Genomic DNA, 241905 nt, shown 5'->3' with positions numbered 1-241905 from the left:
GCGCGGCTGCTGGAATTCGCGGGGAAAAGAAAATGAGCCTGTTTCCTAAACAAGAGCGTGAATAGTGGTGGCTTTTGTTACGTCTTATTTTCAGTTTAAACTAGTATTTCTTAACCTTGACAACTTTTAAGAATGTATGAACTTCCAGCTTCCAGAGTTTCCCAGCTAAATGCTTACTGAAGCTTTTGGGGAGTTTGTGGAATCCTGGGAATTAAGGTCCACAAAATTTTAAAATGATCAAGATAACAGAGTTTTTACAGTACTTTGGAAAGGTTCGCATTTGAAAATATTCCTTTTTCAGTATGAAGGCTGTGCTGGAAAACCAAACTCTAGATGCTATGCTGCTCCAGAATAAAAAGGGAATTTTCTTTTTACGAAATTTTATTAGAATGAAGCCAATTACACATTAGTAAGAAACCTTCCTGTGCATTAAGCTTCTGTGATGTTAAGACTGACTAGTTGGTGTAACCATAGCATATTCTGCAATCTAGGGCTTTTAGTAGTTGTGTGCAGTTAAGGACTAGGTCATTGATTCTAAAAAAAGTCCTTGAGGGAAGAAGCAGAATAGCATTACTTTGTTTGCAGATTTGGATGAGAAAAAGGCAACAGAAACACAGGGAGCCCATTGCAGGTAAGGACTATTTACAACCACAATTGGGACCAGAATTTCTATTGCTTAGCAAGATGGTTGTAAAGTGAGTTGCACCATATTTAACAACTTCTTTAGCTACAGTTATTAAGTCATCAGAGTGGTATTCTATTCTATCCAGATATAGAATAGAATAGAGCTGTAAGGGACCTTGGAGGTCTTCTAGTCCAGCCCCCTGATCATGCAGGAGGACCTACACCATCTCAGACAAGTAACGGTCTATCTTCTTCTTAAAAATCTCCAGGGATGAAGCACCCACGATTTCTGGAGGCAAAATGAATCATTGTTGTCATGAACTGAATCATATGGTTTTTAAGGGAATCTGGTTTCCTCCCTTGACTTTGCTTGTCGGAAACTGGCTGTGAAGGTTGCAGATGACAAACATGCAAATGACTCTGGGGCACTGCTGGTTGCCTAGTGTCAGAATTCTGATCATGTGAAGACGGAGATGCTACAATGGATGTGAGGATAATAACAGTAATAACTCACTTTTCCCGGTGCCATTGTAACTTTGAACAGTCACTAAATGATGGTTGTAAGTTAAGGATTACATCTGCTGTGCTCCCCAACAATTCTGTTTTATTTACTGATAAGTCAGCTCAGAGATGCCTACATTATGAGATGTTCTTTTTGGAGAGCTGGAATGCATCTCCTGAGCTTGCAATCCCAGGTGAAAGAGGATTAGGTGCAGCCGTAAAGTGCTCTTAAGGTTCGTTCCCTGAACACACACACGCATTTTGTGCCCTTGTAACAGCACATTGCAGTGAAAACACACACGTTCTCTCTTGGCCGGCCTTTAAGCAAACAGCATTCTGAGCAAAATGTCAGAAGGGGGGGTGAGTGGAGAAAGAAACATTTGTTCAAAATCAATGCACTGTAAATTGTTCTCCGTTTCCTGTGAAGTAAGGCTGCTTCAAAATGTCACTTGGATTGTACTATAGTGACGATGTCAAGAAAACAGAGATTGGTGACTCTAGTGTGTTGACTTTATGGCCGACGCAAAGAAAATCTGAAAAAGGGTAGACTGCTTATAACTTCTCAGACTGCCTCCCAGAAACAGTTCCTTTTAAATGCTTCAGTTTCTTTTGCCTGGAAAGTGGCTAAATGTCCAGAGACTGGAACAATGTGGACAAAATAATAGAGTATGAGTTATCTATGTACAGAGGTGCAGAGACCAACCAATGTCATTCGTGGATCCACTGTCAGGTACAAGAAACGAGGAACCAGGGTAGAGTTCAAAAGCTCTGCGAGTTTATTCCATACAACTATACACAAGAATCTAATCTACTAACAATCCAAGCAAATTGGAGCCAGATAAGAGTTAACAAACTTCAAGAGTGGCTGGACATAGGTCTCTTTCAGGGGCGTAGAAGCTCCAGAATGATAAATTTGACCCTGCCCTGGGATTCAGCTAGTCATCTCCTACTCCCACCTCAAGGTATAGCAATATCTAATCTAATTAAGTAAACAAATTTATATGGCTGTCCAGCTCACACATAAATAACTCCAAATAGCTCAAAACATTCAAAATTACAATATAAAAGCCTATTAAAAATTGCAGCCATGAAATTAAATCAACAAGACATCTCTAGACATGGTCTCTCATACCGCTGGCCAAACTACATTTTAGGGCCTTTTGGAAAAGCAGAATTTAGTATTATATATTTATGGTATTTTTATTTGTATAGCTTTATCTTTTCAATATGGTAAGTTGCCCAGTTACCCTGTGGTAAAGTAAACAAGCAAAAACACAGTGGGACCCGTCCATTTTTGCAGTCCCATCAGACATACATCCCTAATTGATGGGATCCAGAACATACCCTGCCTTCCTGTCCTAGTGGGCCAAGTGAATGTAATAGCCATTGGTACTTTCTTCTGGTAAAAAATAAAGGGCCATTTGCAAGTTTCTGTGAGCAATGAAAGGCTTTCTCCAATAGCAGAGATCCTAGTTTTTGTTGCTGTGACACATGAGCTGGAGGTTGGGAATACATTCCAATCAATGCATACAGAAAGAGGCAAGCTGCATGAAGAGGTTGCTGCACATCTTTGAGGGCAGTGGAGAAAGAATAATTGTGGGCAAGGAGTAGTAGTGCCTACAAGATACTGTAAAAAAAATCAAGATGTCAGTCACAATAGTGCAATCGAAGCTCTGCACACGTGGATTAGAAAAATGCATGTAAAAATGGGAGGAGCTTTGATTGCACCATTATGGCCACCATCTTGACCATAACCTATAGAGATCCTGGAATGGAATTAGGAGTTCACCGCCCTGGAGAAATACAAGATCTGTAGAGCTGTAGAAATTCCAGCTGATTAGATCAAAGCTCCAGGGACAGATCAAATCAACACTGAAAAACAGGGTCAAAATTTGCAAGATCACTGTAAAAAGGGCCAGTTCCTGGATGTCAACAAAGCATCAACTTGTAGATTTTGATCTTCCTGTAGAAACAGTTGAAGCAATGCAATTTGCAATGTGCTGTGCTGGGTAACATACTTGTCTACCTTTAGATCAGTGTTTCTCAACTGTAGCAATGTTAAGATATGTGGACTTCAATTCCCAGAAACTCCCAACCAGTCTGCTGCGGCTGGGGAACTCTGGGAATTTATTCACGTATCTTCAAGCTGTCAAGCTGAGAAACATTGCACCCAAAAAAAGATAACAGAAGTGAGAACTTGGCTACACGTACGCCTGTTCCTTTACACCCAGTCTCTGTAAGCAGCCTACTTTTCTGTTTTCTTCCTCCACGTGTAGGCACATACTTTTCTCTCGCCCATAGCCAGAGGTTAGTTTCCGAACCGCTTTATTGCCATCTAGTGGTGGTTCCGCGTGCACCCAGCGTCGAGACTTCTGGTCTCCAGATGCTGAGGATGGAGAGGGGACTGACTCCTCTTGATCCGGCATGCAGAAGGACGCAGCTGCTTTTCTTCCCTCGGCGGCCATCGCATTGGGTTTTTCTGCTCGGCGAGTTGCATACTCTGCTCAGCAAGTTCCAACATTATTTTAAATAGATAAAAAAATCAGGCGCATGCGCAGTTAGCTGCTGAAGCCGGAGCAGGTGCGATGCAGAGTAAGCAGAACGCAGCTGGCAGGTAAGACATTCAGCAAACCGGGAACTTTAATCCGGCTGCGACCCCTTCATAAACCGACCCTGCTTCTCATGTTTCTTTTAATAATGGTACTTTTACAGCCTTTCTCCTTCCTGCATGCGGGTGTGTATTTATCTTGATTGTACACACCAGGGGGAGAACAAATGTAGGCTCTGTTGACAAAAAACATATTTTCAGTCTTGATTCAATGAATGAACCATTCATGCGCTGAAAATACAGTCATGTTTAAATTGCTTGCTGGGATTAGTTTCTGCTTAATTGTAAATTCAAATTTCTCAATATTGGCGACTTTTAAGATATGTGGACTTCAACTACCAGAATTCCCTAGCCAGCTTCCCAAAGAACTCTGGGAACTGAAGCCCACACATATGAAAATTATCAAGGTTGAGAAATACTGCAGCATAGTATATAGAATGTTAGATTTTTAGTACTTGCCAGATTATTTATATAAAGCTTGAAAGAACCCAGCCATGTAATAGAGGATAAATTTGAAAGACTTCAGCCTAAAAATTTTAGGCATTCTATTTGTACTGAAACCAAGGTACTGTGTCTTTTAAAGGAGAGATTGAAGAGATCTGCATTGAAGGATCTGCCTAGAATGGGCATGAAAATGGCAAAAACAGTTAACAGTAAGGAAAAAAACAGTTACGCACATATTTGCTGAGTTACTGCTGAAGGACCAAGAAAGTGATGCTGGAGAAAAAAGCAATGGCAAATGATTGGTGTCATGAGGAAAGGAGCAGAAACAAGCTAGTTGACAAGTTGAATGCTGTGCTCGCTTCAGGTCATCATACCCTGAGAAAGGCATGTTGGAGTTGGGCAAGTGCAAATGAGCTCCTATGAAAAAGATTACATTGTGGAATAAAATGTTCTCACCAGCAAATTGTGTACATCTGCACAACTCAGTTTGAATTCTGCTTTTATTTAGAGAGCATGGTCAAACAGGGCAGATTGGGTGCTTTATCCAGATTGTCTTCCTCCATCAATATACATATTTAGTCTGTATAATTTTAAAAGTTAATCTAAAAGCTGAGCAACTCTTCTGAAATCTGCCTGCCTTTCAAGAGGTTGTGAACAATATGCAGTTAGGCAATGTCAAATTGCCTTCATTCAATATTATAGAAAAAGCCAATAGTGCTGATAATATTTTTTTTAAAAATTATGAACTAATCCTGCAGATAAATTGTGCTTCCATGTGTTTTGGACTTCAATTTTTCTATTTTTTTAAAAACTGGGAATATTAAAGTAGCTAAGAAACTGTTACAGATTTGATAGAACTGTTCAAAATGAGCATCATGTGACCACAGCTGAAGAAGCCACAACTTCTAATCTCATTTCCTCAGGAGTCATGGACCCCAGATTTTCGACTTTCTATAAGTTAGACTATTGGAGGTACCTTGGTTCAAAAATTGTTGTCCTATGATGCATCATTTTACCCAGTTAAAGCTTATAGGAAAGAGTTTTAATAGTAGACAGATTTCTAGCTCTTATACTCTTACCTTCTGGCAACTTAAATTCAACATATACTTTATTCATTTAGGTTACCACTATATGATTTCTCTTTTGTGAACAAACATGTTGCATGGCAATACATTTAATAAACTATTTCTCAACCTTTTGTGTAATGCATCTGTAAAGATGGCTTCTATCACCTGTTTCAGTAATGAGAAATTTGCTGCTTATATATGAATCAATGCTTTATTAATGAATATGGTGAAGTTTAACTGTCCACCAAAGATGTGTAAAAATTGCAGAAATAAAAATAAATAAAGCTGCTTTTAATCAGTTGTTTTACCATCTCTGTTCAAAATGTAACATTTAGAAACACACAGTTGTAATTAAAGTTTAAAGTAATCTACTGGTATTTAAATTACAGCTTTTAGAACAAATCTAACAATAACTGAAATTGATTTGGTTTTAGGCTTAGCGACTTGAATGTTCAAATACAGTGTCTTGTTTCGCACGTCTTTTACTATGGGCAACAGTGATGACATATTGTTGGCTTTTTGACATAAGGCACTCTGATATAAATATGCCATACACTTGCCTTATGTCGGAGATCTGTTGCTGACCAGTGACTTGCATCAGATTAAAACATAACATTAAATGCTATTCTTTTCCAGTGCATTTGAGATGGACCTCAGGTGAAATCTTTTGGCAAACATGTTGAAACGCAAGCCTGCATTGAATACAGAAGCTTTTTTTGTCATGCTGCTTGTTTTGCGACAGTCACTGGGAAATAATAGACTATCCATCACTTAGCCTAATACACACACATTCTCATCATCACTTGACTCTTCTCTACTGCCATCAATGTTCTTGAGGCAAAGATGACCCAGCCACTTTATTCGAATTCTTCTTTCCAAGGTAGTTCTGTTCAAAGCAGTCATTCAGTTCCACTCTCCTTTTGCCGGGCGCCTGTTAATAAATAGCAAATAGATGCATCTCTGGCTCTTCTGCACAGCAAGTGTGTATTTTCCCACTTACAGCTTGCTTTTTCATGGTTTCCATTCAAATATGTTTCTCCTGTGGTGTATTATCTGTGTTAGGATTATTTCCTCTCTTTTCTATTCCTATTGTACTTCATGAAATTACCTAGTGACTCATACTAGTCTGTGTAAGAAACACAGACTGAGCTATTGAAATCTGAGCTCATATTAAGATAATGCCATGCTTACATCACGGGGATCTCCGCACAGATGGATTGGGCCCGGCACTGTCTAGTTCCCAGTGCTACTCACACTTTACTCCTTCTATACAAAGGCTTATATACAGTGCATTCAGAAACTATTCAAACCCCCTTCACTGTTGTCAATTTTGTTATGCTGTAGCCTGAATCTACAGTTGTTGAAATTCATTAATCTACGTTCAGTATCCCATAAGAACAAAGTGAAAACAGAATTTTAGAAATGTCTGTAAATTTATTTTAAAAAAATACCACATTGGCATAAGTATTCAGACCCATTGCAATAACACTTAAAATTTAGCTCAGGTGCCTCCCATTTCCCTTGATCGCTTGACATGTTTGTACACCTTGACTGGAATCCACCTCTGGTAAATTAAATTGATTGGACATGATTTGGAAAGGCACACATACCTCTCTATAGAAGGCCTTACAGCTGACAATGCATACTGTAGCACAGCGGTGTCAAACTGCCAGCCCACGGGCCAGGTGCATCATTCAGAGACCGCGCCCACCCCAGCTCTGGCAATGCGGAAAAAGTCATGACATGTCGTTTGACATCCGTGCTGTAGCAGAGCAAAAGCCATGAGGTCAAAGGAACTGCCTGCAGAGCTCTGAGACAGGATTATTTCAAGGCACAGATCTGGAGAAGGTTACAATAAAAATTTTCTGCACTGAAAGTTCCTACAAACACAGTGGCTTCCGTAATTCTCAAATGGAAGGACTCTTCCAAGAGCTGGTCGCCTGATCAAACTGAGCAATTGGGTGAGAAGGGCCTTGGTAAGAGAGGTGACCAAGAACCCAATTTATAGACATTTCTAAAATTCTGTTTTCACTTTATCATTATGGGGTATTGAGTATAGATTAATGAGAAAAATAAATAAATTTCAACATGTAGAATCAGGCTGCAGCACAACAAAGCTGACAAAAATGAAGGGGGTCTAAATACTTTCTGAATGCACTGAATATGCCAGGCCTTTGCATATGCCCATAATGGATTACATCCATTTCCAACTTCAAAATTTACTTCAAATCCCTTATGTATTCTGCCAAAAAAATCTTTTTATGCATGTTTAGATCAACTGGAATATTTCTAGTTTACAATATACTTTTAAACTTCAAGTATAACTAACTTCTAGTGCAGCTAATATATTAATGTCTTTCATTTATTTTAAACTTTTCTGTTGAGACTGAATCAGTACTCTATAAATGTCAAATGTACTGAACAATAATAATTTGCTCGTTCACTCGTAATGTTTAAGAAAGTTCAGCGTATAAACTGAATGTAAAAACATACTCACCCATGATATTATTTTTAAAGATTTTTTTAAACCTACTTTATTATTTTTATAAATAACTCAAGGCAGCAAACATCAAGTTCACTCAACTGCGTAGTGGGTGGCATATAAACTTAATAAATAAATAAAAATAAACTTACCTAATACTTATTCCTCCTCCTATTTTCCCCACAGCAGCCCTGTGAGGTGAGCTGGACTGAGAGAGTGATTGGTCCAAAGTCATCCAGTTGATTATCATGCCTAAGGCGGGACTAGAACTCACCTGTTATCTAGCCTGGTGTCTTAGCCACTGGAGGATCACTGGATTCTAAACCTAGAACAATCTGCTTAGCCAATTAGAAATTGGAAATGAGATTCCTATTTTTATAACTGCATGTGGACCAAGTTCTATGGAGATTGTCAGTCATCCATAGATCATGGTTGTCCCAAAGGTGCTTTTTCAAGAGGCAACTGAACTTACTTGTTTTCTTTGAAGACATTTAAGCTTCTTCAAGAAGCTGTGACCGGATGGTGGGGAATGGAAGGATTTATATACTTTGCAGACAGCCGGTCACTTGCAGAAAATGTTGAGAAGTTGGAGCTGTGTTTTCTGTAGGATGTTTTCTGCCCCATGCAGATGACCAGCTGTCTGCAAGGAATATAAATCCTTCCATTCCCTGCCATCCAGTCAGAACTGAAGAAGCTTCTTCGATGAGAAGTGAAATGTCTGTAAAGAAAAACAAGTCCTGTTGCCTCTTGAAAAAGCACCTTTGGAGCAACCAAATTTTAATGATTTTTTTTTAAAGTTAGAGGATTATATCTAAAGAATATGCTAGTTTAAAATGAATTATTACTACATTTGAGAGGTGCATGCATAAAAATATCCTTATTCATTGTCAAGTTCAACGGGGAGTCCTTTCATAGTCTGCCTATGTTTTACAACTTGTTACAAAGATAAAAATCAATATAAAATATTTGTTGTGTTGCTAGAGAAAACGCTTACTAGTTAAATGTGGAACTCGTACCTGTTGGCGTAAGCACTAATGCTTGGAGGATGTCAGAGAGGGAAATGATACCGACAATAGTATCAGTTTCATTCACAACCACCAACCGATGAACCTGCAAACACAATGCACATAACAATAATGGCTGTCCAATTGTCCTCATAAGCACAAATAAAAATAAGAATATTCAGGTGAAGAGACAACTGGATTACCTTATTTAGAGGGATGCTTAGTTTCCAAATCAAATTAACGTTAACATTTTAAGCACTTTCAAAAAAGTGGATTTGTTCTCCTTTAGAGAGCCATTCTTACTGAAGTGATTTATGTAGTCTACAAAGAGCAAGCATTAGCAATGACATCTGTTTCCCCAAATTCCCATCTGATGTCTGGATCAAGTTACATTTAGCTTTATTGACAATATGCCATTGCAACACATTCCAAGTCCTGTTCTTAACTATCAGTTCTGTGCATTAGAACATAGGTCCTTTCTGCGGACTTGGGTAAAACTAGAGGCTTACATATTCTACACTAGAACAGGTTAATTTCATGCAGGTAATCAGGAGTGTTGAAAAACTAACAAAATATTAGCAATGATCCCCATTCAGCAAAAAATTTGACTGGTTATAAATATATTTAAGTAGAAGATTCTTGATAAAAATAGAGATTATAACTAAATAATGAAATGTAATCTAACAAGGAACAGGCTAAAGCCAACAAGTCTATTTTTATGACAAAAGTGAAGTGTAATGTCATCACTTTCAAACATAAACTATATTTAAAATTAGAACAACCTAATAAAAGCTTCATTCTAATTGCATGTTATTTTAATTTATGCTCCAGACAGTATAGTATGCTAGCATTTGCCCAGCAAACATTTTGAGTAGCTAACCTATTTATGTATTATTTTTGAAGATCATGAGAAAGTTTACTGTATATGGCAGCAAAAGCTAGTTTATGTATAACCTTACCAAATTATGAGGGTGTGTGTGTGTGTGTGTGTGTGTGTGTGTGTGTGTGTGTGTACATTCCTGTGTTTTACCTTTAGCTAACTGAATACAGGTATAGCCAACAGGAGGACAGGAGAGACAAAGGAAGGCAAAGTGCGTAAACCCAAGCAGACCAACAAGTCTTCATCTTCTATGCAGTGTCTGAAGGCTCCACGGTCTACATCGGAAAACAGCCATTCATATAGTGCAGCACTGGGATAAGAAGTTAGTTGCTTGGGGGACCCAAACATCTAGTCCTACTAAATAGGCTTCTTTAAATCCAGTCTGTAATATTAGGTTGAGGTTTGGATATTACACAAGTTAAAAGATGAATAAGCCTTCCACATCTACATGCATTTTTTCCCCCTTTATGTGAAAGGGGAAATAATTCAGGCGGCCATATTAATCACAGCTTGCCACTGGCCAAGTGGACATTTTGTGGTAAGCCATTATTAAAGTTTATTAAGCTTAATTTGTTAATTTATTAAGCCTAAATTGTGAACACTGCCATAACAGTTTGAGCAACTATGAGCAAAATGGCCATTTTTGGCATTTTCAACCAACCATAATTGGAAACCCTAGTCATATAGAGTTGTTAGAATCTTTGAATACTGGCATTATGTCTGAATCGGGGAACTCCAATTTGTAAAGATATGTGGAGTTCTTGGTGCTCTCAGAACTTGGATCCAAGAACTTTACAGTTTAACCTTGAGCTATTGATATTCTCTTCTGTTAGTCAAGATATGAAAAGGAAAGCTTTACCTTTAGCTAACTGATCATAAGCAGAGTTGCGGTTTCCCTTATCAAGTGCTTCATTTAAATAACCAAGTTGCCAGTTCCAAGTTGCAACTCCCAAAACTAGGACTCCCTCTATTTAACATCTATATGAAACCAATAGGCAGCTGATCCTTTTTCACTCCACTTATCATTTAATCCAAGTGAGGGTCTTATAGACCTCATCTAGATCAAGATGATATACCCTTTCTATTGATCTAGTAACTTACAGTTTAAGTTAATACAAATGAGTTCTACAGGAGAGTGAAAAATGGTCTCAAATTTTTTGATTCTCAACATTTGATAGCAACAGTATTAACTGGAGCGGGTCAGAGGATCAAGGGAAAGATGTTCATTTGATTAAAAAGGCAAACAGATTATCGCTTCCCCAGGGCATTTCAAGAAGTATTATCCGCTGGAAAAATAAAAGGCTTTGACACTGCTAAATGATACTACCTAACGTTCCTATCTTAAACGGAATCTTAAGGGCCCATTCCTACAATAGAGGTGATAATTTTACAGCAGGAATGAGGATTCTAGATGTACTGAACTTCAACTCCCAGCACTGACTTGCTAGCTAGGCCATGTTGTTCCAACAACAACTGGAAGGGCCCAGATTCCCAACCCCTGTAAACTACTCTTCTTGCTACTATTTTCTCGTTTGGTGTCCATTTTAGGAAATATTGTAAATTGAAAAGAACTGATGAAAGAAAGGGTGGGCACTCTGTCAAATGGTAAGCACACAGAATCAACTCAAGGTTTTTCAACAATGGAGGACAGAGGTGAACCACCTACCGGCCAGGCAATTTAGAGCTCCTCTTCTCTTGTATTTGAACAGTCATACCCACCTGATACAAATGGGGAACACAGGAAAGAAACAGAAAAGGGGGGAAATTCTATTTTTATAGATGTTTATCTTATATTGGTGATATTTTACGTAGGATTATGATGAAAGGGTTCAATGTGTCTAGGACTACTGCACAGATTTAATCAATTGATCTTTCTTTTCAAGTTTGGTAACTTTCTTACACAAATGGGCTCCTGAATAACACACATTTAATTTGCTTGTTAAATTCATCTTTCTTTACTGTAGAGGCTCAAAAAAGCATATATAGTGCTCCCTACTCCTTTTTGTTTGCCTCTTGACTTCTTCGTAGTTTGTTCCTGTCTTCGCTCGGCCACAGAGCAAAACATTTCAAAGCCATTGCTGATTTTAGTGGTATAGAAAATAATTCAGAACCTTTTGGGATTTTTTTTTCTAATTATATTTTTAAAAGATGGTGCCTGGAGGAAAAGAACTGGAAAAAGAAACTATGAGCTTAGATAAGTGATGAATGGCTACGTGTGAAGATTATCCACACATTCTCAAAATCCAGTCAAATGTTACTTGGAGAAAGCAGAAAGTAATAAAATTTTAGGATACATGAAACATTTTAGGATTTCATGAAACATTTAAGTTTTATGAAAAATTTTGTTGAAAACGAAATGGGGATAAATTTCTAGTCTGGCCTGTTGTCTGCAAGTGAATCAAACTTGCAATCAAAGCAAAGCAAAAAACAGCTTTACCCTGCAGAAGATATGCAAGTGTTTTGAGGGTACATCTCAATTATTCCTTATTTAGAATAGATTGCTGATTGCTAAAAAAAGTGAGAGGTTGAACTGTTTCTTATTATTATTCACTTTTTAAGCTACTTTAATTATCACATAAAGGTGTGTTAACAGAATGTATCTATCATGCTGTTCTCACACATCTTCAACACATTTGTTCCTAGCAATTTTTAAAATGTTTTGATGGTTTAATCCATTCACATCAACAAATGTTTTCTAAACTATCTATATTTACATAGCAAGACCACTTGGAAATCTCAATAAAAGCGGTATATTTAATTAGAAAATTTAATAAACCTTATAAACAAGTGTAAAAAGTAAAAGGATCATATAATAAATTTGTCGATTAAGTTTTAATGCTTTTGTATTATATCATGATATTCTTATGCTGTTACTATCTATTTACTCTCATCTAGAAATCTCACAAGCAGTGCTATTCAGAAAACTACTGTGCCTTCCTCCCAGATTCTCACCTCAGCTTTAACTATCCGATCCACAATTGTTTCCAGCGTTTCCAGCTTATTACATTTCACAACACCTTCAAAATACTGTGAGCGATGTTGGAGAGCTTGTGTCACTGTGATATCTAAGTTATTATAAGTTTTTTCAGCAGCAAGATTCTAGGAAAAAAAGAGGATGAGTCAATTCCCAATTTTATGTGCAGCCAATAAATTTCATTATTTTACTCCAGAATATGATCCACATGTTGTGATTTAACTAATGGGAAAAAAGTAGAGTAGACAAGCCTGAATGTGTCCCAGTGATGTTACCATACATATTTTGGGTTAATTGGATGCAAGAAAAGAGTGTTTTAGTTAAAACAATGCATACTGCACAATAGAGATACTTAATTTTTAACTCTCTAAAATTAAAAATCTTGGGGTGGGAGATATGAAGAAGAGTAGGGTTGTCCATCTCTTCTCAACTAAGTATTTCCCTTTCTTTTCATTTTATCCCAGCATTCTCATTAATGACAATTATCAAGCCCTTTGTAACCACGGTAGCAGACTATGGATATGAGCTCCCCACAGTTTTGAACTCAAAGGGGGCAATGATCACGAAAAGAGAAAAAAGCAGGAAAAAGCAACAGAATCCCTCTCATTTTTACCATCTTTGATTTTAAGACAGGATAGCACTGTTTCATCTGAAGCATCGGATACTGTAAACTATTGCTCAGTAGTTTTTCCTCAACCAAGAATTTTATTCCCATTTTTATAAAGTATCCATGGAATACTTTAGATTAGTTACTTTAGATTGCTTTAGATTGGATTAAAGCAAAAAGTATTCATAAAATAAAACCTCAAATTTATTTTTTCCTCATTTTTACTTAACAGTTTTGGTGCTGTCACTTGCCAAACTCACTATGCTGAAGAAAATTTCTGACTGTATCATACTTAGCCTTTGGAAATAACATATGCTACATGAACTTGGAGCATGATCTACATTATGACTACTGCACTAGTAGTCTGGGGGAAGAGGGGGGAGAACTAGTATAATAGTTATAAAGATTATTTAACATATTAATGAAATAACTTCACACAGGATAACCCTAACCCTATGAAGCAGGGCATATTACAGAGTGGTCTCAGTGAAAAATGTATTATAAAAAATAAATAATAATACTTACTATAACATCAAATTTGGAATAAATATCTACAACTTTTCCTAAAAGGGGGAAGATAAATAAGCCTTATAATGTGATCGCAAATAACTAACAAACCAAATTAATTAATATTGATTCCACATTTTGGAAAGAGCTTTATGGGCTAAGGAAAACAATTAAGAAAAAAAAACATGAACTCTGTTAAACAATTGAATTGCAAATTCAATGTGAGAATAGAATGTTTTCCTGAACACTCAAGCACATATCCTTATTTACAGATTTAGATGCTGTTTTGGAACATTAACAATCTTGGTGAATGACCTACCCTTGGAACAAATCTCATTTGTTTTGCTGGACTTTGGGGTAGCATGACACCACATTGAGGATGACATGGGGTAATTAGCCAGATTTTTCAGCTGACTAACTCCCAGATGATGCTGTAGAAGTATGTTAGTTTCCAGAAATATTATTTCTAGGGCTTCTTGGAAAATATTTCTTTTCTTTAAACCATCCAAATGAAGCTATAGGAAAAGTTATCCAGAATGTTAGCTGGGGAATTATGGGAATTGAAAACCATGCATCTCAAATTTGCCAACATTAATTTAATTTAATTTAATTTAATTTTAATTCCATTTATATCCCGCCCTTCTCCGAAGACTCAGGGCGGCTTACAAGCTTAGCAGTAGCCTTCATTCTATGTATATGCCTGCTTATTAGGGCTTTCACACATCCCCCAAGCGGCATTATTACAAAGTCAGCTTAATTGCCCCCAACAATCTGGGTCCTCATTGATCTAAATAAATGATGAAATCTTCAAATATTTTTCTAATAAGGTATGCACAATATTTTGATGTAACGTGGGCAAACGTTTTTCAGATTTCATTCCTGCATATCTACATTTTGTGGTTGTCTTAAAATTTAAAAATATTTCCAGTCTTTAGTACTCACAACAAGCAGTAACAAACTTCATATCCTTACTACTCACCTGACTCATCCACAACAGGTAGTGCTGATATCCTTCTATCTACAAATATATTCAAGGCTTTAATGATAGGAGTGTTTGGATGTATAAAGGCAATATTATGGTAAGTTCCTATTCCAAGTTCATCCAGATTTTTCTTCATGAAGGCAGGCTTTGGCATTTCTGACACCTTTGAAAATTAGAAGTCAAATTTTAAAAAACAATCATTTGAAAAGCATTTTTCAGATACATAAGCCAGTATCTTATTTTTTTTTTAAAAAAACACTGCACAAGGAATTTATTTCTTCAGTTCTTCCACTTCAATAAATCTTCACCAATTCTGAAATTTAGTAAGCCCGAAATTAGTGTGCAAGCTCAAATCTAAATGTCACATTTGTTTAAATATGAATATTCAGCTTTTAGTTCTTTTGTTTCATCTCCACAATGCTTTTATCAATGGAATACTGCACTTTTACCATTGTCTTATTTGGAATGTCAGAAATCATCTTAGATAAAACTTTCACAGCTTTGAAACTTTCAGTGTTAATTGTTCCTATGTGTGCCATGGAAACTGTATGTCTCTTTCCAATATGTATTCCTCATTGAATGAACCCCACCACCTGCCCCCTACCACGAGACATAAATGAATCAGGAAGGGCAGAGATCTAAAGCACAGGTAGACAAATTGACAGCTCTGAGAAGCTGTCTACTTCAGCAGGGCCAACCGTAGACAGCACACTAAAAAGCAGAGACATCACCCTGCCAACAACAGTGCGTATAGTCAAGGCTATGGTCTTCCCAGTTGCAATGTATGGCTGTGAAAGTTGGACCATAAGAAAGGCTGAGCGCCAAAGAATTGAGGCCTTTAAACTATGGTGCTGGAGAAGACTCCTGCGAGTCCCTTGGACTGCAAGGCGATCAAACCGGTCAGTCCTAGAGGAGATCAACCCTGACTGCTCTTTAGAAGGCCAAATCCTGAAGTTGAAACTTAAATACTTTGGCCACCTAATGAGAAGGAAGGACTCACTGGAGAAGAGCCTAATGCTAGGAAAGACTGAGGGCAAGAGAAGAAGGGGACGACAGAGAAGGAGGTGGTTGGATGGAGTCACTGAAGCAGTAGGCGTGAGCCTAAATGGACTCCAGAAGGACAGGAAGGCCTGGAGGAACATTGTCCATGGGGTCGCGATGGGTCGGACACGACTTCGCAGCTAACAACATTTCATTTCACCTGTCAGATCATGTTTTTATCATTTATTTTTCTTACATTGCATATCCCAACCTTCCATATGCCATGGTTGTCAAAGGATGGCATAGATACTGATCTCAATCACCCATCATCACTTGGAATGCTTGAGGCTTTCATATACCATTTTTAATTTAATAGAAGAGATGCAAACTAAATTATCTGCCTGACCCATACCTATGCCATATGCAGCTATCCGTACTAATGCAACCAAACTAGACTTTACTAAATTATGCTTGTGCTTTTCTACACAAGGTAGAATTTGTAATTTAGAGACAAACTGGCTAGTCAGTTGCATTTTGCCAACTAGAAGGTACATGTAATGAGTATGCTGACACAGATCCGGGATAATTTTAACATTCACACAATTGATTTACTAGATATTTAGAACAGAATAAAATTATAGTTCTACTTACAAAAAGCTGGAGGAACTTGAGTATTCTTTTATGGGTAAGTATATAAAGTGCATTTCCACTCACAGGATCAATAACTGGTAATCTGTGGATTTTGTTTTTGATCAGTGAATATACAGCATCAAAAAGGCTAAAGAAAAAGTTATTACAATTATTAATACATTCTATTGACTTATTTCAAAAAGACATTTTCCCACTACAAAAGAATTACTCAAAATCCAAAGTATAAATGATTCTTAATAAACAATATTCAAGGAAATTGTGAAAATTGAAAAATTTACAATTTTAATTCTCAACTAGATATGTTACATATATTAAATACCAACATGCCAATAAGTATATCAAAACAGAAAAAGAATGTTCTAAGTGAAGAATCATTATAATGAGAGTTGTGGGAAGATATACAGCAGAGAAGGAAAAAGTTATTGATAGCGACAGGTAAGCTGATAATTCAGAGTTGATAACTGATTTATAAAGGTAAAGATTTCCCCTATCCAGTTGCGTCTGACTCTAGAAGTCATGTCCATCTCTGTTGCTTTAGCTGAACCAATAGTCCGAAAACAATTTCCGTAGCCAGCATGACTATACAAGGTGCACAGAATACTATTTCCTTCCCACTAAAATGATACCTATTTATCTATTCGCATTTGCAGCTTTCGAACTGCTAGGTGGGTAAGTAATGGGAGCTTACTCTGTTGTGTAGCACCCAGGTCTCAAACCTGGGCTGTCAACTATTCAGCTTGACAAGCTGAGCATCTTTAACTGCTGAGCCATCACGCCCCCAAACTCATCTATACAAGTCATCAACAGAAGTCATCAACACAAAGAGCATTAAAGTGAGCATCAGATAAGTGACTGCCATCAAAACCATAACTGCTGACAGATATTGAATTAGTCTTAAGAACTACTTTGAAATAGTGTGATAAAAATACATTAACCGAGTTTATAATAAAACTTTTAACAGAATTTACAAATAAAAAAAGTAAGGAAATATACCTTGCATCTGGTGAAATATTCACTAAAGGTTTAAAGGTTTCTTGCAAATAAAGCTCTGTATAATTAAAAAAGAATATTTTCATAAATCTATAATATTCAATAAAAATTTCATAATAATAAACATATCTGTTATACAGAAACAAGCACCTATTGACTTTTTAATTGAAAACTAATCATGATAAACAGAGAAAACTGGACAAAATAAAACCAAATAACCACTAGAGGTCACTATAGTCTGAATATCACAATTATAACAAAAGTTGTGGAAAGTATTTTAGAGAAAGTTTGGAATTACCCAAGTGTTTACATTTCAGAAGGCTAATTTTTTTTTTTAACTCAGTAGATCAAATAGGCTATCAGTATTTTTCTATGACACATAGCGGGGTCTAGAAGACCCATCTTCAATAAAATAAAACTAAGACTCAGTCACTATCTACAATGGAACCGTGTTTTTCCACTAGGGAAAAATCACTGCAACAATTATATGAGAAAGATAATGTGAATGAAAAAATATAGAAGTCCAAGGAAAAGTAACAGTGATTTACTGGGACAAGCATTGAGACACATCAAGTTAGCACTGCATTCTAGGATATGAGCCATTTACGGGTATTTTACCATTCTTAGATTTGGGGACGATAAAAGATCTAGTAAACAAGAGAGCTGCACAGCTAGTTTGGAGGATCACATTCATTTTAGAACATATACTTACCTCTCCATGTTTCAATTTTGTGCTCCTCTAGTTCATAGATTTGTACCTGTAAAAAGCAAAGACAAAAAAGGCTTTGTTAGTTGCGAAGTCGTGTCTGACCCATCGTGACCCTATGTACAATGTTCCTCCAGGCCTTCCTGTCCTCTACCATCTTCTGGAGTCCATTTAAGCTCACGCCTACTGCTTCAGTGACTCCATCCAGCCACCTCATTCTCTGTCGTCCCCTTCTTCTCTTGCCCTCAACCTTTCCCAGCATTAGGCTCTTCTCCAGTGAGTCCTTCCTTCTCATTAGGTGGCCAAAGTATTTTGAGTTTTATTTTCAGGATCTGGCCTTCTAAAGAGCAGTCAGGATTGATCTCCTCTAGGACTGACCGGTTTGATAGCCTTGCAGTCCAAGGGACTCGCAGGAGTCTTCTCCAGCACCATAGTTCAAAGGCTTCAATTCTTTGGCGCTCAGCCTTTCTTATGGTCCAGCTTTCACTGCCATACATTGCAACTGGGAAGACCATAGCCTTGACTATACGCACTTTTGTTGACAGGGTGATGTCTCTGCTTTTTAGTGTGCTGTCTAGATTTGCCATAGCTTTCCTCCCAAGGAGCAAGCGTCTTTTAATTTCTTGGCTACAGTCCTCATCTGCAGTGATCTTGGAGCCCAGGAAAATAAAATCTGTCACTACCTCCATTTCTTCCCCATCTATTTGCCAGGAATTGAGAGGGCCAGATGCCATGATCTTGGTTTTCTTAATGTTTAGTTTCAACCCAAGTTTTGCACTCTCCTTCTTCACTCGCAACAAGAGGCTCTTTAGTTCCTCTTCACTTTCTGCCATTAGAGTGGTATCATCTGCATATCTTAGGTTGTTGATGTTTCTTCCGGCAATCTTAATTCCAACTTTTGATTCATCTAGCCCTGCCTTTCTCATGATGTGCTCTGCATGACAGTATACAGCCTTGCCGGACTCCTTTCCCAATTTTGAACCAATCAGTGGTTCCATGTCCAGTTCTCACAGTTGCTTCTTGGCCTGCATATAGGTTTCTCAAGAGCCAAATAAGATGGTCTGGTATGCCCATCTCTTTGAGGACTTGCCAGAGTTTGTTATGATCCACACAATCAAAGGCTTTAGCATAGTCAATGAAGCAGAAGTAGATGTTTTTCTGGAACTCTCTAGCTTTCTCCATGATCCAGCGTATGTTAGCAATTTGATCTCTAGTTCCTCTGCCTCTTCGAAATCCTGCCTGTACTTCTGGTAGTTCTCGATCCACATACTGCTGGAGTCTAGCTTGTAGAATTTTAAGCATAACTTTACTAGCATGAGAAATGAGTGCAATGGTGCGATAGTTTGAACATTCTTTGGCACTGCCTTTCTTTGGAATTGGAATGTAAACTGATCTTTTCCAATCCTTTTTTTTTATTTAAAAAGTTTTACAATACATTTTGACTTTAATCCCCCCTCCCCCACCCCTATCCAACCCTCCCTATCCCTCTCCCCCACTCCCTCCTCCCCCCCCCCGACTTCCCAGAGCTAAATACAGGGCATAAAATCGAAAAACAAACATAAACACCCCAATGTTATCAACAATAAACTATAAATTCTATCTCTCCCTAGCTCATATAAAATGAGTACAAACAATATTAATATTACAAATAAAGTAAAAAATAAAAAGAGGAAAACAGAAAGAGCTTTACTCAAAATAAATTTTCTTAATCCCAGTCCTTATTCCTATTAATTTCAAAAAAAAAAGAAAAAAAACTTTCACCTACTATTTAGATTCTCCAACCTTTCTCTAATTTCCAAATTCTCAGTTACGCGCCAAAAGCGCCTATCTCTGTTAATCTTAATAATCTCCGACCAAACTAAACTATGATCAAAAATAGTTCTTGCATGTATCACGCCAAATGTCTCGCAGTTCCAAATCATCCTTAAGTTCAAATAAAAGTTCAAATAAAAAGAGTATATAAATAAAAGATTTAGGCAATCTCTAAGACAACTTGTTGTTAATTAGGAGCTTACATACCCATTCTTAGTTCAACACATACTTTAAGTCCATAACCCTAATATACTTTTCTAGCAAGCAAATAACATCAATCTTAAATTGTGTAAAATATTAAAAAAAAACTTTCTTTCTCCTCTATAATAATTTTACTCCATTGACATTCTAATCTAAAAATTTAATCAGCAATCTTAACGCCCCAAAACTTTTGGAGCACCTCTGTCATGACCTCCAAAACTTCTTTAGACCGCTCTCCTCCCACATCTTCACTATAAGCACACTTTGAAGATTCCATAACTTTCTGCTGGCCTTGCTCTTGCTCTCGTCTCGCTCTTCTTAGGGAGGCACACGTCATCTTCTGGCCTCCTGCATCAACCGATGAGACTGTGACTTGATCCCCTCCAAAACCATTGTCCTCTGTCTGTCTATCTGCAACATCTTGAAGCTTTCCCACACTGTATTCTTTTGCAGCTTCCAAAAATGATAGGGGGGTTGCTTTTAACACATTACTATAAAAATCACGTGCCTGAGCCACAGTAACCAAACGATGTCTTTTACCTTCGTGCATCGCCACCAATCCAACTGGAATCTCCCATCTAAACTTAATATCACGTTTCTTAAGTTCCTGTACTAGAAATGCAAAATCTTTCCTTCTCCTTAGGATCTTCAGAGGGATCTCTTTTAAAACCAAAACTTCTTGCTCAGCCACTACCAAATTAGTATCATAAGCAGCTTGAATGACTTCATCTCTAATTACTCTCTTTGTAAAATAGACCACCACATCTCTGGGTAACTTCCTCTGTCTTGCAATCCATGAATTTACACGAAAAACTTTGTCCATATTTCCCTCAATTTCAGATGCTGACTGGCCCAGTACCCCTTCCAGAGCCTCAGAAATCAGCTGCTTTAAATCTTCTTTACCATTCTCCTTTAAACCCCTAATTCTAATAGCATACTGCATCTGATTATACTGAACAAGGCTCAATTCTTCGTCCATTTTATCCCTTATATTTTCATTTTCTAATACCTTTGCTTCTAATATAGAGTTCTTTTGACTGAGATCCTCCACTTTTATATCCAGCTGTAGCACACATTCAGCTACGGATTCAACCATAGACAAGATGTCCACCCTCATTGCTCTCAGCTTCTCTTCCATCGTCTTCTCCAATTTCTCCATTTTCTCCTCCATTTTCTCCTCCAGCTTTTTCAACTTTTCATCCATCATATCAGACATCAATTGTGCCTGCTTTCCAAGAGCGTCTTGTAAATCCTTAAGCGTCAATACCGGGGGAGATGCAGGAGGAAGCAAAGCTTGCAATGAGGTCTCTTGCACCAGGGAAGACCCCGCATTCCGAAGAGCTTTAGAAGTTTTAGCCGCCATCTTCCCCCACTTTCACTTATTACGCACTTTCACTTTAAAGCTATAAAGTCCATTGAGCTAGAGAGTAAAAATAAAGAGTCCACTTCACCTTGACCTCCTGTACCGCTCTGCCTGCATCTTGATAATCAAAAGTATTTCCTTTTGGCAGGGGTGGTTGCTAACGCCTGGCTCTGCTCCATAAATCACGGAGCAGAGACGCTGCGCAGCTCGGAGCAACCCAGGCTTCGGGGGGGCTCATCCTTCAGCCGCCCAAGCTCTCAGCTCAGGCGGCCCCGGAGAGCTCAACCCCTACCTGGGGCCTCACCCCCTCCTCTTCTCCCGAGGAGGGGGCTTCAATTCCATCTAAACAGCTGATCGGCGCTGTTTATGATGGAAAAACACAGCTGCGGAGCGGGCAGCCCGAAAACGGCTGTCTTTCAGCATCGCGTCGCCACCGGAAGTCCAGCAAGGCTGATCTTTTCCAATCCTGTGGCCACTGTTGAGTTTTCCAAATTTGCTGGCAAATTGAGTGTAGCACTTTTACTGCATCGTCTTTTAAGATTTTGAATAGCTCAGCTGGAATACTGTCACCTCCACTAGCTTTGTTGTTGCTCAGCTTTTCTAAGGCCCACTTCACTTCACATTCTAGGATGACTGGCTCGAGGTCAGTGACCACCTCATTGTGATTATCAGGGACATTAAGCTCATTCTTGTATAGTTCTTCTGTGTAATTTTGCCACCTCTTCTTTATCTCTTTTGCCTCTGTTAGGTCCCTGCCATTTTGGTCCTTTATCATGCCCATTTTTGCATGAAACGTTCCTTTCATCTCTACAATTTTCTTGAAAAGATCTCTGGTCCTCCCTATTCTATTGTTTTCTTCTGTTTCTTTGCATTGTTCATTTAAGAAGGCATTCTTATCTCTTCTAGCTATTCTTTGGAATTCTGCATTTAATTGGGCATATCTTTCTTTTTCTCCCTTGCCTTTCGCTTCCCTCCTTTCCTTAGCTATTTGCAAAGCTTCCTCAGACAGCCATTTTGCTTTCTTGCATTTCTTTTTCTTTGGGATGGTTTTGGTTGCTACCTGTTGTACAATGTTGCGAACCTCTGTCTTCTTATGTTCTTCAGGCACTCTGTCTATCAGATCTAATTCCTTAAATCTATTTGTCACCTCTACTGTATAATGAACAGGGATATGATTTAATTCATACCTGACTGGCCTAGCGCTTTTCCCTACTTTCTTTAATTTAAGCCTAAACTTTGCAACAAGAAGCTCATGGTCTGAGCCACAGTCAGCTCCTGGTCTTGTTTTTACTGACTGTATAGAGCAGACATGTCAAACACGATGTAGAGCTGACCACGCCCACCCAGTAGGCCACGCCCACCCTGGCCATACCCACCCAGCCCCCTGAGGGCAACCGCAATGCTGATGCGGCCCTCAATGAAATTGAGCTTGACACCCCTGGTATAGAGCTTCTCCATCTTTGGCTGCAGAGCATATAGTCAATCTGATTTCTGTGTTGACCGTCTGGTGATGTCCATGTGTAAAGCCGTCTCTTGGGTTGTTGGAAAAGAGTGTTTGCTATGACCATCGTATTCTCTTGACAAAATTCTATCAGCCTGTGCCCTGCTTCATTTTGTACTCCAAGGCCAAAAAAGGCTAGACACTTATATTTTGAAAAGTCATTATTTTCCTTTGAATAAAAATATTGAGCACAGAAGAAAAGGGAACTTTAAGGTTGTTCTTTTCCAAGGGATGAGCTTTTGGGTAGTATGTATATGAGTATTCACCCTCAAGTAATTCCTGACTCCTGGCAACTGTCTAGACAAGTCCCTGAAGTTTTTCTTGACTTAATTCTTAGAAAGTGCCCCAAAGTCATCCAGCTGGCTTCATGCCTAAGAATAGAATAGGATAGGATAGGATAAGAGCTGGAGGGGACCTTGGAGCTCTTCTAGTCCATCCCCCTGCTCAAGCAGGAGAACCTATACCGTCTCAGACAGGTGACTGTCTAGTCTTTCAGTTCCTAACCTTGTACCTTTAACCACTACACCAAATTATCTCCATATAAGCAAGGGCTAGACCAGACATGTCAAACCCACGACGTCACGTGACGTCGTGCAACGTATCGGAACTTTCTCCCATTGCCGGCAATGGGATGGGCGCGGTTTCTCCATGACGCTCCGGCCCGCGGGCCGGCAGTTTGACACCCCTGGGCTAGACAGTAAACAAATTTAAAACTCAGCCAGAGCTTGCCAAAATTAGGAAAAAGATCAAATGCTCAGCATTATATACAGCTCTTCTATCTACATAGTAGAGTTCAGGATTCCAATTGTTAGAATTAAGAACTATATTCAGTTCACTATTATTTCCATCAACATTGCAAGTATGTTGCATTAAAGAGAAACAAAAATTGGTTGGAATACAAATTTCTCTAAAATTTTATTCTATAGTGCTTTGAAAAATAAATTTTATTTTCTGATATCAATGACATCCAACAGAATACTTGTCTGAACAGTGATAATCACCAAGTAACATTTCCTCCTACTTTACTTCCCCCCCCCCATTTTTAATCCTTTCCCCTCTTGGTTCTAACAAGTGAATGCTAAGTGAGAGTTCATGACTCCTGGGAGCTAGAATTATAAAATTGCCAAATCTAAGACATTGAAAACTATTATTATTCTTTCAAAAATGAAGACTACAGAACCAACTTGTATTTTAGTATAATGTTGCACGGTACATATCATATCTTACCACATTGTGCACACCAATGTGAATCACATCATTGTTACACTGAACAGAAGCTTACACTGATTAATTCATCACAGTTTACCCAATCCAAGTGGAAGGAAGTCAGGAAATTTTACAGAAAGTATATGTATAGTCAACAGTATACAAGGAGAATAGATCCTGCAAACAAAACTGTTCTTCCTCACTGTATTAAAATCTTGGTATTTGTGCAAATAAAAAATCATGCTTGCCCTGCTATTATTCATTTAAAATCAAACAGCTAACAGTACTTTACAAAATAACACCTTGGCGAAGAACGCAATTCAAATAAAATTTGCTCTCAGTAGAACTTCTCCTTTTAAAATAGTAGTAAAATTGAATGGCAAAACTGCTGGATTTTGCTAATGAAGTGAATGTTATATTTATCTTTTTTAAACCAAGCTAATAAAGCTTGTTAAACAACGTATTAATAAAAACTCAGTATGATTAAAAATAATGATCACACTACAATCAAGGCAATTCATATAGCAGCAGGCGTACTAGTCTCTAATGGCCTGGCAGCCTTCCAAAAGGCCCCCTGGATTGAAGCCATCCAGATCTCAGGAAGAAAACTGTTCCCCTAAAAAAGGTACTGCTGCAGTTAACTTTTATCAGTTTTCTTAATTAACCCAAGGAAAAAAATTAAACAGAAACATAAAAGCACAACAAACCCCTCTTATCACGTGTCAGGTGCCCCAGTGGAATAACAATGGAGAGACCCCAAGATGCCCAAAATCCCAACCCAGGACCTATGGAACAATTATTGAGACGCCTCAAGGTATACCAGTCACACAACAGCTACCTTCAAAGGTCTATGCTGAAGTTCCCAATGCCAATGCCCGGATCTTTTCATCACTATCTTGCACCAGACCATGTGCCGAGACCTTAATGGTTTACGCTTGGTACCAGGTTCTCATGACTTTGTCTACTTGATCCCCTGACCTTTCATCATGCAAACTTATAGCACATGGGATATCTGGTAACTGTACAGAGAAACAGGTGCCAATTTAAGTAATCTTGGGGTTTCTCTGCTATCATTCTGCTGGGGCTCCTAAGAGTTGAAGAAGGGTTTGCTGTTTATCATCTTGTTTGGTATGTTTGCTTTTAGGCTTCTGTTATCTCTCTGCTAAAGTTAATAATAAAGCTTAAAACCTCCTTACTTATTATTTTATTGTGCATGGGTCTTTAAAGAAAACAATTGTCTGGCACTTGCCACTGCCTGACACTTGACAAAACAATACTCACCTGTGTGGCAGCCTAAAGCACAGATTTTTCCAACTTTCGAGACAATAATACCTGTTGAATTTCCACCAATTCCATCTTCTCCTCGGTGGAAGGAACTTTGCTAGAGTTGGCAACCTTGATGTTGAACAACAGGGCCAGCTCTGGGCCATCTGCACATTCAGCCACAGACAAGCAAGACATCTGTTTTGTTGACTACATCCCTACCCCCCAGGTTTTTCTATTCATATTTATGAGTATTATGCACTCAAATATGTTCAGCAGTGAAAGGAATGTCCCTGCATTTGATTTTAAAAAATTGCTTTGTTCAATGTCATGAGAAAGTCACCTCATTCCAAATTATAGCAATTGTCAAGTTTCCGACGTATGGGCTTTTCAAGTAACTCTGAGGCATTGTTTACCTTAAAAGTCCTTTATTAGCCTAACAGACCGGCAAATGCTTGCTCGAAGGAAGCTGGAATCTGAAATCTCCACCCCTTGCACAATATATTAAAACACAATTCTCCACCTTTCTAGTTTTGTCATTAATCATATTCTCCAATTTAAAGAATCAGTTTCCCTTCCGTTAGAAAACCCACCAAGGTCTTATCTTCTTTAGTTAGAGATGGCCTTGAAGGTACAATCCTCCTCTTCCCCTCTCCCAACTTTAAACTGAATCTCTTAAAGCAATACACAAGTTTAACATATGAAATGGCTAATTCTTCAACTCTTGTCAAGCAATAACATTCGATGTTATCAGTGTTGACATCAACACTATATGAAAAAATGGTGCATGAAATCTATAATAAGATGGTGCACTGCATTGACTGGTTAAATTAGTTTAATTATTATTTACGCAATGGATCTAGGACAAGGCCACCAACTAGACCACCTGGCTTGATCAAGTATGAGATGAGCAGTGCTAAAATATACCATTCAATGCTGCAAACATAATAGCTGTTAAATGTCAGGATCATGCCAGATTTGTGTGTTTCAACAGGAAACTCCACTGGAGTCAGTCTTTGGGGAATACACAGGAAGGAAAATTCTTCATTCCATTTAACACATTAGTAGTTTGGCAATCCTGGTTGATAAGTAATCTACAGCTTGATTCACTTTTCTTTACTTGATATATATATATTGAATATTTCCTACTTATGACAGTGAGTAATTGTAGTTGAATGTACTGCTGCACGAAAGACAAAATAAGTGCAGATGCCACTTTAGGAAGTAAAGAAGATAAGCAAATGCAGTAATTGTACATTTGGGATTTGAAGACAGGATGAACAGAATTACTGTGGGAGGACAATCTGTTTCTTAACTAACCAGACTGTAACATTTAGATTTCCAAATACCAGTAAGTTTTTAAATTGGTTTTCCTTTCCTCTACATCTTTCAGATCATAAATGCCAATAGCAAGGGGTATCTGTGTTACAAATTGGCAAGGATAATTAATTTGCATATAAGAAACAGGATTACGTCTTTTAGAAAGATTAAATATCATATTTGCTTCAGCTGGCTCTGTGTATCACTTTAGCTACCGTATTTTCCGGCGTATAAGACAACTTTTTAACCCCTGAAAATCTTCTCAAAAGTTGGGGGGTCATCTTATACGCCGGGTCGTCTTATACGCCGGGAAAAAAACAAATCAGTCGAGCGTCCCCGTTCTTGCAAAGCCGGGCCGCCCCGCGCAACTGAGTTAACTCCGGCGCGGCTCCGGGACACGGCTAGGCGGGAGCGTCGGGCGGCTCTCCCCATGCGAAGGCGGTGCTGCCCATTGGCTCTTGGCCCGAGGGGAGGGCCTTGCGCCCGCCGGACTCACCTGTCACCAGCACCGCTCTCCCCCCCCCCGCAGGGATGTGCTTCCGCCGGGCGGTGCTGTCGGAGACGAGCCAGCCTGGTGGCCGGGATCGGAGCTGCGCCGGACTAAGAGGCCGTTTCGTGAGGCGAGAGGGGGGAAGGAGGAGGAGGAGTCCCCAGACGTGGCAGCTCTTCCCGCCGCCCGTGGAGCGAGGTCGGTGTCCTCATCAGCCGCCTTTGCCTTGGCCAGAAGGATGCAGGGTGGGCACTTTAAGAGGCAGGCAGGCGCGGCGTCCCAGGCGGGGCGTGGCAGTCGCTCTCCCGGTTTGGCAAGTTTCCCGGCGGGTGACCGAAGAGCAGCCTCTGCCGGCGCTTACTCCAATGCGCTGCAACTAGGAGTGCGAGCCGCCGAGGACGGGAGAAGCAGCCGCTCGGGCGCATCAGCGCAACCGAGACGAGCCAGCAGGCAGCCGGGATCGGAGCTGCACGCCGGACTAAGAGGCCGTTTTGTGAGGCGAGAGGGCGGCGGGAGGGGGGAAGGAGGAGGAGGAGTCCCCAGACGTGGCAGCTCTTCCCGCCGCCCATGGAGCGAGGTCGGTGTCCTCATCAGCCGCCTTTGCCTTGGCCAGAGGGATGCAGGGTGGGCACTTTAAGAGGCAGGCAGGCGCGGCATCCCAGGCGGGGCGTGGCAGTCGCGCTCCCGGTTTGGCAAGTTTCCCGGCGGGTGACCGAAGAGCAGCCTCTGCTGGCGCTTACTCCAATGCGCTGCAACTAGGAGTGCGAGCCGCCGAGGACGGGAGAAGCAGCCGCTCGGGCGCATCAGCGCAACCGAGACGAGCCAGCAGGCAGCCGGGATCGGAGCTGCGCGCCGGACTAAGAGGCCATTTCGTGAGGCGAGAGGGCGGCGGGAGGGGGGAAGGAGGAGTCCCCAGACGTGGCAGCTCTTTCCGCCGCCCGTGGAGCGAGGTCGGTGTCCTCATCAGCTGCCTTTGCCTTGGCCAGAGGGATGCAGGGTGGGCACTTTAAGAGGCAGGCAGGCGCGGCATCCCAGGAGGGGCATGGGCGCGGCAGTCGCTCTCCCGGTTTGGCAAGTTTCCCGGCGGGTGACCAAAGAGCAGCCTCTGCCGGCGCTTACTCCAATGCGCTGCAACTCCAATGCACGCCCAGTCCAGCTCCATGAGGGGCAGGGCGGGAAGCCGGCCGGGAAGAGGGACTGGGAGCCCGGGCCGAGCGCGCCTCGGCCGACGGTGAGAGGGAAGCGCACGAGTTCTAAAAAAGAGGCTGCGGGCGGAGCTGCCCCGCCCTGCGCCCAATGGGAGAAGTTCAAGGCCTGGGGGGGGAAGCAGGAGGGGCGCCGGCCGTGGCGGGGTGGCGGCTGCCCTCCGGCGCTGCCTGCCACCTGGGAAACGCTGCGCCTCGGGGGCCTGCAGAAGCGCGGGAGCAGCGGGAGGGCCGGCGGGGCCAGTCGGGCCTTCGCCTCCTCTGTGACGGGCAGGGCATGTAAGTATTTTCCGGCGTATAAGACAAAACCTTGAAAATCTTCTTAAAAGTAGGGGGTCGTCTTATACGCCGGGTCGTCTTATACGCCGGAAAATACGGTATGTCCATTTCTAAAACTGTTGTGTAAAGTTCCAGGTGGAAAAAGTATCTTGACTATTTTCATTGTCTCAAATTCAGTAAAACAAAAAAATATCAGGACAAGGAAAAAATATTTAGTGGTTTTCCCACAACACATCCTCTAACTTACTGAAAGGTAAATACAGGAAATTATTATGGTTCATCACACAATCAGCCAGATTCAGACCAGATTTGGCATTTTATCCACCTATCAAGCCTTTCTAAGGACCTGGGATACACAAATGTTTTTATCTGATATTAGAAGTATTGTTGCATGATGTAAGCTGTTCCAAGTAAAACTTCCTTTTGCAATTGACTGATGGTGAATTTGTCAACGCTGATGGTATTCAAGGGGCACTCCAGTTATTTTGGGATTGCATCCGAGGTGCCTATTATTATTGGTACTACCTTTGCTTTCTTTTGCCACAGTCAATTCTATTTCCACTTACATCACTTCATATTCTGTTATCTACTCTAGCTCTTTCTCTTTTCAACTGTCTCCAGAAACTGCCATATCAAAAAATAACTTATGTAAATGAATGCATATTCTACGAATATGCCAGATACATGACTGAACAGAGAAACAGATCAACAAGTATCAAATATGTGCATTTGAACAATGTAAGGTAGAAATATTTCATTTTTCAGTTATTGGCAGGTTCAAATACAGCTGTTATATTCAAATATCAGGAATAACTAATTTCAGGCTGGATACAAAACCTACATTGAAACATAAGATGTCTTCCTAATAACTGTGATGTGTCAAATTGAAATGTGCATCACATCACAACATTAGCTCTGCCCTTTTGTACTTGTACTGCAGCATGGCATGCAAGTATATAAAAGGTGGAGTTTGTATAGTGATACTTGTTTACTTACTAGCCATGCCCCATCTCCAGAAACTCTGTCTGAAAACTTCAGAGTATTTAGATTCTGATACAATGTTGCTCTACTGTTAATTATTGTAAGTTGGCTCCTGAGTACACTAGGCTGAGAGTTACTGATTTATTCAAAGTCCACTAATTATATATATAGCTATTTAAGCTGCACATTGAATTTAAGTTTCTGCAGTCAAATACTAACCAATCACACTAGATCTATTCCACTGTTTGTACATTTCCCAAAACACATCAATGTATTTTTACATTCTTCTGGGCCAAATTAAGCATTACTGCCATCTAGGGAACATATTTTTTTCTTTTCATTTGGCAATAATCAGCCACAATATTAATGAAAAAATAAGGCACACAAATCCCTGTTCAGTTTTACACACAAAGTACAGAGAAGTTGGAAAACTCCATATTTACGTACAAGCCAGAATGGCATTCTTTCTCTTAACCATTACTTTTAACCATTTTTATATTAATACTTTTATTTCAGGCACCCTGTTTTATCTGTAAAAGCTGTAATTATGAGGTGGAACCTACCATTGGAGACTTGTAGTATCTATGCAGTATATTAATGAAATCTGTAATAGTTAACATTCCTGTAACAAGGCAAAGAAAAAGCACATTTAATCCAATTTTCCAATCTGTTTTTAACGTTGTTAAACTTTACCGAATTACTGGTAAGTGACAGAAAGCCCAGTGAAGTCTTGGAAATATGCACGAACACAGTAATGTTTATTCTTCACAAATCACATTAAGAGTTGTGATATCATAATTATCCCACAAAATTTAATGTTTTAATATCTCTTCCACCAAAGAGCTAGAATTGTTTTTCAGTTAAAGTAAAATTTGACTGATACATAGGAGTTCCCCACTATTCTGTGCTTATTAAGAATTCTATCTTAGTTTATTAAAAGCATAAAGTGCATACAAATTCTAAACTTGTCTTCTGAAGTGCCAGAATTTAATATAATGCTTCATGTAAATAGCCTCCAATACTGAAGTTTAGTGGAAGACATCTAAAAATAAATTATGACTATATCCTTATTTCGGAATAGTCTTATTTAGAATAGCAAGTTGGAGTCTTCAATCAGAATGAAAAAAAATAAAAGCAGATACCTGATTAATATAAATTGGATACAGCTAAAACATTTGAAATACAACTGGACTTACGTGCAAGAAAAACTGCCCATATTTCTTAAGCACAGCCAAATATAATCTTTGAACACTCTTCTATTGTACTCAAAAATGACAAACTTTGTTCAGAACTGAGTTCTAAATCTTAATGCTGTCTTATACGTTTTCCAGACCTGATCCAAAATCAGTGTCACTTTCTTTAAAATGGTCAGTATCAAAATGCAAAGCTTCATGAGAAATCTTTCATACACTTGCATTCTTTTCTTCATTTTGTGGCTGAAATTATCAGATATGATAGCAAGTCCTATTTTCTATTTGTATGAGCTGTAACAAGCCTTGTGCTTAATATTTATTTACTCCATTGTCCTTTCCTCTGTCATGAGTGCAAGGAGATTGGGAAGTTTTTACCTCTGAGTTAAATACAGTTTCCTTTATAGTGTGAACTTAATGAGGTGTTGTTTGTTTAAAATCTAGTTAATGGCCAAATAGACTATGTACCACATATTATATAGGGACGCGGTGGCTCAGTGAGTTAGGATGCTGAGCTTGTCGAACTGAAGGTCGGCAGTTTGGTGGGTCGAATCCCAAGTGCCCCATAACAGAGTGAGCGCCTGTTACTTGTCCCAGCTTCTGCCAACATAGCAGTTCGAAAGCACGTAAAAATGCAAGTAGAAAAATAGGGACCACTATGGTGGGAAGGTAACAGCGTTCCCTGCGCCTTTGGCGTCTAGTCATGCCGGCCACATGACCACAGAGACGTCCTCGGACAAGGGCTGGCTCTTCGGCTTTGAAATGGAGATGAGCACTGGCCCCTAGAGTTTGAAATGACTAGCACGCATGTGTGGGGGAACCTTTACCTTTACCTTACAACATATTATACCACAGTACAAATGCAAGAATATAAAGAAATCATACACAAATTCAGATATCACTTTCAAATGTTTATAAATTGGAAGTTTCCAATGCTTTTCTCACATGGGCTTGTCACTTAGCAGAAAACCATGTTTTCCCAATACAAGATAATATTGATTTAATGCATGGGTGGGGAGAAGGTAGGTCTATTACTCTCAACCATCCACTTAATCACCAATTATATGAACTGCAGCAATCGTGTTATCACACTAATTACACAATTCACATCAATTGCTTAATAACAGCATGGCCAAAATGATGCAAATCACTATGGATGACCTAACATTAATTCAAATGTAGTTGCTTCATCTGAACTACTTCGGTTATATCAGATTTGTCCATTATTTTGGAGGCATGTCCAGACAGAAATTTGGTCCGTTGCATCCAAAATCTGCTAAATGGAAGTTCATTAAATTGAATTTCTACTATATATCTGAAGCCTTATTTTTTAGTATAAAAGAAAAAAGTAAAAAAAGCAGAAGGAAAAAAAGTCTCTAATGCTATTTTTCTATAATTTCATACCAACAAATATCATCCTACCTACAAAGCTTTGTTTTTTACTCTCCCACAGTGGAGCTGCTCGAACACCATTTGCCACTAACGCAAAGAAAGCTTTCTTTACCTGAAAAAAGAAAAACACAACCAATTACCTTACAGGAACCTATTTAGAAAGATATATCCATCTGAATTTAAAACACACACGTACACCACCGCCCCCCCAAAAAACTGCAATAGTTGCATGGCAGGGATCATTTTTTTAGAAAATTAAAAAAAATATTTATGACTAAATTGAAACTGAAGAAATGAGGCAGAAATTAAATACACTGGTATGTATGTAAGAGAAGAGGTCATTTAATTTTTGCCTTCCTTTCTCATCTGCAAGATTCAAAGACATAGTAACTGCTTATTTTATAATAAATCTGCAATGTAATTATACATTTTTCAGGAAAAAAGTAGAAAAAAATCACTTGCAGTTACTTTTGCTTTTAGTCAGTATTAAAAAAATCATTTCTTATCATCCCAGTAACATGGCATGACTAGCACCATTCAAGAAAATTTATAAGGAAAATGATAGTGTATGTGTTACATGTCTGTTTCAAAATTATCAGATTTTAGTCCGAAAAACTAGGATCCTTACAAATGGGAGCTAATGTTCAATAACCACACTATTAAAATGAATTTAATGGAGTTTCCAAATAACATTATTTGTAATCTTGGTTTTCTCCAGACATTTCTCATTCTTTGGTCAAGTTTTTTTTATATTACCCAATTTGAACCTATATTGAAATTAGAGGTTTATCTAAAATAAAAATGATGTGAATTGCTGTCAATTTTAAAACCATTTTTACCCTGCTATCTTCCAGTCCTGATTTCTAAATCCATAATAAAATATTTTAAGGTCTCATGCATAAAACCATTTTCTGCAGAAAGATTACCCATTTGTTGAGCTGCATAATTCTGCATCTGAGACAGGCTGAAGACTACCTGCCCAACTTGTTTGCCTCTTCTCCAGTGATATTCTGACTACAAGGGAGATGGATTCCTTGCTTCTCCAACCACTCCCCTCCTTTAAAATGGATCAATTTACCATAAAACCAAGAAAATGCAAGAAATTGCAGGCTGCCTTTTCATGCACAAAATGAAGGTATAATTGGAAGAATTTTCCTCTTGTATTACTATAGAAAAAGAATTCTATACTAGCAGCTGCTTTAAAGGGAAGTTCTGGTTGTTCATTTCCTCTCCTTACAGATTGATCTTTTAAACAAGTCAGTTCATTATAGATTTTGAGGGGCAACTTCCCCTCTTTTGAATGATTACAATTGAATGTATGCTGTGATTTGAGATGCAACTTAATAAATTCTTCAAATCTTTTCTGGGAAATACACCTTTCTGTACACCACTAGATGGTATCCAAGAGAGATGAAAGCCCAATTCTTTACAGCCACATGTAAAATGTCTTCTGGCTGCCTTGGCCATGTAAGGCAGATGAGCACTGTGTCCTAAAGCTGGACACGACTGGACAGGGAAACTTTTATCTTTACCGGTAGTAGGACAACAGTAATAAGTATCACTTATGTTCACACATAAAAAGGTAAAGGTTCCCTCGCACATGCGTGCTAGTCGTTTCCGACTCTAGGGGCCGGTGCTCATCTCCGTTTCAAAGCCGAAGAGCCAGCGCTTGTCCGAGGACGTCTCCGTGGTCATGTGGCCGGCATGACTAGACGCCAAAGGCGCACGGAACGCTGTTACCTTCCCACCGTAGTGGTCCCTATTTTTCTACTTGCATTTTTACGTGCTTTCGAACTGCTAGGTTGGCAGAAGCTGGGACGAGTAACAGGCGCTCACTCTGTTACGCGGCACTCAGGTTTCGACCCACCAAACTGCCGATCTTCTGATCGACAAGCTCAGTGTCCTAACCCACTGAGCCACCACGTCCCTGATGTTCACACATACACATACCAAATATCATACAAAAATATTATCAAGAATGTTGAATTTAATCACAGCAGCAAGACTCTTAATAGGTCAACATTGGAAAAAGGAGGAACTGCCGACTATAGAAGAATGGACTCTAAAAGTTTCTGACCTGGCGGAAATGGCAAAGATTTCGGCTTATTTGAAAGACCATTCGCAAGAACGTTATATTATGGAGTGGAAAAAGTGGATTGATTATATCCAGAACAAATATGGGACTAAAAGGTTTCACCTAGCATTTGAATAAGTTTTCTTTTCTTTTTTTTTCTTTCCTTTTTTATGTAATATTAGTATTGCTTGTAGTCATTTCATATGAGCTAGAGTGCGATAGACTTAATAGTTTATTGTTGTTAGCATATGGATGTTTATGATTGTTCTCTGTTTTTATACCTTGTACTTAGCTCTGGGAAGTCGGGGGGGGGAATGGGGGGGAGGGATAGGGAGGGTTAGGTAGGGGTGGGGGGAGGGAGGGGGGATTGTTAAAGATAAAATGTATTGTAAAACTTTTCAATAAAAAAAATATTATCAAGAACTCTCATTTCAAAATGTTGGGGAAATGTCAGATTCAGCTGAGAGCCCTGCAGCAAGGCAGATAGAGGCCTCTTCATAAAGTCAAACGGCAGCATATAGTACAAGCTTAGGTTATTACACAAATCTTTCAAAAACTGAATAGGATCAATGATACAATGTACAAACATATCCCGATTATCTGAGGTTCGGTGAGATTTGCTGGTGGGGCATAATGACAGGGGAGGATATGCAGGTGGGGAAGACTTATCCCAGGGACCTGCAAATTTCCCTGCCAGCTTCTGGGGAAGCTGTCAGGGAAGCCTGCAATGGAGAGCACCTAATTGTGGGAGAATGTAACCATTCATAAATGTGAGCCAGCTATCTAGCACTCAAAATGCAATCCCATAACAGGTGACTGAAGTACTGGGAGGGCTAGAACTCCAAGGAGTAGTCATAGCTTCCATTCATTCAGTGCTGTCGTAATTCTGAATGATTGCTGAACGAATGGTCATTAATTGAGTATATCAGAACTGAAATAAGAGATAGCTTAGAGAACAAAATGTGCTATTTCCATCTGGATGATGGTGAACTGCCTACTAGAACATGCTGTTCTGGGCAATTCGATGGGTTTTGAACTGGAAGTAGATTAAGGGATTTTTGCACTTTCCAAAGATTTATGCTACTTTATAATCTACCCAACGGTGAACTTGTGCTTGCAATTACATCAGAAAAGGATACCAGCATATTCAAATATGAACTAATGTCATCGCTAATAACATTTCTTTTTGTTGTTGTTGTTTCTTACAGACACAAGACAACTAACTGTAAAGAAATGAATCTCCCAAAGGGAAACTCACCTGTAGTGTAGTGTCAAAAACCACAAGCTTTGAGCTTGTTGGAACAATATCGTAACACTTATGTGACTTCATGAATCGCATGTAGATATCACTTTCTGATTCACCAACAGCTGTAAGAAAATATTTAAAGATTTTGTAAAAAACAATCCATCTTGACAGTATTTTAAATAAAAGTGTAGAGAATATTTTTCAATGTTTGCAGCTTTTTTTACACACTCTTTTAGAAAAAAAGTGATCATTCTTTTCCAAACGTACCCCAAATGCTTTAAACTATAATTCCCATAAGCCCCTAATTAGCATGGCCAGCTTTTATGAACTTATATAGGTTAAGGTATCTAGTTTACTACATTAGATTGGTAACTTGTCATCCATGAAACATCTGATTTAAATGTAACAGAATGGACACATATAAACAAATTTAAAAGAAAAAAACATCTGATCTGTGTTTCTCTAACAAAATATAATCTTGTCTGCTTATTTATTTAACTCCGGATTAATGTTTACAATTATTGATTTCTTACAGTTGGAATCTATAGTCCAGTGATCTCTTGTAAGCTGAATGAATGCATACTAGTCTGATTCCATTCTGATTCTAATCAGAATGGGAAGAACGTATTACATTTTGACTTTCAGCAATTATTTATCCTTATTTAATATACTGTATTATATTAATGCTTTATACTCACGCCCATTTATACCAGAAGAAATGCGGAGGGGTCCAGATTCATTACAAAACGATAAAGCTGCAAGATTTGATGGCATATACCCAGAGCTATTGCAGAACTGTGGACCAGCAACTAAATGTTGGCTTGCCTCCTTTTTTTAGTACCAAACTATACTCAGGATGGCTGCCTCCTATATTCAAGAAGAGCAAAATTATGGCAATTTTGAAACCAGGGAAGGATTCAAGCCTTCCACCAAGTTACAGGCCAACTGCTCTTCTCTATTGCACCTACAAATGTTTAGAAAGACTAGTGTTAAACCAGGGGTTTCCAATCAGGGGTGTGAGACAATATTCCAGGGGTGCAAAAACTTGGGTTTTCAAAATTATAGTCAATATGCATAATTTGCTAACATTATTTCAAACTTTTGTAAAGGGTGCGAGAATATATCAGAAGCGTTCTAGGGGCGTGGGGTATAGAAAGGGTTGGGAGCCGCTATGTTAAACAGAATACCCTAGCAGTAGAATCTGTAATCCAAGTAGAACAAGCTGGATTTCGCCCCAAATATGATTGTAGTGATTAAATCCTTGCACTAACTTCCTATCTGGAGAACGGATTCCAAGCAAAATGAAAAACGTCTGTGTTTTTCTAGACCTCTTGGCAACCTATGATACCATTTGGAGAGAAGGACTTCAGTATTCTGTCATAATACCATTCAACAGCAGGTTGAATAACAGGTTATTTCAAGTTTTCACAGAATTCAATAGAAGCAGATATCCTAAATTGAATAAGGGACTCCACAAGGATCAGTGCTAACTCCTGCTCTTTTTAATGTGTACATTCATAACCTGCCAGAAACTGTTTCTTGGAAATTTATCTATGTCAATAATAACAATCTCACAGCCCAAAGAATCAACTTTAGTAATGCAGAGGACATCCTTTCTCAAGATCTCCAGAAGTTGGATGACTACTCCAAAAAAATGATGCCTCCAATCTAGTCTAACAGAAACAGAAGAAGCCATATTCCACCTCAACAATAAGTATGCAAATTACCAGCCTTTGGTGAAATTCCGGAACCAGATTTTACAATGTAATACCGTAGTTTCCGGCGTATAAGACGACTTTTAAACCCATGAAAATCTTCTCAAACAAAAGTCAGGGGTCGTCTTATACGCCGGGTGCTGAAACTTTAGGGACAGGGCTGGCTGGAAAACCTGGAGCGGATCTCCTATTTAGTCTGCGCAGAGAAAGCGGGACCAATTGGAGTAGAAGCTGCAGTCTGTGATTTTTTACAGGCTGGGGTCTGGGTGTCTTTCCTTCTAAAGTTGAAGAGCATCTGTAGTCTATCCCAACTTGAAAGGCAGGTGGGGAATGCCGCAGTCAGAGCAGCTGCTTAGCTCTAAGGACACATTTGACTCAGGAACTGGGCGGGCTGGCTGGAAAACCTGGAGCGGATCTCCCATTTGGTCTTTTTTTTAAAATCCCATTTATATCCCGCCCTTCTTCGAAGACTCAGGGCGGCTTACAATTTAAAAAGCACAAATCAATGTGCTTAGCAATAGCCTTCATTCTATGTATATGCCTGCTTATTAGAGCTTTCACCCACCCCACCCCCAAGCAGCATTATTACAAAGTCAGCTTATTGCTCCCAACAATCTGGGTCCTCATTTTACCTACCTCGGAAGGATGGAAGGCTGAGTCAACCTTGAGCCTGGTGGGATGCGAACCTGCACTAATTGCAGGCAGCTGGTGTTACTTAAGGCTCTGCGCAAGGAAAGCTTTAGAGTGAATTAGGAAAAGTGAAAAAGTGAATTAGGAAAATAGGGAACGGTTGCTGGAATTGGGTATGTGTAGTTTAATGAGGAGAAGGGTGAGGGGTGACATGATAGCAGTGTTCCAATATCTCAGGGGCTGCCACAAAGAAGAGGGAGTCAAGCTATTCTCCAAAACACCTGAAAGCAGGACAAGAAGCAACGGATGGAAACTAGTCAAGGAGAGAAGCAACCTAGAACTAAGGAGAAATTTCCTGACAGTTAGAACAATTAACCAGTGGAACAACCTACCTCCAGAAGTGGTGAATGCTCCAACACTGGAAGTTTTTAAGAAGAGACTGGACAGCCATTTGTATGAAATGGTATAGGGTTTCCTGCCTTAGCAGGGGTTGGACTAGATGACCTCCAAGGTCCCTTCCAACTTATTATTATTGTTATTGTTGTTATTGTTATTGTTATTATTGTTATTAAGTTTAATCCACTTGCACTGTTTTGTTTACATGTTTGATGACAAACAGCCTTATAAGTGACAGTTTTTCTACTAAGTACCTGCATGTCATAAGCATTTGAATTAAAATTACCATATTAAAATCAAATCTGATGTTTTTAATTTTTATTTGGTGTGCGTTGGAAGAGGGGTAGACTTATATGGCGAGTATAGCCCAAACCCTATAATTTAACAGGAAATGTAGGGGGTCGTCTTATACGCCCAGTCGTCTTATACGCCGGAAAATACGGTAATTCTCGAAAGTACCTGGGGGTAACACTGGACAAATCTCTAATCTTCCAACACCTGAAAAATCAACTACAAAATTGGAAAACTGCAACAATTTACTGAACAGACTGGATGGAACTTTCTGGGGTGCTAACACCCTACAAACAACAGCCTGGTTTACTCCATAGCTGGATATTGCACCAATATGTGGATTAGCAGTACTCACACACAAAAGGTCGATGTCCAACTCTGCCAGACAATGCATATCATCTCTGGCATGCTGTATCCCACTCCTGTGCATTGTTTACTACTACTAAGCAATATCATACCACTCCTCATTGAAGAAAACATAACTCTTGTTCAGCTATGGTTAAGGAAGCTGAACAGCAAGGCCCTCCCTATTCACAGGACAATGCACAGGCCATCACAAGATTGAAATTCCATAGGCCAGCATAGAAAACTGCTATTTACTTAACATCTACCTAGTTCAGCTCTGAGAACTCTTGGAGAAAGGATTGGTCCAGGCTACCTTCGGGAGAAGGGTGGTATACAAATAAAATTATTAATAATAATAGTAATACCTTCTTGTGGCCTGACCAATAGCGATCTCTCTACCAAACCACCTGTCTTGTTCCATCTGTACAAAACTGAACAGAATCAAGTGTGATATGGAAGAAGCACCTCTGCCATGTATCAGTGGGGATGGAAAGATTCCTTTTGTTGCGATTGTAGGGCTGATGTGCAAAATCTTAAACATATTCTGCAAGATTGCCTATGATGTGCGTTCTCTAGTTCCCTAGCAGATCTGCACAAAGCAACACCAAAGGCAGTTACCTGGATAGCTGAACTGGACAACCAGTTATGAGGCCACTGCTGTACCCCTGTAGAAATTTTGTAATTACATACATTGTGTGTGTATGTTTACTTCTCTTCTGTCAAGTTCTCATCATATGTTTAATAATAATAACAATAATGATGATGATGATGATGATGATAATGGGTTTTGGTTGAAACAGCTAACTGTTATATACCCACTCATTGCCAAGCAGTTCAACAATGTACTACAAGGAGGAGAAATTGAAAAGTGGCTAACAACTGGGAAAACCTACCTAATAATGAAAAATCCAGCAAAAGGGGCAACACCAGGCAACTACAGGCCAATTACCTGCTTACCAACAACTTTCAAATTGCTAACTGTTGTGGTAGCTGATGCAGTACAACAGCATCTAGTTGAAAACAATCTCTTTCCACCCGAGCAGAAAGGAAACTGCCCCAATAGCAAAGGAACAAAAGATCAACTCCTAATAGACAAAATGATCTTGGAAAACTTCAAGAAAAGGAAGATCAACCTGAATGTGGCATGGATTGGCTACAAAAAGGCATTTGACTCTTGGCCACATGACTGGATAATCAAGTGCCTAGAAATAACAGGAGTCAGTAGAAACATCAGAAAATCTGTGCAAAGATCGATGGCAGAATGGAAGACACAGTTGCAGGTCAATGGTGAAAGACTGGGAGAGGTTAATATCAAGAGAGGAATATTTCAAGGAGATTCATTATCACCACTACTATTTGTTATTGCACTGTTTCTTCTGTCAACAATACTGAATAACTCAGGACATGGCTATCAAACATCAAAAACATCTGCCAGACTATCCCACCTCCTTTACATAGATGATCTGAAGCTGTATGGAAAAACATCATCTGAAATAGAATCGCTGCTGAACACTGTCCATATATAAAGATATTGCAATGGAGTTTGGCTTGGACAAATGTACCACACTTACTCTCAAACAAGGAAAAATAGGGAAAACTGAAGGAATCAAGATGCCCCACGAAAATAACATTAAGAGTCTGGATGAGGAAGATTACTACAAATACTTGGGTATCCTTCATGCTGACAATATCAAGCACACTGAAGTCAAGAAAAAGATTAGAGGTGAATACATCAAGAGAGTGAAGAAGATCTTAAAGTCCAAACTCAATGGAGGAAATACCATGAAGGCAAACACCTGGGCAATTCCAGTCATTAGATACACAGCTGGAATAGTGGACTGGACTCAAGCATAACTAAAAGCAATGGATAGGAAGACCAGAAAAATAATGACAATAAATCATGCCCTTCATCCACGCAGTGACATTGACAGACTCTTATCTACCAAGGCAAATAGGTGGATGTGGAAAGCTGCAAGTACATCAGATGGTTGAAGAAGAAAAAATGGTTTTGGAAGAATATCTGAAGGACAATGATGAAGATGCACTGAAATTAGTATATCAGGAAGGCTTACTGACTACTGGAGAGACCAAACTGGCCTACAAGGAAGACCAAATGAAGAACAGAATCAAGGCATGGGAAGACAAAGCACTACATGGCCAGTACATTAAAAAAAGCTGGGAAAGCAGATAATAATAAGACCTGGCAATGGCTAAGAGCAGGAAAGCTGAAGAAAGAGACTGAGGCACTAATTCTGGCTGCCCAAGACCAAGCCTTAGGGACAAACGCATACAAAGTCAAAATTGAGAAGACAGCAACAGACAGTAAGTGCTGCCTATGCAAAGAAGCTGAAGAAACAGTGGACCACCTGGTAAGCTGCTGCAAGAAGATTGCACAGACTGACTACAAGCAGCGGCATGACAAAGTAGCAACAATGGTGCATTGGAAGATCTGTAAGAAATATCATTTGCGTGTAAGCAAGAACTGGTGGGATCATAAAATAGAGAAAGTCATAGAAAATGATAAAGTTAAACTGCTCTGAAACTTCAGAATTCAAACAGACAAGCACCCGCAACATAACACCCCGGACTTAACAATTGTCGATAAGAAAGACAAAAAAGTCTGGATAGTGGACGTGGCAGTGCCTGGAGACAGCAGAATAGACGAGAAAGAACTGGAGAAGATAACAAAATACAAAGACCTACAAATAGAAATAGAAAGACTGTGGCAAAGGCAAGCAAGGGTAGTAGTACCAATAGTAATAGGGGCCTTGGGTGCAATCCCAAAACAACTGGAGCACCACTTGAACACCACTGGCATTGACAAATTCGCCATTAGTCAACTGCAAAAGGAGGCCTTATTAGGAACTGCTTCCATCCTGTGACGATATCTGTAGTACCATCAAACATCCACATCTGCCTATCCCAGGTCCTTGGTAAGGACTCGATAGGTAGACAAAAATGCCAAATCCAGTCTGAACATCTGGCTGACTGTGTGATGAATAATAATATAATAATATAATTAATATAATATAATATAATATAATATAATATAATAATATAATATAATATAATATAATATAATATAATATAATATAATATAATATAATATAATATAATATAATATAATATAATATAATATAATATAATATAATATAATATAATATAATATAATAATATAATATAAATATATTTGATTTGGGCTATGATATATCCTGGGCTGTGTCAAAGGATGGGTGTTTTACAGCATTTTAAGGGTTAACTATACAACAGGACTAAAGAATCAAAAACTTTAATTAGCTTTTAACTTAGCTATATAGCACTGTAGCAAGGACTAGGAGGAAGTCTGTTCTGAAATCTTAAAAAACTGCCGACCGTCAGAAGTATAGACAATACTGAGCTATGTCTATTGTGATGGGCTCACAGTAGGAACATTTAGTGACTGAAGATTATCTTTCAACAGCTGGGGTTGGAATTCCCCTCTGCTCTCTTTTGTGTTCCTTTCCAATCATGTACCAGCTCACAATCAATGTCCATTCACTTACATGTCCATCAAACAACTAACCAATTTGAGACATTACAATGATCGCTTAAAGGTTAAGTTGTCTTTTGGATCTGCTACCACATTACAAACTGAATGCTGCAGATTAGTATGGCACTCCTGTTCTCCAATTCCAGTTAAAGCTCTTCTCTGTCAGGCAAATTGTAAGGATGGTGTTGAAAAGCAATAGAGAGTTTTTTCATCTTTATTTATAGCTTTGGTCAGAGTCCAATGAATTTAAAGATTAGAATACCAAAGTAGTTTTGTACTAAATATTAAAATGAGGGCAAAATTATTTGGGGCAACTCAATGTGTACTGAATAGGAATGCAACAACAAAATACTACTACTACTACTACTACTACTACTACTACTACTACTACTACTAATAATAATAATAATAATAATAATAATAATAATAATAATAAATAATAATAATAATAATAATAATGGTTGTCCTCGACTTGTAACTAGTCATTTAGAGTTCAGAGTTAAAATCGTCCTTCCTAGGACTACAGTACTTATGATCTGGATTCAGAGTTCTGATGGCTGAGATCCCTCTTTGGCTGCTCTGCAATCAGTCTGCATTTAGGGTGGTCTGTAGCATCCCACTCATGTAACTGCAATGTACTATTTTTCCCCCCCATACCAGTATTTTTTCTGGTTTCCGGTAAAAAATGCCCTTTGTGGTCAATGGATTTGCTTAACAACTGAAACATTCAATTAATGACCACTGTGTTTGCTTAATGGCCATGGAAATTATTTGATGACAGCTGCAAAAAAGACCATAAAATAGGGCAGTCATGTAATGACCTGCTTAACAACTGGCACGATTTACAGCCAGTTAAGTTTTGGGCTCAATTTTAGTCACGTTTTGGTCATAATTTTGGGTGAGATCATCTGTCTTCATGACATATATCACCAATATACTGGTGATACCCAGTTATATATCTCTGTCCCAGGTGAAGCAAGTGTTGCAGTGGATGTCCTTTCACGATACCTGGAAGCTGTAGGGGTCTGGATAGGGAACAGATGTCAACAGAACCCTGGGAAAACTGAGTGGCTTTGGGTGGGCCTTTTGTACCTAGAAGTTTATCACCTTTATCTTCGATGCGGTTGCACTATCCCAGCCAGACCTGGTGCATAACTTAGGAGTCCTCTTGGACTCGCAGCTCTGCTCAAAAAGCAGGTGACAGCCGCAGCCAGGAAGGCCTTTGTCCACATCTGCATTGTGTGCCAATTACACCCTTTCTTGGATAGGGAGGCCCTACACTCAATTCCTTATGCCTGGTTATCTCCCAATTACTGGAACATGCTCTATATCAGGGGTCAGCAACCTCAAACAGTGAAAGAGCCACTCGGAACCGGTTCCCTCACAAAAGGAAAAACTGGGAGCCACAAAAAATATGTGCGCATGCACGTACATGCGCAGAACAGGGTTTGAGTGAAGAGTAGAGCCAAGGCGAGATATGCACCTACCCTGCATATTTGAATTGATTGGTTCAACTTTTTTACTCCCGCTTTTTTTTGGGGGGGGACTGCACATGGCAGAGTACCAGGAGCCGCAGGAGACGGCTGAAAGAGCCACATGCGGCTCTGGAGCCGTGGGTTGCAGACCTGTGCTCTATATGAAGCTGCCCATGAAAAGTATCCAGAAGCTTCAGCTGATGCACAGTAAGTCTACGTGGGTCATACTGGGTGTCTGAAGAAGGGCACATATAACACTCTTGGGTCAGCGAATTATACTGGGTACCAGCCTGTTTCTAGGTCAAATTCAAGGTGCAAGTCATCACCTATAAAGCTCTACAAGGCATAGGACCAGGTTACCTATAGCACATGCTTTGCCCCATCTCATTAGCCTGTCTCACTCAATCAGGCAGAGAAGGTATGTTGCAGATCTTGTCAGTCAAAGAATTTGGACTGGCAGGGTCTAAGAAGAGGGCCTTCTCTGCCTTGTGGAACATCCAGACCCCCCAAGGCGAGAAAAGCTCCCTATCTCTTGGCTTTTGCAAAGGGATCAAAATTTGGCTCTGCAACCTTGCATGGGGGCACAGAAGACCAACAACGGGGCTGATTAATCTCGAGAGTCCCTCCCTACCTGTAATAATCCAACATTAAATGGCCATCCTATTTATTTTATATATTTTTTAACCCTAGCTTAATTTTAATGTTAATTTTTATACATTTTTTTAATTTATTTTTTATTTTATTTTTATTTTGATTCCATTTATATCCCGCCCTTCTCCGAAGACTCAGGGAGGCTTACAAGCTTAGCAGTAGCCTTCATTCTATGTATATGCCTGCTTATTAGGGCTTTCACACACCCCCAAGCGGCATTATTACAAAGTCAGCTTAATTGCCCCCAACAATCTGGGTCCTCATTTTACCTACCTCAGAAGGATGGAAGGCTGAGTCAACCTGTATTTATCAATACATTATATATCAATATAATGTATAATATACATTATCAATACATTATATTGTATGCCACCCTGAGACCCTCTTTGGGGAAGATAGGTGGTTTAAAAATATGAAATATAAATTATGTATAAGTGAACTATCTATAGTGATTCATTTAGTAATTGAGTCTAAAAGAAAATGTTACATGCTATTCTTCTATGATCCATGTTTTTCTATGAGCCGTGATGGCACAGTGGTTAGAATACAGTACTGCAGGCTGACTCTGCCCATAGCTAGGAGTTCAATTCTCACCTGCTCAAGGTTGACTCAGCCTTCCATCCTTCTGAGGTTGGTAAAATGAGGATCCAGATTTACAGACTCTGTAAACTGCTTAGAGAGAACTGTAAAAGCACTATGAAGTGCTATATAAGTCTAAGTGCTATTGCTATCCTGACCATTTGCCTTGCATGAAAGGTAAGTCCTCCAGATTGTTGTTAACAGGGGACAGTAAAGAACATCTTGATGTCTAAGAGCAACAGAGAAGCTTTTTTTTTACTTTCCCTGTAAAAGAGACAATGGCAAGACACTGTATCAAGCCAAGCTAAAGGTTTTTCAGATGTAAGCAACTGTCTTTACCTAGAAGAAAAACTTTAATCACAGGTATCAAGTTCAGGTTTCTTTGCCAATCAGTCACCTTCTCACTTAAAATCACTTAGTTTCTGCCATTGCTAGAGAAAGTAAAACTGAACTGCAAACAGAGCATGAAAATGCTGCTCTAAATGTCTTTTACTCTAGGAAACAAAATTATTTTTGTAGTATTTGAGTCTTGTATCAGTTGCATAACAATCTTGGCCTCAAAAAGGTTTACATTTACTGATTCTGGACCCTGCCAATCATCTGGAGAAGAGCAGGTAACCATCTTTTCTAAACACAGTCAACCTTTCCTGAGACAACTTTTCTTTATAACTAAAGTATGTCCTACTACAGTTTTATTTATGCTGTATTCAGAAATCCCTTCCAATTATAATAGGATGACGTTCTATTAACATGTAAGAAATGGAAGGAAGAAATTGATTCCCCTTCAAATCCTGTTCATTCTGATGGGGAACATTCAAAAATTGTAATGCAACTTCTAAAACAGGCCTAAATTAGTTTAGAAAAAAATGAAAGGGGGAATCTGTCTATCTGTCTTGCATGTTGTAACTCTTTACTCTCTGATGGTTTCACTGTTACCAAATGTTTCCCCAGCTCCTGCTATGCAGTAACCTTTTGTATATCATTGTTACTGTATTTTAAAATGTATAAAAAGATAACTCATGACAGACCGGGAAGCCTCCAAGATTAGCCAAAAATGTTTTAGGTGGGACAATTCGAGTTTTCCTTTACTATTATTAAAAATGTAAAATAATCTCTATGAGGGTAACTTGAGAATGCAAGCTATAAAACAAATCCCCTTTAGAAAGTTAATATAACAGCTATGGAGGTGGTGACTGTGTCTACTTCTCATTATAATAATTCATAACTTGTCTTCAAGGCAGATTTCATATTTACCTCAATAGCAATGACTATTAAGGGACAGATAAGGATTTCCTTTAGGTTTCTTCCCTAGCTATTTAATTAAATTCCAAATGCCTCTAGAATCTAGTGTCTCTAGACCAGGGGTGTCAAACTCAATTTCATTGAGGGCCGCATCAGCATTGCAGTTGCCCTCAGGGGGCTGGCTGGGTGTGGCCATGGTGGGTGTGACCTACTGGGTGGGCGTGGCTGGAGTGCGTATGGCCTACTGGGCGGGCATGGCCAGCTCTACATCATTTGTATCAAGGGTGCCTATGGGGGCCTGGGCAGGAGTGGGAGAGATCTGAGGGTCTCTGGCAGAAGGAGATGGGACCAGGGAAGTACCAAGGCATGGTCCACTGGAGAAGCCTCACTGTTCCTCTCAGGCCATGGGGGGGGCGGGCTGGACGGTGGCACAGAGGTCAAATGCCTAGCCCAGCCCTCAAGCACCCGCGGCACTAAGCCCAGCCCCACTTCACCAAGGGTGTGCCCAGCTGCATTTACCTCCTCCTCAAGGCTGCTGCTGCTGTGCTTGCTCTCCTTAGCCAGGTTGCTCATGATGGGTACGAGGGCAAAATCAAGAGGGAGGCCCACTCCCTCTCCATGTGAGACCTAGCTTTGTATCCAAAGCTTCCTTAGCAATAGGGAGACCCCCCAGCATAGGCCAGGAGGAGGGGGCAAGGGGATGGTGAAAGGGCAGCAGGGCAGGACTTCCCTTAGACCTTCCCTGTCCTTCCTTCCTTCCAAAGAACAGAGTGGTGGGAAAATATTTGAGATGAGGGAGGGAGAAAAACAGGCAAGAAACACAGCTGGGGAAGTGTCATCCTTCGTGAGGAATGAAGAAATGCTCCATTGCCTGGAAATGGCCAGCACATGGCCCTCGCCTACTTCACATAACCGGCTTGGTGGGCTCTATGGGAGGGGATGCCATGAGCAGCGTGAGAGTTGATGTTACCTGCGCAATGCTGCCCAGCCCCCAGCCTGCCCGAGTTTGGCAGGTGCTCTCCTCACAGTGCCAAGAGGCTGAGCCGGGTGGCATGAATCTGAAGAGAAGCACAACGCTGCCCAACCCATAGCCTGCCTGAAGTAGGCAGGGCCATGTGCTGGCCACTTCCAAGCGATGGTGCATTTCTTCATTCCTCACAAAGGGTGATACCTCCCCAGCATGCACCGAGGGGGCAGTGCCGACATGGCACGGGCCGATCCCTCACTGTTTCCAGATGGCCTTGTGGAGCTAAGACTGAATGTATTTCAGCATAGATGACCACCACAAAATTGTACATTGGCTCCTGGCCAGCCTGGGCCAGGGCCAAGACAGCAGGGCCCCTTCCCTTACTGTTTCCAGGATGGCTTCGCGGGCCACATGAAACCACTTCGCGGGCTGCATCCGCCCCCCCCCGGGCCCTGTGTGTGACATGTCTGCTCTAGACCAAGGTCTAGATGCAGCCTGGAAGAAGAAAAATCCATCTGCTGTATGTGGCTAAAACTAAAACTGTAAATTCCCAGACATAAAATATTATGCTTCTGCTATACTCCCCCACAAAAGACCCTATCCCATTAATGAAAGCAAAATTCTGTGAAAACATGAAGCATAAACAATATTTTTTTCTTACACTGAGCCTTTACTATATTAATTTAACTATAAAAATCTTGTAATAAAATATAATAGCAGAATAATTGCAAAGTAGTTTTATTTGCATTAAATTTGTAAAGAGTAATAATGTTTTTCAGATATTTCAGATTCATCTCATATAACAATATAAATTATAACTGATTGCTTTGGGTTTTCTACTTAAAGAAATACTGAAATAAAATGCAAAAAGTTACATATTAAATGTTGATATGCTGGGTAAATCCTGATTTTCCTCCTTAACCGTGACATGTTATCCTTGGTATTCCAAACAGTTGAGTGAAATCATAGCAGAACGCTACTTTTTCTTTTGTAATGCTCTAATAAAACACTCATTAGTGGATGTTTGGGCATTATAACATCTAATTCTTAAAGTAAATCTCAACATTATGGTGGATAAAATCTTAAGACTGAAAGCAAAGTATTGCAACTTATAAATACACAATAATTATAAAATATTACATACACATACACACGAACATATAAAACAATAAAAGCAATATGAAAATAATCAAAGCAACAAGGAAGGAGAAGAAAAATGGAAGCAGAAACAATAACTTTTAGCATTTGCTGAGAAGGCCTGAGCAAAGTCAGATGTTCAGCTGGCACCCGAAACATGTTGAAACAGACAATTCACAACTTTCAGGTAAGAATTTTCCAGAAGGTGCAAGGACAAGGCAACACCAAGCAAATCTACCTGTGAGTGGCATTCTGCAGTTCTAAGTAAAAGCAGCAGCAGCAATCCCCTCCCCTCCCAATTTCAACACTGCAATGGCAAAGACGCTCCATTAGATGTCCTGGTATTAAAATGTTTATGACTTTATGCATCATATGCGCAATCGTTAGCGCTGCTTAGTAGCAAATTGGAAGCCGGTGCAATTGCTTCAATAAATACACAGCATGTACCATGCCGGGTACCATATTCAGCAACTTGGCCAACATATTCTGCAGTAGCTGAAGCATACTGTATTGCTTTTCTGGCAGTGAATCTCATCTACCATCATCCTGCATCCCAAAGGCATTAGTCCTGATTTTTGGTCCAGGCTGGCCCTGATTTCACTGGTGGCTATTATCACGGTCAACTTAGAAACAATCTGCATTTGAAGTAAATCTTTAATCCGATAAAATGGTCAAGTTTGTGCATTAAGTATTGTGCCATTTTTTATTGCACTTTTATGACAATGCTTTTCAGAATTTTCATTGAAAAGGTTCTCATATTTTGCAAGTATTTTACAAGTACAAGGTAAAGATCCCACTGAATTGAATTTCAGTTCCTGATAAGCACACTCATTTCTGTGTACTTTTGCTTAATGAAATCTGGAAGTGATGTACTATGGCCTTCTGGGATACTTTTCCATTTCCCAGTTAAGACTATACAGGTACTTATGACCACAAGTGAGCCCAAAATTTGTTTTAGTAAGCAAAACAGTTGTTAAGTGAGTTTTGCCCCATTCTATGACCTTTCTCGTCACAGTTGTTAGATGAATTGCTGCGGTTATTAACATGATTGTTAACTCAATCTGTCTTCAATGATTTTGCTTCTTAGGAGGTCGCAAAAAGTGATCACATGACCCTGGAACACTGCAACCAATATAAATACATGCCAGTTGCAAACCATCCGAATTTTGATTATGTGACCATGGGAATGTTGCAATGGTCATAAGCATGAAAAACGGTAATAAGTCACTTTTTTTTACTTCATAATTTAACCAACAACTCTGGTATCTCTTGGTTATCTCCCATTCAAGTACCAATCAGATTCAACCCTTTTAGGTCTTTTTGACTATTGTTTTGCTGCATGCTATCAGATGCTTGGCTCAAATTGAAAGGAAACATACAACTTAAATAGGATATAATTATTGAAGTTCAAGCAATATTTAAGTTTTATCTACAAAAATAACAGATTAATCTATACCACTTCAACATAGATATGGAAAAGTTCCATTTTTAAAAACATTTCCCAGTAATAAATGCTTATGCCAAGCTATGAAGCCTACTGTCTTTAGGACTACTGCGTGCTTCTAGCTTGCCAACAGATGCGGGAAGGGAGAGGGGGGGAGGGGGAGGGGGAGATTTGGATTCACAGGTGTTCTTATCATCATGAGAAAGCTGGAGCTATGGAAGAATTGTTTTGGCGAACCAAAGTTTCTTCTCATAACAATTACTGGGAGATGTATTGCACAACGTGACCTGAACTGTCAGAGAGGAGAGGAGGAAATTCATTCTTTTAATTACTTGCTTCCCACCTTTTCTCCTCAGCTGGCTTTCACTTTGATCCTACTGAAATGATTCTGCTCAATAAAGATTACATTAGAGGACTTAATGCCTCTGGTGTTTTTCTTAGTTGGGCTTTTCAGCCAGAAGTTGACATCATGTGTGAAAACATTCAAAAATGATATGAAGCTTGAAGTTGTATAGAAGGATATAAAATCATCTTCATCAAATATAAAAGTACTTTAAAAGCAGTTCAGCAACACTGGGGTGAAATTTGATGCTGCAAAACAATTTGGGGCAATACTTAGAATCCCAAACCATTTTCATTTTATTTGCATTTAATTCCATTTTAATCATCTGGGTGTTTCCAAAAAGAAAATATTGGTTGGCAGATGAGGAAAAAGTTTATTTAAGTCAAATATATTTACCTATCAATAAGCTTCACCACCATCATTTAGTTTAAAATGCATTTTGACACTGATACAATCTTTTAATAGAGGGCTCACATTTTAAAAGTAGACACAAATTAAGTACAAAATCTATCATTATTCTTCTGGATCTTGCCAACGCAGCCACTGAGTAGATAGTGCACTAATTGTCAGGAAGTTAGTCTTCCAAACTGAAGAAACTTATATCATTCCAGGGATGACCAAACCCTGAAATAAGCCCATTTGTCCAAAACACTCTATCTCACTGAAATATTTCATATGCCATGAAATTGCAATAAACACCACAACTAAACACATATTTGATCCAAAAATCAATCCACAGTCTTACAACCAAGTAAACAGAGTATATTAGAGAAGGAACAAAATCAGTTTACTGACATTATCAAAGAAAACTCAGATGGTACAGGGAAAGCCTAACCTTTTCCTGTCAATTGCAAATCAGCTATCAGCCTCACTGGAGAAGAAAAAGGATCTTATTTAATACAGTATGTCATACATCCATAGTTTCACAATTGTGAGAGCTGAAATTTACTCAGCTCAAATTTGCTGAGGCTGAGAAACACTGGTGTAGTGGTTGAGATGCTGGCCTTAATCTGGTACAAAAAATAAGTTACTTTCAACCTTTCACTTACAATCTAATTTGAATCCTTCATCCTTCAATAGCTTTTTGAAACGTTAGAAATTATTAGATTTTCCATTTCTTTTTCTAATCTGATAGTGTACTGTATAATGATGGTATGTTTTTAGCTATTAGTTAAGATAACTATGTGATATTTTGAGAAAATAAAAAATACAGATTTTTTTTAAAAAAATGTGAAACAACTATTTTATTAAATAAAATAAAATACAGTCTTATGTATGTTCAAATTATACTTACTGGATGAGTAGATATGTTGTGCTCAGTTCCTTACAAAGATAAAACTTCAATCACCAATAAAATTACAATGGTGCAAATATATAGGTAATCCTCAGTTAACAATGATCATTGGGATCAAGAATTCCTCACTAACCAAAAGATCATAAAGCACAATGTCACAGTAGCAAGTTGATTTACAATGATATTTCCAATAGTGGTCATTAAATGAAATCCATGTGGTCGTTATGTGCAGCATCATGATTGCCATTTGTGACATCCTATTAGCTTCCCCACTGATTCTACTTGTCATAAGTTGGCAGTAAAGGCTGAAAACTGCAATCATGTGACCATGGGGATGACGCAGCGTTATAATTTTGAGAACTAGTGTAAGTCTCCACATTCAATGCTGTTGTAACTTAAAGCGGTCATTAACCAAGAATTACCTGTATAAGAATTTGTATCAAAACTGGACCAGCTAAAGAGAAATGTGCAAAATGCAGATTTGTGGCTGTAAAATAGGAATTTAGTTTTCAATCTTATTCAGTCAAATCTAAATCCTTTCTCCCTGCCTGTTGAAAGTTATAACTCAAAAACTCATCATAACAAATCAAGTACCTTTTCAGCTAATGAAAAGCTCTCCCTAATGTGTAGATATGTGTACACAGTGTCTATGTAGGATCCTTGATACAGATAGTCCTCAACTTAGAACTGGTCATTAGTAACCATATAAAATTACAATGGACTTCCATGGGGTACTTAAAACCCAGTTCTGAAATTCCTCACATACACCCTCCCCCAAAGACACAACTGCATGTTGGATGCCAGCATTCGGCTCCCTTTTATAGCCATTTGCAGAATCCTGTAGTCAGGTGGTTGCATTTTATTATTTATTTATTTATTTTATTTTATTTTATTTTATTTTATTTATTTATTTTATTTTATTTTATTTTATTTGTATACCGCCCTTCTCCCGAAGGACTCAGGGCGGTGAACGGGGCAATACATATTAAAAAACAAGATACAAAAATTAAAAACGATTAAACAAATGCCCATGAATAAGTTAACACACATTAAAATAGATTGAAACAGATTAATAAAACCCAACTCCATCCCATCAGGCCAGGCCAGCTTGTTCGAAAAGGTAGGTTTTGAGATCGCGCCGGAAGGAGCGGAGGTCAGGCGCCATCCGGAGCTCGACCGGAAGATGGTTCCATAAATCCGGCACGCCCACAGAGAATGCCTTCCCCCTGGGGGCCACCAGTCGACATTCTTTGACCGTTGGCACCCTGAGGAGGCCCTCTCTCTGTGGGAGCGTACTGGGCGGAGGGAAGTTGACGCCGGCCGCAGGTGCTCCCCAAGGTATTCCGGACCCATGCCATGTAGGGCTTTGTAGGTCATTACCAACACCTTGAATCTCACCCGGAAGACAACTGGAAGCCAATGCAGCTCGCGGAGCAGAGGTGTAACATGGGAGTGTCGGGAAACTCCCAACACAACTCTCGCGGCTGCATTCTGTACCAGCTGGAGCCTCCGAGTGGTCTTCAAGGGTAGCCCCATGTACAATGGTCTTGCCAAAAATCAGTATCTGCTTTTAGTTTTTGGCAAAACCATCCCATAACAAACCATTGGGTTAATGATCACTGCAAAAAGCTCGTAAAATTATGTTGGTCATGTGGATGTTTTATAACTAACACAACTTACAACCATGATGGGCAGGCTGCATTACGATTTAAGAGGAAAAATAGATTAGGCAACACTTGACTCAAAAACAGTAACTGTGACAGGGATCCTGGAAGCCTAGTGGACAATCACTTAAATATGAGCCAGTAGTGTGCAGCAGCAACCAAAAAAGCTAATCTAATTCTTGGTTGCATAAATGGAGGGACAGAATCAAAATCATGTGAAGCATTAGTCCCACTTCATAAAATCTTGGTAAGACCACACCTGGAATACTGCATCTAGTTTTGGTCACCATACTACAAAAAAGATGTTGAGACTTTGGAAAAAGTTCAGAGAAGAGCAACTAAAATGATCAAAGGCCTGGAGAAACTGAAGTTTAGCAACAATATCCCAATGAATGAATTGTCAACTACCCCTGCACTTGTACATAAACAGAGAGCAGTATGTAGCAGCAGCAGCAAAAAAAAAGCTAATACAATCCTGGGTTGCATAAACAGAGGCATAGAATCAAGATCACATGAAGGATTAGTACTGCTTTATAAAACCCTAGTAAGACCACACCTGGAATAGTGCAACCAATTTTGGTCACCATACCACAAAAAAGATGTTGAGACTTTGGAAAAAGTTCAGAGAAGAGCAACTAAAATGATCAAAGGCCTGGAGACTAAAACATATGAAGAAGGGCTGCAGGACTTGGGTTTGCCTAGTCCAGGGGTAGGCAACCTTGGCTCTTTTATGATTCGTGGACTTCAACTCCGGCTGGCTCAGGAATTCTGGGAGTTGAAGTCCACGAGTCATAAAAGTGCCAAGGTTGCCTACCCCTGGCCTAGTCTAAAGAAAAGAAGAAATAAGGGTGATATGATAGCAATATTCCAGTATTTGAGGGGCTGCCACAAAGAAGAGGGGGTCACGTTATTCTCCAAAGCATCAGAGAGCAGGACAAGAAACAATGGTTGGGAACTGTTCAAAGAGAGAAGCAACCTGGAATTAAGAAGAAACTTTCTGACAGTGGGGACAATTAACCAATGGAACAGCTTGCTTTCAGAAATCGTGGGCACTCCATCACTGGAGGTTTTTAAGAAGAGCCTGGACAATCACTTGTCTGAAATCCTATAGGTTCTCCTGCTTGAGCAGAGGGCTGGACTAGAAGACCTCCAAGGTCCCTTCCAGCTCTATTTTGATTGACTACCTGTACAGCAGAATTTGAACTTTTCTCCTATTTGTCTGTTATACAAAGACTGTACACAAAGTTTTCCAACCTCAGCAACTTGTCCATGTTAATATGTGGATTTCTGTGGAATTGCCCAGAATTCCCTAGCCAGCATGAAGCTCTGTATCTCTGTAACTCATAAAAATCTATGGCTTTTAATAACACTTGTTATTTGGAAAAGGTGCTACTAGATATCCTCTGATCTTTTGCTACCAAAATCTAACATGATTCTCCCCTTACAATATCATATTATAAAAATATAGGAAATGAATCAATTTATAATATCTTAAGTAGATTTCTAGAATAATTAGTGATAGAAAACAAAACAGGTCAGATTTCACTTGAGGATTTATAGCTCAATTTTTACAAGATGGTGAAACTACGTTCAACTTAACTTCAACAATTTATTTCATTTTGTCTGCATCATTTTGAACAAAAGAATTAATATGCAGTAACAAATCTGTGTGGTCTCCGCTTACCAGTTTAGAAAAGGAAACCTCAAAGAATAAATGCTGTTTCATGTACTACTGACTACTCCTTGTTCTTAAAACTGTCCTGAAGAGAAATGGATGTAAGCCAACAGTGCAGCAAAGTGAGTTACTCAAGACAGATTAAAACTCTGCAGCCTGCAGGAACCACTAAAAAGAAATGAGAGCTACAGGCTGGTGCTTAGGTTTTTAGAAAAGTTATGATCTTGGATCATAAGTTTCAGCTAACTATAGTACCGGTAAATGCTTTATTTAGAATAGGATAAAGCTGGAAGGGACCTTGGAGGTCTTCTAGTCCAGCCCCCTGGTCAAGCAGGAGAACCTATGCCATTTCAGATTTATATATACCATTTAAAAACCTGAAAATATCAGAAACAGAAAAAAATGAAATAATATATACTAACAATAAGATCTGTTCCTCAATTCACCTGAGGAGACACTTGTGAGGATTTAAACTTATGCCTATGTAATAATAACAGAAAGCTCAAGGAATGCTACAGAATTACTCATTTTTTATGATTATTTTAGCTATGAAGCAGAACAAAAATTCCTTTTCTTAACCATACCATTATGTTACCTCATTAAATCATTTTTTATTATTGCCTAACAATTTTAAACTGGTTCTTTTATTTTGTAAATCACTGGGGCAGTAATTCCCCCCCCTCTGTATGAGAAGGCATTGTGAAATATTAAAATGTAGAAATTTTAATACATCAAACAACTGAGATAAATTTCAGATTTCTCTAAATTAGATATCATTATGTGCAAAATGTAATGCAATTAGAAAATAGGGCACATTTTTAAATGCATTGTTCACTGTATTTAATTCAGTTAAATCCAGGAAGCTTATAGGCTCTGCTTTCCAATTGACCAAAAAATGGCCTCATTACTGCATTTTCTTGTGGGAGATATGGAATGAAAGGACTCTCTGCCTGCGCACAAAGTTCTGCTATTTCCAAGCAGCAGGCTTTTATCCCTGTAACACACATAATTTTCATGATTTCTACTCTTAACCTTTTAATTACTCTCCCCTGTATGATCTCTCAAATGTCACTGTGACAGTTTTAGGATCATAGAAATTAATGGCAAACTATTTCTGAAGAGCGAATGTACCTTTTGCCCAATGGGGGAAATCCTAGGAGGAAAGCACAAAATGGGATTCTGCTTAAGGTCTCTGTAGGAAGAAATTTCATACCCTCCACTATATAAATCAAATGATCTTATACATTGATCTTCCTGACATTAGAGATGCAAAACATGACTCATTAATACCCCTTATGCAGTCCCCAGATTGATAGGGTAAAACATTTGTGCTTTTTTTTGCATTTGGGGTGGTTTGGGTGTAGTAAAAGAACAAAATGTGTCCTTCAACCATTTGAAATACCTCTTACAATATGTGTTGGCCCCACACAATTTTGGAATGTGACTCTCAGTGTTTGAACACAAGCCTAGTGTACCATTCAAGCCACCTGAAGTTGCACTGCCCCAACAGTTAGTTGTAAACACCAACTGACCTTTGCATGTCCATCTACTTTATCAGGAAGAACAGTTATGGAAAGAGGGACCTGTTATTGGTAAGACTGTCTTTTCAACGTGGTGTCTGCCGATTGTGTAGGTGCAAGCTAAGAAGATGTGAGAAACTAAGAAGATGGGGATCCAAAGGCCAAAGGCAGACTCTATCAGGGGTGCCTCAGCAAGAGGAAATTGTCTGTTTCTTGTGACCAGCTTGCCCACTTCTTTAATTTTCTGAAAGGCTGTAAAAATCATGCTACTCTTTGGGTAGTTCAGTTAAATGGGGCAACCAATATAATCTGGTTTTTAATGTTGTCTTTTTCTACTGAAGCTGAATTGTTTTAACTGAGTACTAGTTTTGTACTTTGCATCATTGTGAGCTACCCAAAATCTGTAACTTGAGCTGAAGCACACAAATTTATTTTTTATTTTTATTTTATTTAGATTTATATACCGCCCTTTCCCAAAGGACTCAGGGCGGTTTACAGGGCATTTTAAAAACAGTCAATACAAACGTTAAAACAAATTAAAAGAGATTAAATAGAACCCTGAAAAAATTAAAACCCAGTTAAAATTAAAATTAAAAATATTCTCAGCCTGGGCCAGAGAGCTCGAAGAGCCAGGTCTTCCTAGCAAATAAATAGCCAAATAAATTTCCCTAAACCTGAATTCAGCACTTTTTTTAAAAAAAAAATCTGGTAAATTTTCCCTAATTAAAAAACAACAACCTGAAATGGCTCTATGAAAAAGTTTATAATGTGAAGACACTTTGGACTTATTCAATGGAAAATACTATAGTCAATTTCTAAAATGAAATTTAGAAATGGCAAAAGTTGAGGGTATGTCTTTTCATTTAACGAAAAAGGTTCATGAAAAGGGTTACCCTTAACCAGTGGGTTAAGGGTAAAATGACAAGCAGATTTTCAGCAAAAATATCTAGAGACCTGGCTTCTATTTTGTAACAGTAACCTTTTAAAAACATAATTATAGCATATTTAAATGAGAGAACAAAACACCAAATTCCTTGTATTTTGCTGTTGGTTCTTCAGGCCAAGGTCTATGTGGTATACTATATATACTCCAACATAGTCAATTTATTTATACCCTATAAATTATTTCAAAATGCAGCAACTAATTTTAATGTTTGTAAAGCAATAATCTAAATTAAAATTAAAAATGTCTAGCTTCTCAGAAAAGGTAGTTTATAAAAGCAAATACCTGTCTGAATTAATAGATTTATTGCCCACTGGGGTGCAATTATCTATAGTCATCCCACAGTGAGATCTGTGTACAACTTCCTCAAGTAAGCAGTAGTCAACCAATATCAGAAATAGCTTTCAGGTGGTGGTCTAGGAACCAAATGTACTTAAATTAAATTTAGCACAGGGAATTTCTTTAGTCTCATTTAGAAATTATGCTTATTTACCCAAAGCAGATTCACTGTGCACAGTAAGTCTTCTTACTGTTAGTTTAGGAATGAAACTTCAGAATTTACTTTGCATTTTAAAAGGTTTGTTATTAAACAAGCAGTTGGATGAAGTGGAAAAACAAAGTAACTCTTTGCTCTACAGTTGTGTTTTTGACCATTATTTATAATTTTGGGGGCTTAAAATGTTTCAAAGGAAAACAGAAAATACAATCCTTTCTTAAAGGAACTGATAAAAAAATTCAGTTGTAAGTACATACATAAAAATAGAAGTTGGTAATCCAGTAAATTAAATATTTTTATCCAAAGATAAACTTCTGAAGTCTCCAGAGTTTCAAGTGATGTTTAAATGATTTTTTATGTTATATATTTAAGAGCTTCCAATTATTTATATCTTATTTCAAAGATCTTACATGTATTAAAATTCACTGATTACTGAAAAAAGAATTCTATTCTAAATTTATGTTTACCCTAGTTCAAACAAATATATTTCAAAGCAAAAAAAGATTTGTAGACTATGCATACAGGAATGTTGCTTCCACAACATTGTTAGACAAGTTTTGGATCTTGTTTTTAAAATCAGCAAGTATATTGTTCACTAGCCACGGTGATCTCGTCTTATAAACTCCAGGAAGGATTACTGTAATGCATTATTCACAAGGTTGGATCTTCAAATCATGCAGTATCTTGATGAAGTCTATTATATCAATTCTTACGGAATTACATGGCTGATATATGTTACGAAGAACATTCAAGCATTAAGGTTGAATTTCAGCATTAAAGCTTTGAATAATTTGCTATCCAAATAAGTTACAAAGTGCCCCACCCCTTTATCTTTCTCACTTATTTTGCAAAAATAGTAAGAAATAAAATATACATTTATAAATGAGAACATACTAGAAATAGGACCATACTAGAAATCAACTGCAACTGATTTGTTTATGAATTCATCAATATTAACTATCTACAACCAGTTGTATATATGTAATTAACATTCTACGTTTTCCAAATATGACTCCCCCACTTCATGCTTTCAGATAATTTAAAACAATTTAGTGTTTGAGTCCACACATTATGCTAAGCTAGTGTTTGCTTTAACCATGATTTGCTGAATCAGCCCCAATGGCTGAAAGAACCACATATCATGCTAGGTCATGCTAAAACACATTATGTCTTAGTATGAAATGTGATCTAAGCCTTCATTTCTTCACTTCTCCAATCTGGTAAGAAATATGCTAAACAATGCTCAATTGGAGCATATAAAACAATTAACAATGTTTTATTAAAGATGTTTCAATATAAACTGCTTGATGTGGCTGTACACTTCCTTGGTATTATGCCTATAAAAAGATTTCTAAAGTAAAAACCTAGAATGTCAGATGATTATTATTTAACATTGGCTCTCAATTCAGAACACTGCATGCTATTAGAGCATGTTAGCAATCTGTTACATCTGACACTCACTGTTAGAAATGTGTTACTTCTTTTAAAGGTAATTTTGATTCAATAATCTTGCCAAAGAGGACCTGAATGCATATCAGAAGGATTGTGTATGTACCGTAGTAATTGCGTGAAGCAAGTTGCCTCTTTAGTGAGTTTTTACAGGAGATAGTGAAAGGACACTGATTTAAACTATGTTAAAAAAGGCTTACTCACTATGAGGATTTATGTTGAGAAAATATTTTTAGAGGGTTAGAGTAGACCCAATCCATAAAACACACCTTCTATGGAAGTACTGTAGGTCTAATTTCGCTTTCTTGCGAAGGTTGTTGAGAGTGTGGTGGCGCATCAGCTCCCTCTGGTCCTGGATGAAGCGGATTATTTGGACCCCTACCAATCGGGTTTCAGGCCCGGGTACAGCACGGAGACGGCATTGGTCGCTCTGGTGAATGATCTCTGGAGGGCTCGGGACAGGGGATATTCCTCTGTCCTAGTCCTATTAGACCTCTCGGCGGCTTTCGATACCATCGACCATGGTATCTTGCTGCGGCGTCTCAGGGGTTTGGGAGTGGGAGGCACAGTTCTTCGGTGGTTCTCCTCCTATCTCCTGGGACGCTCGCAGTCGGTGTTGGCAGGGGGGCAGAGATCGGCCCCTAGGTCTCTCGTTTGTGGAGTTCCTCAGGGGTCGGTTCTCTCGCCCCTCCTGTTCAACATCTATATGAAACCGCTGGGTGAGATCATTCGTGGTTTTGGAGTTGGGTATCATCAATATGCCGATGATACCCAACTTTTCTTTTCGACCCCAAACCACCCCAGTGATGCCCTCGCTGTGATGTCCCGTTGCCTGGAGGCGGTTCGGGTCTGGATGGGGAGGAACAGACTTCAACTCAACCCCGACAAGACTGAGTGGCTGTGCATTCCGGCATCCCGGGACATTCAAAATGTTCCATCTCTTTCTATGGGGGGTGAGCTCTTACCCCCCGTGGATAGGGCTCGCAACTTGGGAGTCCTCCTAGATTCGCGGCTTACCCTGGAAGATCATGTGGTGGCCGTGACTAGGGGGGCTTTCGCCCAGGTTCGCCTGGTGCGCCAGTTGCGGCCCTATCTGGACCGGGATGCCCTGTGCACGGTCACTCATGCGCTCGTGACCTCTCGCCTTGACTACTGTAATGCTCTCTACATGGGGCTTCCCTTGAAGACCACTCGGAGGCTCCAACTGGTACAGAATGCGGCCGCGAGAGTTGTCTTGGGAGTTTCCCGGTACTCCCATGTTACACCTTTGCTCCGCGAGCTGCATTGGTTACCAGTTGTCTTCCGGGTGAGGTTCAAGGTCTTGGTTATGATCTTCAAGTCCCTACATGGCATGGGTCCGGGTTACCTCGGGGACCACCTGCTGCCGGCGACAACTCCCCTCCGCCCCATGCGTTCTCACAGAGAGGGCCTCCTCAGGGTGCCCCCGGTCAGGGAATGCCGACTGGCGGCCCCCAGGGGGAGAGCCTTCTCTGTGGGCGCCCCGGCTTTGTGGAACCAACTGCCGGTGGAGCTCCGGATGGCATCAGACCTCCGAACTTTCTGTCGTGGCCTGAAGACCCATTTATTTGAATTAGCTGGTCTGGCCTGATGGGGGAGTTGGGTTTTAAATTCTTGTTTTAGGATAGTATTATTGTTTTTAATTGGGCACTGATTTAATCTTTGTTTTAATTTTTGTATTGTATTGTATTGTTATTTATATGCCCTGTGAACCGCCCTGAGTCCCTAGGGAGAAGGGCGGTATATAAATTAAATAAAACTAAACTAAACTAAACTAATTTCCGGAGACTTGGAGAACAACTAAGGAATGAGAAGTATCAATCCTGTAACCAGGCTTATAGCTACTGTTTAACTATCTTTTTCGCACTATAGTTCATAATTACCCTACCTTTCTCCAGTGTCCATTCTATTTTTCACATTACAGACAATTCATACAACTGGACACTAAAAGGAACAGTGTTTTTCCTATCACTGTATCCCCCTCAAAGACAAATAGATATATATATAGATAGATAGATAGATAGATATAACAAACATTTAACACATATCTCCCTTGTTTCTCAGCTAACAAAGTGAGATAGAGCTTGTGGCCTAGAGGTAAAAACAACTGACTAATGTGCAATCAGCCCAGGTTCGAATCTCAGAAGGGTATGGCTGACTGATGAAAACAAATAAGTTTGAAATGCGTATCAGTCTTCCTTTAATTCTGTTAGCAATCCAAAAAATTTACACAAATATGAGCTGTCACTGTTGTGACTACTGCCTGTCGATGGCCTTCGGTTAGGCTGAAAAAGGGAAATAAAGATTTGTCCCATGTTTGGGGCCTAGCAAGGTAATCTAAATAGTTAACAAGCATTTAACATATATATATATATATATATATATATATATATATATATATATATATATATATATATATATATATATATATATATATATATATATATATATATATATATATATATATATATATATATATATATATATATATATATATATATATATATATATATATATATATATATATATATATATATATATATATATATATATATATATATATAACATATATATTTTTGGATTGCTAACAAAGAATTAAAAGAATTACCTAGCAAGGTAATCTAAATACTTAACAAACATTATATATATTCAGCTTATTCAATCCTTTTTTAAAAAAATCACAGGTTTTTTAGGCCTCATCTGATTTGTTTACCGTATATATGTATGTGTGTATGTATATTTCATTTCATTTCATTTATTATATTTGTATACCGCCCTTCTCCCGAAGGACTCAGGGCGGTGAACAGGGCACATATGAAAATACAGAATACAAAAATTAAAAAAGAATTAAATAAGGACCCGAGCTAAAACAGTAGAATAATATAAAAATCCACAATAAAAACCCCAGCACATCCCCCATCAGGCCAGGCCGGCTTGTTCAAATAGGTAGGTCTTCAGACCGCGTCGGAAGGAGCGAAGGTCCGGTGCCATCCGGAGCTCAACCGGCAGCTGATTGCATAAAGCCGGGGCGCCCACAGAGAAGGCCCTCCCCCTGGGGGCCACCAGCCAACATTCTCTGACCGGTGGCACCCTGAGGAGGCCCTCTCTGTGGGAACGCACAGGGCGGAGGGAAGTTGATGCCGGCAGCAGGTGATCCCCGAGGTACTCCGGACCCATGCCATGTAGGGCCTTGAAAACCATTACCAAAACCTGGAACCTCACCCGGAAGACAACTGGTAACCAATGCAGCTCGCGGAGCAAAGGTGTAACATGGGAGTACTGGGAAACTCCCAAGACAACTCTCGCGGCTGCATTCTGTACCAGCTGGAGCCTCCGAGTGATCTTCAAGGGAAGCCCCATGTAGAGAGTGTTGCAGTAGTCCAGACGAGAGGTCACGAGCGCATGAGTGACCGTACACAGGGCATCCCGGTCTAGATAGGGCCGCAACTGGCGCACCAGGCGAACCTGGGCGAAAGCTCCCCTAGTCACAGCCACTATATGATCTTCCAAAGTAAGCCGCGAATCTAGGAGGACTCCCAAGTTGCGAGCCCTATCTACGGGGGGTAAAAGCTCACCCCCCATGGAAAGAGATGGAATATTCTGAATATTCCAGAATATTGCCGGTATGCACAGCCACTCAGTCTTGTCGGGGTTGAGTTGAAGTCTGTTCCTCCCCATCCAGACCCGAACCGCCCCCATATATATATGCGGTAAACAAATCAGATGAGGCCTAAAAAACCTGTGATTTTTTTAAAAAAAGGATTGAATAAGCTGAAATACAATGGAATATAAAAAAATCAAATAGAATGAAAATAATTTCTTCATAATGTTCCCACTCTTAAGATTTGAACATCTTACACCTTATAGAAATTACTGCAAATAAAAACTTAGCAGCTGGTAGGTTTACATGCTTTACAGTTTGCAATACACAGTCCTCAACTCTCAGGCCTTCATTTAGCAATCATTTAAAGCAATAATGACACTGAAAAAAATGACTTATGACTGGTCTCCGCACTTATGACCATTGCAGCATTCCCATGGTTACAGGAGCAAAATGTGGGTACTTGGCAACTGCATATATTTATTGCAGTAGCAGCATCCCAGGGTCATGTAATTTGTGATCTTCCCAGCTGGCTTTCAAGCAATGAAGTCAATGGGGGAGGCTAGATTTGCGTAAAGACTGTGTGACTCATTTAACAATTGTGGCAAAAAAATATCATAAAATTGGGTGTGACTCACAACAACTGCCTTGCTTAGCAACAGAAATTCTGGTCCCAATTGTGGTTGCTAGTTGAGTGCTACCTGTATTAGATAGGAAGCACAACAGAACTAAAACTAATTATGACCTTGTGGTCATAATTATATTTTTCCATTGTCCTTTTTACATAGCATACATACAGGTATCTCTTTACCTCCGCCTAACAACCACCTTATCTGTTAGCAAGGAGAGGCAATTCAGCATGTTTACTGATCTTTTTCCCCCCCCAGAGCAATTCAAATTCCAACCCAACATCTGATCCCTTAAGCCTGAAAAAAAGGAATGCCTTTGGAATTATCTGCTTCTTTGGAAGCACACAGAAAGCCACAAGTGCGCTTACACCAGGAAAGCCGAGGGATGGTGCTGTAGACAGACATACGCCTGCACCATCTCGACCACCTGCTCCGTGACAGACCATCAAAATCGTCCAGCTTCGGGGGGGGGGGAGAGGGGGGGATAAGGATCATTTCAGCAGATTTTCCCACCAACAAAATTAACACCTGATGAGCAAGATGCAAGATTGGGGGGGGGGGCGGGAGGTGTCAACCCAGCCTTACCTCCGGATCTCCCCTCCCGTCCAAACGGCTCATGCAATTATTAAAGACCACAATAACCACCGACTATAGCGGGCCGCCCCTCAGCCCCCCCCCCGTCCTCGGTTCTCTATCACCTGGGGACCCGCCTTTCCCCCCCCCACCCGCCCCCCCAATTCCACTCGCCCGCGCCTTACCTTCATCCTCGAGCTCCAGTTTCTCCAGCATCCCTTCGGAAGCGGCCGGGGACTGAGGCGGCGGCCCTACCTGCAGAAGGGCGGGGAGGGAGACACAAGAGAGAGACGGCGGGATCAGCGGCATCCAGGCGCGGCGGCGCTCACCCGACTCGCCGCGGCATTCCCGGCAGGCGCCCACGCGAGGCGGGCTGAGGCGAGGAGGCGCGGGCTCGACGGACGGACGCTCCGGGAAGGGGCAAGGGGAGGAGCCGAGGCATCACGGAGGGAGGGAGCCGGGAGGGCTTCCCCGCCCCCCCCCCCGGCCTTCCCGCCCCCGCCAGGCCCGCTGCGTCCCCTCCGCCTCCCGCAGCATCGGAGGCGCCCTCTGCGCAGAGGCGGTTGGAGCTTAACGGATCCCGAGCGAACGTTGGCGCGTTTCAAATTCCATCTCGAGATACCCTCTCACCCCCTGAGGGGAGCCGAGTGGAACATTCCAGCCGGGCCCGGCTTGGTCTGCACCTCGGGAGGGCGAAAAGGGCAGCTACCACCCCGCGTTCAAAAAGGAGGGGAGGGGGGGGACGCTTCCTGATGCCAGCCTGCCAAAGCCCGTTTTGCCTTCGCTTCACCTCTGCGTCCACAGCAGGCGGGAGCTTCTCCGTTTTAAAACACTTTGCGGGGATGGGAGTAGAGGCCACAGGCATTTCCCGTTCTCTTCTCTTCCCGCCGCCCCCCCATCAGCTGACGTTGGTATTGTCTTATGTCCGTTCACCTGCCTGGAGGGAAGAGGCTGCACGTTGCAATACTATGGAAAGGGTCACGATGGAAAAGGGCGTTAATTTTATCAGGATAAAATTTCTTGCAGGCCGGGGTGTGTCAGCAGATTTAACAGATGGGTCAGCTGTCCTGACAGCACAGCAGAGGTTATGTGGGTCATTTGTACTTCCTTACTCTCTGCTCTTCACATAAAGACAAAATTTCTGTAGCACCTGTTGCTTTGTAACTGCCCGAACTCCCAGGTTTCGCAATAAACCTCAATGGATGCATCCACACAATGCCTGAAACCCAAACGCAACAACCCAACTTAACAACTTATGAACCAGGACCCCATGTATGCAGCCTTGTATCTTCACCTTTAAAGCTTTTGTATCTGAGCTGCAAGAATCCAGGTGCCCTTGGAGTTGGCAACAAAGAACTAGATTTTTCCTTATGACTTTGATGCCAACCTGAGATCTGGATTTTTGCAAGCCAGAACTGATGCCATTCCTGCAAATAAGAGAAGGTCTGCCTTGTGCTACATTAATTAGGTTAGCTTCCTTTCTGGTTTCACTGAACAGGAATAATAACAATTGATCCTTCAAGATGTCCTTAAAGCATCCACATATATCAGTTCTTAACCATCCAGACAAACAATTAACTTATTTTAGTTTTTAATACCTAGCCTGCTTTTTTTCCAGACTGATGCTTCCAGGGTGATTGACAGATCATTAAAAACAATCCCTGACTTTAGATTCACCTGTGCTCTACAACATTGGATGATTTCCAGGTACTTGTACCCACTTTTTTTTTTGCATTCTTCATGTAAGAAAGATATTTGCCTTATATCCTGATTTATGGCATCCATTGTTTCCTTATATTTCTCCCTGCCAAATCATTGCCAAATTCTAAGTACCTCTAACAACAATAAAGGGCTTCGAGAGGTAGGTACTACAGCAGTTTGATTCTTAGTCATTATAATTAAGAATCTCTACAGTTCTCTTGGCAGAATTTTTTAAAAGTAATTTATCCTTGTCTATTTCTTCCAATGGCTGAGAGAAAGGGACTGGCTTAAAGACTTCCAGATTAGAGCCTATGGTTGCTAACCAGGTGTCTTAACCACTATGCCCAACTCATTCAAAACTTCAGTTTGTAAATACTGCATATTATTTACACATTATTCAATTTTGAATAGTCAGTGAACTAACATTGTTCAAGAAAAGTTCTTATTCTTAAGAATGGAATGTCTACACGAAAACAAGCTTGTTACATAAAGAAAACAAACAAATCTTCCTTCAAAAGTAAAAGCTGTATCAATTGGTTTTTTAGAAACCTATTATCAAGCTTCAATGTTTTTCAAATCAGGTTTTGTATAAACTGGAAATAAATGCTGATCAACTTCGGAGGAAGTTGCCCAATATGGGGTGTTTTTTAGCTAATACACTCTTGCCAAAATTTGAGATTTTGCCCATATTTAACCCAAGTTGAATTTGCCATTCTTTCACTACAATCCTAGCTATGTTTCAAAACATAGATTACTAGATAACCCATGCCCTATTGAGTTATCACTGCACTGTTATTTCTTGACCAGATTCCTCAATGCCTTCAACAATGGCAGAGGTTTGGAGAGGTACGCGCGCAGCTCCGCCCGAACACCCGTGTCGAGACCTGCTGGTGTTTGAGCGGAGGTGCGGTTTGGAGACCTGCTGCAGGTCTCCAAACGGGTGTTCGGGCGGCAGTTTGGAGGTCCCGGGGGTGGCTCCGGCAACGCCCGGGCTGAAGGCGGCGCTGCAACCCAGCGCCCGTCACCACGGAGACCCGTCGCCGCTGGCGTGCAGGTGCGTCCACATAAAAAAAAGTGGAACCGCGCGCGTGTATCGACGCACGCGCAAAAAAATTTTACGCATGCGCAAAACATTTTGTTTTATGCGCATGCGCGTGCGTGGATACACGCGCGCGGTTCCACTTTTTTTATGTCTGATGGAACCGGTTCCCAGTGGCTCTTTTGCTTTTTCAGGTTGCCGACCCCTGGTATAGCAGAATCAACCATCAGCAGCAGACCACAGGAAACGTTTTGTGACATTTTGTATTTCATAAAAAACTTTATGATCATTTTTATGTCATAAACTGTTCTACAAAATTTTTCAAATTGTATTCTGTAAGGTAGCCCACTTGATGTAATGCGGTTCAAAAAATTTGGTCCTATGATGCAATAGTTCATCTACTTAATGGTTATAGATATGAGAGTTATAGGAGTAATAGGCATTTCATACAAAGCATGCTTACCTAGAATTTTAGCATCTGTAAAGAAAGAGATAATCTGTATGGTAATATGGTGTCACTGGCACTGTATCTGCCTGTTAATCTTCTGACTTAATAGGTAATACACACATAAAGGCTGGATTCAATTATTTCACTATGCTAGAGTTTTTCAATCGTACCAAGTTTTAAGATGTGTAGAGTACAACTCCTGGAATTCCCAGCCAGCAGAGGGTTTAAAGTTGCCAAGGTTGAAAAACATTACTCCCAGAATTCCAGAGTCAGCTATGCTGACTCAGGAATTCTGGGAGTTGAAGTCCATGAGTCATAAAAGAGCCGAGGTTGCCTACCCCTGCACTAAGCTGTTCCTTGACTAAGCCATCACCATTTAGATTTGTATTCCAATGTGCCTATTGTATTCCAATGTGCGCATTTACTAAGCTAAAGCTAAGTAAACTACACTGTGGCTTATCACAGTATCTAAAAATGTTTTACTTATTTCAAAAAAAATAGTGCTTAATACTTTTATATCCTAAAAGTACTAATGACTAATTCTAAAATACATTAAGATACTAAAGTGCTGCTCAAAATTACTAATACTAGATATCAATAAGAAATGAATCTTATTTTAACCTGATTTCATCAGCCTACTGACACTGTATCATATAAAACTCCCATTTCCAGATTCTCCATAAATATTTTTCCCTATTTAGTTTCAACTTCTTCTCTTTTATGCAGTATATGCCATTAAAACCAAGTAATTGTTGAAGAAGAATAAAAAAACTTTCTTTGCATGCCAGTAATTCTAAGAAATTTTGATTCTAAGAAATTCAGAGTATTTGTTTTAAAGTTAAGTTTTTTTTATTTAAAAAGTTTTACAATACATTTTGACTTTAATCCCCCCTCCCCCACCCAACCCTCCCTATCCCTTCCCCCCATTCCCTCCTCCCCCTCCCCCCCCCCCCGACTTCCCAGAGCTAAATACAGGGTATAAAATCAAAAAACAAACATAAGCACCCCTATGTTATCAGCAATAAACTATTAATTCTATCTCCCTCTAGCTCATGTAAAATGAATACAAACAATATTAATATTACAAATAAAGTAAAAAAGAAAAAGAGAAAAATAGAAAAAGAGCTTTACTCAGAATAGATTTTCTTAATCCCAGTCCTTATTCATATTAATTTCAAAAAAAAAGAAAGAAAAAAAAAACTTTCACCTACTATTTACATTCTCCAACCTTTCTCTAATTTCTAAACAAATTCTCAGTTACGCGCCAAAAGCGCCTATCTACAGGGAGTGCAGAATTATTAGGCAAATGAGTATTTTGACCACATCATCCTCTTTATGCATGTTGTCTTACTCCAAGCTGTATAGGCTCGAAAGCCTACTACCAATTAAGCATATTAGGTGATGTGCATCTCTGTAATGAGAAGGGGTGTGGTCTAATGACATCAACACCCTGTATCAGGTGTGCATAATTATTAGGCAACTTCCTTTCCTTTGGCAAAATGGGTCAAAAGAAGGACTTGACAGGCTCAGAAAAGTCAAAAATAGTGAGATATCTTGCAGAGGGATGCAGCACTCTTAAAATTGCAAAGCTTCTGAAGCGTGATCATCGAACAATCAAGCGTTTCATTCAAAATAGTCAACAGGGTCGCAAGAAGCGTGTGGAGAAACCAAGGCGCAAAATAACTGCCCATGAACTGAGAAAAGTCAAGCGTGCAGCTGCCAAGATGCAACTTGCCACCAGTTTGGCCATATTTCAGAGCTGCAACATCACTGGAGTGCCCAAAAGCACAAGGTGTGCAATACTCAGAGACATGGCCAAGGTAAGAAAGGCTGAAAGACGACCACCACTGAACAAGACACACAAGCTGAAACGTCAAGACTGGGCCAAGAAATATCTCAAGACTGATTTTTCTAAGGTTTTATGGACTGATGAAATGAGAGTGAGTCTTGATGGGCCAGATGGATGGGCCCGTGGCTGGATTGGTAAAGGGCAGAGAGCTCCAGTCCGACTCAGACGCCAGCAAGGTGGAGGTGGAGTACTGGTTTGGGCTGGTATCATCAAAGATGAGCTTGTGGGGCCTTTTCGGGTTGAGGATGGAGTCAAGCTCAACTCCCAGTCCTACTGCCAGTTTCTGGAAGACACCTTCTTCAAGCAGTGGTACAGGAAGAAGTCTGCATCCTTCAAGAAAAACATGATTTTCATGCAGGACAATGCTCCATCACACGCGTCCAAGTACTCCACAGCGTGGCTGGCAAGAAAGGGTATAAAAGAAGGAAATCTAATGACATGGCCTCCTTGTTCACCTGATCTGAACCCCATTGAGAACCTGTGGTCCATCATCAAATGTGAGATTTACAAGGAGGGAAAACAGTACACCTCTCTGAACAGTGTCTGGGAGGCTGTGGTTGCTGCTGCACGCAATGTTGATGGTGAACAGATCAAAACACTGACAGAATCCATGGATGGCAGGCTTTTGAGTGTCCTTGCAAAGAAAGGTGGCTATATTGGTCACTGATTTGTTTTTGTTATGTTTTTGAATGTCAGAAATGTATATTTGTGAATGTTGAGATGTTATATTGGTTTCACTGGTAAAAATAAATAATTGAAATGGGTATATATTTGTTTTTTGTTAAGTTGCCTAATAATTATGCACAGTAATAGTCACCTGCACACACAGATATCCCCCTAAAATAGCTATAACTAAAAACAAACTAAAAACTACTTCCAAAAATATTCAGCTTTGATATTAATGAGTTTTTTGGGTTCATTGAGAACATGGTTGTTGTTCAATAATAAAATTAATCCTCAAAAATACAACTTGCCTAATAATTCTGCACTCCCTGTATTAACCTTAATAATCTCCAACCAAACTAAACCATAATCAAAAATAATTCTTGCATGTATCACACCAAATGTCTCGCAGTTCCAAGTCATCCTTAAGTTCAAATAAAAAGAATAAAAAAAAAGGTTTAAGCAGTCTGTAAGACAACTTGTTAATTAGGAGCTTGCATACCCATTCTTAGTTCAACACATACTTTTAGTCCATAACCCTAATATACTTTTCTAACAAGCAAATAACATCCATCTTAAATTGTGTTAAATATTTAAAAAAAAACTTTCTTTCTCCTCTATGATAAATTTAATCCATTAAGATTCTAATTTAAAAATTTAATCAGCAATCTTAACGCCCCAAAACTTTTGGAGCACGTCTGTCATGACCCCCAAAACTTCTTTGGACCGCGCCCCTCCCACATCTTCACTGTAAGTACACTTTGGAGATTCCATAACTATCTGCTGGTCTTGCTCTTGCTCTCGTCTCGCTCTTCTTAGGGCGGCACGCGTCTTCCTCTGGCCTCCTGCAACATCCGATGAAACTGTATCTTGATCCCCTCCAACACCATTGTCCTCTATCTGTCTGTCTGCAACATCTTGAAGCTTTCCCTCGCCGTATCCCTTTACAGCTTCCAAAAATGATAGGGGGGTTGCTTTTAACACATTGCTATAAAAATCACGTGCCTGGGCCACAGTAACCAGACGATGTCTTTTACCTTCATGCGTCACCACCAGTCCAACTGGAATCTCCCATCTAAACTTAATATCACATTTCTTAAGTTCCTGTACTAAAAATGCAAAATCTTTCCTTCTCCTTAAAATCTTCGGAGGAATCTCTTTTAAAACCAAGACTTCTTGCTCAGCCACTACCAGTTTAGTATCATAAGCAGCTTGAATGACTTCATCTCTAATTACTCTCTTTGTAAAATAGACCACCACATCTCTGGGTAACTTCCTTTGTCTTGCAATCCATGAATTTACACGAAAAATTTTGTCCATATTTCCCTCAATTTCAGATGCTGGCTGGCCCAATACCCCTTCCAGAGCCTCAGAAATCAGCTGCTTTAAATCTTCTTTACAGTTCTCCTTTAAACCCCTGATTCTAATAGCATACTGCATCTGATGATACTGAGCAAGGCTCAATTCTCCGTCCATTTTATCCCTTATATTTTCATTTTCTAATACCTTTGCTTCTAATATAGAGTTCTTTTGACTGAGATCCTTCACTTTTACATCCAGCTGTTGCACACATTCAGCTACAGATTCAATCATAGACAACATGTCCACCCTCATTGCTCTAAACTTCTCTTCCATCTTCTTCTCCAATTTCTCCATTTTCTCCTCCATTTTCTCCTCCAACTTTTTCAGCTTTTCATCCATCATGTCAGACATCAATTGTGAATGCTTTCCAAGAGCATCTTGTAAATCCTTAAGCGTCAATGCCGGAGGAGGTGCAGGAGGAAGCAAAGCTTGCAATGAGGTCTGTTGCACCAGGGAAGACCCCGCACTCCGAAGAGCTTTAGAAGTTTTAGCCGCCATCTTCCCCCACTTTCACTTATTGCGCACTTTCACTTTAAAGCTATAAAATCCATTGAGCTAGAGAGTAAAGATAAGAGTCCACATCACCTTGACCTCCTGTACCGCTCTGCCTGCATCTTGATAATCAAAAGTATTTCCTTTTGGCAGGGGTGGTTGCTAACGCCTGGCTCTGCTCCATAAATCCCGGAGCAGGGGCGCTGCGCAGCTCGGAGCAACCCAGGCTTCGGGGGGGCTCAATCCTTCAGCCGCCCAAACTCTCAGCTCAGGCGGCCCCGGAGAGCTCAACCCCTACCTGGGGCCTCACCCCCTCCTCTTCTCCCGAGGAGGGGGCTTCAAATCCATCTAAACAGCTGATCGGCGCTGTTTACGATGGAAAAACACAGCTGCGGAGCGGGCAGCCCGAAAACGGCTGTCTTCGGCGTCGCGTCGCCACCGGAAGTCCTCTAAAGTTAAGTTTTATACAGGTAGTGCTAGACATGACTATTCATTTAATGAAATGAAGTTACAATGGTGCTCAAAAAAGTGACTTACAGATGGTCCTCATACTTAAAATCTGCAGCACCTCTGTGACCACCGGTATGTATTTACAAAGATTGCCGTGTCCTGGGTCATGTGATCACCATTTGTGACTTTCCCAGGGGGCTTCCAATAAGCAAAGTCAATAGGAAAAGCCAGATTCACAATGACTGTGGCAAAAAAGGTTGTAAAATCAGGTGTAACTCACTTGATGACTACACCACTTAGTGATGGAAGCTCCAGTCCCAATTGTAGTCATAAGTCAAATACTACCTATATGTTATGTATTTGACAGTTTTCCATTATTTAAATATCTCCCTATCATTTGATTAATATGCCGAAGAGTTTGTCTGATTCTATTTTCCTGTCATTGTTTCCCTTGTTCTTGCTTATTTTTATTATGTTTCTCCATCATGTATGTACTGTATGTATGTATGTATGTATGTATATATGTGTCTGTCTACCTACCTATTTACCTATCTTCTCTTGTCTTGAACTGTTTGAAAATGCAATCCTAAAATGATTCCCATTAAAATAGGTTGATGTGATGGCACTATGGGCATGTGAGCAAATCAACACCAAAAGAGACAGACTTTCAATTGCACAGGTAATGGCCACTGTCTTTAGTTTGCAGAAAATCAGAGCTGCAAACAAATCACAATGAAAAACTGCTCACCCAATGGCAATCTTTATTTAAGCATCAGCAATAGTTCGCTGTTCAGATGCAGGCTTGCAATTCTGAAAGTTTGCATGGGTAGAGGAAGGAACTTAAAAGAGCTCTTTGGCCAATTTGACTGTTTTTATTTACAGGCACCGATTTTCAAATAGTTGCAATTGTTTGTCCTTCCTATATAAGGCAAGGTGGAGACTTCTATCTTGCCATACAGGCTTTGCTTTTTCTAAGCTATTCAAGGTCCACCAGCTGGAACCACCAGAAACAAAATTGGGCACAGTCCAGAAATTTATTGCCAAGGTTTTTAATTATTACACACACACACACACACACACACACACAACAACCCAAAACTTCTTCCTGGCTTCCTCCCAGATTTTCAGTTCCAAGCTGAGTTTGATAAGGACATCGGCTCCTTGCTATTTTTAAACAAATGGTAAAGAAACAGTGGGTGATTTGCAAGTCATCCAGATATTGATTCATACCTGGCCACCAGTTACAGAGGGGCTCCACAATTCCCAGATACTGCAACACACTCCTGTCATGCTACAGGAAAGATTTTTTTAAAGAACCACTCAGCAGCAGAGCTCACAGAACAGAAGCAGTCAGGACAGCAAAATTTTAAATTGGAATGTAAAATAGTTACAATACAGGTACTCCTTTATTTATGACCTTAATTGAGCCAAGAATTAAGGTTGTAAGTCATGCTGTTGTTAAGTGTGTTACAATGTTTTCTGCTGCAGTCATTAAGTAAATCACCATAGTCATTAGGCAAATGCTGCTGTCATTAAGCAAATCCCTTGTCTACAGCCAGCATTGTTCTGCCAGAAATTAAGCACTGATTTTCAACAAAAAGAGGTAAATCGTGGTCATGTGACTGCAGAACGCTGCAAACAGCTGTAAATGGAGTCTGACTGCTGTGCCAAAATATGATCATGTGTCTGGAGGGGGGGTAGACCAGTCACCATCAGCCCGGGGAGGGGGGTGGGACAAAGGCCGGTCTAGGAACTTCAAATCTGGATTGTAAGTAGTCGTGGGGTGGTTTGTCATAACTTAGAACAGTTGCTGAGCAACCAGTTGTAAATTGAGGACTATCTTGTACTTCTTTTTTTAAAAAAAGTCTTACAAACATCTCCCTCATAGTAAGAAAACTTAGGCATTTATCCTTCATTTTAGAAAAACATTTAAATGTCAAGCTGTGACTAAGTCCAAGAAACCGAAGTTTAGCAACAATATCCCAATGAAGGAACTGTCAACTCAAATAATCAAACAGCAAACAACAGCCTAATCATGGAACTACCAAGAGGAAAACAACATTCCCACCAACACTGACAGGGCAAGCCACTAATAAGGGTGGGCAGCTCTGGCCCCTTTACAAACTCTGGATTTCAGCTCCCAGAATTCCTGAGCCAGCCATGCTCACGGGGAATTTCTGGGAACTCTATAGATCAGGGGTGTCAAACTCAATTTCATTGAGGGCCGCATCAGCATTGCGGTTGCCCTCGGGGACGGGTGGGTGTGGCCTGGGTGGGCATGGTCTACTGGGTAGGCGTGGCTAGAGTGCGTATGGCCTACTGGGTGGGCGTGGCCAGCTCTACATCCTTCGCATCAAGGGTGCCTATGGGGGCCTGGGCAGGAGTGGGACAGATTTGAGGGTCTCTGGCAGAAGGAGGGTCTCTGGGCCAGGGCCAAGGCAGTGGGGGCCGTTCCCTCACTGTTTCCAGGATGGCTACGTGGGCCACATGAAACCACTTCGCGGGCCGGATCCGGCCCCCGGGCCTTGTGTTTGACATGTCTGCTATAGATCATAAAGGAGCCATAGTTACCTACCCCTGCACTTGTACATAAACAGAGAGCAGTGTGCAGCAGCAGCAGCAGCAGCAAAAAAAAAAGCTAATACAATCCTGGGTTGCATAAACAGAGGCATAGAATCAAGATCACATGAAGGATTAGTTGTTGTTGTTAGCTGCGAAGTCGTGTCCGACCCATCGCGACCCCATGGACAACGTTCCTCCAGGCCTTCCTGTCCTCTACCATCTTCTGGAGTCCATTTAAGCTCACGCCTACTGCTTCAGTGACTCCATCCAGCCACCTCATTCTCTGTCGTCCCATTCTTCTCTTGCCCTCAATCTTTCCCAGCATTAGGCTCTTCTCCAGTGAGTCCTTCCTTCTCATTAGGTGGCCAAAGTATTTGAGTTTCAGCTTCAGGATTTGGCCTTCTAAAGAGCAGTCAGGGTTGATCTCCTCTAGGACTGACCGGTTTGATCGCCTTGCAGTCCAAGGGACTCGCAGGAGTCTTCTCCAGCACCAGAGTTCAAAGGCCTCAATTCTTTTGCGCTCAGCCTTTCTTATGGTCCAACTTTCACTGCCATACATTGCAACTGGGAAAACCATGGCCTTGACTATACGCACTTTTGTTGACAGGTGATGTCTCTGCTTTTTAGTGTGCTGTCTAGATTTGACATGGCTTTCCTCCCAAGGAGCAAGCGTCTTTTAATTTCTTGGCTACAGTCCCCATCTGCAGTGATCTTGGAGCCCAGGAAAATAAAATCTGTCACTACCTCCATTTCTTCCCCATCTATTTGCCAGGAATTGAGAGGGCCGGATGCCATGATCTTGGTTTTCTTAATGTTAAGTTTCAACCCACGTTTTGCACTCTCCTTCACCCGCAACACGAGGCTCTTTAGTTCTTCTTCACTTTCTGCCATTAGAATGGTATCATGTGCATATCTTAGGTTGTTGATATTTCTCCTTGCAATCTTAATTCCAACTTTTGATTCATCTAGCCCTGCCTTTCTCATGACATGCTCTGCATATAAGTTAAATGATTAAATTAAATGATTAAAGGATTAGTACTGCTTTATAAAACCCTAGTAACACCACACCTGGAATACTGCAACCAATTTTGGTCACCATACTACAAAAAAGATTGTTGAGACTTTGGAAAAAGTTCAGAGAAGAGCAACTAAAATGATCAAAGGCCTGGAGACTAAAACATATGAAGAAGGGCTGCAGGACTTGGGTTTGGCTAGTCTAAAGAAAAGAAGAAATGGGTGACATAATAGCAGTATTCCAGTATTTGAGGGGCTGCCACAAAGAAGAGAGGGTCAAATTATTCTCCAAAGCACCAGAGGGCAGGACAAGAAACAATGGTTGGAAACTGATCAAGGAGAGAAGCAACCTGGAATTAAGGAGAAACTTCCTGACAGTGAGGACAATTAACCAATGGAACAGCTTGCTTTCAGAAACTGGGTGCTCCAACACTGGAGGTTTTTAAGAAGAGAGTAGACCAGGGGTGTCAAACTGCCGGCCCGTGGGCCGGAGCGTCACAGAGAAACCGCGCCCATCCCATTTTCGGCAATGGGGAAAAGTTCCGATATGTCGCGCGACGTCACATGACATCGCGAGTTTGACATGCCTGGAGTATACAGTCACTTGTCTGAAATCCTATGGGTTCTTCTGCTTGAGCAGAGGGCTGGACTAGAAGACCTCCAAGGTCTCTTTTCAGATTCTATTCTATTCTATTCTATTCTATTCTATTCTATTCTATTCTATTCTATTCTATTCTATTCTATCCCCACTCCCTTCTAGCAGTAATGGTCTTACTAATTTAGTAATGAAAAATCTGCAAGAAAATAACTAAGCTTAAAGAGCACCAAGCACTGTATTTCAACCAAGAAAAATGTAATGTAGTCAAACATCTGCACATACTACATGACCTACTAACACTATCAGATAGATAAAAACAGGACAGTCAAAAGAAAAGAAATTTTCTCAAAAATTTTAGTTATGTCTGGTGGCTACACTGGATTGCTACACTTAAGTCATTAGATCATATACACCCTCAGCCTGATGAACCTAGCTAACAACATATGTGAATATGTATTCTGTATGGGTGCAATTCTGAAATGTCCACCATTCACATCTATTTACATTTTTAATGCTATTCAAATACATCTTATTTCCTCTTAGCTTTCATGACCCCGTCAACTGTGATTTTTTTTTAAGCACCAGAGGGCTGACTGGTATCTAAACCTGATTTTCATGATGCTCTCATTAACTGAATTAATTCCAATTACATGAATTATTAATTAATTACAATCTGTATGTTGCATACTTCAAGTAATTCTGAGTGGCTTATAATGTGGGTTCTTTGTTATTACTTTGTTACCAAAGCATTTTATTCAAGTAATTCAATTTTTTCCTTTTCACTTTTGTAGCTTGCTGGCTTTCAGCTTAATATATTTGTGTGAACTTGCCATGATGGTTTATAAATTATATTTTATGGCTCATTCTAGTGGATCATTACTACTTGTGGTTTGTTCAATAAACCATAGCAAAGATAGTTTAGAACAGTGTTTTTGAACCTTAGCAACTTTAAAATGTGTGGACTTCAACTCCCAGAATCTCCTGGTTAGTATGCTGACTGGAGAATTCTGGGAGTTGAAGTCCATATAGATAGTCGAGTTACAACCATTCATTTAGAGACCAGTCAAAGTTACAATGCCTCTGAGAAAAGTAACTTATGACTGATTTTCAGACGACCATTGCAGCATCCCTCTAGTCACATGATAAAAATTCAGGCACTGGGTAAATGACATAGGAGCTGTGGTATGCAGTGGTCAGAATGCAGCATTGCAGGCTAACTTTACCCACTGCCAGGAGTTCGATCCTGATCAGCTCAAGGTTAACTCAGCCTCCCATCCTTCCAAGGTCAGCAAAATGAGGACCCAGATTGTTGGGGGCAATAGGCTGACTCAGAAAGCTGCTTAGAGAGGGCTGTAAAGCACTACAAAGCGGTATATAAGTTTCAGTGCCATTGCTGTTTATGACAGTTGCACTGCTCTTGGGTCATGTGATCATCGTTTGCAACTACTGACAAACCAAGTCAATGGGGAAGCCAGGTTCACTTAACAATTGTGTTACTAATTTAACAACTGCAGTGATTCACTTAACAACAGTGGCAAGAAAAATCATAAAATAGGCAAAACTCCCTTAACTGTCCTTGCTTAGAAATTTTGGGCTTAGTTATGGTTGTAAGTCAAGGACCACCTAGACATTTTAAAGTTCCCAAGGTTGAAAAACACTGATTTAGAACAAAAAACAATACAGAATGTAAAGATATAAGCGGCAACAATATAGTCTGATTGTTGCAATACTGATAAGAAATAATATTAAATATTCATCAAAAAATACACAAACAAAAATATTCTGTAGCGTTATGCTAGGATTTTCAGTATCCTGTATATATTTGAATTCTATTATGTCACAATATTCTTCTTAGTGCTATTAATATATTATGACATTATATGAACTTCATTAGTCATGGAAAAATTCTATTTTATAAAAGGAAAGCACACCATTCATTATACATTTAGAACAAAAATAGTTCAAATCTGTATTTCATCAGCACTTCCTTTTAGAGCAGAAACTGCTTTTTTTGTGGCAAAGTTATTAGAAACTGTTACTGTCAGTCAGAATGCTGATGACAAAAGCCACAGCTCAGTGTCAGCCAGGCTGCTTAATGTAATATGAATGAGATTTTTTTTAAAAGAATGTGGTAGTAATATAGGAATGCAATTCAACTAATACTAAAGCTTTGGCTATTATCTCAACTGTAACTAAGCTCTTGATCTAGAAGTAACTTAAGACCTTTATTGTAAAAATCGTTTGGTTATATACCAACACAGTTTACAAAAGAAATGCATTTTCACAACCAGTTTTTCCTGATATAATTCTTTCTGGTTGCGGGTTTGGAGGTTTTTTTTATACATAATGTTCAGAGAATTGCTTTCTAAAATTTGGAGGATTCTGCTCAATTTATTAGTCAACCTCATAAAAGCATGCTAACAAACTAATTAGTAAATAACAAAAGAGTTGCTTCTCCAGCAAGGTGGGTGGCATTAAATATTACATAAAAAACAGTATATAACCACATTAAAATGTTTGCATTTGAATTTTAGAAGCGCAGTTTAGTAAATTCATATCCAAAGGTGAACTGAATGAAATTTTCCCATTCTTACTGCCTGTAAGGAATATTGGCCATTGCTGTTGGATGACCAAGACAATGTTGAATCAGAGATTATTAGCTCCCCAACAGAAATTATGAACTTCAGTTTTAGGGTTCTTAAAATGCTACCATACTCTGACTTAGGGGACCTCACTCTTATTTCCAAAAATACCTCTGTGTTGGTTGCCAAGCACCCAAAATGCAATCATATGACACAGGAAGCCATCAGAACTTTGAATCTGAGTTGTAGATATTCCTGGGGTGGTCAGTCATAACTTTAAACAGTCACTAAATGATCAATTGTAAATTGAGGACTACCTGTACCTGGTAGCCTTCCATCCTTCCGAGGTAGGTAAAATGAGGACCCAGATTGTTGGGGGCAATTAAGCTGATTTTGTAATAATGCCGCTTGGGGGGTGTCTGAAAGCCTTAATAAGCAGGCATATACATAGAATGAAGGCTACTGCTAAGCTTGTAAGCCGCCCTGAGTCTTCGGAGAAGGGCGGGATATAAATGGAATAAAAATAAAAATAAAAATAAAAAATTTACTGAGAACCAGAGATTCAACATAATCTCAAAACAGAGACAGGAACACTCAATTTATATTTATTTATTTATTTTTATTTTTATTCCATTTATATCCCGCCCTTCTCCGAAGACTCAGGGCGGCTTACAAGCTTAGCAGTAGCCTTCATTCTATGTATATGCCTGCTTATTAGGGCTTTCACACACACACCCCAAGCGGCATTATTACAAAGTCAGCTTAATTGCCCCCAACAATCTGGGTCATATAATTGTAAAAGCAATGGTCTAAACTGTTGGTATCGTCTTATTCAATGTTTTGGCTTTTCAAGGTTTGGAAAAGTTACTGTCCCCAACACACAATCTTCATTTCAAGACCTGCATATACTTAGGACAGGAGATACACAAGCAAATGTTTTGACTAAATCCATTGGTTATATATTAATCACTAGGTGGCTAGGTAGAGGCCCAAGAACCTTGTCACAGCTAGAGAGCCTGAATAGCATACAATTATTCAAGCGTTTTGAAAGAAGTCATGGCTGCTGTTTATGCAGAAAACAAAAACGCTTACTAAAAATTCTTTGAACTTAGCCCCAAACAGAGAAGGCAGTCGTTTCCAATGTGCTGCTTAAAATATGTCTTTGCTATGTTGATATCTGTGCAGCCTGCACAAAACAACCTCATGCCTCACCATGACAAGAATGCACAAATGATGTAGTCTGCATCATTGTTGCAACAACGTCTGTGGGGCATCATTTGAACTTTGAATGGGCAGTGCTTTCTCTTATAGATAATCCTTGACTTAACAACCATCGATTTAACAGCCATTAATTTAGCAACCATTCAACGTTATAATGGCACTGAAAAAAATGACTTACAACCGTTGAAGCATCCCCATGGTCACATGATCAAAATTTGGGTGTTTGGCAACCAGCATGTATTTATGGTGGTTGCAGCATGCTGTGGTCATAACGGTTGCCATTTGCAACCTTCCCATCCAGCTACTGGCAAGGGAATCCTACTTACTGATTGGCTTTGCTTAACAACTGTGGCAATAAAGATCATAAAATAGGATTCATCCCACTTAACAACTGCCTTGCTTAGCAATGGAGATTCTGGTTCCTATTGTCATACTTTGAGGACTACCTGTACCTCTATTTTTAAAAAAAGAAGAAAAAATAAAAATCCATTTTTATAAGCTTGGCAGGTTACAGGCTGAAGGAATTCCCATTTAAATGTAAATCACCCACACCAATCTTAATTCCCAAACAGTCACAAAAGGTACTTTTCCCACCATTTGTGAATGTATCATATGCCACAATTATAGTTTTGCAAAGGTTACGTTTCCACTGCAATTCTTCTCTCATGATTTAAATTGTGATATTTCAAATTCCAACAGAATAAAGCTTCAAATTATTATGAAACTATTTCACCCTTCTAGCTAAATTGAAAAATTACTGGTTCTTGAATTCAAGCTTTTTGTCTTCTTTTAAACTGTCAGTTTTTCAGAGTTTCTGATTTTTCTGTACTCTAATAATATTATCTATTAAGACCTCCTTTTATTTCTGAATAGGTTAACCCTAAGCCTGACCAACAAATCCCTATTTATAAATATCTACATGTAAAAATTGTGAAATTTAGAAGTTGCTTTCAAAATGGAATAGTATAGCAATCTGCAACAGGATGGATGATTACTTATTTCCCCCAATCATTCTTGTGGATCTGAATTCTGTCTCTATATTTACATTAGCAAATATACCTACAGCAATGGAAACTATAATTCTAACATTTGAAAATATCATCCAAAATTCAAGTAAAGCAGAAATCTTGGCTAAATTGCTGAATATTAACTGCAATCATACCTACTGCAAACAAAAAAAAGAAGGAGCTAGTGTTCTTTTGAGAATTCCTGATCATCCCCAACTATTAACCACATGGAACCTTGTTTAGCTCTTCTGAGTTCATCCAAAGTCAGGATCATGGTTAAATCTAACATCTGCACTGGCTGAATCAAACTGTTAACACATTACCAGTATTCTCAAATACACCCTAAATTTACTCAGCTATATTTCTGGGGGGGAAATGCTTTTGTTTTGGAATTTATCAGCAAGAAGAAACAGAGATTGGGTTCACAAGTTGTGCTAATCCATAGTTTAACCATAATTTCTTGAATAAAGTGGCTGGAATCACATTACATAGGCTATAAGCCATGGTTTCAAGTCATAATGGCTCAATTCATTTTATATATTTATGAACAAATAGTTCTTGACTTATGACCACAGTTGAGCCCTATATTTCCATTGCTAACCGAGGCAGTTGTTAAGTGATTTTTGCCCCATTTTATAACCTTTCTTGCCTCATGTGTTAAGTTAGTAACATGAGTGTTAAATGAATCTGTCATTCCCCACTGACTTTGCTTGTCAGAAGGCCGCAAAAGGGATAGCATGACCCTGGGATACTACAACCGTCATAAATACATGCCAGTTGCCAAGTGCCTGAGTTTCGATCATGTGACCATGGGGATGCTACAACTGGTTGTAAATGTGAAAAACTGTCATAAATCACTTTTTCACTGCTGTTGTTACTTCAAATGGACACTATATATTGTAAGTCAAGGACTACCTACATTTATTTTTATCTATATCCTGCCTTTACTTTTAAAAAAATAAATCAAAGCAGTGAAGATAGCTTTTTCCCAATCCTTTGAGGTGGATTGGGCTGAGAGAGAATGACTGGTCCAAAGTCCCCCAGCCAGCTTTCTAGTCCAAGGTGGGACTAGAACTCACAATCTCCTGGTTTCTAGCCTGGTGCCTTAACCACTACTAGATCCACCTGGACCATATAATCATATAATCTATAAGGGATTATTTATAATTGATAAATAGGTTCTTAGAGACTAGACCTGAAATGGCATCTGTTTACATTTTTTCCACCTTCACAGTCTCCAATGATTTAGCCTTTCAAACTGCTTCTAAGGAAGGGGCCTTTGTTTATCTGGAGAAATTTCTCTTCTGGTTCCCTTCTACATTCAGTATCTTTTCACCCACATTTTTTATTTTCCAGACAAATCACATGCATTAAGAATGCAGGCAATTAAGATCTATGCTTTACTTTGTGCCTACTAGCGGAAAGCAGAATTCAGTCGGTCATTGACACAGCATCTCCCATTGAGAAATAAATCAGCCACCTTGACTGTTTTTTGGCCCCAGGGAACACTGCAGATCCAACTGATGTGAGAGATCTGGCCAAGGGAACAGGGAAGCAGATATAAAATGAATGGCATCTTAAGAGCGTAAAGCAATGAAGTTAATGACTAGGATTTTCCCACCACAAAAATGAAACTCTTCTACAACACAACTATAAAAGCAACCAGAACTGAAGTGGAAAGTCAGTTGCTTATTCACCAGTTACATTACAAGACACTGAAAGATTGTTCTAACATAATCTCTGAGCAGATAATTCCATATTCAGCATAATTGCAGAAAATCCCTGTTCAAGAAAACCAATCACACTTCTGAAAAGGGTGTAGAGAATGTTAAGAATTTGAAATGTTTTGTCCTTAAAATACCTCATTTCAAGGTCAAAACAATTATTTTGAGTTGGTGAGGATCTATTTTGACTGTTCCAGAAAGTTGGAACAGCCTGCTTTCAAGATAATTGATTCTAACTCAACACTGGGTGTAATCAATTCACAACCTGTGGACTTCAACTTCCAAAACTCCCAAAGCAACTGGCTCAGGAATTCTGGGAGTTGAAGTCCACAGATCATAATTGCCGTAGTTGCCACCTCTGCTCTATGTGAATTAAGAAAACATTAATAGAGAGTGATTGGAGTAAGAGTACACAATAAGTATTTCTGAAATTATAAAGCTGTGGTGGTGAACCTATGGCATGCGTGCCACAGGTGGCACACAAAGCCCTCTTTGTGGGCACGCACACCATTGCCCCAGTCCTAGGCCTTCAGCTGGGTTTTAAAAAACCTTTTCACTTTAGGCCTCTGCCGCCGTGTACAAAAAAAAAAGGTTCAATCAATCAATTTCAACTTCTCCCAGGAAAAAAAAAAGTTGGAATTGACTGATTGAACTTTTTAGTCCCACCCAGTCTGCTGTTACCACCACAGCCACACCCACCCAATGGGCCACGCCCACCCAATGGGCCACGCCCACCCAGCACCCGACGATACATAAGTGGATTTTGGGTTGCAGTTTGGGCACATGGTCTCTAAAAGGTTCACCATCACTGTTATAAAGCAACTTTTCCTTCTCCTGGCGGACATCATAGTAAGATTTAATAATGATATGAACCTTTCACTCCCTTATGTGTCTTTTACGGATTCTATTTTGGCTATTTTACGACCCACATTTCCAAATGTCGCTTAGGGAACTCCCAGTAAGTTAGAATAAAATAGTAAAAACAACTAAAACCGATTTGAGGGATTTTAAAAGAGCAACATATTTTAAGGATGTCAGAAACAGCTGTAAAACAATAGTCTTACTATACAATTAAAAGTTCTTTAAAGGCAAGGGACCATTGTATTAATTTATAGGTTAAGGTAAACCACTTTGAATCAGTTTGATTTTATGACTTTTTTTGCCATGGTTTTTAAGCGAATCACTATAGTTTTTAAGTAAATCCCATGTCTTTAAGCAAATTTGCTTTTCAAAAGTTGGCTGGGAAGCTTTGCAAAGGGTGATCACATGACCCCTGGGATGCTGCAACTGACATAAATACATGCCAAGAGGGGTGCTTTAATTATTGTTAAGTGTGAGGCCTGGTCAAAAGTCACTTTTTTCAGTGCTGTTTTAACTCTGAACAGATACTAAATAAATGAAGGACTACCCTGTTCCTGATGAAAAGATTGCAAGGCACTTTTACTGCAAAACAATGAAGACCACGGTGCTTATACGATTTTGCTAGTTTGAAATGAAAGTAGGACAGTGACAAATTGGCATTAGTAACTATTTTGAGTTCAGAATAATACTCAAGCAAAAAATACATTTCCAAATCTTAACTGAGGCATCCTCCCTGTTTACGATGAACGAACTTCCTGAAAGTACTTGATTTTCTAACAGATAAATCTGGCTTGTTACACCTTCTTCTTTTCCTCTTCTCCTTTCCTGCAAATCCCATTGTTCCTTTCTGTTCTCCAGGCAGCCTAGTTAATAAGATCTGGGACATGGTGGTTAAGAAAAGCCACCATCAAAATCAATGAGTCTCCATCCTCCTGGAGTAGGACAACCTCTGTGAAAGTATGTGAATGTGAGCATGTGCACACAGAAACATATCTCAGTGCATATACTGATGAAATGAGGTATATACATGCTGTACATACATATATACTTATTATATACATAGCCTGTAAGATCAGGTAGAAAAGAACAGCATTTAGTCAATGGTTAGCAAATAAGCCAACAAATTTTATTTAGTGATTCAGGCACCAGGCTAGAAACCATGAGACTGTGAGTTCTAGTTCGGACTTAGCTATAAAAGCTCCCATTAATCTAATTAATTACAATTAACTAACTTACTAAAATCTATAACCTATATGCTACATGCTTCAAGGGATTCTGGGTGTCTTACAATGTGGGTTTTTATTATTATTTTATTGAATGATTGGATAAGTAATCGAAATTCTTTTCTTTTCTCCTCTCTAGTTTGCTGGCTTTCAGCTTACTATATTTCTAGGACCTTGCCATGATGGCTTTATAAATTATATTTTGGCTGCAATGATCCTCTTTTGCAACCTTCTGACAAGCAAAAGACAATGAGGAAGCCGGATCCACTGAACAACAGTGTTACTCACTTAACAACTGCAATAGAAGAAGCAACCTGGAATTAAGGAGAAGCTTCCTAACGGTGAGGACAATTAACCAGTGGAACAGCTTTGCCTCCAGATGTTGTAGGTGCTTCATCACTGGAGGATTTTAAGAGGAGACTGCACAGTCACTTGTCTGAAATGGTATAGGCTCTCCTGCTTGAGGTTGGACTAGAAGACCTCCAAGGTCCCTTCCAGCTCTATTCTATTCTATATTATATTTTCTATACCATTCTGTATTCTATTCTATTCTACATTCTATTTTATATTCTGTTCTGTATTTTATTCTATATTCTATTCTATTCTATATTCTCTACTCATAATTCACTTAACAAGGGTGGGAAGAAAGGTCATAAAATGGGGCAAAACACCACTTCACAAATGTTTTACTTTCCAGTTTTGGTCACCACGATGTAAAAAAGATGTTGAGACTCTAGAAAAAGTACAGAGAAGAGCAACAAAGATGATTAGAGGACTGGAGACTAAAACATATAGGGAACGGTTGCTGGAATTGGGTATGTGTAGTTTAATGAAGAGAAGGGTGAGGGGTGACATGATAGCAGTGTTCCAATATCTCAGGGGTTGCCACAAAGAAGAGGGAGTCAAGCTAGTCTCCAAAGCACCTGAAAGCAGGACAAGAAGCAACAGATGGAAACTAATCAAGGAGAGAAGCAACCTAGAACTAAGGAGAAATTCCTGACAGTTAGAACAATTAGCCAGGGGAACAACCTGCCTCCAGAAGTGGTGAATGCTCCAACACTGGAAGTTTTTAAGAAGAGACTGGACAGCCCTTTGTCCGAAATGGTATAGGGTTTCCTACCTGAGCAGGGGGTTGGACTAGATGACCTCCAAGGTCCCTTCCAACTTTATTTATTATCATTATCATCATCATCATCATCATGGGGGATGGGTTTGGGTTTTATTGTCGTTTTAATGGATTTTAATCTACTGTTGTAACTTGGTCATCTTGTTTAATTCTTTTTTAATTTTTTTTATTCTTGTACTTTTATATGTTTGCCCTGTTCACCGCCCTGAGTCCTTCGGGAGAAGGGCGGTATACAAATAAAATTATTATTATTATTATTATTATTATTATTATTATTATTATTATTATTATTATTATTATTATTATTATTATTATTATTATTATTATTATTATTATTTATTATTATTAATTATTTTAGGGCTCACTATAATGGGTGAGTACCATTTATGGTTTGCTCAATAAACTACTGAGAAGATGGTTTACAAGCACATTGATTTGTGCTTTAGATTGTAAGCCGCCCTGAGTCTTCGGAGAAGGGCGGGATATAAATGGGATTTTTTTTAAAAAAAAACTGTTTTTCTACTTTGGTGACTTTAAGATCTGTGGACTTCAACTTTCAGAATTCCCCAGCCAGCATAATGGTTGGGAAATCCTGGGAATTGGTCCATACACATTGGAGAATTCTGGGAGTTGAAGTTCACACATCTTAATGTTGCCAAGGTTGAAAAACACGATAGCAGAGTCATGAAATTCCAGCGCACAGTTATTAATAAATCTCCCCTTTTTAATATAATTTTCACCAGAGCATAAAATATACCATGGCTGAATCACAAAAAATATCTGCATAAATCATCAGTGGCTGGATGAATACTATAAACCTCAAAAATCAACCCTCCAGCCTCTTTTCTTTAAAATACAATTTTTGCTTCTCTCAGGAGTAGAGGCAACTATTTTATTGGGCAGCAGATTTAGGGGGAAACTAGTATTATGCCATCACATAAAAAAGCATCAAAAATTAGGAAGTAAGAGATAATCCCTTTCATATTTAACCTTCACCGTGTTTTCTCACCCTTACTCTACAGCACAAGTGAGAGAGCTCTACAAGGTGCAAAGGCAAAGAAATGTGTTTATTTTGTGGGAAGGAAGGAAAGGAACACAACTCAGTGAAAGACCAACTGCACTCTTCTTCCTTTGCTATTTTCAGAAATTCAGAGGAAGTGATGGGACTATTCATAAGGTAGGCTAGTTGAACAGTCAGACTGAGCAATTTACCACCTCTTGGCTAAAGGGCAGGTTAAAAAAACAACAGCCATTTGCTTGGAGAATTTCTCAGAGCTTTCTGTGCCCAGAAATGACCCTGCAGGGTGCTTGCAGCTGTAGACGCTGTTTGCAATCCTGAAGGCCAGTGAAAAGACTCCACCCACCCACCCTCCCTCAGATTTGGGAGGGAACTTCACTGTTTTCATAACAGCCACTTCGAACTTTTGGAACTAAGAAAGTCTTTGCACCTTGGGAACAAATAATATTTACATATACCTATTTTTGTAGAAGAATCAACCATCCTGGGGGAAAAAAGAGAGAGGGCCATTTGGACTATAAACCCCCCCTTATTTGTTTTCTTTCAACCTTATTACGGCATGGAAGAATTTGGTCAATCTAGTGGTCTACAGGCATCTTAATGGTGATCTGGATTTCTGCAGCCCCAATAAGGCCAGGATTTACCTACCCCCAGGAAAAGCTTGCAATCTCATTGCTAAATTCTTTTAAAGCAACCTCTGTATTCTCAGTTAAATAAGAATCATTAACGCTCTAATCCAGGCTATGTGGACATTGCAGTGAACGTACAAAACTTAATTCTAAGAAAGGTTTAAAATTCCAGGTTTTTATTTCACACAGGGCATGGGTGAAACACCATAACAACATTCATACAAGGAACTGGCCCACTGAGACACCGAGATTTCAACCTAATATGTTAAGAAACCCTGTTGGTGCAGTTAGTTTATATACAGAGACTCCTGCAAATTTAGCAGATTGTTACACAAACCATGGTTAATTTAACTGAGGTAGAAAAGATGTTGCACAAAGGTGGAATATCTTAGCTCAAGAATTACTACAAGGAGACCAGGAAAGTTGAAACAATCTGGCAGTTTGTAATTTTAATGGGATTATCTACGAGAGCTACATGAACATTAGATATAGTAGTACTCAACTTACGACCAATCCCCCCAAAAGGAAAGTCTTGACTAGGACTGGAAGTTATGATGGTTAGGGTCCCTCCACAGTCACATGACCAAATTTTGGGTGCTCAGCAACACAGACACATTTATAGTTGTTTGCAAAATACCACAGTCACATGACCATGTTTTACGATGGTTTTGCCAAAAAAAAAGAACTTCATTTTTGGCAAAACCATTCTCATAGCAAATCATTTGATTAACCACCACAGTGTTTGCTTAACAACCACCACAAAAAAATTCACATGACCAACCCATTTTACTACCATGACGTACAGCTACAAGGGACAGAGTCTATTGTAGTTGTATGCCGAGGACTACTTGCAATGCTTATGTGTACACACTATGCTAACCTAGGTTTAAGGACATGAGTAACTAACAAACCACAAGTAATAGCAATGGTCCCATTCACATAGTTCATAAACCCAAAGAAAACAATCGTGTTTTAGCCTGATCTATTCTAAAAAACCTAGTCATTGATGAATGAAGAAGCTTAATTCAATAATGTTGAAGTCCTTGTGTTTTGGGGGATATGCATAAATCAAAGATATAGTTTTTACCTGAATGTCTAATGACACACCCCTGGTTGATTTTTTCTTTTTCAACCATGACCATAATGCACCCATTTTGAGTGTTCTCCAAAGGGAGAGGGGAAAGGGAAATTGAGTCCATTTTATAGTTGCTAAAAATCCTATTTCCTTGGTGGACTTAAAGGTGAAGAGTCAAATTTAGCAGCACCCTTAGTCCACAGGAGAGAAAAGCTTTTCTCTTTGAAGGAATTAAGTTAAAGCAGTGTTTTCTCAACCATGGCAGCTTTAAGATCTGTGGACTTCAACTTCCAGAACTGAAGTCTACACATCTCAAAGCTGCCAGTGTTGAGAAAACATTGAACAAACACTGCAAAATATTTTGCAATGCGTTAGAGTCAGACAGGGTCTCTTGTTAACAGACACACAAGCAATCTTAGGCAATTGAGAAAATACAAGTTACAGAATCAGAGTAAAATGTGATAGAGTTTACAGGACAGGAGCTGAGCTTCCCATAGCAAAACTACGCTTTTGTTAACGTTTGCTATCTTCAGATGGATTCTCTAGAAATAACTTGGCTTTTCGAGTAACAAATGGAATGCTAAATCTTCTCTCATTACTAAGAAGTTACACTTTCATAAGATTGTTCATATTTACAATTGCTGCCTATTTGATATCGATCAATTCTTACCTTAGGGCAGGGGAAGGCAACCTCAGCTCTTTTATGACTCATGTGACTTCAACTCCCAGAATTCCTGAGCCAGCCAAGCTGGCTCAGGAATTCTGGGAGTTGAAGACCCATGAGTCATAAAAGAGCCGAGATTGCCTACCCCTGTTTTAGGGCCTTGAACTTTATTCAGCTTCAAGTAAATTTTAGCAAATGAAAACTCCCCCACAACTCATCTATGTTGGAAGTTAAAATTTTTATTTAGGCTACTGTTAAAATCATAAAAGCAGAAATACTTTAGAAAAAAGGATTGGAATTCTACAGGTAAGAAATCGCTTCTTATAAATCACAGGCTCTACACAAAAGGGTTTCGTGCAATGCACTTTAAAAAATGAGCAGGCCTTCCATTGCACCATCATAGCTACCATATTGACTTTTTAAAATCATATTCTGTGGAAACTGCTACCTTCTGCCTACCTGTTTTCCTTTCTCATAGGTTACACTTGAACAGAACAATAAAATGTCATTTCATCATACTAGCATTCGAGAAAAGAACAGTACTAATAAAGGAGAATATCTATAGCTCAGGTTGAAATGAGGGATCTTTGGTGCTTTCTGAGCTGGGTGGTTTTCTTGCAGATGTTTCATTACCCAACTAGGTAACCTCATCAGTGCACTTTGATGAAACACAGCACTGTATTGGAATCAGTGTACTAGAATTACAGGTAGTCCTCAACTTACAAGCACTTGTTTAGTGACTGTTCGAAGTTACAAGAGCATTGAAAAAAGTGATATGATCGTTGCAGAATCTCCATGGTCACATGATCAAAATTTGGGCACTTGGCAACTGCCCTGTATTTATGATGGATGCACTGTCCTGGGGTCATGTGTTCACCATTTGGTAAACTTTCTAGTTGGCTTCCAACAACTGGGGGAATGGGGGAAAACAGATTTGCTTAATGGCCATATGATTCACCTAACAATCGAAGTGATTCTCTTAACTATGGAAAAAAGGTCATAAAATGAGGCACAATTCAATTAACAAATACCTCGCTTAGCAACAGAATTTTGGTCTCAATTGAAAGCTGAAGACTACTTGTAGCTGAAATGTAAATATGGGTATATTCCTTTTTCAACCCACTTAGCTAATATGCCTAAATTCCAAATATCCGTGAGCTGTGGTTCTTAGGTGCCATCATTTTACATACAGATAGTCTTCGACTTACAACAGTTCATTTAATGACTGTTCCAAGTTACCATGGCACTGAAAAATTGACTTATGATAGTTTTTCTCACTTATGACCATTGCAGCATCTCCATGGTAATGTGATCAAAATTCAGACCCTTGGCAATTGACTCCTGGCGATTGCAGTGTCCTGGAGTCATGTGATCATCATTTGTGAACTTTTCACAGGCAAAGTCAATGGGAAAACCAGATTTGCTTATCTGTGTTATTAACAACTGCAACGGTTCACTTAACAACTGTGGCAAGAAAGAATGTAAAATGGGGCAAAATTCACTTAACAACTGTCTCTCTTAATGTTGGGCTTAACTATGGTTGTAAGTCAAGGATTATCTATACATTCATTCACACAATCAACATTCGCCAGACCCATTAAATTACAATCTAACCAATCGCAGGTTAGTTTATTGGGTTGTAGAAACCCCAAATCTGTGGTTAATTTGTGACTGCTGGATCACCAAATAAGATCATAATGTTAAGTGATCACACAGAAGTTCAGTTACTCATGGGCAAGCATTTTGTAAAAATAAGCTGTTAAATCTGCAGCAAAACTAGATCTTCCATCTTCTGTAGTGTGAAGCCAGGACAAATAAGGCCATCTACTGTACAATAGAATATTTCTAGCTCAGGGTTGAACTGTGGAGTCCTGAGTGTTTTCTAAGCTTAGTTGTTTGCTTGCAGATATTTCATTACCCATCTAGGGAATATCATCATGGATCAAATCCCACACTAACTAATACCGATGATGTTACTAGTTGGGTAACAAAATGTCTGTAAGCAAATAATTAAAGTCAGAGAATACCAAGGACTTCACAGAAATCCTCTGCATGGTTATTTTTACATTTCAGTGGAGCTTGTTTTCAAGTAGACACACAATGGGTTCCACTCCAAAGAATCTGAAGTCAAAATGGATATTTAGTTCACATCTAACTTCTATGGCAGCCATCAGCAAGCAAAAAATGGATTCTCAGCCTCAGTTTCCCCTCGTTTGTGCAAACTAGGGGCAATAATATTTCTCTCCATAGTAGAAGAATTGAAAGTGTCATCAGCCTACAAAGTGTGATAAATGCTTGGATGCTCACAAGCACTGTACCAGTCCCACACTACAGGCCTTTTGATTTATTTTTTAAAATTTTCAGAGGCTGTACTTACTACTTTTGATGTAACGCAACAGACAGGTGTTGGAGAGGGTGGCTTGGCAGTGCCCTGCCCTGGAGGCAGGCTAAACCTTTGGCCAGTATCTGGAGGAGAAGAGGGGGTGTGAATCCGTGTGTCTAGCCTCTCTGGTTCATGTCTGTAGTATTCAAGTGGAAATGCCGGCTGCTTGACTCCTTGGGTGGGAGTTGATGGTGAAGAGGAAAGCCCAGAAGCTAAAAATGAGATACAACAAAACACAGCAGGTTAGTCCACCTCCAACTTCGAATGGAGCAAATCATCCGAGTTTTTTAAAAAGTTTTAATACCTTGCTCAGCATGTCCAAAAGATGCTTTTCCAAATGTGACCTGGACTTTCTTGGTTTTTTTTCTCTGAAAACATTTCACTTCTCATCCAAGAAACTTATGAAGAACTGAAGAAGCTTCCTGGATGGGAAGCAAAATGTTTTCAAGGAAAAAAACAAAGAAATGCAGTTGCCTTTTTGGAAAAGCATATTTGGGCCAACCATGATATGGATGACAGAGAATCATTAGGCAGCTTCCAACAAGCAAAGTCAGTGGGGGAAGCCAGACTTGCTCAATGATCATATGATTTGCTTAACAACCGTGGCAAAAAAGGTCATAATTGTGGGTGTAACCACTTTGCTTAGCAACATAAATTTTTATTCCAATTGTGATTGTAAGTTGAGGACCACCTGGAATACCTCTATAGAGGCAGATCCAGAATCTGCCTTGGTGTTCCACTCACGTACCGATAACTAAAATCTTCCTTGAAAGTAAATATGCCACTTTCCAATTTTGACTGTCTTAAGCTCTGGTAAGATTTACATTGACTTTTCATTTGTGAACACAAGCAGACCAGATACTGGCAAACTTTTTAAAAATATTCTTTTCAACATTGCCCCCTATCCACCCTCTTGCCAACGCAGTATTTAGCTTCCTTGTTGTATTTATTGTGCCACTGCTATCCAACAAGTCTTCATTTTGAATTGGCCTCTCTGTTTTGGAATTTAGCAAACGTCTTTGCTTTATTGTATTGTCTCCGTAGGAGTAGTATTTGCCGTGTAGTTGTGAGTTATTATGAAGATATCAATGAAAATGATCTTGCCACCTCTTCCTACTTCAAAAGGGAGCCAGTTTGGTGAAGTGATTAAGCTGCTGGCCTAGAAACCAGCAGAATGTGAATTCTAGTCTCCCCCTTACACGTGAAAGCTGACTGGGTGACTTTGAAACAATCACCGGGAGACGGTGAGTTCTGGTCCCATCTTAGGCATGAAAACCAGCTGAATGACTTTGAGCCAATCATTAGGAGATGGTGAATTCTAAACCTTCCTTACACATAAAAACCAGCTGACAGTGGGTACTACTTCTGCCTTAGGCCTGAATGCAGGCTAGGGAACTTTGGGTCAATCCTTCTCATCTCAACTACCTTACAGGGTTGTGAGGAAAACAGGAAGAGTTGTTTACACAAACCAATGAAAAGGCAGGATAAAAGTTAAATGAAAAGCAATTCAGCAGCAGTAATTCTCCATTCTCCGTTCCTGCCACCCTTGTAGGAAAAGAAGCTTTGCAAATAGAAAATATCAGTCTGTCTTCCCATCTGCTAACTGGAATAAGTAACTTTGGATCAGTAATCCAAAAAGGAATTTTGTTTAAAGAGTTAAAACAAAGCTTTAAAAATGTAGCAACAGCAGTTTGGGCCAAAATCATGAAAATGCTCACCAGATTGTTGAGGAGGTCACCTCTTATTTTAGATGTTGCCATGGAAAAGAGGCTGCTTCTACAAAGTTTTTTTTAAAGCCCCAAATATGTAATGGGGTTTACTTAAGTATATTTAAGAAGTGGAAGGCTTTCAGACTACATAAAGATGGGTGTAGTATTGTTGCTCTGTGTGGAAATAGATCACAGGATCTTTACTGTCTGAGACCTGAGTTATATCCCAGATTTGTGCTGTCTTTTAAAGGTGGATCTACTGTGATCCTGCCTTTAAAGGAGTGAAGTCTTGCCAGGAATGCAAGGGAGTAAAAACAGAAGAATTGGGGAAAAAAGCATGGAAGAGGGGGGGAAACAAAGGCAAAACATATAGACAAGAATGGAGTTGGGTTGAAATCTCATGCGAAACAGGAGCTGAAAAGCTAGAAAGAAAAACTTATGTTGTGTGAATAGAAAATGGCCCCTCGATGCACCACCGAAGGACATGGCAAGCCAAGAAGAATGGCCAACATTTTCTAGTTGGTTGGTTGTTTTTACTTGTTTTGTAGAATATAGGTAGTCCTTGATACAGCGTCTGTTTGAAATTACAACAGCACTGAAAAAACACCACGACTGGTCTTTGCAGTTATTTTTATTTTTTTTAATCCCATTTATATCCCGCCCTTCTCCGAAGACTCAGGGCGGCTTACAAGCTTAGCAGTAGCCTTCATTCTATGTATATGCCTGCTTGTTAGGGCTTTCACACACACCCCAAGCGGCATTATTACAAAGTCAGCTTATTGCCCCCAACAATCTGGGTCCTCATTTTACCTACCTGGGAAGGATGGAAGGCTGAGTCAACCTTGAGCCTGGTGGGATGCGAACCTGCACTAATTGCAGGCAGCTGGTGTTACTTAAGGAGGCATTAGCCCACTGCTCCACCAAGGCTCTTTTATGACTATAATGTGATTGCATGACCCCTAGGATACTGCAAGGGTCTGCAAATATACATGCCAGTTACCAAGTGCCCAAATTTTGATCAGATTCTGGTCCCACTTGTGATCATAATTCGAGGATTACTTTTAGTGATGACAGAAAGAATATGACCCAATCACAATCATGTTTGTGTTTTAAAAGGACTGGGCCCAAGAGTGGTGCTTCAGCTTGCCACTGGCTCAAAAGGACAGGAGAAGAGTTAATCATAAATCAATTCCCCTGTCCAGGTATGGCTGAATTATGGTGCATTCTTCAGAAAAAGGATTTGGAACAGAGGCTTTGAAGTGCACAAAAGTGCAAGCACACTGCCCTTTTTACAGCAGCTGCATCTTTTTCAAACTTCTGCAAAATCTGGGAAGTCTGTGTCAGATTCCAGAAGTCAAGAGAGACAGAGTTACTTTTGAGCACTTTCCTTTATTGGTCCTCAGCCATAGACAGAAATCTTGCCAAACCATTTGCATCATTAAAGGTATACTTTGAGAATTGCTAGGAGGACCCATTTTAACTTTTTCTCCCAATCAAAACTTTGCTGTCTCTTGGTCCTCTGGAATGCAGCCCCTCCCTTCTGGAAATCCACATTTCACCACAGGGGGACATGGTTGCTTTAATAAGATCAGGCATGTCAAACTGCCGGCCCACGGGCCGGATGCATCACAACGAAACCGCGCCCTCCCCATTGCCGGCAATGGGGAAAAAGTCGCGATACGTTGCACGACATCACGTGACATTGCGAGTTTGATATGCCTGACATAGATTCCTGAGGGGAAAAAACTTAAGAAGTGTTGTGTGGATATTCCCACACATTGAAAAGCATATCTCCAGAACCTTATTTGAAGCGTCCAACTTCAGTACTTATTCTCAAATAACATTGTTGGCTATTAATGCTTGCTTCCAAAGAGATTTAATACATTTTTTTTCTCCATATATATTTTTAAACATAACCTTTTGTTGAACACATCAGCCTTTTCAAAGTGGTTGAGTTTGGCGCAGAAGCTACTGATGATTAAAATGACCACTAGAAGGAGAAATTGCTACATCAGCTCTTTGCTACAACTGGTGGAGTAAAATTGCAACCAGCATTAATGGAGTAACACATCAGTGGAATGGATGTCCGATAACAGGCTGTGCCAAAATAAAAATAACCAGACACGCAGGAGCCTAGCCGCACCATCTGCAATATACTGTAATCAACATACCAATAAATAAATATAAGACAGTAAGAGGGATTCAATAAGCGATCATCATACAAATTGCTTTTTGGAGCATTTGAAAGCTATATCTATCTTTATCTTTATTTCCAGCTGACACAGTAGACAGTGTTGAGAAGAAGCAGACTACGAAAATGGGAACTTTCAGATGAAATAGCTAAGGGGTAAGCAAACTGGGTATACAGAAAGATGCTGAATGCATTTTCCAGAATTTCTGCACACCTCTAGGCTGGACGTGTCTGCCCCCTTGCCACAGGCACACACACACACACACACACACACACACACACACACACACACACACAAACAGAGAGCATTAAGACATGACTTTCTTGATGCTGGCTCAGTGAATTGCACGAACTTACCATGTGATTTACAAACCATGATTGTAGCATAAAACTCTGTTTTTCAAGCTCCACCATTTTAATAAAGAGTTGAAATTGTCACATCTTAAAGTAGCAGAGCTGAGAAACACTGGCATAGGGTGTTGTGCACACTATGTCTAAAGGAATGTCGGGTCTTTTGGACCTCTTTATTCTTTGGCAGTCAAACATGGACCGAAACATTTAAGAGGTACAGTTCAGATATTCTGACCCAGAACAGGCAGCCCACCCTTGACTGTGGGGCAGTCCCAGGAAAGGAGTAAATAGGCATTAAAAACAGAACCACAGGAAGGATGAATTGCAAGATAAAACGAGAATCGAGAAATAGGCTAGGAATTGCAACAAAGGTAGGTGTCAATTAACCAATATTGAAGGTGATTCCTTTTAACCATTTGAAGATCAGTAAGGAAGGAACTTGATAAGCTTGCCTGCCTCCCATGGCAAAGAGGCTAGGTGCCACAGCTACTTTTACTGATCTACTCTGCAACACTTTGGTAAGGCTATTGATACAGATGGTCATAGTAGTAGCCTGCCTACTACGGTCGTAAGTTGTAACACTTATTAAAATGGATCAGTCATTAACCAATTCATTTTTATGACCTTTCTGGCAGCGATTGTTAAGAAAACACCTCAGTTATAAAGCTATGGACACAATTCTGCTGAAGACTGGAAATAAATGCCATTTTTTTGGCAAAACCATTATAAAACATAGTCATGTGACCACAGGAAATTGCAAATGACCATAAATGTAGCTAATTGCTGAATGTCTGAACTCAGGAATTCTGAAAATTGAACTCTATAGGTCATAAAGTTGCCATTGTTACCCACCCCTGACATAGGCTATTGTCCAGGAAATGTGTGTACAGGTAGTCCTCAACTTACAACAGAAAGAGCCTTGGTGGAGCAGTGGGCTAATGCCTCCTTAAGTAACACCAGCTGCCTGCAATTAGTGCAGGTTCGAGTCCCACCAGGCTCAAGGTTGACTCAGCCTTCCATCCTTCCGAGGTAGGTAAAATGAGGACCCAGATTGTTGGGGGCAATTAAGCTGACTTTGTAATAATGCCGCTGGGGGGGGGGCAAAAGCCCTAATAAGCAGGCATATACATAGAATGAAGGCTACTGCTAAGCTTGTAAGCCGCCCTGAGTCTTCGGAGAAGGGCGGGATATAAATGGAATTAAAATAAAAAAATAAATTAAAATGAGGACCCAGATTGTTGGGGGCAATAAGCTGACTTTGTAATAATGCCGCTTGGGGGGGGGGGGCGAAAGCCCAATAAGCAGGCATATGCATAGAATGAAGGCTATTGCTAAGCACATTGATTTGTGCTTAGATTGTAAGCCGCCCTGAGTCTTCGGAGAAGGGCGGGATATAAATGGGATTAAAAAAAAGTTCGCTTTTTGATCATTCAGTTTCAACAGCACTGAAAAAAGTGACTTATGGCCGTTTTTCACACTGACGATCTTTGCAACATCCCCATGGTCACGTGATTTATATTTGGATGCTTGGCAACTGACTCACATTTATGATGGTTGCAGTATCCCAGGGTCACGTGATCACCTTTTGTGACCTGACAAGCAAAGTCAAAGGGGAAACCAGATTCACTTAACAACTGTGCTACTAATTTATCAACTCCAGTGATTCACTTAACAAATGTGGCAAGAAAGGTCATAAAATGGGGCAAAACTCATTTTTCTCACTTAGCAACATAAATTTTGAGGTCAGTTGTGGTCGTAAGTTGAGGACTACCTGTAATTATTCCTCTATTGCATGGGGTATTTTTCTCCAGTCCTTAAAAGGGCCATTCTTCTCTGTCTTATCATTAGCTTATTAAAAGGAGGGAATATGGCCCTTAAGCTCACACATCCCTGGACTCTGTTGACATCAGGACAAATATTGAGACAGCCCAACCACTCAGCCTGCCCCTTGACACAGGAGCCTCTGACTTTCTAAGTAGCTTTGTGTTAGATAACTCTTTATGGCAATAAACTTTGCCCAACTTTCCTAAGCTTTATCTGCTGAACAGAAAAATGGGGTTCTTATAGCCATCTCTTCCCATTTGAGGACATCAGAAGAACTGTGTTGGTAAAAGATTTATCTAGTCCAGGGGTCACCAAACTAGGCAACTTTAAGACTTGCGGACTTCAACTCCCAAAATTTCCAAGCCATTATGGTGGACTGAGCAATTAATCAATCAGAATAGAATTGGAAGGGACCTTGGAGATGTTCTAGTCCAGGGATAGGCAACCTTGGCTCTTTTATGACTGGTGGACTTCAACTCCCAGAATTCCTGAGTCAGCTATGCTGAGGGGAAAGGGAGAGGTTACCATGCTGAGCCATGCTGACTCAGGAATTCTGGGAGTTGAAGTCCACAAGTCATAAAAGAGCCAAGGTTGCCTACCCCTGTTCTAGTCCAATCCACCGCTCAAGCAGGAGATCCCCATACCATTTCAGATAGGCAGCTGTCCAGTCTTCTTAAAAATCTCCGGTGATGGAGTACCCACAGCTTCTGAAGGCAAGCTGTTCCACTAGTTAATTATCCTCACTGTTACGAAGTTTCTCCTTGATCCAGGTTGCTCCTCTCCTTGATTAGTTTCCATCCATTGTTTCTTGTCCTGCCTTCAGGTGCTTTAGAGAATAGGTTGAACTCCCTCTTCTTTGTGGCAGCTACTCAAATGCTGGAATACTACCATCATGTTCTGGGAGTTGAAGTCCACAAGTCTTAAAGTCTGGCTCTTTCTGGGTTATTTCTTCAACTTCTCAGACTAACATACAGGTAGGTAGTCTTTGACTTATACCCACAGTTGGGACCAGAATTTCCCTTGGTAAGTAAGGTGGTTGTTAAGTGAGTCCCACCTGATTTTACGGCCTATTGTTGGAAGCTGGCTAGGAAGGTGGCAAATGGTGATCACATGACCCAGAGACCCTACAATCATTGTAAATATATGTTGATTGCCAACTGCCCCAATTTTGATCACATGACCAATGATTATAAGTATGGTATTGGTTGTAAGTCACTTTTTTCAGTACCATTGTAAACTGGAGAAGTTTATTTATTTTTTATTTTTATTTTATTTTAATTCCATTTATATCCCGCCCTTCTCCGAAGACTCAGGGCGGCTTACAAGCTTAGCAGTAGCCTTCATTCTATGTATATGCCTGCTTATTAGGGCTTTCACACACACACCCCAAGCGGCATTATTACAAAGTCAGCTTAATTGCCCCCAACAATCTGGGTCCTCATTTTACCTACCTCGGAAGGATGGAAGGCTGAGTCAACCTTGAGCCTGGTGGGATGCGAACCTGCACTAATTGCAGGAAGCTGGTGTTACTTAAGGAGGCATTAGCCCACTGCTCCACCAAGTTGCTAAACGAATGGCTGTAAGTCGAGGGTTACCATTGTAGCTCTAGGATTCTCTGAAGTCTTCCTACTGAAAGTAGGGCTCTGTAGGTTTCCCCAGAGAAGTCTAATGTTTTGGGTACCAACCAACAGTATCCAACAAACTTCCAAATCAAGATGGCTATTTTCCATTTCTTTTTGATAGCAGCTGCTGTATCTTGTTTGGGATCCTGGAGGTATTAAAGAGCTATCAAGGCTGATAGCTGTAGCCTGATCCTCAATAATCTCATCTACCTCACTCTTAATATCTCAGTTACCAACCTCTCATGATCTCTTAACAAACTTCAGAATTTAGCTCTTTTATCAATCTCAAGTGGTAATAAACGAGTGCAAATTCCTTATCATGAAAGGTAGGGGAAAATATTGCTTTCCCTTCAGAAGGTTTCAAGATGCAGCTGGTCCAAATGAGAATGGCAGCCTTATGCTTCAAATTCTGCTTCCTTTGTTTGTGTGTCATGACACCCCCACACCTGTACAAAAGAGCAGAACTTGTGTTGCCATGGCAGAACTCTGCCTTCATCTTTTGGCAAATGCAGGTCATTTTATAGACCTCTGTCTAGAGGCTTCTGCAAGGGGGTATCCAAGACATGGGGGCGTAGGATGAAGGCACAGATTTTGTGGTGATATGTCTACCTGTGTCACATTTCAGTTTCCCCAGATCTTCCCCAGATCACCAGCTCCCTCAATTATTATTATTATTATTATTATTATTATTATTATTATTATTATTATTATTATTATTATTATTATTATTATTAATTATTATTATTATTTCCATCTCTTGTGACCACCTTCTACTTTTCCTTCCAGCCACATTTTGTGTACATGTAAACATATGTTTAAATTTTAGTTCTAAAAACAAACAGCACCTAGATTTGGCAATGCCACTATACGTAGCATGCTTCATGTATTTATTTATTTTAATATTTTTTTAAATTTTATTTCCAAAAGAAAAAAAGAGAACCAGAACAAAACTAAATTAAACTAAAAAAGTGCATAAAACAGAAGAACACATATTGTCCCTCCTTGTTGAATACAATATTCCAACAATAATAGTTCCACGCCCCCTTGCAAAAGAGGTCTGCAATTTATGAACTTCTTCCATAGCTCTATTTACCCATCCAAATTAAACTATCGTTTGTCAGGCTTCATTTATGACCAATGGCATGGAGTCTCCAGAGTAGCACAAACTGACCCACAAAGCCTTGGTGGAGCAGTGGGCTAATGCCTCCTTAAGTAACACCAGCTGCCTGCAATTAGTGCAGGTTCGAGTCCCACCAGGCTCAAGGTTGACTCAGCCTTCCATCCTTCCGAGGTAGGTAAAATGAGGACCCAGATTGTTGGGGGCAATTAAGCTGACTTTGTAATAATGCCGCTTGGGGTGTGTGTGTGAAAGCCCTAATAAGCAGGCATATACATAGAATGAAGGCTACTGCTAAGCTTGTAAGCCGCCCTGAGTCTTCGGAGAAGGGCGGGATATAAATGGAATTTTTAAAAAAAAGTATCTTTGGAAGAGAAACTGAAGGCAATGAACATCATCCACACTGATCTCCACTCCTTCTCCTTGGGAATGGCTCACCCATCGCTGGCCTAAGAATGGGAACTGGAATACGAATATGCTACAACTGATGGCTCAGTTTCGATATCAACTAGATACGGATGATGCCTTTACTAAGCAGAAGCTACATCAATCTAAAACCCACACCTCTACTTACCTGTGCCTTCTGCCTCTTTTCTCAGAGAGCAGCTGAAAAAGGCCACCACATGAGCTCTGGGTTAAAATAAGCTGCTTTAAGGGGTTGCAGTCAACCATGGTGGTTGCAACCCCACATCCTGAGCAGCATTTTTTGTGGGGGGGAGGGGGTGGAATCCAAAGTATTACACAACATCTTGATTTTTTTTTTCCAAACAGCTAGCTTGCTAAGAAGCAGAACTGATTTGCTTAAGGTGGAAAGTTCCACAGTGCAAGCTCACACCTGCAGCTGAAATTGTACAGCCTAAAGACACCTACTGTATATCAGGGCTTTTCAACCAGTGGTACGGGTACCACCTGTGGTACATTGGCACCTGGCAGGTGGTACACGACCATCCTAGAAAAGTGGTAGCGGGGGAGGGGAATGAGCTGAACCGGTGGCAGCACCGCACAAGCCTGAGCGAGAGACGGCTGGAGCTGCAGGGCTGCCAGGGCTCAGCGGAAGCGCCAGGATCAGCGCCAGGCTCCAGATGGAGCTCAGCGCTGATCCTGCCACTTCTGAGCCCAAAAGAAGCGCCAATCAGCTGGAATGTTGCAGCATCTCCAGGGTCTTGTGATTTACATTCAGATGCTTGGCACCTGATTCATATTTATGACGGTCACAGTGTCCCAGGGTCATGTGAAATGACCAAAACCTGCTGCAACCACCCAGCAGAGGGGGGGGGAATAAAAACCAAACACCCCACCCCATCCTAGCTGCCAATCCTCAACAGAAATGCTCACAACAATGAAAACCTCGGACAGGAGGAAGAGCGCCGCCGGGTGGGCAGGCAGGTGTCTTGCTCGGCTGTGGCTTGGGGGGCACATTTTCCAGTGCCATTGTCACTTTTAACAGTCACTAAGTGAACTATGGTAAATCAAGGACTACCTGTACTTCATCACTTTTTTCTTTGCTTTCTTTTTGGTCATCGTTTTTGACACCTTGCTAGGCAACTGGTGGTACCTGGATATTGCCATATCCTAAAAGTGGTACAATAGGTGAAAAGGTTGAAAAGCCCTGACGTATATCACCTTGATGAGCACTGGCCAACATTAAAATAGTTTTTGGGGAATTGTTTATCTTGATAGTCTAATATTATTAATACAACTGTGGGTAAAGTAGAGGAAGACTCCAAATGTTTCTTCTGAAATCTCAGAGCTGCAGACAAAGCAAAACAATTGAATATTTGTGAACTGTGAATTGGGTATGTCTAGTTTAATGAAAAGAAGGCATTGGGGAGACTGGATAGCTATGTTCCAATATCTCAGGGGCTGCCACAAAGAAGAGGGAGTCAATCTATTCTCCAAAGCCTCTGAGTCAGGACAAGAAACAACAGATGGAAATTAATCAAGGAGAGAAATTGTTGCTTGAGCAGGGGATTGGACTAGAACAGAGGACCCTAATCTTTTTGGCACCAGGGACTGGATCATTGGAAAGATGTTTTTCCGTGGACCTTAGGGGGCATGGCTTGTGTGCTGCCTGCATCCCACGGATGGGGCTTTGCTTGTTTGTGCAGACCAGTTGCTGGCATGCTGCAGTCCGGTACTGGTCCACAGACTGGGGGTTGGGGACCCCTGGACTAGAAGACCTCCAAGGTCAGTTTCAATTCTTATTATTCTGCTAATTCTGAATTTCCAGCACAATGAATCTTCAACAGCTTCCAAATTTTCCAAAGTCCCAGTTCTGAAAGGATGCACCAGAAATGTCTTAAGATAATTAAGTCATGGGAGTCTACTACTTCCTCCAACATTGCATAACCTAAGATTTCACAGTGGCGTTCGCAACGATTTCTTAATAAGTTGGCTGACTTTGCTCAAAACACTAAACTACAGTGTTGAGTTGAGCTCCTGGCCATCAAGAGAGGTAATAACAGGAGGAGGAATGCTTAAGAGTTCATTTTCAAAGGCCACAGATTGCACTACAGACTGTAACGTATATTGAAACTGAAGGTATGCAGTATCAAAAAATTTGCACTGTGCTCAAGATTATGAGAGAAAAAGAATGTTTTAATACCACTGCAAAAGTAACTTATTTAGAAAAACAGGTGTGAGGTGATCAGCCTGCAAAGTAAAATGCTAAAGGAAGGACTTCTACTGCACAGGATTCAATTTGCAGTAAGCAGACGGTGGTTGGTGCTGAACAGGTATGAGAATAAGTCAACTTCTGGTCATCTTTGAAAAGGCCAAACTACAAATGAGGAAGAAGGAGCCTAGGTGGGAAAATGGAAAAGGATGCTGACGAAGGGAAGGGGAGGGGAGAGGGAGAGGACCAGGTGAGTGTAGAATAGTACTTCCCAATCTCAGCAACTTTAAGATGTATGGACTTCAACTCCCAGAATCCTCCAGATATCTTCAAAGTTGCCAAGGCCGAGAAACAATTTAATCTATTATAATATGCCCCAAAATTATTTTCTAAAGCAATACCATGTTTCTGGGAATTCTTCCTTGAAATGGCCTGAACCACCACTTGTATTATCAAATAGGGAGAAATTAGAGCAGAGGTTCCCATCCATGCACAAATCCCATCCAAGGCATCATGCGAAACCATGCCCCCCTCCATGGAACTGGTACTTGAATTAGAGGGCGCTGGATTGAAACAGCCTAGCCTGGTTTTGCAAGGTATACAGATGTTCCTCAGCTTACGACCACAACTGAGCTCAAAGGTTTTGTTGCAAAGCAAGACATTTGTTAAATGAGTTTTGCCCCATTCTAGGACCTTTTTTGCCACAGTTAAGTGAATCATTGCAGTGTTAGTAACACCGTTGTAAAATGAATCTGGCTTTCCTGTTGAATTTACTAGTCAAAAGGTCACAAAAGGTGATCACTTGACCCTGGGACACCGCAACTATCATGAATATGAGTCAGTTGCCAAGTATCTGAATTTTGATCATGTGACCATGGGGATGCTACAACTGTCATAAGTGTGAAAAACAGTCTTAAGTCACTTTCTTCAGTGGCATTGTAACTATGAACAGTCCCTAAATGAACTGTTGTAAGTCAAGGACTACTTGTATTAGGGTTGATTTGTTTGCTTGGGTCAGACCTGAATTCGCAACCCCCACTTTTTCCTTTCTGGTGGGCATAAAAGAAACAGCTGCAAAGAGAAGATCCTGCCCGTTAACAAATACTGACCCTTCCCCAGATGCATGAAAACAGCTGGAAGAAATGTTGGCTCATTTCACAAGGAGGGGAAGAATGAGCACGGGGAAGGGTTACTGATTAAAACAGGCAGGGGAACAAAGGCCAAGCAGGGGTTGGATTCCTGGGGACAAAGCAAACAAGGTTGTTTTGCTTAACTCTGCAGAGTAGTTTTCAAAAGTAGCCACACACTGGGCATTATGTTGCATGCAGGCATAACAAGGACCAGATGTTCGTACTGCTGCTGAATCATGTAAAATTCAGTAATGCAGGGCCCAAAAAGCCAAGACGGTGACCATAACCATGCCTGCCATCTAGATTTTTTTGGGGGGGACCCTGCTGGTAGGTACAGCATTGTTCCTCATTTTGCATTGTACTGGGACACACTTAGCCAAATTCCTTTCCACATGCAACACTGCTGTGAATATTTTTTTTAAATTCCATTTATATCCCGCCCTTCTCCGAAGACTCAGGGTGGCTTACAAGCTTAGCAGTAGCCTTCATTCTATGTATATGCCTGCTTATTAGGGCTTTCACACACACCCCCAAGCGGCATTATTACAAAGTCAGCTTAATTGCCCCCAACAATCTGGGTCCTCATTTTACCTACCTCGGAAGGATGGAAGGCTGAGTCAACCTTGAGCCTGGTGGGATGCGAACCTGCACTAATTGCAGGCAGCTGGTGTTACTTAAGGAGGCATTAGCCCACTGCTCCACCAAGGCTCTGAAGGCGAGATCCAGTTAGGAGGCAAAATTGGCTCTATTCTGCCAAAGGGAAGAAAGTGGGAAAACACCTGAACATTCAAAGTCTGTTTCACTCGTTACAATGGGAGTCCTATCCTGTACTAAGCTACGACGGTCTGTGCGTCCTTGGTGCTTGCTCTCTGAGCTTGATGGCTTTCTAAGAGACTTTCATTACCCAGGTAGGCAACGTCATCAGTGCTAGAAGGGAGTGGGCTTTGCTCTCTGTTTATATAAAGTGGCTTGCCCTGTCGTTGTCGGTGGGAGGGTTGTTTTCTTCTTTTGATTAACACCAGACCAACAATCAAGCAATAAACAATATCCCAGTCATGGAACTACAACTCAGACAAACAATCAAATAGTAAACAACAGCCTGATCAAGGTACTACCAAGAAGAAAACAACCGAAAATTCTTAATTATTTATTGTTAAGTGATTCACTTAACAACTTTAGCAAGAAAGGTCATAAAACGGACCTAACAACTTTCTTATTTAGCAACAGAACTTTTGAGCTCAATTATGGTCGTAAGTTGAGGACTATAATTTAAAAACAAACAGGAAAACAAAAAAATAAACAAACTGGAAGGGCAGGCTCCAGGGGCCACCAAGTCTTTTTCTCCAATCAATTTTCTATGTTTCTAAGGATTGATAACAACATAATGGCACATTACCAATCCCTACCCCAAATAGTTGAAGATGTGGAGGTCTCAAATGGTAAGAATTGTGTAGCGGCTGGGGAAAAAAAAAGACTAAAATAACATCTGTATAACCCCCATATAAATAAAGGGAAGCTAGTACAGAGGAAGGGAAACACACATACACGACCTTTTATATGTATTTGTGTGTATGAATTTATTCTCCCTTACACAAAAGGGCCCAAAGCATGCAAAACGGCTCATTTATTGCAGTTTTATTTTTGACCCACACACGTCGACGCCACACACAGCCACTGCAATTATAGAATCACAACTGGATGACGCCACCATTGCCTGGACTCCAATATCAGCCTCTTGAGTGTGACAGACATGTGCCTGTCAGCAAGAGCAGGCTGGAATCAGCCAGGACTCACACCTGCTTGCCAGCCCTGCCTGCAGCCAGGGGGAGTCTACACTCTGCCCCGGTTCTTCCTCTCCGTTTCCTTTTAAGGAGGTGCCCCATCCAGCTCAAAGTGCTCCATTAGAAAGCTATAAAAAGAACTCAGAGGTGTAGGCAAAAAATTGGGAGCAGGCAGCATCTGGGTGACCACAAACCATGGATCTGCAAAGAAGCAATCGATAAATCACACTAAGCTGTGGGTTTTTTTCCCCCCGGCATACAAAGCCATGAACCCCTTTGAGTTGAATGCAGCTTTCATTGACTGAAAACAATCTTTCCCAAATGTTTTCCTTCCTTATACCAAACTGCTTATCAGGAAGTTTTATCAAACTCTGAGGACCAGTCTTAAATCCCTTTCTTCAGCACTGTCGTAATTTTGAATGAAGGGAACGCGGTGGCTCAGTGGGTTAGGACGCTGAGCTTGTCGATCAGAAGGTCGGCAGTTTGACGGGTCGAACCCCGAGTGCCGCGTAGCAGAGTGAGCGCCTGTTACTCGTCCCAGCTCCTGCCAACCTAGCAGTTCGAAAGCACATAAAAAATGCAAGTAGAAAAATAGGGACCACTACGGTGGGAAGGTAACAGCGCTCCATGCGCCTTTGGCGTCTAGTCATGCCGGCCACATGACCACAGAGACGTCCTCGGACAAGCGCTGGCTCTTCGGCTTTGAAACGGAGATGAGCACCGGCCCCTAGAGTCGGAAACAACTAGCACGCATGTGCGGGGGAACCTTTACCTTTTTAATTTTGAATGGTTGCTAAGCGAATGTTCATAAGTCGAGAACTATTGGTATAGTAATAACAACAACAACAACAACATTGAATTATCTCTTTTGGAATATTTTGGGAAAGTTTTGAATATATTTTTGTACATGTGGCAGTCATTTTAAGTCAATTTAAATGTCTCTGTTGTGGGAAAATTATCTCAAATGTTGATCACATGACCCCTGGACACGTAAATATATGCCGGTTGCCGAGTGAACATATTTTGATCATCTGATCAGAGGATGCTGTGATGGTCATAAGTACAAGGACGAATCATAACTCACTTTTTTTCAGTGCTATTGTAACTTTGAATGGTTGCTAAACGAATGATTGTAAGTCGAGGATTATTTATATGCTGCCACTGAAGAAAAGACATATTGGTTGGATTCCTACATCATGCTAGTTTATAAACTATACTTTACAAACCATGGTATCTGGTTTTCAGAGCATTTTAAGCCAAAATCAAACCATTCACTTCATGGAATGGGAATAGAATAGAATAGAATAGAATAGAATAGAATAGAATAGAATAGAATAGAATAGAATAGAATAGAATAGAATAGAATAGAATAGAATAGAATAGAATAGAATAGAATAGAATAGAATAGAATAGAGAAATGAAGAATAGAGTAGAATAGAATAGAATAGAATAGAATAGAATAGAATAGAATAGAATAGAATAGAATAGAATAGAATAGAATAGAATAGAATAGAATAGAATAGAAGAATAGAATAGAATAGAATAGAATAGAATAGGAATAGAAGAATGAAGAATAGAATAGAATAGAATAGAATAGAATAGAATAGAATAGAATAGAATAGAATAGAATAGAAAGAATAGAATTTTATTGTCACTTTAAATGTACATTAATAGGCATGCATTAAAATGAAATTTTGTTGCATACAGCTCTCAAAGGGTCACCACCTCCAATATACACTTCATAAATATGACAGAAAGAAATTGCATATACCCACATCTCCACATATATTTTATGACACAGAGAAACAACATATACCATGTACAGGGCGAGAAAAACGAATCTTGCAAGTTTACCAGATCGATGGCATAGGGAACGAAGCTGTTACAGAATCTGATATTCCTGCTAGAAATACTTCGAGACCTCCTCCCAGAGGGGAGCAACTGAAACAGACCATAAAGTGGGTGTGCGGGGTCTCTAACAATGCGCCAAGCTCTAAGCATATAAGCACTTGTAAGCAGCATCCTGAATAATGGGAAGCGAGCTTCCTACTGTGGCTACTGTGATACGCAACAAATATGGATTTCTATTTCTGATAAGAATATTGTCAGCATTTATTTGTATGTATCCATGTAGCAGAAGTGGCACAAACCTTCACTGCCTAAAACCGAGCGTCTAAAACTGTTTCTATGCTAGATATTATCAGGTACACTAATTTCTCCTTCATATACCTGGTATATGATTAAGACTGTAAAGCAGGGGTGTCCAACCCTGGCAACTTTAAGACTTGCAGACTTCAACTCCCAGAATTTCCCAGCTGATTTTGGGAATTGAAGTCCGCAAGTCTTAAAGTTGCCAAGGCTGGACATCCCTGCTGTACAGTATCAAGCGTCTTTGAACTTTTTCAAAAGCATTTGAAAGGTGAAATAAAATGGAACAATGTACTGTTAGGCTGAAAATTCTACAGCCGGCTTGCAGTCTATATGTGGTCATTTGTTGGGTTCAGGCTGCTTTCCTGTCTTGTGGTAACATAGTTATGCTTTGAATTCACTCAATAAACCCAGATTAAGCAGCAGGGTATTAAGACTGTTTTATTACAGGTAGTCCTCTACTTGCAACTGTTGGTTTAGGGATTGTTTGAAGTTACAATACTGGGGGGGGGGGGGAAACCTTGAAACCGAACTTCTCACATGTGACCAGTGCGGCATCCTCACAGTCACATGAGCACAATTTGGGTGCCTGGCAACTGGCGTGTATTTACGACAGTTGCAGCATCCCAGGGGTCACGTGATCACCATTTGCAACCTTCCCAGCCATCTTTTGAAAAGCAAAGTCAATAGGGGAAGCTGGCTTTGCTTAATACTGCATGATTTACTTAACAACCGCAGTGATTCCTTAACAGCTGTTGCAAAAAAAGGCTGTAAAATTAGGCAGTACTCACTTAACAACTGACTTGCTTAGCAACAGAAATTCTAGTCCCAGTTGTGGTCGTACGTCAAGAGCTACCTGTAGTTCCTTTTTTAGTTCTGTTCTCTTCCAGGAGAATTGATTTGATTCCCCTTTCCCTGCCATCTCTCTCCTAATCCAGCAACAAGCCAGTGAGCCAGGACAGGCAGAGTGACTAAGAGAGGGGCAAAAAGAAAATAGATCTGCTTTCTCTGGATGGATTCTGGGACGAGCAATCCCAGCTGTAACACAGAAGACGGGAAGTCTTATCATCAAAAATTTTGGAGGACCTATTCATTAGCTCCACCACCACCCCTCCTCTAGTCCAAGAGGTGCTTTGGGGGCTGAGAAAAAGAAGCAACAAGCCAAGATAATGGCAAAAACACCACAAGCTTCCAGCTTCTTATGACAAGGAAACAGATGCTGCTTCGAATTTCCTGCTGCTTTTGGCAACCTATGTGCAAAATAATGACTTAAGAAATAAACTTCAAACAGCCAAACCGAAGAGAAGGAAGAGACACTGATGCACACTAAACAAATGCAGTGGAATGTCCTTAGCTTTTAAGGCTTTAAAGCAGAATTTAAACCAACCCAAAATGGTGGATCAGGACGGAGGTGCAGGTAGCACATCTCTCCAGCTGTCCCTAAGTCCTCATGTGATTTTCTGCCCTCCCTCTCTCTGCTTTTTTCCTTGCATGTCATCTGATTCAAATTTTTCTGCTCCGCAGAGGCATAAGCCGTTTACGCCTGATGCTACTATCAGCATGGTTTTCTCTGGATGTCACCAGCACACAGCAGCATGACCGGGAGGTGTGTCTAGGCACCCACGTCAATGGGCCCAGAGTGTGTGTCCAGCTGCCAAGCCATGTGACTTGGCATGCTTGGATAAATATTATGCCATGCATGACAAAGAGCTGCCTGGATCCAGACCAAACTCAGACTCAGCTTCGTGTGAGAGCGAGGCAGAGAGCAATGGCTTGGGCACTGCAAAGGAACAACGCTGCAACCTGGAGCTGAAAGCATTCACATGTGAAGGGGAGCAGCTTGAGGCTAGGGTGGCAAATCTCTCCAACAACCATCTCCAGATGTGCAGCCACAGGATGCTGCAGAGGGCCATGATGCCCAGCGCCCCAAGTTCAATCGTCATCGCAGAGAGAGTATCTGGATTGTGTGTCCCTTTCTTCAAATCAGTCATAACTCCAAATGGTCTCTAAGTGACCAATCTTAACTCCAGGATTATCTATCATACGAGACAAGAAAATTGCAGCTGGCCTTGTGTAATGCACTGTAACCTAAAAACGGTCCCCCAAAATAGAATATAGGTAATCCTCAACTTATAACACTTTATTTAGTGACCATCCAAAGTTACAATGAAAAAGTGACTTAAGACTGTTTTTCATTCTTATGACCACTGCAGCCTTCCCATGGTCATGTGGTCAAAATTCAGACACTTGGTAACTGTTTCATATTTATGATGGTTGCAATATGTCAGGTCATATCAATATCTTTTGTGACCTTATTATAAGTCAGGTCATTGGGGAAGCCAGATTCCCTTAACAACTGTGTTAGTAACTGAACAACTGCAGTGATTCACTTAACAACTGTGGCAAGAAAGGGGCAAAATTAATTTAACAAATGTCTCACTTAGCAACATAAATTTTGGGGTCAGTGGTGGTCATAAGTCAAGGACTACTTATATGCTTGATTCCAAAGCATTCATTTTGGCCTCAAAGTTCTGCACTACGGAACTTTTACAGAATACAGAATCACAAAGTTGGAAGGGACCTTGGAGGTCTTCTAGCCCAACCCCTGCTCAAGCAGGAAACCCTATGCCATTTCAGACAAATGGCGGTCCAATGGAATTTGGCTACTCTCAGGAAACTAAGCTAACCATGTTAGTAGTTGAGGAAAACGTGATTGAGGGTTGTATTTATATGCTGCCCGATTCCAGCGACTAAAATATTAAAACCGAGACATTAACAGTAACAGGAAACAAGCAGAAAGGTAGAAATGGCAGATGACAAACTGGGTGGAAACAAGCAGACAACAATCTAGATCACTGCATTTCAATCTTGGCAACTTTAAGAGGTGTGGACTTCAAATCTTATCTTTTTCTATGTAAAACACACACACACACAATGGTGCGACTTTCATCACAACATAGATACACCGATGCAATTCTGAACTACCCAGGCTCAGTTCAAGTCAAAAATAGTCCTGGGATACAGTTAGACATGGGAACCAGCCACTAGGTCACAAACCAGACAATCCCCCTTTGGCACAGTGTTTTCAACTTGGGCAGCTTTAAGATGTGTGGACATCAAGCTGGGGAATTCTGGGAGTTGAAGTCTATACATCGTTAAAATGCCAAGCTTGAAAAGACAGTTTTAGCCTGTGAACACAGTTAGATCATAAATCCTGCAGGAGCTTGAGGCCTGCTGAGCTACTCCCCTTCATGGGTATTCCACGTTTTAGCTTTCCCACCGTCCCAGCGTTATACTTCCGGTGCTTCTATTCTGAGAACGATGAATGGCCTGCCTCTCTCCGCCTCCTCCACATAGCAGGCCTGGATCATGGCAGCCCTGCATTCCAGTGCAGTTAGAAAGCATCTCAACCAGCTTGGCAACCGATTTATCAGTTCCTCGGGGCCTGTTCTTCCTGCTGACACCCTTCCGTGGTCATGAACACAGGCACTGGTAGCCATCAGTTTACAACCATTGTCAAAGTTACGACAATGCTGAAAAGAGTCACAAGTCCTCGCTTTTCTGACCATCGCAGCCTCCCCGTGGTCACGTGATTGTAACTTGGACTCTTGGCAACCCATATGTATTTACAATAGTTACAGTTCTGGGTTCTTGTGATCGCCATTTGTGACCTTCCCAGGCAGATAATAATTAATAATAATAATAATAATAATAATAATAATAATAATAATAATAATAATAAGAAGAAGAAGAAGAAGAAGAAGAAGAAGAAGAAGAAGAAGAAGAAGAAGAAGAAGAAGAAGAAGAAGAAGAAGAAGAAGTAGTAGTAGTAGTTGTAAGGGACCTTGGAGGTCATCTAGTCCAACCCGCTGCTAAGGCAGGAAACCCTATACCATTTCAGACAAATGGCTGTCCAGTCTCTTCTTAAAAACTTCCAGTGTTGGAGGATTCACAGCTTCTGGAGGCAGGTTGTTCCACTGGTTAATTGTTCTAACTGTCAGGAAATTTCTCCTTAGTTCTAGGTTGCTTCTCTCCTTGACTAGTTTCCATCCGTTGCTTCTTGTCCTGCTTTCAGGTGCTTTGGAGAACAGCTTGACTCCCTCTTCTTTGGGGCAGCCCCTGAGATATTGGAAGACTGCTAACATGTCCCCCCTCGTCCTTCTCTTCATTAAACTACACATACCCAATTCCAGCGTTCCCCGTATGTTTTAGCCTCCAGTCCCCCAATCATCTTTGTTGCTCTCCTCTGTACTCTTTCTAGAGTCTCAACATCTTTTTTACATCGTGGTGACCAAAACTGGATGCAGTATTCCAGGTGTGGCCTTACCAAGGCATTGTAAAGTGGTATTAGTACTTCACGTGATCTTGATTCTATCCCTCTGTTAATGCAGCCTAGCACTGTGTTGGCTTTTCTGCCAGCTGCAGCACACTGCTGGCTCATATTGAAGTGATTGTCCACTAGGACTCCGAGATCTCTCTCACAGTTACTACTATTGAGCAAGGTACCACCTATACTATACCTGTGCATTTGATTTTTCCTGCCTAAATGCAGAACCTTACTTTTTTCACAATTGAATTTCATTTTGTTAGATAGCATCCAATGTTCGAGTCTGTCCAGATCCTCCTGCATTTTAAGCCTATCTTCTGGAGTATTGGCTATTCCTGCCAGTTTGGTGTCGTCTGCAAATTTGATGAGTTCCCCATCTATCCCCTCATCCAAATCGTTGATGTTGAAGAGCACTGGGCCCAGAACAGAGCCCTGGGGCACCCCACTACACACTTCCTTCCATGTAGATGCAGTTCCATTGAGGACCACCCGCTGAGTACGGCCTGTCAGCCAGCTACGAATCCATCTGGTGGTGATGCTATCTAACCCACATTTTTCTATCTTATCAAGTAGTAGGTTGTGATCTACTTTATCAAATGTCTTACTGAAGTCCAAGTAAATTATATCTACAGCATTCCTCTGGTCCACTAGTTTTGTCACTTGGTCAAAGAATGCAATAAGGTTTGTCTGGCACGATCTGTTTTTGACAAATCCATGTTGGCATGTTGGTTTCTGAGAAGGAAAGTCAATAGGGGTAGCCAGTTTTGTTGAACAACTTCCTGAACCATTGAACAACAGAGGTGATTTGTTTAACAACTATGGCAAAAGGGTCAGGCATGATTCACTTCACAACTGCTTTGCTCAGCAATGGAAATTCTGCCCGTAAGCTGGATCTGCTTAATGACCACAGTGATTCACAATGACCATGACAAAAAGGACTGTAATTATGAAGGGCAGTCACGTGACGACTCCTTTAACAACCACATTGCTTAGTAATGGAAGTTCCAGTCCCAATTATGGCCATATGTCAAGGACTATCTGTATGATTTTGGCATGGCTACTACCAACAGTACATGCCACCTATCCCAAGACTAAAAAACTGAAGACAGGGAAACAGCCTTTAGAGAGGTTACACAACAAGAGGTTGGCCAACTGCACTTGGGTTAATACAACAGGTTAAATCCTCACAGGTAGTCTCAACTTAATTTATTTAGTGACCATTTGAAGTTACAGTGAGACTGAAAAAAGTGATTTATGACTGCTTTTCACAGCTACAACAGTTGCAGCATCCCCAGGGTCACGTGATTTACATTTGGATGCTTGGTAACTAACTCGTTGCAGTGTCCTGGGGTCATGTGATCCCCTTTTGCGACCTGACAAGCAGGGTCAATGGGGAAGCCAGATTCACTTAACAACGGCGTTATCAACTTAACAACTACAATGATTATTTAACAACTGTGACAAGAAAGATCACAAAATGGGGCAAAATTCACTTAACAATTGCCTTGCTTAGCAATGGAAATTTTGCACTCCAGTCGTGGTCATAAGTTGAGGATTACCTGTAATCATTATGTCTGCATTCCTTGGCTCAAATCATAAACTGGATTAGAGCTTAAAAGAATAATGGCTGGATCACTCCAAAGTTTTAGAATAATGGCTAAGCTTGGTGATGGTCTAAATTTAGAAAAATTGCTATCGTGATAGTACAATCCAACTCCAATTCTACAGAGAAGCCCAAACAGTCTTCATGAGGGCAGATTTTTTGCTTCAGTACAGTGCCCGTTCATATTTGATAAACCTTTTTGGATAGGATTTACTTTTATATATGATTTCTGTGGACAATTAATTTCTCTTTTATGTTTCCTGGGTTTTATGTCAGCAAGAGAATGGATGAAAAGGGCCATTTCAGTTTGCAAAAGTAAGACAGTATCTCAAAAGCAACAGGAACATATATATTTTTTTGACTGAATTGCTAAATGGCTCCCTAGTCCGGTGCCACAATAATTAATCTGTTCTGTTGCCACCACCTCACTGTCACTCTGCAGATAAAGTGAAGTTTTCTCAAGGTCAAAGAATTTATGTTCAAAAGCAGCGGCTGTAATATTCCTCTGCCAGGGACAGTTTAGAGAGTGAAAACGAAATCTCTCAGTTTAACTAAAGAGAAGCCATTAAAGGGTTGATTTCCATGGAAAAAGACTTTGTGACGTGCACCAGTCTTCTCTGATATGTCTAATACTCCCACCTTTGAACTATAGTGCTGGAGAAGACTCCTGCGAGTCTCTCGGACTGCAAGGCGATCAAACCGGTCAGTCCTAGAGGAGATCAACCCTGACTGCTCTTTAGAATGCCAGATCCTAAACTTGAAACTCAAATCCTTTGGCCACCTAATGAGAAGGAAGGACTCACTGGAGAAGAGCCTAATGCTGGGAAAGGTGGAGGGCAAGAGAAGAAGGGGACGACAGAGAATGAGGTGGCTGGATGGAGTCACTGAAGCAGTAGGCGTGAGCCTAAATGGAGTCCAGAAGATGGTAGAGGACAGGAAGGTCTAGAGGAACATTGTCCATGGGGTCATGATGGGCAGGACAGGACTTCGCAACTAAGAACAACAACAATACTCCCACCAATGTGTTTTGCACACTGTGATTTATTGGAGCAAAAAAGTTTTACTCCTCTTGGGTTTTTTTCCTTGGGTGGGAGAGGCATCTTTCCCACAAAAACACCCCAAATAAATTATATATATATATATATATATATATATATATATATATATATATATATATATATATATATATATATATATATATATATATATATATATATATATATATATATATATATATATATATATATATATATATATATATACACACACATACACACACACACACACACACACATACAGTATATATAGATCTAGATCTAGATCTAGATCTATTCCAACCCGCTGCTGCTCCTGCACAACCTGCTAAAAGTCTTTTGGGCAGAAGGCTATCCAGATTTGGGGAGGGGGTTGTAACCAAACGTGTGGATGACCCTGGGGAACAGGAAAAGAGATGCTCCCTATGAAATCATCAGATAAAGGGGAAAGCTCCCAAAGGATTAACAGTCAGAGTAAAAAAATTAGGAAGGATTCCTCCCCCTCACCCCCAAAACAGACCAAGCAATTAAAAGAGGTAGAAGGAATTCTGTATCTTCAGGCTTGCAAAATGTTCTTAATGCAACCTTACAATAAAATGAGATCATTTAGATCTGCTTCCTGTCTGCTTTTCCTGGGAGGGCTGATAACAGGGTACTGCCTGAGGTCCATTGATTGGCAATCTGATCATCAGGAATTTCCTCCTCTTGTTGGCCCTGAATCTCCTTTCCTCTCATTTCAACCCAACGATTCCTTTCTGTTCCTGCCCACAAAGGCTGCAGAAGACAAGCCCACCCCAGCCCTGAGCTTCATAAGCTTTTGGGACATCTGAAAACAGCTGTCTTCTTTCTCCTCCATCTCTCTTCTGAGTGCAAAATACAGGTAGTCCTCGACGTACTACCACAATTGAGCCCAAGGCTTCCATTGCTAAGTGAGACAATTGTTAACTATGTCTTGCCCCATTTTACGACCTTTCTTGCCACAGCTGTTCATTGAATCACTGCAGTTGTTAAGTTAGTAAGGTGGTTGTTAAGGGAATCAGGCTTCCCCCATTGGCTTTGCTTGTCAGAAGGTCGCAAAAGGGGATCACGTGACCCCCGGGGACAGTGCAACCATCATAAAATCATGAGCCAGTTGCCAAGCATCTGGATTTTGATCACGTGACCATGGAGGTGCTGCAACGGTCGTAAGTGTGAAAAAAAGGCCATGAGTCACTTTTTTCTGTGCTGTTGTACTTTTGAATGGTTGCTAAATGAATGGTTGTAATTCGAGGAATATCTGAATACTAGTTCTGTTCCTGAAGAACCTAATTTCTAGCCCCTTCACCATCTGAGTAGTCCTTCTTCAAACTTATTTGTCAATGTCCTTGTTACTTGGATTAACAAGGACATGAAGCCAGCATATTGCCAAGCACCCAAAGTTTGATCTCATGACCAGGTGGATGCTGTGACAGTCATAAGTGTGAGGACTGATCCTCAGTCACTTTTTTCAGTTCTGTTGTAACTTCAAAGGATTGCTAAACGAATGGTTGTAAGTCAAGGACACATATTCTCATGTGACCGTATCATCAGAGCTATTTCACTAAGGCAGCCGTGGCTTCTCTGAGGTCAGGGCAATTCCAGGACCTGCGGCATATCTGTGCCGCCTACTCAGCATCCTTTAACATCTGTGTGGCTTTTCAAAAATTTCAAACAGCTTTGTGGGGTCCTTTAAGGGCAGAGCAAATATTGCCTGGCCAGACTTGAAGTATTTTAGTTTTCTTCCTCTGAAAAAGAAGAAGCTTCTGTATGGTTCTCAAGGACAGGGGTCCGCAACCTCGACCACTTTAAGATTTGTGGACTTCAGCTCCCAGAATTCCTCAGCCAGCTGCTGGCTGAGGAATCCTGGGAGCTGAAGTCCACAAATCTTAAAGTGGTCAAGGTTGCGGACGCCTGCTCAAGGACACCTTGCCAGTTTGTTTTGGTGATGTTTCTGAGTTTATTTTTATTACTCGGGGTGGGTGGGGGGAAAAGTCTGACTGGAGAGATTGCTCATTTCGGCAACCTGTCTCTCCATCACACCGAACCCTCTCTGCTCCTTCACTATTCCCCTCCGGATCTCAAAAAAAAATAAAAAATTCCTCTGGCAAATTTTCCTCAAAACTGAATGGAAATGGCCAAACCCAGTAAGACAGTAAAGAGACTGACTCGAGATTTGTAGACCCTCATGGTCGAGGAAATGAAAATGCCAAAACACTCTTCTCAAAGTAAATTTCATCCCCTCAGATTGAAGGAGAACAAGTCAGAGTCACAAGTCTAGCCTATATGAGGAGCATAAGGGCCAAAGGACATTGTCCAATTCCTTACTCAGCCAAGTTTTCCTCCCTGAAAATTTTATCCCAGAGTCAAAAAGGCTACTTTGCAGTTACTATGCTCTCTTCTGCTGCCACCTTCCAGATCCTGCTGGCCTCTTAGATTTCCCTAGATTTCTTTCCCTGGGTTCAAGGTGATCTATATTTAGCCGGAAAACTTGGGCAAGAGTAGGGTTGCTATAGTGACAGCTTGCAGACACAAAGCCAAGACTTGGTGCAATTCTGCAATGGAGTAAATGAATCGAAAATAAGATGGTGCTTCCAGGTCACAGGAAATGTAGTGTCAAAAAGAATCAGATGGGTTATTTCCAGTGACAACAGACATATTTCTACAAAGTTAGGTCGTTGGAAGATACAACTGGGGTCTAGGTTAGTCCACATGGCATTGCGTGAATGCTCTTGCTTAATGGAAGGATGGAATTGCCTCAAATAATTTAAGAGAGGTCAAGGATGAACAGCCAGCCAGAAGCTATGGGTCACGGCAGAGCTAAAAAAAATAAGAGGACATTCCCAAAGAACATGAGGAAAGACCATCTACTCAGAAGACTCACCAAGATAGAAAGCATTTGTCACTCTCTTACAATGTCAGTTAAAAAAGTGACAATCAGTAACAATCCCAAAGGTGCTTTCTCACAAGGCAACAGGACTTTCTTGTTTTTCTTTGAAGATATTTCACTTCTCATCCAAGAAGCTTCTTCAGCTCTGACTGGATGATGGGAAATAGAAGGATTTATACTCCTTGCAGACAGCTGGTCATTTGCATCCTTTTAGAGGATCATTGAGACCACCTGGAGGTTTATCTGTGTCATCAGGGCCACCTGAGTGGTGCAAATAGATGTGGAGCCTTCTTGGAATCGCTGAAAGGACAACATTGTAGTAAACTGAAGATAAATGATGTCATATCCCTCCTCCTCTGTTGAGAGAGGGCTGTTCAATTTTGACCTAGATGGCCTCTTGAACCCCTCTTTCAAACCAGTGGTCCTCTCTGTTCAGAATGTGGACTTTGCTGTCTTCAAAAGAGTGGCCTTTGTCTTTTAAATGCAGATGAATTGCTGAATCTTGATCTGATGGGTTTGTTCTCCTATGTTGTGCCATGAGTTTATGAAGTGGTTGTTTCGTTTCCACAATGTGCAGATCTGCACATGGCTCATTGCATTCTACTGCATATATCACATTGCTCAGTTTGTGTCTGGGTGTTTTATCCTTGGGGTAGACAGGTTTCTGCCTGTGTGTTTGAAGTGTGCACATCTGTTGTGTTAGCTGAAGATTCTCCTGAGCTTTTATGATATTCCTACAACGTATGGCATGACAGCATTGCTTCGTTTATTGTTTCCTTCTTTGTCTGTTAGGGAGAAACTCCTGCTGGGTCTTTTTTGGGATTTGATGAAAGCCCACTTGAGATAGTCACACATTCTGAGGGCTTCCTTGAAGCGTTTTAGTTCTTTTTCTTTCCCATCTTTGCTGGTAGACAGGACTTTAGCTCTGTGGTGTAGGGCTCTGATAACTCCCATTTTGTGTGCCAATGGGTGGTGAGAATAAAATTTGCACTATTCAGGTGACCCTGACAACACAGATAAACCTCCAGGTGGCCTCAACGACTCTAAAAGAAGGCAAATGACCAGCGGTCTGCAAGGAGTATAAATCCTTCCATTCCCCGCCATCCAGTCAGAGCTGAAGAAGCTTCTTGGATGAGAAGTCCAGTTGCCTTGTGAAAAAGCACCTTTGGGATAACTATGATCTGGATGACTAAGAATCTCCATAGACATTTAGCTACGGTCAATAACAAGATCCTTCTTCAAACAAGAAACATAAAGCATATGCTCCGCCATTAAGATCTGATACTTCTTCAACTACTCAAAATACCTAATCAACCATGTGTGAAATCTTCTAAACCAAGATGATCTGTGAATGTTAGGTCCCCATATTCCAGACCAAGCTTATCTGAAGAAAGTATTGAAGGCATTACCTAGGAATTACCTAGGAATCACTATTCTTGCAAGTTGATGGCTTTTTTCTCAAGTCTGAAAATGCTGCATGCACTTTTCAAGGTAAACTGCTATTTAAAAATACGCGAAACCAATGCAGGTTTAATTTGCATAAATTTTGAGGGCCATTAGGAATTTTCTTGTTTTTATTTAAAAGGACTAGGATTCACCCTTCTGCTAAATTAGTATTCTAGGTGTAGTTACTTGATAGGATACTTAACTTTCTTAGATATGTAAGAAACTCAGCCTTCCACACACACCCAAAGTAATATACAGAGAAAATTGTAATTTCTAATATTTTTCAACATTAGGGAGCTGCTAGAATTTGAGTGCCTGTCAAAATAGATCTACAATTTTCTCTGCAAGGTATGGAAACCTTTTCTGCATCTGGGCACACTAGTATCATCTGAAAAACTAAACCTAAAACACAAACTCTTTGAAACCTCCTTTAATAGTAATTCTTGCAGGCCAGATTGTCCTGGGATTGACCTGAAACCTGACCAGGTCATCTAAAGCTATGCCAAGCTTGTTCATGCAGAATGTCACTCCCTGGTCATTCTAGGACTCAATGATTACAGAACTTAACTACTGGACGGAAGAAAACAGATCATTCCATTGACAATATACCCGCCTTTCTGTAGCAGGCAGATATGAAAGTAGTTCTCAATTTACAAACACCAGTAAGTCTAAAATTTCTGTTCTTAAGGCGAGACATTTGTCAAGGGAGTTTTGCCCCATTTTATAGCCTATCTTGCCTCAGTTGTTAAGTGAATCACTACAGTTTATAAGTTAATTACAGTGTTGTTAAGTAACTTTTGCTTCCCCACCGACTTTGCTTGTCATAAGTTCGCAAAAGGGGATCACGTGACCCCAGGACGCTCCAACCGTCATAAATATGAACCAGTTGCCAAGCATTTGAATTTTGATCATGTGATCATGGGGATGCTGCAGCAGCTGTAAGTGTGAAAAATGGTCATAAGTCACTTTTTTCAGTACTCTTGTAACTTCGACCAGTCACTAAACAAATGGTGTAAGTCGAGGACTACCTGTATTGTCCAATAAAATCAAACTGAAATCAATTCATCAGTTAAGAAAGATTTTGGTGATAAAAGCCAAAACCAGAAATAAAGATTGGGTAAATACAACCTAAGATATGCAGATGATACCACTCTAATGGCAGAAAGTGAAGAAGAACTAAAGAGCCTCTTGTTGCGGGTGAAGAAGGAGAGTGCAAAACTTGGGTTGAAACTAAACATTAAGAAAACCAAGATCATGGCATCTGGCCCTCTCAATTCCTGGCAAATAGATGGGGAAGAAATGGAGGTAGTGACAAATTTTATTTTCCTGGGCTCCAAGATCACTGCAGATGGGGACTGTAGCCAAGAAATTAAAAGACGCTTGCTCCTTGGGAGGAAAGCCATGGCAAATCTAGACAGCACACTAAAAAGCAGAGACATCACCCTGTCAACAAAAGTGCGTATAGTCAAGGCTATGGTCTTCCCAGTTGCAATGTATGGCAGTGAAAGCTGGACCATAAGAAAGGCTGAGCGCCAAAAAATTAAAGCCTTTGAACTATGGTGCTGGAGAAGACTCCTGCGAGTCCCTTGGACTGCAAGGCGATCAAACCGGTCAGTCCTAGAGGAGATCAACCCTGACTGCTCTTTAGAAGGCCAGATCCTGAAGCTAAACTCAAATACTTTGGCCACCTAATGAGAAGGAAGGACTCACTGGAGAAGAGCCTAATGCTGGGAAAGGTTGAGGGCAAGAGAAGAAGGGGACGACAGAGAATGAGGTGGCTGGATGGAGTCATTGAAGCAGTAGGCATGAGCTTAGATGGACTCCAGAAGATGGTAGAGGACAGGAAGGCCTGGAGGAACATTGTCCATAGGGTCGCGATGGGTCGGACACGACTTCGCAACTAACAACAACAACAAAATACCACGCACTCTCCAACTTATCACGGTAATAGACCCTACGCTTCATGTTAGTAAACTGGATCACCCAGGTGACTGACCCAATTTTACAACCTGCTTGGCAAAACTGGTCACGTGACTGTGGAGGCTGCAAAGGGCCACAAAATGTGGGTCAGATGCCAAGTGCCCTAAATGTGGTCAAGTGTCCGTGAGGGTGCGAGGGCACTAGAACTTCGGAATTGAGTCCTGACTGCCTTTGGGGAGGCCCATTTGAACAATCTCTAAGTGGCTGGCTGTAAATCGGGGACTGCCAGCATTCTGGAAGTAGCTAGGATTGTATTATTCAGAGGAAGAAATAAAGCACCCCTGAATTTCACTTTCGACACCACCTGCTGCCATTGTCAACCTCCCATCGCCCGGTTCGCTCCCACAGAGTCGGCCTCCTCAGGGTGCCGTCGGCCAGGCAATGCTGGCTGGCGACCCCCAGGGGGAGAGCCTTCTCTGTGGGCGCGCCAACCCTCTGGAATGAACTACCCCTGGAGCTGCAGACGGCCCCTGACCTTCGGTCCTTCTGCCATGACCTGAAGACCTGGTTGTTCCAACAAGCGGGCCTGGACTGACTACGGTTTTTAATTAGGCTTTTTACTGGGTTAAATTGTCTTGTAATTATTGCATCTATTGTTTAATTCTTTTTTAAAAATTTTACTTTATGCTTTTTAATTTTTATGGTTGTGAGCCGCCCTGAGTCCTCAGGGAGAAGGGCGGCATATAAATTTAATAAAATCAAAGTCAATCAAAATCAGATGATGTCATCAATGGAAGGGATCAAGTGATGAAACAAGTGCCTGAAGGTCATCAGGTTAAAATGGCAAGTTAAGGTCAAAATGTAAATGAATGCTGGAAGATCATAGAATTTCGGGGACTCCATTATTACTTTTTTGGTTCCACAGAACTAAACGTCTTGCCACCTGCAGTGAGCATGTAGAAGGGGGAAAAGAGACTGTGCCAGTTGTCACTCACTTTGATTCTATAAACCAGTATTTCTCAATCTTGGCAACTTTAAGACGTGTGGACTTCAACTCCCAGAACTCCACAGCCAGTCTTGCTCAGGTTGACAAACACTGCCATAAACGGTTATTTAATAGTTTGAGTAGAGTCTACAAATATAATCTGAGTACTTGTATGCAACAGGCATCCTGCTGATATGTACTGAGCTTGTTTATACACACTTGTTTCCTACGTTCAGACCTGTTGCTCCATGTTTTCTGAAATGGGGTAACTCCAGGGCCAAAGCGATGGGATGGCAGTGAAAGAACTCAACAAGGGCTCTACAAAAGATGTTCCTGAAATCTAGCCAACTATCTCCACACACCTGCCTTGATCCAAAGATGCCACATCCAGCTCTCCCCAATAGCTGAGGGGTTGTCAGAGAGAAGAAGGAACCAAGCTATTCTCCAGAGCACAAAAGGGCAGGATAAGAAGTAACAGATGGAAACTTATCAAGGAGAGAACCAACCTAGAAGTAAAGACAAATTTTCTGACAGTGAAAGCAATTAATCACAGCTTGCCTCCAGAAGTTGTGGGTGCTCCCTCAGTGGAGCTTTTGAAGAAGAGACTGGACGACTATTTGTCCGGAATGGTATAAGGTCTTCTGTTTGAGCAGGGGATTGCACCAGAAGTCCTCCAAGGTCCCTTCCAACTCTGTTATTCTGACCCGAAAACCAGATCTTTGAGTCTTTTTCTGTCCCTGAAAGCTCTTGATGTTTCTGCAAACAGAATTTGGCCTTTGTCCTGACAACACAGAAGCTTTTCTGTGAATCTTCTCAAAGGTTGGAAAGCAAATTGGGAAAACACTGTGGATCAATAAAGCAAATATTTTGCTAACTAATCAGTCGACCTTCTGCTGAAATCTGTGCTGGCTTTGATACTGTTGTAAAAATGTATTGTTACTAGTTACCCCATTTTTTTCTCTGGGGAGGTCAAAGCCTGGGCATAATTCTTATTCCATCCTCTATCCGGAGAGAACAGCTGAGTTGTGAGGCAGCAAATCCGACATTCTTTCTTAACCCAAGTCTAATAAAGGCCTGGATTTGAATGACAAGCTATGTTAAAGCATAGTCATAGTTTAGCAGGTCAAGGTAATACAATCATGAAATATCTAGTGGTTAAGGAGGCATAAGGTTATAAACCAGGAGACTATGAATTCTAGTTCCGCCTTAGGCATGAAAACTGGCTGGATGACTTTGGGTCAGTTATTCTCCCTCCACCCAACCCACTTCACAAGGCTGCTGTTGTGGAGAAAATAGGAGTAAGAAGATATATTGGATATGTTCGCAGTCCTGAATTATTTGTAAAAATAATAAAAGTGAGATATAAATAAATAATATTGAATTTGGCTTCAGTGCCTAAAATCTGCAGCTTCAGTGATGTACATTTGGTAGAAAACTGCCAATCAGCCCTACAAAGAAGACCAATATGCTTTCTGTCTGGATTTTTTCCACGTTTCGTTATTATCTCTGCAGGAATGTCCTTAAGCTATAATAAAAAAGATAGTCACCATGATGCGGCATTGCACATAAATACAGCTAGAGTTTTGATCCATTATCCCACTGTGGCCACTATCTTGACCATTTTGATCACATCCTGGAGATACCCTTGCATCCATGGTTTCATTGGTCCTGCTAATCGGTAGATGGGGACTCTAAAATTAGGAACTTAATGCTCTGCTTCTCACTGCTAGAAACCCAGCAAGCTTCACCATCTGGTGAAGTTTGAAAATGATTTCTGCAGGAAATGCAAGTCAGGAATTTGGATAATTGAAATTAATCCAGTATCTGATGTTCCAAATCACAGATGCACAAGGATAACTTTTCAAAGTTGTGGTACAGTGGGGAAAGAATAATAACAATAACAATAACAATATTTTTGTTGTTGTTGTTGTTGTTGTTGTTGGCACAATTAGCCAGTCTATCTTCAACTTTGCTCCTGTCCAGCCTTAATTGCAAAAGCTGGAGTCTATTTATTTATTACTAAATGACTTTTCCACCCCAGGGAAGTACAGAGAAAAACCATCCTGGAGCATCCAAGAATAATATCCTCAGCCCAGACTCTTAAAAATTGAGCCCCAGCACATCCTTGAGGGTTGAATTAGGAGTTGGGTGTCAGCACAAGAAGAGGTATCATTTTATGATTGCTGTCAGACTGAATTGGAAGTCCTCCACATGTTTTCACAGCTGCAGTGTGCAAAGGCATCCTCCTCCCAATGTTGATTTGATCACTCTTGCATCCTTTGAAAGTGTCCTTCAACATATCTCTGAACAAATGTGGCCTTTTAAAAGTATACCCGTAATATCATCCTGCTTGGAAATTTCTCCCCCAATCATGGGCCACTGCTGTACCCTATGTCCTCTAGAGTACAGCAGTGGCCCATATGACTGTAACATCCACAACATCCTGTCTGTACTCACTGGATAGGGATAACCCACATGGACTGCAAATACCTGAATGAGCTCCAGATGGCAGTAAAGAGACAAGAAGCATTCCTCTTTATTTCCATCTAGTGGTCATTTGGTGAGCTTGCACTCCACATAAAGTAAGCCTACACCAAGCCCATATTCAACCCTACTTTTTACAAATCATTTGAACTTCAAACAAAATGCAAAAGGAAGCTGCCACATGGCAAACTAAAGCACCAAGACCATCTTTCTTGCTACTAATGCCCACAGAAATCACTTAGGCTCCAAAGGCAATAAAAATAAAATAAAAATGGTGAGCTGCTGGACCCCAAAGCCTATTTGTGAGGGGGTCCTTCTCTCCAGAAAAACAGAATGTAATTTGGCGATTATCCTGATGTTAGAGGTGTTTGAATGAATGGGTGTTTTGTGACTGGCCATACACACTGGCTCTCATTTAGTATAATGTAATATGTGGGTGACCTTGGGGGACGAAGGGAAAAGATGGTGCCTAGAAAGCAATCAGAGAAGAGAGGCAGGAACCTCAGTGGCTTAACAGTCAAAGACAGAAACTTAGGATGGACCAGTCCGAATGGATCAGATGGTTAAAAGTGACAATGGCATGTTTTTACCTTCAGACTTGCAAGATTGCCTTACAATAAAATAGATTTAGCATATTAACTTGTGCTTCCTGTCTGGTTTATCCAGGTTGGCTAACATCAGCCTTGCAACTTGGAAAGTACAAACTTCCCATTTCCCCTATTAACCATGAAATGTTGGCAATGCCTGGCCTATAACTGAGGGACACAGTAAAAAAAATCAAGCTGTCAGCACAACCACACAACTGAAGCACCATCTCTTTTTTACATGCATGGCTGTAGCTGCTGCCTTGATTTGTTTGCCCACTTGCGTGCTTGTTGCTGCTTGAGGATCAAATGTAGCAAAAGAATAAAACTATTTCTCTAGATTCTATTAAAAAGCCAAACCTGGTGGGAGGTTTGCTGGAAGAGAAGATGAACAAAAACCTTCATTTCTCTACCAGAGATGCTTTTCCAAAAGGCAATTGGATTTTCTTGGTTCTTTTTTCCTTGAAAACATTTTACTTCTTATCCAGGAAGCTTGTTGGATGAGAAGCAAAATGTTTTCAAGGAAAAAAACAACCTAAGAAAATCCAGTTGCCTTCTGGAAAAACACTTTTGGGACAACCATCACCTGGATGATTGAGAATTTCCATAGACCTTCATGTCTACATCAACTTCCAAATGTATGTGGTGGACCACCATGCTATCCACCTGGCTTAGGATAAAAAAGAGGTGTGAACTAACATTGGGGGGAAAGGGGGAGGAGGAGGAGGAGAGGATCGCTCCCAGAACCTTGAGATGGAGATTGCAGAAGATATTCCCAAGCACCCCAATATTTTTTTTGGCAGTTTTCTTAGATCATTGAGCAGACGCTTCTGACTATCCCAAGGACCAAGGGAAGAGTTCTCAACTCAATGGTCATGCTTACACAGCAAACAAACCCTAAACCTTGGTTTAACCAGGCATAGCTCCTTCCCACCTAGAAGTTTCAAGGCATGCAAATGCAAGTAGATAAACAGGTATCACTTTGGTGGGAAAATAACCGGGAGATGAAAGGAGCCCCCTGGGCAATGGTGATGTCACCGGCTAATTCTTTTAACCCAGAAGTGCCTTGGTAGAGGTTTCCAACATGAATGTAGTAGTAGTACTAATAGTAGTAGTTGTAGAAGGCACAACTATTGTGCTCGCATAATATCAAGCAACCGCACCTGAATATGGGGAAGAAGATAACGCGAAGCATGTCTGGGTTTCTTATACAGGTAGTCCCCAACTTACAACCACAACTGGGTTCAGAGTTTCGGTACTCAGCTGTGGCTGCCATCTTGATTTTTGTTCCTTCTCTTTTTTCTCCCTACCTGCCTTGATTTTGCACAATGTCCCAAAGGACTCCAAGGGAGAAAATACATGGGTCTCTTTCCGGTGTTTCCACGAGCCGTAAAAGAGCCAAGGTTGCCTACCCCTGCTCTAGACTCAGAAGATTTCTACTTTGGGGGGGGCTAGGCAATGCTTTCGCCTTTAGACTCTCCTTCCTACAGTACTTCTCCCATTAATCAGCTCCAAGTCTCCCTTGTGTTATGACACTGAAATAGTAATTTAATTAACGAACTGACAAGAAAGCGGAACACCTGCAGTTCCTTTCAGAAGACTGTTAATTTACTATCCCTAAAGACTCTTAAGAGCTTAAATTAAGGCTTGACCATTTTTTTTAATAAAATCAACCATGACATTATGTATTTTTCATAAACGCAATGGAGGGGAGCAGCCTTTTTAAAGAGGACAAAAAAAATCATAGACAAATAGGGTCTAGTGCAGTTATCGAAGCTGGCTGAGAATGAAAGGAATGGATAGTTTTCCCCAAACTATCATGGGCATCTCTTGGGTGAAAGATATGGGCTACCCAGGCTGAGACTTGCACTCTTGCATCAGACATCTGGACACAGCGTGGAGACATCTGGGTGCAGGTCTCTTCATGTTTGCAGCATCATGGTTTGCTGTGACTGCTATTGCTAGTACAGGCAGTCCTCGACTTACAAACATTCAATTTAGTGACCATTCAAAATTACAACAGCACTGGAAAAAGAGACTTATGATGGTTTTTCACACTTACGACCATTGCAGCATTCCCCATGGTCACGTGATCAAAATTCAGAGGCTTGGAAACTGGCATGTACTTATGACGGTTACAGTGTCCGAGGGTCATGTGATCCCCTTTTGGGACCTTCTGACAAGCAAAATCAGTGGGGAATCCAGATTCAGTTAACAACTGTGTTATTACCTTAACTGCAGTGATTCACTTAACAACCGTGGCAAGAAAGGTAATAAAATAGGGCAAAATTCAATTAACAACTGTCTTGCTTAATAACGGAAATTTTGGACTGAACTTTGGTCATAGGTTAAGGACTACCTGTATCTCTATGAGTAGTCTTCAGTTTATGAAGGGCTTGTTTTGCAAATGTTCAGTTACGAGAGATCCTGAAAATGGGACTTATAATCTCGTTTCGTTTCCATGTCCTGCAGTCACGGCATTTACAGCCATTTCCACTGCCTCGTGGTCACATGACTCCACTTTACGACATGTTTGCAGAAAATAGGAATTTTGTTTCTGGTTTCTGGCAAAAATTATCCCAAAGCAATGAGCACAGCATTCACTTAATGACAACCGCATTCATTTTGTGAGTGCCGCAAAAAAGGGTCATAAATTCAGGAACAGTCATGCAGTGATCCACTTTATGGCTCTCACAATTTGCAAACAAAATTGTAGGCTGAGTTATGGCTATAAGTCAAGGACCACCTGCAAATACTTTGGCAATACAGCTGGAGAGCAGTATGCTGAGGAAGTTGACGTCAAGCATTTTAGAGGCTCGAGGATTATAAGCAGTCCTCAACTTACAACCACAATTAGGCCCAACATTTCTGTTGCCAAGCAAGGCAATTGTTAAGTGAGTTGTACCCCTTTTTGCCACAGTTGTTAGGTGAATTACTGCAGTCGTTAAGTGAATTGTGCAGTAGTTAAATGAATCGGGCTTTCCCCATTGACTATGCTTGTCAGAAGTCGGCAGGGAAAGTCACAAACGATGTGATCACATGACCCCGGGATGCTCCATGCATCATAAATACATGCCAGTATGATCAGGTGACCGTGGGGCTTCTGCAATTGTCCTATGTCACTTTTTTCAGTGCTGTTGTAACTTCAAATGATCCCTAAACAAATGGCTGTAAGTTGAGGACTACCTGTACTGTATAATAATAATAATAATAATAAAGTTGGAAGGGACCTTGGAGGTCATCTAGTCCAACCCCCTGCTCAGGCAGGAAACCTTATACCATTTCAGACAAATGACTGTCCAGTCTCTTCTTAAAAACCTCCAGTGTTGGAGCATTCACCACCTCTGGAGGCAGGTTGTTCCACTGGTTAATTGTTCTAACTGTCAGGAAGTTTCTCCTTAGTTCTAGGTTGCTTCTCTCCTTGACTAGTTTCCATCCGTTGCTTCTTGTCCTGCTTTCAGGTGCTTTGGAGAATAGCTTGACTCCCGCTTCTTTGTGGTAGCCCCTGAGATATTGGAACACTGCTATCATGTCACCCCTCACCCTTCTCTTCATCAAACTACACATACCCAATTCCAGCAACCGTTCCCTATATGTTTTAGCCTCCAGCCCCCTAAACATCTTTGTTGCTCTTCTCTGTACTCTTTCTAGAGTCTCGACATCTTTTTTACATCGTGGTGACCAAAACTGGATGCAGTATTCCAGGTGTGGCCTTACCAAGGCATTGTAAAGTGGTATTAGTACTTCACGCGATCTTGATTCTATCCCTCTGTTAATGCAGCCTAGCACTGTGTTGGCTTTTTTGGCAGCTGCAGCACACTGCTGGCTCATATTGAAGTGATTGTCTACTAAGACTCCGAGATCCCTCTCACAGTTACTACTATTGAGCAAGGTACCACCTATACTATACCTGTGCATTTGATTTTTCCTGCCTAAATGTAGAACCTTACTTTTTTCACCATTGAATTTCATTTTGTTAGATAGTGCCCAGTGTTCGATTCTGTCCAGATCCTTCTGTATCTTAAGCCTATCTTCTGGAGTATTGGCTATATTCTGGCTTCCATCAGCTAGGAGACCACGAGAAACCAGAAGGTTAAACCATTGTTCCTGAGGGGAAAAAATATTCCCTTTAGTTTAACTCAGAGCCTCACTTATTCCCATCTCAATTTCATCTCATTGGTACAGCTAGTTTGCATTAATAAAGCCCGCATAGAAAAGCATCCTTAATTCTGAAAGGCTATCCTAACAAATTTTGCTGCAATATAGTTTGATACACATATGCCATTTGTGGTAACAAAAGGCAGTGCTTTCATCAATACAAGCATTTTTCATGAATGAAGGCCAATATATCCTGGGTCTGGGTTTTTTGGATTCTGCAACGTGCGCTTTTGTACAAACTTCTTTTATTGGATAACAGCACTGCAGCATTCCAATTTGGAACATCATAATAGGCCATTCTTTAAGTTTGCTTTGTAGTTGAGAAGTATGAACAGGTCATATCTGTGTTGAAAATATAAGGAAAATCATTTCTCCCATAGCAGTGGCTTCTTAACTCATCTTCCTTTTGCTTCAAATGATGGCAGCCTTTTGGTTAGCTCAATTTTGATGGAAAACCAACAAAATCACCTGTCTGCTCTCCCCCCACCCCACCCCTTTGAAGTTAGAAACAACATTTCCACATCTCTAATCATCAGTTACTACAATCATTCAGTATTTTTTCAAAAAATACAGGAAGGGGCCAAAACAACATCTTCATGCTTCTTCAAGTTGGTCCTCAAACTTCTTGTTTTTCTTTGCTTTCTCCTCAAAACAAAACATGGTTCCAGGGAAAGTAAGCAGAATAACTGATCAATAGAACAAGCCGAATAAATGAATGCTTCTTGAAAGTCCTCGGATTGTCTAGTTATGTCCTATCCAAGTAATAGCCAGATCAAACCCTGCTTAGCTTTTCAGAATCAGCCAAAGTCAGCTATGTGCTGAGTCCCACACTAATATTAATACTAATATTCAGATATTTCAGCCAGACTGTGGCTGGCCATAACCACAGATCTATCATTCTACTGAAGTTATTTTATAATATGTCTTATTAAAGTTCCATACACTGGACATTTGCAGGGAAGTCACACTATGAAATTTAAAATAAAGCAAAATGGAACTTAAATGTTCAAAAAAAATGATCTAAGTTTTAAAATCTGAGTTGTGAACATCACTGTTTTTTCCAAGTGTGATCAGTGGAGCCTTGGAGTCCCGCACGACCCCCGCAGAGAATCATAGAAAAAAAATTATTTGCCAGGTATTGAAAATATTTGCAAAACTTTAAAACAATGTCTCTCTTTTCATTATTATTTTTATCTGTTAAAAAAAATTTCCCATGAAAAATGTTAAACTAATATCTAATAAGTTAAATATTATTATCTTTCTCTATTCAGTAAATAAATATTGTAAATGCATACATTTTAATTTTTAATATGGTAAATATAGGTGACTATAACCCGTACAACCAAAGCTGTTTTGGGATCCTCCACAATTTTTAAAAGTAGGAAAAATTTTGAGAGCAAAAACATCTTAAGAAACATTGATCTAGATGGACACCAGATGGTAGTGATGAGTTAGAGTTTTCCATACTCATTTCTTATCCTCTACTGGTCCTCAAGATTTTTGAAATGTGGACCCAACAGCCCTTCCAAAGCTAAATTCCCATTTAGCTGCCTCTTGCATGTCCCTTCCTCAGAAAAGGCATCAGACCAGCCTTTCTCAACCGTGGCAAGTTGAAGACGAGTGGACCAACTCCCATAATTCCTCAACCAGCAGGCTGGCAGGGGAATTCTGGCAGCTGAGGTTCACACATCTCCAAACTGCAAGGGCTGAGAAACACTGCACTAGATTCTTCCCACTCCTGCCCAAAAAACCCGGCAAAGTTTGCCTACCTAAAAGGCCATGAGGTTCCGATTTGCGTCTCTCCGAACTTCTGCCTTGATCCTTTTGTTTCTTACTCCCCCGCAGGCTGCCAAACCGCTTCATGGGCTCCGTCACTAGCAGCTATCAATCATAACCTTGGTTCCAAGCAAAATATGCAGCCCACAGGTGAACAGAAGGTAGGCAGAAAGGCACCCGTTGAAGAGGTCGAAACACAGCAACACAGTCCGTCTGGGATGGAGAGGATGAAGCAAACCAACGATGGCCAACTCTTCTCCAGTGCCCCCAATTTAACCCCACGGAATTTAAAAGCAGAAAGCTTTAGCAAGAGTTCATCTAGAACGGGTCCTTCCCGATGCCAGTTCTAGGCAACTCCACCAGCATCTATGGATGCCCTGAACAGCTGCACAAACCCAGCCAGTTCACAACAGTCGTGCTTAAAATCCCTGCTAACTCTGAAAAGAGAAGACGCAGCAGCTCTGGAGGTAGAAGAAACGCCCAAGCAGACCAGCTTCAGGAAAAATGGGTTATGAGCAAAAGATCTGCGGCTTGCCTCTTTTTATTTAAAAGCCTGCCTGGTGCACGAGATTGCTGGAAGGGGACGACCATGTGCAGTTCAGCGTGATGTCCCTTTAAAAAAAGTCTGTAAAAGGAAACTACGCTTTTAGAGCAGACAATCCTTGGCACCCACTGGCTGGAGCACATTCCCATTATGACATCATGCAACTATTTTGATTCACGTCTCTGGGCTCTCAAGTGGAGCTGCTCTGGATAAACCTAAGACCTGCCAAGCCCCCTCTGCAGCTGACTGACAAGCTGGTTAATGGGGAACAAGATGCTGTAATTTCACCTGGAACACTTAAGGAAGAGAAAGGAGAAAAGGAGGAGGAGGAGGAGGAGAAGAAGAAGAGGAGGAGGAGGAGGAGGAGGAGAAAGAGGAGAAGAAGAGGAGGAGGAGGAGGAGGAGGAGGAGGAGGAGGAGGAGGAGGAGGAGGAGGAGTGATGTCTCTTCTTCCTCTCTCTGTGTTGCAATGTGCACAAAAACGATGTCCTTTTTCATGGAAGGATATGAAATCCTGGCATATCCCTCCTTTGTATCTGCTAAGAGGGTCTGCTAAGAACCTTTCTGAAGGAGATAAATAAATAATAGCTTGTCTTCAAGAGTTCAGCATGGTTATTTTTTCACTTATAAACATTTTCCCCACTTGACATACTCTGCTTCCAACTCAATCCCATCGCAAGGTGGTTTATAGAGCTGTACATTACTTCTGTTTGCTAATAGGTTTTATTAAAGCAAGTTTAATAATAAACATATATGCCCTAATCAATTATATGTATTGAAATATTTTGTGCAGAAATGTTTCATACCTTACACATTCTCCAACATAGAAGAAATCTACTCAGTGGCTGGATATGTCCACAATGCTGATTATTCAATTGTCCGTAAGTTGCTATATTCGCACAAGCCCATCAAACTCAAATCAGAAAAACAAAGTTGGTTTTAGGAGAGGGCAAAACATGGCCCTTCTCTTGATGACTGAGCCAGTGGATAAACTGTAGAAGTAAATAAAATATTACATATCTGCCTTTCTTAGGGTTATAAAAATCCTACTGCATTCAGCTTGCATTCAGACAGGATAAACCTCAGATCATCTGATTCTCTTCTCTTTGGTTGTATGGCAATATCTCATGTTGAATTTTGCTTTACTAAGCTTGTAGGGGCAAGAGGTAGAGAGCTGTTGGTCTGGGAGTGGAGTGACTACACAAAGCAGTTACACCCAGTAATTATAAGGTGAGTTGTTCCCACTGAACCCAATGGGATTTTATAAAAGGATTGCATCCAGGATGAGTAAATAGCAAGCAACAGTCAAAATAATTGACAGTGAAGCCAGCTGTCTTTAGACATTTAAATATAGGGTTTGCTAATCCATTAAACATTTTGATAATCTGGGTAGAATGAGCTAGCCAGATAATCTTCCATGGACACCATCATTATTATACGGTTGAGTCAAAAGGGGCCACTAGATTTAATTGCATCTCAGTGAAATCAAGAACTCCTTGACATGTTTCTGTTCTTTATTGTCTAAACAGATAGTAAAGATTGAGGGTGGTCAATCTTAAACCTGCCATTACAAATATAAAATGGATAGTGGAAAAACGGCAGCAAGAAAGGATAGGAAATCGTGATATGCCCATCCTTAAACCGCTAATTGCTAAATTGAGCATGGCCAGTTTATTTCACTTATTCCTATGCTGTTTCCAACCCAATCCCATTTCAAAGTAGTTGATGTAAAGGGACTTTGTCTCTATTTGCCTCTTGCTAGAATAACATTATTATAGGGACGCGGTGGCTCAGTGGGTTAGGACGCTGAGCTTGTCGATCAGAAGGTCGGCAGTTTGGCGGGTCGAATCCAGAGTGCCATGTAACAGAGTGAGCGTCTGTTACTCGTCCCAGCTTCTGCCAACCTAGCAGTTCGAAAGCACGTAAAAATGCAAGTAGAAAAATAGGGACCACTCCGGTGGGAAGGTAACAGTGTTCCGTGTGCCTTTGGCGTCCAGTCATGCCGGCCACATGACCACGGAGACGTCCTCGGACAAGCGCTGGCTCTTCGGCTTTGAAACGGAGATGAGCACCGGCCCCTAGAGTCGGAAACGACTAGCACGCATGTGCAGGGGAACCTTTACCTTTAAACATTAAAGGAGGAGAAGGAGGAGAAGGAGAAGGAAGAAAAGAGAAAGAGGAAAGAGGAGGTAGAAAAGGAGGAGGAAGAGAAGAAAGGAGAAGTTAGAAAAGGAAGAGAAAGAGAAGGAAAAAAAGGAGGAGGAAAAGGAGAATGAGATAGAAGAGGAGGAGGAGGAGAAGTTGAAGATAGATAAGGAGAAGGATGTTCAAAAAAAAGCCAACGAAGGAGGCTTCATTCCCTTAGCTAGTAAAGTCAGAAGCAAAGTAATGGAGGCAGGAACATCTATGACATGGGTGGATGATTTTGGACACAACTATGTGATCAAAATCCTTCCCTTTTTTTTACAGAACACACAAAGGGCTTCAATCACACGTTCACAGTCACCATATTTACTTTTCTATACCAACTCAAATCCCACCCACCCCTAATTCTGGATAGAAATTCATTGGTACAAATTTATCTGACTAGCAAACACTAGCAAAAAAAAAAGTGGGGAGTTCACATTTCACACTTAGCCATCATACAATTTACTTAGGTTTGGTCTGCTTACTTTATTTTTTTCTGATTTGGTTAGTCACGTGAACCTTGCCATTGGTTTGGGAACCATGTTTTAAGATCATGAGAAGTGATAATACCACTTTATACTGCACTAATGAGGTGTCCAATTCTGGTCACCAAGGTACAGAAAAAATAAAAAAATAAATGAGGCCTTAGAAAGAGTGCAGAGAAGAACAACAAAGATGATAAAAGATATGAAAGCTAAACTGTATGATGAATGGTTGAGGGAGCAAGGTATGTCTAGCTCAGGGGTAGGCAACCTTGGCTGTTTTATGACTCGTGGACTTCAACTCCCAGAATTCCTGAGCCAGTCCACGAGTCATTAAAGAGCCAAGGTTGCCTAACCCTGGACTACCTTAACAAAAGGATTAGGGGTGATATGATAGCTGTTTTCCAGTACTTGAGGGGCTATCACAGAAGTAAGGGGGTAGACTTATTCTCCAAGGCACTTGAGGGAGGACAAGAAGCAATGGGTGAAGATCGTTAAAGAGAGATCCAACTTGAGACTGAAATTTCCTGGCATGAGAACAATGTGTGGAACAAACAACTTGCCTAGAGTTGCGAGTGTTCCATCACGAGGTTTTCAAGAAAAAAAAATCTCATTTATTCATGATGATATAAAGACTCCTGCGTAGATCAGGAGGTTGGGCTAGAAGACCTCCAAGGTCCCTTACAGCCCTGTTATTCTATGATTTAATAACCAGATTTAGCAGCAATTACAAATGTTGACTTTAGTAACTGGTTCATATATCAGCATTATTTATGGTTTGCTTTAACTTGATTGGCCTGAACAAGGTTCTTTGGTCCAATTCACATATCAGATGCTAAGCCAAAAAAACCATGTTTCTAGAAATCTCCATACCTCAGCTGAAACATCCCCACACCCAGAGGAATCTCGCCACGGCTCAGCAAGCCAGGCCAAAGAGACTGACTTCTAAGTCAGTGCACTTTGCATTTGGATTACAGCTGTTAAACCCTGAATTGTGGAATTAGCAAAGGCGTGGCCATCTCTATTCCCACGTCTCCAAGATTCATTAATTACAGGGAAGTGCAGAGCAGGCTGGCTGGCTGCAGAACAAAGAAAAAGGAAGCCAAATGCTATTAATGCAAAGTGCTTGAGAAATTTGGAACTATCATATTTTATGGCCGTGAGAAAGGTCCAGTGAAGGTCACCAATGCCTGGATGCTGAGAGATACTCATGCCTTGTTCCTCCTAACAGGATTATCCACCGGCTGGGTCATTCCTATTTTTCATTCCAGTGGGCCTGCTAGCTGCAGTTCTATGGAAGGCTTGCACCAGCGGGGGCCGGTCTTTTGGCAGGAGACTCAGAAAAATATTTTGGCAGTTAAAAAATGCTGCACTTGCGCTGAAGTTCTCAAGGGCAGTGAAGGCCCAAGCAATCAGGAAGGCAAAGGAGAACGTCCAGGATCCCTAAGTTGATCTGCTCAACCCTAGGCTGATCCTCCAGCTTGTTCTATAGCAGGTGTTCAAAAATATGATTTGCTTCCTTGAGTTTGACATGATCTAATTTGGAAACCTGAGTGTCCTGCTGTTTGACTCAGAAGTTTTTTGGAAGCACTGTTAGTTTCTGTTCTCAGAGTTTAGCATCCTGAGTTCTGAGGGCAGCTTTTGCACCAATTATCAGGCAAATTAGTAACCTCATTAATATCACTGTCCAAAAGATTATTTGTCCAGAAAAAAAAAGTTAAGTATAGAAAGATAGTCCTTGATTTATGACCATACGCCAAGAAACCATTTGAAGTTATAAGGGCACTGAAAAACATGATTTACAACCAGTTCTCATACTTACAACTGTGTATAGCATCCCTACAGTTACGTGATCAAAATTTGGGTGCTTCACAACCAGCATCCATTTACAACAGTTACAGCATCCCAGAATCATGTGATTGACATTTATGACTTTCCCAGCTGGTTCTGACAAGCAAAGTCAATGGGGATTTTCTTAACAACTGTGTGGTTTTTTTATTTATTTATTTATTTATTTATTTATTTATTTATTTATTTATTTATTTATTTATTTATTTATTTATTTATTTAATTTATATACCGCCCTTCTCCCGAAGGACTCAGGGTGGTGTACAGGGCAATAAAAATAAGAATACAGGATACAAGATTTAAAGTTAAATGATTGTGCCCAATGTAGTAAGTTAGTTAAAAACAATGTTAAAACCCCAAATCCATCAGGCCAGGCCGGCTTGTTCGAATAGATAAGTTTTTAGATCACGCCGGAAGGAGCGAAGGTCGGGGGCCATCCGTAGTTAAAACTGGGCACAACTGACTTAACAACCACCTTGCTTAGCAAATGAAATTTTGGTTCCAGTTGTGGTTGTTAAATTGGGGACTACCTGCATAGCAGACTATACAGCTTAATTAAGTAAGAGATCTTCCCCTATATATTTCCAATTCTTAATCAACACATAATGCAACTTCTGTACAGTACTCTGAAAGATTACACTGCACTATAACGTAGTTCATTTTGGCTGGGGAATTCTGGGAGTTGAAGTCCACACACCTTCAAGCTGCCAAAGTTGAGACAGACTGGCCAAGAAGAACATTTATTTCCCAAAAGTTTCTCCCAAACAACAGCAACAGGAAACAAGAGGATGGTGGGGAAGAGAAGTGGCAAAGGCAGATTTTCCATCATAATAAAACAGGCATCTGGCATTTGGGTCAAAATAACTATTTTAGCCCCTTGCATGGTCTAAGAGAAACACAGAGTTGGAGCGTTCTGCAATGCTTGGATTTCATTCCCCAAATTGACAAGAGAGCAATAGCGAAGGGGCTGGGTCACTCATGGGTGTTATCCCTTGGGGAAAATATTTAGAGAGTGAGTCATGGAATAACAAGTAGGAACAGGGGCTGAAGACAGTCCACGCCAGCATCCAGCATCTTCTCTGGTCTTTTGGACACGAAATTATAGCATTTGGAGAAAAAACAAAGGGGTCTGCAGGTAGCCCTTGACTTGTGACCATTTGTTTAAGAACTGCCCTTTCTACGAAGGTTGGTATCTTTAAATTATATATCGTATAGGTGGACCTTGGCCAAAACAATACATAGCCCTGTACATCCAACCAAGCACCAAAGCTAGCTAGCTGCAGAGTGGACATAGCAATAGCACTTGACTTATATACCGCTTCACAGTGCTTTACAGCCCTCTCTAAGCAGTTTACAGAGTCAGCCTATTGCCCCCAACAATGTGGGCTCTCATTTTACTGACCTTGGAAGGATGGAAGGCTGAGTCTACCTTGAGCCGGTCAGGATTGAATTCCTGGCAATGAGCAGAGTCAGCTTGCAATACCGCATTCTAACTGCTGCGCCACCATGGCTCCAGAAACTGAAGACAGAGCCAGGTCTTAACATCCTGCAGTGTCTCTGCATTCACAATCTGCACTGGTTATTTGTGGGGTTCTGAGTGCAACTCAAGCTGCTGGTGGTGACCATAAAGCCTACATGGCATAAGGTCAGGTTATTTGTGGGAACCTAACTTCCCTGGTGTCTGCCCAGCTAGGCAGAGTTGGCACATTCCATGATAACTAACCATATCATGTCTTGGAACCATCTCTACTGCAGTTCTCGGCCCTGTAGAATGAGTGCTCCCCCCACCCCGATGGGGTTCCGGGGAGCCTTAAAGACCTAGCTGTCCTCCTGTGTCTTGACTACATGTGGTCCCCAACGTATGACCACATTCGTGCTCAAAATTTCTGTTGTTAACCCAGAGTTGTTAAGTGGGTTTTGCACCATTTTACAACCTTTCTTGCCAGAATTGTTAAGTGAATCACTACAGTTGTTAAGTTAGTAACATGGTTGTTAAGTGAATTTGGCTTTCCCGTTGACTTTGCTTGTCAGAAGGTCACAAAAGATGAACATATGGCCCCGGGATAGTGCAACCATCATAAATATATGCCAGTTGCCAAGCGTCTGAATTTTGATCATGTGATCATGGCGAAAATAGTTGTAAGTGTAAAAAATGGTCATAAGTCTCTGTTTTCAGTGCTGTTGTAACTTTGAACGGTCACTAAACAAATGGGGGTAAGTCGAGGACTATCTATACAGTAATTGGGCTTCTTGTTAGATATGTCTATATGTTTTGGCAGTATTGGCTGGATGCACCATCTTGCTCTCTATTTCTTTCTCTAATTTCCATTATATTGTTTTACTCATATCTAGCTGACGTTGAGTTGATGCCAAATGGATGAAAATAGACAAACAAACATGAGAAAACCTGTCAGATATCCCAGAGGTCACATCTCATTTATCTAGCTATGTCCTCTGGAAAACTGATTTTTCAGTCAGAGGTGAGATGACGTCTCCTGGAATCAGATTCAGATCCAATTTCAGGTAGTGATGAATGTAAAATTAGCCAGGAGATGGGAGGGAAATTGGGCAGTGAGGAGTAGCTAAAGAAGAAGATGAGGAAAATTTAATTGAGGGTGGGGGCACACCGGAAATATTTGCAAGTCTTTAGAAGGACCGATAGGTGCTTCAGTTTGAAAGGAAAAAGAAAAAAGAAAAGAAAAATACAACTGCAAAAATAGAAGTTATACAGATCTCAAGCATATTATTTTTTCAACCTTAGAACAATGCTCCTTCAGTGATTTAAAATTAATCTGTTCTGGCCAAAACAAATCTTAGGGAGATTATAGGAAAAAGTCCACATGGAAAAATCAGTGGGATTCAGTTTGAATCCTGCTTTCCTCTTTTCTTGCTTCTGAATCATTTGCAAGATGGATGTCTTTTCAGTCAGGTTTAATTCCGTGGCATCATCATCATCATTGTCATCATCACCATCACCACCACTTCACAGTTTAGCCTAATAGAGCAGGACCCAATCCAAATATTAAGCGTTCTTCCTTCCTAAGTCTTAGAGATATTACTGCTACTATTACTACAAGACTGGCTATTAATAGTAGGTTTTTAGATCCTCTACACCAGGGGTCTTCAAACCTGGCTGAGGAATTCTGGGAGTTGAAGTCGACAAGTCATAAAAAGGGCCAAGTTTGAAGACCCCTGCTCTAGACCCATGTTTCTTAAAGGATGTTCTTAAGATCCTCTCGGGGATATACAAAATCAAAATTATTTGCCAGATATTGAAGATATTTGCAAAAATGTAAAATAAGGTCACTCTTCTCCTTATGCTTTACAGGTGGTCCTCCTCTTATGAGCACAATTAAACCAAAATTTCTGTTGCTAAGTGAGACAGTTGTGAATTTTACCCCATTTTGCGACCTTTCTTGCAACAATTGTTAAATGAATCACTTAGGGCCAGTTAGGACCCACAAAGCCGGCCCAAGGATGCTTTCATTTTGGCTTTTTGCAATGGGTGAAACCAGTCACTGCAGCTTATTCAACAAACCACAGGTAAAATCACATATAACATAACACAATATAGGTAGTCCTTGCTTTAAACACCCACAATTGGGACAAGTGACTTGGTCATTAAGATAAGCAGTTGCTAAGCAAAACTGGGCTTGTGCATATGATCTAACTTGAGTTTTTCTTTCCTTTACAGACTACGAAGGTTGTAAATCTACAAAGTTACTTTACCATCGTAACAGAAAATGGTCACTAAACGAAACAGTCACTAAACAAGGACGACCTTTCCCTCAACTTAGCAAATAAGCAAATGCTTCCTACATCTTTTCCCCTTTTTATCTTCATAATATTACTCAATTTACCCTAAAACTCATTTAACCTTTGTGGCTGGTAAGCCACAAAGAGGGTAACATTATTTTTAAATTGTATTTGTTGTATTTCTTTCAAGTATTTCTTAAGAAAGCTTTCACACAATGGGTTATTTTAAAATCCAACTCTAATCTAGCTCTCTCAACCTAGATACATTTAGAGAGAAAGAGATGGGGGGAGAGGGGAGAGGGGAAATCTCAACACACACACACACACATACACACACACACTAAACATACCCAATAATCCTTCCTCCTATTTTCCCCATGATAACCTTATTACATGGGTTGAGCTGAAAGACAGAATGACTTGAGAGATCTGAGAGTGAGTGTCTGTCCCTGAACCATCCAGCAGGCTTTCGTGCCTAAGGCCAAACTAGAACTCACAGTCTCCTGGTTTCCAGCCTGGTGCAATAAATACTAAACCAAACTGTTATATAACAGAATCTTGTAAGCCCAAAAAGAGACAATATCATGATCATGGGGCATTGGATCCCCAATGGAAAAGCAATTCTAAACTTCTTAAAGGTAGCTTAAATATCGAATCATCCATCCATCACTCCCCTCCCTGCCAACAATTCTCTTCCTCTTCCTCTTCCTCTTCCTCTTCTCTTCACAAAATATTATCACATGACTCCGGGACAATGCAACTGTCATATTTTTCAGTGCTATTATAATTTCAAATGGTCACTAAATGAACTGTTGTAAGTCGAGGACTATCTGTATTTTTAAAGACTATCTGGTATATGTTTCACCTTCTCTGATAAATGTTTCTTGGACAATTTTCCAGTGTTTTCCATAGTCTTACCCTGGATATTCCTACACATAATTCTATACCTGATCACAAGCTATTGTATTTCAGCATGATTTGGTATTTATCTTTGAATTTTATTAACCATCATTGCCATTGCTAGTATTATAAGAAACTGTCAGGCTTACATTTTTTTAAAAAATGAAATATCTGAAGGGATTAAAATCAAATTTTAAAGTACTATTTAAGTTTCAATTCTCGCCTTTCAACTACCTTGTTTCTTTTTGCTGTTGGATAAGTTCATGGTCTTGCCATCATATTTCATTCAATAATGCAGTAATATGTATTACAACTGTGTTAAAAAAGTTATCAATATTTTTAAAAGTGAATTAATTCAGAGGATGTAGACCATCTTTCTGCCTACAGATTTAATCAGGAATAAACTTTGGTCTCCCTCTCCCTCTCTCAATGCTATTTTGCTCTTTAAATAATGGAAGTTTTTTAATACTTAATAATCAAGTATTATTATATGAAATGCCTGAATGAGCCTAGAAAAACTCCAAAATTAATCTAAACATATTTAAAATCATACTTTTGTTTCCATGGTCCCTAGGGAAGAGAAGCTTACTATGTCATTTTATCTTAGCCAAATAAAGTGGAAAACATTAATTTTATTAAATGGGAAAGAACTAGATTTCGTTGGAAGAAATCCAGAGCCTTGCAAAAATGCTTTGATAATAAGCTAAATTTTGCAATCTTTTGATCTTTGCAAATATTCACATACAATGATCATCTAACCCAATGACAGGATTTTTCTTTTTTAAAAAATGAAAAATATATTTTAAACCAATCTTGTTGGCTATGTATTCTGGATTTTTTACAGCCCCAGAATGTCTGCAAGGTGTTGGGAAAAGCTGTCTTAAACTGATGAAACAAATTGTTGAAAGCAAATACAACATCCTGGTTTCATTTGAAACCTCCCTCTACTGTTTCCAGATGCCAAATGTGGGTAGAGATTTCTCCTATTTATCCATGAGCATCTGGGTAGTAAACAAACATATGGATAAGCTAATCTTCCATCTTTCCCCACAGATAATAATTCTACTTAGTGGAATAAGGTTTTGTTCTCCTATTACAGATTAATGTTCATGTTTACAAAGATTCTTGATTAGGGATTTAAACATCAACTTGAATCAATAAAGGATAATATTTGTATGTCCATGGAGATTCTCGGTCATCCAGGTCATGGTTGTCTCAAAAGGTGCTTTTTTAAAAGGCAACTGGACCTCGTTTTTGCTAAGGTAAAACAAAGTCCAGTTGCCTTTTGAAAAAGCACCTTTAGGATAATACTGGTAGCTCAGGGATGAAATAAGGGATCCTTGGTGCTCTCTGAGTTTAGGATTAGCACTGGATGGTGTTTACCTAGTTTGGGTAATGAAAGGTCTGCAGTGCTTAGGACTAGCATTAATAAAGTTACCTAGCTTGGGTCATGAAACATTTCCAAGAAAAAAAAACACGCTCAGAGAGCATCTAGGACCTCTGACTTCTGCATCAAATGCCAAGGAGACTCTAGTTCTGAATGTCCTCTAGATTAAGGCTGCTATCAGAAAACAGGAACACACAAGAAATAGCACCCTCTTAAGGTGTAAATCTGAACAACAAGCCATATTAAACTTTTTCGGAAGATATGGAAGAAGTATAGCCATACCCTTAGCCATCTTGTTTACTATAGTCTATGAAATGTGGACTTGCAGGGTCGAGCCGAGGAATTCGGTCAATATCTGCTGGATAAAATTGCTCGGATTCGAACTGGCCTGGACTCCAACTGGGCTGAGATGGAAGAACAAGACATGGACAGTCTTGTCGACGTCATCTGGGAAGAATTTGATCCTGTAACTCCTAAGGAAGTGGACAGGATTATGAGAAGGTTGAGCTCCTCCACATGGTTACTGGACCCGTGCCCTTCCTGGCTGGCCTATGCAGCTCGAGAGGGGACACGTGGCTGGTTCCTAGCGGTCATCTCTGCTTCTCTGAGTGAGGGTCACTTCCCCACTGCCTTGAAGGAGGCGGTGGTGAGACCTCTCCTCAAGAAGCCCACCTTGGACCCATCCTCTTTGAATAACTTTCGTCCAGTCTCCAATCTTCGCTTCCTCGCGAAGGTTGTTGAGAGCGTGGTGGCGCACCAACTTCCTCAGATCCTGGATGAAGCGGTTTATCTAGACCCGTACCAATCGGGTTTCAGGCCGGGCTACAGCACGGAGACGGCATTGGTCGCTCTGATGAATGATCTCTGGAGAGCCCGGGACAGGGGCCATTCCTCTGTCCTAGTCTTATTAGACCTCTCGGCAGCTTTCGATACCATCGACCATGGTATCTTGCTGCAACGCCTCAGGGGACTGGGAGTGGGAGGCACGGTTCTGCGTTGGTTCTCCTCCTTTCTCCAGGGTCGCTCGCAGTCGGTGCTGACAGGGGGACAGAGGTCGACCCCGAGGCCTCTCGCTTGCGGAGTCCCTCAGGGGTCGGTCCTCTCGCCTCTCCTGTTCAACATCTACATGAAACCGCTGGGTGAGATCATTCGCAGTTTTGGAGTAGGGTACCATCAGTATGCTGATGACACCCAGCTTTTCATCTCAACTCCAAACAATATCAGTGATGCCCTAGACGTGATGTCCCGCTGCCTGAAAGCGGTCCGGGAATGGATGGGGAGGAACAGGCTTCAACTGAACCCGGACAAGACTGAATGGCTGTACGTTCCGGCAAACCAGGATATTCAGAATGTCCCATCGCTTAACATCGGGGACATGTTACTACCCCTTGTGGATAGGGCCCGCAACCTGGGTGTCCTCCTAGACTCGCAGCTCTCCCTAGAAGACCACATAGGAGCTGTGACCAAGGGGGCCTTCTCCCGGGTACGACTAGTTCGCCAACTACGGCCTTATCTGGACCTGGATTCCTTACGTACAGTCACCCATGCCCTTGTGACCTCTCGCCTAGACTATTGCAACGCTCTCTACATGGGGCTGCCCTTGAGATCCACTCGGAAGCTTCAGCTGGTGCAAAGTGCAGCGGCACGGACACTCTTGGGAGCCTCCCGATACTCCCATATCACACCTCTCCTCCGTGCGCTGCACTGGCTTCCGGTTGCCTTCCGTGTGAAGTTCAAGGTGCTAACAATGACATACAAAGCCCTACATGGCATGGGTCCGGACTACCTACGGGAGCACCTTCTGCCGATGTCAGCACCCCACCGTCCTGTGCGCTCCCACAGAGAGGGCCTCCTCAGGGTGCCACCGCTCAAGGAATGTCGACTGGTGGCCCCCAGGGGGAGGGCATTCTCAGTGGGTGCGCCAGCCCTCTGGAACAGCTTACCAACCGAAATCCGGATGGCCCCCGACCTCCGTACCTTCCGACGCGACTTAAAAACCTTCCTGTTCCAGCAGTCCGGCCTGGCATGATAGCGTTAATTGGGGTCCCAGTTTGTTTTCAATATTGTTTTTATTACTTTTTATTGTTCATCTGTAGACCTTCCTTCCTCTGTACACCGCCCCGAGTCCCTCGGGAGAAGGGCGGTTTATAAAAACTAATAAATAAAAATAAATAAATAAAATATTACTATGCTGGTTGGAAGCTGGAAGTCACCACTAAGAATTAGTGGCTTGCTTTGCAAGATTGTAAACCCTAACTTGCCAAACCCAACCTGAAACTGATCCAAGTATGTCATCTTTCAATGTTAATCTTCCTCCATGCAGTAGTATCTCTATCATATACCATATTAACTGAAATACCAAAGAAAGAGTGGGATGATTGGTTATTTTCTTGCAGACATTTCATTACCAAGCTACCTAACATCATCAGTGCAGTGCAAGGTTGTAATGATAGCCCCAAGAGATGATGATGATGATAATGATGATGTTGGAACGGACCTTGGAGGCCATCTAGTCCAACCCCCTGCTCAGGCAGGAAACCCTATAAGAGGATGGTCTCTCTCTCTTTCTCTCAATCTTGGAAGGGAGAATTTAGCACCGGGTTGCTATCATCCTCCATGCCCAACTGCTGTTACTATAACGGAGCCAAGTACAATCCAAATAAATTCATATTGCAAAATTTATTCTGCTCTTATTACAGTTCTCAGATTTGTCTCCTTGAGTGCCTTGTAGCTGGCATGGTGACTAATCAAAAACTCTATAAATAAACAATATAAAAATACACTGATGGGAACTGTTTTCTAGGATCATTTAAGCTTTCTGGTTCTGATGGGAATTATTCTCTTTTTTTGGATCTTCCTATCATTCCTGGTTTACCTGAACATGTAAAATAGTCTTCTGATTAAGTCACATAAACAATTCTTTAAACTGCTTAAGAGTCTCCCAATGTGTATCCCCCTGGATATAGAGGTACCATAGCCACCCATAGTTGTATAAAGTGGCTGGCCGTTTGACTTTTTTCATTTAAGGAACCAGATTCAGAAAAGCTGGTCAGTTCTAACTGATGCTAATTCTCTGGGGTCTAAAACAAACCAAGATTGGAAGCTCGTGTTTAAAGATTAAAGTCCTCCCTAACCCAGCAACCTTTCTCTTTGGATAACCAGGAAAGGAAACCAACATGCATCAGATTAAAGGCCAACCTAATCCAGCAAAAATTTATCCTGGGATTTTTTGAAGGTGTAACCCAGAATAGCCAGAAGCGTAGAAATAACACACAAGGCATTTTGAGAATCACAGCTCTTTTCTGCTAACATGTTACACTACAGTTCATTTGATTTGCAAGCCTTGCATAAGGTGCGGTAAATCCATTATCTGTTCCTCTGTTTGGCTCTTATCAACAGTAGATTTCAAATGCTTTTAGCTTGGAAATGTCAACTGAATCGATATCAAACTCAAAGTTGGAGGGCAGAGAAGGCAGCAAGTGTTTATAAGGAAGAATACAAACAACAGAAAAAAATCCCCTTTAATATGCATACTAGCCAATGCTGGGTTCTCTGATACTCACATCACTGTGGTTTTGGAGACAGTACTCGGCCGCTGAAGATATGTCCTACAGCAGATGCATGGTTCCCTAAATACAGGTAGTCCTTGACTTATAACCATTAATTTAGCAACCATTCGAAGTTAAAGTGACACTGAAAAAACTGACTTATGAATGGTCCCCACACTTACATCCATTGTGGCAACCTCACATGATCAAAATTCAGGCATTTGGCAATCAGCCTGTATTTACGACAGTTGCTGCATTTCTAGGGTCATCTAACCCATATTTGCAAACTGGTGCCATGGTTCCGACAGATGAAACTCTTCAAAAGAACTTTGAGGCATTGTTTACCTTGTTGTTGTTGTTAGTTGCAAAGTCGTGTCTGACCCATCGCGACCCCATGGACAACGTTCCTCCAGGCCTTCCTACCCTCTACCATCTTTTGAGTCTCTTTTGGGCTCCTTAAAGAATCTTTATTCTTTATTTATTTACTTAAAGAATCTTTATTTGAGAAACGAAGTATCGGCACTACATAGTAGAAACCCAAAACTAAATTCGCCTCCCCTGGATACAAAGTAATAAATCATAATTCCCTCCTCCAATAAAGAGTCATAAATCACATTCCCGAATTAGCTTGAAGCGCAGGCTTTCTCCCCAGCTCTCCAGCCCGCCAAAACACTATCAGCTCTGTGCTCAATGACCTTGCATTCTCATTGCTGTTATTATTATTATGACTAGCTGGACTCTCATCCACATTTCCCCTCCCAGCAGCAACTAGTTCTAAAAGCAATAGAGAAAATGTCTGCATTTCCATCTGTTGTCAAAGCAAGAACATCTGATGTTAGCAGGGTTGACAGCTGGCTTCTGACAAGCCAAGTCAATGGGGGAAGGAAGATTCACTTAACAACAATGCAACGCACTTAACGACTGGTCCGATTTGCTTAACTGTGGCAAAAAATGTAAAATTGGACATGACTCACTTAGCAACCACCTTTCTTAGCTTAGAAATTCTGGTCTTCATGATGGTCATAAGCTGAGAACTAACTGCACTGCTACTAAAGGCAAGATATGCTAAGTCTGACCAAGAAGTAGCATGCAGCCCTTATAATTGGTAGTCATTATAAACTTTTGGGCAACATTGCTTAATTCATACCACAGCCATTAAAGTCAGACCACTGGACGCTAGTCAAGGATTCCAGAGACCAGAAAGCTCCCAAATTCAATATCAACCAAGCTGTTGTATGTACTTGTTGATAAAAAGGCAAGATGTAGGAGAAGAGCAGGCAGAGCTGGGGGTGGAGTTAAATGTGTCATCAGCTTAGAATCGTTATGTCCCCACAAAGATTCAAGGCCAACCCCACTTTAATTCCACTGACTCTTATTTAGTACTGAACTTTAGTTGACTAGATCCTTGTATATGGGTTTGAGCAATAAATCTACTGAACCACAATTTAATTTATGATCCTGTGTGCCTTTGTACAAAAAGGAGGAGAAGGAGGGAGGGAGGAAGGAAGGAAGGAAGGAAGGAATAGAAATTGAGGAGCGAAGTTCCAAGATTGTTTGCAGGAGTCAGCACAGTTTCTTGCATAGGTTGTCCCCAATCGCAGCAGAGTGATGCTGGTCCCTCTCGACAATTTCAGCTGAACACAGGCACAAAATGTACATTTCTACTGATGACAAGAGCAGGACCCCACCCTCTAAATCAAGAGGCTCAAATTCAGAATACAAGCTATTGCACATCTCCTCCTATATCTACCTTATTGTCATACTGCAGGTGAAGGAACCAGAGCAAAGCTCTTGTGAAAAAACATGACCGGTGCCTTACTTTTTCTTGATCTGGAGAAGAACTTGATTCCTCCGGGGGAGGTGGAAGGGTTAGAGCCAGAGGAGGAAGAGTCTTTTGAAGACGACCTGAAAATGCCACTAAAGCTCATGCGTCGAGGGGAGCGAGGCGGTGATTCCTGGTACGGGAAGGGGAACACCGTTTTGGGTGAGCCTGGACTATGTTTAGACTTGATGGGAGCAGAAGAAGGACTGGAAGGTCGGTTTTGGAACCCCTTTGAGAAGATTCCTTTGGAGGGGCTCCCTGAATTGTAGCTGTCGTCCGTCTACAAAGGGAAAAAAAGTGTTGAGTTGAAATATTGGGAATTCATGGAATCGCAGAATATAGAATCAAGGGCAGGCAACCTTGGCTCTTTTATGACTGGTGGACTTCAACTCCCAGAATTCCTGAGCCAGCATGGCTCAGCATGGAAACCTCTCCATTTCTCCTCAGCATGGCTGGCTCAGGAATTCTGGGAGTTGAAGTCCATGAGTCATAAAAGAGCCAAGGTTGCCTGCCCCTGGTAGTCATACCTATTTCCTTCAACCATTTGTTATACAATTTAGCTTGTAGATTCTTTATCATATTTGTTGCTTTATTCTGCACCCTTTCCAGGGTTATAATTAACAAAATTAAAAATCAAATATCACCTGATTCTATTTCAGCTTCCAAGTGCAAGGCTTTATTATTTACGTACAAAATCTACCACCTTTTAGTTATTGTATGTTGCACTTTTTAAACAATATTATTTGTCTGTGCAAGAATCCAGTCCTCAACAACTACTGTTCCCAAGGGATATAACAAAAGTTATAGAGACACTGGGATCAAGAAGGTAAAGTGAGATTTGGAAAATGTAAGGCCACAATGTGCAATTTTTTTCTATAAAAGGCAATCTGCCCATGGGAAATATTAAATCAAGTCAGGAGCCAAAAATAAGCAAAAATCAAAGAGATCTCGCCTCTCTTTGCTACCACCACCTTCAACTTCAGCTTTTTCTTATTCTCTCTTTCTTTTCTCCAGATTACCATCCACATGAACAAGAAAACATGATTCCCTAGGTTTTGTTAAGCCCTCTTTCCATAATATATGATTCACTGTAAACATGTATTTATGTATGCATGCATGTATCTATGTTTTTATATATGTGTGTACACATACATACACATATACATAAACATACCTAGGGAACACAGTATATTCCAGTATAATACACACACACACACACACACACACACACACACACACACACACACACACTTTTGTGGTAGATTATCGTTTCCCAACATGGATGTCCATAAACTTTGCTGAAGACCACATATCTGGAGGACAGTATGCTAGGTTTGTACTTCACTTGTCTTCCAGGACCCGAAGGCGCATGTGTGCACACACACTTCACCCTACTTCAATTTTCTTCCTCGCAGCAAACCTATGAAATACTTTGGGCTCACACAGTACCTACCTTCAGCCAATCCAATAAGCTTCCTTGTCTAGAGATGGATTTAAATCTGTGTCTCCTTGGTCCTAATCCAACATCTTAACTGTTATTCTGACTAGTCCTTCTCTTTAAGCAAGTTGGGTCTTTTCAATCTCTGTGCCCTGACCTTCAAAGATGATGAATCATATTTCCAAAACAGCTGTAGCTCTGCTGATGAGGGATATATAATCTAGTCAGAGATTGCTTGTAACTTGTAATAGTTTCTCGTCCATTGAGCAATATCAAAAAGAGGCCAACCTGATGGAAAGTGGTTTAGATAGATGCCTATCATGGTTTAGATATTTAATGTTATTTTAATCTTGTTCGCCACCCAGAATTATTGCTTTGAGATGAGCATATATAAGCAGGTATAAATAATTTAAATAAAACAGACAAATTTAAGACCTCAAAAATAAGTGTCAGCACCAGCACAAGATAGAATTTAATCCCTGAGGATCAAAACAAGAAATGTAAGTGGTTTGAGCGCTACATAAAAACAATAAATAAATGGAAAGATTGTGGAAGTTAAAAAAATCACCTTCTAAGATTTCCTAGGTAGAATGTATTTTGCTTCTTGTACAGTATTTAGGAGAGAAAAGTCCCATGCAACATCTGCCTTACAAGTTTTCAGAAAGAAAATCTGAGGACAGCCAAAAATTAAAATTTGAGATCTAAGACAGAACTTGATTTGGTTTTTTTGCACATTGAAGGGTAGCTGAATTGGTGGGGCTAAAAGTTTGGAAACCTGCCCGTCTGGTTGAGTTTCCAAGGCCTTGAAAAAAGTCTTGAGCACCATTACCCAAAGATTTGTCATCTAGGATGAACTGAAGGCATGCAAGCATATTTCTCTATATGACATGCAGCAAGAGCAATTTTTGAATGAGAAATTATTTATTAAAGCAAACAAAGCATCTACCATTGTGCTGCCACCACGTGGTTGTTTGGGGAAATTATAATATGCTATCTTATCTGGGTCAGCTAACCCCTCCTTCCCTATGACATATTTCCTCCTTCTCCTGACCATGTGTCCTACACCCCTCCCCTTTCTGGGATGGACTTCCTCCTTCTTCTTCCTGGGGACTCTCCTCCTCCATAACCGGCAGATACACGTGCTCCTCCATAACCGGCAGACACACGTGCAGACACTGTGAGTCGATACTGTCTTTTGACCTTGGAAATATCGTGCGTTATCATCTAATTCACCTCATCTGTTGTAATCTACTCTGCATGCAAATAAAGGTATTTCTGGATGATAAAAGATATTTTTATGAGTTCAGCTATCTGGCGAGAGTTGTTATCAATGATAGAATCCGCATATATAGACCAGCTCAGGTGTCTTAGCAAGGGGAAAAAATCATTAAACGACAGCTTGATCAAGAATAACCATCTTGGTCTTTTTATCAATCTCATGGATGCTGCCAGCTGGATTCCTTTCAATCAAACTGAACAGACATACCTTAATTATCAACTTCAAGATCACAGAAAGAGATCAAATCAATCACCTTTCTTTCTTCTTTCTTCCTTTCTTCCTTTCCCCCCTCCCTCCCTTACCTACTACCTACCTACTTACCCCCATCTTCTAGGCTGCCAAACCCCAAAACTCTTTCCAGACAGCTTCATCAAGTTAGAAACATTAACCTATATAATTATCCCTGGGATCAATATTTTTTTAAAAAAGTTTTTTTTAAAAAAAAGTTTAAAAACTTCAAAGATTCCACTAGACCCCCCAACCCAAGGCCTGAAGGAAGAAGCACATGTTTAGGGCATGCATCAAGGCAGGAAGAGTGAGGGGCAAAGGATGTTGCTCCAGAGGGAAGGCATTGCAATAGACACCTCTTCCTAGGTCCCTCTAATTGACATCTTAATTGGTGGGATATAAAGCAAGTTGTCCAATCATACAGGATGTGCAAAGAATGATGGAAGGCAGATGGCTTCTCAGATAATTAAACCCTATGCCATGTTGGGTTTTATAAATAATATAGATAACATATATTTGAGAGGCTGTCACAAAGAAGAGGGGGACAACCTATTCTCCAAAGTACCTGAGGACAAGACAAGAACTAATGGATGGAAACTTATCAAAGAGAGAAGCAATCTAGAATTAAGGAGAAATTTCCTGGTCATGAGTACGCTTGATTGATTAGTGGAACAAGTTGCCTCCAGAAACTGTGGGTGCTCCAACACTGGAGGTTTTTAAGAAGAGATTGGGCAACCATTTGTCTAGAGTGGTATAAGGTCTCCAGTTTGGGTGAAGTTGAAACTAGAAGACCTCCAAGATCCCTTCCAATTCTGTTATTCTATATTTCGTATTCTAGCAATAGAAGAGAATATTTGTAGCTCAGGATTGAATTGGGCAGTCCTTCGTGCTCTTTGAGCTTGGTTGTTTTGTTGCAGACATTTCATTATTAAACTAGGTAACATATTCACTGAATGAAACGTCTACAAGAAAACAACCAGACAGCACTAAAGACTCTACAGGGAACATGTATTCCGTAATATTCAGTCCTCCAGCTGTCAGTACTTATCCTATAGAAACTTCCTCCCCAAATTTTTCTTTCATGGCAAATCCATACTGACCATACCAAAAAGCATCATTTTAATTTGATTTCATTTAATCTCTTTTTTTGTGCAAAATTAAAAATTTATAATTAAAACATTAAACACCAGACTGCTATTGGGAGCCTGGACTGAGTCAGATCTGAGGAAACTCAGGACCTTTAAATTGGTGATAATTATCATTTTAACACAACAACCAACCAGCTCTGAAATCAGGTTCTCTTGCTATACAACGGCCTTCACTCATATATATTCCTTGGAAAGATGTTCCTCACTCTTTAATTTTCAAATTAAATTAATCATTTATTAAAATATAGCAGTATTTCCAGAGGCACTGTTCCTCTTTAGTGTGCATTGCAACTTGGGTAGATTTTTGAATGGAGATGTCCTTAACCTGAGGCTCTTGAGATAGCTAAAGTCCAAATCCCAGAATTGCCAATCCACACATCCAAACAAAAGTACCAGTTGGGGGAAAATTAGGCCACCCAGAAATTTCTTCATATTTGAATGGCAATACCAGTATAATTTCAGGATGGCAAGGAAGTAGCTGGTTAAATGTTGTGACCAGTGCTTTTTTTGTAAAAGAAAAAGGTGCCGGAACTCACACATGTCATACAACCCACCTTGCCTACCCTACAAGGTTCCATCCAAAAAAGGTGCCGGAACTCCGTTCTGAGCGTTCTATGAGGAAAAAAAGCCCTGGTTGTGACTTATCAACAGAAGAGTATAACTGCTTTGCAGCTAAGACGTTAAATGGGACAAAAGGTAGAAAAGTAGCCCATTTCAAGTATTCACTACTTGAAAAACAAATATATTTTTCTAGTCAGAATGTTCTGATTCTAGGACTTGATTAAGGTATTTATTTTCAATTCCTTCTCTTCCCCCCCCCCCCCGCCCTGGTTCCCCACACCCACACTCACACATACCAAGATTTCCTTTGCTCAGGGTTCTTCCCATGTATTTATTCATTTATTTATTAGATTTTGTCTTGTCTTTGTTACTGTATAAGTAGCTCAAGGCAGCAAACATACACAACACTCTTTCCTCCTATTTTCCACACGAAACAATCCTGCAAGGTGAGTTGGGCTGAGAGAGTGACCATAATTTCTTATTTGCACCAAATTGCGTTTGGGTGCTTCCTGTGTTTTCTCCATATCGTTTGTTTTATAAATTTTCACTGGAAACTATAGGCAAAACCTCATCTGTGCATGCAGACTCATATTCTTAATTTTTCTTTTTGCTTTTGATTAGGAAAAATTAAAGCATTAAACTCCAATCCAAGGGATAATGGTTTTACACTGTAGATAAGGATGCAGAATAGCATCAAGAAGACTGTGGGTGAAATGCAAACCTTTTAAGGTCCTGGAATATACTTTGCTTAATACGGTAGTCTTTTTTTGCTCTCAATTAGACTGTAAAAACCCCAAAGTGTCGCACTATGACAGATGTGAGTCAGCTCCACAGTATTTCAGCCAATTTCAGCTGCTAAATCAATCTACTTGTGAAATCAATGGATCCTAGAAAACATTCAATGCCAGACAGAAAAAATGCTCCTGGAACTTTTCTTGAAGTTGTCTCAAAGACTAAAAAAAAAAATAGAACGTGAGAGCAACTGCATTTTAAATGCTATTCTTCCAAATAAGTCCTTGACTTATAACCATTCATTTAGTGACCATTCAAAGTTAAAATGGCACTGGAAAAAGTGACTTATGACTGTTTTTCACACTTATGACTGTTATGGCATTCTCATGGTCAGGTGATAAAAATTCAGATGCTGTGCAACTGGCAAGTATTTATGGCAGTTGCTGTGTTCCAGGATCAAGTGATCCCATTTTATGACCTCGTGAGAAGCAAAATCAATGGGGAAGCCAGCTTCATTTAATAGTGTTATTAATTTAGCAACTGCAGTCATTCACTTAACAACTATGGCAAGAAAAGTCTTAAAATGGGGCAAAATTCACTTAACAAACGTCTTGCTTAGCAATGGAAATTTTGGGCCGAATTGCAGTCACAAGTTGAGAGCTATTTTTGTTCATTTTCATTTCAATATAATATCACAAAAAAATCAGATCACATCCAGATTACTATAACGTCCACACAGAGATTAACCAGAGGTTAACCTGGAGAAAAACTGGTTTGAAGAATACTCATATCTATGTTTTAAAAATATATTAGTAAAAAATGCTAGATGGATAAATAAATGCCACCTGCTTTCATTTTCCCCCCAAACCAAGAATCTTATACAGGTGAAGCTCCAAATTTGCATATAAAGTTAAACAAATTGTAGAGGTGTAAAAGTTGTGAAGAGACTGCCCAATGCTTTGTTCTCTGCCAGAATCCAAATTAAAATATTCCCAGGAAATATCTGTTCAGTCTCTGCTTGCTTATCCAGACATTGGAAACAAACCCATGATCTCTTGGGGCAATTGATTCTACCGTTAATCTTCTCTTACTGTTAATTTGATTAATATTCATTCACAATTTGATATATGACGGGCAGCTATAGCAATGTTTTAAATAAGAATAAAGAAAGATAGTAACAGGGCTTTGCGTACAACCTCAAATCCCTGGAGCACCACTAGACAATCACCATCAATCAATGGCAAAAGGCAGCTTTACAAGGCACTGATTATATATCCTGCAACGATAGCTTTAATGCCATCAGTCAACAACATTTGCCTATCCCAAGTTTTGGGAAAGAATCAATAACTGGATAAAAATGCCAAATCCAGTATAAACCTCTGGCTGACTAATAATAATAATAATAATAATAATAATAATAATAATAATAATAATAATAATGATGATGATGATGATGATGATGATGATGATGCCAGTCGATTCGAGTGTTCAGTTGACTGAGTTTCATGTTTTATGAATAAAAGTTAATAATAATAGTAAGAGGAGGAGGAGGAGGAGGAGGAGATGGTTTTCCTAACATCTGAAGACCCAGATTGTTGGAGGAAATAGGCTGACTCTGTATACCACTTAGAGGGCTGTAAAGCACTGGGAAGTGGTACAGTGCTCTTGCTATTCCACTGAAACCTGCTTTCCTGCAATTTAAGAACATTATTTCATGTGCTACACATAGACAGGAGAGACAGACTCTGACTCCTTCTTTGTGACATCCCTTTAGATATTTGAAGAGTATGATCTCCCTCACCCCTTCTCAAAAATAAGTATGTCCAGGTCTTTCAATTTTTCATGACAGTAATTCACTTCCAGACTCCCGATCATCTTTTCTGTCTTCTTTGAACCTATCCCAGTTTGTCTGAATCCTCCTTACAATATGGAACCCAGAATTGGGATTACTCACAAGTGGGGTCTGAACAGACACATTCTGTTTTTTTTATTTCACCACACCTGCTAGAGGAAGAAACAAAAAGAAAAACCCATTGGATCAGAATTTACTGACATATGGCTTGTTTTCAGAAGGTCTGACTTCTCCACAACTGCAGCGTGCGATGAGATTGGGACCTAGTTTGTTTCTCCATTTCACCCGTGGCAGCTGACCTTTATTTATTTATTTTCTCTTAATCATCTTCTGAATGTCAAAAAAATCTCTACTCTATCCCATTATGTGGTTTCAGTGTGTCCAAAAAAGCTTTCTTGAGAAGACGCTATTGAGAAACTGGTCAGTAGTTCATGAGATATTTGGAAGATTATTTGAGAAACTCATTATGGTGAGAAGGATAAATATAGTTCAGGATAACTGAAAGCCTGTGCTTGTTTTTGGCCTTTCTTAATGATTCTTAATGAGCAGCTTTTTTAATTGGGTGGCTTTCCTGATGCTGGTGGAGCAAAGAGCTTATGAAATAAAGAACAATGGAAATGGAAAAAGATCTAGATGTATTTCTCTCTCTCTCTCTCTCTCTCTCTCTCTCTCTCTCTCTCTCTCTCTCTCTCTCTCTCTCATTTTTTTCTCCTTTTAAATCACTCTTAACTTCCTAGAGACTGCTTGAACTACTCTTACTCTCTGCAGTTTTCTTGGCAAGGTTTTTTGAAGGTAGTTTGCCACTGCCTGCTTCCTAGGGCTGAGAGAGAAGGATTGGCCCAAGGTCACCCAAATAAATATTCCTTATTTACTCTTAAACACATAGCCCATCTTTAATCTGGAATAAAATAACAGAATAACTGAGTTGGAAGGGATCTTGGAGGTCTTCTAGTCCAACCCCCTGCTCAGGCAGGAAACCCTACACCATTTCAGATAAATGGTTGTCCAATCTCTTCTTAAAAACCTCCAATGATGGAGCACCCATATCTGGAGGCAAGCTGTTCCACTGATTATTTGTAAACTGAGAATGGCACACACAGGCATTCTATGTGGTGGCTAGTGACTAGTGGAGAAGATGACACCCCACTTTTTTTCTCTGCACTGTTTGTTCCCTTGCTCTCCACCATGGTTAATTTTATTTTAATTGAATTTTAAATGTATGATCCTTATTCATTCTTTCAATGTTTAACAGGACATTTTAACTGAATGTCTGCAAGCTGCATGGAGTCGCCTCTGGCGAGATGGGCAGCATACAAGTTTAATAAATAAGAATCAATAACACAACTTTCTTAGAGTTCATTGATTTGGTTTTCAAAGGGCATTTGAAGGCCCCTACCTTTCGTGAAGCATGTTTCTCAGATCCATCCATATCCCCATCCAGGAAAGGCATGGCAAAGGAACTGAGATCCTAAAACAAAGAAGTTTAGAAAATTTCATTGAAGATTGAAAAGCAAACACTACGTATAATTCACAAATATACTTAGATAAATATACTTAAATGCCCTGGTCATTTATTGGCTGGATTACTGCAACACCAACATCTTGAATTGGACCGTGGCAACAATAATTAGAGTGCAACGCACTCCACATGGGGATAGGAGCATTGAAAAGTATTTGGAAGCTATTGTTGTCATGGTCCAATTCAAGACGTTGGTCATTATCTCTAAGGTCTTCATGGCATGGGTCCAGGATATCTGAGGAGCCATCTCATCCCAATGGGATTGGCTCTCCCCACTTGTTCCAGCGTTAGAGGCTTGCTGCAGGCCCTAAGCATCAAGGAATTTTGACTGGCAGGGTCTAGGAGAAGAGCCTTTTCCACCATGGACCCCATCCTGGAACATTCTGCTGCTGGAGTTGAAATCTGCCCTCACTCTTTTGGTCTTCTGAAAGGGCTTTAAAACCTGGCTTTGTTGGCTAACTTGGGGCCTTCAGTAAAGGTGACTAACTGGGTGAAAAGAAGGCCTCTAATCTTGCCCAGTCCCTTAGTTTTTAGTTCCTGTTTAAATGTGTCTATTTTGAATTCTTTTTATAATTATCTTTTTTTATCATTTTGTAAGCTGCCCGGTGTTGCTTTAACAATGAGATAGATGGCATATTAGATAAAATAGACAGATGATAGGTAGAAGAGAGAGAAAGAGATAGACAGATATAGACAGAGACAGTTAGAAAAAGAGAGAGAGAGAGAGATAAACATGTATATGAATGCAGCTCAAATACAATGAGAGGGGTCAGTATGTCCACCTTAAACCCAAGCAAGTTTCATGGGATCCTTTCAGATCGCAGGAGATACCTCCTCAAATGTTGTTGGTCTGGAACCAAACCAGTTTTGGCCTTCGTGGGAGCAGAAACATACTGTATGTGCTCCTTTTTTCAAGCCACATCCAAGCGGATGATCTAGTCTGCAATTCTCTTACAGTATGAGGATTATGATTCTCCCTCTTCTCTCGCAGACTCATGATCTTTGGAGGTCCTCAGGGTTTTATTTCCTGGTGAACAAAGGTTCTCTAAGAAAATTCAATCCCAGAAAAGGAAGGCCAACTGCACTGGCAAGTCTTCTCCTACTTTGGCATCTTCTGAAATCAGTTAGAAATAGTTGTTTCCTCATTCTTAATTCTCTTTCCAGAAGGTTCTAGACTACATGCATCAGAAAGAACATATTCAGGTTCTTCCTAAAGCAAAGAAATATCTAGACCACAGTTTACAACCACTCATTTAGTGGCAGTTTGAAATTACAACGGCATTGAAAAAGGTGACTGATGACGGTTTGTCACACAACCATTGCAGCATCCCTATTGTCATGTGATTAAAATTCAGATGCTTGGCAACTGCATGTATTTATGATGGTTGCAGTGTCCTTGTGTCATATGATCACCTTCTGTGATCAACTGACAGGCACATGGGGAAGCCAGATTCACTTAACAACCATGTTACTAACTTAACAACTGCAATGATTCACTCAATTGGGCAAGAAAGATCATAAAATCAGGCAAAACTCACTTAACAACTGTGTTGCTTAGCAATGGAAATCTGGGCTCAATTGTGGTAGTAAATCTATAGGTACTATTCCTACATGCACACCTGCAATAGCTCTAGGATTTATTTCAGACAGCGTCAGTAACTGGAGACACAAATAATGTCAGGAAGCAGATCAGCATGATAGCCTTTTCAAACTGAACTAAATAGACATGATATTGGAATGCCACTGCTTAATTTATTTTCAGGAACCCATCATCTTGTTAAATGAATTAATCATACTTAATAAAGAAAACTGAGGTGATGGAAAAGGGGAAACAGAGGGATCCTTATGTTAACCATAAGCGTCTTTAAACAATATAAGAGAAATTATATCTAATGAGACAAAGATGCCCATGTTATCCTCATTCTTTTTTAATCTCATCTTAATTATTTTTCATAATAACTCAAGAGGGAGGTGAGCATCTCTGATAATCCTTTCTCCTCTTATTTTTCACACAATTACCACATGACAGAGGCTGGTCTGAGAGAGACTGACTGATCTAAAAGTCACCCAGCCGGCTTTCATTCCTGAGACACATCTTGAAGCCACTGTCTCCTGGTGATTGGCCCAAAGTCATCCAGCCATTTTGGGTGCATAAGACAGGACTAGAATTCACCATCTCCTGGCTTCTAGCCTGATGCCTTAACCACTAGTCCAGGGATAGGCAACCTTGGCTCTTTTATGACTCATGGACTTCAACTCCCAGAATTCCTGAGCCAGCAGGGCTCAGCTTGGAAACCTCTCCCTTTCCCCTCAGCATGGCTGGCTCAGGAATTCTGGGAGTTGAAGTCCACGAGTCATAAAAGAGCCAAGATTGCCTACCCCTGCACTAGACCAAATTGGCTCTCTTAATTTTTTATTTCGAGAATATAAACATCAGTTAATTTCCTGCTGTTACTAAGTGCTACATGAAGTTTCTGATTGACTTCATTTTTTAACTAAGCATTTCTGCTTTACATTTTCTCAATTTTTAGTAGCACAGAGGATAAAGCTGTCAGTCTGCACTGAACTCAAATGATTCTTGAGGTATAATCTGTGCCTGATTCCAATACGTCATTTGCTTGTCCTCTTCATTCCCAGCCTCTAACGGCAAAATTTCATTCTGGAATTAAAGACCTTCAGACAATGGCCTTCTGAACTACCAAATGAAAGCTAAACACAAAATTAGGGATAGATGTTTAAATTTAAAAACAGAATTTGGGGAACTGTCAGTCCCCTCATTCCCCACAAGACGAAGCCTTGTTCTCCATGGACATAAAGATCTGAATCTCATCCCTTTTTTGAGTAGCAGCTTGCTTATTTGTTTGTATTCCACTTTTATTATTTTTATAAATAATGAGCGGACATTTATAACATACCTTCTTCCTCCTATTTTGCTCACAACAACAAGCCTGTGAGTTGGGCCAAGAGAAAGTTGTGGGAAGAATCCAGAGAAAGAAATATTTTGGGGAATATTAAAAAGGCAGAATATACAGTATTTCTCCAAAGGAATAATGGAGAAGATCTTTTAAAAAGGCAGAAACTTCTCCCTTCCCCCAGCCAGAAAACTCAGCAAAAATCAGCTTTTAGAAATGCAGATGCAATAATACATTCAGGAAGGTTGGAGCCAGGAAACTGATGAGATTAAGAAGACAAAAACCCCTAAAATCTACCCAAACTCTAAAGACATAATAGGATTAACCCACCAATACCAAAAGGGCACACTCAGACTCAGGTCAAACTTGACACAGGAAATACAAAGACTCAAACAGGAACAGGAAACAACCTCAAGAGCCCCAGAAGGTATGAAAACCCACCACTCCCTACTACAGGGGTCTTCAAACTTGGCCCTTTTATGACTTGTGGACCTCAACTCCCAGAATTCCTCAGCCAGCGTGCCTGGCTGAGGAATTCTGGGAGTTAGTCCACAAGTCATAAAAGGGCCAAGTTTGAAGAGCCCTACCCTACTACATGTGGTCAGCTTTCCCAGAGCCACGCTTCTGTGACTTTGCTCTTCAATAAACTACAATCTAAAGCAGTCTCCATTTTGTTTATTCCCAGCTTGGACTGGACCATCATCAAGTTCCCTTCGTCCTGTGTGCTCCCACATGGAGGGCCTTCTCAGGGTGCCGCCGGTAAAAGAATGCCGGCGGATAACACCCAGGGGGAGGGCCTTCTCGGTAGGGGCACCTGCCCTTTGGAACCAGCTGCCTGTGGAGCTTAGGACTGCCCCCGACCTTCGTTCATTTCGCCGAGACCTGAAGACCTGGCTCTTCGAGCTTTCCGGCCCAGGCTGAGTTTTAATTGGGGTTTTAACTGGGGTTTTATATGTTTTATATTTTTTCAGGGATTTAGTTTAATCTTTTTAATTGTTCTTAATTTTTGTATTGACGTTTTTTATGCCCTGTAAACCGCCCTGAGTCCTATGGGAAAGGGCGGTATATAAATTCAATAAATTAAATTAAATTAAATTTTTCTTTCAACAAAGTGATTGGCCCAAAGTCACCCAGCTGGCTTCCATGGCTAAGGTAGGCCATGAACTTACAGTCTCCCACGTTCTAGCCTGGAACCTTAATTAGTAGACCAAACTGCCTCGCTTATAGCCACAGCTGCCAACAAGTTCTTTCGGTAGTCATCAAAGGTGGATTTAAATTGTATTCCAGTCAATGAAGGATGCTCCAAAAGAAATGGAAAGAAGCTATCAAAAATAAAAAATCATAACCAGAAAGATTTATTGGTGCTTTAAAAAGGGCTACTTCACAGCAAAAATTAGCATTTTCTACTTCTTTTTACCGCCATCTAGTGGCTGCCTAAGTGTCCTTTAGAAGAACAGATACTGATGCTGAAGCTCAAATATTTTGGCCACCAAATGAGGACACATTTGAAAAGATCCTGAGTTTGGGAAAGATGGAAGGCAAAAGGAGAAGGGACAGTAGAGCATAAGATGGTTAGAGTCACTAATACAATGAATAATGAATTTGGGCAAACTCCAGGAGAGAGTGGAGGACAGAGGAGCTTGTCAAGATGTGATCCATGGGAACGTGCAGACTTTGACACGACTTAGCGACTTAACAAGAACAAAAGTGGCTGCTTGAATTTTTGCAATCCAAATATATTAAAGCCAGTGTTGAAATCCCTGAATCACAGAGTGCCAGAGAGAGAGAGAGAGAGAGAAAGAGAGACCCATTTAATTTAATCAGCTTCCACAGGCATTCCAGGCTCCAAATGCAAATATTTAACAACAGTCATATCATAACAAATAACATTTGAGACATATAATTAAAAATCGTCTATGAAAGGAAAGGATTGAAAAGCAGCCTAGATTAGAAGAACAGCCTCTGTGGGGTTCAGACCAACAGACATAATCTCTTGCTCCAAACCAATTCTGAGCCTGTTTCCTCATCCTTGGTCAATCTGAAGATACACAAAAGTAGTTTTATAGGACTTTTAATCAGAGCTTCTAATGAAGTTACAGCTGGCAGATCATCAGATACCTTTATAACTTCATTGATTTATGTCTGCATAACACATTGAACTTGATTAACTGCAGACAGTCCTCAACTTACAGCCATTCACTTAGTGACTGTTCAAAGTTACAGCAGCATTGAAGAAAGTGACTTAGGATCATTTTTCACACTTACAACATCCCCAAGATCACATGAACAAAATTCAGACACTTGGCAACTGGCAGGTATTTAGGAAACTTGCAGTGTTCACCTTTTACAACTTTCTGACAAGCAAAGTCAATGGACTAACTGTATGCTTTAGTTCAGTATCTTGGGCAAATCTAGTTAATGGGTCAGAGTGTCTTATAAATTCATAAAAATTGTTAATAAACCCGCCAAAATTATTTCATCCCAATATCTGCTGTAGCCTTGGGAGTCAGAAATAGAGCTATTTAGTTTCGCTCCAGATAGGATCACATCAGGATGGGGCCTACAGGTAGTTCTTGACTTACAACCTTAGTGGAGTTTTCCCAGTAATAAGTCATGACAATCATAAAGTAGGTCACCCAAGTAAGCAACCCAATTTTACAACCTTCGTTACTGCAGTTGTAAAGCGAATGCTGAGATGCTGTTGTTAATGTATCCACTGTTTGCTATGGGACAAAAAGTAAATGCCTTTTTTTGGCAAAAATATTATAAATGAAAGTCATGCAACTATACATTGCCTCAAATGGTCATAAATGCAGGCTGGCTGCCAAGGGTCCAAAATGGGGTCATACCAGTGCACAAGATGGGGGGTGGCTGTTATAATTTCAGAATTGGGTCACAAATATTCTTTTGGGAGGTCCAACTCTGAACGTCGCTAAGTGGCCAGTCGTAAGTCCAGAATTATTTATACAATTTTTTACTCCAACCAAGGTGGCCAGATTCAGACTGCCTGGACTAAAACCCACCAGGGGACAGGCAAAAGAAACAGAAACCTAACTTTCTGCTGCCCTTTAATGGTAATTTGGTTATTTGCAATTCAGATCTGATAACTCTATGCATGTTGAATATGATGTTGTCAGTATTACGGTTAAAAATATGTCAAGATGGCAATATAATGGGTAGAAGCAATAATCTTGAGGAACAGGAGGAAAAACTACCAGCAAGACAAATGGCCAGATAAAAGAAATTTGAGCCCAGGCAAAAGTGTAATTTGAAAATGTGTCTCAGATTTAACTCTCCTTAGTTTTTATGAAGATAAAGGAACAAGTGGGGAGATACATTCAGACTTGCAAGATTCTTTACTGTAGGCTGATAATAAAAATACTGTTAGTATTCATGAATTTGTGGTTTCCTAATCTGGTCTATGTTAAAAAGCATATATAAACCAGGCAAAGCTTTGATCACACCACAAGGATCACCATCTTGACTTTTTTGACCCTACCCTGTGACACCCCTGGTTGAATGCCTTGATGGCCAGTCCAACTGATTCTGCTGTCTGTCCTGCTAATTCAAGAATTGATCTGGCTTTTCCCTTAAGAGTTGGTTCACACACGTCTTCTGCTGCCAAGGTTTGCTAAAGAAACTGCAACAAAATCATATTTATCCTAAACCATCATCAATGGTTTACAAGCTGGGCTCGTATATTGTTCTAAGCCAGAAGCCAACTACATCACAGTTTTGTTTAATTGCCAAATATGGCTAAGTTCACACGACTTGCTGACCCTTGAGTAACTGCAGTTTATGAAATTAACCTGGTTTTCTTGGTTGATTCAACATATTGTACCATCAAATAATTTCCTGAAATTAATCCAAAATATGTCTGTTTGATTGATGTCCTTGGATTTCAACCATGAATTTTTAGAATTAGACCAAGTTACTTTTTAAACTAAAGCAATTATCTTTACAGTATTTAAGCAAAAAAAGACAGATGGATTTTGAGAATAAATTGGCACGGCAAATCTCAGTTTCTTAAACAAGCCTAAACTGGATCATCTGATAACTTTTGCATTGTAAATCCCAAAGCCCAATTATAACAGAATTCCAGAAAAGGAGATCTCCCCCAACTTTTCCAAAAAAGGAGCTTGCTAACTTCAACCTCAAAAATTGTTTGGAATTTTTATAGATGCTTGGAGGAAAATAAGAAGCTATTCCTGACAACGCAAAGACCTTTTTTCTCAATCATAAAAGGCAAGGAAGCAGAAAAGTATTGGCAAAGATTTTCTCATTCCACCTGAGTCTTTTTTTTGAAAGATTTTTTTCAATTAAACAACAATTGGGAGCTGGCTTCCTGCAAACCAAAGAGGCATAATCTGGAATTTATCTTCATTTGAAAGGAGGCTGGAAATGCGAGGAATATTGAAATAATGAGAAGCTACAGCAAAGGTAAGCTGGGAAGACAGAACAGAGAGAGATTTATGAGCATTATATTCAAACATTAAAGCCACAATCTATAGAACAAATTAGAAAAGGAATGTCCGTATTTTGATTGAGATATATATATATATATACATATATATATACATACATATATATATATATATATATATATATATATATATATATATATATATATATATATATATATATATATATATATATATTTCCTTCCATTCAATCGTGTCTGTTTCTCAGAGACTGCCTGGATAGGTCCTTGCAGTTTTCTTGGCAAGGTTTTTCATAAGTGATTTGCCATTGCTTTCTTCATGCTGAGGGAGCATGACTAGCCCAAAGCTGGCTTTCATGCCTGAGGGAGGACCAGAACTGACCCATCACTGATGAATGGCCCAAAGTTACCCAGCTGGCTTTCATGCCTAAGTCAGGACTTGAACTCAGAACCTCCCAGTCTCTAGCCTGATGCCTTAATCACTAGGCCAAACTGATTCTCCCTAAGGAGGTTGCAGACGACAATACCAGGACCCTGGGACACTGCAACCATCAGGGTGCAGGTTGCCATGCACCCAAAGTTTGATCATGTAACTTTCAGGATGCTGCAACAACTAAGTGTGAAAACTCATTGTAAGCCACTTTTTTCAATACTACTATAACTTTGAATGGTCATTAAACAAATGGTTGTAACTCAAGAAATACCTACACCTGTGTTCCCTTGTCATCCAGCCCTACTTTGCCCCAAAGGATTTTCAAAAGAGAATATTGATTGAAATAAAAGAGTATCTTTAACAACATTACAAAGCAAAATGCAGGTAGTCCTTGACTGACGACCACAATTGAGCCCAAAATTTCTGTTGTTAAGTGGGACATTTTTTAAGTGAGTTTTGCCCCATTTTACGAATTTTCTTCCCACAGTTGTTAAGTGAATCACTGCAGCTGATCATTATAAGTGAATCTGGCTTCTCCATTGACTTTGCTTGTCAGAAGGTTGCAAAAATTACGTTGGGGCACAGCGGTGAAAAAAGGTTCATAAGTCACATTTTTCAATGCCCTTGTAACTCAGTTGCTGCCACAAAGAAGAGGGAGGCAAGCTATTCTCCAAAGCGCCCGAAAGGCAGGACAAGAAGCAACGGATGGAAACTAATCAAGGAGAGAAGCAACCTAGAACTAAGGAGAAACTTCCTGACATTTAGAACAATTGACCAGTGGAACAACCTGCCTCCAGAAGTGGTGAATGGTTCAACACTGGAGGTTTTTAAGAAGACATTGGACAGCCATTTGTCTGAAATGGTATCGGGTTTCCTGCCTGAGCAGGGGGTTGGATTAGATGATCTCCAAGGTCCCTTCCAACTTTTTTATTGTTGTTATAATAAATTGGCTCCCGGTTGCCCTCCGGGTGAGATTCAAGGTGCTGGTGATGACCTTTAAAGCCCTAAATGGCTTGGGTCCAGGATATTTGAGGGAACACCTGCTGCCAGCATCAGGTTCCCTTCGTCCAGTGCGCTCACACAGGGAGGGTCTTCTCAGGGTGCTGCTGGTAAAAGATTGCCGGCGGATAACACCCAGGGGGAGGGCCTTCTCAGTGGGGGCTCCTGCCCTCTGGAACCAGCTGCCCGTGGAGCTTAGGACTGCCCCCGACCTTCGTTCATTCCGCCGGGACCTGAAGCCCTGGCTCTTTGAGCTCTCCGGCCCAGACTGAGAATTTTTAACTGGGGTTTTTATTTTTTAGGGATGATTTAATCTTTTTTTAATTGTTTTTAACTTTTGTATTGGTTTGGTTTTAAATACCCTGTAAACCGCCCTGAGTCCTTCGGGAAAGGGCGGTATATAAATCTAATAAAATAAAATAAAAATAAAATGAATTGTTGTAAGTCGAGGACTATTTATACCAGGCCAGAGCATCTCCTATAATTCTATGATAAATATGCTGGGGAATTCTGGGAGTCATAGTCCACGTATCTAAAACTTGCTGAGCTTCAGAAACCCCGCCTAAGAGAGTTGTTGAGTCCTGTACATTTTCTGTGCTATGAATCATCCGCCTTTTACTTATGTTCTTGCAGTGAAAAGATAACAGCCAAAGGGCAGATAGAGAACACTAAAAGGATTCTTAATGCTGCCGTATTTCTGTGCGGCATAATGCAATTTCATTTCAGACTGATGGAAGGCAGGACGACACAGCTCCTGGCATGTGACTCTGTTTATTCAATCCTGCATGCTCAAATGGAGTATTTGTCATACAGCAGACAGGCAGCTTTGGGATAGAAGACTGTTCTGCGACCCCATTGAATGAAAAAGATCTAGTCTTTCTCTTTTTCATGGCACTTTTTTGACCAGGCCTCAGGCATTCTCAAGGATGCCTTTGTCCCATTCACTTCAGTCCTAGGCACTCCTATCTAAGAATACACTTTCTGGCACAACCAGATCCCAGTTCAAGGGATTCAGATGGCACTTTGTTAGGAATGGAGCAGGGAAGGCAACATTCATGAAACCAAGATTGGACGTGACAGCACTGAATACCAGTTAAGCCCCAGAAAAACAGGTCTTTGTATGGTGGGTCTTTAGTGCTCTCTGAGCTTGGTTGTTTTCTTAAAGACAATTCATTACCCAACTAGGTAACACAATCAGTGATGACAGACAAATGCTTTTACTGATGTTATCTAATTGGGCCATGATATGTCAGTAAGACATATCACATCTGCCAACCTACGTTGGACTAGTGTGGCAGATTATAATCCCTTCAACATATCAGTGCAACCTCAAAAATGGCCCTCATTCCCTGGAGTCCCTAGAGTAGGGGTAAGCAACCTCGGCTCTTTTATGACTCATGGACTTCAACTCCCAGAATTCCTGAGTAAGCTATGCTGACTCAGGAATTCTGGGAGTTGAAGTCCCTGAGTCATAAAAGAGCCGAGGTTGCCTATCCCTGCCCTAGAGCAACTACCCATGGCAGGGGGAAGGCAGAGGGTGCTAAGAATCACCGGGTTAAATCAGGCTGCCTTTGGACATAGTGTTGAAAGAAAAATCTTCATCAGGGTCCAGTCCAAGCCAGGAATAAACAACATGGAGACTGCTTTAGAAAGAGGGCTGTATAGGAACGCTCAACATTCAAACAATAAAAATGGACACTCGACTAGAAGAACTGCTGATGGAACTAATGGATCCCACTTGATAAATAGCACCTACAAAAGAGACCTGAAACAAGATGGATTGATGACATCAGCAAGTATTTCAGGCCTAACTGGCAAAGGAAAACCCAGGACCGTATTGGTTGGAAACATGCGGAAGAGGCCTTCATCCTGCACTGGATGAACAAAGGCTAAAATGATATTGTTGGTGATAATGATGGTAATGTCAGCAAGAAAACAACCAAGATGGCTTCTGATAAGGAGAGTCAATGGGGAAAGCCAAGTATGATTAATTTAAGGTGCTGGTACTTACCTTTATAGCCCTACATGGCTTAGGCCCGGGATACTTGCAGGACCGTCTGCTACCGGGGACGACTTCCCATCGCCCAGTGCGCTCACACAGAGAGGGCCTCCTCAGGGTGCCATCGGCCAGACAATGTCGGCTGCCGACCCCCAGGGGGAGGGCCTTCTCTGTGGGAGCACCAGCCCTTTGGAACCAACTCCCCCTTGAGCTTCGGATGGCCCCGGACCTCCGGTCCTTTCGCCGCGACCTCAAAACTTTTCTCTTCCATCAGGCTGACCTGGATTGATGATGGGTTTTTAAATACGTTTTAATTTTTAACTGTAGTTAATTTATGTTGGGGCTGTTATTTAATTCGTTTTTTAATTTTTGTATTGTTGTTTTTATTGTTGTAAGCCGCCCTGAGTCCCTTGGGAGATAGGGCGGCATATAAGTCCCAAAAATAAATAAATAAATAAATAAATAAATAAATAAATAAATAAATAAATAAATAAATAAATAATGGTTGCCGTGATTCATTTAACAACTGTGGTTAAAAAGGATTGTAAAATCAGGCATGACTCACGCATAACCACATTTTTTAGCAGTATAAATTTTGGTTCCAATCGGGGGTTTTAAGTCAAGAATTATCTGTACACATGAGGTGAGGACGGCATCTTTTGCACCAGGCCAATAAAAGTTAACTCTTTGTGCCTGGGTAGCTTCACACCCAAACAGCTGCTCTTTCACTATGTTTTTTGCCTGCTCCTCTAAACAGCTGGAATCTTCTCAATTGCCTTTGATGCTAAAATGGGTTTAGACAGGGATTTCTCCTCCCTTGTTTTTGACTCCTGGTCTTCTGTTACTGGGGAATGCTCTGTAGTTGTGCCCCTTGCGGGAAGACCTTGGGGGTAACTTACTTTTTAAAAGGATATATCTTCTATTAAAAAAACACACACCTCCTTCAGTAGAGCTTGAATTCTGGTGATTTATGGACACATCCAGGATTCTTGGCAATAACAGAGAAGGAGTTTCCTGCAGCCTGTATGTATTGCTGTTGAAATGATAAACAACTCTTGCTTTTTTAAAAATAGGAAACTGGGCTGGAAATATGAAAGGCAGTTTGATGTAGCAGTGCTAGCCTGGAAACCAGGAGATGGTGAGTTCTAGTCCCATCTTAGCCATGAAAGCTGGTGGTATGACTGGGCCAATTACCAGGAGACTGTGAGTTCTAATCCTGCCTTAGGTATGAAAGCAGGCTGGGAATCTTTGGGTTGTTCACCAGGAGACGGTGAGTTCTAGTCCTGCCTTAGGCATGAAAGCCAGCTGGGTGGCCTTGGAATAGTCACTTTCTCACCGTTTCACAGGGTTATTGTTGTGGGGATAATAAGAGGAATGGGGAATATTATGTATGTTTGCCACCTTGGGTTACTTATAAAGTAATAAAGGCAGGATAAAAAAAATCTAATAAATAAATGGAAGCGTGGAGCCTAAATGGATTTTTTTGCATGCAAATCTTGGAAATGAAACAGCCATTTCTCAGCCTGTCTGTTGCCTGGGATGTGCCGGTCTCAACTGTTTCAGTCAGTGGGAAAGTATACATCGAAAATGAAAAGGATAGAAATGTGCACAGTCTCCACAGTGCAAATAAGCCGCACGGCTTCACTTCTGTCTCACAGCTATGAAGGAAACAGCTGTTCTTACTGCCAGCTTCCCACATGCTTTTGGGTTAATTGCCATCAATAGTTCCCAGGCGTGAAAGCGACTAGCCTTTGCACAAAGATATCAAAGCTTCAGGCTTATTATTGTTGTTGTTGTTATTATTCATTGTCACAGGGCATTCAATTACTAAATAGTATTTGAAGGTTCGATCTGTTTTATCCGACACCAACAGGATGTGGGAAGTGGTTGCTGTTTTCACAGAGCAGGCTAGAGAGGATGGGAAAAAATGATTAGGCTTTAGTCTCGGTTACTCAGAAATAATCATTTATCCTGAACTGAGATGCTCAGCAACCATGATACTTCACACAGAGAAAGAAACGAATCGTGATGGTAAAATCTTTATTTCTCAGTCTAATTTCTAGCCGATGAACCAGCCACCAGGAAATGGGAGCTAAAAGCATAAATGCATTAGTTAGTATAATGACAGCGGAATTTCTGTAGGATTAGCAGAAGCGTAGGAGAAGGATACCTGGGAAGTCATTGGATGGAAGACCACAAGTAAATCCTGGGATTGTAGGCTAACATAAATGGGATTAAAATAAAAATAAATAAATAAATAATTTGTGAAATTAAAAAAACAAACATCCAGAAGCGACTTGGCCAGATCAGCTTGTACCAGCTTCAAAACTTATTCAGAAATTCTCTGGGTGTCTTGTAAGCACAGAGATTCATTTTGCTTTTATTAACTGAATATCCAAAATGCTGAAGAAAAATAAACAATGCAGAATTTTTGCAAGGAAAGGGAAAACAAACCACTCTCGGTTTGTGGTTGACACCTACTGACTTTACATTTGTAGCATAACATCTACTGCTGAGAATTACTTATCAATTCCACTATAGGTAATCCTTGATTTTTGACCATTCATTTTAACAACGGTTCAAAATTACAATGTTGCTGGAAAAAGTGACTTACAACCAGTTCTTGCACTTACAATGGTTATAGCATCCCTGCAGTTATGTGATCAAAATTCGGGCACTTGGCAACTTGCGTGTATTCACAATGAATGCATGTGTAACAGATTTAATGACCGCATCACTCACCAATGGATGTTCAGATCCCAATTGTGATTGGAAGTCAAGGACTACTATAAAAAAAGTGCCATACACAGTATGGCAATAGCCAGAGAAGGAAAAACCCACAGCCCATTCATTGCCTCTAAGCTCCAAAAAATCTCCATTTATTTCTACTACATAAATAAACCAACCAACCCCTGGGATTATATTCTTTCTGAAATTCTCAGTAGATAACCATCAAACCACTGCATAATTCAGCATCCATTCTAAAAAGGAACAAAAAACATAAAGCCTTCAACATCTTCGTAATACAGAAATAAAACCAGCAGTGGAAAAAGTGTCTCTACTCAGCTGCATGTTGTCACAATATCGTCTTCTGCCTTGTGGCCAATACTTGGTCAATGTGTCCTTCAGGCCTCAAGATCCAAAATAAAACCAAAAAAAGGAGAGGAAATCCATCATAATTTCTCTTCATGCAAAGATCAAAAGTCCCACAAGATGGAATTCATCACAGCCCAACTCAAGATAAAACATTTTCACAACAGGAAGCTAGAATATTTATTTAGTTCACTACTTCAAGGTCGGCAGTTTGGCGGGTCGAATCCCGAGTGCCGCATAACAGAGTGAGTGCCTGTTACTCGTCCCAGCTTCTGCCAACCTAGCAGTTCGAAAGCACGTAAAAATGCAAGTAGAAAAATAGGGACCACTACGGTGGGAAGGTAACAGTGTTCCGTGCGCCTTTGGCGTCTAGTCATGCCGGCCACATGACCGCAGAGACGTCCTCGGACAAACGCTGGCTCTTCGGCTTTGAAACGGAGATGAGCACCGGCCCCTAGAGTCGGAAATGACTAGCATGCATGTGCAGGGGAACCTTTACCTTTACCTTTCAACCTTGGATATTCATTTATGTGTTCAGGATCTCTAAAAACTTCCTCAAAACCAATTGACAGGTCCTGATCATGGATAAAATAAAATTATCCATCCATTAAAAAGGAAATAGTACAATTAGAGGCACATTCCAGTGAATGGAGATGATATATTAACCTTTCACATATTTGAATTGGAAATCTGCTTTCCTGTAACAGACAGGGGAATGCCTTTCCAGCTAGCATCTTTAAAAACACCCCCTCCCAAAAAAGACTGCGGTCACTTCTGAGGATATAGTTAGAGCTTTAAACAGTAGCTACAGCATTGTAAAACCTTTTCTCCAGAGTCTCTCCGTTTGCTAAAAGGGTTTAAAGTATTTTCAATGCATACCTACTTTGGATCATTTTTCAAAATTCCACCCCACGCTATTGAATTTAACACATGCCCCATCTCCTTCCAGCAGCACAGCCCTGTTAAATTATTTATGCAAATATTTTGAAGAATCTTCTGGAATCTTAAAGCAGACATTGGTGGGTTTTCAGCTGCTGGGGGGGCGGGCTACAATTCCTGGTAGCAGCAGCCAACAGTGGTCAGTGATAAGGAATTCTGGGAGTTGTAATTCACCCATATTTGGAAGACCTCAGCGTCTTCCTTCTCTTTTCACACTGACAAACCCCAAACTGACAGATATAAGAAAACAAAGATAATACCTGGATCATTCAAAATTTCTGCTGCCTCCAGCCAATTCTGTCCAGCATTGCTGAAGGTCCAAAATCAGTGTCCCACTACTTATTATTATGATGATCATTTTCACTGTTCTGTTGCTTTGCATCTACGCTGATAAATTTCTGCATCAAAGAAAATCCCTTATGTGTCTAATCGCACTTAGCCAAATAAAGCATTCAATTCAATTCAATTCAATCTACAAACAAAAACTTCAGAGACCATCAAAAGTCTTATTTTGGGCTAGCATAGCTTTTTCTTCCCCTCCTTATGTCATCAGCAGAACATTTTTTTTTTGAGGGAAACTGCTTGTGCTGGATTATGGATGTTCAGGTACTATCAGTCTGTCCCCAACAGGGTTCACAGATGGTTGAGGAAGCTTCTGAGCAGAACAAATTGGAAAAAAGTCATATCCTGCCACTTTCCTCCATTATATATCTCTGTGTGTGTGCACAGACATAATTTCCATTTCAAAAGCAAACAAAACCCACCTTCCCCTCCCCATAGTGTTCTGGTTTCACCCACGTGTGACACGTTTTTCATGGGCTGATAGGGTGACCAGAAATAAATTTTCCTACATAAAATCTTTTTTTTTCCTTTTGCAATTGCCAAACTTTACATTCTTTGCTTGGCTCCTAATAAACTATTTGCTGACTTCAATCCCTAGTTCTTTTTTCCCCCACTGTTATCTCAAGTAGAAAGGGAAACTCTTTTAAGTTCAGGTTGACTCCGGCTGTCTACATGGACACTTATTTATTATTTTCATGACAGCAGTATAAAAGTGACTTGTCCCTACCTTTTGGGATTTTTTGTTTTACTTTCTAGTTGAGACTGTAGATTTGGATTTCCTAGTGGTGCATCATCCAAGACTAACAATTTAGCTTTTTTTGCTAAGTGCTGCCACCTGCTGTTCATATACAGCTTCTAAATGAAGAACCAGCCTGTAGATACCGGGATGGACAGCTCCTTATTTATAACCTTCTGGTATTTTTAAATCAAGGTTGTTATCAGAACTTGTGACAAGAATCCATAAAGCTATGTTCCCACCCATCCAAAGTCCAGGATGTAATCTATAAACCAAGGTTAAGCCAAAACATATTGTGCAGTTTGCATGCCAGATCGTAGGTAGCTCCATTCTGCAGTGCTGCTTTGTATATATCAGTGTTCCTCAACCTTGGCATTTTTAAGAAGTCTGGACTTCAAAAGCTGGCTGAGGAATTCTGGGACTTGAAGTCAATACCTCTTAAAGATGCCAAGGTTGAGGAACATAGCCATATACAAAATAGCTTCAAATTAACCTGCAGCATAGCAAGGAAATAAAACGTTTATCTGCCTGGCTCCAATGAACTGAGAGAAATAAACTATCTTTGCTCAAGAGACTTGACTTTTGGTAATGAAATCCAGCATGGTTTGTGACAAGCCTCAGAATCAGCTCAGAACGTATCCTGCTTCCGTGATAAAAAAGGAATAGCAGAACAAGATGGCCTGACCCAACGAAGTAAGTTTTAAAGCTTTTCAAGTGCTTTAGATTTATCGGCAGGCAGTTTTTCTCTGAATTCCTATCTTGTCCTGTCTCTCAAAAATTGGGGCCTTCTGCTCTTCCAGAACTGCAAGCCTTGGTACTAAACACCAAAGAACACAGTGAAAAACATCAGACTAAAATTAAATATAAAGAACACCAAACTAAGGTCATCAGGAAGAACAATCAGCCTTAGAATAGAAAGTGAAGACATTGAAGTAGTGGCTATCTTCTGCCTTATAGGATCAACCACCAACAATAAAGGAACAAGAGGTCGAGAAATATGCCACTAACCAGTACTTGGTAGAAGGCCATGAAGACCTTTGGAAAAAATAATCAATTCGCATGATGTGTCTACCTCTACAAAAATAAGAATCACACAAGTCACAGTATTCCCTGTAAACTCTGTGGAAATGAAAGTTGGACTCTGAAGAATTAAGACAGGAAGACTATTAATGCCTTTGATGTTGGTGTTGGAGAAGACTTTTGAGATGGCTGGCTGAGGAATTCTGAGAGCTGAAGTCACCTATCTTAAAGTTGCCAAGGTTGAGAAACATGATCAGCTTATTTCTATTGACTTGCTTAACCTTGAACAGCTGTTTGACCCAGTGACCCCACTCCAGACAACCAGGGTTTCCTACTCTTCTCCTGACTCTCTTTTTATTCCTCCAATTCTCATCCTCTCTTCTTTCAAGAACAAAAGAAGAATTCGAGGGACTTATCTCCAATGAAAACAGTCCACAAAGCAATAGAAAAAAATAATACAGGGTCTGATGATGCTGAATTACTGTAAAATACCCACCCAGAATGGCCAAGTAGGAGAGGAGCTGAAAGTTGAGGCAATGCTAAAAAAACAACTACTACAGCAAGTTCTTCAAACTTGAGTGAAAGTATGAAGCATCAATCACCTCTGCTAAAAAAAATAAAACTAAGACCCAAAGGTGAAGTGTGCTTTTAGCTGCAGGAACTTCTATCATAGCTACACGCGGCCAGTCTGAGCAAGCCTGTCTTCTCCCAAATGCTGGTTTCACCAGAGCCCTCCAACATTAGGACAGGATGCTGGTTTGTCCTCCATGTAGTTCTAGCCCACCACAAATATGCAGCCACAGCCCCAAATATGCAGCCTGCAAATTTTGCTAAGCCATGAAGTTCCATTCTGTCTTATTCTGCATGAATGTTTTAAAGTCAAATTCACAGTCTCCCAATTGACCAGAACAGAAGATTGTTATTTCTAAAACTAGCAACTAGCTGGGAATCTCCAGCAGCTTCTGCTAAGCTGAGCGAGCAGAGCAAGGCGAGTGGTACTGCAGAGAACAGATGGTTAAAAGAACATTCAAATACTCTCATACAGACAGTATTCCATGCTCCATCTCTCTTTGCTTCTCCCCATAGCTCTCCTAATCAGATCTTTTGCTCTAGTTGTAAGGGGGGGGAGAGTTATGGGTGGCAAACAACTAGGGCAAGACCACAATGCATGCAACCTTTCATTTTGTGTAATTAAGGAAAGCGTCACTGTGCCAGTTAGGCGTGTAACCCAAACAAAAACCATCCACTTCATCAAAACACACGAGGATTATCCTTTTCCCACATCTTGATCTCTTTCTTGATCTCTCTCTTTCAAAACCCCTTATTCTAAAATATAGATGTCTCCCTAGCACAGGCAGTTTGCCTGCTTTTCCTATGGCAGGAAAACATAATACCGATGACTCATGCATTACTTACAATTCAGAACAATCCTGTACCTGGAGTTGAAATAGCCACAGAAATGCACTTAAGAAAAAAAAAATAATCTTCTTAAGATGCGGGCGGGGTGAGGATGGGTAAACTAGAGAGAGGGAAAAAACACACAATCAAAATGCTTTCAAGTCCAGGAAGTGACGATGCTGTTCCCCCAAGAGATGGGAACTGGTGTCTGGGTGTCCTCTGAATCCCTGGAGGAGAGCAATTGGTCTGATGCCAGGGCATACCAATGGGAAGCAAGGAGAGTTCCCTGGGCACGAAGCTGTAATCTGAGTCTGCTTAGATGTGCTCAGGAACCCTCTGCAGGCTCCTCTTTTAACTTTAGAAAGAGAGGAGAATGGGAATCACCCTGAGAGAAAGGATAACCATTTTCCAGAGGTGTGTGAAAGGCTCAAACCCAAACAAGAGAGAGGCTTAAGGATGGAGAGCGGACATATTATCCCTTCTGCATCAAAGTTACCAGGGTGGAGAGAGAGAGCAGAGTGTAAAGTGAAAAAAATTTAAGAAAAGCTCTCTGCTTTAAGAGGTTTATGTTAGAAGCCTCTCTCTCTCTTTGTGTGTGTGTGTGTGTGTGTGTGTGTGTGTGTGTGTGTGTGTGTGTGTTTAACAGTGGGAAGGAGACTTTGTTCTCCAATGACACCAAAGCAAGATTTCTCTATTGATGCAAACTGGATCAACTCAGCAAAATCACATCTGCTAAGGAGAATCTATTGGTCTTGTGGCTTTGCTATCAACTGAGGTTGGGAAATAAACGTGGTTTTCTTTCTGTGTCCCTGGCAGCAAATGGGCGCCCATTTATTTATTGTTACTTAGGTGTTTATTTATATTCTGCCTTTATTGTTTTTATAAATAACTCAAAATGGTGAACATACAGAATACTCTTTCCTCCTCCTATTTTCAATAACAATCCTGTGAAGTGGGTTGGGCAGAGAGAGAGAGAGTCACCCAACCAGCTAAGGTAGGACTAGAACTCACTGTCACCTAGTGATTGACCCAAACTCACCCAGTTGGCTTTCATGTCTTAAGGCAGGAGGGTAGAACTCATCGTCTTCTGGTGATTGACCCAAAATTACCCAGCTAGCTTTCACGCCTAAGGTGGGACTAGAACTTACACTCTCCTGGTGATTGGCCCAAAGTCACCCAGTTGGATTTCATGCCTAAATCAGGTCTAGAACTCACCATCTCCTGGTTTCTAGGTCACCATCTTAACCAGGAGACCAAAATGGCTCATATTCACATCCCTGTGAGCTTAACAGAGTGGTCCTTTCCTTCAAGTACTGTCTCCAAAAGCCCCAACAGAAGATTAAGGCACCAATCAAGTCACAGGAACTTCAGATGATCAAAAGGCTGAAACAGGAGCTTCTGCCTTGTAATCAGGGACACTTTCCAACTGTGATTCTGTTCCCATGTTATGAATGACTTGATCTTCCAGACACACTGAAGGGTTGTGTGGTCGTGCATGGGTTACTCTGTACATATTACATTGCTCCCAGCTGCCGTATTTTTCTCCAAATCAGCACAATTATTTTAAAATGGACAAAAGTATCCATGGTGAAGTAATCAGGATCAACATGGCTGCATTTGGGGCTGCCCCCATCTCCCACTCATTTCAGCTCATTTTTCATCCCTCCTGTTGAGGGATGAAAACCAAGCTAACCAAAGAGGAAGTGTTCCTAGAGATACCCTTCCTCTTTCACAGTGACTATCTAGGACTTTCTTAAAGAAGGGGCAGGGGTTATACTAGATGATCTCTCGCTTCCTATTCTATGGCCCCATGATAGGTTTTTGCTTTGATCTTACAAGAGTTTAGTCAGCCACATGAATAACCACATGGATTGGTTAGTCACAAAGATAATAATTCCCATGATGTGGCTAAGTGTGTGAACTTCATTTTTTAACCTAGGGTTTTTTGAATTTCACAACTTTAAGATGTGTGGACTTCAACTCCCAGTATTCCTCAGCCAGCATGAGGTTAAAGTGTTGGACTGGGACTAGGGAGATTCTGATTCAATTCCAGCCTCAACTACAAAAGCTGGATGATTTGTGGCAGACCCTTTGAGCCCAACCTACATCACCTCCTGTTCAACATCTATATGAAGCTGCTGGGTGAGATCATTCGTGGCTTCGGGGTGGGGTATCATCAGGACGCTGATGATACCCAACTTTTTCTTTCTACCCCGAACCAACCCAGCGATGCCCTCGCCGTGATGTCCCGGTGCCTGGAGGCGGTCCAGGTCTGGATGGGGAGAAACAGGCTCCGTCTCAATCATGCCAAGACTGAGTGGCTGTGCATATTGGCATCTCGGGTCAACCAGACTATTCCATCTCTAACGATGGGGGGTGAGGTGTTACCCCCCGTTGATAGGGCTCGCAACTTGGGCGTCCTCCTGGATTCACGACTCAATTTTGAAGACCATATAGGAGCCGTGACCAGGGGGGCTTTTGCCCAGGTTCGCCTGGTGCGCCAGTTGCGACCCTATCTGGACCGAGATGCTCTACGCACAGTCACTCATGCGCTCGTGACCTCCCGTTTAGACTACTGCAACGCTCTCTACATGGGGCTGCCCTTGAGGACCACTCGGAGGCTTCAGCTGGTGCAGAAGGCGGCCGCGCGAGTTGTGATGGGGGTTTCCCGATACTCCCATGTAACACCTCTACTCCGCGAGCTGCATTGGCTTCCAGTTGCCCTCCGGGTGAGATTCAAGGTGCTGGTGATGACCTATAAAGCCCTAAATGGCTTGGGTCCAGGATATCTGAGGGAACACCTGCTGCCGGCATCAAGTTCCCTTTGTCCAGTGCGCTCCCACAGGGAGGGTCTTCTCAGGGTGCCACCAGTAAGAGATTGCCGGCGGGTAACACCCAGGGATAGGGCCTTCTCAGTGGGGGCGCCTGCCCTTTGGAACCAGCTGCCAGTGGAGCTGAGGACTGCCCCCGACCTCCGTTCATTCCGCCGGGGCCTGAAGACCTGGCTCTTTGAGCTGTCTGGCCCAGGCTGAGGATTAATTTTATTTTAACTGGGGTTTTATTTATGCAGGGACATATATAATTTTTTTTAAAATTTGTTTTTAACTTTTGTATTTTGGTTTTTAATTACCCTGTAAACCGCCCTGAGTCCTTCGGGAATAGGGCGGTATATAAATGCAGTAAAATAAATAAATAAAATAAAACATATAGGGAACGGTTGCTGGAATTGGGTATGTGTAGTTTAATGAAGAGAAGGGTGAGGGGTGACATGATAGCAGTGTTCCAATATCTCAGGGGCTGCCCCAAAGAAGAGGGAGTCAAGCTATTCTCCAAAGCACCTGAAAGCAGGACAAGAAGCAACAGATGGAAACTAGTCAAGGAGAGAAGCAACCTAGAACTAAGGAGAAACTTTCTGACAGTTAGAACAACTAACCAGTGGAACAACCTGCCTCCAGAATGCTCCAACACTGGATGTTTTTAAGAAGAGACTGAACAGCCATTTGTCTGAAATGGTGTAGGATTTCCTGCCTGAGCAGGGAGTTGGACTAGATGACCTCCAAGGTCCCTTCCAACTTCTTCTTCTTCTTCTTCTTCTTCTTATTATTATTATTATTATTATTATTATCATCATCATCATCATCATCATCATCATCATCATCATTATTATTATTATTATTATTATTATTATTATTATTATTATTATTATTATTATTATTTGGAAAGTCCACATTCCTCATTCCACAGAGCCCAAAATTGTTAATGTTTGAGAACAAAATATACATGGTAAGCCATCTGCCCTCGATTCTTTTTCCTGGTTGATCTGTGAAAATTGATGATAGTAGGGAGCCAAACCTCTCATTTTGAGGGTTGCAATTACGTTGAATTATTCTATTTGGTGGTCTGCCTGCAAAACAGAAAGATTGGATATGATTTCCTTTTGAAGCTATCAAATCAATGTGCCGTAAATCAGGCACATTTAAAAATGTAATTTCCAAATACGGAACCATAAGAAGTGTGGAAGAGGAGACATCAGCTCAGTCAGGATAGAAAGGAACAAAAAAAAATGCATGAGGAAGGAAGAAAGAAACTATGTAAGGAGAATTGGAAGAATTTTCCATTTTACACCTGTTTGCACTCTTAAGATAACTAAATAGCCTTGTAGCTTGGAATTATGGGACCTGATCTAATCCTGAGATTATTTGCTTAGCTCCTGTAAGGTTCAGTAAATTGACTTCATGCATTTGCTCAATTATCATACTCAGTTTTTCTTCTGGGAACCCATCACAGGTTCCTTTTTTAGAAAGATGATGTGGGGCTGGACAGATTCTTGGCTGAAGCAAAAAGTTCATTTTGCGATTTTAACTTTCCACTCCACTCCCGTTCCCTTCCCTTCCTCCTTCATTTGGTAGTGGTTTATTTATTTAGCAAATTTATATGGTCACCCATCTCAGACTCTAGGCAGCTAACAATTAAAAACAAAACACTGTAAAAGCAGTATAAAACATCCAAAATGTTTAAAGCGATATTAATTCTAAATACTTAGGTGGGTGGCTATGGGCTTAGAAGCCTTTGAAAATTGCAATGGAACATCATGTTCAGTCTTTGTTAATTGTCATGGCAATTCAGTTGTCATCAGTGAACCAGATCTATGAATTTGCTATCTGATGAGGCTATTGAGGATGTTAATGACAAAAATGGGACCTGGCAAACCTCCAGGGTTTCATAAAAGTCAGTGATTGATGATAGAGATAGAGATAATTAAAATATGGATGCTTCATTTTCCTTGCCCAGAAAACACCACTCTCCAAATCTGCAAAAAAATAAAAAAATAAATGCCAACGAACAAGAAAAGATAGAATCAACAGAAATTAAGAATAAATCAAATCAAGATGCTTCCCAGAGCCAAAATATAAAAAGAAGGAATCAACTCAAATCAATTCAGTCACAGTATTAACCATGTGAACTCTCAAGCTTCCTATTTCCTCTATGCATTCAAGATGAACAGTGATTAATATTTATATGTACAGGTGTAGGTCTGTACATATGTTGTATATAGCATGTTTAAATGTGTATTATGTATGTGCGCACTTTTGAGAGCAGGCAACGGAATTTCATTTTTAATGTGTGCCAGTGTGCCCATAATAAAAAATGACAATAAAGGTTAACTTATCTAATTCTCCAACACAAGAATTTTCAAGAGTGATGCTGAGGAGAAGTGATGAGATTTCCCACCCAACATACTGAAAGCATCGTTAGGATGAAGTAGGCTGAACATTGCTGAATACTATCAAATCTATTTTGTATATTAAAAGGTCTGCAAAGAGTGCTGAAATATTTGAATACCTAAAATTCCTATAATAAGAAATCTGGAAGTCTGAGGTCCACTGATTTTAGTAAAGTAGAGGTAGACGCAGTGGCGGGATTCAGCCGGTTCGCACCACTTCGGCAGAACCGGTAGCTAATTTTTGGTTGCCCAGGCCCCGAATGGACTTCCAGAAGCGGCATCCAGACAGAGAACTAGTTGTTCACATATTTGAATCCCACCACTGGGTAGACCCCAAGTTATGTTCAGTGACCAATGCTGTGTGATGCTGGTGATTCTCCACCCTTGAGGAAAAATGCCAGGCATATAAGGCAGGAGGGCATATGTTTGTTTTTCCCACTCATTTATCAGGCCGGTCAGATCCTACAGTACAGGTGGTCCTCAACTTGCAACCATTTGTTTAGTAACTGTTTGAAGTTGCAATGGCACTAAAAACAATGACTCATGACTGGTCCTTATTTATGATCGTCATAGCATCCCCCAGTCGTGTGATCAAAATTTGAGTGCTTGGAAACCAGCATGTATTTACAACTGTTGCCACATCCCTGGGGTTTCATGATTGCCATATAACAACAACAGCAATAATAATAATAATAATAATATAAAAATAAAAATAGAGTTGGAAGGGACCTTGGAGGTCTTGTAGTTCAACCCCTGCTCAGGCAGAAAATCCCTATACCATATACCATTTGTAACTTTTCCACTGATTTCTGACAAGCACAGTCCATGGAGGAAGCCATTTTAGTTTAGCGACTGCAGCAAAAAAGGTTGTAAAATAGGGTGTGGTCATGTGACCACATTGCTTAATGAAGGAAATTCTGGTCCCAAATTTGGTCATAAGTCAAGAATGATATAAGTGACAAGGACCAAATTTTGGCTTGGATGGAGAGAATAAGAGCTTAAGAGCTTTGTCCAAATTGTAGATTAATTGAGACTGTCCTTGGAAGATCTGGCAGATAAGTTTCAAGGGTGCTAGATTGGACAGGGTTGGTTGAAAACTTTTTTTTAATGACTGCTTTGTAGATCCAGTCATGGGGATTTACAAAGTGGGGATCACGTTCTTCAAATTGACTTGAAGCTGCCTGTAAATTGTAGGACATTGAATGATCTTGTGTCTCCTGAACGTTAATTTTTGAAACTGATGTAATTTATATGCCAGGGAAAATAGGAAGAGGAAGGTGTATTGGATATGTTTGCCACCTTGAGTTATTTGTAAAAATAATGAGACAGGATACAAATAAATAAATAAAACCCTGCTGATTACCGAATCTCCTGGTAGATCTTTCCCAAACTTCCAATAATTTCCCCAGGTTTTGGGGCCATATTAGTTTGTCTTGTAATATGATAGAACATCCTATTTGCAATAATATGGTCAACTGAATTGCCTATAGCTGCATTAATCATTAATTAACTGAGTCTTTTTGGGAATTAAAGAAGTTAAAGAAAACTACATTAGATTGTGTTTCTCAGGTAAGTTGCAAAGTTATGTTTTTGTTTTCAGTGAAATTTTATTTTTTTTGTTGATTCTTAGACTGTTCGTACCTCAATGCCATGAATTGCCTAAACTTAGTTTATAAAACAAATGGCTATTAGGCAAGACTTTGAATTATAGCCATAGAAACTGTATATACTTTTATGTGAAACTACCCAGCTTAAGGATCAGCTGTTACAGTATTATGCAGCAGATAAACATAACACAGAAATTATAGTACTGAAAATTAATTAATAATATATGTGAAAGAGGAAAATAAAACAACAATATTCTATTCCCAACTCCATCAGAATTCTGGCAGATCTTTGCAAAATTATACATAATTAAAATAAGCTAGAAACACAATACTGAAAAAAAATCATTTCTTACAATGAGTAGGAAATTGTGGTTTAACTAAAGCATCATTATAAGCTCAGTGCAGTTTTGAGTTAAGTCAAAATGTAAAGAGCTCCGTTGGTAATCTTTTAAGATAGCTTTATAAATGAAAAAGTGCTTGCTTTTTGTTTGTTTGTTGTTTTGGGGTTTTTTGGTAAATTATTAGTAAGTTTTTCATTCTAGCAAATAAATAAGAAAGAAACTGAGGTCTAATAGATTTGTAAGATCCACCCTTTGCTAAAGAGCTCAAGGCAGCATGCACAAAGTCTCCTCCCATTCCCCCCCCTCCGGTTGCCCTCCGGGTGAGATTCAAGGTGCTGGTGATGACCTATAAAGCCCTACATGGCTTGGGTCCGGGATATCTGAGGGAACACCTGCTGCCGGCATCAAGTTCCCTTCGTCCAGTGCGCTCCCACAGGGAGGGTCTTCTCAGGGTGCCACCGGTAAGAGATTGCCGGCGGGTAACACCCAGGGATAGGGCCTTCTCAGTGGGGGCGCCTGCCCTCTGGAACCAGCTGCCAGTGGAGCTGAGGACTGCCCCCGACCTCCGTTCATTCCGCCGGGGCCTGAAGACCTGGCTCTTCGAGCTCTCTGGCCCAGGCTGAGGATTAATCTTATTTTAACTGGGGTTTTATTTATGCAGGGACAAATATAATTTTTTTTAAAATTTGTTTTTAACTTTTGTATCTTGGTTTTTTAATCACCCTGTAAACCGCCCTGAGTCCTTCGGGAAAGGGCGGTATATAAATGTAATAAAATAAATAAATAAATAAATAAATAACAACATCCCTCTGGGATAGGTTTGATATGAGAGAAAATCTCTGGCCAAAAGTCATCCAGGGGGATTTCTGTAGCTGAGGATAACCTAGATTCTGTCTCCTTTCTTCCGGCCCATAGTTGCTCATCACCCCACATTGGATCCCTTATTTATTAGGCATCTAATCCAACTTTTCCACCAGAAGTTCAAATCATATCCCTCCTGTTGTGTAGCCGGTTCTTTGCAGGCATTGAGCAAGATGGAAGGTTCAAAACAGCAACATGCTTTATTGAAGGTCAAACAGAACAGAAGCCACAAGGGAGCTGCTCTGCAGGTATTTATATGGATGGCCGATAGGCGGCGACCAATAGGTTTGAAGCATAGGTTTCCTGCCCAAAGACCTACTTAGCCGACTGGAGACAACCAGTCTGGGCCGGCTAGCAACCGTTACAACATACACCTGTGAACTAGCACTTAGCAATTGAATGCAAGCAATTAGCAAGCAGTGCAACAAGAGCAAACATTTACAACATATACAAAAGACCAATACATTACACCTCCCTCTTCTTATTTTTCCCACAATAATTTTGTGTTTTAGCCTCCAGTCCCCTAATCCAGGGCTTTTCGACCAGTGGTATGGGTACCACCTGTGGTACATTGGCACCTGGCAGGTGGTAAGCGATCATCCTAGAAAAGTAGTGGGGGAGGGGAATGAGCTGAACCGGTGGCAGCACCGCACAGGCCTGAGCGAGAGATGGCTGGAGGTGCAGGGCTGTCAGGGTTCAGTGAAAGCACCAGGATCAGTGCTTCTTTGGGGCTGTCAGGGCTCAGTGGAAGCGCCAGGATCAGCGCCAGGCTCCAGCTGGAGCTCGGCGCTGATCCTGGCACTTCTGAGCCCAGAAGAAGCGCCGATCAGCTGGAATGTCACAGCATCCTCAGGGTCTTGTGATTTACATTCAGATGCTTGGCAATTGATTCATATTTATGACAGTCACAGTGTCCCAGGGTCATGTGAAGTGACCAAAACCTGCTGCATTCACCCAGCAGAGGGGGGGAACAAAAACCAAACACCCCCCCACCCCACCCCTGCTGCCAATCCTGAACAGAAATGCTCACAACAATGAAAACCTCGGACAGGAGGAAGAGCGCCGCCAGGTAGGTGTCTTGCTTGGCTGTGGCTTGGGGGGGGGCTTTTTTCAGTGCCATTGTAACTTCGAATAGTCACTAAGTGAACTGTTGTAAGTTGAGGACTACCTGTACTTCATCAGTTTTTTCCCTTTTTTTTGGTCATCAAGTTTTTGACACCTTGCTAGGTGACTGGTGGTACTCGGGTGTTGCCATATCCTAAAAGTGGTACAATGGGTGAAAAGGTTGAAAAGCCCTGCCCTAATCATCTTTGTTGCTCTTCTCTATACTCTTTCTAGAATCTTGACAGGGTTTGTGCAGAATATCTCCTGAGCCAACAAGGAGAATGCACAGAAGAAGTGGTACTGAGAGTAGTCAGGTTTTACACAGCAACCACACTGATACACTGAGGTGTGTAAAAAAGGGGAAAAAACTTTACTTTTAGAAGTAGCACAAGTCAAGAATAAACAGTCCAGGTCATACACGGGTACAGAGAAGATATCAACAGTTCAAGAGTTATCCAATACAAAGTCGTCTTACCAGTCCAAAGGTCAAAAAACACAGTTCTTCGGTTTAGCAAACAGTAGCAAAACCACAATCAACAATAATCAGTAAGCAATGTAACAGAGTAACTAACACACACAGAGAGAGAAGCTATGTCTCTAGCTCCCTCTTATGGCCGTTGAAAGAACACAGCATTGGCCAATCATTACACATTTAAAGGGATACAATACATTACAAATCATGGCTTATATATTGCCAACCCAACCAGTTAGGCTGTAATCATATGACTAACAACATGTTTTTTACATCGTGTTAACCAAAACTGGATGCAGTATTCCAAGTGTGGCCTTGCCAAGGCATTGTAAAGTGGTATTAATACTTCACGTGATCTTGGCAGCTGCAACACACAGCTGGCTCATATTTAAGAGATTGTCCAGTAGGACTCCGAGATCCCTCTCACAGTTACTACTCTTAAGCATATACCTATGAGCATATAACTATGAGGCATATACCCTTCTTTCTACTTTTCTCCACCACAACAGCCCTAGGAGATAACTTGACTGAGAGACAAATTAGCCCAAATACACATAATGGCTACAACTACTTTCCCCCCCCCCTTCACTACTAAATAATTTTATATTACCAGGCTAAAAAAAGACATTTTTTGTTGAAGTAGCAGAAAAGATGCCAGACTGAAGGTTAACTTGGCATTCTGGCCACATATATCTTATTAGTAAATAAGACTTGTCCTCAGAAGTTGTGGGTGCTCCATCGTTGGAGGTTTTTAAGAAGAGATTGGAAAACCATTTGTCTGAAATGGTACAGGGTCTCCTGCCTGAGCAGGGGGTTGGACTAGAAGACCTCCAAGGTCCCTTCCAACCCTTCCTTCTCTTATTCTGTTAAGTATACACCAATCCTGCTATGAAATACCTCTACTTGAAATGTAAATGGCAAGTATGTCAACAGACGAGGAGCACATGTGAGATTCCAATTAAACTGATTTATTTAGGAATCTACTAAAATGACAGCACTGTTTTGGCACTGGGTAAGTGTTAACAGAATTCAAGGGAATTGGACTTGGACTATGTTTGTGGCTACGCAGAGCCTCTAGTTCCTCTTTTGACGCCACCCTCAGGTTCTGCCACTCCTTCTCCTACAAGTTAATCCTCAACTTATCACCACAACAGAGACTGGAAAATTCATTGTTTAGGTGGTGGGGGTTATTACGTTAGCCATCATTTGACTTTATTAGATTTTATAATCTCTTTGCTAGGGTGATTACATGAATCACCATGGTTGTTAAACAAGACATCACGTGACTGCGATTTGTGACCTTCCCTGCTAGATTCTCCATAAATTTGGCTTGTCTGAAACTGGCTGTAGTGCAGGATGCTGCAATTATCATAAATATGCAAAGTTGCCAAGCGTCCAAATCATGATCACGTGACTGTTGGGAAGGCCGTAAATGTGAGGCCTGGTTATAAGTCACTTTTTCAGTGCTGTCATAATTTCAAACAGTTGCTAACCAAATGGTTGTTAAGTGGGGATTATCTGTATTAGGGGAGATCTCTCCAGTACAGTTTCTGAAAGTGCTTTTTTTACATCATGGTCTAAAAAAGACCATCAATTTTGCCTAGCAACAACATCTGCAATCCATTCATTAGCTCTTCTCCTTTCAACAGCTGACTCGTGTATGATGTCATCAGTCCCTGCCTTATGACATCAGAAAGCTCCATGTGTTGAAATAACGTTGGGATGCAATTAGCATCTTTCTCACATGAAAACAAACTTGCTATAACATTTAAATGAGACCTGCTGAAACCTTAAATAGGATTAAATATAATAATAATAACAACAACAACACAACACGCCAGATATCGCAGTCATAAAGAACCGAAGCATACAGTTAATTGATATCGCTGTACCAGGAGATGCCAGAGTCGAAGAAAAAGAAGTGGAAAAAATTACAAATACCGCAACCTGGCCATCGAAACTGCGCGATTATGGATGAAACGTGTAACAGTGATACCCATTGTCATTGGGGCACTGGGAACTACTGTATGTCCAAAAACTTTGCTAAATACATCAAGAAATTGCAACTTCCTGCAATAACTCCAACAAAGTTACAAGTTGGAAGGGACCTTGGAGGTTATCTAGTCCAACCCCCTGCTCAGGCAGGAAACTCTATACCATTTCAGACCAATGGCTGTCGGACAAAATAACTGGTTGAAACTATACAAATAGTCCTCAACATACAACAGTTCATTTAGCGACCGTTAAAAGTTACGACATCTCTGAAAAAAGTGACTTATGACGGTTTTCCACACTTACAACCGTTGTAGCATTCGCATGGTCACATAACCAAAATCCAGATTCTTGGCAACTGGTTCACATTTATGACGGTCACAGCGTCCCTGGGTCAAGTGAACCTCTTTTGCGACTTTCTGACAAGCAAAGTCAATGGGGAAGACAGATTTACTTAACTATATTAATAATTTAACCACTGAAATGATTCACTTAACAACTGTGACAAGAAAGGTCGTAAAATAGGACCAAACTCACTTAACAAATGTCTCACTTAGCAACATAAATTTTGGGCTCAATTGTGGTTGTAAGTCGAGGAATACCTATACAGCATCCTTTTGCAAGATTAAAGGCAAGAATGTTATAAACTTGCAAGGTTTGATTACCTTTGTACTTTTAATTGTATTAAACTAAATTGTATTACCAGTTTCTGACACTTGCCACTTGATAAAGTTTGATTAATAGCTTGTCAACCCCAGAGATAAGGCACAGCCAAGTAATTCCAAGCAAAGTTTGCTGACCAGAATAAATCTTGGAGAAACCATGTTGTTTTCTGGTTGACAGCCAAAATAACAACGCAAGGTTGGTCAGTGTCAAAGTCCAGGCTGCAACCCTTGTAAGAAAGTGACCAAGATTGGACTGTGGCTTCATCCACCTTAATTGATCTCCATCTCTTATACCGTAGGCAACAGCTAGCTAACCTTGTCACGGCATGGAATCTAAGCAGAGATGGGCGTAAGCATGGATTTCTGGCTCCAGGGATAAGCTGTATTGTAGGCTAACCCATTCTGGCTGTGGAATTCTGGGAGCTGAAGTCCACACATCTTAAAATTGCAAAGTTGAAAAACATTGGGCTGGACCAGGAAAATGAAAATCATTCTGGAAGAAGATAGTGTTAAACTTCCTCTTTACTATTGTCATAAAAGCTACACAAACCAGGAATTGATTATTATCTTTTTAAAAAAAAAATGGAATGCAAATGAAGAGGCCAGGTATGTCTTTTGCTGTATCTTCTCTAAAAAGACCAGAGATTCAAGAAAATGATCTCTGATTTATTGGACCGATGTAAATTAGCAAGGCTAATGTTGGGTCATCCCGTGCAGCAATCTGATGTCCTTCAGAAGGGCAATTCTTAAAAACCCCTGGGAGAAGGAGAGCTTTTTCCAGTAAACCATTTAATATTGACTGCCGGAAGAGGAACATTAATAGAGGAACATTAATAGTATCTAATGGACAGTGAGCTCCAACCTCATTTATCAACACTGACATTTCCTATATTTTTAACGTCAACATGGTTCTGAGAGTTTTCTGAGGCTGAAACTCTTTCCAAGCTTTAAAATCCACCAATCTTTAAAAGACTGTGGGGGGGGGGTTAATTTATTCTGCTAAATTTCTAGACAGCCATGACGTAGTTGAAAATCCTCCAGGCACCCTTTGTTTCAGTCTCAGCTCTTTGCTTCTAGGAAATGGACCAGCTGAAGTCATAAATGCAGTGGAGGATGAGTCTTTCTATCTTAGAAGCCCACCAGATCAGCAGGACTGCAATTCCCATGACCCCTTCCATCATTGTTCATGCTGGTTGGAGGATTATTGGAAGTGTGATTCAGTGCAAAGGGTCAGTAGCAGATTGGAAAAAGCTTAGGAAGATGGTGTGAAAAACACTTGGTGTGAAAAATGGATTCACACATAAAATAGCACTGAACTGCAGTTCGTTGCTTGAAGGTTAGTGTGTTCCCTGAGGTTAACTGCTGTTTGCTGAACCAAGACTTACAGCAGTGGTCCCCAACCTTTCCAGCTTTGTGGATAAGGGGGTTGGGTACTCTGATTTACTGCTTAGAACAAGGGGAAAAATTAACCAACTGGTAACTTGTTTAAGAAGCAGTACTGTAGCTTAGTCCACTGTGTGGAGCATCTCACAACATTATTCTGAAAAGTTAGGTGAGAAAGTTAAAGAAGCTAGCCTAAATAGCAATAGCACTTATATACCACTCCATAGTGCTCTAGAGCCCTGTCTAAGTGGTTTATACAGTCAGCATATTGCCCTCAACATTTGAGTCCTTACTGACCTCAGAAGAATGGAAGGCTGAGTCAACTTTGAGCTGGTCAGGATTGAACTCCTGGCTGTAAGCAGAGTTTGCCTACAATGCTGTATTCTAACTACTGTGCCACCATGGCTCTAAATAGAATCTGATAATAAAACTGAAACAGGAATATAAACCCAGCAAAATATGCCAGTCCTAACTGTAATGCCTTTAAAATATTGCACACTTTCTAACTATATTATTATGGTTGACTACAGTCAGCCAGATGCTTGGGTTAAATTTGGCACTGAGTCCTTCCCAAGGACTTGCAATAGGCAGATGTTGTTTGATGGTGTTAACATTATTGCTGCAGGATGTAAGCTAGTATTATGATTGGTTGCAGTCAGCCAGGTGTTTAGACTGGATTTACCATTTTTGTTGGCCAATCCTTCCCAATGACCTGAGATAGGCAAATGTTGTTTGATGATGGTGAAGGTTTTGTTGTAGGCTATGATCACACTAGTATCATTATTTCACCCATGGTGTTAAATGCTGTCTCAAGATGCTCTTCCTGTTAGGGCATCCATGGCCAGGGCCGAAGCAGTCAAAATCTGCAAGATGGTGGGCACCCCACATTCAGGTGCCCCTATTTTCTAGCTGAGGAACACCTGTAAAGAACTCTGAGTGGAAATTGGGTGAGAATTGTTGTGAAGCAGATTTGGGCATGAGAAACATCTTTGTGGTAGAAGCTCTGGAGCAGGTGATCCAACCTATCCTGGAAGAAAACAATGTCTCCTTGGCTGCAGATTTGAGTACACATCTTTCAAGAAAGCTACCAGGCACCAGTTTAAAAATGGGCTGATTTATAGCTCAGGAATCTGAATTTTAATCCTACAAAGATAGACTGTCAAGGAGAGAAAATGGTGTAATGAGGAGTATTAGATGAGGAACAAACAGGTGAGAGGTACAGGTACTCCTCAACTTACAACCATTTGTTTAGTGATTGAAGTTACAACAGCAATGAAAAAAAGTAACTCAAGACTGTATTTCACCCTAACAACCATTGCAGTGTCCCCATAGTCATATGACCAAAATTCAAATATTTGGCAACTGGTTCATATTTATGACGGATGCAATACCCTACGGTCATATGATCACTTTTTGTGACCTTCTGACAAGCGAAGTCAATGGGAAAGCCAGACTCACTAAACAACCATGTTACTAACAACTGAAGTGATTCGCTTAACAACTATGGCAAGAAAGGTAGCAAAATGGGGCAAATCCAATTAACAACTATCTCACTTAAGCAATAGAAATTTTGGGCTCCATTGTGGTCTTAAGTCAGGAACTACCTGTAGTGTCTTTCAGTCTCAGCAACTTTAAGATATATGAACTTCAAAGTTCCCCAGCCCAGTAATTTTCGGCAACAAAGGTTAAGTGATTTCCCACAACCTTCATCCGGGTGTTTTTGATTTCTTACCAACATGTCTTCATCATCTCCCAACACTTCATCCAAACTGATCCTGTTTAGTTTTCTGAATTTGGCCAAAGTCACCTTATTGAGAAATAATTCTGAAATTAACCTCCTTCTGGGAATCAATTCACCGGCAGGCTATACTTCATTTATTCAAGATAAAAATAGTCCTTTGAAGAACTTTATTTTTATTTTCAATCACAGAGATTAAACCAAATGTGGCTTCTTAGTTTTTAATAATGTGTGCATCTGTGATTCTTTCACTTTGGAGCCTGAGAAAACTTTGCTAAAAAGGGGCAGTTTTTTAAAAAAAAAATATAGAGAGGAAACAGCTGTGAACAAAGGTCTTCAGCCTTTGACAGTTGTGGACCTTGCTTTGTGCTAATCAGAATTAATGTCCTCAACTTGCTCCCTGTTTCTTCCTCTGGGGTTCTGCATGCTCAAAGGATTATTATTTTTGTTATTATTTTGTTTTTAAAATCCCATTCTTGTTGGAAATTTCCCATAGCACTTTATAGTATTTTAGAACTGGTAAACATGGATTTTGTGGATCATCCAAATGTTAACTCTTTCCAATGTATTTTCTTGGGATTGATTAAACTATCAAGACCTTTAGAATACATTTTAGGTTTATTAAGACCAGTGCTTTTTTTGTAAAAGAAAAAGGTGCCGGAACTCACATGTGTCATCCAACCCGCCTTGCCTACCCTACAAGGTTCCATCCAAAAAAAGGTGCCGGAACTCCGTTCTGAGCGTTCTATGAGAAAAAAAGCCCTGATTAAGACTATTACTGACCTAGCTGATTATCAATCTTACAGAGTCAAGATGGAAGCTTTGATCACATCTTTTTTCTCACCACTCCCCTCACAGATGACCTTGTCCTTTTCAACATTAATTTTAAAATGTATCACAGATCAATTAAAGAACAAGTATCTGACACCTAGACAACTATATATTTACAACCCATTTTATAGCCACTAATAGCCTCTATCTTCAGATCATTTTGTAAAAATGGCAGATTATAAAACAGCAGCACAATTTTTGTGAGGGGTTAAAAAGATATGTTGTTTCTTCTGGCAACTTTTTATGGGCTTTCTGCTGACATCAGGAGTTAAAAGATGTTTTATGGATTTGTTTATAAATAAGAAATGGGATATGGGGTGAAGGGATGAATGTTTGTAACCTTAGAAGAGGTGTTAAATTTGTTTATACTTGTAATGATGGGAAGTCACTTCTTTGTATATTTATTTTCCCTTTTTCTTTTCTCTTTGTCCTTGAATGTTATACTCCTTTCTATTCCCTTTTCTTTATTTAAGTTTAGTTTATATTAGATTTTACTACTATAATCCATATTCTTAATAAAAATAATATTTAAATTTTTGTGAGGGATGGAAAATAAGAACTAAAATTTATCCATTAAAGATTTTTGGCACCAGCATCTCTGATAAAAGTCACCCCTCTAATTGCTCGCCTGACCCTATTCAGAGATCAGCTAGCTGAGCCCAATTTTTGCACCTTTCATAAACAACATATTCTTTGACCTTTAAATTGTCTCCTTCCCATTATTTTTAAACCAACTTTGACCTGTATCATCTTTAAAGTAGGTTTTTCCAATCAGAAATTTCCCTAGCCTGTACACCCCCATAGCAGGAGGCCAATTGTTGGTAACGTCAGTCTTTTGAGGTGGACCAGATTATGAAAGAACAAGAAGGTTAAAACTGAGCTTTATTAAGGTTGCATTAAGATAATTTTATTAAGTCTGATTAAACTTTTTCTCTGCTCCCTCTTACACCTCAGTTCACTGTCTCTCCAATGTGGTAAGCTTAAGATGTGTGGATTTCAACTCCCAAAATTTCATAGCTGGCATGACAGACTAGGGAACCTTAATGTTCCCAAAGTTGAGAAACACTTCCAAGTCATGGAGAAGTCAATCTAAATCCTTTCTTAAACTATTCCTCTTCCGGGGATTTAAGGAAAGCTTCTGTCCTTTATTGATAATTTCTGAATTTTTCCTTCAAGGCCATTTTGCTGGATCTATACAGGCAATTATTTGGGGCTTGGGGTAATGGTTAAGGTGCTGACCTAGAAACCAGGAGATGGTGATTTCTAATCCCACCTTTGGCATGAACGCTGGCTGGGTGACTTTAGGCCAATCATCAGGAGGCTGTGAGTTCTAGTCCTGCCTTAGGCACAAAAGCCAGCTGGGTGACTTTGAGTCAGTTACTCTCTCTTAGCTCAACCCACCGGTTGTTGTAAGAAAAATAGGAGGAGGTAGGAGTATATTTGCCACTCTATTGGTAAGAATAATATAGGAGGATAATAATAATAACATAAATAAATTATGGGAATTGTAGTGCTTCGGATGACCCTCTCCAAAGTGCGAAAGTATCTACATCGTAGGGTCAGTAAAAAAAGTATTTACATTTATTATTGACTAGAAATCCCTGATGGACTTTTTGCATGAAGAAGAAAAATAAATTAATGATTTATGGATTTGATGACTAGACAGAATAGATTATATAGGAAGAAGAGTGCTTTATTGAAACCACCCAGGTATTTATAACTTCTGTAAAGATCATCAGAAAGTACATCTTTGTATCATTTTTCTTTCTTTTTCTTCTATTTTCCCCCTTTCTTGCACTTTTAGCCTTTTTTTTCTTTCCTCTTCTTTTTCCCCATAGTTTGTATTAGTGTGTGTGAGATTTTATCTTTTTAATCAATCTTAATTATTCACACAAAAAGTATGTTAATAAAGTCAAGATGCCAGCCACAAGGACAGAATCAAAGCCCCACCTATTATTATGCGCAACACAGAGCATCAATTGTATTGCCATAACACTATTTAGACATTTTGGACTTACTTCCTGCCAACATGTCTGCCAAAATGACTGTGGTACAGCCTTGGACTAGATCCCATAAGACCAGTTCTATCTGATCAACTTTGGGCCAGGCATTCTCTCTCAATTTTACCTAGCTCACAGGGTCATTGTTTTTTAGGGGAAAATTCAGCCCTAAGTTTCCAAAAGGAAGATGGGGTATGCATTTTAAAAGCCTGAAAAACATGTTTCTGTCAACTGGCCTGTGACCCAGGGTGATTTTTGAGCCCATCAAGTGCTTGATCTGATTGCTGTCACTGGGGGAGGGGAGATGGGGATTTATTGCGGTTTTACTGCTCTTCCAACCTTGGCCACTTTCACATTTGTGGACTTCAACACCCAGAATTCCTCAGCCAGCCGTGCTGAGGCCAAGGTGGAGGCCCCTGCTCTAAGTCACCCAAAATCACCTCGAGTGAATTAGGTTGCCATATATATTTTCTTAATAAATAAACAAAATACATCCAACAAATTATTTTTCTTATAACTGTAGAATGGCTATTATACCCAAGAAAGTTAGAACTTATCTTTGGTTCTGTGAATGACAGGTTAGATTATGCTCAGCTGCTATGTGTTTTTATTTATTTTCTATATTGTATTTTATGTGTTTTTATTTATTGTGCTTTTTTTAAAAAAATATGTTGTGTATGTTGTATTTTTAATTTATTTTATTGTAAGCCACCTAAAGCCACAGAAAAGTGAGACGGATAGCTATATAAATAGAATAAGTAAAAAATAATACAGAAAGCGGCTTAAAAATGTCACAGATGCTCTTTTTTAAAAAGTCCATTTCCACAAAGGATATTACCTTTTCGAATCTAAACCCATCACTGAATCTGTCCAGCACAATTGAACCAAAGTGGTAAGGAATAGGCTGAGGTCAGCTGAACACAATGGCGGCTCGCAAACCCTGGTGGATAATCAGATCTGGATCTTTGCAGATCCCCTGAGGAATCTCATGGATGGCCAGTGGGATTGAGACTGATGAGCTCAAATTAATACAGGCACACATGAGGCAATACATGATGGAGTTTGTACATTATACTCATATATCATAATGATCGTAAAATGAGTCAGTCCCATGACTGACCTAATTTTATGGCCTTTTTTTGCAGCGGTCATTAAGCAAACAATGTGGTCATTAAACAAACCAATCGTTCACTAAAGGTGCAATTTTGCCCCAAATAGGAAGTAAGTGACAGTTTTCACAAAACCATCATAATATGTGGTCATGTGACTGCAGGGCACTGCAAAGGGCCCTCAAGACAGCTGTGTTGCTGAGCAACTGAAGTTTGGTCACATGACCATGGAAGAAGCATGACCATTGGCACTTTGGTGCTAAGTTGTAAAGTCCCCTTTCTTCAGTTTGTTTGTAACTTCAAATGTTTGCTAAGCACCCAGTCATAACTTGAGGACTACCCGTACATAGCTGTATTACAAGAGACTCTGTCCAAAGAAGACCGTGAGGTGCATGAGCCTTTAAATAGCCCCATTGAGTGACAACTGGAATGAAAAACAGCTCTAACTATTATGAATAGGGTGCTTCATTTTTGGGCCACACATAATGGCAAAGAAAGTCTCTGTAGTGTTTGCTCACCAGTTCAACAACATTCTCCCCTGGGGTGGTTCAAAAACCTCAGCCTGCAGAGTTGCAAAGATTGCAAAACCTTTCTTAATCAGCAAACTTTGGTTCTCTCTCTAAGAGCTGGATTTCCTTGCTTTGTGGGGTTCTCCTTTTTGATCTGCACATTATTAGTTTTGCTTTATACTTTGAGAAATCTTTTATTTTAATAAAATACAATTTAAAATAAAAGAAATGCAAGATTTGTAAACAAATGCAAGAACAGTTAATTAGGGCAGGGCCTTTTCTCTCTCTCCTGTATTAGTTTTTCCTTGCCACAGATGGCATTCCTTGTTCTAATTTGCTATTTATCCCAAGATGAGTGCTGTAGAGGAGTAAATTTTGCACAGTGAAAATAGGGCTCTTTGTATGGGAGAATGGTTGGGGACTGGTGCTGAATCATGACACACATGGGGAGTGTGAATACACAACACTACAGAAACACTCTCTCTTCACACTAATTGTTTACTGAACACTCTGCTGGCCAAATTCCCTGGCCAAGGACTGCAGTTGGAAACAAGTCGAAGGGCAAATAAAGAAATTACTGTGAAAAAGGGAATGTTCCTCTTCTATTTTGAAACTTCAGTACTGTAAAAAGGTGCAGTTATCACATGCTCATGAGGACAAGTTAAACACAACCAGAAAACAGGTGTGTGGGGGGGGGGATTCCCAAAGGATATGTAACTTCTCACCATGGATTTTCCAGCATCCTAACCATTTTTTAATATTGGACCATGAAAGAAGCATTTACATATACAGATAAAATTTTATTTTCTTTATAAATATTCCTCGACTTACAACAGTACATTAAGTGACCAATTCAAAGTTACAACAGCATTGGAAAAAGTGATTTATGATGAGTCATTTTTCACACTTGCAACCATTGCAGTATCCCCTCAGTCACGTGATCAAAATTCAACTGGCTTGTATGTACTTACAACGTTTGCCGTGTCCCAGAGTCATGTGATTCTCCTTTTGTGACCTTCTGACAAGCAAAGTCAATGGGGAAGCCAGATTCACTTAACCGTGTTACTAACTTAACAACAACATTCATTTAACAACTCTGGCAAGAAAGGTCATAAAATGAGGCAAAACTCACTTAACAAAGGCCTTGCTTACCAACAGAAATTTTAGACTCAGTTGTGGTTGTAAATTGAGGACTATCTATACCAGGGGTAGGCAACCTTGGCTCTTTTATGACTCGTGGACTTCAACTCCCAGAATTCCTGAGTTAGCTGACTCAGGAATTCTGGGAGTTGAAGTCCGCAAGTCATAAAAGAACCAAGGTTGCCTACCCCTGATTTATACTATGCAATGCAGAACTGCACCTCCCATGTAGCTGAGCTGTGCTTAAACTGGGGATTTTTCTTTGTTAAGACAAGGGAGAAAATTCCAGATCTCCTTCTCTGTGTGAAAAACAGACTAGTAAACACACTGGAGACCAGAAGTACAGTAAGGAATCTGTTGTGTAGTGAGTTCGTTGGAGGCAGAAAGTGAGAAAATTGGCACAGGCACGAAGCTTGTCTCAATGCCATGATGAATTCTGTGGCCGTCTCTCTGGGTTGTTGGACTCGTTGTTTGAAGGCGTGCCTCCACGCAATCACCGACAGCTTGGGCTGGAAATGGTCGCCGAGCCGTTTCTTCAGGTCCATGTAAGTAATGGACTCCAGCTGCACCGGTGCGACTAAGTTCTCCATGATGTCGAATGTTGCAGACCCGCAGACACAGAGGAGTGTTGCGGCCTTCAGGCCATCTTCGGCAACTTGGTTGGCGCGGAGGTAGTTTTCTACTCTTGAGATGTAGGGTGACCATCTCTCTGGGTGAGTAACATCAAATTCCTCAAGCTTTCCGATTTTCGCCATCGTAGGGAAGTCTTCGCAGCTCGTGCCTCTCGTTGCCTCATCCTGCTTCTTCTGTAGGCTGTGGGACTGGTCCGCAGGGTGGTGTGATCGTTAACGTGGCTTGCTAGGCCGACTGAGGGGGGGGAATGCGGTCCCTGCCAGGCGCTTGCTGGCCTCACCCCCTAGTGACTTTCAGCTCTTCCAAAGAAACAGGATCCCATCCTTGTCGCCAGTGTTGTGTAGTGAGTTCGTTGGAGGCAGTAAGCGAGATGAGAGGTTGCAAACACGAACATTGCTTTATTGAGGCAAACAGGAACAGAACTGAAACAGAGGCTTCTGTGCACTTATACGGTTGGCCACTAGGCGGTGGCCAATAGGTTTAAAGGAACCAATTCCCGCCCCAAATCCTCCAATGATCTTCTTGGAGACAGCTTTTCTGGCAAGTCAGTGACCGTTACACAGACACACCAATTGAGCAACGTTAAGCAGCATTCAAAAGACACGTAAAAGCAGTTCAACTAAATCCCAATACATTACAGAATCAATTTGGGTAAATCTTGATTTTTCTATTTTCAGTCTGTTGAATTTCCGTGCCAGCCCCTATGAAACACCATCTTCTGCCAGAAATGAAGTAGGAAAAAGAGATAAATCGATGTGTCTTTCCATCAACTGTCCTCTCACTCGATTCGACAGAATTATGCACATTCTATGGGACAGAAAGTGATCTCTGGAATTCTAACCACTCTTAGAAACTCTTCTAACACACTGATGGGCCCCCATTACGAACTGGATGCTCTCCTGAATGGAGATTTGATGTGATCCAGTTGGTTGCTGGTTCGCTTTGAGATCTGCCTTACCAGGTCTTTATTACTGTCAAAGACCAGCATAAGGGTAGTGGGGTAAGGCTGACAGCTGAGACCAGCCCATCCACTCAAAACAGATCCAATCAGAACACAGCCCCCATTCAAAACACACTCCCACCCAAGAAAACCCAAATGCACAGGTACAGTACAGATGGTACCTTGCTCAATAGTAGCAACTGTGAGAGGGATCTCAGAGTACTAGTGGACAATCACTTAAATATGAGTCCGTAGAGGGATAGAATCAAGATCACGTGAAGTGTTAATACCAGTTTACAATGCCTTGGTAAGGCCACACTTGGAATACTGCATCCAGTTTTGGTCACCACGATGTAAAAAAGATGTTGAGACACTAGAAAGTGTGCAGAGAAGAGCAACAAAGATGATTAGGGGACTAGAGGCTAAAACACATAAGGAACGGTTGCTGGAATTGAGTACGTCTAGTTTAATTAAAAGAAGGATTGGGGTGACATGATAGCAGTCTTCCAACATTTGAGGGGCTGTCGCAAAGAAAAGGGGTTCAACCTATTCTCCAAAGCACCTGAGGGCAGGATAAGAAGCAACGGATGGAAACTAATCAAGGAGAGAAGCAACCTAGAACTAAGGAGAAATTTCCTGGCAGTTAGAACAATTAATCAGTGGAACAACCTGCCTCCAGAAGCTGTGAATGCTCCAACACTGGAAGTTTTTAAGAAGAGATTGGACAGCCATTTGTCTGAAATGGTATATGGGTTTCCTATAGGGGTGGACTAAAAGACCTCCAAGGTTCCTTCCATCATCATCATCATCATCATCATCATCATCATCATTAGTCCAAAAATTGGTTGTAAGTCACTTTTTCAGTCTTGTCATAAACTGGGCAGTCATTAAAAAATGGTTGTAAGCTGAGGACTATATTTGGGAAAGATGCTGCAAAGAAGTTTGAAAAATTTTGGGGTGCACACCCTCCCCCCTCCCAATTACAGTCAGTGTGCATTTAATTGTCTGGGCTTTTCTATCATCACTAAGGCTGACAAATTTAAACAGAAAGCTCTTCCAAGATCTGCTCAACAAAGTTTACTTTTTTAAAAAAATACTGTTATGTTTTACAATATGCGGATATCCTTCTCTCCCTCCAGGCTGTATAACCTGTTTCATGAAAAAAAGCAGAGCTGTGGGATCCAAGATAAAGAATGTCATTGAAAATTTATGGTCCTTCTGAAAGCCTGCCACAGACCCACCTGCTCAGAAATAATTATACAGGTCGTCCCTGACTTATGACCACAATTTTCATTGTTAAGCAAGATAGTTGTTGAGTTGCACCTAACTTTACAATCTTTTTTGCCACAGTTGTTAAGCAAATCAGTGCAGTTGTTAAGTGAATCACATAACTGTTAAGTGAATCCAGCTTCTTGAATTGACTTTGCTTGTCGGACGTTGGCTGGGAAAGTCACAAACAGCAATCGTGTGACCCCTTCAATGCTGCAGCCATCATAAATACTGCTGGTTGCCAAATGCCTGAATTTTGATCAAATGACCGTGGGAATGCTATTACAGTCATAAATGCAAGGACTGGTTGTAAATCACTTTTTTTCAATGTCCATTTAACTTTGACCGTTCCCTAAATGAATAGTTTTAAGTTGAGGACTACCTGTAGTTTTGGGACTTCTTAAGAAATTGATGTTCTGGAGTTAAATTCAGGTTCAAAGTTTGGGACATGAATAGCAGCTATCAGAAGCAGCTGAATTTGAGCTATTAATATTGCATAGCATTTTTCAGCCCTGAAGCAATCCTGCAAAGAAGAATCAAGACGTAGTCCAGCATAAGTGTTTCTATAACATCTCTTCTGAATTCTCCGAAGTGTTAGCCTATGCCACTTCAGTAGTTCATATAATCCTACAATAATATGCTTTTTCTTACAAACAAAGCCAAAGGTCATGTTTTTGCACAAATAATCACCAGCATTATCCCAACTTTAAAAAGTGAAATTGGCAACTCAAGATTAGGCCTGCCTCAGGCTATTTACCACGTGACATTGCTTTAGATATATACACCAGACATTGTAAGTGTACACAAAGGAGTAAAGCACTGAGCAAGACATGGATTTGCAAAGAGATCTATCACATGTTCATTAAGCAATCATCTTTTCATTCACAGGGGCATGCATTGCCAGGGTAATCTCCATGCAATCCAGAATAAAAAACAGGAAAAGTTTGCAGAGAGGAAGGGGATCAAAAGAAATCAAGATGGCCAAGGTAGACTTATAATGAAGTCCTTCCCCTTTCAGTGTGTTGTGACACATATTTTGAAGGGGCAGGACTTCAGTTTCACAGGGATCTTGAGATGCAGCACAACACCTCAAGGGTCCCCTTTTTCTGTAGATGGGCACAGATAGTGGCTTGAGGAAGGTACAAAGCAGTGCCTATGAAAACATCAGTGTAGTCTGGATAGACAGAAAGGGTGAGAAAGAAACTCAAGACTGATCTGTCTTGATTCTCTTTAGTATAAGAAGTGAGGGAAAGACTTTCAGGCAGGTTTTCAACTTTTTGTTATACCATTTTTACAATGCAGGTAGTCCTTGATTTATAACATTTCATTTAGTGATTATTCAAAGTTACAAAAGCACTGGAAAAATGGACTTATCCCCATTTTTCACACTTATGACCATTGCAGCAACCCATGTACATTTAATCAAAATTCAAACACATTTCAACTGGTTCATATTTATGACCGTTGCACTGCCCCCAAGGTCATGTGATCCCATTTTGTGAACTTCTGACAAGCAAAGTCAGTGGGGAAGCCAGATTCACTTAACAACTCTGGCAAGAAAGATAGTAAAATGGGGCAAAATTCCCTTAACAAATGTTTCACTTAGCAACAGAAATTTTGGACTCGGTTGTAATCCTTAGTTGAGGACTATCTGCATACCATACTGAAACTTCCAGCAGTTCTTAGGGTGTTTCTTTCCTGACATGGCCAACCTGGAAGGCTCCCAATGCTATTTTGCGATTGCATTCTACTATTTTTTCCAGAATCATTTGATGTGTGCTGTTGTGCCCACAGTAAAAAAAAATGGCAATAAAGGTTATCTTATCTTATGTGTGTGTTTGCAGCTTAGTTATATAGCAAATTCATTACTGCAGTTCTGAAGGTTTTGCATTGGCTCCCAACAATAGTGCAAAAGTAAATAACAATAAACAACATTTGCTTCAGCAATTGTGTCTTTTAGTATTTTTTTTAGGCAGAAAAGGTGCTATCAGACTCCTTTTTTTGTTGTTTTGTTCATCTAATGCTGAAAACTAGTTTGTTTATTAGCAGAGTCACCATGATCTCTATTGACATTACTGCACTTTGCAAACCTAAGAAAAACTGGACTGGCTTATCCAAAGAGACCACAATGGGAATGAAATAAAACCTGAGTTCTCACACGGTGGCTATGCTACTGTTTGTCTAACTGTGGCTGACTCAGTGAACCACAAGAGCAGCAGTTCACACAATATCCAAAGCCTAAATCAAAGAAACAGTATCGAGGTTTGGAGCAATGTGTAAATTCAGCCACAGCACATAGTGGGAAAGAAATTCATCTCTGCTCTTCAGATTTTAAGAAAATGCTCAGTTTTTAGTTTTAGAAAATCCACCAGAAAAATGGAAATATGATCTCTACAGACAGCCCTCAGCTTACGACCGCAATTTTGAACCCCTCCACTTGATGGGGTTTTTTTTGTCAGTCCAAAACTTAGTCTACTCCCTTCTGTCCTCCTTTGATTTTAAAAAAAACCAAAACACAATTCTTCTCCCAAATGCTTCTCAAATAAAGTGTGTAGCAGGGGAGAATTTTTTCTCCAAAGTCAAGCTGTGAGTCTAAATTAGCTAAATGCCTTTCATACTACAGGTAGTTTTCAACTTACAACCACAACTGTGCCCAAAATATCTGTTGCTAAGTGAGACAGTTGTAAAGTGAGTCTACCCCATTTTATGACCTTTTTTGCCACAGTTACTAAATGAATCACTGCAGTTGTAATAAGTCCCTTTTTTCGGTACCATTGTAACTTGGTGGAGCAGTGGGCTAATGCCTCCTTAAGTAACACCAGCTGCCTGCAATTAGTGCAGGTTCGCGTCCCACCAGGCTCAAGGTTGACTCAGCCTTCCATCCTTCCAAGGTAGGTAAAATGAGGACCCAGATTGTTGGGGGCAATTAAGCTGACTTTGTAATAATGCCGCTTGGGGTGTGTGTGAAAGCCCTAATAAGCAGGCATATACATAGAATGAAGGCTACTGCTAAGCTTGTAAGCCGCCCTGAGTCTTCGGAGAAGGGCGGGATATAAATGGAATTAAAATAATAAAAAAAACCTTCAAATGGCCATTAAGCTAATGATTACAAGTCAAGGAGCCATATATGCAAGATTTGGGGCAGAGAAAAATCTGAATACCTAAAGGACGGCGCTTTAATCCTTCCACCCACCCACCCCTCACACAAAACATACACACCTTTGTCTTCCAGATCAGACACTCACACATAGATCCATGGTGCAACTTAAGAATTCATAGCATTACAGGAGCAAAGTTGTGTTAGTCCGTGGGAGTAAAAAAATATGGAATCCGGTAGCCTCTTTTCTTGAGTATTTAATTAAAAGGCAGTGACTTTTGTGAACTCTAGTTCCATTCATCAAAAGGAATGAAAAGCTGCTATTTTCACACAACGAGGCCGCAGGGAGGGTGACATCATTATGTCTTCTACAGCAGTGGTCCCCCAATCTTTCGAGCAGGGGAAGAGGAAATGGTTGTGTGCAAGTGGCTGGTGCACTCACTTGCATGCGCATCTCCATTTATGCAAGTGGCAGGCACTCGTGCGTTTGCAAGTGCCCGCCACTCAAGCAAATGGAGCTGAGCACATACTTGCTGCTTCATGGCCCGGTTCCAAACGGGCCACAGCCCAAGGGCTGGGGACCTCTGTTGAACCAGATTCCACTGATGGGAAGCAAAACCTTTACTCCACTTTTCATGCATCATCAAATATTGCTTTCATATCTGGTGTCAACCTTCCTGAGACCTTGAGAATTCCGCTTAGTTAAGACAGGTGGGGTATATAATATCAGCGATAATCCTTTCAAGAAACAAAGCTGTCCTGGCCAGCTGTCCTGCAAGGCTCGGCACTGGTTCTCAAAATAATTATTCACACCATAAATCAGCCCCAGAGTTGAAAGTGTAAATTAACACCTCCCCAAACTTCTATTAAGCCAAAACATGTTTTTATAAAACAGACTCGCTTTGTAATTTGTCTTCTTTCTGGATTCAAGTCGTTAAATAACATTCTCTTGTTCCTATCAGCTTACGAATCACAAATGACAAACTTTTATCACGTAACTCTCGGAAGACTTATTTGGCTTACCTTGCTAGGCCTGAACAGTACAAATATTTAGGATTATTGTGGTGGGGAAACACTGGAAATTTAGGGCAGAGATCAGCCTCTTTAGGTGAATCTATTATAGGCTCTGTTGTCTGTGATTTGAACCTTTGATCAGTTTCACAGAAAACAAAATGACAGCATGAAATGTCGTTCTGGATGTACAGTAAGGCTCTTCTAATAGCATACATTAAGGATGAACAACTTCAGAATCAACTGCAATTATAACTAAAGTAGTTCTTTTTGCTGAGACTCCAGAATCCCCTGTCAGTCTTGCAAGGTAGACAAGACAGGAAGACAAGAAACCAACCTAGAACTAAGGAAAAATTTCTTAACAGAACAATTAATCAGTTGAAAGCTCCAGAAGTTGTGGGTGCTCCAACATTGGAGGTTTTTAAGAAGAGATTGGACAACCATTTGTCTGAAATGCTATATAGGATTTTCTGCCTGAGCAGCTGGACTAGAAGACCTTCAAGGTCCCTTCCAACTTGTTATTCTGTATTCTGTGGGTGTGGGAAGTACACACAGATGAACTATTTATATTTTATTGTATGGTTACATTGCCAGAATCTTGCAATTCTGAAAGTACGTCTCTCGGCCCCTCACCTTTATAGCTGAAGAAACTAGAGAGTGTCCCACATGAAATGTTTGTTATGACCCCATTCCTTCCACAGGCTCAGTTGCCGCTTGTCTGACCATTGTCTAGTCCAGGGGTAGGCAACCTTGGCTCTTTTAAGACTCGTGGACTTCAACTCCCAGAATTCCTGAGGCAGCATGGCTCAGCATGGAAACCTCTCCATTTCTCCTCAGCATGGCTGGCTCAGGAAATCTGGGAGTTGAAGTCCACGAGTCACAAAAGAGCCAAGATTGCCCCTGATCTAGTCTACAACTCTTCCTTCTGTCTCCTATCTTTACATCTTCCTTCCAAATTTAATTCATTTCTCAAATGTGCTGGCCCAGATTTCTAACAATTTGCAGAAGAAACATTATGAGAATTGCTATACAAGCCCTCAAATAAGGCTATAAATCCCATCCCCTAACCCAGTTCTAAAACCCAGGAGAAAACTGAGGACGTTGGAGCCCATCTATGAGGCATGGCATGGACTCCTCATATTTGATGACTGCTCCGTTCACTGTGGCCCCCAGTTGGCAATGGGTGGCATCTTTCAATCCAAAACAGCACAATAGAAAAACACAGCAAGCAAAAACAAAAGAGACAGACAGATATAGATATGCAGAGGAAGACTGCACATAGTCCTTAATATACAACCATAATGGAGCCTACCAGTTAAAGGTATGTGTCATGACAGTCATAAAATGGGTCAGTCATGCAACCAACCAACCAACCCAATTTTACGATCTTTTGTGCAGCTGTAATTAAGCTAAAAAAGAAGCAATGGAATGGAACGGAACGGAACAGAACAGAACAAAACAGAACAGAATAGAATTCTTTATTGGCCAAGTGTGATAGGACACACAAGGAATTTGTCTCCGGTGCATAAGCTCACAGTGTACATATAAACAGCAAGTAATAGGTCATAGGTCATAATCATAGTACAATCGTTAATTAAGGAGAGAATCAACCTAGATCTAAAGAGAATTTTCATGTCAGTAAGAACAATTAACCAGTGGAATGATTTGCCTTTAGAAGTTGTGGATGTTCAAACACTGGAGGTTTTTAAGAAGAGACTGGACAACCCTTTGTCTGAAATGATATACGCTCTCCTGCTTGAGTAGGGGGTTGGACTAGAAGACCTCCAAGGTCCCTTCCAACTCTATTATTCTGTTATTAAAAGCGACAGTTGTAAAATGAATGCTATGATCATTAAACAAATGCCTGAGTTATTAAGTGAAACCATAGTTCACTATGGTATAGTTTTGCTCAAAGTGAGAAGTAATTTCCAGTTTATGGCAAAACTGTCATGAAAAATGTAAACATATAAATGTGCCAAGCACCCAAAGTGTGGTCACATAACTGCATGGGGAGGGGGGGGGGGAGAGAACTTCAAAATCAGGTTGCAACCCCCATTTTCCAGGTAGGTCGAAACATTGGACTCTAGCTAAGTGACTGTTCATAAGTTGAGAACTGTCTATATCTGGTTTAATATACTGATGTAGGCTTTTAATCCAATATCTGTTGGGCAGTGTTGAGCTTCAGGGTTACTGACCATCATCTAGAGAAGAGATTTTTGAATGTTTTACCCATTTGGTTGTTTCGATGGTGCCATTTGAAACCAATGCCACCAAAACGACAAAACACAATCAGACACAAAGAACCAATTACAGACCAGATGGAAACCAGCTTAAATAAAGGCCAATCAGAAGTTAGGGCCTTGGGTTACCACTGAACCCTGAAGTCCAACATTGCCCATTTATCTGGTTCCTTAGATGTCTTCTTGCATTTGGCTTAATGCGATTCTTCTTGTGTTAAATCATTCTACGCCATTTTATGAAAATACTCTGATAATCAACCCACAGTGATCACTCTGCAAGGCAGACAAAAACCACTTTGCAAGTTTTCTGTCTCTTACACAGGCAAAAAATGAGAGATTCCTGTGTTCAGTTGCTTTTAATGATGGATAAGGAGAAGAAGTGGTCAGGATCTCAATACTGCAAAGCACTTTTCATTTGCTTCAAATGAACACTTACTCATATTTAAATAACAGAGTGCAGTTCACAAGCTGCTCATTAAACCGTTTTAATTAGCATGCTAACCCGAAACAGAGATGGCTAGCAACCAAATTAAATGTTTAATTCATACAATTTGAGGAACACATTCAAAGTACACATACCAATGAATCCCCTTTTCTCAGGTTGATTGTAATTTCAAACAGTCACTAAGCAACCGGTTGTAAGTTGAGGATTATCTATAGAGATTTTGTACAATTGTGCACACAGATATTGTGGAGAGAGGGTTTCCTCTCTCCCATCATGACAGAAATGGAAACATACTAATGAAACTAAAATAAGCTAAATTAAAAGCAATGGAGAATAGAAGGATTATTTTTTAACATGGCAACTATGGAAAAATCAAGATGGTAGCCATTGCAATGCAACTGAAGCTCATTTTTATACAGCAATAGCAATAGCACTTAGATTTCTATACTGCACGCAGTGTTTTATAACCCTCTCTAAGTGATTTATAGAGTCAGCACATTGCCCCCAACAATCTGGGTCCTCATTTTACTGACTTCGGAGGGATGGAAGTCTTGCGTAGGTGAGAATCGAACTGCCGAACTGCTGACGGCCAGCAGTCAGCAAAATTAGCCTGCAGTACTGTAATGTATTGGGACCTTACTTGAACTGTTTCACGTGCCTGTTTGAATGCTGCTGAAGGTTGCTCAATTGGTGTGTCTGTGTAACGGTCACAGACTTGCTGTCTCCAAGAAGATCATTGGATGATTTGGGGCGGGAATGGGTTACTTTAAACCTATTGGCCGCCGCCTAGTGGCCAACCCTATAAGTAGCTGCGCAGAAGCCTCTGATTCAGTTCTGTTCCTGTTTGCCTCAATAAAGCAACGTTCCTGTCTGCAACCTCTCATCTCGCTTACTGCCTCCAAAGAACCACTACACAACAAGCACTGCATTCAAACCACTGCCCTAATTTGGGTGGTTTTAAAAAGACACCCAACAGGTCCTGCTTATGCTGTTCCCTGAGACCTTGAAACCTTTTCAGAAGTAGCAGAATAAAGTTCTGGAGAAACAGAACTTTTGATTAAAGGAAAAATGCAATAGTGCTATGTGGAAACCACTTCTGGACTTTGTGCTTGAGGTGGGAAAAAGTGAAATTTTGATTCTGGGCTTTTTGTTGTTAGCTGCGAAGTCGTGTCCAACCCATTGCAACCCTATGGACAATGTTCCTCCTACATATATTTGTTGTTATTGAAATGGCTAGTTTATACTATTTTGTAAAAGTGAAAAGTTGAGGTTTGATGTTGATGTTCTATTTTATTGAACCAAAGGAAGTTGGAAGTCAATGCCTTTTTTTCTTTTTTCCTCTTCCCTTCTCCACTTTTCTCTTCCCCTTTCCCTTCCCTATCCTTCCTACCATTTACTTTTGTATTTTCTTTGTATCGTATATATAAACTAATAAAAATGTATACTGCAAAAAAAATATATGAAAGGCAAGGCTGACTTTAAAAGGTGCTCAGACTCCATATCAAAAATGAGGAAAACTGCCTCTCCAATAATTCTATTGAAGATTATATTATACAGATAAAACTAATACATCTCTATAATATATACATAGGGACGCGATGGCTCAGTGGGTTAGGACGCTGAGCTTGTCGATCAGATGGTTGGCAGTTTGGCGGGTCGAATCCCGAGTGCCGCGTAACAGAGTGAGCGCCTGTTACTCGTCCCAGCTTCTGCCAACCTAGCAGTTCGAAAGCACGTAAAAATGCAAGTAGAAAAATAGGGACCACTACGGTGGGAAGGTAACAGTGTTCCGTGCGCCTTTGGCATCTAGTCATGCTGGCCACATGACCACGGAGACGTCCTCGGACAAGCGCTGGCTCTTCGGCTTTGAAACGGAGATGAGCACCGGCCCCTAGAGTTGGAAACGACTAGCACGCATGTGCGGGGGGACCTTTACCTTTACCTATAGTATATACAAGTACAGGTAGTTCTCAACATTGTTTAGTGACCATTTGAAATTAAAATGGCACTGAAAAAAGTGACTTTTTTTTCAGGTGACCATTGCAGCATTCCTTATGGTCACGTGATCAAAATTCAGTATCTTAGCAACTGCCTTGGGATCATGTGATCAGCGGGAGTCATGTGATCACTTCCCAGCCAGCTTCTGACAAGCAAAGTCAGTGGGGGAAGCCAGATTTGCTTAATGACTACACGATTCACTTAACAATTGCAGCAATTCGCTTAACAACTGTGGCAAAAAAAGTTGTAAAATGGAGCAAAATTCACTTAACAATTTACTTGCTTAGCAACAGAAATGTTGAGCTCAATTTTGGTCATAAATTAAAGATTACCGGTACATTTTAAAGAATATAAAAAACTGCAGAAAAAGTTTTTTTAAGGGAAGGGAAGAAAAACATAGAAGGAAAAAAAACTCCCCCTTAATTTGCAACATGAACAGCTATCTTGAAAAACTGTCAACTGGAAAACCGCCTGGACCAGCCTTTGTTTTAGACTGCAAGGGTCTTCAAACCTGGCCCTTTTATGACTTCTGGACTTCAACTCCCAGAATTCCTCAGCTAGGCATGCTGGCTGAGGAATTCTGGGAGTTGAAGTCCAGAAGTCATAAAAAGGGACAAGTTTGAAGACCCCTGGTTTAGAGGTTTCTGTTTTGGCTTTATGGGCTCAGGAAGGACAAAACTCTTGCAGGGTCTTCTGAAGGCTGCCGAGGGAGCATTCCCACTGAGTAATTATGCAAGAAATTTCCAGGGGCACCAGAAGGAAAATTCAGCAAGTGAGCCACATCTTTTCAGCAGAGAGGAAGACAGAAAATCTCAGATTTTGCCAAGACTTTACAACTGGCAGGGAGGCAAATATACAAGACACACGCGAAGCAGCCACAGGAAGCGTTCATGACTACATGGCAGAGATTGTGCATACAGAAAGAGGAAGGAAGACTGATGCGGTGCACGTGCACAAATACATACACACAGGGTCCCTGACTGAGGGATTTCAAGACATCGACCTTCACTCTGAGAGCTAAAGGCATGGATTAATAGAAGCACCCAACTGGCGCAAGACCAGTTTAAGATACTTAGAAACGATTTGGAAATTATTTCTATTTTTTACAGGCTAATGTTCATTGCAAAATGATTTTTCTTGTTCAGTGTCGCTCAACCCTTGACATTTTTAAGAGGTGCGGAGTTCAACTCCCAGAATTCATACTGGCTGGGGAGTTCTGGGAGCTGACGCATACACCTGTTAGAAATTGTCATGGTGAAGAAATACTGTTTTAGATGCCCACTTGATCTATGATTGTCCTAAACAAAAATTTGGCTCTAGATCCATAGCCAAAAATACGATGGGAGTTAAATGCTGGGAGTCAATCTTCTTGCCTCCATACAGATCTCATCCTGAATTTAGGAGAATAATTTAAAGATAGAAATATTTTTTTGTGCTTCTGTCCTTTTTTTTAAAAAAAAGGAGAAATTGAAAAATTGGCAGGGTATGTAAAAATACCCCAGTGAAATATTTTCTTTAAGAATAACGAATATAATATAAAAAGGCAAGATTCTCATGTATTGCTATCCTTAATATTTCCTGCCCCATGTTTCTAACAGATAATCCTTGATTTACAATCACAAGAGGAGAGGAGAATTTCTGTTCCTAAAGAAGTGAGTTTTTAAGTCAGCCATACCCAATTTTATGAACTTTTTTACCATGGTTGTTAAGCAAATCACTGCAGTGAAATCATGTGGTCATTAAGCAAATCTGGCCTCCTGCATTGACTTTGCTTATCTGAAGCCATCTAGGAAGATCATAAATATTAATAATGTGACCCCAAGAATCATTGCAAATACATGACATTGCCAAGCACCTGAATTTTGATCATGTCACTTTGGGGGATGCTGCAGCGTATGTTAAGTGCAAGCCATAAGGACCCTTTTTTAATACTATTGTAACTTCAAACGGTCACTAACCAAATGGTTAGTGTAAGTTGAGGACTACCTGTATTAACTTATGGGATGAAAATATTTTTTTGTCTAAAAAATAAAATCCTGGCAGTTGCTGTGTAACCAAAGTGGTGCAGCGCAATTTTGCAGTGCAAATGAATTTCTGCCCCTAATGAAAATGACAGGAGAATGAAATTTCTGCCAATTTCACCCCAAAACGAAGCCAGATCTGCTGTGGGGGACATCTGTTGGCAGATCTGCTCTCGATTTGGCTTCAAAGGACAAAGAAGTACAAAGAGTGACAAAATAAACTTTTTAAAAACATTTTAAAATAAATTCAATCAGTAAACATAATTATTGTCGGACTAAATTTTACTTTTGCACTGAGTAAATATACCATTCATGATAACTGCACCAATAAACCATGTTCCTAAAATAGCTGAATAGATTTAAATCAGGGAGGAGGTTGCTACGTGAATGGAAATTGAATATATTTTTATTACTGCCACCTAAATCCCCAACGAACCAGAAAATGGTCTTTTTTCCCTACGTAGCTTCAAAGGTTCTTCAGTGCTTATATTTCTACCATCCCAACCCTGCACTGTAATTTCACTATGAGAGTTGGTAAATCATGCAATTTCCAGTCCATATTATAAAATCTAGTTACTCTGATTGATCCAAATCAGCAGGACAAATTGATTTTTTCTTCCAATGTGGCTGAACTACAAGACCCAGCCTTTCTCAAGACTGGCTAGGCTGGGAGGAACTTTTAGTGGTTAAAGTTCATCAACAGCTGGATCCCACCTCTGGAAGTGATTCCCTGTACAGATAGTCCTCGATTTACAACCATTTGTTTAACACCTGTGTTCAAAGTTATGACGGCCTTGGGAAAAGTGATTGTACTTGTACTTACAAATATGATTGCAGTGCTTGGCAACAGACTCACATTTACAACCATCAGCAGCATGCTGTAGTCCCATGATCACGATTTGCAACCTTTTTTTACCTATTTCGGGGGGGGGGGAAGCTCATTGCGGAAGCTGAATTCACTTCACCACATGATTCGCTTATTATAAAATGTCTGACTCAACTTACAATCACAACGGAAGAAATTCCAGTCCCAACCATGGTCATAAGAACCAAGGCAATCTATATGCTAAAACAACTGCATCCATGGTTAGGCAAGGAGGTCTTAATGATAAAAGCAATGTTGCATCCGTAGAATGCAAGCTTTGTGTCTTTTGTATACAACTGTGATCTCCCACCTGCTATCATAATAATTATTTGTATTGTCATTGTTTATTATAATACTTATTATAATTATACTTATTAGAAATGTCTGCTGCCTTGAGTTGTTTACAAAGATAATAAAGGCAGGATATTAAATAAATAAATAAAAAGGGTGAAGCTTGTGTTGCAACAACACAAACACTGCTTTTATCATTTTGATGACATACTGTATCCGGCAGATGGTAGCAATCCTATTATTAATATTATCCAACCAAAATCCATAGATCAGAACATTGGAATTGGAAGATTGGTTTTCAAACTCTGGCCCAGCCCTGGAGATCCTCTTAAGATCCTTTCCCAGTTTCAATTTGGTTAAAAACAAAATATCCCATTAAATGGTTCTAAACACCTTAATTAAGTACCTTACTGTCCAATGAATGATGCTCCATCTGGCAAAGCAGAGATCCTGAAGACATTTACCCAATTTTCCACTATTAACAGGCATCCGCTGGACAAACTGGAATCAATCTGTCTGTGGAATTTCTCCGGTGAGTCACCCTAATGCAGGTTAGTCAGTCCCCATCCTGACCTTGTCCTTCATGCAGCAAAATCCACTCATTTTTTGGCTGGCCTTTTCCCAATGCAGTAGCTAAGCTTAAGGTAATTAGTAAGCCCACTCTAAATGCTTTCTTCCCTGGTGTGTTGGTGAATAAACCACATTTCAAATGCCTACCTAAGGTACAAACTCCACTAACCCACTGTTAAACCAACACAGAAAGAAACTGGGCTTGAATAACATGTTTAATTTGGTTAGCCATCACCTTGGTCATCATTTTTTTAGTTTGGGATCTGGACACACACATTTATGCTGATTAGGGTAGTGCTTCTCAAGTAGACAATTTAAAGATGCCTGGACTTTGATTCCCAGAATTCCCCAGCCAGCCCTACTGGCTGGGGTATTCTGCGAGTTGAAATCCACCCATTTGCAAGTTGCCAAGATCAAGAATATTGTTAGTGTTTCTGTTATGTATTGGACTCAGTTGTAATACCACAAATGGACCGGCATTCATGAAAAAAGCTTCCAGGACTTAAAGGCACTCTTGTCAGATAAATCCACTGTAACTCATTTTAGAGAGTCTAAACCAGTCTGTTTATTATGTGATGCATCTCCTTATGGGGTGGGGGCAGTTTTGAGTCATTTAGAAAAGAATGGAACACAAGTCCCTATTGCATTTTATTCAAGGACACTGTCCTCTGCTGAGTGTAACTACACTCAAATTGACAAAGAGGCCCTAGCCATTTTTGCTGGAATAAAAAAATTCCATGACTATTTATATGGCAGGGACTTCACAGTCTTTACAGACCACAAACCTCTGCTGGGACTTTTCACAACAGACAAACAAACGCCCCACATACTTTCCCCAAGAATGCTGAGATGGTCTATTTTCTTATCTGCATACACTTTTAAATTGGTTCACAAACCTGGTATAAACAAATGGGCCGTGCTAATGGCCTCAGCAGACTCCCACTGCCACTAATGGAACCAGAGCCGGACCCGGCCCCTGCAGCCAGAATTCCCTCCATACAGGACCTGCCTGAATTTCCCCTCCATGCTGGGGACATAGCTGCAGAAACAGGTACAGATAGAACACTTGTAACAATCATATCATATGTCAGTCACATGACTAAACTGATTTTATAACCTTTTTGTGACAATCATTGTGAATGCAACAATTGGTAAGTGAACCATTGTTCACTGTGGTGCGATTTTGCTGGAAACTCAAAATAAACAACTCCTAATCAAATGAACTGAGACAAGACTTTTGACATGGAGCATTTATAAGACTCCAAGAGATCTGAGGGCAGAATATTAATACTTTTCCTCTCAGCATCTTCTGTCAATGAATTCTATTCCACTATTTATCAAATGAAACCCAGTGATGTGTCCAATGCACCAAGCCCAGAAATTCCTGCTCAGCTCTCTTGCCTTTTAAAAATACTAAGTTACTAGTCCACGAGATTGCAGGTACTGTAAAGGAGGAATAGTACAAACTTCCTTCGTCAAGTATGACTGCTGGAGGAATGAGACCCCAAAATCATAATATAGCACAGGGCAGCTGACTTTGTCAGGTTTACATAAGGACATGAAGGCCTTATGTAAGCAGTCTGCAAGATGCAATTCCAAGGGACTAGTGTTGAATATTTTCCTTTCTCACCTTCTGGACCAATTCAAATAGTGTAAAGGTAAAGGTTCCCCCACACATGCATGCTAGTCGTTTCCAACTGTAGGGGCCGGTGCTCATTTCCGTTTCAAAGCCGAAGAGCCAGCACTTGTCCGAGGACGTCTCCGTGGTCATGTGGCCAGCATGACTAGACGCCAAAGGCGCACGGAACGCTGTTACCTTCCCACCGTAGTGGTCCCTATTTTTCTACTTGCATTTTTACGTGCTTTCAAACTGCTAGGTTGGCAGAAGCTGGGACGCGTAACAGGCGCTCACTCTGCTACGCAGCACTTGGGATTCAACCCGCCAAACTGCCGGATCTTCTGATCGACAAGCTCAGCGTCCCACTGAGCCAGCACGTCCCTGTCTCAAATAGTGTAGACAGAGATAAAGAAAAGATTTTTCCTAGTTAATGGACTCCTCCTCCAAATATGTATTATATAAATCTTGGGGTTTCCTGCAATTTTACCCTGATCAGAAGAAGGAGAGGGACTTATTTTAAAAGAATGCAAAAGTGAATGTAATGGAAGATGAGAATGATCTTGGGAGACAGAATCAAGTTTCCTGCCTGAGCAGTGGGTTGGACTAGATGACCTCCAAGGTCCCTTCCAACTCTGTTATTCTGTTACATTAGACAATGGTCAGACAAGCAGCACCTGAACCTGCAATGAGACTATAGCAAACGTCTCTTGAATTATTTTCAAACGTTTCCCAACATTTTGTCCATCAACATCTTTGTTTATGTGTCCATAGTTCAGTATAATGTTTGAAAGAAATTAAGCCACGTCTTTTGTCTAGCTGCGCCTCCAATTTTTACAAATAAAAAACAACTCTATTACATAAGGAGTTCTTTAAAAAGAATAAGCTAAAATGAGAGCTACCTTTAATTGTTTCACGTTTGGGCTGGATACTTATAAAAAGAATAAAAGCAAGAATAGTGAAAAGCCAGTTTGATGTACTGATTAAAGCACCAGGCTAGAAACCAGGAGATAAAGAGTTCTAGTCCAGGAAAATCGAGTAAGTGATTTTAGGCCAATCACCAGGAAACAGTTAAGTTCTAGCCAGTTGAGTGACCTTGGCTCAGGCACTTTTTCTCAGCCCAACCCACCACACAGGGTTGTTGTTGTTGTGGAGAAAATAGGAGGAAGAAGGCATTTTGGGACGGTCTTTGTCGCCTTCAGTTATTTAAAAAATAATAAAAGTAAGATTTTTTTAAAAAATCTAAAACAAAAAGCCTTCTTGAAAACTGGGCATTCCTACCCCCTGTTCAATTGAACTTTCTAGTTCTCAACATCCTGGTTAAAATAAGGAAAGGAAATTTTTTACTGGTGACAAAACACTTTCCTTGCTCTGACTGAGATGTTGCAATTTTATTCTAGCTCCCATCAGTAGCCTTGCTGAAGGGAACAGCTATTGACTAATTTATTGCACAATCAGGCAACAACTGCAAACAGCCATCTGGCTTCAAACTCCTTATCTCTTTTTATTTATGTTTCTTTGGATCTCCATCACAGAGTAAACAGGGCAGACTTTCAGCGCATACTTTAAAAAGGTTTGGCTTAATGCGTTCCACCTGAAGCTTCTCAACCTTTGCATAGATTTGGCTCTTAAAATGAGTTGCCCATCTCCTACAGAAGTCTTTCTAAGCAACTTGAGGGTTTTTTTTCCACTTCATTTCCTTTATTTTTATTTTTAACATCACAAACTCTGAACCTCTGGCATGAGGCTCCCACATCACATAAATTCATGGTTTGCTTGACTGTTATTTCCCAGATAAACCTCAAGTGACTGGATTCTCAAACCATGGATGGTAAATTGAAAGGCCTGACTTGCTACAGCCTGTTGAAAACACCTTCTATCAAACTGGTTGATAAATAAATAAACCTTTATTGTCAAAGTACAACATGTGTACATTGAGATTAGCTGAGCCTCCCCCCCCTGCTCTCTCCCCCCAACACACAGTGACAACAAACCCTCCATCCTACCACAGCATGTGAACCAATACACCACACACCCGCCTCCCAAGTCAATTTAACAGATAATAAGAGAGATAGGGCATCAGTTACATCTGAGCTTGCACTATTGCCATCAATTTATTTGTAAAATAATATTAGAGATATAAATGGTGCTGTTGCATTAAAACCTCAGTTTACAAATAGTCCTCGATTTACAAACATAATTGAGTCTGGAAAATAGGATTGCAAGTAATGGCAACAGTAAAGTGAGTAGCTGGTCACCATTAACCAGACCCATTTTTACAATGTTTTTATGCTGCAGTCGTTAAGCAAACATTGTAGTCATTAAGTGGACACCACAATTGTAAAGCTAAGTGAAAGCTGCAACAGAGAAATCCTATGTCTGTTAAATGGGGTTTGTCTATTATATTACAATTTTTTCTAGATTCTGAGTACATTTCAATTAACCCTGCCTGTAATTTAGCAATCCACGCAGAGCTAGCTATCGTGAGCAATGTTTTTCACTTAGTGGTATGAGTCAATGCAGCCAATTGTGATTCATTTGACAAACCATATTTCAACAAGCTATGGCAATGGATGAACCCAATCATGGGAGATAATTTATTAGAAGGGGGAAAAAGAGGAAACCAGCTAAATCTATCAAACTCAGGCTGCCTCTAGCAAGCCAGAAATACGTATCTCCTAAGTCCCCAATATCTCTTCTTTGCACATACTTCCTAAACTTTTATCTGCAACACCCATCACTGATTTAATAAATTTGAGGCAAAGAGGATTGTCTCTGCATTTAACAAACAAGCCCCTGCTCCATGAAGAAGCACACACCCAGTGTGCAAAAAGAGAGTGCCGCACTCAGATAATACTTCCCCTTTTCCACGAAATCTGTTGTTATTCTTCAGTTACAGGAACCACGTGGACTGTCCAAGGGCTATACATCACTCTCAGCCCCACCACAATTACTACTCCAACTTGCCAGTGGCCTTTTTAAAAGAAATCCTCTCTACTTGCAAACAAGGCACCGTGCCACTAAGCGGAATATAATCCCCGCAACCTAATTCAAGCCAATCTTAAAAGTATTTCATCAAAAATAAGATGTTGGGTTTTTTTAGGCCTTCTGGATCACTGTTTTTCAAACTTGGCAATTTCCAAGCTATGCTGGGGAACTCTGGAAGCTGAAGTCCACCCATCTTAAAGTTGCCAAGTTTGAAAAACATTTATCTAGACCAGGGGTAGGCAACCTTGGCTCTTTTATGACTCATGGACTTCAACTCCCAGAATTCCTGAGCCAGCATGGCTCAGCTTGGAAACCTCTCGCTTTTCCCTCAGCATGGCTGGCTCAAGAATTCTGGGAGTTGAAGTCCACGAGTCATAAAAGAGCCAAGGTTGTCTACCCCTGATCTAGACCTAGATTCTAACTTGGAGGCACATTTTGCTGTGTGCCAAGGAAGTAGTTTTAGATACAGATAATTCTAAACTTGCAACCACTTCATTTAGCGGCTATTTGAAAGTTACAATGGCACTGAAAAAAGTGACCTACTGTACTACCAGTCCTCACACCTATGGCTGTCACAGAATCGCATGGCTAAGTGATCAAAATTTAAGAACTTGGCAACTGGTATATATTTAGATGATTGTAGCATCCCAGGATCACATTATTTATTTATTTATTTATTTAATAATATTTCTATACCGCCCTTCTCCCGAAGGACTCAGGGCGGTGAACAGGGCAAGAATAAAAATACAAACTACAAAAGTTAAAAATAGATTAAATAAATGCCCACATACTAAAATACATCCATAAAACCTAGTAAAATAAAAATAGCAGACCCCCCCCAATCCCCTCATCAGGCCAGGCCAGCTTGTTCAAAAAAGTATGTTTTTAGCTCGCGGCGAAAGGAGCGAAGGTCGGGCGCCGTCCGGAGCTCAACCGGTAGCTGGTTCCATAGCTCCGGAGCGCCCACAGAGAAGGATCTCCCCCTGGGGGCCACCAGTCGACATTCTCTGACCGGTGGCACCCTGAGGAGGCCCTCTCTGTGGGAACGCACAGGGCGGAGGGAAGTCGATGCCGGCAGCAGGTGTTCCCTCAGGTACTCCGGACCCCTGCCATGTAGGGCTTTGAATACCATTACTAGTACCTTGAATCTCACCCGGAAGAAGCAGACAATGGGGAAAGTCAGATTCACCTAAGGATGATTTACTTAACAACTGCATTTTTGCTTAACAACTGTGGCAAAAAGGTCATAAATTCAGGTGTGACTCATTTAACTACTGTCTTTCTTAGAAACAGATTCTGGTCATAAACTGAGGCCCACCTGTTCTGTAATGTAATACAGATTACATGTAAAGTAATATAGTTTCTAGTAAACAAGGATAAGATGTAAGACTGTGCCAGTGTTAACACTGAGTAGTTCATTCTTAAAAGCGTCTTCCAGGCCCTAAGCTGGCTAACCAATCAATGCTTTCCAGAAGTATAAATTTTTCCATCACAGCCAACAATCATGTTCACTCAGACATGAGTTGTATTTTAACTCATTGGGAACCAATCTGGTTGAGGAGGGTTTGAGATGGATGGATCCATATTCTGGTGATAGAGCAAATTTTATGCCTTCAATACCATTTCTCAAATTGCAACTAGGGCAGATCAGGAATTATTAAGGATTTTTTTTTTAGGCCTTCTCTTCGACTTTCAAAGTATGTTTACATTCTGCAGGGATTATAATCTGAGTGGATAACCACACTTGATCAATAGGCCAAGTCAATAAAGTGATGGATACAGAATAAGAGTATAAATCAGGAATGTCCAACATTGGCAATTTTAAGACTTGTATGGCTGGTGGGGAATTCTGGGAATTGAAGTCCACAAGTGTTAAAGTTGCAAAGAACATTATCATCAGAGTTGGAAGGGACCTTGGAGGCCTTCTAGTTCAAATCCCTGCTCTAGCAGGAGACCCTAACCCATTCCAGGCAAGTGGCTATCCAGTTTCTTCTTAAAAGCCTCCCGTGTTGGAGCACCCAGAACTTTTGAAGGCAAGCTGTTCCACTGGTTGATTGTTCTCACTGTTAAGAAAGTTCTGTTTAGTAGTGAGGATAGCAGAAAAGATCATTGACAGTCCACTCCCTTCCATCCAGGACATAGCATACAAGTGATGCTTGAGCAGGGTCCGCAAGATTGTCTGGGACACTACCCATCCTCTCCACAACCTGTTTTCCTAGTTACCTTCTGGGAGGAGGGGGCTCTGTGGTATCCAAAGCAGAACAGCTAGATTCAGTCACAGCTTTATTCCATACAGTATTACCCTTGTGAACTCTAAAGCTTCCTCCTTCCGTTACGTATTTAAGATGGACAGTGATTAATATTTACATGTTATTTATATGTAAGGGTGTAGGTTTATACATATTTTGTATAGAGCATGTTTAAAAAGTGTGTTATGTATGTGTACCTTTGACAGCAAGCAACTAAATTTCATTTTTAATGTGTGCCAATGTGCCCACAATAAAAAAAATGACAATAAAGGTTATCTATCTATCTATCTATCTATCTATCTATCCATCTATCTAGTTCTAGGTTCGTTCTTTCTTTGATTAGTTTCCATCCGTTGCTTCTTGTCCTGCCTTCAGGTGCTTTGGAGAATAGCTTGACTGCCTCTTCTTTGTGGCAGGCCCTGAGATATTGGAACACTGCTATCATGTCACCTCTAGTCCTTCTTTTTAATAGACTTCTTGGACAAACTTTAAAGCATGCCTGACTGATACACGACTTGTCACCGTTCACTTTTGCCAATGGATAGACAAGCTTTCACTTCCCCAAAATTATGTAACAGCATACCAGAAGTACATGTTAATCTCCACTGCCATAATGTGCATAGTTTCTGCCAATACTTTTCTCACTGAATCATGTGGCAATAGTTGAATATCAAGAAAGGGGAATTGCTCTGAACAGATTCACAGAAGCACCCCCAGCCCACTCAAAAAAAAAAAGCATGTGGGTGAGAAACATTAAATCTGGAGATGAGTTTGTGCCCTCCAATTATTTGGAAAGGTTACAGCAAGTGCCGTGACCAAAGGATGACTGGGATAGAAAATGGCTTATCCTATCCTGCTGGTATTTAAACAGAGGGGGATGTTGAACTCTTATGATAGCTATAACTAAATTCCACGCTCTGGATTTGGCCCTGAGTGAAGAGTTGGTGTAGATGACCTTCAAGCTCCCTTCCACTTTCATTGCCTCTCTACTATACAGGATATGGAAATGGTCCCCCTTACATTATAACCTGAACCCTGAAAATGGCTATTTTTCTAACTCTGGCCACAAGGGGTCACTCTGATGGTCCATCACTGAACAATTGATGGTTCAGATGTTCAACTAAGATGGGCAAAAGAAACCCAGATTCAAATTCCCAAATGGCTGAATGAATCTATTGCAGCCTATCAATTTCAGAGCCAAAATGGTCCCACATACTTGAGGATAAAATGAAGACACACCCAGGTAAGTTCCCTTGGGCCCCCATAGGAAAAAAGTGATCTAAACTGAATGAAGGATAATGAAGATGATAAATTGTCTCTTGACTAACAAGCCTAGAACACAGTTAGTCCTCAACTCACAACCACAATAGGGACCAAAATTTCTGTTGCTAAGCAAGGTGGTTGTTATATGAGTAACAGCCAATTTTACCTTTTTTGTGACAGTTGTTAAACGAATCACTGCAGCTGGTATGTGAATCCCATGGTTGTTAAGTGAATCTAACTTCCTCCATTGACTTTGTCGGAAGCCGGCTGGTTGCCACTGGTGCCAAAGATGCTGTGACTGTGAGAGTGTAAGCCCCTTTTTTCATTGCCTTTGTTACTTCAAACAGTCGCTAAACAAATGATTGTAAGTTGAGGCCTACCTGGAGAAAAGTCCCTAAAAGAAGGTCTACTACCCATTTTTCCTGCTTATTTTCATATCTACCAACAAACAGTTCAGACCGGGGAGAGCTTTGCAATCTGAAATGTCCATTAGCTTCACTCCATGTACTGTCACTTCTTCCATTAGGCCAGAGATGGGCAGCTAAGGCAAATTTATGATCTATGGACTTCAACTCCCAGAATTCCCAGGATGGCTCAGCTCCCATGCTGGCACAGAGATTCTGGGAGTTGAAGTCCACAGGTCCTACAGTTGCCATAGTTACCTACTCCTGCCTTAGGGTCTTCGGTGTGCGTTCATCTGTTAGAGATCCTAGATCTGGGGTGGAGAACTATGGCCCCTTTATGACCTTTGGACCAACTCCCAGAATTCCTGAGCCAGCCATGCTCAGAATTCTGGGAGTTGAAGTCCACAGGTCATAAAGGGGCCATAGTTCCCCATCCTATCCTTAATGAACCCATTCTTATGGTCCAGCTGTCCTTCAACCACCTACCGGTATGCAATCCAGGGATTCGAATCCATTTGAGCATGTTTTGATCTGATCCTCAAGATTTGATTGTACCATGGAAGAAACAGCAAACTACAGGATATTTGATTCTGCTTTACAACATGCAAAGAGAAAGAAGAGCGCTTGTAGGGTTAACACCTTCAGATTTCTTTACCAAGCAAGTCTTTTGAAGGCTTTTAAAGACCCCTTTAAATTTTTAAAGGCCACGGCAGGCTTTGCGTACCAGGAGATGAAAAGGTAGACTTTGCAAAAAGCTCAAACATTCCCAAAGGGCACCCTAGTTTGCAAACAGGTTGCACGGTAGGCACCTACAAGATATAAAAGTTGCTAATTCCTAGCTTACTATCCAAAACTAAGAATATGTTTTAAAGTTTTTTTTTCCTTGTCTTGTAGGCACTTCCCTCTTACTGCCCATTTTAAAAGTATTTCTGAATCCCTCCTACTGGGGTTGTATGAATGTCAAAGCACTCTCCAGGGTAAACAGCAGGAAGAAAAACAGCATTTTAATGTTTAATTCAACTGAGTGAGGTCATCATTAGATGTGTGTAATCAGGTTAAAAAGTGGTTTAAATATGTGTGGAACTCTGTATCTATCTGTGTTTCTATACTGTGTCCACGTGTATGCATGCTTACGAGTATGTGAGTGAATGGGTGTCATAAGACTTAAAGGGGGTCAAATTTCCCAGTCCTACAAGGCCAAACCATCTTTCTGGGGTACTGAGAGCTCCAACTTTATGGAAACTGATCTAGGACCTGGAAGGGGCACTGCAAGGTCATCAAGACCACCCTCACCACTCAACAGCAGATTCAATCAACTTGAACTGCTGACGGATTTTGCTCCTGAGTAATGGCAGTGCACTTGAAGAATGAATTACAGGTTGTCCTCAGCTTATGACCACCAAAATTACCATTGCTAATCAAGGCAGTTTTTAACACTTTTTGTCCCATGTTACGACCTTTCTTGCCAGAGTTGTTAACTGAATAACTGCAGTGGCTAAGTGAATCATATGGTCATTAAGCGAATCTGGCTTCCCCATAGAGTTTGCTTGTCAGAAGGTTACAAAAGGCAATCACATGACTCAGGGACACCAGAATCCGTTATAAATAGGAGTCAATTGCTAAACTTGATTGTGGGGATGCTGCAACAGTCGTAAGCGTGAAAATGGGTCAAGTCACTTTTTTTTACTGCTATTGTAATTTTGAATGGTCGTTAAAGGAATTGTTGTAAGTCGAAGACAAAGAGAAGCAAAACAATTAGAAAAAGGCTTCTTCCAAAACATGCCAGCTCCGTGGATCCCTTGCCTTGCTCTCACACTTTTTCCCTCTCTTCCCCCACCAACGTGTCCCCCCCCCCACCCCAATGGCGCTGTTAAGTGACAGGCTTGTGCACATTCCTTTCTGCCCCACCCCCAACCTGTTGCTGCTGCTGCCAAAAAAAAAAACAACAGATTTCTCGCTGCACTCTGCACAGGAGATCAGGAAGCATTCAAAACAACAACTCCCAACTTCTTGCCGACCGGCTCTGGGCAAAGCAGGGCTGCGTTCCCACCACTCACCAGCAACTAGCCAATCAGATTTAGCCTGCGGTCTGCGCAGAGCCCTTTGCGGATCTGAACATCGTGAGAACGGAGTAAACGGAGAACAGTAGCTAACCCTGTCCGGTGAACACAGCCAGCAAGCAGACTTACGGGGATGTGAACGCGCAACATGCGTCTCTTCTGGCCAGCGTCCTTCTTCTTAGCAGACGAGGCATCCTTCTTCTTGGCGTCCATGGCCGTACTTCCCATCGCAGGGATGCGAACAGAGGCTGTCAGCCAGCTGCCTACGGCCAGTTCCACTCGCCTGCAAAAGCTCGGACCCTCGAGTTGGAGAGCCGTGGGGATGTAAGCAGAAAGCTATCAAAAGACGGCGGAAGTTTGTTGGCCGCTGCTCGGCCTTCGGAGGCCAAAAGATGGGTCAGAGAAGAGGCCAACGGAGCCTCGGCTCATCGCCCGCCAGCTGGACCACCGGATGCCGTGGCGGGACGAACGCGATCCCAATGGCGGGACACCGAGGTTGCTGCACAGCCAGAATCCGCCACAATTTCCCGGAACGCTACTAAAGTTTCCAGACAGGCATCTTCCTGGAGTCGGCGCGCGCGCAAGGAAAGCGCCTCGTGCAAAGGGGCTGCAAAGAGGGCGTGCAAACGCAGCCAGAGCCCCCGCAGGGCCAGGCTGCAAATCGCGCGCCCCCTTTCTTCAGCGGGCGCGGGGCAAGGGCGTTGCAATCCTCCTTGAGACGTCGGCTGATTCCCGGGCGAGCGGGTGCAGCTGGCAGGCAGCCGCGGGAGGGAACGCGAGGAGGCTCAGCGGCTGCACCAGCCGCTCTCGGGCGTGCAAGAGGCGAATCTGACAGACGCCACGGCACAAACAAGAGGAAAAGAAACGAGGGGGAAAGCGAGGAAACCCTGCCCAGAGAGGGAGGTGCAAACCTGTGTGTGTGTGTAAATATATTCCTCGCCGCCGAGGAGGCGGAGAGGCAGCTAACAGGAAGTGCACGCTCATAAAAGGCAACTTTCTCCCGGCCAGCCCTGTCACAACGCGCGCACACGTCCCTCGCCGCCTTCCGCGCCTCTCCCTTGCGGCCAAGGCCGCCGGAGACCTCCGCGAAGCTCCGCAGAGCAGCCACTTGAAGGACGCCCTTCGGCCGCCCCAGCCTCTGCGCTGTCCGGCCTATCTCCCTGGTACTGCCCGACGGCGGGGCCAGATCTGCAAGGAATCCACCGGAGGTGCTGGGCAGGCGATGTACCCAGCGCTCTCCCCAATTCCTCCGCAGACCTCTGGACTGGGCACGGGTGGGTGACTTGCGAGGACGAAGCCACGCTTGTCCCCCCCCCCGCCCCTCATGGTTGGTCTGGAACAGGGAACTCGCGGCGGAGGGCGCGCAGCCGCCAGACACGCCTGCCCGCTGCGCAGCTGGCACAGGATCTGCGGGAGGCGCCCGCGGCCAAAGGTGCCGAGACTGCAGCGGCCTGAATGCTCCCGCGCGTGTTTTTTTTCCCCAAGGGAGGATATTGCGATTTTTGTGGCTCTCTTGAAAAGAAGAGCGTTGGTTTCCCTTTAAACAGATGCTCACAGACGATGCCCTTTTCCTCCTCATTATTTAAGGGAGGTATTTATTTTTGGCCACTCAAAACGCTGTTAGTCGCTGATAACCTGGTCATCTCAGCGTTTGGAGTGCTGCAATGGGACTATCCGTTTAAAAGTATGCAGAGTATACAGCTAGCATGAAATGCAGCAGAGCACAAAGTTTTAGGGGGCCCTAGGGTGGCTCACATAAGCCACTCTTGTCTGACCTGCATTTTTACCAGTTTGCTTTCAAGCCCAGTTTGAGGTGTTGGTTCTTATCTTTAAAACCTTTCATGCTTGGGTCTAGGACAGGGGTAGGCAACCTTGGCTTTTATGACTGGTGGACTTCAACTCCCAGAATTCCTGAGCCAGCCATGCTGAGGGGAAAGGGAGAAGTTTCCAAGCTGAGCCATGCTGGCTCAGGAATTCTGGGAGTTGAAGTCCACGAGTTATAAAAGAGCTAAGGTTGCCTACCCCTGCCATAGAGGGCTTTAACAATATCTGAGGAGCCATCTCACTCCAAAGAGATTGGCCCACCCATTCATTCTGGCAGAAAGAGCCTGCTGTGGACCCCCACAGTCAAGGAATTCTGGCTAGTGGGGTCTAGAAGAAGAAACTTCTGCCACGACTACCATCCTCTGGAACATCATGCCCTCGCCAAGATCTGCCCCACCCTCATGGCCTTCCAGAAGGGGTTCAGAACTTAGTTCTGCCAATTAGCCTGGGACCCCCAATGGCCATTTCATACTGGACTAGGAAAAAGATGCCATCTCCACCTCGTCCCATTGTGGTTGTTAACTTACTTAATTTCTCTTTATTTTAATGTTTAATTTTTTGTATGCTTGTTTTTATGATGATGTAGGCTGCCCAGAATCTCTTGACAGACGGGCAGCCTAGCAAATAAATAAATATTGCTGGAATTGGGTAAGTCTAGTCCAGTGGTGGCGAACCCTTTTGAGACCGAGTGCCTAAACTGCAACCCGAAACCAACTTATGCATCGCTGGGTGCCGTGGGTGTGGCCACCGAATGGACAATGCTCCAGCGATCCGAAATCGACTGTGTCTGTGGGGGGGGTAGCGAAATCACTCTGCAGCCCTACCTCTGGGCAGCAGAAGCGTTTTGCAGGCCTCCAATGCCCGGATTGGGCTGCTGGAGCATCGTAAAATGATCAGCCAGGGGGTGGGGGGGCAAAAAAGAGCCTTGGTGGAGCAGTGGGCTAATGCCTCCTTAAGTAACACCAGCTGCCTGCAATTAGTGCAGGTTCGAGTCCCACCAGGCTCAAGGTTGACTCAGCCTTCCATCCTTCCGAGGTAGGTAAAATGAGGACCCAGATTGTTGGGGGCAATTAAGCTGACTTTGTAATAATGCCGCTTGGGGGGGGGGGCGAAAGCCCTAATAATTGATTTGTGCTTAGATTGTAAGCCGCCCTGAGTCTTCGGAGAAGGGCGGGATATAAATGGGATTTTTTAAAAAAATTGCTCCGAAGGGTTAACTGGACTCGTGCTGCAGCTGTGTCCACCATCCAGCCGAGATCTGCCCAGCTCTTGCAGCTGCTCCCTGACTCTCAGTGCAGAGAGAAAGAGCGCAAGAGCGCAGGAGCACATGGAGAGGGGGCGGGGCAGCCTGGCCCCACCTCCCTCTTGCGTGATGGCACACATGCCCACAGGGATGGCTCCGCGTGCCATAGGTTCGCCACCCCTGGTCTAGTCTAATGAAGAGAAGGACGAGGGAGTGACATGATAGCAGTGTTCCAATATCTCAGGGGCTGCCCCAAAGAAGAGGGAGTCAAGCTATTCTCCAAAGCACCTGAAGGCAGGACAAGAAGCAGCGGATGGAAACTAGTCAAGGAGAGAAGCAACCTAGAACTAAGGAGAAACTTCCTGACAGTGAGAACAATTAACCAGTGGAACAACCTGCCTCCAGAAGCTGTGAATGCTCCAACACTGGAGGTTTTTAAGAAGAGACTGGTCAGCCATTTGTCTGAAGTGGTATAGGGTTTCCTGCCTAAGCAGGGGGTTGGACTAAATCAGGGCTTTTCAACCTTTTCACCCATTGTACCACTTTTAGGATATGGCAACATCCGAGTACCACCAGTCACCTAGCAAGGTGTCAAAAACTTGATGACAAAAAAAAGGAAAAAAGTGATGAAGTACAGGTAGTCCTCGACTTACAACAGTTTGCTTAGTGACTGAAGTTACAACGACACTGAAAATAATGCCCCCCAAGCCACAGCCGAACTAGACACCTGCCTGCCTGCCCGGCGGCGTCTTCCTCCTGTCCAAGGTTTTCATCGTGGTGAGCGTTTCTGTTGAGGATTGGCAGCAGGGGTGGGGGTTGTTTGGTTTTTATTCCCCCCCACACACACACATCTGCTGGGTGGCTGCAGCAGGTTTTGGTCACTTCACATGACCCTGCGACACTTTGACCATCATAAATATCTTGCCAAACATCTGAATGTAAATCACAAGACCCTGGAGATGCTGCAACATTCCAGCTGCTCAAGGCTTCTTCTGGGCTCAGCAGAAGCACCAGGATCAGGGCTGAGCTCCAGCTGGAGCCTGGCGTTGATCCTGGCGCTTCCGCTGAGTCCTGACAGCCCCAAAGAAGCGCTGATCCTGGCGCTTCCGCTGAGTCCTGACAGCCCCGAAGAAGCGCTGATCAAGCTTAGGCAGAGGCAACAAGACCGCTAAATAAATAAATGGAAGCACAAGCCTTGAAACTTGCAAGAAGTTTGTTTTTTCTCACATGCAGGTTCCCTGGAATCTCGGTCTCCTTCAATGGAGTTGCAACCAATTGCTACTCCAGGAAATAGGAAGATTTTCCAGCTTCATCCACTACAGTCCAAAGTGCTTAAACCTTATTTCTACCCTGCTTTTGTTGTTGTTGTTAGCTGCGAAGTCGTGTCCGACCCATTGCGACCCTATGGACAACATTCCTCCAGGTCTTTCTGTCCTCTACCATCTTCTGGAGTCCATTTAAGCTCACGCCTACTGCTTCAGTGACTCCATCCAGCCACCTCATTCTCTGTCGTCCCCTTCTATTGCCCTCGATCTTTCCCAGCATTAGGCTTTTCTCCAGTGAGTCCTTCCTTCTCATTAGGTGGCCAAAGTATTTGAGTTTTAGCTTCAGGATCTGGCCTTCTAAAGAGCAGTCAGGATTGATCTCTAGGACTGACCGGTTTGATCGCCTTGCAGTCCAAGGGACTCGCAGGAGTCTTCTCCAGCACCATAGTTCAAAGGCCTCAATTCTTTGGCGCTCAGCCTTTCTTATGGTCCAACTTTCACTGCCATACATTGCAACTGGGAAGACCATAGCCTTGACTATACGCACTTTTGTTGACAGGGTGATGTCTCTGCTTTTTAGTGTGCTGTCTAGATTTGTCATGGCTTTCCTCCCCAGGAGCAAGCGTCTTTTAATTTCTTGGCTACAGTCCCCATCTGCAGTGATCTTGGAGCCCAGGAAAATAAAATCTGTCACTACCTCCATTTCTTCCCCATCTATTTGCCAGGAATTGAGAGGGCCAGATGCCATGATCTTGGTTTTCTTAATGTTAAGTTTCAACCCAAGTTTTGCACTCTCCTTCTTCACCCGCAACAAGAGGCTCTTTAGTTCTTCTTCACTTTCTGCCATTAGAATGGTATCATCTGCGTATCTTAGGTTGTTGATATTTCTTCCGGCAATCTTAATTCCAACTTTTGATTCATCTAGCCCTGCCTTTCTCATGATGTGCTCTGCATATAAGTTAAATAGGCAGGGCGACAGTATACAGCCTTGCCGGACTCCTTTCCCAATTTTGAACCAATCAGTGGTTCCATGTCCAGTTCTCACTGTTGCTTCTTGACCCGCATATAGGTTTCTCAAGAGACAAATAAGATGGTCTGGTACTCCCATCTCTTTAAGAACTTGCCACAGTTTGTTATGATCCACACAATCAAAGGCTTTAGCATAGTCAATGAAGCAGAAGTAGATGTTTTTCTGGAACTCTCTAGCTTTCTCCATGATCCAGCGTATGTTGGCAATTTGATCTCTAGTTCCTCTGCCTCTTCGAAATCCTGCCTGTACTTCTGGTAGTTCTCGATCCACATACTGCTGAAGTCTAGCTTGTAGGATTTTAAGCATGACTTTACTAGCATGAGAAATGAGTGCAATGGTGCGATAGTTTGAACATTCTTTGGCACTGCCTTTCTTTGGAATTGGAATGTAAACTGATCTTTTCCAATCCTGTGGCCACTGTTGAGTTTTCCAAATTTGCTGGCAAATTGAGTGTAGCACTTTTACTGCACTGTCTTTTAAGATTTTGAATAGCTCAGCTGGAATACTGTCACCTCCACTAGCTTTGTTGTTGCTCAGCTTTTCTAAGGCCCACTTCACTTCACATTCTAGGATGTCTGGCTCGAGGTCAGTGACCACCTCATTGTGATGATCAGGGACATTAAGCTCATTCTTGTATAGTTCTTCTGTGTAATTTTGCCACCTCTTCTTAATCTCTTCTGCCTCTGTTAGGTCCCTGCCATTTTGGTCCTTTATCATGCCCATTTTTGCATTAAACGTTCCCTTCATCTCTCCAATTTTCTTGAAAAGATCTCTGGTCCTCCCTATTCTATTGTTTTCTTCTATTTCTTTGCACTGTTCATTTAAGAAGGCATTCTTATCTCTTCTAGCTATTCTCTGGAATTCTGCATTCAATTGGGCATATCTATGTTTTTCTCCCTTGCCTTTCGCTTCCCTCCTTTCCTTAGCTATTTGCAAAGCTTCCTCAGACAGCCATTTTGCTTTCTTGCATTTCTTTTTCTTTGGGATGGTTTTGGTTGCTACCTGTTGTACAATGTCGCGAACCTCTGTCCATAGTTCTTCAGGCACTCTGTCTATCAGATCTAATTCCTTAAATCTATTTGTCACCTCTACTGTATATTCAACAGGGATATGATTTAATTCATACCTGAGTGGCCTAGTGCTTTTCCCTACTTTCTTCAGTTTAAGCTTAAACTTTGCAAGGAGAAGCTCATGGTCTGAGCCACAGTCAGCTCCTGGTCTTGTTTTTACTGACTGTATAGAGCTTCTCCATCTTTGGCTGCAGAGCATATAGTCAATCTGATTTCTGTGATGACCGTCTGGTGATGTCCATGTGTAGAGCCGTCTCTTGGGTTGTTGGAAAAGAGTGTTTGCTATGACCATCGTATTCTCTTGACAAAATTCTATCAGCCTGTGCCCTGCTTCATTTTGTACTCCAAGGCCAAACTTTCCTGTTATTCCAGTTATCTTTTGGCTTCCTACTTTAGCATTCCAATCCCCCATGATGATAAGGACATCATTTTTTGGTGTTAGTTCTATAAGGTGCTGTAGGGCTTCATAGAACCAGTCAATTTCATCCTCTTCAGCACTGGTGGTTGGGGCATAGACTTGGACTACTGTGATATTGAATGGTTTGCCTTGGATTCGAACTGAGATCATTCTGTCATTTTGAGGATTGTATCCCAGTATTGCTTTTCCTACTCTTTTATTGACTATGAAGGCTACTCCATTTCTTCTGAGGGATTCTTGCCCGCAGTAGTATACCTGGTGGTCATCTGAATTAAATTCACCCATTCCTGTCCATTTTAGTTCGCTGATACCTAAGATGTCGATGTTCAGTCTTGTCATCTCTTGTTTGACCACGTCCAGCTTTCCTTGATTCATGGATCTTACATTCCAGGTTCCTATGGAGAAAAAATCTTTACAGCATCGGACTTTCCTTTCACCACCAGACACATCCACAGCTGAGCGTCCTTTCGGCTTTGGCCCAGTCGCTTCATTCTTTCTGGCGCTACTAGTACTAGCCCTCTGCTCTTCCCCAGTAGCATATTGGACGCCTTCCGACCTGAGGGGCTCATCTTCCAGCGTCATATCGTTTTGCCTTTTGGTACTGTCCATAGGGTTTTCATGGCAAAGATACTGGAGTGGGTTGCCATTTCCTTCTCCAGTGGATCACGTTTTGTCAGAACTCTCGGCTATGACCTGTCCGTCTTGGGTGGCCCTGCACGGCATAGCTCATAGCTTCATTGAATTACGCAAGCCCCTTCACCACGACAAGGCAGTAATCCATGAAGGGGTCTACCCTGCTTAACTTTACTAAAATGTGATCATTGGACAAGCCATTACTGTGTTGACTGCAGCTTAGGAGAAAGTGACACTGGCTAATTCATCAAACCGTATCCATCACTATTGGTGGAAGAAACTGATTTGATCTCCAAAATATTAGCCATCCAGGGATTACAATGATACCACAAAGTTTAAATCACACTGCTGTTTTTCAAGCTTGGCAAATTTAAGATATGTGGACTTCAACTCCCAGAAGGAATCTCCATAGACATCCAACTCCCAGAATTCCCCAACCCAGCATGGCTGGCTGTGGCATTCTGGGAGTTGAAGTCCACACATCTCATTGTTGCTGAGGTTGAGAAATGCTGGTATAGCTAGTCCTCCACTTAGTGACCATTCAAAGTTACAACGGCACTGAAAAATGTGACTTAGGACCATTTTTCACACTTACGACCATTCAGATACTTGGCAACTAGTTCAGATTTATGACGGCTGCAGCCTCCCAGGGTGATGTGATCACCTTTCGCAACCTTTTGAGAAGCAAAGTCAACGGGGAAGCCAGGTTTATTTAACCATGTTATTAATTTAACAACTCCAGTGTTTCACTTAACAACTGTGGCAAGAAAAATGGTAAAATGGGGCAAATCTCACTTAACAAATTTCTCACTTAGCGACATCAATTTTGGGTCAATTGTCGTAAGTCGAGGACTACCTGTACAGAGTATATCTCAAATCTTGACCCTTAATATTTCTATCATCTCCTTGCTAGCAAAGGGAATCAATTGCTAACGGGAATTATTTTTTGCATGGACTGAGGTTATTGCGGCAAGCTGGTTGAGCTTTGAGTCCTTCCAGGGCAGTTTCTGCCCACCCCTTATCTAAACACAAGTTACAAAAATTGCTGGGAAGCAAATACTGCAAGATGTACATGCACCAGATATCACGGACAAAGGACATAAGGGCAGGATTCGTGCGATGACAACACTATACACATGTCGTTATTTTGTCTTGGTGACCCACTACAAAGGGTGGCTGCTGGCGTTGAAGCAGATGGGAGAACAAGAATAGAAATCTGATATTAGATTTCTCCTTCCAAATTTGCAGCCTTTTCTCTGCCTTGGAATGATATGTGAACATGCACATGTGCACACGCACAGACACACAGACATCCCAGGGATCAATACAACTGTTCTTAGAGAAGCAGAATGGAAAGCTGACAATATTTTAATTCCTACTATCCCTGCTGACCCCTTGTACAGTTTCGAAGCCCAGCATTTAGATTTTAGGTTTCAATCTAATTGAAGTCATTTAAATTCCTTAGATTACAGCACTTAGGTCCAGATTTTGCCTCCTTTAAATCTGCCAGACATATTGAAATCCATAGGATTTTAGAAATTTGAAGATTTGTTAGCTGTCTTGGAGAAAGCACTTTTATAGGGCGGCCTCCAAACAGGTAAAATAATTAACCAAATTTTAGATTGGTTGGTTTTAGGTGGGGCAGAACTTTAGGGACCTGTCTTCCTCACAAAATGATTTTGTTCCCATCTGTATATGAGTGTATCTTTTAAAAGTCTGACGCAGTCTTGAAAACCACATCCAGTTTCGAGTTTTGATATCTGAAAAATCACATCAGGACTTTCTGACGTGCTGAGATCATGTCTGGAGGTTCTCTGAATTGGGGTGTGGCAATGGGAGTGATTCTGTAGGTTGTTTTCCCCCACAAAGTCTCACCTGGCCCATTCTCTGATCTTTCCATGGTGTTTTTAAAAAATTTTCCCCAGTTGTTTAAATAACTTTAAATGCACATTGTCCTTATCCTACCTGACTATTCCCACTGTCCAGGTTTTATGACTTCTTCAGTATGGAATATAGTGATCTTCATTTCTCTCCATGATCTGTTTAGGAAAGAAAGTTATGTAAGCTATTTTGAGTAATACATCTGTGGAACTGTGCAAGTTTTTAGCCGTGCAATTAGAAAACAATCTAAGGTGGCTATGGTGAAAATTCTAGGATGTGTTATTTTGAAAAATCGACTTGCTTTGTTTCACGTGGCATATTTGTTTTGGCTGAACATTTGCATGATGTGGAAAGTCACAGAAGATTAGGATATGTTGTCCTAACTTATCACAAACACATCACAACTCTAGTCTAACTAAACCTGGCATTCCTGACCAAATAAATCCAGCACGACTTTAATTCAGTGTTCCCAAAACATTTTCTTATACATTTGCACCACAAATGTGTAATACAAATGAAGCAGGGTAATGTTTAAACAAATTTACAATTGTGTCTCTTGTAGCTTATTATTATGATCCATTGCACCCTAGATGAGTTCAAATCACCAGGACCAGATGGATTACACCCCAAGGTTCTGAAGGAACTGGCAGACGTGATCTCAGAACCACTGAACTATATCTTTCAAAGATCTTGGAGCACTGGGGAACTACCAGAGGACTGGAAAAGAGCTGATGTAGTTCTCATCTTCAAAAAAGGGGAAAAAATGGATCCAGGAAACTACAGACCTATCAGCCTGACCTCAATACCTGGGAAGACTCTGGAAAAGATAAGCAATGAATCAGCGAACACCTATAGGCAAACGAAGTCATAATCAAAAGCCAACATGGGTTTGTCAAAAACAGATTATGCCAGACAAATTTTAATGCATTCTTTGACAGATATAACTGGATGACCAACTGCACTCAACATGTAGTCTTCCATGGAACTGCATCTACATGGAAGGAAGTGTGTAGTCGGCTCTGTCTTAGGCCCAGTAACTCTTCAACATTTTCATCAATGGTTTGGATAAGGGGATAGATGGGAAACTCATCAAATTTGCAGACGACACCAAGCTGGCAGGAATAGTCAACACTCCAGAGGATAGGCTTAAAATACAGAAGAATCTTGACAGACTTGAACACTGGGTGCTATCTAACAAAATGAAATTCAATGGTGAAAAAAGTAAGGTCCATCATTTAGGCAAGAAAAACCAAATGCACAGGTACAGTATAGGGGGTACCTCACTCAATAATAGTAACTATGAGAGGAAGTGTTAGTACCCCTTTATAATGTCTTGGTAAGGACACACTTGGAATACTGTATCCAGTTTTGGCCACCACAATATGAAAAAGAGGTTGAGACTCTAGAAAGAGTGCAGAGAAGAGCAAGAAAGATGATTATGGGACTGGAGGCTAAAACATAAAGAACAGTTGCTGGAATTAGGTATGTCTAGTTTAATGAAAAGAAAAACTAGGGGTGACATATATTTATATTTATATTTATTAAATTTTTATACCGCCCTTCTCCTGAAGGACTCAGGGCGGTGTACAGGGCAATAAATATTAAAATACGAAATACAAAAGTTAAAAACATTAAATAATTATGCCCGATATAATACATTAGTTAAAATCCATGTTAAAACCCCAAACCATGATAGCAGTCTTCCAATATCTCAGGAGCTCCCACTAAGAAGAGGGAATCAAGCTGTTCTCCAAAGCACTTGAAGGCAGGACAAGAAGCAACGGATGGAAACAAATCAAGGAGAGAAGCAACCTGGAACTAAGGAGAAATTTCTGTACAGTCAGAGCAATTAATCAGTGGAACAACCTGCCTCCAGAAGTTGTAAATGCTCCAATACTAGAAGTTTTTAAGAAGAGATTGGAAAACCATTTGTCTGAAATGGTATAGGGTTTCCTGCCTGAGCAGGGGGTTGGACTAGAAGATCTCCAAAGTCCCTTCCAAATTTTCTGTTCTGTTCTATTCTGTTCTGTTCCGTTCCGTTCCATTCCATTGCATTCCAGCAAACCAGGTTGCAATAAATTGCATAAACCCAGCCACTGACATCACTAGCATTTTTTAAACATGAGCAAGCCTTCTGAAAGGTAGGGTGAAGCCATTGCTTTAGGGACTGCCAAATAAATGATCAAAGCTGGTGTTTGAAAAATGCAAGAAGCATTTTGGAACAGCTTTTGGCAAAACAGGTCCTCAGGCATTTGGGATTGGATGAGCTGGCTGGGAACTACAGAGCCAAAGACTCACACATCTGGGAAGTACAAAACTGAAGAAGACTGCTTGAAAGTTTTGGCATGTCCAGGGAGGACAAGCTACTGCAGGAAGTGTCGCTACTTGGAAAACAAATAATTTTGGGCTGCTGTACAAATAGTACAATCATTTGTTCAGTGACCATTTGAAGTTACAATGGCACTGAAAAATGACTTACAACCCGTCCTTGCACTTATGACTGTCTCAGCAGCAGTTACACAATCAAAATTCAGGTGCTTGGCAGCCAGTATGTATTTACAATGGTTGCAGTATCACAAGGTCATGTGATCTTCATATGCAACCTTCCCAGCTGGCTTTGAAAAGCAAGCTCAAAGGAGGAAGTGGATTCATTAAGTGATGATTCACTTAACAACTGTAGTGATTCAGAAGAGTGGCAAAGAAGGTTGTAAAATTGAGCAAGACTTGTCTAACAACCACCTTACTTATCCATAGAAATTCTGGTCCCAACTGTAGTCAGAAATCAAGGACTATTTGTAATACAAATGACTCTGCAGAAAGCCTGCCACATCTGGATAGCAAAAAAGCCAGAAAACTCCAGATGGCATAAAAGAGATGCAGGAAACCGCTGCCATCTAATGGTCCTTTGAGTTTCTGCAATCCAAATGTGATAGCTCTACTTAATAGGAAATTGTGCAATGTGATTTTTCTGTACTTGTATCTTCCGCATAGCATCATCATCATCATCATAATACCTTGACATGGTTGTGGGGCTTGTGTACTCTGAGGAAGATGAGAGCTATGCCAGAGGTTCAGCCATACTGGACAGGTCTCATCAGAGGAGTCAGACAAAGAGTGTCTCTCCCATAAAAAATATGGTGAGACGTAAATTTCAGAATGCCATACCGGCTCAGATGTTGCCCGGGTTAACAAGGTCTGCGCTAGATGTTGGAATTCCTAGATATCTGGTGAAAAATGGTTTACAGGACTGTTGGCTGAGCAACCAGGGCCAGCAGCTGCAGAACTACTGGAAGAAAAGGTGTTTACCCATCGCAAATACACAGTGATTGAAAACAAAGAAATAATAATCTGTTATTACAAATCAAGTCCAACAAGAAGAGGATATCTAAAACAAATGCACCAGTTCTGGAAAGAACAACATCCAGAATCAGAAATAACAGAACAGAGACTAGCAGATCAATGCCGATTTATAATACAAAATAAAGTATTCACAGAAACAGAACTGGACGAACTGCAAATTTTTACCCAGGGGAAAGAAATCAAAGCTTTGGCAGAAGTAATTCAGAATGTAGAGGCAAGCCAGGGGGAGATGGCAGTGAAGAAATCCAGCAGAGATATACAACTGTTCTCATTTGGGAACCAGGCACCTTTTCCTCAGGAAGAACAAAGCCCTCTAACTAAAGAAATAAAAGAATTGAAACGAATAAGTGAGCATCTAGAACAACACAAAAACAACAGAATAAGGCTGCCTGCATTGAAGCTTGCTCCAAAGAAACAGCTAGCACAAGCATTAAAAGATGCAAATACTGCAATATCAAGTATAAGCACCAATTCACTGCAAGAAACAAACCAACTAACGCACAAAAATGGAGGGTTAGACTAGAAAATAAGATCAGCAAGTTAAGATCATATGCAAGCAAGCTAGAACAGATGAAAGAAAAGAAGGTGAAGAACAAGAAGTCCAAAGAATACCTAATCAAGAAATACCACTTAGAAACAAGGAAGATCAAGGAAGCAGTGTATTGTGTAGTGGGTTCTCGACCACATGGCAATACGACGGACAAAGGTTTCAGCACGGCAGCTCTTTATTAGTGGAAGTACTGAACAGAACAATAGGGGTTACCTGTGCCCCTTATATACCTAGCCAGGTACGCTCGTGGCCAATCCCTTTATCTGGTTTTCCCGCCAAGCGATAGTCAGCCAATCCTGTCACAGTACAGCGCCACCTGATGGTGTCATTTATCCCCGTACATAACACAGTGGAAATAATAAAGCAGCAAATAACAGCTACAGCCAGGAAAATCAGCAGATACGAAGCTCGAATTGCAAATTATAGGCAGAACCGCCAATTTCAATCCAATCAGAAACGTTTCTACCAATCCATCAATGGAGAAACTGCAATGAATCAGTCAGTACCTGACAAGGAAGAAACAGTGCAGTTCTGGAAGCGGATATGGGATAACCCAAAGAAACACAACAAGGATGTGGCTTGGTTAAAAGAGGTGGATGCAAATAAAACAGAAGTTGAAATGAAAGAACTAGTAATAACAACAAAAATGGTAGAAAAAAGAGCAAGGAAGTTCAAAAATTGCTCAGCACCAGGTGAAGATGAACTGCATGGATTTTGGTTGAAACATCTAACTGTTACAGTATATACCCACTCATTGCCAAGCAGTTCTACAATGTACTACAAGGAGGAGAAATTGAAAAGTGGCTAACAACTGGGAAAACCTACCTAATAATGAAAAATCCAGCAAAAGGGGCAACACCAGGCAACTGCAAGCCAATTACCTGCTTTCCAACAACTTTCAAATTGCTAACTGTTGTGGTAGCTGATGCAGTACAACAGCATCTAGTTGAAAACAATCTCTTTCCACCCGAGCAGAAAGGAAACTGCCCCAATAGCAAAGGAACAAAAGATCAACTCCTAACAGACAAAATGATCTTGGAAAACTGCAAGAAAAGGAAGATCAACCTGAATGTGGCATGGACTGGCTACAAAAAGGCATTTGACTCTTGGCCACATGATTGGATAATCAAGTGCCTAGAAATAACAGGAGTCAGTAGAAACATCAGAAAATCTGTGCAAAGATCGATGGCAGAATGGAAGACACAGTTGCAGGTCAATGGTGAAAGACTGGGAGAGGTTAATATCAAGAGAGGAATATTTCAAGGAGATTCATTATCACCACTACTATTTGTTATTGCACTGTTTCCTCTGTCAACAATACTGAATAACTCAGGACATGGCTATCAAACATCAAAAACATCTGTCAGACTATCCCACCTCTTTTACATGGATGATCTGAAGCTGTATGGAAAAACATCATCTGAAATAGAATCGCTGCTCAACACTGTTCATATATAGAGAGAAGATATTGCAATGGAGTTTGGCTTGGACAAATGTGCCACCCTTACTCTCAAACAAGGAAAAATAGTGAAAACTGAAGGAATCAAGATGCTCCACGAAAATAACATTAAGAGTCTGGATGAGAAAGATTACTACAAATACTTGGGTATCCTTCAAGCTGACAATATCAAGCACACTGAAGTCAAGAAAAAGATTAGAGGTGAATACATCAAGAGAGTGAAGAAGATCTTAAAGTCCAAACTCAATGGAGGAAATACCATGAAGGCAATCAACACCTGGGCAATTCCAGTCATTAGATACACAGCTGGAATAGTGGACTGGACTCAAGCATAACTAAAAGCAATGGATAGGAAGACCAGAAAAATAATGACAATAAATCATGCCCTTCATCCACACAGTGACATTGACAGACTCTTATCTACCAATGCAAATAGGTGGACGTGGAATGCTGCAAGTACATCAGATGGTTGAAGAAGAAGAAATGGCTTTGGAAGAATATCTGAAGGACAATGATGAAGATGCACTGAAATTAGTATATCAGGAAGGCTTACTGACTACTGGAGAGACCAAACTGGCCTACAAGAAAGACCAAATGAAGAACAGAATAAAGGCATGGGAAGACAAAGCACTACATGGCTAGTACATTAAAAAAATAGCTGGGAAAGCAGATAATAACAAGATCTGGCAATGGCTAAGAGCAGGAAAATTGAAGAAAGAGACCGAGGGACTAATTCTGGCTGCCCAAGACCAAGCCTTAGGGACAAACACATACAAAGTCAAAATTGAGAAGACATCAACAGACAGTAAGTGCCGCCTATGCAAAGAAGCTGAAGAAACAGTGGACCACCCAGTAAGCTGCTGCAAGAAGATCGCAGAGACTGATTACAAGCAGCGACATGACAAAGCAGCAACAATGGTGCATTGGAAGATCTGTAAGAAATATCATTTGCCTGTAAGCAAGAACTGGTGGGATTATAAAATAGCTAAAGTCATAGAAAATGATAAACTGCTCTGGGACTTCAGAATTCAAACAGACAAGCACCCGCAACATAACACCCGGACTTAACGATTGTCGATAAGAAAGACAAAAAAGTCTGGATAGTGGACGTGGCAGTGCCTGGAGACAGCAGAATAGACGAGAAAGAACTGGAGAAGATAACAAAATACAAAGACCTACAAATAGAAATAGAAAGACAGTGGCAAAGGCAAGCAAGGGTAGTACCAATAGTAATAGGTGCCTTGGGTGCAATCCCAAAACAACTGGAGCACCACTTGAACACCATCATTGGCATTGACAAATTCGCCATTAGTCAATGGCAAAAGGCAGCCTTACTAGGAACTTTTGCCCAGGTTCGCCTGGTGCGCCAGTTGTGACCCTACTTGGACCGAGATGCCCTACGCACAGTCACTCATGCGCTTGTGACCTCCCGTTTAGACTACTGCAATGTTCTCTACATGGGGCTGCCCTTGAGGACCACTCGGAGGCTTCAGCTGGTGCAGAATGCGGCCACGCGAGTTGTGATGGGGGTTTCCCGATACTCCCATGTAACACCTCTACTCGGCAAGCTGTGTTGGCTTCTGGTTGCCCTCCGGGTGAGATTCAAGGTGCTGGTGATGACCTATAAAGCCCTAAGTGGCTTGGGTCCGGGATATCTGAGGGAACACCTCAGGGAGGGATTATCAAATCTACATTTCTAAAGGGTGGTTTCCTGTGTTTTTACTGGGAGCTATTTAAAAAAAACTGGGCCTGCTTTTCTGCCTTTAAGATCCTTTGGAGAAATATAATATTCTGCCTTTTAATATTCCCAGAATGTTTCTTTCTTTGTGTGTGTGTGTGCTATGGTCCCCCAAAACTTCTACAAAAAATAAAATATTTTAAAAAGCAGGAGAAAAAAAGAAAAAGTGGGTGGGAGGAGCAAAGTGCAAAGAATTAATCAGTGGAACAACTTGCTTCCAGAAGTTGTGGGTGCTCCATCACTGGAGGCTTTAAGAAGAGATTGGACAACCATTTGTCTGAAATGTTATAGGTTCTCCTGCTTGAGCAGGGAGTTGGACTAGATGACCTTCAAGGCCATTTCCAACTCTTATTCTGTTCTGTTCTCGCATAAAGAAAAAAAAGGAAAATAAAATAAAAATATACACTGATGCTGTTACCCAGTTTGGTAATGAAACATGTGGAAGAAAACCACCAAGCTCCAAGGACGTGTGTGTGTGTGAGTAGTAGTAGTAGTAGTAGTAGTAGTAGTAGTAGTAGTAGTTATATACTGGGTTCGTTGCTTGATTGACAAGACAAGGCGAGTGAGTTCAGCAAGAATCATTATTTGGTTGCAGGAATTGAACTAGGGAATAGGGCTGCGAATGCAGCAATTTATACCCTGGCCTCTAGGTGGCGGCCAATAGGTTTAAAGCAGGGGTCTTCATACTTGGCTCTTTTATGACTTGTGGACTTCAACTCCCAGAATTCCTCAGCCAGCATGCCTGGCTGAGGAATTCTGGGAGTTGAAGTCCACAAGTCATAAAAGGGCCAAGTTTGAAGACCCCTGGTTTAAAGCAACCTATTGCTGCCCTAGAGACAGCCAATGGCAGCGCTGGAGACGGGTTGTCTGAGAAGCTGGGAGCTGTTAGCCAGCTTCCCTGCTTAAGCAACCTTCCAGCAATTAACCCCAGGTGATATTCTTAAGTAAGACAAAGCCCAATACATTACAGTAGTAGTAGTCCTCAAGTTATGATGGTAATTGAGCCCTGCAATTACAGTTGTAACTCACGGTGTTCGTAAAGTGGGTCACCATGTGACAGGACCTAGTTTTATGACTGTCTTTTTTTGGGGGGGGTGTTTGCCAGACAACAGAATTAAATGCCAGTTTTCAGCAAAAATATTGTAAATTGTTGTCGTATGACTACAGCACATGCAAATGGCCATATAAGCAGGCTGAGCACCCAAAATTCAGTCGTTGGAATGATCCCCCTTTCTGAGGTTGGAATTTGAAAACTGGATTGTCAGGGAGGGCCTTCTCAGGGTGCCGCCGGTAAAAGATTGCCGGTGGATAACACCCAGGGGGAGGGCATTCTCAGTGGGTGCGCCTGCCCTCTGGAACCAGCTGCCCGTGGAGCTTAGGACTGCCCCCGACCTTCGTTCATTTCTCCGGGACCTGAAGACCTGGCTCTTCGAGCTTTCCAGCCCAGGCTGAGAGTTTTAACTGGGGTTTTTATATTTCTTCAGGGATTTAATTTAATCTTTTAAAATTGTTTTTAATTTCTGTATCATTGTTTTAAGTACCCTGTAAACCGCCCTGAGTCCTGCGGGAAAGGGCGGTATATAAATTCAATAAAATTCAAATTCAAATTCAAAACTGCTTACATACTGAGACGATATCTGTAATACCATCAAACATCCACATCTGCCTATCCCAGGTCCTTGGTAAGGACTCGATAGGTAGACAAAAATGCCAAAAACAGTCTGAACATCTGGCTGACTGTGCTCAGGGGCAGAGCAAGACTGTTTCTCCAATAAGGAGAATGGAAGAAAATTTGCAGGACAGAAGGGGGCCAAGTTAAGAATATCCCATTCTGATGTGTGTACCTTGAAGACCTTTCAAGGTTTATGGGACAATATTTTCTGTGCTTGCTTTACCTATTAACTAAAGCAGAACTTTTCAACCTTCTCACCCATTGTACCACTTTTAGGATATGGCAACATCCAAGGACCACCAGTCGCCTAGCAAGCTGTCAAAAACTTGATGAGCAAAAAAAAAAAGGAAAATGTGATAAAGTACAGGTAGTCCTCGACTTACAACAGTTTGCTTAGTGACTGTTCGAAGTTACAATGGCACGGAAAAAAGTCCCCCCCAAGCCACAGCCGAGCAAGACATCTACCTGCCTGCCCGGCAGCACTCTTCCTCCTGTCCGAAGTTTTCATTGTTGTGAGCATTTCTATTGAGGATTGGCAGTGAGGGTGGGTTGGAGGGGTGTTTGGTTTTTATCCCCCCCCCCGTCTGCTGGGTGGTTGCAGCAGGTTTTGGTCACTTCACATGACCCTGGGACAGTGTGACCATCATAAATGTGAATCAGTTCCCAAGCATCTGAATGTACATCACAAGACCCTGGGGATGCTGCAACATTCCAGCTGATCGGCGCTTCTTCTAGGCTCAGCAGAAGCACCAGGATCAGTGCCGAGCTCCAGCTGGAGCCTGCTGATGATCCTGGTGCTTCTGCTGAGCCCTGACAGCCCTGCAGCTCCAGCCATCTCTCGCTCAGGCTTGTGCGGTGCTGCCACTGGTTCAGCTCATTGCCCTCCCCCACAACCATTTTTCTAGGATGGTTGCGTACCACCTGCCAGGTGCCAATGTACCACAGTTGGTACCTGTACCACTGGTTGAAAAGCCCTGAACTAAAGCACCAGTGGATGCTAAGATATGTTGACTATTAGCACAATCACCTGAAAAAGACCATCTGATTCACAAGAAGGACTTCCAGAGGAATGTGGAATATCAAAGTTCACTTCCTGGTTTCAACCAGTAAAGATATAACACACAAACATTTCTGACATATATTGAGAACAGTGCGTGTTTAGTGATCAGATGCACATCAACGCTGCATTTTTATGTCTGTTCCGGCTTCTGCAAATAAAGAAGTTCTGGTGATGCAGCATTCAACTAGTTTTGGTTCCTTTTTGATGATCATCATAGGAGTCTTTTGGATGTTTTTAAATACTAAACTGTATTTGTAAATATTGAATATCATTAGAGAAAGAACTTAAAACTTTTTCAACAGGTAAATCAACTCTGCTGTTTGTGGCCAGAATACTAGAAGCTGGCATGAAAGCCAACTGGGTGACTTTGGCTAATCAGCCAGGAGATTGTGAGTTCTAGTCCTGCTTTAAGCATAAAGGCAGACTGGGTAATTTTGGGCCACTAACTCCTTCTCAGCCGAAACCACCTCACAGGCTTGTTGTTGTGGGGAAAATAGGAAGTGGAAAGAGCATAAGGTATGTTTTCCACCTTGAGTTATTTATAAAACAATAAAGGCAAGATTTAAATAAATAAATATAATGAAGAATGCAAACATTTTTCATTCATTGTGTGCAATTTCTCTTCACAGATATCTAAAGGACATCACCCGTATGTGGGTGAAGGTATACATCCCTAACCTTTATTCT

The 241905-nt window shown here is 40.9% G+C and overlaps 1 protein-coding gene across 2 annotated transcripts; it reads right to left on the bottom strand.

Annotated features, from left to right (window-relative positions):
- Window positions 1-1878: 1878 nt before the first annotated feature.
- On the bottom strand, window positions 1879-222933 carry PRKAG2 (protein kinase AMP-activated non-catalytic subunit gamma 2). 2 transcript variants are annotated; one of them, XM_081343218.1, is made up of 16 exons: window positions 222145-222933; window positions 156646-156717; window positions 148009-148291; window positions 91823-92040; window positions 64323-64392; window positions 35544-35653; window positions 32242-32323; window positions 30193-30251; window positions 18015-18060; window positions 17306-17360; window positions 16313-16439; window positions 14678-14843; window positions 13717-13754; window positions 12563-12709; window positions 8743-8836; window positions 1879-6175 (listed from the first exon to the last, which is right to left on the bottom strand). In XM_081343218.1, the coding sequence occupies exons 1-16, from the start codon at window positions 222241-222243 to the stop codon at window positions 6144-6146; spliced, it is 1698 nt and encodes a 565-aa protein (XP_081199344.1). In that variant the 5' UTR covers window positions 222244-222933; the 3' UTR covers window positions 1879-6143. The 2 variants fall into 2 exon arrangements, with proteins under 2 accessions (XP_081199344.1, XP_081199345.1); XM_081343219.1 differs by having other exon boundaries at window positions 16313-16394.
- Between the last annotated feature and the right edge of the window lie 18972 nt (window positions 222934-241905).

Source organism: Vipera berus, assembly GCF_964194415.1.
Source record: "Vipera berus genome assembly, chromosome: Z".
In the NCBI taxonomy this organism is placed as follows: domain Eukaryota; kingdom Metazoa; phylum Chordata; class Lepidosauria; order Squamata; family Viperidae; genus Vipera; species Vipera berus.
This window is presented reverse-complemented; position numbering and strand designations above follow the sequence as displayed.

Bases quoted from the DNA above. Each gene is read 5' to 3' on its own strand.
- PRKAG2 (XM_081343218.1), bottom strand. From the start codon at position 222,243: ATGGGAAGTACGGCCATGGACGCCAAGAAGAAGGATGCCTCGTCTGCT. The intron at 64,393-91,822 runs GTAAGTACAGCC...GCCCTTCTGCAG, and splicing joins GTTGCGTTACATCAAAAGTA to GTAGGGCCGCCGCCTCAGTC. The intron at 8,837-12,562 runs GTGAGAATCTGG...TTGTGTTTGCAG, and splicing joins ATCGGATAGTTAAAGCTGAG to GTTCATCGGTTGGTGGTTGT.